The sequence below is a fragment of the Phyllostomus discolor genome, chromosome 2 (assembly GCF_004126475.2).
Source record: "Phyllostomus discolor isolate MPI-MPIP mPhyDis1 chromosome 2, mPhyDis1.pri.v3, whole genome shotgun sequence".
Lineage (NCBI taxonomy): Eukaryota > Metazoa > Chordata > Mammalia > Chiroptera > Phyllostomidae > Phyllostomus > Phyllostomus discolor.
The window spans coordinates 150,263,701-150,531,554 of NC_040904.2; the positions used below are offsets into that span (position 1 = coordinate 150,263,701).

Genomic DNA, 267,854 nt, shown 5'->3' on the forward strand with positions numbered 1-267,854 from the left:
ACTTCAGAAGGTTAGAAAACCACAGGAATTGGCCCTGAAATTATTTCTTTCATTATTTAAAGAATGCTCTCTTGAACTCTTTCTTTCAAGAAGAAAAATACAGAGGAATAATTTAAGAGAACACATTTTGAATAATTGAAAACTTTCCTAGCTGGCCATGTACAGATAACAGCAGTGGCGAGCGTGCGCCATCATTTCCCACTGCACTAAGCCACAGCACGGAATAACTCTCTATGGTCTTCTCAAAGACTCTTCTGTCTCTCTCAAATAGGCATGCTTGATGTTTTTAATGGAAGAGCATGCTCGATACCTTTCCAGGGAGTGTAAATCCTGTTTATACTCTTGTCTACCCCCGTTTATGGCTTCACAAGAATTTAGCCTGTGTTCACAGACTGTCCTGATTCCCTTTTTTGGCTGGTAGAGCCTCTTCAGAACTCTTTAGGGGGGAAAAATGGCTCTTTCTTCCTTGATCCCAGGGTGAAATCAAAAATGAAAATAACAGGCTTAAACGGCCCAACCTCCTTCACGTCACCTCCGACTCCTCATTCAAAGAGGTACTGGGGACGGCAGGTGGAGTTATAATTATAGATTTTAAAAAAGCCCCATCAGCAGCTGCTGCTCCTGTTTGTTCCCGGCTATAACTGTCATCAGTGGGCAAATTGGCATAAACAGGCCTCTCCACAAGTGGAAAATCATTTAACCCCTGTCCTTGTCTGGGTCCTCTCAGTGGCCAGAGAACAGAAAGGAAATCTGACTGTACATGAGCAAAGGGTGAAACCGAGAGTGCCACACCAGCCTGGAGGCACCTGTTCCAGGGGAGCCTGAAGATTTTCTTTCCTGTCGGAGACTCCAAATCAAATAAATAGGTTAGTGCACAAAGAGTATACATCTGCATTTTAATTCTGACCTCTACTGTATCTGATCTTTGTTTTTCTGACAGAGCTTAGTGAGAAGGATGAACTGTTCCATGAAGGAAAGTTATTTGAGGACTGTTATTTAAAACTACTATGAGAACAAATTATGAAATGGGCTGAATTTATAATGGTCCTCTCCCAAGTTTGGCTGTATTCACATTAGACAAACAGAGAAGGTAAAGATGGAACTGCAAAACCGGGTTCGTGGCGTGAGTCCCATCCTTTTGTAATGCCACTCACTCATGCCAAAAGGCCCTCCGTTTTTTTTTTAATTAAAATTAGTTATGTTGAAGGCTTATGTTTGTGATTACAAAAAAAACACTGTGAATGTAATTCCAGAGTTTTGTTTCCTTAGGGAAGTTGGCAAGTTAGAATTGTATTGTTTCCTTAGCTCTGAATAAAAGCAGATTTTCTTGTTTATACTAAAATGTATGCTACAGTCTACTTTTTCCAAGAAGTTGGCTGTATGATTTATTTCTTGTGTCTCATACAATGCTACTTAAAAGCTCTATAATTTCAGCCTGCTTAGCTGCATAAGGCTCTCACAGATCCTTTGAGAAAACCAAAAGGTTTCAAAGAAGTCTCATTTTTTCGGTGTGTGCTCCATGTTTGAGAGCAGCATTTACAAACAAAGATTAACTTGGGGCCACCTTCTCAAAACCTGAATGCTTAATCTCTTGGTGAAAAGCAATGGAATTCCAGAGAATTTACTGAAAACTGAGCTTTGGGGCCCAGTTCTCATCCTACCCGCATCCCTGGGACAGATCCAAGTGGAAAGAGCCCTAAAGAATGGCCTTGTTTTTCTCAGCTCCAAACACAAAGTGAACTATCCGTAAACATTTTGTGCTACACTTGTCCATGGGAAAGCACACCTTTCTTAGTATCACTGCAGCCCAGCATTTTGTCCACCTTTTGAAGTACCTAGAGTGCTCACTGTGCACTAGGAGCTCCATTAGAGAGACACCCACATCCGACTAAAATTGGCAAAAATAACCCATCAATTAAATTTCCACAAGGGGCTTGTTTATTTCTAACAGTATCTCCTGATTTAAAAAAAAAAAAAAAAAAAAAAAAAAAAGCCATAACTTCCTCTTAGGAAGTTTAAGCACGAAATAAATACCTCTTTACCTACTTTAGCAACAAAAGCCCCAAAGAATAACTTTGGCTACTGCTTTTGAAAATGTCAATCAATATAGCATATCAATACTCTAAATCTTCCTGTGGGTTAAGAAGGTATATGATAGGTAACATTACAGCATATCTCATATACCTCACTTAATCATTCAAATATTTTTAGAGCAATGGCTATATAATCTAAAAATAATACTCAGAAATTAAGGCAAGCTTACAATTCCCAGTATTACTCTTTCCAGAATTGCTTTTCCTCCTTTTTTTCTACTAAACCATTTAGCCCTACGGTGGTGGTTACCCCCAGATTCCAAATTGTACAAACTGAGAAAGGCAACGGAAGGGGAGCTGGCTGACTGGTTGCTGGTGTGGGTTTCCTGTGAGTTACAGATTTGTGCTTGGTCTTAAACATGGCTTCTTACTTGTATTTTGTCTTCTTGCTCTTCTAGAAAAAAACTATCCAAGATGACTGTCACTTACTCCAGTAAAGTAGCCAATGCGACTTTTTTTGGATTTCATAGGTTACTCCTCAAGTGGAGAGGCAGCATCTACAAACTACTGTACAGGGAATTTATTGTTTTTGCTGTTTTTTACACAGCAATAAGTTTGGTGTACAGGTACTTTCCTTTGCATGTCTCCTTAAGTGGCCATCAAATATCAAGTGAGAATACAGTCTCAGAAATCTGAGCCCTGCAGTTGCCGCTGACCTTTGTGCGTAGGTAACTTTCTTTGCATGATCCTCTCTGTGGCCTCCTTCTCCTCCAGACAGGGCAGTTGAATCCACACCCACCATTTTTAGGATGTTAAATAGACTCTAACTGTCATGTTCAAGTGGTTCTCATTCCAGCCCCACAGAAGTGATCATGATGAGCTGTTAGTCGTGGGTCAAGAATGTTGCTATAGGCACAGAATGGAAGAGTTATACTTAGATCTTCACTACATAGTGATTTTGAATGGCAGAGTCTACAAATGAATGATTACATGTGCCTCTCTGAACTATGTCCCTCATAGTTTGAGGGACATGCAGCAACTGTGATTTGAGAGCATGCAGCAACTACCTGTGTAACTGGCATGTTTGTGAATAATGTCTATCAGGCATACATACCTGATACGGGCACTTTCCTTCCTTTTGCCTGGAATGACAAGATCTCCAGGATGGTGCCCACCAGCCTTACCACGACCCCAACTAAAGAAAAGGCCTAAAAACTATGTCTTTTCTTTTTATCTTCTGAGTTTGGGACATGTCATATTCACAAAAGGAGATGACATTTATTCTTCATAACCACAACTTATGCCTGTCAGACTGACAGAAAGTTTGAGCAATATTATGTCTAAGAAATATTTTTATAACTAAAAATTCTACTTTTTAAAAAGATTTTATTTATTTATTTTTAGAGAGAGGGGAAGGGAGGGAGAGAGAGAGGCAGAGAAACGGTGCCCCAATGGGGGACCAGGCCTGCAACCCAGGCATGCTCCCTGACCGGGAATAGAACCAGCAACCTTTCACTTTGTTGTACGGCGCCCAACCAACTGAGCCACACCAGTCAAGGTTAAAAATTATATTCTTAATAAAATTTTATCAGCATTATAAAAGAAAAGCTTTATGAGTTTTTTAAATTAAAATTGTTTGTATACATTTCTTCTCTGGGGAGGAATTAAAACTTAAAATAGGAAGCTAAAGGTTTTTGAGGCTGTATTTCCACCTTTTCTATGTACATCAGTTTGTTATTCTCCTGCATACAAACGAACAAATTTGAATAGCATTGCTCTCACCTACATTCTTCCTTGCAGCAATAGGGCCCCATGTGAAGATGAGGGATGTTAATTTGGTTGACTGATAATTCTCAAAAGCAGAATAGAAAGATCTATTTAGCTAAATATCAAATAAATACACTACACTTCAAATAAATGTATATATGGGTATATACTTTGGCAAAAAGTCTTTAAATTTAATGTTTTATTAAAACCCTCTAATAATTTTTCAGATCTGTCTTATAGTACTTTTTGACAACTTATCTATGTGCCACCTAATCCTTCAAAATACAAGATGGTGGAAGACTCATGATGTTGTCTCAGTTTATTTGTACTAATATGAATTTATTGCTATTACTGCTGCTTAGGATAGAAAAGCCCTCAGAGCAGTTGCACTGTAGCCAGAAATGCTCCGTGGAGCTTCAGCTTTTGCTCCAATATCTTACGTGTACCCCACAAAATTATATGTGTGATTTCTGTAAAAGCCAAAGAGTGCTTACACTTATAATAATTTAAACCATTATTTAAGTCATTCTTCATTTTTTGAAGTCCAATTGTAAAAGCTTGTTAAAATAGGCCCTAATACCTTGATCAAAGGAATGCCAAGAACTATAGGCTGAATTTGTCAAGAAAGTCAAACATGTATAGAAAAATATAGACATAGTTTCGGTCTCATGTCTACTGATGCCCTAAGCTTTTTTGGTCCTATTAAAAGTAAATAAATATACTTATTGAAAATTGTAAGACAGTACAAGAATTCATTAATTTGATTGTATCTCTTCCCATTTGTTGTATGGATTTGACAAAATAATTGCCGCACTTACTTTCTAACTAGTATAATTTCTATGTGTCTATTAGCCAAATATTTTTCCTTTGGCCAATTATTAATCATAACAATCACTTTGTTATTAAATATAATACCCTATGTTACATTGTTTTATGTAACATATATTCTTTAATTCACACAACATCCCTGATGCATCAATGTTATTATCTCCATTTACACATGAGACACGGAGGCTCGCAGAGATTTAAAAATGTGCTCAAATTCTAAATCTGTAAGTGGGAGATCTGGGATTCAAACCCAGCTTCCCCTGACCCTGTGGTCTGTGCTGTCCACAATCAAATCCTCCCCGACAACTTCTATTTGAGTAGCAAAAGCCACTCTGGCTGTAACTTTTCATCAGCATGACCCTGACAGGACTGTGCAAACAGGTGATGCCTCCTTGTCAGCTTTTCCTGACTTCCAAACTTCTGACACCTCCTCCCAAGCTGAGGCAAGAACTCCAAACCCACCTCACACCCCATACCCTGCACCCCTTCTTCGATGCACCAGCTCCCATTTCTTCATCTGCAACCTGAGTGTTGGCTCACTCTTACCTCATTATCCCTCTGCTTCCTTTATCGAAGTTCTACTGACCCAGATGGGCCTTTGAAGTATGTTAACATGGATTTTTCCAAGGGAGTCCTTTCTCCTTTGGAACAGCTACACTCATTCATTGATGCAGATTCATCTCTGTTGCTTTGCTTTCCAGATTTTGGTCATTATTATTAACCTGCCTTGAGACATTCCTCCTGACTCTGAGTCTCCTCCCTACAGCAGAAATATCCAGAATAGTTCTAGTAAATGAATTTATGTTAAACAATACCATGAAATGAATTTGGGTTGGATCTATAATATAAATTTCAATATTTATACTATATTGATATAAACCCACCAAATGTAATAATAAAAATGTCCACTTCTAATTGTTATATATGCTATATTTTAAATAATTACAGAATTTTTTTAAGTTATAATATTCTTTAAAATATAACACAGAAAATCAAGAATTTGCTGAATAGCATATTCAGGAATAAGATCAAGATGTCAAATTCAGGGCTATTATTTAATAATAACTCAGTAACTGTAATCCTCTTAATCAAGATACTCCTTTTTTTCTTTGAGTACACCTGACGAATGATTGAAAAACAAGCTCTTTTATGAGGTATTGTGCTCCAAATCCAAAGCATTAATCATATAAAAGTTTAAAAATATAAAGTATTTAAAAATAAAATGTTTAATGAATCTGTCTAATGGCCAATAACAATTATGTACTACAAATGTTAGTACTTGAAATATTCAACTTTTGAGATACATCAACTTAGTAGAAAAGAAAAAGTTATTACTCCTTAAAAAATTATTTGTGCTTAATTGTTTGCACTGAATATCACTTGCAAAGCAGGTGAAGAAGTATAATATCATAAAGGGCTGTGCATTTTATTTTTGCTCCAGATTGTTACTTACAGGAGCCCAAAAACGTTACTTTGAAAAATTATCAATTTACTGTGACAGATATGCTGAACAAATTCCAGTAACCTTTGTGCTTGGTAAGTATAGGTGACACGCAGACTGCAGCCACGCAGCTGTCTCCGTTAGGATGACACCGATGACTCTGCATGGGAGTGCTTCCAAGCCTCGAGGCATGCCTGCAAAGCCACCGCTTGCAATAGCACAAACCATCCATAAGGTTCGCCTTCAGGGCTGCTTTCGCTACATTAACACCAAACAAGTTTGAGGTAATAATCTGCTCTTGGACGATGAAGCTTTCTCTTCACTAACCTTCCACTTTTGCTGTCAATATTTGAGTTCTAATAGCTGCTTACTGGGTGCCACGGCATTTGCCAGGCACAAATTACATTTATTTTTCTGGAGGGCAAAATCATAAGGTATGGATAACAACATATTTTTACACCCCAATCCCAAAAAGGCTAAAATTCTGCTAAAAGCATCAGTGTTGACGAGTCTGCTCCAGGAAATTGCTTTACAGTTTTCCTGTTATTCTGCAGGGTTTTATGTCACTCTGGTAGTGAACCGATGGTGGAACCAGTTTGTGAACCTGCCCTGGCCAGACAGGCTGATGTTCCTCATCTCCAGCAGTGTCCACGGCAGGGACGAGCACGGGCGGCTGCTCAGGAGGACCCTGATGCGCTACGTCAATCTCACGTCCCTGCTTATCTTCCGCTCGGTGAGCACAGCCGTGTACAAAAGGTTTCCGACGATGGACCACGTGGTTGAAGCAGGTATTGTGAATGGCCTTTCCTTCCTTGGCCGCCTCTCAGCGTAGATGGGAACGTACCCCCATTCCTTTGAAAATTCCTTTTATTTAGGTATTCAACAAGAAACATTTATTGATTACCTACTATGTGCCAGAAACAGTTTTAAGAGGCAAAAATGAGTAAGGCACGGTTCCTGCCCTCAAAAAGTTTACTTCAGGGGGAGGAGCAGCTTGCAGTCACATGGCCTTTAGGTAAATATAATGATTACAGCATTTATTTAAACCACCTATAATATTACCTCACACTTTCTACCCCTTCACAGTTTGTTCATTTTCATGACTATTATTTCCCTTGGACATTAAAAAAAATGAGAATGGAAGGAAACCGATTCAGAGGGCTTATGATCTGTCCTGGATCACACAGCACACAGTTATCATTCCGGCTCAGAACTTCTAAACTGATACTTTTCCCAAAACGTAAGGAGATGCTGGTAGGACCCAGCAGTGTGGGTTTTTATCTGGGCAGACCCTGAGAGGCGGCAGTGACAGGCCGCCTCAGTGTGGGTCTGCTGTCTCTCCTCTCCCTCAGAGTAGACACAATTATTCTACCTGGGCTCCTCCCCACACTCTGCTGAGTACAAACTGTGTTGGAAGGATGACCCCCCTGGGCATGTTAATGTCCAGTGAAGAAGCTGTTGGTTAAAGCAGCCGTCATTGGGTTGAGGGTTAGGTGAGATCATTCTCAGCATGTGCTGAGTAGATACTGGTCGTTGTGCCGGGTGCTTGTTAATAGCTCCGGTAGCTTGTTGAAAGGGGTTAGTGAGTGTATAGAGGATAAAAGAATCATGCGACGATTCCATCTTTACACCGAGTATGCTCTCAAGTTAGGTTGCTCTGTCTATACTCTTCCTCTGAAATGCCCTTGAGAGTAGTTGTTCTTTAAGAATAGTATTTTTTGTTTGTTTTTGGAGGGGGTTTTTCCTGGCTTTTCTTTGGTTCGGCTTTGCCTTCTTAGATGGACAGTGTAGACAGTGACTGAGAATGCAGAGGAGTTCAAATTCTTAGCCCACCACTTACTTACTAGCTGCATGACCTTGGATGAGTTACTGTCTATGCTTCAGGTCCCCCATCCATAAAATAAGTTTATAGTAATTGATAATACCACTTATTTCATATACCTCATTGGCTTGCTGTGAAGATTAATAAGTTCACATTTACAGAGGGTTTAGGGACATACCTGGCACGTGGTAAATGTCACGTGAGTTCTTGCTAGTAATACTGAAATCATCTAGTACAGCAGCGTGACATAGTCCTTTGTCACTTTAGAAGATTCATTTGCTATGGCATCCCAGGTCTCCTTGAACCAAATGACCAGAAAGTTGGGAAAGTCAAGGTGGAAATAAATAAGGAGGAGTGCAGAGGATACTGTTGGGGTAACAGATGTGATAAAGTAACAGGGTGCAATGAGTTAGTTAGAAAATTCAGGTGGATGTTACTAATGGCCTGGCAAATGCACAGGTATGTGTGTATTATGATGTAGAACTAGTAGGAACTTTAAACAAATTAACTACAACACCTCTTTCGAATTTAAAAGTTTAATACTTCTTTAGAACGACCAAGTTGAAAATGCTACGTGGTAACTTAATTTTCTTACCCTAATATCTATAGGAATCAAATGCAATAAGAATTACCACATCTGAAGAAAGACCTAAAAATAAACGAGAAAGGTTAGACCCATTCCGAAGTGATGAGTGAGAGCTAAACTTTACTTGGAAGAATGAAGGTGATGTTTCTCTAGTCCTGATGCATCCTTGAAATGAAGGGAGTGCATTCTGACAGGAACCAGACACCAGGCCCAATTCTCAGAACAGATCCTACCCTCTTAGCGTCATCTTCATATTAAAAGCAAATCAGGAGGAAGCCAGCCAGCATGGCTGGTGATGGAGAGGTCTGGGGGCCTCCAGTCCAACCTGAGCTCAGGAAGGCTGAGCTGTACACAGGTCCAGTCCAAGGGGCAAGTAGAGAGGGAGAGGTGAGTAGGAGAATGACGAGGTTGCATTTCCTTTAGGCGTAAGTTTTACAGTAATGAAGCTTATTCCCTGTCAAATTTGTGCAAATGCCTGTCATGTACTGTGTCTACCCATTTTTGCTTCCTAAGGCAGTTGGAATATTGGAATATTGGAATACCCTCAACCATTCCAAAGGAGTCTGGAATCAGTCATTCACTCCTAAGTGCATTTAAACTAGGGTGTCTGGAGGTATGATCCGCAGACCCACAGGCCCTTTACATCTTGAATAACTTGAGTGGTTTATTTACAATGCCTGTTTCTGGGCCCCATCTCAGACCTACTGAATCAGAACCGGTGGATTTAAAGCCTAGGAAACCTGCATTTAAACATGCTTCTGTGCTGTTTCGTTACGCACTGAAGTTTAAGAAGTGCCGAGTCTCTTCTGGGATGCTTATTTTTGAAAACCTTTTTCTCATCCCTGGGGTCAAAAGGTCTCGGCAACCATCAAGTAATTCCTTACTATTAACAAAGTAGCAAGGATTAAGACAGACAGTGAATTAGGCCCTGGCCAGGTAGCTCAGTGGGTTAGAGCATTGTCCCAATACTCCAAAGTGCAGGTTCGATCCCCAGTCAGGGCACATACAGGAATCAACCAATAAATGCATCAATAAGTGGAACAACAAATCAATGTTTCCCTCTCTCTGCCCCCTACCCCATCATTAAAAATAAAAATTAAATTTGAAAAAAGAAAGAAAGTGAATTCAAGGTTTCGGCCATGCTAGAGGCTCCAGAATTACAGAGGGGCTTTAGGGCAGCAGTCTGGTCAGAGACTACTGCCCAGAGGATTTGAATCAGACCTGATTAAACACACAAGTATCATTCTGTACAGAAGCTGAAGGAGGAAGAAAAGTAAGGGGGATTGAAAGGGGCTAAAGCCTTTACAAGCGCCCTCTGGGGTCATCACTGATCATTGCAAGAAAAAGGTCCCTACAGCTTTCTTTTCATTCCTAAGTGTTTTCTTGCAAGAGCAGGAAAAAGGGTAGTGGGACAGCTTGTGCCCCCAGGGGCCGGATAGTGTGTTAGATGGCAGAACAAAGGTTTCAAGCCTTGGTCCTTGAAGCTGAGGGAGCCACTTCAGAAGTGGGGTTCTTCCTGGCTGCTCCACAGCCAGCCGCATGGGTGGGCATCCACTTGCGTGGGCCCCTCTCTGTCCAGGGGCAGCATCGGCTCGCCTGGCTTCTTGCTTGGTTCCCCAGTAGAGACAGCTGACTCAGTCTGCACGTGGGGTCAGTTTCCAAGCCCTCCCATTGGACACATGCCTCCGACACTCTCTGAAGGTCTTTTGCTTGTGCCAATGTGTCTGGGAAGAACAGGAAGTCCAGGGATGGAGTTAAATATTTGGCAGATCCCCTGAGCCCAGAGCCAGGACACCTGCCCTGCCGGAGGGCAGAGAGGGCCAAGAAGTAAAGTTCAGGGGCACCAAACTGGCGAGGGCAAAGGCACGACACGAGAGTAAGGGCACAGAAAACACCTCTTGTCAGGTGACGCCCTTACATAATATCGCTTGTCTGGAAAAGTACCTGTTCTCAAATTTCAGTGTGCATTAAATATTACTAAAAATCAATATTGCTAAAAATGTAGATTCTAAAATACTGCCCCGGAGATTCTGATTGAGTAGGTCTGGGGTCATTGAGATCCAGGGATGTGTATTCGACGAGCTTCTGGATTCTTTGAGGCAGGTGGTCCCTGGATCCCACTCTGAGAAACAATGGGCTTTAAGGTAATCGGGTTTCCCTCCAACATCCTCTTGCTTCAGGGAGGGTCCCTGCCACAGAGATTCAGGGCTGGCCTGAGGAAGTAAGTGGGAGCGCAGAGAGAATGAAGAGCAGTGTCTCCTTTTGTAGCAACTGGCAATTGCCAGACTAAAGCCTGATGAGCTAGAGGTCACTTACCTGCTAACCCTTGAACTTTCTTTGCTTGTAAGCTGGATGGTCATGTTATTTTACTCTGGTGAATTAAAAGGACTGAAATGCATTCAACTGGGGGAATGCATGTGCTTTGATGTTACAGGTGAAATTTCTCAATTTAAAAATAAAAGTTTTTCATTTCTGCTCACAGGGAAATAGAAATATAACAATTGAACACTAAGTAATGTCTATTATGCTGAAAACTCCCTGAACTGGTCTGTTGTCAAACAGTTATTTAGCAGAAGAATGGCAATACAGTTGCTGTTATTTTCCTTATTGGCTACAAACCTGCCCTGGAAGAATCGAATTATTGCAATCACCTGCCTTGGAAGATGTCACTCACCCAAGTCAAGTCAGGTGCACAATTCCAGGTCTTTGCTGATTCAAGTACAGCCTTAATCAGGTGCTTACACTATAGCATGACACTGGATCGAAATATTCTATTTGTATTTCACAGTGATCAGGAGAAGAAAAGGTTTCTCTTCAAAATTTGCTCACCAGAGCACAAAGATAGACAATGGGAAATTATATACATTCCTCTAAAAATTACTAAAGCTATTGCTAAATCTGCCACATGTTTGCTCATTCAGCAAAGATTTATTGAGCGTATACTATATGCCAGGGACTGTGCTGGGCACTAGAGCACAGCTGTAAGCAAGGACAGATATGGCTCCTGTCCTCAAGAATCAGTAAAAATTATTACAAATCTTCGCTTACATGGATCATTTTCAGAGACGAGCACAAGTATAGTCACAGGTAATTTTATATCCCTATATTGCATTTCTACTTCTCTAAAGTAATTTCTTTCCATGCCCATAAGAATGGTTAGAAGATAGTAAAATTTGAGGAAAGGGCATTCTTTACTTTTCCTAAAGCCCTGAAATCTTTACATGAATTTCCTTGAGGTTTTTCTCTTACTAGAAGGAGCTTGATGTGAGCTCTGTGATGAGAATATTTGTCAATGCTTATCGTTAACAAACATTAATACAACTAAGCAAGCTCCCCATGGTTGAGTGGCTATTGAGATAAAAACTTTAACTTTAGATGCACTGGCTGGAAGGCTAGCCCCATTCGAGATTCTGGCATATGTAGATCATTTAATCTGTGACCTTCTCCCACTAAGTAAAATCAAATGGGTTTTGTGTAATATTGACTTTCTGCCCTGTGGTCTCCAGTTCAACTTTTTCCTGGCACATTGCATGGCTCTGGGGCATCTTGGGCTCTTTGAAATCTCCCACTGCTCTGTGTCACAGGAGAGATGACCAAGGGGACAGTGGTATTCACAGCTGTGCCAGGTTTTCCTCTGTTGGCTGAACTTTTACAGGCTGAGTCAGTTTCCCTATAGTCTCACATGATGAGCCTGAAACAGACAGGACGTCATCTTGTGAGTGAAACCTGACTCACCTATGCGCACTTGCGTTACACAGGAGGGAAAATGCACAGGAGAATTCCTGAATTAATGCCGTGCACGGGCAGTCTCAGCTGGTCAGCATTTGAAGGCTCCCCACAGTTCTGTTTCAGGAGTTAAATCAAGGCTACCCCCTCACTGTTTCTCAAGGTATGGTCACAGACTATATTCATTGAATTATCAAGGGTACATATTTCAATTGCAGGATCCCAGGTAACCTATGGAATCAGAATCTCTGGGGCTTAAGACCTGAGAATCTGAGGGTTTTTTTTTTTAAGATTTATTTATTTATTTTTAGAGAGGGAAGGGAAGGAGGGGGGAGAGAGAGAGAGAGACATCAATGTGCGGCTGCAACCCAGGCATGTACCCTGACTGGGAATCAAACCTGGGACACTTTGGTTCACAGCCCGTGCTCAATCCACTGAGCTATGCCAGCCAGGGCTCAGAATCCGAGTTTTAAACAAGCTCCCCAGCTGCACCGCCGGATAGCTGACCCAGACAAAAAGGCTGAAACAGCCCGCTTGCCAAATGACCCGTGGCACAGGGTAGTTGTCCCCAAACTATGTTGCAAATTGGAATCACTAGAGATCTTTTAAAAATACTGATGTCTAGCTCCCATTCCCAGACATTAGGTTCAACAGAAATTGGGTACATCAGCAGTTTTTAAAGCTCCCCAAACCATTCTAATATGCAGCAAAATTAAGGAACTGCTGCCGTAGGGTGTACCTGTCAAATCTTCAACTTCATCTGCAAATCTCTTCAGATCTGTTTACTGAGAGCAAATGAAATTCTCAACCACCTGGGCAGGTGTGTGATATTTCCTGTGTGTCATGTGTATAAGGCAGTGAATTACCAAACAGGATGCTAATTGAGGGATGGAGTATGGATGACTAGAGATGTTTGCTCATATCAGGAAAACAGAGGAGTTTCTCTGTCTTTGTTCAGCATTGCTACTCCAGAAACTAATTTCACTCAACCATATCCTATTTTGAGCTTTTCAGACTGTGAGTTCTAATTTATTATTGGGTTCTTAAATCATCTTAATGGCTTACCACCAGCATTGTTAGCAGAATGGAATGGAATGGAATGGAATGGAAAACATCAGAGAGAACACCGTGAATAAGAGCCAATCACTGTTTTGTGAGCCACACATATCTCACTGTGGTTTACAGTAAAAAATGCCTGACACGATGCCTTCACCATGTGATTCCATCTCTCTCAATCTCATTTTGCTTCCTCTTGATTTTCCCACTTGTCAGGGGTTTCTAAACCTCTACCATTGAATTTAAAGGACAGCTATAGTTCAATCTTCATTCCATTCATTTGGAAAATACAAAGTTGAAAATGAGCCAGGCACCTTGCAATGTTCCTGAAAAAGTCATCTTTCTAGGAAGGGCTCTGTTGCTGAATGCGCGACTCTGTCTTTCAGAAAGAACTGGCAACAAACCCAATTTGCCTTCAAGTTTTGAGATACAGAGCTTTTAGCTCTTCTGGTAATAGAGGCTCATTTGCACACTCTGCTTTAAAGGCAAAAACATCTGCTTCGGCTACAACCGAAGGAAAAGTAAATCAACTGTACAGACACATTCTATGATAACTGGAATATTGTTTATCAATGGCTTTAACTGGTCCTTTGGCTTGAGGACAATAACATTTTGCCTTGAAGTGGCAGAGACTACTCCATCAAACCACAATTCAAGTTGCAAGTAAATACAAACATATATATGTGTGTGTGTGTGTGTGTGTGTGTGTGTATGCAGATACTTTTACTATTCTGATTTGAAATATTAAAAAAAATTCTTTGGGATAAGTAGTAGGAAAATTGCTGAGCAGAGCTGAACCAGCCAGAAAGCTGGAAGGAAAGATTAACACAAGAAACTCTAGGCAGGTGCAATGGCAAGATAAAACAGCAACGTCAGGGATACGGCCGTGGCCTGAGGGAGCGTGGGTGAAGACAGACTGTGAAGGAGACAGGGCAGTGTGAGGCCCAGCCAACTGACAGTGCTGCCGAACCATAGCAAGTCAATACCTGTGGTTCACACAGCCTTAGATATGAGGATAATGACCACATTCTGAAAAAGATAATCGGTCTCTGGTTAAAATGGCCTGAAGTGCTGATGTGGATAACCTTTCATTTGATAGCAAATGCACTTTGAATTGATTTGAGCAACAATCTAAAGATTTTCTTTCACTGGACCTAAAACTCGATTTCCAAAGATGGGGTTACTTTGGATAAGATGTGTGACCCTGCAGGGGATGATAAAAATTATTCTGCCTGTACACTCTCAGAGGACATATTAATGTCTGGTTAATCACTCATCTTTCACAGCAAAATACTCAGTAAACTTGGGCTAAAATTAACAACCACCAGCTTTCCTTGCCCTGCATGTCCCCTTCCAGTTGGCGGTGAGTGTTTTATATGGTGGGGAGGGTGACACCAGCTTTGGCGTTTGCACTAAAAACCTTTGCTCTTCATATTTGCTCTTGGCTAAGAAACCAACAGAGAATTTGCCAGCACAATTTGATCCATACTCCTGAATAAAAAATAACCAGAGGTAATGTTTATTCTTTGGTTGAATGACAAAGATTGCAGCCAGTATATAAATGGGGTTATTTTTTTTAAATTACACTATAACCCCAAGAATGTAACTGTTGGATAATTGATATGAAATGTCTGAAGATAGTTTCCAGGTAAAGAATGATGTGCTGCAACAAGTCTTCAAGCAGAGAGCCAAGACAGGCCAAGTTTATCTATTAACTTCTTATACTAAGAATTAATCATGCTCTGCAAGTTTTAAAAAAACAATCATCTGACTCATGCAACAACTTTGAGATGCACTAAGAAACAAGAAGAGGATTATCAGGCTTACTTCTATTTCTGACCTCAGAAGGGAATCTAATGCCTCAGGCATGGGCAGAACCCTTCTAAACTAACATAAATAACCTATTATCCAAAACTAGTCTCCTGTTGGTAGATAATGGCTTTGTAGTTGTTACTGTTTATTTGAAGTATGAATAAACAGAATCTCCTGTCAGTGAGGCAGGGGTTTTCAAACACCTCTGTAAATCAGAATTTCTTACAAAGCTTGGTAAACATGCAGCTTCCTGAACCCAGTTCCATTCAGCCACCAAAGACTGAAAGGCTGATACCTGGACCTCACTCTACATCAGTTGAATCTGTCCCTAGGAATAAGGCCAATGCCTTGGTATTTCCTAAAAGTATCTGCATGAGACTCTGAGGTGCAGGCCTAGGTCCAGAAGTCCTGCCCTGATTAGTGACTTAGTAGGTGAGGGTAGGGCCCAGCCCCTCCACATCTAGGTGGCACACGTGAGTCCCATGCCCAAGATCCATGGGCCTTATTCTCAAACACACTGGCCTAGGTCATATCAAAAATCTGGGTAACTCCAAAGCTCTATGAATTGGTGCCTTTCAAAATGAGAGTCGCTTCTTCTTTGACTTCTTTGTGCCATAGTAACATCTCTTAAGTAAAAAGCAGTCTTTAAACAGGATGGCCAGATTCATAAGCTGATTAAGATGTTTAAGGATAAAAAATGTGTTATATTAGGGCAAAAAATGTGTTACATTAGGGCAAAAGTAGATTTTTATCTAAATGTGTTATCAGAATTTCATAAATAAATAATTGCTTTGCTGAGAGGAAAGTAACTCAAAATTATTATCTTACAAGATATTGATTTAAGAAATAAACTTTAATTCAGAAAATATTATATATATTAAATCATAATGAATATTTAAAAGCCCACTTAAAAAGTCAAAGGGATAAACTTCCAGCCAAGATGGAGGCATAGGTAGATACACTTTGTTTCCTCACACAACCAAAAGAAGGACAACAACAAATTTGAAAACAAAAAATAACCAGAACTGCCAGAAAATTAAAATTGTATGAAAGTCTGACAACCAAGTGAAATAAAGAAAAATATACAGGGAACCAACAGTGAAGGGAAGAAAACCAGGATTCAAATCAACAATTTGGAGTAGAAGGAAGAAATAAACTAGAACAGAATAAAGTTGAATAAACTAGAATAAAGTTGAACATTCTGTTCAACTAGAACAGAATGAAGAAACAAGAATTCAAAAAAATGAGGAAAGGCTTAGGAACCTCTGGGACAACTTTAAACATTCAACATCCAAATCATAGGGGTGCCAGAAGAAGAAGAGGATGAGCAGGAAATTGAAAACTTATTTGAACAAATAATGAAGGAGAGCTTCCCCAATCTGGCAAAGGAAATAGACTTCTAGGAAATCCAGGAAGCTCAAAGAGTCCCAAAGAAGTTGGATCCAAGGAAGCACACATCAAGGCACATCATAATTACATTAGCCAAGATTAAAGATAAGGAGAGAATCTTAAAAACAGCAAGAGAAAAGGAGACAGTTGCCTACAAAGGAGTTCCCATAAGACTATCAGCTGATTTCTCAAAAGAAACATTACAGGCAAGGAGGGGCTGGAAAGCAGTATTCAAAGTCATGAAAGGCAAGGACTTACATCCAAGATTACTCTATCCAGCAAAGCTATCATTTAGAATGGAAGGGAATATAAAAAGCTTCCCAGACAAGAAATAACTAAAGGAGTTCGTCATCACCAACCCCTTATTGTATGAAATGTTAAAGGGACTATGAACAGTAAAATAACAACAAGCTCACAACTATCAACAGCTGAACCTAAATAAAACAAAAACAAAAACAAACTAAGGAAACAACTAGAACAGGAACAGAATCACAGAAATACAGATCACGTGGAGGGTTATCAGCGGGGGAGTGGGAGTGGGGAGAATAGGGGAAAATGTACAGGGAATAAGAAGCATACGTGGTCAGTACAAAATAGACAGTGGGAGGTTAAGAATGCTATAGGAGATGTAGAAGCCAAAGAAATTATACGTATGACCCATGGACATGAACTAAGGGGAGGGGATGCTGGTGCGGGGAGTGGTGCAGGGCGGAGGGGAATAAAGGAGAGAAAAAAAATGGGACAACTGTGATAGCATGATCAATAAAATATATATTTTTAAAAAGTCAAAGGGGTAAGTACAAGGATAGTCATGTTATCCTTGCATTCTTTCTAATAACAAAAATTTTAAACTACCTAAATATCTATTCAAAAGGGGACTAGTTAAATAAATATTGTATACAATTAAGTAGGATGCAGCCATTAAAGAGAATGATACTGCTTTCCATATAGTAACAAATAATATCTCCAAGATATAACTGATAATAGAAGCAAATGGTAGATATGTATATAGTATAAAGCCATTTGTGTTTTTAAAAATTAGGCCTGTATGAAATATGTAATATTTCTCTGGAAAGATACACAGCAAAGTGGTCGTAGTGATTTCCTTCAGAGAGGGAAACTCCGTGGCTTAGAAAATGAGACTCCCCGTCCCCATTAATATTCCTTTGGGCCTTTTGGATTCTTGTGCTGTAACTAAGTCTGTATAATCCAGCTATTTTTATTTTGGGTAAAGGTTTTATGACAGCAGATGAAAGAAAATTATTTGACCACCTCAAATCTCCTCACCTGAAATACTGGGTTCCATTCATCTGGTTCGGAAATCTGGCTGCTAAAGCCCGGAAGGAAGGTAGAATCAGAGACAGTGTCGATCTGCAATCATTGATGACTGTAAGTACATTGTAAATTGCCAAAAGAAAAAAATGCTAATCAGAGACCAACAGGCACCTGGATGCGACCATTGGACCAGGATGAATCTGTTTTGTTTTATTAAGAGCCCTCAACATGCAGGACCAGCATAGCACACAGGTTCTGATTCAGACTGATTGGCAGTAGTTGCTTGGAAGCTCTGTATGAAACAGAAGTAGGCTTGTAATATGCCCTGTAAGAAAGTGGCCCTTCACTGTCCCACCATGCCTGCCAGGGACTCTGCAGGACCTGGTGCATCCCTGGCTCCAGGGCCTCCCCAGTCTCTTCCCCCAGTTGGAATATTTCAAGGTTAGGCAGCTTTTCAGATGCTTCACGAAATAAAATTGTGTTTTTATTCAATGAAATAGTACTAAATTCACCTGAGAAACAAAGTAATGTGAGGGCTAGAGGGATTTGTGCCATGGTGGTAGTCTCTGGCCTGGACCAGCCTAAGAGAAGTGAAGGATTTTAAAACAGCTCCCAAATGAGTGTGAACTCTTCTTCCCAATCTCAAATAATGATTTATGTGCCATAGTGGGGGAAAAAATCAATGGGTACCAGTCCTTCCTGCTCTGAAGAAAGATAGATTTTCTGTCAATTATAAACATCTCATTTGTGGGGGGGTGAGGGTTAGGATGGATTTCTTTTTTCTAAGATCTATAGTAAGCATGTTTTCAAAAGGGAGAAACAACAAAAATATCTGATCTCCACATAATTTACCAAAATGGCTAGAAATGACTTGTTTAAAACATTAACCACTGCCTTCCCATCACCTCTTCAGACCAATGTCACGTTGGAAATTATGGGTTTGGTAGGAGATACTTCTGTGAAGTCTTGACTTATCTTAATATTGAAACATATATATTCAAATGTACTTTTTTGTACATTTTTTAATGACATTCATTGCTTGTTATTTTCAGAATTTTCCTTTGCGGTGGCCTTCAGAACCAATGTCTGAGCCGTACAAAGGCAGTCCCATCATTTCACAGACATAGTCATAAAAGCCATGGCCACATTCCTAGTCCCACCACACCCATCACTTCAGTAAATCATGTTTTATCTGTTTCTGACTTAGGAAATGAACCGGTACCGCTCTTGGTGCAGCCTCTTGTTTGGTTACGACTGGGTTGGGATCCCGCTGGTTTACACCCAGGTATTGAACACCATGCACGTGACTTTTTGTTTCTGTGTGCCCACTGCGGCACCTGCTGGGGCAGCCAGTGCCACGCTCTCACTGGGTTTCTCTCTGTTCCAGGTTGTCACTCTGGCCGTCTACACCTTCTTCTTTGCATGCCTGATTGGACGCCAGTTTTTGGATCCCACCGTAGGCTACGCAGGGCATGACTTAGATCTTTACATTCCAATCTTTACTCTTCTCCAATTCTTCTTCTATGCAGGATGGCTCAAGGTAACCACCAGTCCCAGTGCCATGAGACCCCCTCTGTAATCTCTGTCATGTTCAGACTCTGCATGTGAGTCCTCCACTGAGTCTTGCAAATCATTCCTGAGTGAGTCACAGGGAGATTTAATATTTAATAACTCAGAGATATTATTACTTTTCAACCAGGGATTAAAGTGACAGGGATGTGGGTGAGCCCCATATTGCAGCAACAGAAGCAGCTCATTTTTGCAAAGAGATAAGAAGACTCTTTTACAGCTCTTGATTTTTTGAAGTCTTTGTGTGCATCCCGTTAGGATTACAATAATGTAAGTAAAGTAATAACTGTACCTGCACTGATATTTTATACCACAATAAACACCTAGGCAGTAAAAGAGAGTAAATAAGAAGTCTTGTATATTAGACTTAAGCATTAATATTGTATTATTATCTTGGTTCTTCTCAACTCTGTACATAGTTAGCTGCAGTTTCCTGAAGTCCCACTAGCTGTTCCACAACAGTAAATGCATCCCGTTTGCAAAACCAGAACTGAGACTCAGAAAAGAATTCATCAAGCCCTGGCCAGTGTGGCTCAGTGGGTTGGGTGTCATCTGCAAGGCAAGGGGTCACTGGTTCGGTTCCTGGTCTGGGCACATGCCTGGGTTGTAGGTTCAGTCCCTGATATTTCTCTCCCTCTCTTTCTCTCTCTGTTCCCCTCTCTCTAAAAATAAATAAAAAGAAAATAGCCCTGGCTGCTCTGGCTCAGGGAATTGAGTGCCGGCCTGTGAATCAATGGGCCCCAGATTTGATTCCTAGTCAGGGCGCATGCCTGGGTTTTGGGCCAGGTTCCCAGTAAGGGGTGCACGGGAGGCAACATACATTGATGTTTCTCTCTCTCTCTCTCTCTCTCTCTCTCTCTCTGTCTCTCTCTCTCCCTCTCCCTCTCCCTCTCCCTCTCCCTCTCTCTCCTTCCCTTCTCCTCTCTCTGAAAAAAAAAATATTAAAAAAAAAAAAAGAAAAGAAAGAAGGAAGGAAGGAAAGGAAGAAAAGAGTTCATTGAAATCAAAACCAGAAACACCAGAACTAATGACACCATCTGGTTTGCCAGTAAATTAAAACCAGGTTAGAACAGTGAGGATGACTTGTCCAGTTGTAGGTGTGAAACTTTATTTATTCCCACCACCACCTCCTCTCACCTCTCCCTTAGGTGTATGTGTAAATATCAGATGTCTGATTCTTCCATCACTTTGGGGAACTTCTCAAAGAGAAGTACAGTATGTGCTGAAAAAATATTGGAGACTTGGGTTACGTTTGGCTAATTGAAATCTAATGACAGTGTGAAGAGGACATTAATAACACGGAATCTCCCAGTGGCTGAGGTCCCAGCAGCCGCGTCGTGTTGGAGGGCGCCAGCGGGGCTTCCGGGTGCGGCAGCATCTCCCTGCAGATCCTTTCCTTTCATTTCCGTTTGAATATCAACCAGAAAAAATAAGTTATGTTGGCATTTTAAATTATACCTCAAAGAATAAAGGCATATCCTTTACAAATGGCAAAAACATTTTTAACCAGATGACAATAATTCTTATTTCTTTTTTACCCCATTAGGACAAAGAAAGAGCAAAAGAGACTAACATTCTCATTTCCCGTTAGAGCAGAGAGTAGATTCTATTTTTGTAAACAGAAAAATCACCAAAATTGGCCCAAATGCTTAATTATTCTGGTGTTTTGTTGTCTTTCCCCCTGAGTTGTGCTGAGCTTTTCAGTCTTTGCTTTGTGTCCATGTGAGGTGTTCGGGCCTTATAGGGAACAGTTAGTTCCTGCCTTCTGACATGCCCTCTAAAATAATGTTCTTTCCTTTTATAAAATACTTTTAAAGAAAAAATATGGGAAGACAACCTTAGCTCCATTAAGGCATAGGCGACTATAGGCAAGTAAGTTTTTCCACCATAGACTGCATCTCAATTTTTGAACAGCTGTTTTATCTTGACCATTCTAATATTTTTAAGTCTTTTCAAAGTATAGAAAATCCATCCAACCTTGTGAAGAGTATATAATTCCGTTATTTCCTAGAAATGGAGACTCCAATTTTTACTAAGAAAGTAAAAAATGTCTTTGTGAGATAGTTTATTCAGAAACATAGATACCATTTTGGTCATTAATTGTAGGCTCTACTTCTATATGCAGGACTGATCCCATAGGAGTAAAATTCTGGATATAATAAAAACATTTTTAAGGCCTACCCAGTGGCCCATGTAATTTAAGGAAAACCCCAGGCAGGAAAGGGAGGCAGCCCCTTAGAACTTTCAGTAAGGGACTTGGATGTGGATGCTGCCTGAGGCCGACTGGTTCAGACCCTGCCTAGGCTGTCCCTCAGGATGAGGGAGATGGGGGTTCCGAACCCTGGCCTCAGGTAAAATCTCCCAGGGCCTTTACCCAACACTGCCACCTGGGCTCAGCCTCACACCCATGAAATCGAAATTTCTGGGGGAGGGACCCAGGCATCACTTATTTTAAAAGCTCCACAGGAGCGTTTGATGTTCAGCCCAGGTTGAGAACAGCTGCTCTAAGTGGTTTGACTTAAATCCTAAAAAACAAGTAAGTAGCTTTTCTAGAAACTACTCATCAACAGTCCCTTTATTTTATCCACTGGTAAGTTTTCCCCATTTAGGCCCAATGAAAAATCACACACGCACACACCCAGATAGAAAAACAAAAGGGAATTACTCAAAACTGAGAATAACAGGTGAGTCATATTGGCATTAAATCTCTCATCAAGAAGGCTATTCCATCAGGAGCACCGTGAGCACATATACCATTGACCAACTATTAGAAGGAAAATGATAAGAAGCCACCTAAGCTTTTCCCAGTGGGAAAACTTACTACTAGATAACAGTAAATCCCTTAGGGTAAAACTAAGACAGACAGATGCCAGCTGTATGGCTTACTAGCTCTTTGACTCATTCATTTAACAGTTATGTCCAATAATTATTAAGGCTCCTTGTATTATTTTCTTTAATTGTGGTTTAAATCTTTCTTTGCTGTTTCAACCATTCCCAGGTGTACATTTTGTCTCGTCACCTGGGCCTTTGTAAATTCCTTCAGAGCACAGACCGAGTGTGCCCCTCAACACGACTAGCGCCTGCCTCGCATATTATCAGCTCTCCTTCAGTAGTCACTGGTTTGATCTGTGCTTGCAGATCAGTTATCTGACCCCTAAAGGGGCTTTTACAAAGGGCCTGCGTTGTCATCAGCTCAATAGACAGATCTCTTGGAGAGCCTGCCTGTGCAGGTGCATCTCTCCTGGTCTGAGAGCCAAGTCTCATTTGCTGATAAATACGTGTATCTCTGTATACAGAACAACCCACTCCTCCCTAGGCTTCATATTATAAAAGTGACAAAAGAAAGCAGAGAGTGAAACAGGAATCATCTTCAACCTTCATTCTTAGTCTTCTCAAGCATCATGATTGACTTATTCTGTGTTCTCCACTGCAGGTAGCTGAGCAGCTTATCAACCCTTTTGGAGAAGATGATGATGATTTTGAAACCAACTGGTGCATTGACAGGAATTTGCAGGTGAGATGAGCATTTTTCCCCTTTACAAACATTAGCAATATGTTACTTGTGATGTTTCAATTCTAAACAGACTGTGAACACAGGGCCCAGAACTTCGGAGCTTTAACCACAAGTGAAGGAGTTTTGGCCCTTCAGTGTCGTCTAAGGGCCTTTCGGAGCCTCACAGGTCCCAGATCTCAGTCCCAGTCTACTTTCAAGTAGAATTTCAAGCCAGTTTCCTTTGTAGCTTTTATTACTAGTGTTACACAGAACAAAATTTTAATTCATTCTTTAATCTGTTTCCTATTGCCACCCAGAGAGGTGCCACCCAGCGACATAGAGTGGCAACCAGACACAATCCGATGTGAGTTCCCAAACTCCTACCGTGTAGGTGCTGGCAGTCAGATGCCCATCAGCTGGACCCTGGGAGCACGGGCCACATTGGTCTGTATCTCAAATCAGCCTGAATCGCACCAAAAGGACCTCAGGGCCCTTACCCTGAGGCATTATTCCAGGATGAACCGGCATGAGATAATTTTCCTTTTAGGCAAAACTCCCCTCAGACCATTCTCTACCCTGAGAACTATGAAAAAACCTTCCTCTTGTCTATTCATTTCAAGCCCTCACTCAGCCTTTGAACAGGTTCAAACATTTCACCATCCGTCACTGAGGACAAGGAGAGGCTGAAAAAAAAGGCAAGCCACTCCAGCTTGGTAGGTGGCAGTTTTAACAAGCAAGGGGGAACACTTACATGCAAGGCTTGTCTTAGGCGACCACAAGATGGAGTAGATCTGCGAAGCCACTCAGAAGTTTATACAGAGGCCTTGACTGTCTGGGTTCAGTCATGTACATCATCCTGATGGTCTTAAGAACCCATTGCTCTCTCAAGCCTGCATCCTTGAAAATGGCTCCCCCTGTGACCAGAACACACATTTCAAGGATGGGGAGCAGGGTGACCTGGGTCCAGCTCCTGGGTCATCTGGTGGTCACACCCTCTCCTTCACCTCCCTCAATAATCACACTGTCTGCTAGGAAGAAAGCATAATGCTTAATGCATAATGCCACTCACTCTATAAAGATCAGATTCCCAGAGAATTCATCATGCATCAGTTGGTCAAAGTCAAGAGAGCCCACGATAGCCCCAAGCAGTAGAGAGTGTTGACATACTTTTCCAAACCAACAAAAGCTCAAGGCCCATAAGAAATTATATCAACTGTAAATGTGTTTATGGAATCAACAGAATCGGGTACTGAGAATCTTTGGCTTCCTGCAATACCTGGGATTTGCGGTGGCTATTGGGATAGCCACTAGACAATATGGTAACTTTGAGCAAAGAAGAAAAAGCTGCTTCTCATGCCTCCAGGTAAGAAGCAGCTCCACTCTGAGGAACATGGCTCTATGAGCCCAGTCTGGGCAGTTCCACGGCCCCACTTAGCCCCCACGGTCAAATGCTCTCATGCAGTAAACAGCATGTGCAACTCTCTGCAGCAGCCCTGGTTGCAGCAAATAAGAACTAGAGATATCTGTATATTCGCTGACCAGGCTGTGTTCCATCCCACTCCAAATCCCATCCACCCTATGGAATTTCCTCTGTGCAATTCACATCTGGATCATTCTAACACTGTCCCAATAATTCTAGGTCTCCCTTTTAGCTGTGGATGAAATGCACATGAGCTTACCCAAGATGAGGAAGGACATCTACTGGGACGATTCTGCCGCTCGGCCACCGTATACACTGGCAGCTGCCGACTACTGCATACCCTCATTTCTGGGGTCGACAGTCGAAATGGGGTAAGTGCATTCTTAAAAAAAGCATCAATATTTAGAAAATAAGTAAGCCTGATCTTTTTTTACTCTGTTCTTGAAGTTACTTTCATTACAGCTTTTAATTATTAATATCTTATAAATTTCAGATATAATTAACATGCACAAGGGAGTTAGAGAGTAGAGATGTAGTTTCCGGTTTAAATATGGTGTGTGTGTGGTTGGGGGGGTGGGCGTGCGAGCAAGCATGTTTTGGGGTAATTTGCATTTTACATTGTTTTTATACCACAGCAAACTTTTCCAATATTTGTGAGACTATTCTCTTTTTTTCTTGCAATTTGAAGAGTAGTTTAATTATTTAATTATGTAGGCATTTATTATTTAATTAATACACTTAACTAAGTGTATTTTTAACTTATTGATTTTAAAAAGAGAGAAATGGGGAGAGAGAGAGAGAACGAGAGAGAAACATTGATTTGTTTTTCCATTTATTTAGGCATTCATTGGTTGATTCTTGTATGTGCCCTGACTGGGGATCAAACCTGAAACCCTGGCATAGAGGGATATTGCTCTAACCATCTGAGCTACCTGGCCAGGGTTAAATGTATTTTTTAACAAGTATTTATTGAGCATGTACCATGTGCAGGCATGGTATTAGACTTCTTGGAGACAAGTGAATCTTAAGGAATGAGATGAGTGTTACCAAGTTTTCCTTAAGATTATAATTCAGTCCAACTGTGTTCAGTGTACAAGTCAGTCTCTGCTCCGTGGTTTTAACATAACAGTCTGTCCCTGTGCACAACAAGCTTTAAATAAATGAGCCAAGGCCTGAAGTAAATCATGCACAGTTCTTGAATAATTTTATTAAATCTGATAATGTATTTGATTTTGGAGAAATGTGTGAATATGGGGGAAGTTGAAGTATATTTGCTGAAGGCAGATGCCACAGTTTCCAAGTAACTTAAAAAGAATATGGACAAATTTAGAAAAGGAAGAAGAAACCTCCCTAAAATTACAGAAAAAGGAAAAACTTGTGGAATTTTTCTTATCACTTTTGGGAAAACTATGGTTTGTTCCCTGAGGCAGGCTCAGAGCAGATTTGTGAAGCAATTTGTAATTCTGCGGCACTCTGAATTGCCATGTGCACCCCTTCTTCCCCGCCCCCGCCCCCAGTTTTCAGCCCTCTTTCCCTATTGTTTAAAAAAAATCAACTGAGTACGTTTTCAAGATCCTCTTGCCTTTACTCAGTGATTCATGAGTCAGGCAGCACCCAGTCTAGCAGATAGACAGGAACTCCGAGGAGGAACAAGGGAGCGATGCCAGGCAAATAAGCAGGTTGGTGATTGCAAGGTTCCTTTTCTTAGGGATGGCAGGGGCCTGTCAGGCAGATACCCAGCTGGGGCTGATCAGCTGATTGCTGATGGGCTGGCTTAAGGTTGCATTTCTGGGAGAGCAGACACTGTATTTAAGTCTCCATGTAGTGATGTGGGACCTATCAAAGGGTCTTCATTTGAGGCTTCTTGTTTTGTTTAACACTCCTGTCAGGATATCTAGCTTCAGTCCTATTTCCACAAGGCTTTACTCTTAGCCAAATGTCTCCTAATCCCCATAAATAGTGATTGGTAGTGTTCATCCTCCAAAGGAACCTCTGAGACTGACAGCCCTTCAAGACACAAAGAAAAGGAGGATGAAGTAGCACTTCAAGAGGTGTGGTATATGTTAAGGCAATTAAGGAACCAGGAGATTGGCCCTGTCCTCAAGAACACCTTAGAGAAGGTCACCTGATCCAGGCCAGACTTGCTTCCCCTTCTAGAGAGAAGTGCTGAGCCAGGGCCCTCCTGTCCAAGGGCTTCTTCCCGCCAGGGAGCTCCTACCGCCCCAGCCGATAGCTCCGTCTTCATCAATAGTCATTTCCTGTTGTTTGCGCTACTCAGCATTTCTGCAGTGGCAGTTTCATGGATGTCTGGCAACCTTTGCGATTTTGAAAATTAATAGATGCTTTTCTGTGAGTTTGGTTTTAGATAATTAAATATGCTTTAACCTTCCCCTCCATTCCCATCATTGATTAATGCAAAGTATTTGAAGATCTAACTTGGAACAGTAGAGAGCCCAGCCCCCGTGATGGGGCCAGGGAATTAGTGTGATGACTCCATCTGGTCTCCCAGTGCTACTGTCCACTTGGTTGTTTTTGCATGCTGGTTAAACTGATTTTTTTTTTGGCCTCAAGATTTTTATGTTGATCCACATATTCATCCTAATCATCATAATTTTACAATCCTATCAAGTGCTCACATTCTTTAGTGCATATTAAAATATGCACTTCTTTTATTTCTAAATATCAAAACATAGAATTAGGGCTTTACAAGACCTCAGAGAAAATACCTACCCCAAAAGATTATTGGGAAAATTAAACAGGATTATAAACATAAAAACACTCCAGATATAACTATACAGCATTATTATTATCCACTACTACAGGTCTCTTAATTGTGGATATCAAACTTAGTTACAGAAAGATTAAACAAAGCTAAGCTGTTTTTCAAATTAAATTCTAATCCTGTAAATTTGGGACAGAAAATAAATGCTTGAGAGACAATCAGGAGATGCAGTGTTGAAGAATGCAGTGAGAAGTCATCAGATGTCAGAGAGACTCTTCTAATTAAGATGGTCTGTTTACTAGCATGACAGGGACAGGCCCCAGCAAGGCCAGAGCTTGTTAAGGGAGGTTTTCATGAGACATTTAAATGAACTCCACTAGGACCAAGTGATCAGAGAAACCACTAGGCGAAAGCTCACTTGACCTCGACTTTGTCTGTGAACGAGGACCATGGAAGGGCAGCCTCACAGTCCAGGAAAGATCCCTCAAGAATATAGGCATTTGGAAGGCAGAGCTCCCAGGAATGCCCTCTTTGATCCATTAGTGTCTCTCAGTTTGGCTTTTCTCTCCACTGGCTCAGCTTTCAGGCAGTTGTCCCTTCTTGATGGTAAAATGACATGATGGCAGCCAGCAGCTCCAGGAATACACCTATCTTCTTAGCAAATCCTATGGAAAGAGTGCATCTCTTTCCAACTCTTAAAACTGAAATACTAGATTTGCTGTGATTGGCTGAGCTTGGCTAACATACTCATTTCTGAACCAATCGCTATGGGCAGGAAGACATAGTATTCTGATTAGCCAAGGCTGCTTGACCTGTTCTTGTTTGGACCAAGGGGTGTGGTCAGCCCCAACCAACCATTTGGAATGAGTGCTATCTTAAGAAAAATTAGGATGATATTACCAGGAAAGGGGTAAATGGTTTGCCAGGCTGGCAAAACAATAGATGTCCTCTAAAATCATAATAGATAATTCCCTGAGCATTGAATTAATTGCCCACCAATCAAATACAAGGTCAATATCAAGTGATCCATCTGACCAAGGCTCAGGTGAAAGGGAAGATTAAAATAATGGTTATTGTAGCACAGGTGGGTCTGCTGATGATGGCTGAGCCACAGTGAGCTCTTCACATCAAGGTGAAGACCAGGTATCAACATCATATGGATGCACATATTTCAGAAAAGTGTTTTCTGCTTGATAAATACATACAATCCTTTCCTGAGTAAGACTTTTTTGTTTTCTTATTCTATTTAAGGTGTATGTTCCCAGCATATTTAATTCAGAAATCAAATTTCCCTTATCTTTTCATATCAACATTTTAGGTTTGTAACTACAATTCCCATGACCCAGAAATTCTAAAATCAAGCCAACGCCCTTCAGTAACTGAGCAAAAGTGCCGCTCAAGGGCAACCTGAGAAATCACTCCGCTTCATCGCAGTCAGCACACTGTTGTTCCCACATAAAAAGGGAACTCCTTGGAGGCAGTTTTTTTGTTCTCTATTCAGGAATGTGTCCAAAATATTACCCTATCTTCTACATATGTACCAAATATACACTACTGAAATCAGTTTTTTCCTTTTGCATCCCAAGTACAGATTTAACACATCATGTTTTCCCTTTTATCTTCACATATGGAATGTGCTCACTCATTTGTCAAAGTAAAAAATTTTAAGCCCTATAATATGGTAGGTTCTAGGCCAGATGCTCGAGACAGGCAAAAAATAAAACTGCCTCTTAAACTCTTAACAAGGAGACAAGTTATAATGTGGGAAATGAGAAATGCTTAGAGCCTTAGGGAGCACAATGAAGAGACATTCCACCTAGCTTCATGAATCAGAGAAGGCTTCTTGGAATTGAGGGGGTCTAACATGCATCTATAAGAATTAATTAAGAACTGGTTAAGGAGTGTGGGAGATTTCACCAAGGGCACATTCCAGACCAATGGGAGCCAAGACAGAAAAGAATGATAATGTTTTTAGAGTATTATTTTTAAAATTTCAACTTTATTGAAGTATTGTTGACAAATAACCTGTAAGATATTTAAAGTATACCTGTGGCAACTTAATATTCATATACATTGTGAAAGGATTCCCCCACCTAGTTAATTATCACATCTATCACCTCACATAGTTGCCTTTTTTTAGGAGAGGGTGAGAATATTTAAATTCTCTCTTAGCAAAGTTCAGTTATACAACAGTGTTATCAGTGATAGTCACAGCGGTTTTCATTAGATCCTCAGGCCTTATTCGTCTCCTACCTGAAAGTCTGTATCCTTGTACCAGTGTCTCCCCATCCCCTACCCCCACCCCAGCCCCTAGCAACCACTTTTCTGCTCTCTGTCTCTATTAGAGCAACAATTTGACATGCAGAGCAGAGGAGCCAAGACATGAATCCAGAGAGGGAGGTAAGGGCTGATTACAGAAGGTCTAATAGTCTGGGTAAAGAGCTTCAACCTTTCTCCAAAGCTATGAAACGACACAGTCACATTTGTGTTTTAGATAGGTTAGCCTAGCAGCTGGCTAAAGATGAATGGCTAGAGAAAAGACTCCAGCCAAAGAGACCCACTAGCAGGCTGTGAACATAGTTTAGACAGGAGACGAGAAGGGCCTGAACTAGGTTGGCATTAGAAGGGATGTAGACAGTGGAGAAGGCATAGGGGCAGATTCAAGACAGGAGAAGTTAAGAACAACTGTGTGATTGGTAATGGACAAAAGACAATAGAGAGAAGAAAAGTAGGAGCTGCTCAGAGGAAAAATTGATGGGCTCCCCTATGCTTGTTTTGAATTTGAGGCATCTCCAGGCGATTCACGGATGACCAGCAGGATATGCATTTCACTGCTATCCGTACCTGGGTTTTTAGTAGAGCCCTAAAGTGGGTGGGAGCACCCAGGAACAGTGTCAAGTACAAAAGATAGAACAATGCCATTTAAAGGGTCATCAGAGGAAAAGGAGTCCTTTAAAGAGTCAGTACAGAAGTAGTCAGTACGGATGCAGGAGATGAACCCAGAGAATCCCTTGTTGTAGAGGGCAAGGCTACAAAGTCTCAATGCAAAGCCTGAAAAATGTCATAGGAGTTTGAATTTTAAGGTCATGAGAGACAAGTGAGAGGACTGGGCAGAAGCTAAATTGCAGTAAATTGAGGCGTGATTGGGAGGTAAGGATTAAGACTGCCAGTGAAAACTAGTTTTTAAATACAATCTTATTGTGGAAAAGTTCAAACATATATAAAAGTAGAGAACAAGTCATAATAAACTTCCAGGAACCCACCTTCAAGTGTCAAATTATGGCCAACCTTGGTTTATCCATAATCCCACTCACCTTTACCCTCCCTGCCTCTGGATCATTGTGAAGCAAATGCAACCACAATTCCACTTACTAAGAGACAAAAATAAAACAAAGTTTTATCCTCAAAATAATTCCTTTATTAATTAAAAACCTATGGACTACTTTTTTTTTTTTTTTTGAGAAATCTGGATTGGGGGAAGAGTCAGACTAGACAGTATCCAGTAAGAGACATGGAGTTGAGGGTAATGGCATATTTCTTTAAGGACATTTAAGGATGGGAGCACATTAAGCATTTTTCAAAAGGAAGGAGAAGCTGCCCTCCTCCCTGCTGCCACCATTCCGAAGAAGTTCTCTCACCATCTCTGCTGAAGTTTGCTTTGTGTCCTGGTCTTGTTTGGACAGATTCATTGGAAAGACTCCTCTGGCCTTTACTGCAGAACTGTCTGCTGTATGGCTCAGGGTGCCTTTCATCAGGGAGCAATTTGTCTCAGACATCAGTAGGGAAAAGAAAGCTTTGCCTCTCCTGGGCAACTCTTACACTATTTATCTTACAGACTGTGAGTTTTATTATTGATGATGGTCTCCTTTTGGCTGCCAAAAGCTGAAACTTAGATTTGTAGCCCACCTGTAGTAAGTCTGTGGGGCTTGGGGGCACGTATTGCTAGGTCTCATCTTGTCATTGTTCTTTTTTCTAGCTCTCCTAGAGTAGCCTAAGTTTATGAATTATTGCATTGTATGTACTTTATAAGCCACGTCAAACCCTTTATGAGATAAAGCAAGATGTAATAAAGAAACAAAATGATAAATCTTCTTGCTCTGGCAAAGGAAGGAAAAAGCATAGGCTGAGCCCAAGGAGCCCTCTGGAGGATAAGGAAGACCCGGGAGCTGGGGGGTTGAGGGAGCAAGATCCTGGAGAAAATACGGGGGAGCCTGGGAGCCGGGCTAGTCACCAGGAGGGGCCTCAGCACTTGGGCTGGAGGGAGGGGCTGAGGCCGAAGGGAGGGACGGTGGGGAGGTGGAGCCCATGCAGCTAGTGACACGGGACTCAGTGTTCAGTCCACATCCACTCATCTAGTGTCTTAACCCAGAGGAAGCTTCAATGAGGCCCATCTTACTCTGTCCAATCTGTGACCAAAAAGCCTCCATTTTGAAATTATATTTTGTAATTTCTAACACTAAGTGCTGAATTTCTGTCTCCCAGTCTTTGTATGGGCATATTAAAAGTCAACTTCACAATGTCCACTCTGAATGAAAAGAGGACAGTTGAAAATCTGAACTGAACACCCAAAACAGAAATTTCTATTTACAAAAATATTTATTTTCACAAATATACCTGTCTTGAGCATTTAATAAATAATATTGATTATCGTGTGGCCAGCACTGTCCACTTAATAAACTGTTCTATGAATTAACTGAGCAATGAAAAAAACCTTTCCTATTTGAACTCTTTTCCATCACACAGCTGAGATGACTTCATTTTAATTTGATTAGTATATTCTTTTGTCATAATGTGAAACACTGATCTGCTGTTTTAATTGAGGCATCTTTTCATTAGTTTAACCATGGAGACACTATTAACCAAGGTTTAAAAAACTGCCTGAAAAAAAAAAAAAAAAAAACAGAAGAATCGTCCCTAAGAGGCTCACCAAGAAAACACACCCAAGCTCTGGAATAAAAATGGGTCTTCTTTGGGCAAAAGTCAACACTATGCTTGATAAACCTCACGTCACCAAAACAGACTTAGGATGTTTAGGCTCAAGCCAGCAATGCTGAAAATAAATTTCTGCTTAAAACAAAAAACAGAAAGTAAGGTCCAGGCCTAGCCTACCACACACAGCTCACTTGAGGTGGAATAAGCATTCCATTCTTCATGTTATACCATCACAAGTTGCTCCAAAATTCTTATAATTTTTTAAATACTTGGAATTATCCATTAGCACAACTTGCTAAGTTTCTGAGGAATGGAATACATGGAAATTAAAGACCCAAAGTTTCACAACTCCCTTTAATCTTGCCTTGAAAATCAGAATGGCCAATGGTAAAGAGCAATAATCCCTTAAAGGCATTGGAAAACCCTAACAAAAAATATACATCCAGAGCAACTAAAGGCTTCAGAATTCTGGAGCATTACAAAACGAATCACACAAGCACATCATGAGGGTGTGGGGGTGTGCACTTGGGCTGTGCTCTTTCTAAGTGCCCTAATCCAGATGCACGTGCTCAGCCCCTGAACCTCAAACTGCTGACTGAGATCCTGTTCACAGAACGCTGTTTCATCGGGCTTTCCGCCAGGGTTCAGACCGGCCAGAGTTTCCCCACACTTACAGTCAGTGCAAGGAAGGTGTCCGTGAAGTCAACTAAGGACTCATTTAGTACAGAGGAGAAATATTCAAATTTTTGTTAGAGTTCCTCCTATTTAAGAGTTGAGGAATTTATTTAAGATTTACATAAAACTATAACCACCTACCCGGAAATAATGACTTCTACTTATCTATCTTCATTCCAAAAATTCTAAGAATATATAATAGTAATACAACTACTTTTTTGCAATTATACAAAATGTATTTAGTGTACATAAACATTTAGAATTATATAGTAGTTCCAAAGTATCCTTAGTGATATTAACACAAATGTACCAAAATATGTATTTTAGTGAGGAAAGACTTTATTACAGTGTGGTTAAATATACTTCTAGATGGATGTTTTATTCAGTAATCCTTCCTTAGCCAACTACATTCAAATATCTTTTACTTTACAAGGAAAGACATAACAATGCATGTGTGTGCCATAAACAACCGAAAATATCTTGAATTCTGAATCACCCACTTGAACAAAAATGTATTCTTGGAACATTGATTTTCACTTAATGCACCAGAAAGGAAGGAGAGGTGGAACCTCCCGAGGAGATGAATGTGCATTAGGTTAATAATTTTAGAGCTTAGCCCCGGGGCTCTCTCATATGCCGGCTTGGGGTGGCCATCGATGCTCTGACCTTCTGAAAGTTACGAAAGGTATAGATGGCTTAATTTTCTTTTCTAACAGAACTGTAGAATACGACAGTACTAAAAGGTGGGGGACAGTAAGTGAACCCCTACTTTGGGCCACAATTTCTCTTTGCATCAGCCGGTGAAGACCACAGCCAGAGTGGTAACATGAGGCTGGATACACCTGTCCTTGAACCAGATTTGCTGTCGTGCTTGGTCCAAACCAGCAGAGAAGTAATGGAGACACAGAGGTCGGGTTGCCAGCTTTGTGTGCCTCTCTGAGCTAAGCGTGCCTCTTATGGTGCTCCACTAGCTCAAAAGTGTCCCCAGCAAAGGAGCAGAGAGAGGACTGGGAGGACACACCTTCCGTCCCCTGGATGTTCCTGACAGCGCTTGGCCCCACACATCCCACCCCACTCAGCCTGAGGGTTACCTTGCCCAGCTTAGAAATCCTTGACTGCAGCTTTGAGGGTGATTCTGCAGCGCAGAAGGTTAAAAATCACAGCATTTGCCTCTAATGGGTCTGAAGAGTACACTTTGCCTTGCCTGTGAATAAATGCCCCTCCATATACTGTGCCTTTTTGCCCTGACAGATTTTCAGGCAAATTATCGGCTCCCTCCAAGCCTGACTTTGTGTGCACTACCGATTTGCAAACAATAAATCTGACATGAAAAGGACTCATATAAATATCATTTTCCTAAATTTTTCATTTCAATTCTGTTAAATGCCTTCTTATTATTTGAATTTAAAATGTCAAAACACCACTTTCAAACTGGCACAGAAGGATAAAAGGCAAGCATCACCCAGTTTTATACCTGTCTTTTGAAGCTCTATATTTACCTCATCACACTGGAGAAGAGGGTCACTTTGTAAAAAGCTTGTTTGAAAAAAAAACACATTTACTTTATGAGTGTCTTCCGGGTTCTTCTGGTCTTTCCATCTTAGACACACCCCAGGAATCCTGAGCGTGGGCTGCCATCTGCCTGCCGCTGACCCATCTCCTGTGTCTTCTTTGTTATGGCAACCAGAGGCCAAGAGTGTTCTTCCGCACCCCTTACCAGCCCAAGCACCTTTGCCAGGGCCTTTCATTAACTCACCACTGCTGCTGCTCTCGGAGATTCATCATTAGCAAGAAAGATTGTGGGGCTGATAGTTTTGTAGGTACTCAATAGATACTTTGAAAAATTGGGAGGTTGTTTTTATAATACTTGAAATTCAAGTAGGAACACTGACCCCAATCCAGATAATAATCCGACCTGTAGAAATAATTCGCACTTTCCATCCTTCTAGAGCAGGGGTGTCAAACTCATTTTCACCGGGGGCCACATCAGCCTCAAGGTTGCCTTCAAAGGGCTGAATGTAGAGCTCCTTGCCCCTAGTTAACAAGTAGTTACATTTATACAGTCCTAAAATTACATTTGGTCCTTTGAAGGCAACCTCGAGGCTGATGTGGCCCCCAGTGAAAATGAGTTTGACACCCCTGCTCTAGACCAAATGATAACCAACTACCCTGATGAGCTTAATGCAACCTATTTTGTCTCCTGCACCAACCCTTCCCCCTCCCTTCAAAAACAGCCCAATACATGGCACAGCCTTTCTCACTCACTTTTTCTATATTTCTGTATGCATGATTTCAGGTGCAGCAAATGTGTCTGTACTGCAGGGTTTGGCAATGCCTGCAAATGGCACAAAACATAACATTGTGAGGTAAGGTCAAGCGGCCCCACCACCTGAGTGGCCCTATTTTCCTTCCCTCAAATAATCCAGCTTCCCCTCCTCTGTGTATTTCCTCTTTATTCACCCAGTGCCCTAGTCTCACCACTAAATGGCGGTTACAGCATCACTTCAAATGTGTTAGTTGTTGAGAGGCAGCTCCGAGGTGTAGTAACACATTTTTAAAAGACGCTCTTGCCCTGGCTGGTGTGGCTCAGTGGATTGAGCGCCAGCCTGCAAACCACAGGGTTACCCATTCAACTCCCAGTCAGGGCACATGCCTGGGTTGCAGGCCAAGTCCTCAGTTTGGGACATGCAAGAGGCAACACACTTTGATGTTTCCCTCTCTTTCTCCCTCCTTTCCCCTTTCTCTAAAAATAAAGAAATAAAATCTTAAAAAAAAAAATAAAGGGCACTCTTGAAGGAGAAGACGGAGTGACTTTGAGGCGGACAATGCTATTTCCTCCAATCACATCAACAAGTCAGTGGTGATTCAGAAACCACTTCTGAAAGTTTGCCAGTCATCAAAAGAGTTCTTTTTATATCTTTTCTACTCTCCAGAGTTTTCCCACATATAGATTACTCCCTTTCAACCCCCAAGCAACCTGTGAGGCAGATAGAGTAAGGTAAGCTTGTCCCCAGTTTACTGAGTTTGGTGTTAGGTTCCGAAGAGACTAACTGGGTCTCCTAGGGTCACACAGCTAGTTAGTGTCAGCTGGGCAGCAGTGATCCTGGATCCACCAGCTCCCCCAATAAATGATTTTTCCCACCACAGAGTCAGTTCTCAAATTCCATCTTCTGGACACTAATGGCTGCATGGCACTTTCCATGAATGTCCCCTTCTCTAATTACCTGCCTAGCTCAGTCCAAGTGACTTCCAGAATATAAGACCCAGCTTTTTCAGCTGACCTTCTCTAATGTATAGCAATATAATGAGGGTGCTGACATCCTATCATATACTATTTCTGCTGCAATTGTTTGGGGGTGTTTCAGGTGGTATTATATTTGGGCCTATGCTAAGGGTGCACTTTAAAAATCAAATAAAGAAAAATAGAAAGTCTAAAAGTTCCTAACAGTTAGACCCAAGCCTCCCAAGTGGTAAATAAAAATCTTTTCATGTACAGCAGGTCCTTGAATAATATCTCATTCAATATCATTTTATTATAATGTTTAGGAGATGCTGTAAGAACTTAACTCTTGTGTATATTGATTAGGCTATAGTAAAATTGATTTCCTTATCTGTCATTTCATTTAAAGTCACATAACTTATTGATGGTGTTAAGGGGGAATTATGTATCCTATTCTGTATACTCTAAGTCTTAAACTATGTTGTCTTTTTTTTACATATTTTTTAAAATTTTTTATTGTTGTTTTTTACAGTTGTCCCCAGTTTTCCCCCATTACTCTCCCCTGCCTACCCACTCCCCCTCCAATACTCAATCCTCCCCCCTCATTGTCCATCCCGTGAGTCCCCTATTCCTGTTCCTGGACTTGACCTTTCCCCTTCTTTTCCCCATTAACCCCTTCCCCCTCCCCTCTAGTCACTGTCAGTTTGTTCTTTATTTTCATGTCTCTGGTTCTGTTTTGCTTGCTTGTGTGTTTTGTTGATTAGGTTCTACTTAGAGGTGAGATCATATGGTATTTTCCCTCACTGCCTGGCTTACTTCACTTAGCATAATGCTCTCCAGTTCCATCCATGCTGTTGCAAATGGTAGGAGCTCCTTCTTTCTTTCTGCTGCATAGAATTCCATTGTGTAAATGTACCATAGTTTTTTTATCCATTCATTTACTGCTGGGCACTTAGGTTGCTTCCAGCACTTGACTATTGTAAATTGTGCTGCTATGAACATTGGGTGCAAAGGTTCTTTTGGATTGGTGTTTCAGGATTCTTAGGGTATAATCCCAGCAGTAGAATTGCTGGGTCAAAAGGCAGTTCCATCTTTAGCTTACTGAGGAAATTCCATACTGCTGTCCACAGTGGCTGCACCAGTCTGCATTTCCACCAAAAGAGCACTAGGGCTCCCTTTCTCCACATCCTCACCAGCACCTGTTGTTTGTTTATTTGTTTATGATGGCCATTCTGTATTTTGTTCTTAAACTGCAGTTTCCATGTTATATTGGGAACCATGACTATCAGACAAAAGAGATGGATATTGTGTGTCAGCGATGAATCCCTCGTGGAAGATTTCATTTAGAAGAAAGTTCACGAGGTTCATCATGGAGGGAGGCCACACTGCTCTTGGGTAGTGTACAGACTGGAGGGCTTCCCCCGTCATTTCAGCATGAGTTTCATAAAACTGCCTCACAGGTCACAGCCCACTGAGTGTCCTTCTAAAGACCCATTTTCTGACTGACAGTGTGGAAAGTTCCCAAATCCTGTTTCTTATTCAAAACATTCCTGTTTTACAATAATTAATGTTGCTTTCCAGGTAGCTTTGCCTGCTTGTACACTACCACCAAATGACATAAGGCTAGCTGTGCTCTCCTTTCTCAAGCACCATCCAGAGCTCTCCACTGCCTCCAGGTTCGAGCCTGAGTGCCTCTGCCTGGCCTGTGAGACTCTCCCTAGCACAGCCTGAGGCTGCCATTCTAGCCTCATGCCTGACCCCACCCAGCGTTTCATGCTGACTCAAGTATTTCCTTTTCCTCACAAACACCCTAAACTCTCCTGCTACATTATTCACTCATCGCTTCTTTCACCTGAGTACTCTGTCCTTTCTCTGCCTATCTGATTCCTGCTCTGTGTGAAAAGTCCAACTCAAAAACTGTCTTTATTCCAATTTTACCTATTTATGTATAGTTGACCCTTGAGCAACACAGGTTTGGGCAGCATGGGTCTACTAATATGGGGATTTCTTTTCAATCAATACTGTAAATGTGTTTTCCTTATAATTTTCTTAGTAACACTATTTTCTCTCACTTACTTCATTGTGAGAATACAGTATATAATACATACAACATACCAAATATATGTTTACTGAGTGTTTGCTACTGGTAAGGTTTCTGGTCAACAGCAGGCAATTAGTAGTTAAGTTTTTGGAGGGTCAAAAGTTCAGGTTGATTTTCAGTGACCTTAACCCCCATGCTGTTCAAGGATCAGTGGCACATGCCTTTACCCTCCTTTTAAATTGTGTTACATTGAACTTAATGCAACCAATTTGTTCATGCTAGATGCTCAGTACACGTGGTTGGGTAGGTGGATAGATCCCACGCGTCTGCACCACCATCTCACGAGGCAGGAAGGAGCAGTAGGGTCTTGATGTCAGTCAGTGAATCAACAGAACATCAACAAAAACATTGGCCTTTGTGCAGTCTGCTCTTCACATGTGGTCCATTCTCCCCGTTCTGTGGCCCAGGGCCTCATTCAAATGTGCATAACTACCACACCAGTGCATAGTGAGAATATCTGGGAGTTTCTCTTTTAGGACTCCTGAAATTTTGAAATAATAATAACATGTTTTTTCCTAGATTTTTTTTGTTAATTCTTACAATATTGTGTAGTTCAGGAAAACAAATCCTGAACAAAAAGTCAAGGTCCCAAACGGAGGCTACAGGCCTGTCTACCTCAATTCCCAGGGCTCATCAGCAAGGCGGTCTTATGAACAGCTGCACTTGCTGCTCTTCCGTGTCCTCCCTAACTACATGGTTCCTGAGGTGTGACCTCAGATCCAACCTAATGAAACCCAACCAGCAGGGTCACGGGCCGCTGGAGCATGAGTCTGCATTTCTCAAGTCAGTGTAACAGAATCTGAGCCAGCACAGAAGGCTATCTGGTAGCCAAGGGCATGGCTGGGGCTGCAGAATAACAGCTCAAGGCTGTAATCGGACGCCATCCCAGGACCTTTAACCAGTTAATCATCTTGATCACCCATCTTTTATTCATAAACACGAGGAGTGATGTTTTCTTTTCACTGCTCCCTTTGCCCCTTCAGGCTACACCAACAATATGCTGTCCTTACCTTTTCCTTTTGTTACATAAAATGCACCTGGCATAGTTAAAGCGTCTTGTCACCATGGATGTCAACATGAACACTAGACCAGGACGGCCTGATCACTGTCACTCCCAGAGCCAACATAGTGCTTGTAGTTTAAGGGCAAAGCCTTAAGTGGTTCTTCAAACCTCATTATGACTGTAAAGCCAGAGATGTGAGACAGAGAACCAGGCAATCTGAGGCAGGAGTAGGCCTTAGCCCTTATCGTTATTTCAATTACCCATTTTATTTCAGCCTTGAAGAACTTTTAAAATCATAGAGTCTTTTGTGTCTTAAATGTTAAAAATTCTCAGCAATAGCAAATCCCTCACACTTACTCCTTCAGGAAGCCCACCTACAGTGTGAGGCCACACCACCTCAATGGCTGTCCTGTCTCCACAAGGCCCACGAATGTCATGGTGATTAAAGACGAAGGCTTCAGAGTCAGACTTCTGGGTGTGGCCCTCATTAGCTACATAGCCTCAGTGATTCTCTCTGGGCCTCAGTTTCCTCATCTGTAACCTGTGAATAGTAATAACAGTACCAACTCACATGGCTAGTGTGGTAATTAAGTGGATTAATGCATGGGAGATCAGAAAATGTTGGCACTTATCTGCCCTGTCTTAAATTTAGCCATGATCCATTGTTTTAGGAATTGATTGGGTCCTGGGAAAATATGGCCTAAGTTCATCTATAATGTGGGAGAAAGAACACAAAGTATATCTTTTTTTTTAATGTTCAAGTCTCTAGATCAGTGATTCTCAAAGTGTGATCTGGGGACCCCTGCAGATCCCCAAGACCCAAGTCCTTAAGGTCAAAACTGTTATTTTCTTTTACTGAGAAGTAATTGACATAGATCACCATATGAGTTCATACAGCACAATGGCTTGATCGATACTGTGAAATGATTACCACAATAGGTATAGCTGACATCCATCTTCTCATGTAGATGTAATGAAATGAAGGAAAAGAAGGAAATAACAAGGGAAAAAAATTTTGTCCTTGTGATGAGAGAACTCTTAGGATTTACTCTCCTAACAGCCCTCCTATGTGCCCCCAGCAGTGCCATCTCTGGCAACAGCGTGTTCGTGACACCAGAATGTTCCTCCTTTCCCACTCTCATTCTTTCATGATGTGCAGTGGAATTTTCCAGAGGCTACACACCACATGGTGATGTCATCACCTAACAGTTAGTGGGATGTGTGCTTGTACCTTCTTGCATTTTTTAATATTGTCAGTCATCATTTCTAACAGGGTACACAGCAACATCTACAACCCACATAAACAAATCTCTTTGAGGTGCTCAATCATGTTTAAGAGTTTAAAGGAATCCCGCAACCAGAAATGCCGGGGGCCTCTGCTCGACCATTCCCAGTGGAAGTCACCCGCCCTACCCATCTCAAAATCTCCAATGCAAAAATACCAACTTGTGCTTAACTTTGAGACTCTGCCCCCAAAGACAGGCCCCTGAAGTTGCCATTCTGTGTTTCAGGCTGCCTGGGTCTGAGTGCTCTGGCGACGAGTGGCTGTGGGACACTGAGAAGCACGGCCATCGCCACTCCATGATCCGAAGAGTCAAGAGGTTCCTGAGTGCCCACGAGCACCCCTCCAGCCCCAGGAGCGGAAGCTATGGGAGGCAGGCCAGTGACAGCTCCGTGTTCTTCCCTCAGAGAGACCTCAGCCCAGCCAGGGATCTGCTGGATGTGCCCTTGAGGAGCGCCCACCACACCTCCCGGAAGCAGTTCTCCCCAGAGGGGGACCCCAAGCTATACTCCAGCCTGGGGGAACTGTCCACGATCAGGGAGACTAGCCGGACGAGCACCTTACAGAGCCTGACCCCACAGTCCAGTGTGAAGGCCTCCCCCACCAAAATGCCGCAGGTCCCCGCAGTGCTGATCACAGCACCAGGGCCCACGTCAGACGGCCCGCACTGGGACTCCACAGCCTCCATCCAGAGCTTTGAGTTCACCGGGGTTCCGCCAAGCAGCACTGGGCATCGGGAAGACCCCGTGGGACTGATCCTATTTCCCTCAGGGGAGGGGACACCTCCTCCAGGCCCCAGGCCCCAGACTATTTCAGCCGAAGCTGAGAGGAACATTTTCAAGTTTGCCGCTGAGGAAGACCCTTTTGAGAATGACAAGTTCCCAAAAAGGTGGAGCCTCCCGGGGTTCCTGGAGTCCAGCCACACTGCCCTAGCAGGCCAGAGCCCGGAGCCCGCAAACCCTGAGCCGCCTCTTTTACTTGACACAGAAACATCCTCAGAGACCAGCGGCATCACCTTCGTGGCTGGCCCTCAGGCCTCTACTGACGTGCTGTATTTAATGGAAAACCTGGACACCAAGGAAACGGATATCCTAGAATTTAACCATGAGCAAAGAGAGGAATCTCCCAGAGGAATGCCAGAAAGTTCTAAGGCCTGGTCCTAGTCTAAATTTCTACTTTCCCAAAAGTTCAACCTTAGTTCCAGAACACACCTGTGGGCTGGTTAATATTTTAAAAAATGATCATACCACATAAGCTATTTAAAGTTTGAAGGGCATTATAATCCTGGCTTTCTCAGAACTAATAAAATCAAGCTCGTTCACATCATTTGCCACAAAGTGGTTTTCATGGGCGCTACACTGGCCACAGCAATCTCTCTTAACCAAATAAGGAATCTTAAATACGTGTATGATTTATAAATTGATAGACTGTTAGCTTTGGAAAGCACTTTGTAGGTCATAACCCAACCCCCTAGTTTTGCAAATAGGGAGACAAAGGATTCCCTATATGTTTCCTTTGTTTTTCTTCTTGCCTTCAATTATAAAGACAGGGAGATGGATCATAAAATGCCTCAAAAGCCTCGTTCTAGTTATAATATTTTTGTTTGAGGCTTTCTAACCATTTCACTCCCACTCGCTCCACTATTATTATCACTTCCATACTCCTAAGCTTCATCAGTATCAGATAGCTTCATCTCTCTCCAATTTCCCTTTCTACTTTCACAACTTCATTTTTCTCTCTTCCCCTTCAGTCTCCCATCCTTTTCTCCTCCCCTCCTTCCTAGTCTTGCTCCTTCTCTAATGACTAATCTGTCCCACCTTGCAAATTATAACAGTTTCTCTTGCCAACTCTGTTGCGTTCTTCTTGGCATGATTTTCAAAATATGAGGCATTGGCAAAGCCTCCAACAGAAAAACCAAAGAAGTCAGCAAATCCAGTTCAACACGCTTCCAGCTCCACACTGGGCGGGGGGGAGTGGGCGCCAACACTCTCCCACCACACCCTCGGCAGCCACGGCCATTTCCTTCTGCGTCCACTCTAAGTCTGGAACACTGGAGAAAACTGAGGCCAAGATGGGCATGAAACTTGTGCAACCAAATGCTATGGAACCAAAGAATGACAAAGCTTGAATGTATTTTACTCAAACTCTTAAAGCAAAATCCCAACCATGTCACAATGTGGGACCAGTGACTATCTGCCAGGTTGTTTGGGGCGAGATAGGATGTTGGAACTGGGGGTTTCGGGGGCCCGGGACTGCACCATGGGGATGGGCGTGGACTCACTCCAAGGAGCTCTGGGGTGGCTGTTTGTTGGGGGCCCCAGTTTTGTCTGGAAGGCCATGTTTTATGAGTACTGCTCTCCTAGTTCTGTCATGTGATGAAGCTTGACTACATATGGTTTCAAAAATAAAATAACTCTAATAGCTACCACTTATTGAGTGCTCACAGTGCTCCAGGAAGCAGCAGGTAATGTTCACAGGTGACCTCACTAATCCTTACAGGAATCTTACGAATTAATATACTATTATCTCTGTTTTCAAGGTGAAGAAAACAGAGGGTTTGGAGAGGTGAAGTAACTTGACTAAAAACAGCCAGGAAGTGGCAGGGCTCAGTCTCAGACCCAGATTTCTCTGGCGCAGGAAGTGCGCTCCCTCACTGTGCTGTCTGCAAGGCCCTGGGTCTGCCAGCAGTTCGCCTGGAATTCTGAAGGATGTCCTAGGAAGACCAGGCCTGAAGCTCTCCAGCTTCAGAGGCCTCCCTGCTGAAGTCTGCCTGCATCTTTTGTGCATGCATTCAGGAGGGCATTGCTCCACCTGTGAGGCCTGGCCATAGTCCTCTGTTTTTCTGAAAGAAGAAGTTGGCAGGGCCCTCCCTTCCCCCCCCTCAACCCCCCCCCCCCCGATATACAGTGTTATAATTTGCCCATTTTCACGGAGCATCGCAGCAGCTAAACAGACCACCCCAGCTGCCTGACAGCCATGATGTTTACTTTAACTGGCCTTTCTTCAAGGACTACCAGGAAATAATATTGGAAGAAATGCCGTACATTGATGGTTTTCTCTGTTGGTAGACAGTGTTACTACCTGGCGAGGCAGTGATATCCCCAAAGCATCCCATATACACTAGGGGACCAGGCCCCAGGATAACACCTCTACAAGGCAGGAACCTAACCTCCTCCCAGCCTTGCTCTTTCAGATGTTTCAGCGGAAGTCCCTCTACTCTCCTCTCTTTGGCTTTATCTATTGCTCAAATGCAAATGTTTCTACTTAGCTGCTTGTGAAATATGATCAATTTTTGGTGCCTAAATCCAAGGTGATCAGTTATGGACCTTGATAAACAGAATCATACATTTTGTAGGGCCCAAGGGAGTGTGGCTTATCGCTGCTTTCATCCATCCCTCATGTGCCTTCGTCCAGAGAATTATTTAATTTCCTTGATATTTCATCAAAATCTGTGGTGGCCTCCTATTTCCTCCTTGCACTGAAAACTGAACAATGATCCATTCAATGAGCTATCACCTGGGTTTCTGATTTTTCCAGTAGAACAAGTGGAGAGTGACATGTAACCACTGTTTAATTGGCATCTACTTGACAAACATTAGTGATTACTGTAGTAAATTTATCTGATTTACTAATGACATGTAGTGTCCCTTCATATACTTCTTAATTCTGTTGGGACCCTGCTTTTGAAAATTGCCTTTTCAAGTTCTTTGCCCTTTTATCTATATTTCTCCTGTTGCTTTTCAGGAGTTCCTTCTAGGTTTTAGAATGATCATAGACCCTTGTTGGTTTTGGACATCACAACAGTCTTTTCCAATCCTTTGTGTGTCTGATAAAAGTATCACTGGCATTCTTTGTTGAATAGAAATCCATAATTTTTATATAATCAAGTTCATCAATATTTTTGTTTTATTCTTTTGAAGTTTTGAAAAAAATCTTTCCCACCCCTATGTCCTGATTATTCTCCTACCATTTTTTCTATTATCTTTTCAACACTCGGTAGGGATCCAGTTTTATTTTTCTCTATAAAGTGAGGGAGTTTCTCTCAATCCTTCCTATTAAAAGGCCAATTATAAGTTCCATGAATTTCTTGCAAATTAGAGACTGGTATAAAATAAAATAGAATCTGAGAGAACTAAAAAATAGGGTGGTATGAATGGAAAAGAGAAATCTGAGTCCTAATCTCATAAAACTCTAGATCCTCTCCACAGAATACAAAATTTCTCCAAATGTATCATCCACTCTTATCTTCCAACTGGTGATTTTCCCCCTTCCAGTGTCTGGAGTGTGTAAACTCGTGACACTGCTCTATGCAAAAACCCACTAAAAATAAGCCTGTCTGTGATCAGGCTGAGCCTAAGCTGCAAGAGTAAAGCCTGATACATAAGGAGCTCTTGCTAAAGAAGAGCCAGTGATGGTGGTACAGGGATAGCTCAGGGCCCTTCAACACTCAAAAGAAGGCCGGACGGACTCCAGACAGGTGCAGTCCACCACCAGACTATGCTCAGGGCCTGGATCAGCAGAGGTGGAGGAGGTATACCAGGAGGCCAGCACCGCTCGTTCCTGCTACCTGAGAGCCGTCCTGGGCCCCCGGGGCTTTCCCGCAGCCTCAGTCTTCACTCTCCTATAACAGGCTGTGCTCAGCGGTGGGTGGATATTGGGTGTTTGCTGCCACATTTGGGACACTTGCAGATGGTTTCAGAAGAGAACTGATCTCATCTTCTCTTTATTTCTCAAGAAATGAAGCTTTCTGAAATTGGAAGCATCCTTGGTATTAATAATAGACTCATTATTTATCCATGTGGTCACTGGACCCTACAAATTCTAAAGGGAAACACAATTTTCAAGATTAGAAAACACTTTCAGCCCTGGCTGGCGTAGCTCAGTGGATTGAGCGCGGGCTGCGAACCAAAGTGTCGCAGGTTCGGTTCCCAGTCAGGGCACATGCCTGGGTTGCAGGCCATGGCCCCCAGCAACCGCACATTGATGTTTCTCTCTCTCTCTTTCTCCCTCCCTTCCCTCTCTAAAAAGTAAATAAACAAAATCTTAAAAAAGAAAAAAAAAGAAAACACTTTCAAACAAAAGACCAGATAGATTTTTTCCCAGTAAAAATGGATTTTGATTACTTTCATTACTAAACAATGTGAGAACACAGGCATCTCTCTTGAAGTTTGCTTCTCCTGGCTGGGATTCAGAGGCTCTGTGCCCCCGCTGCTGCCCACCCCTCCAGCCCAGGGAGGAATGTCCAGGGCTGGCTGAGGGAGAGCAGGGGCAATAGTGGGGACAGTGCCTGTGGGGCATATACTCTCCCCACCCAGGGGCAGCCACACCCCTTCCGCTGGGGTGTAAGCTCTGCTCACTGTCTCATTCAACCCGCAGATCCCTGGTGCTGCGGACAGTGCCTGACACATCTCAAAAAAAAAAAATTAGATGAATGAATGCTTGAAAGAAAAAATGAATGAATGGATTACCCACACTAGATCTAGATCCAAAGTTAAGAAACCTAAAATCTCAATCAAATATGACCACAACCTTAGCCTCGTGGTGTCAACCAAGTTATCTGCATACTCTGGACTTCATCTTGCTCAGCTCCAAAATGGGTGGTTAGACTAAGTGATTAAGGTTCCTCTCAATGCTGTTCCAGTGAATTTCTCAAGATCCTGTATATGGGAGAAGGAAGAGACGGTTATGATGGACATTGAGAAAATGGACCCAAATGGCAGAAAGAGATAAAAAGAGGAAAGAGGTAAGGAAGGGCAGAATTAACGCCTACTGGGTACTTGGGTGTGCCGAGTGTTTTCACACATCTCTTCAATCTTCACAAACTACTATTGCTCATTGCATGGGAAGAAATGGAGAAGTTAAATAACTTGCTGAAAGTTTTACAAAAGTTAAAATTTCAATCTGGTATTTGAACCCAGGTCTCTTAGGTGCATTGCTGATTCTACGATTCCACACTACAGCCAAAAACAATTAACTAGAACAACACATTAGCAGTTAACTATACAGCCACCCAACCAGCCCCACTGACAACCTTGGAGAGTAGTGGGGAACCTTGGAAAGCCAACGTGTATTGAACACCTTTTATGTGCAAGTGCTACACACACGTGTTCACACAAGTCTCATAACAAACTAGGCAGTGTCACTATATCCACTTTACAGATAAGGAAACTGAGGTTCAGGGAGGCGAAATAGTGTCATCATGTCACAGAGCCAATAACCAGCAGAACTGGGATTCAAAACCAGGCCTGCACGTGAACCATGAGGCAAACACATCATTTTCCCAAATGACAGCCAACCCTAGAGCCTCTGTCTCTACAAACGGCTTCCATGCGGCTGCACCTCATCTCACGATCCCTTCCTTCACCGGAAACAACTGAAGCCCTTGGATACGATACAGGGTTGTACTCGGTCATCAGTCAAAGCTGGTTTGGGTGCCTGAAACAAGTCTGTGGGTCCAGGGCAAGACCCTGAACTCTTCCTTCTCTGTGCACATGTGAGGCGTATCGCATCCTCCGACCACCAGGGTCACATTAACTATGTGTAACCTGCATGAATTCAACTATGACCTGGACGAGGGACAGATAAGCACTTACATACATGTGTAATGAAAGAGCCTCCTCATTTCTACCCTTCTCCCCAAGGAACACATGCCTCACAGTGAGTGGGAGGCAGTAGATGTGAAGCCCACCGGAACAGCCTCGTTACAACACTAGAATTTCTCAAACAGATTGGCTACTAAACGCAAGCTCACCATTTCAGCTGCAGCTCTACTAAAAAATCTTCACTGATTTTTAGCATCCAGGCTTGTAGACTTCCTGAGAAACATGCTTTATTAGAGCCCAACATAGTACCTTTCTAAGAGATTTCCAGTGGTGATTTTCACTCTACTGATTTTCCCATTATGTGTTGAATGTAGGGCCTAGCCCCTAAACCAGGTCACTGACATGTTCATTACCAAGAGTTGATACTGGGCCACTCCAGAAGTACCAGCTTCCATGAAGAGAAAGTGTAACAGTAGAAGTATTTAAAGCAATTTTACTGAATCTGTTTTTTTGTCTTTTTTTTCATACTGAGCAGAATAATATTTACCAGTAAGTTCCTTTACTTAGTGGCCTGAGACAAAATTAGATACAAAACTTTGGTCTGTGGTGGAAAACTGGTGGTTGGTAGTTTGAATCTGATTTTCTGAATGCTCTCTCCTTGCCAGGATTCTCCAGTTTACCACAGTCTCCACCACTCCCTACTGCCCTCCATTAGGCCTGCTTCACTTGGTTGTGGCCTACTTGATTCTGGTGGGTGCCTTCAGTTTTCAATTCTTTTACTAATGCATCACCCAAATGCATGGAGGCCTCAGCCAACTGTTTGCTCCCTAAACTATGCAAAGAGGGAAAGAATAAGAAGATGAAAAGCCAGCGCCTCAGGTCATCCTTCTACTTACTCCTGTAACCTCCCAGCCACACCATGTGTCTCTCCACTCAGACATGTTAAACCTGATTTCTTTTCTCCCTCTGACCCGCCTCTGTGGGTACAGCCTTAGTATCTCCCTGGCCATATGACTGTGCAAATCATTTGAGACGCAGGGACTCCCAGCACTAATCACCTCACTTGACCAGGCCCTATTGGCAGCAGGCCTTGCAGGGATGTCAGATCCCAGACGACCCGGGAACAGCATGTCATTTCTGTGTCTTTCCCACCGGAGTAACTCGAGCCTCTCCACTCTGCTTCACGTAGCTGCAGCTGCTACTCACAGCAGCTGGCAGGCTGGTTGTCTCCTGCGATGGGCGAAGGCAGCCCGGAGCCTGCTATTTTCAGACACCAACCTCAGGACCCATCAGTCGGTCCGGGGTCAGCTCCAGAGCAAGTGGCATGGAGCTGAGTAGCAGGGACAACTGCAAGGAGTGGGGAGACAAAGAATTATGTAACTTTTAAAAGTTAACTTCAGTCTCCTAAGGAAAGGACGAGTCAGTAAGCAGAGAAAGAAGAAATAACAAGGAGCTGGCAAACTCTGTTGGTGTGGGGAGGGGATGGCTGGGAGGAAGGTCAAAGCGCTCAGTGCTTGAAAAACAAAACCTCTAAAAGTCACAAAGGATCAGAAGTTGATAAAAGACAGGATCTCAGGAGAAACATGAAATAGAAAAGGCAAGAACACTCCTGCCCTTGCCAGTGTGCCTCAGTTGGTTGGAGTGTCATCCTGTACACCAAAGGGTCATGGGTTCGATCCTTGGTCAGGACACACACCTAGGTTGTGGGTTCAGTCCCCGGTTGGGGCACATATGGGAGGCAACCAACTGATATTTCTCACATCAATGTTTCTTTCTCTCTCTCCCTTCCTTCTTCTTTCTCTAAAATCAATAAACATTAAAAAAAAAAAAAAAGAACACTCGTGTGTTGATGGACACTGGCTTTGTGTGGCCAGCACCCAGTCCAGAGTCACTTCCCTCAGAGTACTTCTGGGGGTGCTCAGGGAGCCTGAGGGAGAAGCCCTGAGGAGTCTGAGCACAAGACTAGGAAGCCCAGCGTTGGATCAGAAATGACGCTGTCCCTCAGCTGTCCCATCAGCACCTGTGGGGTCCAGCCTCTGGCCACCAGGACAGTACTTGGCAGCTGCCTCACCTCTGTTACCCAAGGCCAAGGGGGCCAATGCCACCTCCATGCATGGTTTCTGCAAACACCGCTCTGTTGTTACCCCACCAAACACACAGCCAAATGCAGACATAGGCACAGCTCCCGAGATCTGGAGCTGCCCAGAGTGGGTGGTGACCTCCAGAACCTGAAACCACTAACACACACACTAACACACACACAGTCCCATCCCTCCTGGAATTGGAAGGAGCAGGTGAGGATCACGTGGGCACTATGCCACCCTGCACAGTGCCAGCTGGGTACCAGGAACACACCTGCCCGGTGTGTTTTTCAGTGGCGAAGGTTGTGTAAGACAGATCAACAGTCTTCTGGGGTCCACACTGTCCCAGGGGCGCAGAGGGAAGGGTGGGCTCATTTTCGCCTTATATTGCACTCATAAACCCACATTCCCAACACGGTCAGGTTGTGTGGGCTGAAATATCAGCTTCACCACTGCTTGTGAAAAGTTATTAAACCTTTCCGTGCCTTGGTTTCCTCACAGATAGAATGGAAATAACAGTAATCCTCATTATTGTGAGCATTTAATGAGCTCATTCATACAAAATTCATAGTGCGTGGCCTGTATATAGTAAACACTTAATGCTTGCTGTTACTACTGTGCCATTATGTTATTGAGTAGCATGGTGATTAAGGAAGAGCCAGGACATTGGGCTCTCTTCGGGCTCAGACATGTCCTAGCTGGGTGACTTAGGACAAGTTACCTGATCTGCCTTTGCCTCAATTTTATCAACAATAAAATGTATTTATGCCAGTGCCTTCCTTCTCAGGTTGTTTTAAAAAATTAAGTGATACCCTAGTTGGTGTGGCTCAGTGGATTGAGTGCTGGCCTGCAAACCAAAGGGTCACTGGTTCAATTCCCAGTCAGGGCACTTGCCTGGGCCGCAGGTCAGGTCCCCAGCTAGGGGTGTGTGAAAGGCAGCCACACATGGATGTTTCTCCCTCCTTTCCCTCTCTTTCTCCCTCCTTTCCTCTTTCTCTGAAAATAAATAAATAAAATCTTTTAAATTAATTAATTAATTAAGTGAAATAGCCCTGGCTCGTGTGGCTCAGTGGATTGAGTGCCAGCCTGCAAACCGAAATGTTGCGAGTTCAGTTCCCAGTAAGGGTACATGCCTGGGTTGCAGACCAGGTCCCCAGCTGGGACATGTGAGAAGCAACTGATGGATGTTTCTCTCCTCTGGCACATTGATGTTTCTTTCCCTCTCTTTCTCCCTCCCTTTCTGTCTCTAAAAATAAATAAATAAAATCTCTTTAAAAAATTAAGTGAAATAGTGTATATGAAGCAATTTACACTATCTGATGCAAAGTTGTAACAAAGTAATCATGAATTACCTTCATTATTAGTTAGAGAGGAGTCTGACTTTAGAGCAAAAGTAAAATTTGAGAATGTTTAATGTGACTTCCCTGAAGGTATAAAAGTGACTCTTTGCTGAGTCAAAGATGTAGGTACGTAATTTCTTAAATATCCTGCCTCAGACCAATTTGATAAAATAGAATATTGCAAACTCCCCTTGCAGAAGCAAAGGCTGAAGAAAGGAACACAAGTGGGGTGTTTCTCAAGTGGCCTGGTCCAGCCTGCCTCCCAAGGACAAGGCTTTAGCACGTTGCGCACAAACCCCAGGGGAGGGCCCTCCAGTCTTATCCATCAAAACTGAGGGTGAAGTGATGTTGGTCCCTCAAGGCTGCCACAGGTTGTAAGACACACTTGAAATTGCCCCTGGGGGAGGAGATTTGGAACATGGCCTCATCTGGGGATAATCAGGACCACCTTTAGGTTGGGCGGGGGCCCTGTCTATGTAAATAATTTGAGTCACCCCAAATCAGCATGTCCGTTCTGGAAGCCCAATCTCACACACAATAAAGAAGAAAAAATTAAAAACCACAGCGGCCCCCAGGAGTGATCCACTTGCCAGACAGGTCCCTCCCAGAACTAGGGCCTGATACAGGGCAAAGGACAACCCATAAGCCTCAGGACGCTCTGCTGGGTTGGCATTGCACCCCCCACCAACCCCAGCACCAGTGGGGGGACTTGAACATTTCAAAGTTTAAAGGAAAGTGCTCCAAGAACGAAGGGGCTTGAGGGATGGGAACAAGGCTTACTAGGGGCCTGGGTCCTCCATCCCCAGATCTAAGATGGTAAAGGGGAAAGAAAAAGAAGGAAGCGTGCATGAAGTAGGAGAAAAAGGGGAAAGGCAAAAATAAGAGGAGTATCCCACATAATCTCCCAGGCCGGATCAGTAACCTCTGTGCCATGGGTGGCCTGTCTCCTCCTTAAATTCTGGACAAGAGGCCCAGACACCCCCCTTGTAACCCAAGGGCATTACCACATTGGGACTGAGGGCAGCCCAGTCACACACACATTCTTAAAACTTCTGTTAACATTTAAAATCTCTACCAAAGAGGCTGTTCATCAAAGAGAGATTCCAAGAAATTGGCAGCTGAGGATCTTCTCAGGAGGGAGAACAATGCAATAAAGACAAGTGTGTTGTCTGAGATCAAGGAGGTGATGCCATAGGTCCTTCCCAGGTGTGCTCAGCACCTGGGGACATCAGTCCCGTTGAGGAGGAAGGTCAGAATGGGGACAGAAGGCGGGGCTGCACCACACTAGTCTGAACAGGGAGCTTCGGCCTTCCCCACATCTTGGGGCCCTTCCAGTCTAGCAGGCCTCTTTTTGAATCAATGTGACATTATGGAATAGAGAATCTCTTCATCTGCAGGACACGAAGAAACAGGACTTGGAGGCTGCTGAGAGGCCCCTGGCTCCAGGCTGGTTACAGTAAATGCATTCACATTGGGTCTCCATGTCCCCAATCTGCCAGTTCCTAGAACCTTGTGGTGGAAAAGAAATGTTGGGGTCTCCTAGTTCAGTGTCCTGTTGTGTGAAAGAATTCTACACACTCTCTCTACCAAGATCCATCCAGCAGGAATGGCTCCAGAGAGCGACCATTCTGTTCTCCCAGGGTGAGCTCACCTGCTGTGAGCGGGAACATCATACTCCACACTGAGCTGAAGCTGCCTCCTGGCAACGAGGCCGCACTGGTTCTTATCCTGCCTCTGGGTCCATACCTACCCAGCCATCCTTTCCCACACTCGGACCAGCCTCAGACAGCTGAAAAACACCGTCACACTGCTGCATTACAAGCATCCAACACACACACGCACATACACACACTTTATTCTTGAGGCCAAATCTTGCCAAACCAAGAGCCAGATTGGTCTTTACATCTCATGATCTTGAGACTTCTCATCCTGATCTCTCTCTACGGGGAATGTCATAATTTCCCAATGGTCCTACTCAAATCTGTATCCAGAAGCAAGCACAATACTCCCTGTGTTTTTGTGTTTTGCTTTGGGCACCAATGCACAGCAGAGCGGCATGATCAGCCTCCTTGTTACAGACGCTCAGCGGCCCCATGAGGAGGGAGTCACGTCTGCTCCGTCTCTGCTGTACTCCAGGGGTCGGTCCCGTCTGCACTGGAGTCCTCGTTTTGTAAATGAATGACATTTTGAGAGTGCAGGCTTATTTGTTTTGTTTTAGTTGTAGTAGTAGTTAGTGTTGGTGGAGGAATACTTTTATTTTGGGCATATTAAGCCCCATCCAAGTAGACATATCAAGTAGACAGCTGGATATGTAGACAAGCTGGGCTTACAGGAAAGGTCAGCGCTTGAGATGAGACAGGATAGTGAGAAGCTGGGAAAATTCCTTGGCAATGGAAGAGGAAAACTGAGGGAGAGAACTGAACACAAATGACCAAGCAATTTACAGCCAGGTGCAGATGGTCACCAGGGTGGAAGGCCTGACAGGAGCAAAACTAGGAAAACAGGGACCTTGCCCCCAGGGGAACCTCTCCTCCCCTGGACCTTCCTCCCTGGAGAAAACATCTGGGCCTCAATTATATTTCAGCTGCAGGCCCAAAAAAGCAGCAAAACCAGGTGGGTGACACCAGGACCAACTGCAATGACTAAAGACCCCCTGCCCTGCCACTGACCAATCAGAGGAGACCATGACCCTGAAAGGGCACCTGGAGAACTGACAGTTATTCTGCTGAGACCCTCCCCTGAGACCTCCCCTAAGGTTCCCACCTGCAAGAGAGAGAGAAAAGCCTCAAGACAAAGGACCCAGCCTGGGCTCTCTCTCTGGGGAGCAGCTTTCTTCCCCCTCTTCTTCCCTCACCCCCACGATCTCCTAAACTCGAAGGCAATGGGCAGTTGGCAGCATGTCCCAGGCTAATCCCCTGAGCCTGTCCTTAGAGCCACCTTTTCTCTGACCTCCCAGTGAGCTACGGCAGCCCAGCCTAGGCCCTTCCTCTATTCTAAGCCCTTCCTTGTTTCATTGTCCCCAGGTTTAATAAATGTACCCTCATATTCACCTGGACTCATGTTGTAAAATCTTTCCTACATGAAGTCAAAAACCCATGAACTACAGCTGGCCCTAGGCCGATCTGCTCAGGGCCAGGCCCCATCTGGTAATAGAAAGATCAGCAAACCACAGAGAACGAAGCCATGTTACTGCGTGAACCTGCCTAGGAGTTCACCTAGCCCAGGCCCCAGCCTCTGCACATGGCCGGGCAGAGCCAGTGACCGTGGAGCAGAGCACTGCCCCATAGCCCAAGCAGGCAGTGGAGACTGCGGGCTCACCCACCAGCCCTGTCTCCACCCCCACCATCCCACACAGAGGGGAGAAGGCCTGCCCTCCTAGCCCATAGGAGCTCCAGACAGAAGAGTTGAACCAAATGCGCACTCCTGGGAGCAACGAGGTCAGCTTCTACCACTGCTAGAGAAAGTCAGCCACTTCCAACTCTAACGCTGATTTCTTTCCCAGCACATGGCTGGAAACTTAGACGTCAGCAAGCAAGGAAGGGGTATTTCTGTACTTCCTCCTCACATCTGTCTACCTAGGGTGGCACAATAGGGAATCCCAGAGTCCTCCATGGGCCGGGAGTGCCCTCTGGTGGTCATCATATTCACGAGAAGAACGCCCTCAGTGAGTTAGTGATCACAACGAACAGGTGAGCACTTCTCAGGACCCAGACTTGCAATTAAAATTTCACCCAGACTATCCTATTTAATGTTCATCCTAACTCTACAAAGCCCTACTGTTATGCCATTTCCCCCACTTTACAAATGGGGAAACTGACCAAAGCAGTTAGGCGACTTCCTCAAAACCACAAAGGGCAGAGGAGATTGGCTGGTCTCCGCCTGGCCATCTATTCCCTTCTAACACCTCAAGATAGACCTAAGCTGTCTCAGAAGGAAAGGGGAATTTAAATATATATATTTTTCATTATAAAGGTAAACTCTTTGGAAAAATTGGAAAAAGAAATAAATAGCCCATTATCAGCACCACTGTTAGTATTTTTACACGCTTCTTTCCAATCTTTTTTTTTATCCTTTCCATATTTTTTCATAATTGCATCTAGATATAATATAAATTCTTCATTGAAGAATATTCTTAAAGATGTTTTTCCTTTATGAATTTTCCATTCTTAGATGTGATTTCCACATTTTTTTAGTCAAAGCAGCAGGAATTTGCTCTGGGACACCCAGGAAGAGTGTGACCCATAATTCCATGCCTAAAGTTCTGTAAGCCCAGCCTGCCCCAGTGTGCTTCCCAGGGAGCCAGGGTTGCTATGAAACCCAGGACAGGTCCCAAGGCCAGCTGAGTGCATGCCCTCGGGGCAGGTGGCCCAGAGGGAACCTTCGGGAGCTGGTGGCTGACTGGCTTCCAGCAGAGGTTAGCAGAGGGGCTCAGGGCATGGACAGGCCTCGGCAGCCACGCACAGGGCAAGCACTCTTGGGCAGGGTTCCTGTGGTGGCTGGAGGGATGAGGGATGTGGCGATGGGGCAGCCCACTCCACAGATCTGTTTCACTTTTCTGCACTCTTTTCTGGAAGAGTACCTCCCCCACCAGGAACCTCTGTCTGTCTCCCTTGGTACTAAGACACTCCCTGTGAGGCTGTGGCCTCTGGAGTCCAACCCCCAGCTCTGCCTCTTATGGGCTCTGTGGCCTGGGAACCCCTTAACTCACACCTGATTCCTCATCTGCAAAAACAGTATAGTAATCGTTCGTGCTCACAGAGTTGTTAGGAGAGGTAAATGGACATTTAGCTGAGTACTGAGCACATAGTAAGAGCTCAGAAATGGCAGCTATTAAGGCCCTGGCCGGGTGCTCAGTTGGTTGGAGCGTCATCCCAATATGCCAGGGTTGTGAGTTTAATCCCCGGGTCAGGGCACGTACAAGAATCAACCAATGAACACATAAATAAGTAGAACAACGAATCAGTGTTTCTTTCTCTCCCTTTTTCTCTGTCTCTCTAAAATCAACAAATAACAATTTAAAAAACACTTGTGGCTGCTGTTCTAGAAACTGTCTCCATAGAGCTGGCTTGTGAAGGAAGGCAAAGAGCAGCTCTCTGTGCAGCCCGTGGCTGGGGACCACATCACTCTCATCTGGAATGTCCAAATTCCTGCATCCGCTTAGTTCTGAGCAAGTGCCGGGGGGCAGGGAGATTGCCTGAGCCCTCTCCTACACCTCCTCACCTCTCCCTGCTCTTCCTTGTACCCTTTTTCAAGAACACGGGCAGGACTATACTAGGGCCAATACCCAAACTCTGTAAAGACAGACTGAAGCAATAAGGTGCCAGCCCTATTAGTGCTAAAACAGGGCCAGTGGCACCAGGTATTTCCACCTTACTTCCCCGGTAAGGAAAGTGGGGATGTCAAAGGTCCCAGGACAGGGGCCAGGGAAGCTGGAGCAATGAGGGGAATACTCAGTAGGCTCTAGGTAAGGGTCCTTTACCAACCAATATGGAAGTATGTTGACATTTTAACAACCAATATGGCCAAACCACCATGTTCCTAGGGAAATCACTGTGGGGCCCCCACAAAGAATACAGGGACCAGAGATTGGATGTTGTCTGTTCATGGGTCTGCATGAACAGACAACATCCAGGGTGCTCATGCCCTGCTTGCAGGGTGAGTGAGTTGGGAGAAGGACTTTAGAGCCCAGGAGGCTCCTCAAGTGTTGAACCACCCCTGCCCACCTCATTCCTTACTGCTTGCCTTGCTGATACAGTGGGAGAAAGGGACCCAGAAGTCGGACAATCCCAAGTTAAACACCACAGTGAATTCCTGAGGTTAGGGCCAATGTTGATAAAGCCACAGTATTCGACTCGGTAGAATACACCACACCCAGTGTTGCAGCCCAATACCAGCCTTTTATGCCTGGTCATTCACTAATTCCTTCCGCTAATATTGGCTAAGCCCACATAGGTGGCTGGTGCTGTCCTCTGGGCTGGGCACAACCAGTGAGTGAGACCAATAGGATCTCTGCCCTTAAGCAGCTCCGCCCAGTAGAGGAGCCAGACATAAAATTACAATAAAGGGTGGTAAGAGCTACAATGGGAAGAGACAGGGTGCTAAGAGAGCCAAGGAAGGCACCTAACCCAGAAGTCTCACTGCTGGAAGTAAAGTGTAAACCAAGACCTGAAGGCTGCGTGAGAGCTGACCAGATGAAGAGGTGGAAGAACTGTGAGCCATCAAAAGAATAAAACAGTTGACATGAACTTAGCCATTTTGATATGTCAAATTTGAAGTGCAGTTAATAGTAACACATGGACCTGTCTTCTTGCCTAATTAGAGAATGGCTTGGAAAGACCCTGTAAATCTAAATTTCCGAGCCCAGAGTGTAGGTTGGCAGGGAGGACATGTTTAGAAGGCAGCATCACAGGGACTAAATGCTGGGTTTTGGTATCCCATAAACTCAGGTTCAAGTCCCACTTCTACCTCTTCTGAGCTAGGTGACCTGGGGTAAGTCAATTCAACCTGTCTGGGCTGTACTTTCCACATCTAAAAGTGGATAAAAATGCTGACACCCACTCTGTAGCACAGCAGTGATATTCAAATGATACGAAGTCCTCAGCGTGGTAGATGGCCTGGGTTCAACTCTTGTTAAAAATAACTGTGTGGAATCCACTCCCAACCTAAACATCATTTGATGCTCAAGGATTTCAGGTGTTTTTCAGAAAAGAAATCCAACCTACTCCAAGCAGCTTAGCTGACGTGTACTGAGCATGTACAGATGCTGGATCCATCCCACACGCCTGACTCAGCTCCCTTTATTCACTTCTTACAGCAACCTCGTGATAAAGGGGCTGGAGTTTCCCAGCATCACACACTAGAAAACCAAAGCAGAGGTTTAGCGACTTGCCTCGACTCACCCAAAGCTGAGAGGAAACGAAAGCAGTCTTCGAAAACCCAGGACACTGATGACTCCAAATGCTGGTAAGGATGCAGAGCAACGGGAATCTCCCACCCGGCGCTGGTGGGAGTGCAAAATGGTACGGCTACTCTCTCTGGAACACAGTTTTCATAAAACTACATGTCCTTCCCATATGATCAAGTTATCCCACTCCTTTGTATTTACCCCACATAATTTAAGATTATGTCCATACAACAGCCTGAGCACAGATATTTATAGCAGCTTTATTCATAATTGGCAACTTGGAAGCAACCAAGATGTCCTTGATTCACTTCAGGAAGTGAATAGATGAACTGTAGTACATCTAGACAATGGAACATTATTCAGCACTGAAAACGAAACTGGCTATTTAGCTATGAAAAGACATGGAGGAAATGTAAATGCATACTGCTCAGTGAAAAAAGCCCGTCTAAAAAGACTACACCCTGTATTATTCCAACTTTATGATACTCTGGGCAGAGGTGGGGGGAGCTATGGGGACAGTAAAAAAACCAGTGGTGGCCTGTGAGGGGACGGGAGAGATGATTAGGCAGAGCACAGGGGACTTTCGAGCACTGAAGCTGCCCCATATAATACTGCAAGAGTGGACACATGTCATTGCACATTTGTTCCAGCTCATAGACAGTACAGCACTGAGAGTGGACCCCAAAGTAACCCACGGACTTGGGGAGACAATGACGAGCCAGTGTCATTCTGACTGTGACACATGCACCATTCTGGGGCCAGATGACCACAGCAGTGGCAGGCGTGTGTGGCGGGGGAGGGTGGAAGATTGCATGAGAACTCTGTACTTGCAGCTCAGCTTTTCTGTGAACATAAAACTGCTCTAAAAACTTTTATGAATTAAAAAGAAACTAGGCTTTAAACCTAGAAAGTTTGGCTCCAGAACATAACCCTTCAACCACTATGCTATACTCTATCCCCCAACTTCTAATGGAAGGGAAAATCCAACTTTTAATAGAAGTAAAAAAGAAAAAATAATTGTGCATGTAAAGTGAAAGAAGGAGACTGGTGGGTTTGGGAATGTGGTTACAGTTAAAATTCCCAGCCCTTCCTAATCCATTCTAGAGGCCAGGCCAGGCCAGGATTCTCGGCTGATCAAGCCGGCTCCTGCCTCATGTGTAGTGTTTGGTGAAAAGCACTTGACATGTGGTGTGAGGCCAACGTCCCCCGGGTCCTTTGGTCTGGAAAAACAGCTGTGAGTAATCTGGGGCACCTGGAGCAGAAAGCTTTATCAGCTGGCCTGCCCCAAATCTGCTGGAAAGGCTATCTGCTAAACTGTCCTATTTTTAGAGAAAGGCGTTCTTTCCAAGGCTCTGCCTCTGACTGAGGAGCAAGACAGCTCTGTCCCCAGGCACAGCCTGTGAACATCTAGCCACTCCACTCGTTTGTCTGACTTACGGCTCATTTTCTGTAGGTTTGTGGACCAACATTCAAAGCACTCGACCGAAGGATTTATAAAATGTTAGCTCGTTCCCCAGCAGGGGTCCCCAGTGTGGTACTGCTCTCTGCCCTGGGAAGGAAGACGCGAGACTTTGTTCTGCTCAGACAAGAGCATCTTGCCAGCATGTCAGAGTACCATTCAAGGTCAGGAAAAAGCCAGTTTTTGTTGTAAGGAAGCAAATACCTACACGGGAGACCACAGGATTAAATTATGTTTTCTTTTGTTTGTTTATTTGTTTATTTTTTAATCCTCACCCCAGATCCTTCCTTTTTACGAGAGAGAGAGAGGGAAGAGGAGAGAAAGAGAGAGAGAGAAACATTAGTGTGAGACAAAATCATCAATCGGTTGCCTCCTGCACCCGCCCCAACCAGAGGTCGATCCCACAACCTAAGTATATGCCCTGACTGGAGATCGAACCCACAGCCTTTTGGTGTGCAGAATGACACTCCGACTAACCTAGCCACCCGGCCTGGGCAGGATTAAGTTATGTTTTAATACATCATGGTGGGAGAAGGAGTTGGGATAGTGAACCAAAAGGATATAGAGTTGGACCCAGACCCTCCCAACCAAACCAGAAGGCCAGACTAGCCCCAGGAACTGAGAGAAGCAGCCCCAGAGCTGGCTCAGGGCTCAACTCACTTGAGCATCCTTTAGGATTTCCTGGAATAATCCCAGCCCAGGAGCTAATAATAGCATTCATAACAAAAGGATAATAATAGCAACCGTATTTTCAGACACATTTTGCATGTAAGATACTCTAAGCACATTGTCTTATAAACCTCAGGACAGCCCGTGCAGTGGGTGTTACTACTGAAATTTTGCAGGTAAGCGAACTGAGGCTTAGAGAAATTGCTTAGCTTACCCTAGCAAATGACAAAGCCGATATGCAAACTCAAACTCTTATGCCTCCAAGGACCATGCATTCTCTTTCCCTTTGTCATTCTGGCCCTGCTAAGTATCTTGGGAGGACACACAAAAGGAAGGCTGGGTCAAGGTCTTTGCCAACTCTGTGTTCTAGAATTCACACTAAAACAAAGCAATGTTTTTCTCCGGTGCCACCCCCTACCCCCGCCGTTTGCCTCACCCCTGATGCACATTTAGAACTGAGTGACACAACCAGTTTGGTGACACAGAGTCACACAGTGGGAGGCCCTTGCCAAGCTTGTTGGGAACCTAAGGGACCACCAAGTCCCACCCTCTAGTGTGCAGGTGAGGAAAAGGTAAGATAGAGAAGTTAAACGATAGGCCCAAGGTCACACAGCAATTAGAGAATTCAAACACAGATCTTAGAGTCCGAATCTGGGGCCTTCCCACAGTACCCCCACACCCATCAGTGGGATTCAACCTGGGCAGGATTCAACAATGTGTTCCAGCTGAGCCCTACCATCGGGGGGATGCCTAAGGCAAGGCAATGGTGAACCAGAAGTAGACGGGAGAAACTTTCCAACAAGAGGAGCACACAGATCATCCTGGACCTCTGGGGAGTCCAGTGGGTTTGCAGCCTTTCAGAGCCAGACGTCCCCAGGTCCCCAGTCTACTCACATAATCACACAACTGCTCTTTCATCATTCTCTCTATAAGCACACTTCCCAAGGGGAGCTTTGCAGATATTTACTAGCAAAACCTACAGCCGATGGTCTTTCATAAAACTCCTCCAGGGCCCCTGCTTCTCCAAGCTGTTGCCCACTGGACTGAACTTGGATCAAAGAAACCCTGAAAAGGTAGAGAGGGATGAATGAGTGAGCACATGGCATCAGTCCCACCCCAGGTTCCATTCACCTCGTCTCACTGTGGGCTCCTCAGTGGGTAGGGAGCGAGAGGCGGCAGTCAGGGAGAGATGCTGTCACTCCCACTGGCTGCGCCAAGGGTCCCTTACCTCCTCGAGCCACGAGGATGTGCAGGCACACCGGCATCAGCCACACAGGCTTCCTTGTCCTTGTTCAGGGCCTGTTCCCTACTCACCAGGCTATCGTTGCCCAAGTTATGAGGTTGTGCCACCAATTCCAGGGGGTTCTAAGTTGGCAGCAGTCAAATGGTGTGCCCTGGGCAAACACTGACATACTCTAAAGATGTGAGGTGGAACCCAGCAAGTACTGGCAAAAGAAAGTTTGCAGTAGCAGAGGGTGGGGGGAACAGACATGGATTAAGCTTCTACTGTGTTCTGGATGTTTACTGTCATCTAATCCTCACCATGACATTGTTATTATCTCCATTTGACAAATATCTAAAGATTTCCCAAGGAGTTCAGCAGCCTCACCAAAGCCACAGAGGCAGGAAATGGTAGCACTGAAATGCCACCTCAGGTCCACCACCTCCAACCTGCACACACCAGACATCCCCGTGGCAGACCCCGCTGGTTTCCTACCAAACCTCTCCTTTCTGATTGAACCCTGGCTGCATGGAGGCAGCAATGGGCCCAGCTCCAGGTGGCCCGGAGCTTAGTAGCATCTACCATCTGCTGAAGTCACCTCTAGCTACCAGGCCTGATGCGTCAGCTGCAGCTCAGAACTGGTTATCGTGTAGAAACCATCTTACGCACAGCAGTCAGTAAGACTGTGAGCAAGGTATTATCATTGTGCTTCTGTTGTTCCACGGTTACGCCAACTCTTGTCAATTAACCTGGGGTACCAGTTCGTAACAGTATTTCTAGTGGAAAACACATTAGAAGATCCACCCATCCCCCTGCTCCCCAACCGCTCCTCCCAACAAAACCAACAACTTACAGGAGACTTCATGAGACTTTTATAAGGTTTATAGTCAATTCAAATTTCACAGGTCCAAACCCAAAGCTGCATTCACGTTATCAACCCATTTACTTACCCGGAAGATTGGGGAATATCAAGAATGCCAAAGCAAAGTCTTGAAAGTATAGTTAATATGAGGCATTCTATACTATCCAATCCACTTTTTCAAATTGAAAGAAAATTTTCTCTACAACTGAAAACAAAAATGTATTCTAGTCAAGGAGATAAAATACTAGTTGTGCCCACGTTACGATTACAATGCTGCGTTTTCCTGGAAGAGGACTGGCTGGCGGCAGGATAGCCCAGCGTTTCTCAACCTCAGCACCATTGACATTTTGGGCCAGTTTGTTGCAAGGTCTGTCGTGGGTGCTGCAGGAAGACAGCAGCAGCCGGGCCCGGCCCACAAGATGCCGGGGCACTCTCAGTGTGACGGCCAGAAATGCCTCCAGACATGGCCAGCTCCAGGAGAGCAAGACCGCCAACCAGCACTAGTTAAGAATTACTGATCAAGGCTGAGAAGTTGAAAGGACCCATTTACTTGTGCAGCTACATTGAACCTACAGAGCCGTGAAACACCCCAGTGAAGTAAGCAGCACCGGTCCAAGTTCCAACAGCAAACCCAACCCCCTAATGCAGGGAGCAGGCGGTCGCTGAAATGGCCTTTGGCTGCAATCACAGACAAGGCCTATTGTCCAGGCCACCAAGAAACTCTGCTTCCCAGACGATACCCCCTCTCTGCTGGTCCCTAGAGACTGTGAGGCTGAATCCCTGCAAGGCCTTCTCCTGACCTTGCTCCCTTCACTCACAGGCAGGCTATGGAAGAGCCCCTCCCCACTTCCCTTCATTTCCCCACACCCTCTGCTCCAGCGTGCTGGTCGATGGAACTCCTTTGGCATTCGTGTTTCATTTCATGGCTCATTTCTGGAGGCCCCTTTTCTCAGAATAACTGTCTTAGCACAGCGGTTGCTAGCGAACAGACTCTGGCAGTTCAACACTGAAAGAGAATCTAACTTCACAGAGAATTTTGGGAGACTTCTCTGGAATCCAGCTTCAGGCAGGTCTACAGGTGAAATCTTGGGGGAAACCCTTGGATTCCACCCTGGCATTGTGCTCTGGGATGTACCAAATTGGAGATCATCCTACATGTTTCCAAGCAAAGCAAACAGGAGTTCCTTTCTAGGTCTTCCAACCAGATAGATAAAGATATATGAGTAGATATAGATACAGTTATAAGATATAGAGTGGGCAAAAGTAGGCTTACAGTTGTTTATATGGAAAATAATACAGTAAATAAGTAATGATATAAGAAAACTTGTTTCACGTGCTCACAAACGTAAATCTTTTGCCTTCTCCTGTGCATGTATCTGTATACATATTTTGAGTCTTTCTCAGAACCACTCACCCTCTTACTTAAATGATAATCAATGATAGAAAGAAGTCTATTTACTCATAAATATTAACTTGAGTGTACATTATCAAACTGGGAGTAGCACGTCCATCCACTCACTCATTAAAGTGCTCCAGAAGAGCGGGTACATTTGTCTGTGGCTCACTACTTATTGTTGTGCTAGTTCAGGCCCACTTTGTCTGAGGTGCTGTCGTTAGTGCTGAACGCACAGCCATGAACAGGAGTGACACTGTCGCTGGCCCCAGGGTGTGTATAGTCCAGCAGGGGAGCAAGAGAACAAAGAAACAAATGTAACACTCACAAACGGTGGAAAGAGCTCAGATGGAGAGAAACTGGGGGGAGAAGCGGCAGCCTACTCAGGTCACAGCCTACTCAGGGTGACCAGGAAGACCTCTTGGAGCGAATGCCCACTGAGCGGAGGCTGAACATGAGAAGCTAGCCTGAAAAGACGTGCAGGGCACCACACACCACACACATCGCACATGTTGCATACACACACCACATACGCACAGACACAGATACACCCGTTGCTTGAAGGGAACATTTCAGAGCTGAGGGAAGTCTTTAGTACGAAGGTCCTGAGACAATTGTTTTTATTACTCAGTAAAAAGAAGGTAAGAAGACTATTTCCCACAACAGTTTTATCTACCATAACACTGGGTGATAAATATGTAAGAAGACTTGAACTACTAATGATACCATAGGTGATAGAAAAAGGAAAGCCTTTATTCCTGGGCCCAACCCTTGGCTTTATGACCATGGGCAGAGAAGTACAATACTTTTTTGCTTAGGGGGAAAAAGAACTTTATGACTAAAATACCACCTAGAAAAGTAACTTTATTATTGTTGATTATTCTATATCTGAAACTCTCCACGTCTACTCCCCTTTCCCAAATAAAAGACCACTTTTATATGTGAAACTATATGTATATGTCACATTATAAATACATGGTAAGTACAATCATATATTTAAAACACAAGTTTTTTACACAAGGTACTATCTGTAGCAGTACTATTGTAACAAGGGATAATAAGTTAAATGTGTTCTTTCCTATTTTAAGTATTTAAAAATAATTTTATGAGTGGAAATACATGCCTACTTCACCAGCCAATTAGCAGCTCATTTATTGAGCTTGCCGAGGATCCACCAAGAGCCAGGCACTGAGGCAGAGACCGACAAAGCTGACAGGCAGTGGGCTCCAGCTTACCTCTGCCTGTGTGGAGATGACGGTGCAGTGGGGCAGATGGGCAATCAACAAATATTTACGGAGAGAAGTACTGACAGCATGTTATAAAATCACCACCTCCCTCTGAAAGTCTGGAAATGACACGTAAGGTGGGACAGCACAGAAGAGTAAGAACAAAGAGAAGGTGGTGGGGGGAACATGCCAGGCCTCAGGGGTTGCACGTGGGAAGGCCCTGACTGGAAGCAAGGTTGGCACACTGGTGCAGGTTGGCTCCCAGCAGGAGCCAGGGGAGGAGGACAACAGTCCCTGATGCACTGGAGAGATGGGCAGGGACCAGTCCTGGAGGGTCCTGTAAGCCTCACTGAGGAGTCTGGGCCTCGTGTTACAGGACTCAGACGCCCCAGTCCAGGCTAGAGGTGGGAAGTGACAAAGCTCTGCATGGCCCAGGAGGACAAGTGAGAAATGAACAGAGTGAGCGTCCAGGAGAGCCAAGTGGAGATGAAGAGGCCAGTGGTCTTTTCCTGAAGCCTCAAGATCTCAACCCTGCCCTGACTGGTGTGACTCAGTGGGTTGAGCATCATCTCGCAAGCTGAAGGGTCACAGGTTCAATTCTCAGTCAGGGCACATGCCTGGGTTGTGGGCCAGATTCCCAGTTGGGAGCATGGAAGAAGCAATGGATCAATGTTTCTCCCCCTTTCTTTCTCTCTCCCTTCCCCTCTCTCTAAAAAAATAAAAACAATCTTAAAAACAAATAGACTTCACCCCTGCAAGCAATGAAAAATGGGAGCATAGAGAATATTGTGAGTGCAGAGTCCTTTGGAAACCTTCCAGATCTCTACCTTTCATGTAAAAGGTCTTTCTCAGCTCTGGTTATTCTTAGCTCACATTTGGGGGCTGGCATTTTTTAAAACTGTAGACATACATTACTTTTAAATTGGAAAACTCTGGTCCAAAAGAAACACTCCATTAGCTTACCTGCTTTCGGGATAGTGTCCGAGCCTGGGGGAAGGCTCGGCACACCCTTTGACCTCCCGGGCTGAGTGAAAGTTCAGTGTGGAAGGGTGAAGTTTGTCAGCTGGTGTGATCTAAGCCCCCTACACACACACATGCTCTGATGCAATTGCGTGCTCTGTGGGATCAGGGTCCTTTCTATCTTCTCAGCCACCAGATGGACTCCCTGCATCTGGAACATGGTGGGAGCTCAAAAACACTTGATGCTGTTATTCAACCTCTCTGAGCCTCACCTTTCTCATCTGAAAATTGGGGATAAAAATATTTATCTGGCAGGTGCTATGAGAATACATAGTATATGTAAAGCACCTGGCACAATGCTTAGTATTCAGCAGATTAGTTATAAATAAGAGTAGCAATTGTTATCATTATCATTTCTAGGGATGACAGCAGGGCAGCTGCTTCATGACCATTTGTAGTCACTACTGGATGCACTAAATATAGAGGTAAAGCCCAGGACCTGTTGAGAGGCTAGTTATTACGGTACACATCAACAAAGCAAGGAGAGGACTCAAGATAATAGCCCTTGACATTCACTGTGCTGGAAGTCCAAGAACACTCAGTGTGACTGAGTGGAAAGAAGGCGGAGAGTGACCTGCATCACCAAATAGGGTGGCCCTTCATGGAGAATGCTCTTCTATCACTCCGTTCAGTATGGGCAGCCCGGGAGGTCGAAGGGTGTGCCGAGCCTTCCCCCAGACTCAGACACTATCCCGAAAGCAGGTAAGCTAACGGATTGTTTCTTTTGGACCAGAGTTTTCCAATTTAAAAGTAGTGTATGTCTACAGTTTTAAAAAATCAAACAGTACAACAGGGTGTAAATAGAAAAGTCAGCATTCCTATTGCCCCAATCTGTCAGGCAGATTCCCCAGAGAATCAGTTATTTCTTATACTTTTATGCATATACAAGAATATATACTTATTTTTTACACGAGATTAAAAAAACTGTCCTGAAACTTGCTTCTCCCTCCCAACTTTAATAAAAAATATCTTTGCATATCTATATATATAGTTTTACCTTCTCATTTTTAACAACTGCTCTATCGACTAAGAGCATGTAATAAGCCTCCAGATCTGGATGGCTTAACATAACTGAAGCTTATTTCTCATTCACCTAAATCCAATTGGTGGTAGGGAAAGTCTGGGGAGGTGGGAGGTGCTCTGATCCTAGCATTTATCAGGGACCCAGGATGACCGAAGCCCTGCCAGCTTCCACATGTGACTTCCACATACTGGCTGGCTTCTAAGGTCACCCTGGGCATTGATATCCAGCTAGCAGATGGAGACAGTGTAGAGGAAGGTGAGCCTGTTTTATATGAACCAGGTCTAGAAGTGACATATATCACTTCTGCCCACATTCCACTGGCCAGAATTAGACCCCCTACTTTAGACTGGTACTAGGAGATGTCCCAGCTGGATAGCTGCTTCCTGCAACTCTGCACTGTGGCGGGCAAGCACAGACCTTTGACGGGCAGTTAGCTACATCTGCCCAGATCCACTATGGCAACACATTCTCAGCTATTGAAGGTTTAGGAGGATGGGTTTCCTTCTCTTTTTTCTACTTTTCTGTTTGTCTCTTGTCAAAGGCAATTTTTTAAATTCTAACCTGAGAACATGCTTATTGATTTTAGACAGAGGGGAAGTGAGGGAGAAAGACAGGGAGAGAAACATTAACGTGAGAGAGAAACATCGATCAGTTGTCTCTCACACGCACCCTGACCAGTGATGGAACCTGCAACCTGGGCACGTACCCTGACCAGGAATCAAACCTGCGACCTTTCAGTTTATGGAATGACACCCAACCAACTGAGCCATACCAGCCAGGGCAAAGGCAAATTTTGGAAGTGTGGGAAACCACTGGTAAGAATGAAGAAGAAAATGGACACCTGTAGAGTAGGCATACTAGTTCAGACTTGGTGGGGGTAGGGAGGAGACACTACTAATGAAAAACCCTAAAAAGATCCATATCTTTGACCCAGAAACACTTGTAAAGACGTTTCTTAAAGAAATTGATGGATTACTGCTCACATTGTGTGCAGGAGATTATTTATAATGGTGACACACTGTAAGCAACCTAAATACCCAATGACAAAGACCTGTTTACATTACAGGGCATCCATATAATAGACTCTGCAGTTGTTTATAATTGTGTAGATACCTGCAAAACATAAAAATATGTCCATATGTTATGATAAAACATAGTACTCCTAAACAGTATAGATAATTTTAAAAAACAAATTGATTACTTGTAGCAAAAAGGTGGAGGACATATATTAAATAGTTTACAGTATTTATCCCTGAGCAATATGACTGTGGGTGTTTTCCACTTTCCTCTTTTACACCTTTATCTAATGTCTCATTTTATCATTAGAAAAAAAAAAACAGTGAAACTATTTTCAGCTTGCAACAAACAAATTTAAAACAATGTCGATAGAGGAGATCAGGATTTAAGGGATGACAAGCAAGTGTGGGAGTCAGATCTGGCTTCCTGGACCTTGCCTGTCTGCTGGGCCTGTCAGCTGACACTCAGGTCACTATCAGAAGCACTTTTCTCTGTTGAAGTGACTGGCTTTTGTTGCGCCATCCCCAGGTTATAATGGGAGGGGAGGACAGGCCTCAGAGTAGTCAGCGGCAGCCCCGGCTGTTGGTGGGCTGCAGCTCGCCACGCCTCCAGCCTCTGCATGGGGAACACCATCAGGGCCCTCGTGGCCTTCATTCCAGCTGACCGCTGCCAGAACTATGTGGTTGGAGACCTCCGGGAGATGCCCCTGGACAAGATGGTAGATCTGAGTGGGACCCAGCTACGCCGCTTCCCCATGCACGTGTGCTCCTTCCAGGAGCTGGTCAAGCTCTACCTGAGCGACAACCACCTCAGCAGCCTGCCTCTGGAGCTGGGGCAGCTACAGAATCTGCAGATCCTGGCCCTGGATTTCAACAACTTCAAGGCTCTGCCCCAGGTGGTGTGTACTTTGAAACAGCTCTGCATACTCTATCTGGGCAACAACAAACTCTGCGACCTCCCCAATGAACTGAGCCTGCTCCAGAATCTTCGGACTCTGTGGGTTGAGGCCAACTGCCTCACCCAGCTGCCAGATGTGGTCTGCGAGCTCCGTCTCCTTAAGACTCTGCATGCCGGCTCTAATGCCCTGCGTCTGCTACCAGGTCAGCTCCGGCGCCTTCGGGAGCTGAGGACTATCTGGCTCTCAGGCAACCTGCTAACGGAGTTTCCCCCTGTGCTGCTTCACATGCCCTTCCTGGAGGTGATTGATGTAGACCGAAACAGCATCCGATACTTCCCCAGCTTGGCCCACTTGCCAAGTCTGAAGCTGGTTATCTACGACCACAACCCTTGCAGGAATGCACCCAAGGTGGCCAAAGGTGTGCGCCGTGTGGGAAGATGGGCAGAGGAGACCCCAGAGCCTGACCGCAGAAAAGCCAGGCGCTACGCTCTAGCTGAGGAAAGCCAGGAGGCTCAGGCACTTGCCCTGGCTCCCACACTTGCTCCTACCACCTCCTGAGCTTCAGTGGTAGGTCAATGCCAAGAACCCAACTCCAGCAGAGTGCAAAAGGTTGTTCTGGAACATTTGGGGTATCTCTTCTGTAGGAGCTGATAATCAGATGAAATCTCTAAATCACACCAAGCAGAAAAATGTCCTGGCAAACATCTCTGCCAAAGGGAAGTTGTGTGCCACAGGCAGCCTGCCAACTTCCTTGCCAGAAAACCAGCCTCTCCAAGCAGGTATTTTGAAACCGTGAAGAGCAAGGGCTGGGACACTGTGGCGTTCTCCACTCTCCAAAAGTGGCTGGTTGTGAGGTCCGTGAGCTCCTGAAATAAGGTATTTATAGTACTCACCTAGAGAGACTGTCTCCAATCTTCTGCAGGATGTATTTTCTTACCATGAGTGACCACAATAGTGTGAAAATATTACTAATTCAGGCCACTTAAAAGGGCATTTCCACCTAATCAGACTCACAAAAAGACCTTGCTTTTCCCCTGTTCAGTGAAAGCTGAAAAGACCCCTGATGAAGAATGCCTCTCGCTGGAGCCCATCTGACCCTTCAAACTTGACAGTGGTTCATGGGAACTTAGCTCATCTTCCCGAAAAGGTTTGACTCAAGGTCTGTTCTCAACTGTTTACTGTCACTGACAATGCTAGACGTCATCTAGAAAGCGCAATCTATGGCAATGTGGTCTCTAACATCACGCCTAGTTGTGACCTGGCTGCCTCTATGAAGCAAAGCACTCCTATTTACTCACATTAACAAGCCAGAGCTGAATTGAATCCCCTTCCATGGAGGGAAGCATTTCCAGAATCACACCGGGTTAAAGGCAGTAGGTGAGAAACCTGCTCACTTGAAACAAGGATGTGGAAATCTGAACTGCAGGTTCTGGTATACATAGAGAATTTCTGCCTCTTTAGCTTCAGTATCTATGCCTTTGTTCTGATTTGACTTTTGTATATAGGGTCTTTTGATGATCAGTATAAAAATCTAGGTATTTTAGCCATTTATCTATGTAAATTGTGACTTTCCCATGAATGTTAACTGCTGTCAGTGGGTGATTTGATAACACAATCCCTTAAAAAATGTTTTTTTTATTCTTTTAGGGAGAGGGGGAGGGAGAAAGGGAAACATCAGTGTGTGAGAGATGCATCAGTTGGTTGCCCTTCACACACCCCCACCTGGAGACCTGGCCCACAACCCAGACATGTGTCCTGACTGGGAATTGAACCTTTGGTTCACAGACCAGGGCTCTATCCACTGAGCCACACCAGCCAGGGCTGATAATACAATCCTTTTTGTAAACCTCTTTAGCAATCAAGGACACAAAGGGTCATCTTAACTAAAACATACTATATAGTTAGCTTTTAAAACATTACTTTTGCCATAAAAGCATCTTAGCCCAGCAAAGTTTGGTTCTCAAATGACATTACACAGCAGACTGTTTTCATGTTTTCCTACAAAATATTTCTTGCTAAATCAGAGGAAATTTCATTTCACATAATCTTCCTATCACCATCCCGTCTGTAGAACAAGTTGATTAGACTTGAGTCATTAAATGTAATGTTGTCAAACATGTTAACTCCTTCAGCAGGTCTAGATTTAGACAGTGAGATTCATAGTCTATTTTCTCATTCCTAATGATTAAACTAAACTGTACTCAACTGATGACAGAAACTTTCTGCCAACAAAACCGCCTGCTAACCTGTATACGCATAGCCAGTCTTATGACTGGTTGGCTTTCTTTTGACCTTATCTTCCCCTTTCCAGGGTTAAGAGCCTTTTCCAGTGTTGCCACAGACCAAAGCCATGAAACAAACTGTAGCCACATAACCAATACAGAGTCCTCACCTAAGAAGCTAACTGGTCTCCATCAAATGTCAAATTATAAACATTTCGGCACATTAGTCAAGCTGTGTTCTAAAATAATCAATACACAAACATCTCCAACAATATGGTTAAGATTTACCACTGATTTTGCTGTCTGAAGTGATTCTGTAAATTAATATTTACATTTCCATTACCTTCTGATGTTTTCTTGAAATTCTGACGTAAGTAGAATATAAAAAAGGGAAGATGTTGAAGTACCAAATATAAATTTATTTATGATTTTACCAGTCCCGAAACCATATGACCCAGTGATTCCACTCCTACGAATATATCCAAAGAATCCCGAAACACTAATTCAAAAGAATATATATACCCCTGTTCATTGCAGCATTATTTATAGTAGCCAAGATCTGAAAGCAGCTCAAGTGCCCATCAGCACATGAGTGGATAAAAAAAAGCTGTCCATTTACTCAAGAGAATACTACTCGGCTGCAAAGAAGGAAACCCTACCTTTTGGGACAGCATGAATGGACCTGGAGATAGAAATCTGTCTGGTATACTAGGTGAAATATGCCAGTCAGAAAAAGACAAATACCATTCAATATGTGGAATCCAATGAACAAAACAAACAAAACAGAACTCAGATACGGGGAACAGACTGACAGCTGTCAGAGAGGAGGTGGTGGTGCTGGGGGTGGGGGCTGGGTGAAAAAGGTGAAAAGATTAAGAAAAGAAAAAAACCTCAGACAGACAACAGTGTGATTATTACCACAAGGAAAGGGGAGTAGGGGAGGGAGAAGAGGGTAAAGTGGGGATAAGTGGTGTTGGAAGGAGACAGGACATGGGGTGGTGAACACACAATATACAGATGATGTGTTGTAGAACTAGTTGGACCTCTGAAACCTAAATAACTTTATTAACCAATGTTACTTCAATAATTTTTTGTAAAAGATACAAGTCCTGAAACACAAAGTGTTACACGAGAGTAAAACATCTTCCAGAAGTCTGTATAGAATTTTAGCTTCCATAAATAAAAGTGATACCAGCAAAAATCAATATGAATTCTATAGAAATAAAGTTTTTTCTCTTTTGTCCTAAAATGCAACATCACTGTAATTTCACACTTAAAAAACGGGCTTGATAAATTTTAACTCAAAAACCACGGTGTATTACAACAGTTAAGAGCATAGCCTTCAAACTACCCGAGTTCAAACCCCAGGTTTGTCCTTCACCACTGATTGGTTAGTCTGCGTGCCTCATCATTAAAATGGTTAAGTTCCTACCTCTCAGAGTAATGTTAAGGATTAAACAAATTACTGCGTATAAAGTGCACAGAACAGTGCCTGACAGGTGGCAGTTAATGTTTACATACCACACTCTCATTGTTATGCCATGCAGTACAATACTTACATTTACCCTACAGTCAGTAATTCCTTGCTTGAAGGAAAAAAAACAAACGCTATGGAACAAAAAAGCTTTTTCCTTTTCAATAAAATTTTCAACAGTATCTGTAGTCTTGAACATGAGAAATATAATTGCAATGTGGTCCAATTCTTCTGGCTTACCTAAAATCAGACATGATTACCGAAGATTTTATTTTTAAATTTCTGAATGAATATACTTGCCCTTTCCCTATTATTCTAGAATCAGTGACATTACCAAAGCACCATAAGTACTCAGTTAACGTTGACAGGTTCTACAACTTTAAGTGAAAGGGCACATAACAGCCAATTTTACCATAGGCTAACATAAATCAGTTAAGTTCCTATGGCATCACAGCGTTACAATGAAACAACACTGAAAAAAATATGAGAAGCTGCTGTAATTGAAAACATGGGACTCTTCCTTGGTACTAAGCCTTTGTGTGTCTTAAGGGGCATGAGGTATAAGACACAGGTGTCTATCTGCTAGACACTTTACTCTCTGGCTTTTGTCAATGTAAAAAAAATGCATAGACCTTATAATCTCACTAGCACAGAAGGGATATTAATACTATTAAAAATACTAAGTTTACATGCTTTTTCCCCTCTCTAGACATAACCTACTTCTGGAGAACAGGAAGGTGTTATTTATCTTTGAATCCTTGGTGGCTAGTACAATTCTACCAAGGAACCTGAATTTTGGAGATTTTATCATGCACCCAGCCCACAAGAATGGCACTATCCTCAGGGTCTTAAGTTAATTCACATAACCTGGTCCTCTTTAGCCCTGGTTGGTGTAGCTCAGTGGACTGAGCACAGGCCTGTGAAGCAAAGAACCGCTGGTTCGATTCCCAGTCAGGGCACGCCTGGGTTGCAGACCAGGTCCCCAGTAAGGAGGAACACATGAAAGGCGACCACACACTGATTTTTCTCTCCCTCTCTTCCCTTCTCTCTAAAAATAAATCAATAAAATCTTTTAAAAAAAAGTCCTCTTTACACTTCTTTTCTAGGGATGTTCTAATACTCTAGAGAAAGTATGAGACAAAGCAGACTTAGAATTCTATACAAAGGGCATTTTGTTGACTTATCAGTCAGGGTCCTAGCCAGAAAATTTATTCACCCCCATATGGCTTACATGGGGAGACTTTAACAAAGGAACGATTACTAGACAGGATTAAAGGGGGGGAGGGGACAATACTGAGGTAGTAATATTGACACACAGAAACAAGTGCAACAGCAGCAGCTGCCATTACCCACACAGCTGAGAAAGGAACAGAAATGTCACCCAAATCCAGTAAGAGTTGCGAGTATCCTGAGAAGTGATAGTAGTGATAGGTCTTTCAAGAATGCAGCCACTTTCAGAGACAAAGAGTAAAACCGGAAAGAAAAGGATTCCTTCTCCCCACATCTTGCCAGTGCCTCCTGAGTTAAACCACAGGAAGTCAGTCCACAAGGAGCTGGGAAGCGGTCATCAAGAGGAAGCCCCATGGCACCCAAGCAGGCGAAGAATGGATCTTGGCTTGAGGAGACCTAAAAGGAGAGTAACCAGCACACATTCTCCTTCAAAAAACAACAACAAAAAAAACCCCTAAGTTTACTAGAATAGATTTAAAATTCCTGATCATTAGACAATTTTCTATGCAGTAACTATTATGTACATTGCAACTCTTATTTCCATGTCACAAAAGTCTTGTGCAAATAACACTGCTTCCACATTTGCCATTTCAGACCTTACAGAAACTCCATCCCAAAACTCATAGGAATTAGAGGAGCCTAGTTTAGAACTTTGAAAACTAAAGATTTTAAAATTTGTTAACTTGGAATATTCTACAACCATCACAATAAAATCTGTAAGGGCTTCAAAAGATACGAATTCAAAGACGAAAAGGAACATGGGTGTATTGTTGAATGTAACAACTGAATTCCCATGTTTCTACCTTTAACTAGTGTATTCTTTTCAAGATCTGTGGAGAAAAAAATGTGCCCAAGAATGCCTTTAGATTAAAATGCTACTGTAAGCCATCTGGTCCCTCGGGAGAGACATTTAAACCCACCTCTCCCACTGAAACCTCTGCAGGTTTTTTTATACACTCATCTGCTCCACCTGCACCATGGGATGTAAACTAATGTTATCACGCATGATAAAGTACTTAAAAAAACCACACAGCAAACAGTACTACTATTAATATTCCTAAAAGTAAAAAAATAAAATCAGTATTATTCTCTTTAGTGACCTCAGCGTATTTCTCCTTTATGTGAATGTTAGAAGACAAAAGCTAGCATCACAACAAAGAAAACCAATTTTTTTCCAGTTTTAACAGCTTCTACAAAATGTTGAAACAAACTTTTAGGAAAAAAAAGGTTGGTTTATTCAGAGTTTCTTTGAAATCCTTTTGCTCTTCCCTGGGAATAAAATGTCTTTCCATGATGCACAGACAGACACCCAGTAAAAACCTCTTACCTACTACTGGGCTTTCTCATTTTATTTCTTGTACATTCTGCTATACACTGATATATAAATAACCTCCAAATCTAAAATGACCACTAAACTCAGTACATACTTACATCCATTATCATTCTCTAGAATCCATTTGCTCAAAAACCCTAGCAACAACAATGCTGAAGTCTTAACAAAGCCCGCCTTCTTAAAAGAGCATTATCTTATAAAGCATTACAGGTAATTCAAGCAGCTTGCAACAACCAGCATTAAACCTAGGACTCTTTCAAACTTAAAGTAATAGAAACCATTGTAAGTTTCTCATACAAGTTTTTCATAAAGAGACAGTAGTTAAGACGCCACAAAATTAAATGAGTACTAAAGACTATGATACTTTCACTAAATAAAAATAAATGGTTAGTTACTAAAGGTTATGTATAACTGAGAACTAAAACATTGGACTTGTATAAATCAAGATAATCATTTCATAAATCAGTAGTTAAGCTGAAACAACTCTAGTGAAAGTACAATCATTCATATCCATTAAGTTACAAGAAGAAATCACGGAGAGGGGTAACAACAAAGTAACTGTTCAAATTTTTATTTTGGTGCACAGTATGAGAAATGGACTTTTAAATCAACTAAATTTTATGGAAAATGAACAGCAAATAAATTAGACCCATGTTAAAGTAAAAGGTCAGCTAAATGTCCAAACTGAAGGATATAAGAACCACTGATAAACTTCGATTCTGTAGTCATCTTTAAGAAGTCAAAAGTCTTCCAAACAACTTTACTGTGAACTGGTCCAGGTTAAATAACAGCATACAGGAATGCTTAACAAGGGTGGTGGTCCGGCACACGTTTCCTACAAGGATTATACAACACACACTTAAGAAAAAAGTCAATGGTAAAACTGAAAAGCATGATTCTAATCAAAAGTTTATATTAAATACAAACACAGCTAGAATCCTAATTTTAAGACCATTATAACCCTATTTTCCACCTACCCGTTTCTACCTCCTAACATCCCTCAATTACCATTTTATTAAGAGGACATTACAAAAATCTGAAATATGAACATCTGTATTAATTTAGCAAGTTCTCAACTTCTTGTCCAAACAACTTACTTAACAAATGTTATTTTCAAGAAAATGATAACATGTATTTTTCAGGAAATGGTTAATTCATGTTTTCAACTAATATGTATTAAGGAATTTTACTAAATTAGTCAAAGATAGTTACTCTTAACTAGAAGTTGTAAAAAGGCTTTGGGGCCTCTAAATGAAAGAAAATCTCTGTATCATCACTCTAACTGAAGAAAACCAATGTCAATAGGTAAGGTGCTGATGGGGTCCAGTAACTTGCCAATAGTACCTCTTGCATCTTAGATGTTAAACTTTTATTCTCTGGTAACCACATTATGAATGGCTCAGGAAGGTGGCATGGTGTGGGTACTAGTGCAATTCTTTTACTTAATGCCTTGTCAAGGAGCAAGGGCTTGGGAAACTGCTTCTAGAGGTAAGCACAACAGTTAAAAGAAGCAGAAAAGATTAAAAACAGACGCAAGGAGTACAGCATACTGGAATCATATGAAGAGATAAACCCTTCCAACCATGGTGGCTAGTGGGTATCTGATTAAAGGATGCTAAAACATGTCACTACAGATGTCACTGCTTGGTAACTAAAGAAAAAGTTATCAAGCAGCTGTCAAAGGGTTCCCTGGGTGTTACTAACTAGCATGAAAAAGTCCACAGCCCCGTACATCAGAATTTCTGATATATTTAATAGATGCTTAAACCTCTAAAATAGTGTTACCAGGTCAAGTTAGGTATTAAGAGTGTATGTTTCAAAGGTGGTTGAGGGAGCTGGATTATTGTGAAAATTTCTGAGAGTGAATGTGGTTATGTGACCTTGATCCCAAGTCAGAAACGTTTAATTATAGAATTCAGTTTCCTTTTGCTATCATTCTGCTTAAAGACAATAGAAAACATAACTGCACTTAATCTTTGGTGGCACTACTTCCAAAAACCCTTTCTGTCAACTTCTCCTTCCCTCACTAATTTTCCATTTCAAAACATGGAAAACCAGTGAGGAAGTTACCTCTTCATTACCCTGTCCTGCCAATACCAGAAGCAGAAAATCTCTAGATTTTTCAGGCTGCTCTTCTTTCTACCACACATCACAGTGGATATAAATAGAATTTCATCTGTTCTCTCTACAACCAAATCACTGTTTTCTACCCTTTCCTTCCCCTAATATAGTATTAGGATAGCTACCACTCACAGAAGCCAATGAAATGAGACTGCAGGGTTCTGCACAAAAAAGGTCCTCTGTAACTCAGTGCATTTAAGGTGTCATTTCCTGGTAGCATTCCTACCTCCCTCCTGTTACTACAGATGAACTCCCTGTGCTCCTGTCTAAAACCAATTCCTGCTCTTATTCTCTGATCTCCCATTCCCTCTTGCAGCTGCTTAGTGGACAGCTCCCCTTCCCTGCAATCATTTCCTCTCTAGGAAATTGCTCCCCCTTAAACTGAATTTTCAAAATAAACACCTACACCTCCTCTAGCTACTATCCCACTTCTTTGCTCCCACTCACAAGGCTCCTCCAAAAAGCAGTGTATCTATATACACTCTCTCCAATTCCTCTTTGCCCACTTTCTCCACTCCACTAAAACGGTTTGTCAAGATTACCAATTGCCTGATACCAAATCCATTTTTAACGTCAATTTGCCGTCTTTACCTTATCTTACTTGACCTACTTACATCATTTTGGCAACAGATCACTCCTCCTCTCTAAATCCTTCATTTGGCTTCTGGACACACGTTCCCTTGGTTTTTCCTCCCACCTCAGTAGCAACTCCCTACCAACCAATCTTGAAAAGTCTGTGTTATGGAAAATTTCAAATGCATTTAGAAGTAGAAACTGTATCATGAACCCTCCTGTGGCCATCACCCAGTTTAAATAATTATCCATTCTGTATACTCCAGTGTCCTTTGCTGGTTGCTCTGAATCTTTCCAAACTTATAACCAGAATTTTCTAGTACTCAGTCCTTAAAACCACTTTCCTGCTTTCAATACATTCATTCTCTTGAGGAATGGACCAGTCTAATAGCTTTAAATACTACATTTAGGCTGACGACACCTAAATTTATAACGACAGCTCCAACTTCTCTCCTAAACTACAGAATCAACGAGCCAACTGAATTATCAAAAGACATCTCAAATATCCCAAATTGAAACACACTTCTTCCCTCCCAAAAGCCTTTCCCGCCTCAATTAAGAGAAACTCCTTATTTCTCCCTACAAAAACCTTGAATTATCCATAACCCCCTTTCCTCTCACACCCTGTATCCAACCCACAATCAAATCCTGCTGACCCTACCTTCAAAATATGTATTTTTTATCGACCACTTCTCACCACCTTCACTTCCATCTCCTGGTCTAAGTCACTATCCCCTCCCATCTCCCTGAACTACCACCAAGAGAGGTAAAATAAATGGTTTTGGTAACTATTAATAAGAACAACTAAAATTAAATAAATTTTCAAAAGTTAAAATTTTCTGGCCATTTAACCATTTTTTTAAAGGTTTTATTTATTTTTAGAGAGAGGGGAAGGGAGCGGGGGAGAAAAAGAGGGAGAAAAACATTGGTTGCCTGTCATGCAGCCCCTAATGGGGACCTGGCCTGCAACCCAGGCCCGCGTCCTGACTGGGAATCAAACCCTTTGGTTAGCAGGCCGGCACTCAATCCACTTAGCCATACCAGCCAGGGTCATTTAACCATTTTTATGCGAATGAGTTTTTAAAAGAATTCAGCATTTTAGAAAAACTGCTGGTATAGGAACACATAAAGAACTGTGCTAATTACTTGAGTAAGAATGTCAATATGCCCTGGCTGGTGTAGCTCAGTGGACTGAGTGCAGGCTACGAACCAAAGGATCACTGGTTCGATTCCCAGTCAGGGCACGTGCCTGGGTTGCAGGCCAGGTCCTTAGTGGGAGCCACATGAGAGGTAACCATATATTAATGTTTCTCTCCCTCTCTTTTTCCCTCCCTTCCCCTCTCTAAAAATAAAATCTTAAAAAAAAAAAAAAGAATGTCGATATGGAAAAGTATACTAGGACAGAAAATGACTGGAGTTGACCTATCATGGTAAAAAGACCTCAAGTTTTTACTACTACACTCCTGCCTAAAAGCTCTCTGGTTCTTGACCTTTCCTGGCTCTTTATGAGCCCTTTCAATCTTAAGAGTTATTCCACATCACCATATTCTGCTTCCCACTAAGCTTTTCTGGCTTAAATCTAAGAGTTGTGATAACCTATTTTAAATAACTTGTACAATACTTTCGTCTAGGCAAAAATGGTTCAACTTTCTATCAACTACCATTATATGCAGTTACCTATTTTTTTTTTGTTTCCATGTTAGTAGCTTTTTCTAAGAAATGTTTTCTAGTGCTACAATATACCTTGGTGCTGCTTTGATAATGTTGTCCACACGGAGAATCACCTCTGCTGCTTCAGCCGCACTCAGAAGAACTTGTCGCTTTACTTGGAAACTTTCTGTTATACCCAGTGTTGCCATATCGCCAATAGTACCTTCCTTCATATCTGAAAAGAAAAAGTACTTACTAAATTAACTACAGTTTTAGCAAGTATCGAAATATCACTAATGACTTAAATAAAATTAATCCTGCTATGAAAAATAAAATTACAACATCAAATTACTCAACTCTATCACTCAAGAAAAATCTTCAAAAAATCAAAACACCAACTACTGATTATTTGTATTAATGGAGAACTATGTGAAATAATGAAAAACTTAAACAAAACACTAGATCACCTATCTTAATCTACTTAATCTACTTACTTTGTAGAAATTTTGTAAAATTACTACAAAAAATTTGCTTATCACTAAGTCCCATGAAATCTTAACTGGATGAGAGAATTTAGACGTCAGCTATTTTCCTTCTTGTGAGAATCTTACTTCATCTTCATACAAATTGTTCGTCATCAACTCTCTCTTGTCCAGTGACAGGATTAGCTACCCTCTAAGATGATTCCTATAATGTCCTGGACTGTTAGTTGGGATATTTTTCAATTTGAACTAAATCGGCCTTTTTGGCTACACTTTTGTCTATGTATCAGCAATCTACATTCAAGAAGGTCTCAGAAATAGTTTACCATGAGACTGGGAGTTAATGTGGCTTTTAAGAGATATAGTAAAGTTTACATTTATTTTGGAATATAAGTATTGCTTATGTACTTTAATTCAATAACCATAATATAACTAGTTAAAAATCTTCAAACTAGAGTTATACCCTTTATGGAATAACAAAGTCTGGCAGTGCTGAGAATATGAAAATATTTTCCTAGAATATGTAATGCTTACAAAAGAGCCAAAGGCATCTTTTATATGGTTATCATAAGCATTCACTAACAAAAAAAGGTAAAGAACTTGGTGACGAGTTACCCTTAACAATTACAAGGCCCCAGTTGATTCCTTACCCAGTCCAGCAGTTGTATTGCCTTCGCTATGGGCAGCTCGGAGCTGTGCCACCAGATCTGCACTGTCATAGCCTGCATTGTCAGCTATTATAGTTGGCAACTATGAAGTGAAAAAGACAAATGGTTACTATCTATTCTAGTAAAATTCACTGATGCCTAACTAGGACAGCTTTTAAAAATTACATATTTGGAAACATTGTAAAATCTGCTTCTTTTTAATTACAGCTCATAAAGAAGATAAACTCCAGAGTCAAATTTAAAGGTGGTGTGATCCTGCTTTTTCTTTTTTAACTATTTTTTAAAGTTTTTATTTATTTATTTTTAGAGAGAGAAGGGAGGGAGATGGGGGGGGGGAGAGAGAGAGAGACAGAGAGAGACAGAGAGAGACAGAGGGAGAGAAACATCAATGTGTGGTTGCTGGGAGTTATGGCCGGCAACCCAGGAATGTACCCTGGCTGGGAATCGAACCTGAGACACTTCGGTTTGCAGCCCGCGCTCAATCCACTGAGCTATGCCAGCCAGGGCTCCTGCTCTTTTTCTTAAGACCAAGAAAAGAAACATTTTCTTCCCAAGTTAGGAAAATATATCCACTTAAAAACCACCAACACCAACAAAATTTAAGTTCACACCTCTTATTTTTAACTTACCATTCTCAGTGCTTTAGCATAAGACTCCATCGCAACAGCTTCTTTACCTGGTGTTTTACTGGCAAGTTGCGTCACAGCATGAGCCATCAGCATCTCAGAGCAGCCTGTGGATTAAAAATCCAATAAAATACCAGTATGCTTAGCTCTCTCAAACACACTGACTCCCCTCAGATATGTCAAGCATTTTAAAATTAAGTGCAGAAGCAATATACAGTTTCTAAGAACCATTAAAACCACATACAATGTATACTATATTTTAAGAAAATAAATAAAATGTTTTACCTCCTCCATAAACTGTTCTAGAATCTTTCACAGTTTGGGCAAGAACACAAAGAGCATCATGCAAAGATCTTTCTGCTTCATCTAAAATTTGTTGAGTGGCACCACGAAGAACAATAGTACAAGCTTCACCTAATGTTAAAAAAGGTAATATTCTTATGTCACAGTGAGCATTTAATTATAAAACAAAAATTTGTCTTTCATTTATATAGGTGTTAGTTGTATTACTTTGTTTTGAAAGCTGACATGTCTCCCACTGTTATACATTCTCTTTGCTGACAACTCATATTCATAAGTCTAAGCTGTCTAAAAAACAACTATGTTGAAAATGCACTGTTCACAGAGGTAAGATTAACATTAGGGTGATCTCAAAACAGATCAAAATTAACATTTATGCTCCACAAGAATTAAGACACATCAATTCTAATAACTATGTAAATGTTTCTTTCACTTCAACAGAGCCTAACAAGGATTTAGGATGCTAAACCAAGATCTACATAATCACTCACCAAGGGCTACCCCGGAAAAGTGAATAAGCTTGTCCTCTCCAATCATGACTTCCTCAATTAGCTTGCAACTTCCAAGTTTCACTAGTTCTGGGTGGTCAAAGGTAGAGGCAATTTCACCACCTATGAACATAAATATAATTCAATGCATAACAGGTTTAAAATTTGCTTTTGAACAAGCAGTAATTAACACATAAAATTTTTTAAGTTGATTGATTATATGCAAAGCACTCTTTGAAGCACCTCTTATGAAATTAATTACTCTTACAACCATCTTAATGAGATATGGCCATTATCCCATTTAGAAATGATAAAATAGAGGCAGAGATGTTTAGTTTCTTATCCATGGTTACACAGCCTGAACAAATAAAGTGAAGGTGGAATTCAAATCCAAGCAGTCTGGCTTCAGACCTGTGCAGACACTGTATACTATCCCTAAAGGTTAAATGGAAACTTTATTTTTTTTAAATATATTTTATCAATTATGCTATTCCAGTTGCCCTATTTTCCCCTTCACTCCCCTCTGCACCCCCTCCCACCCACTTTCCCCCCTTTTAGTTCATGTCCATGGGTTGTACATGTAAGTTGTCTTCTACATTTCCTATACTATTCTTACCCTCCCCCTGTCTATTTTCTACCTACCATTTATGCTACTTATTCTCTGTACCTTTTCCCCCTCACTCCCCCTCCCACTCCCCTGCTGATAACCTACCATGTGACCTCCATTTCTGTAATTCTGTTCTTGTTCTAGTTGTTTGCTTAGTTTGCTTTTGTTTTAGGTGTGGTTATTAATAACTGAGTTTGCTATCATTTTACTGTTTCTATTTTTTATCTTCTTTTTCTTAAATTCCTTTAATATTTCATATAAGGGCTTGGTGATGATGAACTCCTTTCACTTGACCTTATCTGAGAAGCAATTTATCTGCCTTTCCATTCTAAATGAAAGCTTTGCTGGATAGAGTAGTCTTGAATGTAGGTCCTTGCCTTTCATAAGTTGGAATACTTCTTTCCAACCCCTTCTTGCCTATAAGGTCTCTTTTGAGAAATCAGCTGACAGTCTGATAGGAACTCCTTTGTAAGTAACTCTCCTTTTCTCTTGCTACTTCTAGGATTCTCTCCTTCATTTTAATCTTAGGTAATGTAATTATGATGTGCCTTGGTGTGTGCTTCCTTGAGTCCAACTTCTTTGGGGCTCTCTGAGCTTCCTGGACTTCCTGGAAGTCTATTTCCTTTGCCAGATTGGGGAAGTTCTGCTTTATTATTTGTTCAGCTAACATTTCCACTTGTTGCTCTTCCTCTTCTGGTACCCCAATAATTCAGATGCTGGTGCGTTTAAAGAGGTTCTGAAGGTTCCTAAAGCCTCTCATTTTTTTGAATTCTTATTTCTTCAGTTTTCTGGTTGGATGTTTCTTCTTCCTCCCGGTCCACACTGTTGATTTGAGTCCCAGTTTCCTTCCCATCACTATTGATTCCCTGTACATTTTCCTTTATTTCACTTAGCATGGCCTTCATTTTTCATCTAATTTACAACGAAATTCAACCAATTCTGTAAGCATCCTGATTACCAGGGTTTTGAACTGTGCGTCTGATAGGTTGGCTATCTCTTCATTGCTTAGTTGTATTTTTTCTGAAGCTTTGATCTGTTCTTTCATTTGTGTCATTTTTTTTTGTCTTGACGCAGCTGTTAAGGGAACCACGTCACTGTGCTGTGATGCTATATGTGGGGGAGGGGTCTGAGAGGGAACAATGGCCCTTGCTCCACTCTCTGCTGGATTTCAGTCACTTCCCACAAGCAAATGGGGCCCTTCTGGTGATGATTCCAAGGTGGGTGGTTTGTGTACGTTCTAGGACCGTGTGGGTCTCTCCAACAAATTCTGCTGTGAGGCTGGTAGTTTCTCCCGGTGCCTCAACCCCCACAAGTGTTTTCAATCAGTGGTTTATTTCCCTGCGCTGGGCCTGGATTGCATAGTCAGTCCAGCTCCCCAGTTGTTTCTCCCAGTTTATCTGTACATGAATGTGGGACTGCCTGGTCCACAATCCGCTGCCTTGCCAGTCTGCCAGCTGCTGCCTTGCGGCCAGTTGCAGCTTTGCCAAGAGTCCTCTTTGCCCGGGTGCCTGTCTCTGCCCCTCCTACTGGTCTGGATGAATGTGTCTTCTTTAACTCCTTGGTTGCCAGACTTCCATACAGTTAGATTTTCTGTCAGTTCTGGTTGCTTTTTGTTTTTAAATTGTTGTTGTCCTTTTGGTTGTGCGAGGAGGCACAGTGTGTCTACCTACACCTCCATCTTGGCCAGAAGTCCCCTAAATGGAAACTTTACCATTTACCTTTAAGCCTACATTTAAATACAGATTCTCTTCTGAATCCAATCTAGAAGATCAGTACTCTTATGATCCAATTTCCCAACCAAAAATGAAAATACTTCACTATTATATCAACAGATGTATGAACTTTTGGAACAGCTTAATGGGCACCTGGTATCTGCTAATTATCACAATAACTGAAATGTCAGAAAGACCTAGACCCTTATAAGACCTAGAAAAGGGGAAATATATACTGAGAATTTCCCAGAGCAAACTTAGTTGAAGTGTCAAAAAAGTAAATTCATTTTATTCCTTATGTCATATCTCTATTCCTATTTTCCCCTCCCTCTTCCATGCTGTAAACTGAAAGGGTTAGCCATTTCCTTTCCTGGATCCTAATTAAGCAAGTTAGATTTCCATTTTAAAATCCTTTTCTCTAGCTCATCAACCTCTTTCAATAAGGTAGAATACCTCTCTCCATCTCATCGATGTATCTGCTGAATAACTGATGCTTTATACATACATCTACTTTATAATTTATACAAATAACTCTGGTCTTCCCAATTCTACTAACTTAAACTGATAATCTATATGGCTGAAATCCTCTTTGGTTGGCAAATTCCCGAGACTTTGTTTTTTAAGATAAAAAGACCCTATTGGTGTTTGGGACATCATATCCAAAAATGAGACTAATTTAGCCTTTGAGAATTTTCACTTATCCTACACTCAATCATCTATATCTGCTTACAAGGTATTTCTTGATATCTGCAAAAACCCATTTCACACATTATGACTACATATAAGCTTATAGGATGGGGGCCACCATGGTGTCAACCTCAGTTGGTACACTTGGTGCAGTAAATTTTCTTCTGAGCATATGTGGCAATTTCATGTATCACTAACTTATCCCATGAATGTGCTATCATTCACATTTCTTACGTCTTTAATTTTGCTGCATTAAAGGAGTTACATAAGCATAAGCATCTTAAGTTTTATCACTTCAGGCATCAAGTGTGCAATGGCTTTTAAAGAACTTTAACTAGAGCAGGCAAACCCATTTCAAATTAATTAATAAAATGAAAATGTGTCTTTTTAGGTCAGAAGATTATGCTTCTCAGATTATTAAAAATGGCTTAGGAATTCTGAGATGAGGCCAATTCTACTCTCTACATTAATTAGTATCCTTCAATTTCTTCAAACACTCAAGGCAATTCCAACTGAAGTCACCATACCCAGTGGCTTTCCACCCCAAACCCCACTCTCCTTCATTCTCATCACCAGGTCCCCAACCAACTTTCCAACCTATTCCTTTATTTTCCAGGACCTAAAAATTAAGAGAATAAAAGTTTTTAATGCTTAGTTCTTCCAGGGCTACTTAGAGGTTACTTCAAAAGCCATTACCACAAATAGAAAGTTAACAAGCTGCACTCTGTATCACTTTGATTTAAACATACCTTACTTGTAAACATCATTTCTATTGCACACAACTGGAATTACATCACTCATTACATACATCCCTCTTCTGAAGGGTGGACACTGGAGAATACTAACTTCTCATCATACGTTGCCAAACTGTTTCACACTTATTTTAATATTTACTACTTTCAGAAATTTTCAAAACTTAACAAAAGCAATGTTGAAGTACTTGACCTACTCTCTGTCATATGGTTAAACATTCAGTAAAGATTATTATCATAACTGTATTACTATACAGGGCACAAAGCATTAAACTACTCACTTAGCATTAGAAATAAGTAAATGAAAAACATTTCATTTACTAGATAAAGACATAAAACTTTTTTCAAGCTCTAGTTTATAGACTTGACTTTAAGACTGTGGCCATATGGGTTTGTGAAAAATAACATAGTACGTATCTTTAAAATAACAACAAAAAACCATCTATACCAATGGTAAACCCAGCATATAATTTAGTATATTACATATAACGTAACTGCCCTGGCTCGTGTGGCTCAGTAGATTGAGCACTGGCCTGCAAACCAAAGTTGCCAGTGCAATTCCCAGTCAGGGCACATGCCTGGGTTGCGGGCCAGGTCCCGAGATGGGGGTGTGCAAGAGGCAACTGAGAGATGCTTCTCTCCCTCTCTTTCTCCTTCCCTTCCCCTCTCTAAAAACATATAAATAAAGTCTTTATAAAAAATAAAAATAATGTAACTAAACTAAAGAAAGCCAAAAAGTATACATCAGATTTCAAACTAACTCAAAGGGATTTCTTTGTACTCTCAGCAATGAGTTACGTATACATTTAACCCTTGAACAACATGAGTTTGAATTCCATGGTTCTACTTATAAGTAGGCTTAAAAAATTGAACCTGTTCAGTTCAAACCCATGTTATTCAAGGGTCACCTTCTTCACAGCAGTTGGGTGCGAAGGGCTGACTATAAATCTTTGCAGTCAAAAGTTACATGCAGATTTTCAACTGCCTGAGGCTGGGAGTTGGCGTCCCTAACTCACCACCATCTTTCAAAGAGTCAACTGTGCTAAAACTCAATAAATCCAAGAGTGATTATGTTTGTTAGAAATTAATGATTTTTCCCCATACCTGTGACAAGAGCCAGGCGTTCTACACCTGCGAAATCTGCATGCTCAATGGCCATAACACCAGCAGCACCAAAGAGCTGTTCAGGATAATTATAAATTAACTGCCTATAAATAAAATATATAAATACACTGTTACATCACAAATAAAATACCACAGACTAACAAAAATAAAAGCATGGGGGTAAAAATAGAAAAAATTTTACCTCAACAGTTATCAATGAAATATAAATCAGAACAAGATACAATTTCTTAAATATACAAAAATTTATAAATTATAACACTAGTACATCCATGCTAGTATTACAAACAGGTTTTTAAAAATATTGTTACTGGTATAAACTAGAAAGCAATTCAACAGCAATGCATCAAAACCATAATACTCATATGCTTTAATTTCACTACTGATAATCTACAGCAAGAAAATTAGATATTAAAATATGTAATGAACATATTTGTAAGAATCTTTATATAGAATAACAAAATTTGCCAGTGACCTCAATGTCCACTATGAGAGTATGTGTATAAATGAAAATTCAAAAAATTATTAAAAAGTTTGTAATCTTACATAACAGTATGTACTGTTAGATTTAAAAAGTGAATTATAGCCCTGGCTGGCATAGCTCAGTGGATTGAGCGCAGACTGCGAACCAAAGTGTTGCAGGTTTGATGCCCAGTCAGAGTACATGCCTGGGTTGCAGGCCATGACCCCCAGCAACTGCACATTGATGTTTCTCTCTCTCTCTATCTCCCTCCCTTCCCTCTCTAAAAATAAAGAAATAAAATCTTTAAAAAAAAAAAAGTGAATTACAAGTTTATAGCATATGATCACAACTAAGTGAAAAACAAACTAGAACACCACACACAGAAGTGAATTTAAAGGAAAGAATTCCTGAGGTAAGACCCTAGATCATTTCTTCTTTATATTTTTCTATATTCCAAATGAACATGTTACTTTTACAACAGAAGTAAAAGCATCTCTTTAAAAGTTCAAAAAAAACCCCAAACTATAATTTTATAATGCACTGCTGGGCAAAATGTGTGTTATTAGATTCACAGATCACATAGAAATTTACAAACTTACTTTTCAAAAGGCAACAAACATATGGCCTAAAACATTTTTCCTCAAACATTATCTCTCAAAGTTAACTAAGACCATTTCACTGAACTGTGCTATTCCTCTTGATGTTTTTTCCTCATTCAAACAATCCACAAAAGTCTTAAATACTAGTAATTAAGAATTTATGAACCCTGGCAGGTGTGGCTCAGTAGACTGAGTGCTGGCCTGAGAACCAAAGGGCCGCTGGTTCAATTCCCTGTCAGGGCACATGCCTGGGTTGTGGGACAGGTCCCCAGTAAGGGGCGTGCAAAAGGCAACCATTCATTGATGTTTCTATCCCTCTCCCTGCCCCTCTAAGAATATATAAGTAAAATCTTAAAAAGAATACATGAGAAAGGTTTACGCATATTTTTCATACAAATCAAAAGCCTTAAAATTCTTACTATTTTCATCTCTTCATTCTTGTTTTATTTCTATGCTATTAGCATTTTGCTACTTCAAACTCCCACCATTTAATACAAAATTAACTCTCCTCCAAATATATGTATACTATAGTCAAAACTAGTAACTGCCAAATCAAAAAACTGTTACTGTTCACAGAAAAAGGTTTAGTAAACAAAACCTTTACAAAACAGAACTTGAATTATAATGCAAATGACTTGCTATTTAATTATATTTATATTTGAAAAAAACAACAGCTCCTAAATAAATCCCTAAATATAAGGTATTTCCGTAAGTCTTTTTAGAAAAAAATTCTTTCTTAGATCGTTACAAATAAGGTTAGCACAAGAACACACAGACCTGTTAATGAAGCAATTTATCCCATGCTTAAGAATACGTTCAACTTTCTCTTTCATTTTTTCCTTTTCTGCATGTTCTATTTCTGCCACCTTTGCTGTAGAATCAACTCTTACACGAGAACCAAATATCTAAGAAAGGAGAAAGCAAAAAAACAGCATCACCTTAATTACTCTTCAGATTCCCACAGCATATGTAAACATTTTTATGTAAATACACCAAAAAATGTTTGCTTGTGTATATATAGTCATATATATATTCTAAGCTTGTTGGTGCAACTGATTCCCAGCAGATAGCAATCAAAGTTTCAAGAAATGTAAGCATACCTTTATTTTGTCTGTATCCATCCCAGTATTTGCAATAAGAATTTTAGCATTTTCAATTCGCTTTGGTTGATTTACTCCAATTTTTTTATCCAACAGAAAGCCTACAATATGGAGAGAGTATTGTATTAAACATTTCAGGGTTGGGTTAGTAACTCTTACGAAGTTGTCTGCTTTATCGAATTATTGGGTTGGCCAACAAGTCTGTTTTAGTTTTTTTTCCGTAAAATAAAAGACACATTTTTCATATTCACCAATAACTTTATTGATTTGCATATTTTGAGTATGTTGGCTATCTCCCATGTGGTAGAATGTTGACTGTTCTCAATTAATGTCTTGATTTGACTGCTACCAACTTCTACTGGTCTATCTGACCATCGAGCATCATCCAGCAAGAAATCTCCAGCATGAAACTTTGCAAACCAGTTTTAAAACATTCAGTCAATCATGGCACCTTCTCCATACACTGCATATATCTTTTTTTGTACTTCAGTTACATTTTTACTTTTTTGAATTCACCGATTTTGATGTTTTTGAAAAATGGACACTGATATTATGATAGCTGTCACAATACAATCTAACAAAATTGTTTTGAATTAAGTTAAAGGCAACTAAGCGCTACTAGAACCATCTTACGGAACAAACAAACCAACTTTTTGGCCAACCCAATACTTTCAAAGAATACACTTAAGTCTAATTTAAGACTTTAATGCTCAGACTACATCTAAGCTTCTAGAGAGACCCTATAAAGCATTCCACTAGAACAGTGATCAGAAAAATCATTTTAGCAGGTCATTTTAAAATTATATGAAACAGAAAAACTTAAGAGCACAGCACAAATATTTAGAGTAAACACAGTATTTTTAAACTTTTATCTCAGATATACAGCATACTACATAAACAGGAATATGGGTTACAATGTAAAGGTATTAAGTCCACTATCATTAGCTTAAAATCAATACAAGAGAAAACATGCTGTGAAAATTCAGATACACAGGGGATTGCCAGAAGTTACTGAAATGTAAAGAACTGAAGCTGGTGATCAAATGAAAAAGCCATGGGCAATGGAGTCAGACAAACCTGGCCCCAATTATCCCTCTGCTGCACACAGGCTAAGTATGGTAACAACCTGGGAAAACTCATTCAACCTTAGTTACTCATTTGTAAAACAGGAATACAACCAGTGGCACAGTATGTCACCAGCCTAAGGCCCTGTTGATTTAGAACTATCATTCGAGCACAATATTGCTTCTCCAGGCTTCTTTTAGATGCATATGTAACTTTTACTAAGCCATTATCATTTTGGGTTTCCTGCTCTACTAAACTGAACCTAACTCTCACTCACTGGGTCAGTATCATAAGGGATGAGATTTTAAGTAAAATTCCTATTACAATGCCTGGCACAGAGCAGATATTTAAAAAAAGATAGCTATCCTTATTTTATCTTTCCCTACCACCAGCCCCTACTGGAAATGCTACAGAGCCCTTGCACATAAACTCAAGCAAGAATATTTTCAGAACTGTTACTCCCTTGGAAGACACAACTGACACACAGCAATGCGTGGACTCTCAATCACTGGTAAAGCAGGAACTGTAATGCACAACTTACTCCTTTTTCCCCCCTTATCTGTAGAGGAGAATGCATAAACTACCATCTATAGGCCATTTTGTTAAGTAAATACAACGTAAAGGTATTTATGTTGGAACATGTAAAGGTACAACTTGGAAAATTCCTACTTTATCAACAAAATATACTAGAAAAATAGCAGTTATGACTAATTTACTACTCTTTAAGAATACCAAGAAATATACAGGATCTGAAAGAGGTAACAACATCTGCTTCTATGTGGTTGGTAGGGTAATAATATGTGTGTAATAATTTCTAGTTTTAATTTCAACACTTCACCTAAAATGTCACATGGTATGCTTGAGTGTGATGTTATGGTACAGAATTATGTGTTTATGATTTTGTATTTAAAAATGGGCATTATTCTGGCTGGTGTAGCTCAGTGGATTCAGTGCGGGCTGCAAACCAAAGTGTCGCAGGTTCGATTCCCAGTCAGGGTACATGCCTGGGTTGCAGGCCATGACCCCAGCAACCGCACATTGATGTTTCTCTCTCTCTCTTTCTCCTTCCCTTCCCTCTCTAAAAATAAATAAAATCTTAAAAAAAATAAAAATAATAAAAATGGGCATTATTTGTGCCAGACTCTGTATATCCTCAACACCTGCCAACTAAATGATTTATCCTAGACCCTTCCTGAAGAACACATATAATCCTGAGAAAAAGCATCATTTGAAGATAGCTGGCTTCCAGAAAAATAGAACTGTAATTTCTCTTTATTAGAGACTGAAAATATCTTCATGGTATAAACAGAATCTAGATATTATCCAAAAAATGCTGGGATGGTGTGAGATGAAGAACACTGTCAATTTAACAGATAGAGGAAAATGACAAAAATGGATGCAATGTAACTTTTGTCTTTAAAGATAGGTTTTTCTGGCTTTGTAAAGTGTTTCTAGTCCTGACTAGTTAAAAATAAGATTCACTCAGTATTTACCCCTCAACATCCCATCATAGCTTGTTTGCCCACATTCAACATATATGCATACCTTCATCTAAATAGGAATCTGCCAGGCTTCCTCCTAGTTTCTTGATGACATGAATTGCCTCCAGATTACCAGAGCCTTTCAATCTGAGAACAGCTTCCACAGCTAACTTAGTAAAGTGATCTTTGTGATGAGTAAGAAGTTTTGAGGATAATGTTGTTCCCGCAATGTTCATTAAATCTTGGCGAAATTTAACTTCATCAGAACTAAAAAACAATCAAATAGGAAAACTCATGACTTTCTTAAAATGCTTAAACTTACTTCTTCGTTGATATCAACCCTATTTTACTTTTCAAACTTTATTCAGATACTCACATGTCAATAGATACTTTCACCCCAAGCAGTGAGGACTCACGTGGTAAGAATTAAACCTCACCAATAAACAACCAATGCAAATTAAAGGGTACTATTTTCCACACTACCAAACTGACAAACTATAATGAAGAAAGAAAAGCATACAAAACACTGTCAAGAACATGAGGAAACATGCACTGTTACACAGGTATTGGAAGTGTAAATTAGTATATTTTTTTTCTGAAGGGTTACTTACCTTTGAACCTAGCAACACTTCTTGAAACATTTTTTGGGGTAACAAGTTTATCACAACATAAAGCTAACAACCACTGTCAAAACATAAAACTCTAACTACAGATAGGTAAATTATACTACATATCTCAACAATCAACAGCACACCTCAATTAAAAATACTACAGAGAGCCCTGGCTGGTGTAGCTCAGTGGATTGAGCGCAGGCTGCGAACCACAGTGTCACAGGTTCGATTCCCAGTCAGGGTACATGCCTGGGTTGCAGACCATGACCGCCAGCAACCGCACACTGATGTTTCTCTCTCTCTCTCTCTCCCCTTCCCTCTCTAAAAATAAATAAATAAAATCTTAAAAAAAATACTGCAGAAAATAAGCTCTGGCTGATGTGGCTCAGTGGATTGAGTACAGGATGTGAACCAAGGGGTCGCCAGTTCGATTCCCAGTTAGGGCACATGCCTGGGTTGTGGGCCAGGATCCCAGTGGGGGCCACTTGAGCAACCTCACACTGATGTTTCTCTCCTCCCTTTCCCTCTTTCTAAAAAATAAAATCTCTAGAAGTATATACTGTAGAAAATAAAAAAATATTGGAGAGTATTAACACCCAGAAATGTGATTGTTATTCAACTACATGAAAGAGGCTAATAACCCTCTACACAATGCTACTATTCGTTTCACTTATTGTGAATATCCAGGCAAAAAGTGAAAACCCAAACTTTAACTTAGTGGCTACCTCTGGGGGTAAAGTGGGGTTTTATGTTGGGGCAGGATGAGGCAGCAGGATGTTTGTGTATGTTTTCATATTCTCTAGACTTTGTAGCTGAGCATACTTTACAAAGACTGTCGAATGTTTGTAACATTTTGGCATACTGACCCATGATCGACTGCAGAATTCAACAGAGCATGTCTTGCTGCCTTTGTGGCTTCTCTCCAACCTGCAATGATGGTCTGTGGATGAATCTTTTTTGCAATTAAAGATTCTGCTTCCTATAAATAAAGAGTGGAAAATACTTGTCAATAGTAAAAATGTAGGAAGAACTTGATTATTTCTGACATTCAAAACCACAGTAGTAAAAAACGATTAATAAAGTGAAATCAAACTTGTTCAGATAGTCTTACCCTTAGTAATTCTGCTGCTAAAACAGTAACAGAAGTAGTGCCATCACCAACTTCATCATCCTGAACCCTTGACATATCTAAAAAAAAAAAAAAAAACAAAACCCAAAAACAAGTTGGTTGTTAACTCACTTATATTTGATCCTGCCTTTTAAATTACTTCTCTGTAGCTTACCTAATCCTCCAAATATACCCACTAACTAATCCAAATCTCACCTATCTGGTTTCCTCACTTGACAAATTCTTTGGAATTTCTCGGTAGAAAATGCAATGCTTTTACCATCAATAATTAATTACACAGCATTCCAGAAGCTTGTATTTTAACAGAGACAATAATTCAAAAGTGAACAGTTAATCGAAAGTACAGTTAGTCAACACAGCCTATTAAAAATGTGTTTCAAAGTTAACAAAACAGTATCATCTTCAGACTCACCAACTAGAACTTTAGCTGCTGGATTGTCAACACCAATGTTTTTCAGAATAGTCGCACCATCGTTTGTCACCATAAGAGAGGCATCTCGACCACTGCTTAACAGAATTTTGTCCTAAAAGGAATATATTTGGCTGAAGATGTAAGTATGTCTTTAACACATGGGTCAATCAATACCCTCACATACTGCTAATGGGTACGTCTTCTGGATGGCTATTTGGCAGAATGCATTATAATTTTTTCAATGCATACACCCACAAGAAAGCCTTGGTATCTACCTTGGTAAAAACACTAGAAGATTAAGGAACACATAAACAAGGTTATTTCAGGTCTGTAATAGCCAAAACAGTAGAAACAAATTAAATGTCACCCAAAACAGTTATTAATGTAAACTATAAAATAATCAAGATGCTGAATACTATTTGACACTTAAAGAGGCAAGATTTCAACAAAGCACACTACAGAAAACTACATAAGTAGTATCTATGATTAAAAAAAGCATAATCTTACGAGTATAGAAGAAAACACATAATACTAAGATGCACATACATTTACATAAGTGAACAAAGATGCTGGGAAGATTTACATCCTAATGGTAACAGTGCTTGTCACTGAGGAGGTGAGTGGCATTGAATGGGACTTCAGCCATAGGGGTACTGCTTTGATTTTTAGTAAGAATATGTCCATGCCTGTATAATTCACAGTTAAGTTTCAAAAGATTAAAAAGCATCAAAAAACTGTTATTTACTATGTCTATTTCCATTAAGGACTCTAAAACAATATCAAAACATTAAGAATTCTGTTTTTCTTACCATGCCCTTGGGTCCCAAGGTGCTCTTCACCAAGTCTCCAATAGCAATGGCACCAACAAAGGAAGACTGGAGTAAAAATCGAAGAGATTTTCAAAATCAATTCTAGTCTTAAAATTGTATAACGATCTTTAAAAGAAGAGGAACAAGGTTTACCAGACGAGCTGTCTCTGCTCTCTCTTCATCAGCTCCAGCCTTGAAAATGTTGACAGGTGCAAGGGAGAGGGACGCCTAAAAAGGAAAATCAAGAACTAGTTAGAATGCCAATATTCTTTTTAAAATTTGTTCAATTTCATTTTCATTTTTCGATTAGCATTAACGTTCCATATTATTTTATATTAGTTTCAGGTGTCCAGCATAGTGGCTGGACATTTCTTTAATTTAGAAAATGATCCCCGGTATAAGCCTAGCACGCACCTGAATGCCAATAATCCTCAATACATGTCCTTAGATGCCTTCCATTAGACTTGCAAGTGGGGAGGTAAAAAATTAATATATAGAACAGTGTACTTTTTCGAATAAAGCTCTCCATCATCGGGGCATTCATTTGAGGAGGGAGAGATTTCTAAAGCTGTATAAGGAAGGCAACCTTGCGTTCTGGATCTACAAGAGCTCCAGGAACAAAAATCGTACCCTGAAGAGACTGACCGTTAGGAACTGCAAGACTGAAGTTGATTTTAATCTAAGGATAAGACAGACAGGGGCTGTAGGCCACTGCGGGACAACCACCGGGCAGACGAGAGAACGCAGCGGCCTAGCTTCCATCCGACCGCGCCTTCCCCGCCGCCCCAACTACGCCCGGAGGAAGGCGGGGCCAGCCCCGCTGGCCCGCCCGGGGCACTAGAAATTTCTCCGCAAGGGGTGAGTCCAGGGCTTTGCAGTTCTGGGACGGTGGAGAGGCCGGGTCAGAATCAGGCGCTAGCCTGGAGGCCCACCCTTCCCCCTGGCCCGCATCGAGGGCTTCACCGGCGGGCGGAGCGCAGGCCGCACGCCGCGGCCGGCACCATGTGCGGCGGTTGTGGGGGGGCAGACACAAGGAGCCAGCTGCGCTGGTAGCACAAGATGGGGCAGCGGAGCGGCAGGACAGAGCGGGGTATGGAGGGGCAGGGCCAGTGGGGCCAGGCTCACCATTATTCCGACAAGTTGGCCACTCACGATACTCTCTCACAGCTCGCGGCAGGGAATCAGAGGAAAGAGAAGCCGGACGTGACGCCACAGCTCTACTGCAGGGGGCGGGGCCTCGGCTAGAATGCAGCTGCAACTTAGCGCCCCCACAGGACGAGAGAAGGTAGCCACTTGGGTCGTAAACGCAGATTTTCTGGTTGAAGGGGCGGGGTCTTGGCTCATGCCCCGCCCCCTGCGGCACCAAGGGCTTGGGACCAGAAAAGGGGAGGGTCTGACGTTTTGCGTTCCGCGGGGCCGATTGGGAGTGGGAGCCCGTAAGAACAGAAGACGCTGCACCGGGAGGCGGGGTGGCTTGTCCTAATAACGGAGTTACTGCTCTCACTTTTTTCTTAAATTTACTAGTTAAAAATTTATCCCTGGCTGGTGTGGCCCATCGGATTCAGAGCAGGCCTGCGAATCCGAGGTTCACCGGTTTGACTCCCCGCCAGGGCACTTGCGGCCAGGTCTCCAGCTGAGCGCGTGTGAAAGGCAACTGATTCGATGTTTCTCTCCTTTTTTCCCTCCCTTCCCCTCTGAAAAGAAATAAGTAAAACCTTTTAAAATTTTGACTTAAAGTGCCACATATACACGGATTAAAGTGTTATATACTAATAATGAAGGATATAATTCACCTACCTCATCATCTCTCTCCCAAGAAGCTACCACACTCAACTTTTTCAACTACGTTTTGTGGTCATCATTCATCATATTCTTAACTAATATTTTTATTGCTATTTTAATTTTAAAATTATTTGATTATTACAGAGACTTACGCTCCTTTTATTGAGTTTTAAAACGCTGTTTTTAATTGTATGTTGACTGTCCAGGACAACATACAATGATGGAAACATTTACTTTTATCTTTGCCCTGCTTGCTCGTTGAGGAGGTTTTGCGTTTCACTCATCCCTCTCCTCCCCCATTAGTAGAGATGACTTATATACTCTCACTCAGTGTCTTGGTAGAGGTCAAGATCAATCCGAAATACTTCAGTTTACTAAAAGCAGTTGTCTGCTTTCTTTAAATTGACCCCTTAGGACGGTTAGGTGCTTAAAAAAAATTCTAGCCCTCTCTGTGGAACTAAGTTGGTTCGAGCTTCATCCCACACACCAAGCAAGGCTGTACGTTCCATGCCCTTTCGGCACCAACAAGAATCAACCAATGAGCACATAAATTAAGTGGAACAACAAATCTCTGTCTCAATTTCCCTCTCCCTTTTTGTCTCTACCATCAATTAAAAATATAAAATAAAGCCCCGGCTGGTGTGGTTCAGTGGATGTAGCCCTGGCCTGAGAACCAAAAGGTCACTGGCTCGTTCTCAGTCAGGACACGTGCCTGAGTTGCTGCTGGCCAGGTCCCCAGTTGGGGGCTTGCCAGAGGCAACTGATACCAATGTATCTCTTTCACGTCAATGTTTCTCTCCCTTTCTCTCTCCCTCCCCCTCTCTAAAAGTAAATAAAATCTTTATATATATAAAATAAAAATCTATTTTTCTAGCCCTGGCTGGTGTAGCTCAGTGGATTGAGCGCAGGCTGGGAACCAAAGTGTCGCAGGTTCGATTCCCAGCCAGGGTACGTGCCTGGGTTGCAGGCCATAACCCCCAGCAACCGCACAGTGATGTCTCTCTCTCTCTCTATCTCTATCTCTATCTCTATCTCTATCTCCCTCCCTTCCCTCTCTAAAAATAAATAAATAAAATCTTTAAAAAAAATACTGGAATGGGAGTAAGTGGGAGAAAACTGTACTTGAACAATGATTAAAATAAAATTTTAAAAAATAGTAACTTTAAAAAAAAATCTATTTCTCTATCATCTACCAATACCCTTTTCTCCTTTTGACGAACTTATCAATTAGCAAGCTTGTGGATTTTTGGCAATTGTTAGATGTTTTCAATTTTAATTGTTCCTACCCTTTAGGTACATTCTAAAAGGGTTAGTTTACACCAAGGATTGACAAACTATGGGGAGCCAAATCCCACCTGCCTATTTCATAATACATTAAGACTATATGAAACATATTTTAGTGTCCATAGCTTGGCTGGAACATAAGCATACCCATTCATTTTTGATACTGTGCAATGCAATACAATTATAGAATGGCAGAGTTGAGCTGTATTGACTGTATAACCCATTAAGCCTAACATATTTATGATCTGATCCTTTATAGAAAATATTTGCTGACCCTGGTTTACACCATTCCCAAGGCCCATCATGAAAAGGGATGTTCAGACTGGACAAATTGTTATTTTAAATCTACCCAAAATCGTGTGTTCATGGAAAAACTGGCCCTTCTTTCAGGAATGCCCTTTGACAGGTATATATATGCCAAATCACACACTAACAGGGCATCTAATTTTTTGGTGTGTCTAGGTCACACTGGAAGAAGAGTTTTCTTGGGCCACACATAAAATACACAAACACAATGAAAACAAATCTCATAAATGTTTTCAGTAAATTTATGATTTTGTGTTGGGCTACATTCAGAGCTATCCTGGGTTGCCAGTTGGACCCCTGCAACGAGACTGAGAAGTCACAATAATAAGCTAAGATACCTCACAAAACGGGTTTTTATTGTGGTCAAATCACATACCTGGAAATATGTCCTCACAGGCAAGCCTGAGACTTAGGGTGATGGAGAAACCAACCCCACCTCCCTGGTGCGCTTTGAAGTGGAAAGAACAGCCAGAAGCTTTTAGATGGGGATTGGGAGGCAGGCCCTGCCACCTGTGGAGCTGAGGCCAGACACAGCCAGGAGGAGATGGTTGAGAGGACTCTCAGCTTTCGTTGCAGTGTTTTTGATTCTTCCCAATTTCCTACCTCCTTTGGCATCACCCTCATATTTCAGGTTATTTTTTTAAAACCCAAGGATATGTTTTTATTGTTTTTCAAAGAGAGAGCGAGGGAAGGAGAAAGAAAAACATAGATGTGGGAGAGAAACATCAATTGGTTGCCTGCCATTCAGGCCCTGACCAGAGATCAAACCCACAAACTGGGTATGTGTCCTGGCCAGAAATCAAATCTGCAAACTTTTGGGGGTACTGGACAATGCGCCAAACAACTGAGCCACCTAGCCAGGGCTGTGACCCAGGGTTTAATTGCTCAGCATCTGGAACCAGGCTGTCTATGTTTGGATTTCAACTCTTCCATTTACTAGTTTTGTCATTTGGAATGGGTTCCACAGGTCCAACCACCTTGATCTATAGCAAAGTGAGAAATAAAATTTGATTTAAGCCACCAAGTTTTAAGGTGGTTTGGTGTACAGCAATAAATAGCCTAAATACTTGCTTAACAATGCCTTTGAATAGGCATTATACAGTTTTGCTTCCATCTCTGTAAGAGCCTCTTCATCAGTCTATTTAAATGTCCTGTCATCGATGTTGCTGTCAGTTCTATTTCTCCAATGTTTAAAATCCTTCAAATTCTCTAACCTCAAACAAAAATGTTTTAGCATTCTATAGGTACTGATGTCTGTCATTTTTCCCTTCTTTCCACCCTGTCTTTGCACCCCATGCTCTTCTGATGGAACCCCTTCCTACCATTAAACATTACGATCTTCATACCTTTGCATATGCTACTCCTCCTCCCTAAGACATCCTCTCCCTTCCTCTAGTCTACACCAGCTGTCATCAAACACCTTAGGGATTACCTCCTCCAAGTTCTTCTCAAAACCCCTATTCTCAGGCCAAGTTAGATGCCCTCCCTTTTTTTTTTTGCGCCTTTATCACACCGCTCCTACCAAAAACTGACAAATGTCAGTTCTCCTAAGCTATATAGCTATTACCCATTCTAGATATATCAGAGAGAAGTTAATTCATCATTTACACTTTATTTGTGAGGGTGCAGTCCTCTGGGGGGAGAAAGGGCATTGCCCCATTAGAAGGCTATTCTAAACTACAGATATTTTGAGGACAAGGACTGGTATCTTTATTACTAGCATTGGGCGTAGCTCATGCTCGTTCATTAAATAAAAACACGTGAATAGCTACTGTCTTCTAAGAAATTCAAAGAAAAAACACAGAAATAATCCAAAAAAGTTCTTAATTTCTGAGAACAAATGCCTGTTTTCCAAGACTTGGTCTCCACCACATCTTGACCAATTATGTGTTCCATAGATGTCTGGCAAACAGTAAGCACCCAATTATTTATGGACTTATTTGTCTTTCCTTTTCATTGTTTTTTTCTTTTTTAATTGATTTGAAGGGTGGGGGAAAGAGAAAAGAAGGGAAGGGAAGAGAAAGAGAAACACTGACTCACTGTTCTACTTATTTATGCATTCATTGGATGATTCTTGTATGTGCCCTGACCAGGGATGGAACTTGCAAACTTGGCACATCTGGACAAAGCTCCATTCAACTGAGCTACCTGGCCTATGGCTCACTTTCATTGCACAAATGTTCTCCCTCTTGAGCTGTATCCAAATAGGCTTTGCAGTGTCACCCAGTGGCTAAAAACAGGTCTGGAGACCCAGAGCTGAGAATTACTAGTTTGAATGACCACAAAGATAAAACAGTGAGTCTGTCATATACTTAAAATTTCATTTTTACTTTGATGAAACATAACCCTTAACCCATTATATGTTCACTTGAAATGGAGGCAGTGATATGAGATTGAGAAATAAAACCTCCTATCATAGCTTCAAGAAATGTATAAAATATAAATACAGTAAAACTATAAATAGGTATCCAACCAAACTTTTATTGGGGTTTTATTGCAATCTACTTTCAGCAATAAGGGGAAAGGAACCATAAAAAATCCGACCAGGTTTTATTCAACAAAGCAGTTTTTCATGAATGCTTAAGGTCAGTGTATATAGTCAGCTCAGCTTCCAGTATCAACTCGAGTACCTCATCATGGAAATTCAGGCCAGAATGACAACAGTAAGCCATCGCAAAATCCCACACCATCTAAGATTAAACCATATTGTACATATAAAGTATACTAATACTTTGTAATAAATAAGGATTTAAAAAGTGTTGCTTAGCCCTTGTTGAACTAAATTATTAACATATTCTTTAAGTACTCCAGTTAATAAAGGTTTGATTGTACTTCAAGAACTATGACTTTTCCAAAGATAAAAAAATTAGTTCTTGTTATGACAAAAATTAAGCTTAAAAGCACATTCACACTTGTTCTTAAAAGCATGTCTACATCATATATGAGATAACTTCTCGTGCCTGGAGACATGGTTCATATGGCAAAAAGTCATATGCAAAAAACTAGAGGGCAATCCTCCCAGGTCCACATCCTCCAAAAAGCCACACTTGGCCTCAGTGTAAAAGCTATATTTTATTGCCATGCTACAAAATGTATGAAGTTGGCACTGATAGAAAGAAACGGAGAACAAAGGGTGGGGAAGGAGAGTGGGCCAAAAGATGTTGTTACATATACAACAAGGTTTTCATCAACAGTGGTAAATTTTGCCGATATGAAAAATGCAAACCAAATTTAAAATGCTGATATGAAACAGCATTAAAATACATTTTATGCATAGTACAGTATCACTTATGTCTTTTATTAAAGAAATGTGGAATGTTTATAAAAGAAATGAACCATAGGGGGTAAAATTCATATTTCATATACAATTTGGCAATGGTAGTCCCACTGTTAGACAACTTTTTATAAAAGAAAAATTAAAAACCTAGTAAGCTACCTTTATACAAAGTTGCTATATTTATGCCTTTATGTAGGAAAAAAAACATTTATAATGCAAATTAGGACATACAATAATCTTACAATATTATACAATGTAATGAAAATAAAAACATTAACACAAAATTTGTCCTTTATAAAATGTGTATTTTGCATTTACTAATGCAAATGTGGCACACCGGTGACTACTGTACTATTAATACCAGTCCATCATAGAATTGCAGTTGTAATGATGCTACAAAGGAATTGTGTTATACCCCCCCAAAATGAAGAAGTAGGAATGGGGAACAGGGATATAAAGAACAGGAAAGAGAGATATGGTGCTGGTTTGGGCAGAGTATCATGTGGTATGTCATAAAATAGTTGTTAATTTTTCAAACCAAAAACATTTTCTATACATTCTGGAATTTCGTACCAATGCCTTTATTCAAATTTGGCAAACATCAGGGAAAAGGTAATTAGTACCATATACCTCACATATCAGAAACATGAATGAGATGCCAATACATCAGTTACTTCTGAATGTTGTCTCCGATGGCATGTCTATTTCAAGGATATATATGTATATGTATTTATATACATATATATTTACACATACACACACACTACACATTGCACAGAACACTTGGGCATTATGGGTTAGGAACAGCACAGGATAAAGTGGGAAGTACTTTTTAGCTTGTTAAAACTTTTACCTTGAGGCAAAAATATGGTGGCACATTATTGGGAAATTATGAAAACATAAGGCCCTTGTCCCATTTTTAATAGAACATCACTGAGGTACATTTTTATATATTGTGCCACCGATTCCTTTGGGGGGTTGATAAACACTAGCTTGACATATAACATTGAACTGTGGGGTCAACATCAATATCTATGAAAACAAAGATTGCTTGGCAAATTTTTGTAAGTCCCAAATGTGATCTATTCTGGATATACTGGGAAGTGAAAAGCTTTTTGCTGAGTCTTCAAGAGTAAAGTGCATATCTCATCACTCCACAGCAGCAGTAAATAAAAGGAACTATTTGCCAATCTTCCTGGAGGGAGAAAAGGCACCGTATTTTCAGTTTTAAAAGAAGATGAAAGTGGGATATAAAACACACTAAGAAAAAAAAAAAACAGAGTCAATACCCATATCAGTTTCCACCCCTGGTCTGGGATAAAAGCAGTTTTGATCTATATGGATAAAAGGGGATTCTGTTTGGGAAAATATATTAACAATGATTAGAGTTCCAAAACTGAAAAGTGGGATCACATGGTCTATCAACAGAACAGAGTATCTAAAATCAGGTCTGCCTCAGAAAATCTGAAACATATGGCCACAACTGTATCCCAATAAAATATCGCATTCTAAAATGCACCTGCTAATAGGTACATTCTTCCAGGATGGAGCTTAATGCCCACGACTAGACTACTGCAAAGGACAAGGAGTGTTCTACATTACTTTTTATTAAATAGGATCACAGGTGATTTCCAGAGACATCTAGAAATTAACACCACTTGTATGTATACATCTTCCTAATATTCATAGTACCTAAATTCAAATTCTTAGCAGACAAATTGGTCCCATTTCTGTTTTTAAAGCATACAGTATTTAAAGCATAAACTGCAGTGATTATATTGGAGTTACCTAAAAAATATAAAAACTAATTAGAATCTGGAAGGAAAGGTACAAAGAATTAGAAAAAGAAAATAAAGTATCCAACCTCCAAAATGAATAAATAGGTCAGCCCTTCTATTTGGAGGTTAATGTTCTGTCTTGACTGCTTATTTCAGATAAAACCATGTGTACTAATTCCATCACAATTCATATTCCACATTACAAAAATCACATAAATTTGGCACGATTAGCAATCTACTCAGAAGAAAACATAAATGCAACAATATATTAAAAATGGAAACTGCACACCTACACCACTGCTCTCTCTCTAGAGAGCAGTGAACACTTTAATAAGCACCAAGTTCACAAAAAAAAGAAATTCTGCTATGCACATAAACCAATGGCACTGAAAATAATAGACACCTTTAATAATTTATTTTCTTTATAATGGTCCCATTCTATTATTATGCTAATCCATTCACTGTCCTATAATTGGTTATTTATTGAACAGGTTGGATGCTATACGACTGAAACTTTCATGCTAACTTAACCTTAGTTACATCTGGTAGATCCAGATCATAATCTCAAATTTCCTCAAATTTAGAGAAAACGGTAAAATATTTTGCAAGGTTACCTAACCTTCTTTTCACTCTACCTTCTCTTGCCTTCTCTAATGTTTAAGAAACTGGAACATTCTTGATTTTCCAAGAGCTGGACATATGACCTCTTGTCAGTATACACAAGCTTCAATTCATTTTAAATCCTAAATTATGACCTAATCTCATTGCTACAAGACTTCCACTGTACCTGCTATGCTGGCAATAATCTTAACATTCCATTGACATCAGGGGTAATCAAAGATCCATCTATGAGTGAAAGGACAGCAGAGCTGAGGAGCACTACAGTGGGCAAAGTACAATCGTAGCCATGTGACTTGAGGGAATCACTGCTAAAGTGCTGGGGAGGGTGCCCACAGAGAAGACACAGTACCTTTAGGGAACTCTGTATGTTAAAAATAGCTTCCTTTTTTTCCCCTCAGCTGCTAAAGAGATCACCTATGGACACAAGTAAAATTTAAAACTGAGAGAATGTTTTTATCAACTTGAAAAGTAAACAGCATATAAATAAATACTGGACAAGGGCAACCCTGTTATAGAATAACAGTAAGTTCCAAATGAACCTTCAAAACCACAATTTGACAAAAATGCCACTACACAATAAACACATAATCCAATTTTAAAACTATATACAAACTCAAACATTTTAAATTGGAAAATACAGTCAGCAAAAAAATGAGACATCCCAAACACCAAAGGAAAAAACTGAAGGTAAATGGCAATCTAACGGCACACATGCCTCCATAAACGATGTGATCGTCAATAATCCATAGGCGAGACTCTTTCGAGAGATCATGGTTCAGATTTTCAAATGTTCTGGGGTAAAGTGACCTGAGACCAATTCTTGAGCCCGTTGTAATTCTGATTCAGACATCTGGGCACGCCCTTCCAATAACAACATGAGATGAATAAACAGAAAATCTTGTCTTCTTCCTGCCTTTCAACACACCAACAGCAACCATATTCACAAACACAGGACTTTCTAGTAAGCTGAAGGCAAAGGAACTGACTGGTATATAAGGAGTGTGGTACTTCTATTTCCTTTACATATGGTTTGGCTCAAGTCAAAAAGCCTACAAATAATGAAATAAAGGATTCCTCATGTTACATGCTAGATGCCACATACCATGAACAGTGAATCTACAAATATTACTTTCAAAGCCTAGAGTTTATCTGTTAGCAATGTACATCATCAAGAGGCTTTATAAAATGTTTTAAATGCCAACCATGACTTAGGCATGAATGATATGCATAAGTCCAGAATATTGATAAAAATCAACCAGCATGTCACTCACTTCAACTCTCATTTTAAATAGGCACTGTGAAAATGGGAGTGCTGCTGTACAGTAATGAGTAGTGTATAATGAAATTAGTGTTTTTAATGAGTACCTGCTCTACATTAATTCCCTTTAAAGAAGCACATGAAATATTAAAAAATGTTTTTATCAGTCTATAAAAGGAGTTAGTGTTTAGAAAAGAAAATGAAGCACTTGCATCTTCATTTTTAAAAAAATTCACAAAGGTGCAAACAATGTAATGCTTTCCAGGCTCACATGGGCAGATCAGTACTATTATGTCTAGTTTTCCTAGATGTACCATCATCTCGTGGTAGTGCTTTCTGCAAATTTGACATAGCAGCAGTTTTCTCAATGTCTATCACAGCATACAGCTCTGTGCGCCTGGTTGGGGTCTGCGGAAGAGGAGTTGTAGGCGTTTTTGGAGTCTGAGGGTTGTCGGAGTCACTGCCACCTTCCAAGTCAACCTGTATGTAATTGAGCTGCCTGTGTTCTAAACTCGGGCGTCTGATATCAAAGTTAAAGACTGTCGGTATACAGTCCCGACGCCTTGAATATTCTATTTTGTGAGCACTTGCTGGCACTGTTACATTCTCTGTATTTACATAGTTATGCATTGGATCTAGATTATTATGGTAGCCATTTAGAGATGGGGTCTTTGGTCCTAAATTGTCATCTTCATCCCTACTTAGCTTGCGGGCTTCCCAAACAGGAGGCAAAGATGGTAAATTTTCATAGTTTAATAATGCAGTTCTTCTCTGAGCTGAGTTGTTGATATTCTGGGTATCTGAGGTACTGGTGGATGTCAGACGACCTCTCCTGACCCCTGAGGCACTAGGGATAGATAACCCATTTATATTTTCATATACCAGTTTGTTAACAGAGGGTGCATCTCTTCGTTCATCACTGTCATATCCAGTGTCCCACTCTGTGTTATTTGCACCACCTCCACTGACTTGATCTCTTCCAATTTTCTCCAGTTTCTCTTTTTCCATTAATTGCTTTTGAACAGGAGTTGGTCCTAAGACAAATCTGACTACTTCAGGTTCAAGAAGAACCTGAGGGTCCCTGTCCTCAATACTAGTAGGTTCTTCTTTTGGAGTGTTGCTTTCAGCATTAGAAATCCTTGCCTCCAATGGGACATGCACACTTGCGCAATTTTTCCGCTCTTCTTGCACACCTGTAGTGTTGACATAGGTATGTACCTAAAACAAAAGAGTAAAGTGAATCAGTAACTTGTTTAAAAAATGAAAATAAAACAAAAGAAACCTGACCACATCTGTAAACTTTATTGATTAGCTTTCTCTCTAAATATACTCTTGCTTTGAAGCTCTTGCATCTGTGTTTTTACTAATAAAAAGATGTTGGGGGAGGATGAGGGAAGGTATAGAAATGTAGCTTCCTAATTTGATAAAAGAATAACTACTCTGCCCTGGACCAGTGTGGCTCAGTTGGTTAAGCATTGTCTCACAAAGCAAAAGGTCGCTGGTTCAATTCCCAGGGAAGGCACATGCCTGGGTCAGGGAGCATATGAGAGGCAAAAGATCAACATTTCACTTTCACATAAATTTCTTCTTCCTTTCCCCTCTCTCTAAAAATAAATAAATAAAATCTTCAAAAATTTTTTTAAAAAAGAAAACCTACTCTAACATAGTTGATAGTGAAACATGAAAAGCATTCTGTTAAAAAAAAATAGGGACAAATAGGGATTATAATTTTGGTGTTCTAGGAATGCTCATGAATATATTAAGCCATGACTCAGAAATAGATGAATAAATAAATAAATAAATATTTAAAAGGAAGATACAAATTTATCATTATTTACAGATGATTTGACTATACAAATAAACCCTACTAGATTTAATAAGAATCCTGTAAAATTCACAGATATAAAATAAATACTACCTACTAAGAAATAATCACTAAAATGAAAAAGAAAAGCTCAATGGTATTCTGGGCAACAATACAAAAAGCATTTAGAGGTCTATCCATAAAATATGAAAAACTCAAAAATAAAATGCAAAATTGAGCAAAATGTAATTACAGTAAATAATAAAAGAACTCATGTACTATGTAAAGAATACAAAGAAAGAATTTTAAAACAAAAATGTATTAATGATAATGACCATGGGGTTTACAATAGATAAGTACACAGCTAATTAATGCATAGACAAGGTTTAACCAGATACTTCATTCTTCAAATGAAAACAGAACAGTCAGGAATATTGCATAATTCTATAAAAACACCAACAACAAAATCTACCTTCCTGCTAGTGGTAGGAAGGTAGATTCCTACCACTAATTAATATAATATAGTTAATTATAAACTATAATATAAGCAGTACCATAAATTCTGAATTGACTAGAAGTTATTACAATGGGGACTGGCCACTAGTCATAGCTGTCTTGGCCTATAGATGCTCCTATCTTGAACCCGCAAACTACTGCGATGCTAAGTTTCCCTCAGCATCTGTACAGATTTCAGCATAGATTGGTAAAGACACACTATTTCCTCTGATTCTTCACTACGAAAGTCACATAGAAAGAGTGAAAGCTAAATTCAAGCTGAAATCTGCAACTCCACACTTTATTCCACACAAGCCATTATCCTGTTAGACCGTGTAGCACATGCTTACCTGTTCCTCAGCCACAAGCAAAGGATGTGTAGATTCTTCACCTACTGAAGGCAGGCGTGCACTTCCCACAGAAGGATGTCTGCTTGAAGGGTGGGATGAAGCATCTCCAAATGAGGGATATCGGGGATATCCATTAGGTAAGTTCTGAGCAGCAAACCCTGGAGCTGAGTTTTTGTTTGTTTTTTGATTTAAGAAGAAAAGCAGGAAACAGAGGCAGGGGAGAGAGAATAAAAATGAGTAAGAATCCAATCTGCACTGACAGGACTAAGGAAGGTGTTTCTAGGAAGATAGCAGACGCCAGAGCACAAACGGCACACCCTCCATGCCAACTTTCCATTCGCATTTTAGATAACATAAAACATTTAATGTTACCATATTTAAAATATTAAACATGTTTATAATTATAGCTAACAGTTTTTAAAAACGACAACCATTACACTCAGGTCAGCCAATGGTGATTTCTAACATTTTATAAATTAAATATCCATAGTCTACGGTTTATAAAATACAAGAAGGAAATCAAAATACAAGAAGGAAAACAGATACTTACTTGTAGGTGTTCGAGGTGTTCTGGGGACTTCCAATTCTGTCTGATGATTATTCCTTTCAACAACTGGCTCTTCCACCACATTTATACTATTACTTTGCATAATCTCTTGCAACATGTTAAATAACTCTTCTGCACGGGCACACTTAAAGGCAAAGATTCCTATAAATATAAACCAGAAGGGAACAATAGTTACATCTTAAAATGATACAGGAGCACCTGTGAAAGAATAAAATTGTAAAATAAGCATTCTGTGTACCAAAAACAAGAAAGGTGTTTTAAATAAATACCTGATAAATTAATGATATTCCCTGTTTTAAAACATAAACCCAAAAGAAAGTTCACAGAATAGTCTTCATATGTCTAAGGGAGATGGCTCAAAATAAGGCAGATGAAGTAAGATTCGCACTTACTTCAATCTGCTTTTAACAGCAGGGGGCGCCCAACTCACCATTACCAAGGTGATCCTACACCATTTGACAGGCCTGGCTCTGTCACTGTGTTTAATTATTATTGTAATTCTGTAAGGCAGGGATTATCACTCACCTCTGATGGAGGTGAAAAAAATTTGATGCTTGGCAGAAGTAACTTACTCAAGGCCTTTCAAATTGTAGGTAGCGAAATAATCAAAGTACGTACTGTTTGACTCCAAAATTTAGGGTCTTTTCCCAGCAAGTTATAACAGTAAAAACACACAGTCAATTTACTAGGACTAATTATTTACTGAAAATGTTAAAGCTGATATGGGTCAAAATTATATACATAGGGAATGTGCTTAATAAATGCTTGCTAAACAAATGCATAGTTTACTATATCTCTTTTCTTAAGGCATTTATTTGGGTAATTTTTTTTCTATCAGGAGAAAGTAAAATATTAAACATTCTATATAGAATAACAGAAAGAAGAGTATTTCAAATGTGACAAGGTTTGTAGAAAAATTTAAAGGCTCTACCTACCTTGTCCCGTTTGACACCGTCGACCACTTTCAAAAGAAAACAGATTTGAGTCATAGCCATAGCGTCGCAGGCAGAGGTAGTGCCATTTTACTGAGTCACGTTTGCGAGTGTATAAAATCAGTTCTGTGTCTGTAAGTTCCATTATGCCAGAACCTAACTCATTCCCATCATCATCCACATTAATGACCTAAAAAAAGAAAGTTTAATTAGTGCTAGCCTAACACTTCAACTCGACAGTCATACTTATATCTCATCAATTGCTGATTGATTCAGTTATTTGCTCCTTTATTAGTTCATTAGTCAACCAATGTGTGTGTAGGACTATGTAGCAATATAATACATAGTTCAAAGCATCAAGGAATCCACATTCCCACTGGGGAGATAAGTTCATGTTAAGATAAGGCCCTGTACTACTAAGTTCCAGAAAATGGCCAGAGACCATGAAGAATAGATATCACTTAGAGAGAACTCACTATACCCCTGTAACCAGGCAACATATTTTACACGTATTTTCTACATTTAATCCTCATGACACTCCTAAACTAGGTAATACTGTTTTCTCCATCCTACAAAACTGAAAACAAAGACTTGGTGATAATGTAACCTGTCCAAGGTCACAAAGCTATGAAGCAACAAGGTTATAATCTGCACCTAAGTTTGCAAGATCCAGAGGCTATGATTCATAGCAGACTAAGCAAGACTACAAGAGACAAAATAGCTGTGGATGAGTAAGGAATGGAGCGGTTAGCCTCTAGGTAACAGAACACCACAAGTTTCAGAATGATGAAAGAGGAAGATTAATTTGATGTCAACTGCAGGATGGATTGCAGTGGTGACTCAAGGTAGAGTCCAGTTAAGAAATTATCCAGGCATGAAGCAATGACTGGAGGTGGAATCGATGACTAAAGAGGAACACATAAAATGGCATTTTAAATAAAATGATACCAGAACAGTGTGGTTAACTGAATATAGAGGACCAAAGGAAAAGAAAAAGAATATTCCACATTGTCAGCAAGAAAATGTCATCATCATTTGTTAAAATAAGAAAAGGCAGAATGAATAAAAAAGGAAGTAAAAGGGTCGGGGGGTACAAGTGAAAAGATATATTAAGTGAAGTAAAAGAATGTGCAGGTGGGCAGTAAGTAATTCAAGCAGCTGTACTGACCTTAAACTTGTTCCGATGGTTATCTGGGACAGTGTCTTTACCTGGACAGCTACAACAGCTACCCATGGCTTCTTTCAGAAGACCATGTGAGCACTACACGAAAGATAATTTAGAAAAAATTATTAGACATAGAAAATCATAACATAAAAAAGGTTTTAGAAATCATCTAACACAAACTCTGCATTATTTTGATGAGGAAAATTAAGCCCAAGAAAGTATATGGCTGGAGATGGATTTCATGCAACTAACTGGTGAACTGTGCTCAGAGACAATGACGATAATTTTCTGATGTAGACATCACAGAAATCTCAGGTTTCCAGTTTAATTTGCAAAGGTCTGCTTATTTTAAAATTATCTTAAAAAGCAAGCCAATTTAAGGTCTCATATGTAGTACTATTTAAATAAAGTCATTCATGAAATTAACCTCTTATGGCTTATCAGGAATTTCACATCTCTCTTTTAATAATTTTCAGAGGGATGCTAGACTTCTAGGCAGGTTTCTTTATTCCTCATTGTAGTATCTTTTATGTAGTCCACCCGGCAAGAGTTCATTGGTAAATAAGGCACAAAAACAAACTTGGAATATTTCACTAAGAGAGAAAAATAATTCAAAATTCAAGCAATATCTTAAAAGAAAATATTGGCAAAACTGAGTGTATCTATCTAATCTTGCTTCCTCACAGGTTACAGATGACATTAAGTTCTCAAGAACACACCAAATGAACAAAGGAAAAATGTAAAATGTCACTTACAAACAAGAGAAAGAGAATGAACGTGACAATATTTGAAAAGGGGGGGAGGACAAGAAGCTTCTAAACATTAAAAGCATAAATCTGATTAAAGCTTGGTTAAAATTCTTCAGTGGCTCTTCACTATATTCAGGGAAAAATTCAAAGCTTGTCAGTTTGCCACGAGGCCCTTCCCAGCCTGGTCCCTGTTTACAGGTCTGCACTCTTCCTTCTCTCTGCTCCAAGCCCTCCCCGTGCTCATTCAGCAGTTTCCCCAGAGCACCTTGTTCCCTCACACCCTTCCACACTGCCCTGCCTCTGCTTCTTTCCTTTCTCAATATTCAACCCAAGTGTGTTCAGGAAGCCTTCTCTGACTCCAACCAACTGGCTGACTTACACTTCTTTTGTAACAGCACCCTGGGCTCCCCGAATCACAGCATCTTTCACACTGACTACTTTAGCAGAAACTGTGGTAGATTGTCTGTTTACTTATCTCCTTCCCTCCACTATGGGCTCCTTTCCAACAGGCATGAACCTTACTCATTTTTGCACTGCCCATGCCGAACACAACACCCAGCACACAGTCGACGCTCTAAGTCTCTTGTAAGCTGAATGAACTGTAGTAAGCAAAGGTAAAAAGAATGGCTGACAGGTACAATTATTAAGATGAAAAAGTATACTAGTATATATCAAAAAAAGTAAAAAACAAAATGGTAAAATTAATTAAGACTCATTTTAGTCTTTTGCTCTAATACGCCAACTAAATATCATGGCACAGAAATGATTAAGTCACAGTATGTAACTCTAAAGAATCATGAGTCTAAAGGGAAAGACAGATATGTAAACAGATAATACATTATGATAAACTTTATATTAGAATATGAGGAAAGTTCTGTGGGTACAGAAAATGGAGTGACTAACTTTGTGGGTCAGGCAGGGCAGGGAAGCACCATTTAAGCTGGTACTTAAAAAGGTGAGCAGAAAGAGTGTACTAGGCAAGAAATAGAAATGAGTACTTGAGATGGATAAAAGAGAATGTGCAAAGACAAAGGTTATGAAAGGCTGGTTGCACTGCATTCAGGAGAAAGTAAGGCACCCAGGACAACCACAGTTGAGGGTAGGCCACAACACAAACAAGGGCCAAACCAGAAAGCACCCTGAACAAGGGAGGGGAATGGGACACCACCAACGTGAAGCTGGCCTGCATCCAGTGTCCTCACAGTCAAATGGACATGACTCTGTCATGGTATTTACTTATTCTACTGTAATATTTATGTCTTACCACCCACTTCACTGTGATCTTCCTGAAGACAAGAGCCTTGTCTTCCTAATTTTCTAGGACACTAATCATACTGCTTGCATAGCAGCTAGTCCATAATGTTTAATCTTAAAAAATTAATAAATGTTTAATAAATTACAGGATGAGAAAGAGGCAAAAAGTATTCTTAAAACTTTTTAAAGATTTTATTTATTTATTTTTAGAGAAAGGGGAAAAGAGGGAGAGAAACATGATATGCAAGAGAGACATGGACTGGTTGCCTCTCACACACTCCCAAATGGGGACCTGGCCCTCAACCCAGGCATGTGCTCTGACCAGGAATCGAACCAGTGAACTTTTGGTTCACAGGCCAACACTCAATCCACTGAGTCATACCATCCAGGGCTAAAACTTTGTAAAGCACAAGGATAATTGATAAACAAACAAAGTTTCTTGAAATGACATGTTCATCTTCCCCACCAACCTCCTCATGAATATAAAAAGCTAAAAGATTATTTCAGTGCAGCTTTGGCTTCAAAAGATGGAATTTCAAAGGTATACTTTAAAACTATTTCTCAAAAGGAGTAGAAAAATCATTCTTCCACTTGCCATCTTCACAGACCACCTAAGGCAGCCCGTCACGTGTTGGCAGGGATATTTGAGTGGTAGTGCAACCTACTTTCGGACGCTGTGGACACTGAGTATTTCAATACAACCATAATTAATGAAAGCCTACCATGTGATACAAAAGCCTTGTAGGACTTCATTATAAATACATCTGCAGCATAAATTTGAGTTAAGGTTTACCTCAGAAGAAGGGAAACCAGTTAGAGACCACTTTAAAAAAGAAATATGCTAGAGACCTAAAACCAGCAGCAACAGTGCGGGTAGAAATGAAAAGATGAATTTAAGAAACATTTATGAAAACAAGTCAGTGGCACTGAGTGGCTGGCTAGGTACAAGGGAGGGCAGAGGCAGTTGCCAGGGTAGCAGGTGAAAGGTGCTGGCTCCATTGCCTGAGAGGAAAAACTGGTGTTTTCAACGGGAAGTAATGGTGATTAATTCAGTTTTAGACATGCTAAACTGAGATTCTAGAGAACAATAAGATGGAGATACTCAATAAAGAATTAAGTACATGAGTATGAGTTGAAGCAGGTAAAATATTGGAACACGTGTGGTATTTAAAGCTACAAACAGCACTGGATGGTGTGGCTCAGTGGACTGAAGGCCAGACTAGGAACCAAAGAGTTGCTTGTTCAATTCCCAGTCAGGGCACATGCCTGGGTTGCAGGCCAGGTCCCCAGGAGGGGGTGCACAAGAGGCAACCACACACTGATGTTTCTCTCCCTCTCTTTCTCCCTCCCTTCCCCTCTCTCTAAAAATAAATAAATATATAAAATCTTTTTTTTTCCCAGGATACAAAACAGAAGACCCTGCTCAAGGTATATAAAGTGGTCCGAGGTTGAAATCCTGAGAAATACAAATACATATGCATTGAAGTAGAGAGAAGCAAGCGAAGAAAAAAAGATCAGAACAGTACAAATTAAGAAAAAACAGTGTCGAGAGAGTGTTCCATCCTTAGAGCAGCAGAGGCAGAAGCCAAACTGCAGTGAGCAGATGAAAGATAAGGAAGTAGCCCCCAGAAAATGGAAACTCCTCTTTCAAGAACAAGCTGAGGAAGTAAAGAGTACAGCGCTAGGGTATGGACAGACAGGGTTTCAAAAGAAAATACGATACTTCAGTTATTTACTGTTTTAAGATGATACTTATGCAGATTTGTAATCAACAGGTCAGGAAAGGCTTTAAAATATAGGAGGAGGGGGACAAAGAAAAGAGAAAGGGAACAAAGCATGGATTGAGACAGAGGGAAAGACTAAAGAAGATGAGTTCCAGGGTCCAGACTGAGACACTGGACCAGAGGAGGAGAAATGCCTCATCCTCTGTAAGGAAAGGGAAGAAAACAAGGACGTATGGAGCACAGTGGAGAAGCTGAAGATCAACATCATCCTAAATTTCCTTTGCAAAATAGAAAGCAAGTGTGCAGAATGAAGAGAATGAAAGATTATTCACTGAGGAGCTGACCAAGACAGACTGCAGGATTACTAAGTAGGCTGTGCTGAGTGAGAGCTCAGAGAGGCTGTAAAGCTGTGCTGTTTGTCTAGCTGTGCTCAGCAGTCCAGAGGGTAGAAAGTTCAATGACCCCGGATCAGAGGGTAAGAGGACAAGAAAATTAAAGGATGCAGGCAATACCCAGGGGTAGGGGGTTGGGGAGAGTTTCTGAAGTTATGGATCATCGGGTCTGGTCAGGAAAGAAGTAAAGAAGGCGGCTGACACAATGGGAGAAAATGCAGGCAAAAAGAAACAGGAGGCTTCAGTGGGGTTGAAGAACAGGCTTAGTATGAGTGAGAAATTAAATTAGCTGGAACAACAGGCAGTTGTGCTCAATTTTCAATATAAAAGAGGATTTCTTTAAATGTGGAGTTTTCATCCATATCTCTAGCTCCTCTTCCTGATCCACCAACTCCTAGGCAAGGAGAAAGGCAAGATACTAGATATTCTTAACTTATGACCATCAGACTAATATTTGGGGACCACATTTGAGTTATGTAAGACCTAATAATATACACTAATACTGTAAACACTTGATGAGAAACCATGTGACTTCATCATCTCACAATGCCAAGTTCATAATTCAGCAAAAATACAAGGAGACTTAGATGTTCCCTTAAGAAAGCAACTAAAGAAATTAACTAGGATACATTCAAGAACAAAAGGTACCTACTGCTTGGGAGGCTCGATATTGCAACTGTTTGTTGAATATTTTAAATTAGTAAACACTATCTTAGTTTAATTAAAGCCATTTGTCCTTATCCTTTCAGGGTGGAAGGTGACAGCAAATCAGCAGGCAAAATGATTGCATTCAAGAAAACATTATTAAGAAAGAGACTGACATTAATATAGTCTTAGGAAATTTTAACCCCCACTGACATCAATGGATAGATTTTCCAGACAAAAATCAACAAGAAAACAGCAACCTTAAACGACACACTAGACCAAATGTATTTAATTGATAATTTTTGAGCATTTCACCCCAAAGCAGCAAGATATATACATTTGTTACAAGTGCACAAGGAACACTTTCTAAAATAAAACACATGTTAGAACACAAAATAAGTCTCAAGAAATAAGATGGTGATTGTATCAAGCATCTTCTTCAACCACAACTGTATAAAACTAGAAATCAATTACAAGAAAAAAACTCATAAACGCACAAACACATGGTGGTGAAATAACATGTCATTAAGCAATGAATGGGCTAAAAACGAAAGTGAGGAAGAAATCGAGTTACCCTGAGACAAATGAAAATAAACACACAACTACCCAAATTCTGTGGGACATAGAAAAAAAGCAGTCGTAAGAGAGAAATTCATAGCAATACAGGACTACCTCAAGAAGCAAGAAAAATCTAAATAAACAATCTAACCTTATACCTAAAAGAACTAGAAAAAGGACAAAGTAAGTAGAAGGAAGAAAGTAATAAAGATCAGAGTGGAAATAAACAAAATAGAGACAAAAAAAAAAAAACAGTACAGAGGATCAATGAAACCAAGAGCAGATTCTTCAAAAAGGTATAAACAAGACTGATACAGCTTTAACCAGACTCATCAAGAAAAAGAGAGGACCCAAATGAATAAAATCAGAAATGAAAGAAATAACAACGGAAACCACAGAAACACAAAGAACTATAAGAATATATTACAAACTAATTGGACAATCTGGAAAAAATAGATAAACTCCTAGAAATATACAATCTTTCAAAATTGTATCAAGAAAAATCAGAAAATAGGAACACAACAATTACAACTAATGATATCAAAGCAGTAATTAAAAAACTCCCAGCAAGCACAAGTCCTGGACTGGATGCCTTCACAGAAGAATTTTACCAATACTAAAAAAAGAACTAACACCATTCATTCTCAAACTATTCCAAGAATTTCAAGAGCAGCGAAGACTCCCAAGCTCATTTTGTGAGTCCTGCATTATCCTAATTCCAAAACCAGATAAAGACACTACAAAGAAAGAAAATCATACACCAATATCCCTGATGAATACAAATGCAAATATCCTCAACAAAGTATCAGCAAACCTATTCCAGCAATACACAAAAAAGATCACACGCCATCAGAGTGGGATTTCTTCCTGGGATATAAGGTTGGTATAATACCTGCCAATCAATTAATGTGATACACCACATAAATAAAATAAAGGATAAAAATCACATGTTCATATCAACAGACGCAGAAAAAGCATTTTTTTAAAAAAATCCAGTACCAATTAATGATAAAAACTCTCTGCAAAGTGGGAGTAGAGAGAACACCTACCTAAATGTATTAAAGGCCATATATAACACATAGCTAACATCATACTCAATGGGGAAAACTAAAAGCATTCCGTTAAGGGAGAAAACAAGACAAAGGTATCTGCTCTCATTACTCTTACTGCACACAAGCACTGGAAGCCCTTGTCAGAGCAATTAGACACAAAGAAATAAATGACGTCCAAACTGGAAAGGAAGTAGAACTGTCATTATTGGCAGATGACATGATATTGTATACACAGAACCCTAAAGATTCCACCAAACTACTAGAGCTGATAAATGAATTCAGAAAAATAGCAGGATGCAAAATTAATATTCAGAAACTGGTTGCATTTTTATACACCAATAATAAACTAATAGAAAGGGAAACCAAAAAGAAATTCCATTTACATTGTATCAATATTTAATAAAATACCTAGGAATAAATTTAAACAAGGAGGTAAAAGACCTGCATTTGAAAAATTATAAGACACTGAAGAAAGAATCCAAAGACACAAATAAATGGAAGCATATACCATGTTCTTGCACAGGAAGGATTAACATCATTAAAATGTCCATACCACCCAAAACAATCTATATACATTGAACACAATTCCTCAAAATAACAATGGCCTATTTCACAGAATTAGGAACAATAATTTGGAAATTTATCTAGAACCACAAAAAATCCCCCTAAAAAGCCTCTGCAATATTGAGAAAGAAGAACAAAGTTGAAGGTATCATACTACCTGATATCAAACTAATACAAGGCCATAGTAAACAAAACAGCATGGCACTGGCATAAACACAGACATATAGAGCAATGGAACACAATAGAAAGTCCAGAAATAGCCCAGAATGGAGTGGCTCAGTTCATTGGGTGTCATCCTGCAAACCGAAAGGTCGCCAGTTCAATTCCCAGTCAGGGCACATGCCTAGGTTGCAGGTTCAGTCCCCAGTCTGGGTACAAGAGGCAACTGATTGATATTTCTCTCCCTCTCTTTCTCTCTAAAAATACATAAACAAAATCTTAAAAAGAAAAAATGAAAGCCCAGAAATAAACCCACAACTATACTGTCAATTAATATTTGACAAAGGAAGGAAAAACATACAATGGGGTAAAGATAGTCTATTCAATAAATGGTGCTGAGTAATTGGACAGATACATGGAAAGAATGAAACTAGACCACTCTCTTACACCATATACAAAAATAAACTCAAAATGGATTAAAAACTTCAATGTAAGACTCAAAACCATAAAAATTCTAGAAGAAATTCTATAGGCTGTAAAGTCTCAAACACTCCTCTTAGCAATATTTTTTCCAATATATCTCCTTGGGCAAGGGCAACAAAAGAAAAAATAATGGGACTACATCAAACTAGTTTTTGCACAGCAAAGGAAACTATCAACAAAACAAAAAGACAACCCATTAAATTGGAGAACATAATACATCTGATTAAGGGGCTATATCCAAAATGTATATCCAAAATAACAGCATGTTTTCTTTGTTTGATGACTTACTCATACAATTCAACAACAAAAAATCGAACAATCCAGTTAAAAAATGGGCAGAGGACTGAAGAGACTTGTCTCCAAAGAGGACATACAGATGGCCAATAGACATATGAAAAGATGCTCAACGTCACTAATGGTCAGAGAAATGCATATTAAAACCACAATGAGAAGTCACCTCACACCTGTCAGAATGGCTATCATCAGAAAAGAAAAAAAAAGAAGGATGGCTATTATGAATAAAGGAACAAACAACAGATGCTGACGAGAATGTGTAGAAAAGTGCCCTCGTGCCCTGCGAATGCAGACTAGTGCAGCCACTGTGGAAAACAGTATACAGCTTCCTCAAAAAATTAAAAATGGAACTGCCTTATGACCCAGTGATTCTACTTCCGGGGTTTTATCCAAACCCCAGAACCTACCTAAGTTAGTGATTTAGGTTTAGGATAAAGGAAAAGTTTAGGTTTATCCTAAACCTAAATCACTAATACAAAAGAATGTATGTACCCCATGTTCACTGCAGCATTATTTATGACAGTCAAGATATGTAAGCAACTCAAGTCTCCATCAACAGACAAGTTGATAAAAAAAAAAGCTGTAGTACATCTATACAATGAAATATTAGCCATAAAAAAAGAATGAAATCTTACCATTTGTAACAGCAAGGATGGACCTAGAGGGTATTATGCTCAGTGAAATAAGTCAATCAGAGAAAGACAAATATCATATGATTTCACTTATATATGGAATCTGAAGACCAAAATAAACAAACAAAATTGAAACAGACTCACAGACACAGACAGTGGACTGGCAGTTGCCAGAGGGGAGGGGGGCTAGGGGACTGGGTAAAAGTAGTGAAGGAGTGAAGAAACACAAATTGGTGGTTACAAAACAGTCATGGGGATGTACAGTACAGCATAGGGAATGCAGTACATAATATTGTAATAACTGTATAGTACCAGTTGGATACTGGAAATATCAGGAGGAACACTTTATAAAGTCTATTATTGTCTAGCCAATACGCTGTACATCTGAAACTAATATAAAATAATACTGAATGTGAACTGCTATTGAAAAATTAAAATTAAAGAAGAAAATATTATCAAAATCTCTTGTTTAAAAAATGCAATTTGTGGACTTAATGATTTTTTTGAAGGTAAAATTCAACTTACCTAGATCTGGCCATTAATATTCTTAGCCTCTGCTGCAGCATCAGGAGTTTAATCATACTTCAAAATACCATATTTCCTTTGTTTGATGACTTAACCTAAAAAAAAAATTATGAGAATTTCTTATTTCCTTTAAAATAATAATTGTCCTTATGAAACTTCTAGCAGCACTGTTAGTTGAAATTATCTATTTAAACTCCATCTAAAATTTGATTTAAAATTATTTAATATAGAAGCTATATTTTAAAAATTAATGTGATATGTAGGTGTTATCATTAATATGGCCTTTTCAAAAGAAAGAGTAAAAATGCAATAGTGAATTCTATGGTGTTTGGATAGCAGGACTTTTAGAAGCCAGTGACTGTGCTTTCTCTGTTATAGCTATGACTTCCCTATACTTCTCCTCAGCCATAAAATGAGAAGTTAGACTAAATCACCCAAGATTACTTTCTAGCTCTAAAAGCTGTTTTAGCCAGTGTCAGGCTAAATTTCCACCTCCAGTCACTTTTCTTAAACCTCAACATCACCCCTCCACAGAGCTGACTCTCTTTAGAATCCCCTGCTCTGTATCTTCCTATTCTATAAGATCCCCCAGAGCCACATCAGGAGTTAGTCATCACTGAACAGTCCATATGAACGAACACACCATAGACTCACAGGACAATCTACTTGTAAGTTATAGCAATCTGGTACAATCAAGTTTCAAGAGATTTCAATATACTTTTGAAAATTTTTTGGTCCATTTATTCACATTTTATAGCACAGAGAAAAATTAAACTCCCTCAAACAAGGGCACTAAAATTTACTGCTATACTATGTGAGGCATTATGTTAGAGGTTTTGTGAACACTCTCACTTTAATTTATATATATTAATTAGAGTTAACAAGTATGATTGATATCCAAAATGAGCATTCCCAAAACCATGAACCCATACTCAATCAAACATTTCAATTCTGGATTTCAAACTTATCTACAATCAGCTGCTCAGCAGGGGTTTGCTCGCTCCCCTCATAAAGTGGTGCCACTCCCCACATTAGGGTGGGTAGCAACCCAGCGCCTCTTCCTTAGCACACTCTTTTCTCCAGAAACTAAACACACATCATGCTTTGTCCCTGGCCTGTAAAACTGTCCAGTTAATTCTACCATAACCCATTGTTTTTATATGAATACATATTCTATTTGTCCATCTCTCTAAGGTTAGCCAATCAACTCAGAAAATCTCTCTTCCTATTTATTGACTCCACTTAGAAGCATCCCATAACATCCATCCTGAAATGACTTTAATCAGTCAATATAATTAAAGAGATAAGAGAGATCTGTCTATACCACTCTACCAAGTAAAAGTCCTAATTCTTGAAATGAAACATATTAAAGAATCACTGTATCAATCTATAAGCCCTTGAAGATATTAAAAAGCCTCCACTAGAATCTCTGCAAACTTTTTATTCTTTCCCACTTTCAGGCCTCTTTTTTTTCCCTTTGTCCAATTTTTTTATTGTAGTATAATGCACACAACATAAAATTTGCCACGTTCCCACTTTTTAGTATACATTTCAGTACTGTAAATATATTCAATATTGTTGTGCAGCCAACATCCAGAACTACTTCATCTTGCAAAACTGAAACTCTACCCATTAAACAACTCGCTTCTCCTCTCCCCAAATCCTAGCAACCACCATTCTACTTTTTGTTTGTATACGTTTGACTGTTCTATGTACCTCATATAAGTGAGCTCACACAATATTTATCTTTCTGTGCTTGCTTTATTTAACCTAGCTTAATGTCCTTATAGAGTTCATTTATGTTGTAGCACATGTCAAAATTTTTCCTTTTCAAGTCTGAATTATATCTCATTGTATATACCAAATTTTGCTTCTCTATTCATCTGTTGGACATTCATCCATCTTTTGGCTACTGTGAATAATGCTACAAACACAAACATATAAAGTATGTCTTGGGAGGCCCTCTTTTCAATTCTCTTGGATATAGACTCAGAAGTAGTATTGCTTCTGGGTATTTAATTCTATTATGAGACCATATGGTAACTCTGATAATATTCTGAGAAAGATCATACTCATTTCGGCAGCAGCTACACAATTTACATTTTCACCAGCAATGCACAAGGGTTCCAATTTCTTCACATCCTCGGTACATTTGTTTTCTGTTTCTGGTATCAGCCACTCTTAACAGCTGTGAGGTGGTATCTCATTGTAGTTTTGATTTCCATTTCCCTAATGATTAGTGATGTTCAGCATCTTTACATGTACTTATCGGTTGTTTGCTCATCTTCTCTGAAGAAGTGCACATTCAAGACCATTCAAGGAAGTGTTCCCTCATCTTCAATATTTTGGAAAAGTTTGAGGATTGATATTAGTTCTTTAAACATTTGGCAGAATTCATCAGTGAAGCCAGGGCTTTTCTAGTCAGGGGATTTTCGATTACTGATTCAATCTCTTTACTAGTTATAGGTCTACTCAGATTTTCTAATTCTTTGAGATTCGGTCTTGGTAGGTTTAACGTTTCTAGGAATTTTTCCTTGTTATCTAGGTTATTTAATTTGTTGGTGTATAACTGTTCACAGTGCTCTCTTATAATCCTTTTTATTTTGGCAGAATCAGTAGTGATATTCTACTTTCATTTCAGATTTAAGTAATTTGAGTATTCCCTCTTTTTTTCATAATTCATCTAACCAGAATCTGCTAGCTTTGTTGAATTTTTCAAAGAACCAACTTTTGGCCACATTGATTTCCCCTGTGATTTCATATTTGATACACTGGTTGTTTAAAAGTATGTTGTTTAACATTCACAATTTTGTAAATTTTCTAGTTTTTCTTCTGTTGTTGATTTCTAACTCTATCCCCTTATGGCTGTATATAAAATACTTTGTATTTGTAAGATAGCTACCTTTTAAAGGCTATGGACTTAATTTGTGGCCTAACATATGGTCTATCCTGGAAAATGTCCCATGTGTACTTGAAAAAAATGTTTATGCTGTCATTGTTGGGTAGCGTGTTCTGTCTGGTTACCTATCCATTATTGTGAGTAGAGTATTAAAGTCTACAACTATTATTATTATAGAACTATTTCTCCCTTTACTTCTGTCATTTTTTGCTTTGTATATTTTGATGACCTGTCATTAAGCAAATGAATGTTTATAATTGTTCTATTTTCTTGCTCTACCAAATAGTTTATAAGTATTTTGTAAAATAATAATGTTCATAAATAATGTTCATCACCTCTTGTAACTTTATAGAAGTCTTTCTTGTACGATATTAGTATAGTCACCCCTCCTCTCTCTTGGTTACTTTTTGCACATATCTTTTTCTATATTTTTCCTTTCAATCTACGTGTGTCTAGATCTCAAGTGAATCTTCTGTAAACAGCACATAGGCGGATCATGTTTTTATACATTCTGCATATCTGTCTTCTGATTGGAGAGTTTAATCTATTTATATTTAAAGTAATTACTAATAGCCCTGGCTGGTGTAGCTCAGTGGATTGAGCGCAGGCTGTGAACCAAAGTGTCGCAGGTTCAATTCCCAGTCAGGGTACATGCCTGGGTTGCAGGCCATGACCCCCAGCAACCGCACACTGATGTATGTTTCTCTCTCTCTCTCCCTCTCTCTCTCTCTCCCTCCTTCCCTCTCTAAAAATAAATAAATAAAAAAATTTAAACAATAAAGTAATTACTAATAAGGAAGGACTTATTGTTTTGCTATTTGTCTTCCGTTTGCCTTAAGCTTTTTTGTCTTTCATTTCCTCTTGCATACATTCTATAGCTGTTTTCTTTGTGGTTACCATGGGGATTACATTTCACATTCTGAAATTATAACAATCCAATCTGAATTTATACCAGCTTAATATCATTAATATACAAAAACTGCATCTTTATAGCTTTGTCCTCACTCCTTTCAATTATTGATATCACAAAACTACACCTTTATACAGTGTACCCAAAAACATAAAGAATTCTTTTAAAGTATTCGTCTCTTAAATTATATAGAAAATAGTGAAAAACTAAAGTTTAAATACTACCTTTTAGATAAGTCAGTTTTTCTTCAAATGTACTAGTCTCTTAAATGCTAAATCAGAACAAAAATGCAGCTACAAATCTTTGATATAATAGTACTAGCATTTAAAATTCCCTTGTATTTACCTTTAGTGAGGCCTTTATTCCTCCACAGGACTTCAGGTTACTGTCTAATGTCCTTTTGTTTTTTCACCTTGCAGGCTTCTCTTTCTTAGGGAGTGCATTTCTTACAGAGCAGATCTGGTGGTAATAAACTCCCCTGGCTTTTGTTTATCTCGCAATGTCTTCATTTCTCCCTCATTTTTGAAGGACAGTTTTTCAAATATAGGATTGTTTGGTTGACAGGTGTTTTATTGGTTGTTGGGGTTTGGGGGGGGTTCTTTTAACACTTTCAATGTGTATGTCCACTGCCATCTAGCCTCCAAAGTTTCTGATGAGCAATTTGGTATTAATCTTATTGGGGATCCCTTGTACACAACAACAATAATTTGTCTCTCTCTTGCTACTTTCAAGATTCCTGTCTTTGGTTTCTGGGAATTGGACTATGTGTCTTGGTGTCTGTCTCTGGGTGTACCTGAAGTACAATAAGCTCCTTGGATGTTTATACTTATGTGTCTCATCAAGTACTTTCTCTGCCCCTTTCTCTGTGTTCCCCTTCTAGAACTCCTATAATATGTATGTTAGTTCACTTGAAGGTGTCCCACAGATCCCTTAGGCTCTGTTCATTTTTCTTCAATCTGTTTTCTTTCTGTTCCTCAGACTTGATCATTTCTATTGTCCTAGTTTCAATTTTGTTGATTCTTTGTTCTGCCTGCTTACACCAGACTTTGAATCCTTCTACTGATTTTTAAATTTTAATTATTGTACTTTTCAAATCCAGAGTTTCTATTTGGTTCCTTTTGATGTTTTCTACCTCTTCATTGATATTTCCTTTATTTACACATCATTTTCTTGACTTTTTCCACATCTTCTTTAGTCCTCTGAGTATCTTTAAGACAGTTGTTTTAAAGTCTTTGTGTAATATATCTGCCATCAAGTCTTTTTCAGGAGCAGTTTCTATTGATTTCCCCCCTTTGAATGGGCCATACTTCTGTATTTCTATGCATGTTTTATAATGTTTTTATTGTTGAAAACTGGACATATGAATCTAATAATGGTGTAACTATTGAACTCAAGAGTCTCCCCCTTCCCCAATGTCTGCTGTATTTTGTTAGTTTTATTTTTTTGATTGTTGTAGGATGTCTCTGTACCAACTATCAGTCTGAGGTATAATCCTAAGGTGTTCTCAGGTCTTTTCTGAGCCTTTTGCTGGTTGCACTAAATTTTCCTGTATGTACAATTGTTTTTGAATGTCCTAGTCTTTAATTTCCAACTCCCAAAAAGGGGAAAAGGAGAAAAATGAATGAGGCAAGAAGGTGGTAGACCTTTAAATATCTTAGAAGTCATTTCAGCTGAAGGGGAAGGTGCTTGCAACAATGGGGAGGTGCAACATCAGTGGCTGCCCACCTCCTGGTCTACACCTCTGTTATCAAAAGCAGCAATTGGTGATGCAAGCACAGATCTCTGATATTTGGAAAAGAGGGTCCTTTTGTCCTCTCCTGAATCCTACAAGCTGTGTGTAAGATGTCCAAGGCTGGGAGTAGATGCTACTGTGTTAAAAGCTGAAACTGACTAAAATCAAGTGCAATTTTACATCTAAGCCTTTTCTCTGGGAAGCTGCAAATGTTCAACAACCACAGAGTTCTAGAACAATCACATCAGATTCTGGCAGTGCAATTGCTATCTAGGTGGAGAGACATATATCCTGATGCTTCCTATTGCATTGTCTTCCCAGATTCCTCTCTGGACCTCTTTGTGAGGATCAATATATATTACTTTATTGTTTTAAATACCTTGATCATTAGCACTGCCAAAGGACTATGGAGTTTTTGTTATCTAGCATGTTAGCTGTAACTGGGATTAAAAGAGTGTATGTGCCTTACACTCTTAAAAGGACAATTTCTACAAGAAAACACGTTTGGGTTTCCAAATAACTGATATACCACAATACTTCCGGAATGAACACAATGCAGTGGACTGCAGGTGTCCTGCCACCAATTTTGGAGACACCTTAGATGCTCTCCATGGCTACTTAGCCCCCTTCAGTTTCTTCCCACTAGGAAAAGGCTTAGAGCCAAAAGGTGGCTGGGAAATAGTGAAAGGGAAAAGGTAGCAATAGCTTCTACATGAGCTATGATCCTGTTGTAACATGGATGTTTTTCTATAGTTACATATAGCAGCATTTACTATCATTTTATATTCAAGAATACAATGATTTTAATAGAACATTCATCAAGAAGCTAAAAATTATATGGAATACTATCTACTAGCACCTTATTTTTCAATAGTAACTTGATTTTTAAAGCCCTAAGTGTATGACAGACACACATTTATTTGGATTATCTCAATCCATACAGTCACCCTAAAAGGCAAGCACTACCATAAACTCCATGTTCCAAATGAGGAACCAAGCCGTGAGGAGCTTAGTAGCTTTCCCAAGATCAACAGCTGATAAGAGGAAGAGGCAGAATTAAATCCAGATCTGACTCTTAATAATTAATACATATAAAAAGCTTTAAATAGTGCCTAGCATATAGTAAGCACTTAGTAAACATTAGCTATTGAACTGATAATGATGATTTATCTTAAAACAATGTTCTATGCCTTTGACAGCTGGTCAACCTTTCTGTCCCTCATGTCATTTATAAGATTAGGACACCTATTTCACATAAGTATTGTGAAAACAGAAAAATAATTTTGGGCTATGAAGACGTTTTGAAAATTGTATAGTGTTTAAAAAGACAAGGTATTATTATATTATCACTATCAGTAAAATCTGTCTCTTGAATCACAAAGAAGCCTTTTGCACTATAAGCACAGATTCCTAAAACTTAAGCACCATCCTCATAACAAGAGTTACATTAATAAATTTAGTAAAACTATCCTAAATTATCCCAATATGATTCTTGCAGACCAACAAGCAAAGAGAACACTGAACTCTATTCATAAGTATGATTATAAATTTGGTGCTCAGAAAGGTTTATTTGCTCTTTCAGTTCACTAGCACTGAGGGTGAATTTGGCCTATACACTACAGAAGTTCTGTTCAAATATAGCCAAAACAGAATATCTATAGTTAGAAGTTTAGTAATATAACTCTAAATTTTGGGCATAGCTAACTGCCATATTTAATTACATTAAAACAATCAAGAGAATGGCATTGAAAAACCTGTTCTTTGTGTCAGTGGTCTTGCGGTGCTATTCTCAAACTATTGAGTAGGTCTTTTTTTGTTGATACGCATTAGTTTTTGGATTATTCATAACAGTGCTAAGGATTTTTCATTGTATTTATGTTATTCTAAGGAAAAAGAATTTAAAAAAATAAGCTAAGGAGGGAGATTTCTCATATATTCTGCTAGTCACCTGAACCAGAGCCATTCTGGAAAGGTGCGCCTACCACCTGCATAGTTCCCTTGTTAGCTGAAAATTTCAAGAACAAATGTACACACAAAACCAAAAAAGTATCTAACTATTTTTAAGCATCTATCTATGAATATGGTTGCATCTGAATAGTACTAAATCGATTTTTCTTCCCGTAGGTTTTTTATTCTACTAAGGGCAATGTTTGTGAAGCAGTTCACAATTCGTAACCCTCTATCCACACCACACTTCTTTAACTCTCCAAAAACAAAAACAAAAACAAAAACAAAAACAAAAACAAATCAATATATTACTTACAAATCACTTCAATATCTGGTACTTTATTTTCTGGAAACTCTTTGTCTGATCTAAATTCCTTGTACTGTAATTTAAACGAGATTCCTCTCATGTCTGTTTTCTCTGTAAGACACAAGTTAAAACCAGGATGATCAACAGAGATTAAGGACATGCACACATGTACTTAAACTGTCATCAATTCATTATCCTATGGATAAATCTAAAATATTAATAAAGTGACATTTCTTTATTTCAGACATAGTTGTTAGAAATAACAAAAAGATTACTTAAGAGATAAAATAATTTGTAGAAGCAATAAATATTAAGGAGAGAATAAAAAATGAGTTCATTCATTTCTTCATCTACACAGTGAAGCATTCAACAAATATTTTCTCAGCACTAACTCTGTTTGCCTGGCACTGAGTTAAGTGCTAGAAATAAAGATACCCATTCCCTGATTCCAAGGAGCTTACTCTTTAGTGAAGGAGGCAGTCAAGAAAACTAACACATGGCACAACACTCAACTCAGAGCAGAAGGAAAGAAAGAAGTGACAAGAGAGGCTTCCTGGGAAAGGTGATCTCTAAGCCAAGTCCTGAAAGAGAGACTGGAGTTTGCTAGGGCAAGGGCAATTCAGATCAAGAAGACTGCACACAAACACACAGAAGTGTGAAAAGAACATGGCCTGTTCCAGAAGCAGCAAGTAGTTCCTTATAGCTGAAATGTAGGTAATGCATGGGAAAACATCAGGAGATGGGCTGGGAGGTAGGCTCACACCATTTCATGAAGATCCAGTTTGCACTACTGAGAGCAGTTCACATTTTTCTTTATAATCTTAAAGACACCACTAATGTCCTACCAAATACTTTCTCACAGAGGCAGAAAATGTAGAGTACATATAAGAACATCCAACAAAACCTAATGGTGTTTGATCATCTATGATGCCCAAAGTCTAACGTAAAAGTAGCAGTATCCATCGTAAACATAAACATTCTCCCAACAGCACCTGCAACCTGCAGTATCACTGTAGAATAATGACGTAAACCCAGATACCTGTTCCAGACCTAGAGAAAGTAATCCACTTTAACTTCATATTTCACATTGAATTTGACAAAGTCACTTTCAATTATGCATTTTGGCTTTTAGAAATAGAAATAAAAGAGTCAGTATCTGTATCATATCTATTTTAAAAATTCTCACTGGAGGATATGCTCATTGATTTTAGGAGGAAGGGAGAGGGAGGGAGACAGGCAGGAAAAGGGAGAGGGGAAGTGGGAGAGGGAGAGAGAGAAACATTGACTGGTTGCCTCCCTTACAAGCCCTACCAAGCATGGAACCTGCAACTTTTTGGGGGGGAGGGGGGGGGTGGTACGGGACAACACTCCAACCAACTAAGCCACCCTGCCAGGGCTGTATCTGTATCTTTATCTGCCATCTATCAATGTATTAATGCACAACTATGTGTACTTAGTTGTTTGCACTGTTATCAGTGTTTGCACTGATAAAATGGTACTAAAATGGCTTGCTAAAATAAAACTAAAATGGAAAATGATATAAAACACATCTCTGCCTTAATTCAATCCTAGAGTCATCTATAACCTTGGAACATACTTATACCCAGAAACCCTGGTGATGAAATTTACATAATTAAGTCAGCTTGCCCATAATCTCTGCCCTAAGATATAAAAAATACACCTACAGATGTGCAAACCCAGCAGATGAGTCACCTGGCCTTACCTAATTCAATAATGTAATCAGTGCCAATGGCAAAGCTCCTAGAACCTTCAATCACAGAAAAAAAAAATCATCAGCCTTGGGAACTCTCAAAGAAACTCTTAGTTCAGTGCTTTATGTTGCAATATAAAAATATTACAAGGAAATCAAATACTATCCTCCAGCAACATCAAAGTGATAAACATTCTGTGTGACAAATCACAGAGCTCTCGCCACTAAATATTCACAGACTGCACCACAAAAAGATAAGTGATGTTTAAGATAGTAGAAGAAAGTACAGGCATTCTCCAGAAAGCATTTATCATTGATTCTGAAAATTTCAATGAATATGTTTGAGCTTACAAAGACAGTGCATTCAATTTTCTGTAAGTACTATATGTCAGAATCCCATTTGTATTCTTCAACTCAGTTATTATTTCTATATATTAATCCACATAATTGTGTCAAATTAACAAATGACTACTTACCCTTCATAATAAATCTCTAGCTTATAAATTCACTATTAGACACTAATTCACTAGCACGGACTGAACTCTAACGTTAATATTTAACTTTGAGGTCTGACTAAAATGAGCAACAGCAGACTCCAAGAACGAATTTTACAGTATTTTCCTTAGCATGCTACCTAACAGTTCTTGGAAAAGAGTTGACTTCATGGCTTTATTCTTTAAAACAACAAAACACTAAATGCTGGTCACTGTGACTTTAAACTTCACATTAAATAAATATACAACTTATTCAACAACAATCAACAAAACAGTGTAAGACATGCAAGAAAATCTCCAGACATCTTCACTTTTTATATAATATGCTTAACCTAGAATTAAATAAACAATTAAAGACAACAAAAAAGTGAAAAAGGGTAATTTTCAAAACCAAATATATCAAGTGTATAAGTAGAATATGCCATAAATCTGCATTTCCAGATTCAGGTGGTTATCATGCTCCTTACTAGACCCATATCAAAAGCCTAAACATTAACTATGTGTTAATACATACAATATGCACAAAATAAGGAAAATGCCAACCAACTGTAACCCTCAAAACAAATTAATTCACAAACAACTCATCAGTTTCCACATTTAACTCAATTTAAAATGCTCTTAAACATATTCCGAAAAAAATACTGATTACTTATTTTCTACTTTTAGAACAATGCATTAAAAATTGTTACAATCTAGCAAACTCACCTGACTCAAATGTACCACTAATAAAAATGTTCAATGCATTTGTGTATTTTTAGCACTTCCTACCCTCACGAAATGCCCCCCAAAAGTTAACCAGAAATATTTACATCAGAGTGCATCTATCCATTTGATGCACTTTTACAAGGCCACTAATAAGAATTTTTTAAAGAATATTTAATGACCAAAAAGATGTTCATGGTATAAAGTTAAATAGGAAAAAAGGCCACAGTGCAATATGGTATTCTGAACTGGATCCTGGAACAGAAAAAGAACCTTAGTGGAAAAACTGGCAAAATCCAAATAAAGCCTATGGTGTAGCTAATAATATCATACCAGAGTTAATTTCTTGGTTGTGATAAATATATCACAGTTGTGTATGGTTAACATTAGGTAATTAAGAATCGCTGTGCTAGCTTTCTACTTTTCTTGTGATTCTAAAATTATTCTGAAAAAAATTATTTTAAAAATTACTATTAGTGACCAGTACCAAATTTGAGAAGATTCTTATTAAAAAGAAAAATAGCCTTCACACTTATCTGTCTTTCTTCTATACTCAGGGGAAAATAACTAGACTAAAACATACTAAAATGTTAACATTGGTTCACTTGGTAATAATATGAAAGGCATTTTTCTACTCATATTTTCTAATGAGTGTGAATTGCTTTTTAATCAACAAATTATTAGCTAAAGAATATACAAATCAATATTTTATTAAAGGCCTCTTTAGAAATAAATGCTATAAATGTCTAAGTAGAGCCCATAGGCAGACTGCATATAAAACAGGTTAGGGCAGAGTGTGGCCAAGGGAAATTGCCAGGAGAATTTAAGCAGGCAAAACCTAATTAGTAAATCCTGGCAATCTGCCAACACACAGAACTTAACATCCACTCTTAGGCTCAAGGTGCTTGCAGTCAGCAAAGTTATTCTCAGAATTCACATGTCTTAGGGGAATGTCCTGAAAGGCCCCCCTAATGCTAAGAATTTATGGATATACATAGTCTGGGTTTATTCCAAACAAAAATAATGCAGTTGGCCATCTGGTGCACAACTGCCCACTGAGAGCTTCTACAAACAGTCCTCAGTACCACAGTCTGTTAAGTTTTTCTCCTCTACTTATGTCTTTCTTCTCTAACACCTTCCTAACAACCTATACCCAAGTCTATAGCCCTCAGGCCTAAAAATGGCACTCCGGTGCCATTGGGCAACATAGGTAGGAAGATCAGGGTCTAGACACAACTGGGATTACAGGCGCAAATCCTTTATGTTCTTCTTTGTTGTTTCTCCCCCTGGTATTTTCAGGACAAAATATGTTCTAGGAAACTCCATTAAGCCATAAGAGGGGAAAATTAATCAACAACAAATGTTCCCCAATCAAAATGAGAAAATAAAATACATTTTGTCCTTAAAAAATGTGCCAATGGAATCAGAGACTGTATTTTGATAAAGAATCTTTTCCAAGCTATAATCAGGGTGATTTCTGTGTGTTGTCAGGCTGTTTGCCTCTAGTGAAATAGGGTTATGTGGCCATTCTGGGCTTTATGTTGTTTTTTAAAAGTAGTTTTTAATTCTTACTTTGTTGGTCACCTTCATTCTCAGCTGATAGTACAGCAGGTCCCAGAACTGTCCCTTAATAAACATGCATGTGTGTTTTTTGTTGTGTTTGTTTTTATTTTCAGTTCACTCTTTTGATTCCTTAAAGACTCTGTAATCAGATACCCCAGCCTATTAAAATTAGTTGCAAAATAAAGCCCTATACTCAGAGACAAAATACTCTATGTTAAAGTATATAATCTTTACTTTATGAGCTTTATAACAACAATTTTAAGCACCAGGAACCTTCTTTGCTTACTTTCCAGTTCTTGGCAGTGCTTAAGAAAATGGAGGCTTACCAAAACAGTAATCCGCAGGCATGGAGGCCACATATCGTTCTTGTTGTTATTATTTTGAATACTAATGGAGATATATATACTGTTTTTCATCAAAGCTGAGACACAGTTGATTTTAAGGCTAATAGTTTATGGACCACTAAAGTATACAAGTAGCCAATTAAACTATGACCTGTCACTGACTGATACACCCAAATTTTTGTGAATAAAAATGGAAAATGTCTCTTAGGTCAATGAAATATAGTACACAGTCAAATAGTACACAGTGGAAATATCATGGGCTTCAGGGTTAGAGAGATCTGAATTCTTATCTAACCATTCTGAATCTGAGTTTCCTCATAGGAAAGTTAAAAACACCACCACCACTACCTACCTCCTAGGGTTGTTAGGTTTGAAGGTTCTTGCAGTGATAACAGTAGAGAGTATCCTAACTAGGGCAGCGAACAATGAAGATGAAGAGGATGGATTAGAGCAATATTTAGAAGTTACTGGTATTAGTAACAGCCAATATTAACTAGGCTGGGAAGAAGAGCAGGAGTCAAGGAACATATCTACAATCTCCTTTTAGGTGATAGCACACTTATTGAGCTAGGGGACAGACGGACACAAGGTTTAGAGAAGCATATAAGCTCAGTTTTGAATGTACTGTGGTACCTGTAAGATACACAAGTGAAAGTGGTGAACAGGCAAACTGAAATACAGTTACAGAGGCGGGACAAAGATCTGAGTTGGAGATACGGACCTGAGAGTCATCAGCTTATAGATAGATGCAAGGCCTGGGACAAGATGCAATTGCCCAATGAGAAGAAAAGTAAAACCTACAGGAACTTATAAACATCAACATTTAAAGAACTGTAGAGGAAGAGAAGCCCTCAAAGGAAATTGAATGGGCACTGTCCAAGAAGCAGGAAGAAATCCCCAAGAGAGAAGCCTAAGGAAGAGAGTGACTCAAAGTGAAATCACATAAGAAGGTGTCTAATTATTAAGGTAAGACTGCAGAAACAATAGAACATTACTTTGGCGAAGAAAATATTGAGCAGTGAAAAAGAGCAGGACTGAATAGTCAGCTGTCTTCAACTTTCTCTGTTTCACGGAATAACCTGACTTGCTTGTTCCTAAAACAGAAGTTGGACCAAACCACAGACATCCATGAGAATAAAACAGGCATCTATCTAACAAAGCACTGAGTTCCCCTTAAATGCTGAGTTCACTAGACTCCCCCACTGGTTAAGAAGCTGGATGAGATGACTTGGGCTTTATTTCAATGGGAGTAAATTTCAAGGACCAAACTAATCTCAAATACTTTTTATTAAAAAGAACAAAGGGAAAGACACAACCAAAAAGCTTTTAAATTCTCAGAAATAGAAAGTAATGGTTATATAAAGTTTTTTTAAATTAGATTAAATTAAAACACATAAGTAAAATACATAAAAGAGAGAGGGATTTTTATAACCTTGTGAGTCCAAAGTAAAAAACTTAAGTTGATTTAAAATCTTTTATGACTGATTTTAGCTGTAAGACTTCTGTTCCATGTCATTAAAACCTACCCAGCTGAGTTTTCACAATATAACTTTTTACTACTAAAAAACTGTTCTTTCTTTTCTTCATTTTAAAGTTCAGGTACACTGGGTTGTTTGTTTGCTTGTTTGTCTTTATGTTGTGTTTATTTGTTTACTTGGTTTTCTGTTTGTTTTATGAAGTTTATAAAACTATGTGCAATGCTGGATATTTTCCATTTGGTCTCCTCCAGAGCCCTCCTAGGAGCCCAACTTGCATGGGCACCAGCAGACCAGGCTGGCTGTGGCTCCATTCCTTGCTGAAAAGCTCCTACCAGACAACCCTCTCCTATACCTACAGCTCTTGCTGGTTCAGGTGATCACTCCCCCTTCCTCTGTCCCTTTCAGACCAACTGAGGTGGTAACAGCTCCTACTGTTACTAGCTAGCCTGGTCATCACTGCTGGTTTCCTTTAACCTGCCTAAACTCAGATTAAATTCCTAAAAATGAAAAATAAAAATTACCAACACAAAAATGGATAAAGGGAAGGAGTTATTTGTAAATATTATTTAGATCAATATCTCAAAAATCTTGCAGTCACCCATGATACCTCACTCTCATATCCCATCTCTAATCTATAAATCCTTTCAGACGTCTTAAAGATATATCCCAATTCAACAGCTACTTAGCATCCCCACCACTACTTCTCAGGTTCAAGCTACCATCACTTCTTGTCTGAATTTTGTAATAGCCTTCTGATTGATTGAAGGCTTCTGCCTCTGCTCCTGTCTTCCTCCAGCCTTTTCTCAACAGAGCAACCAGAGTAGTTCTGTTAAAAAGTGTTACTGGATTGCATATATTTTTTAATGGTAAAAATCATGACTATTAGAAACATGGTAAAATGAACACATGTCAAAGATATTATTTAACTCAATTATTAACGAGGGAACCATTAAGGTGTTACAACTGGTTCAAAGGAGAGTTCCAAGAACCACACCTATATAGAGAATAAGGAATTCTGAAATGAATTTACAAATCCATGTAAAACAGTTCTTATTCATAGGGCAATAATCAATTACATTCCACTGTACACAATTTATTTGCACTTCTATAGCTATGACTCATGTGCCTTTTTAAGCTTTCTACAAATTACAAAACTGCAAGATAACTCCAAGAAAATGAGACAGATATAAATCCAATGGATGAACAAGACAGGGTACTCACTCACCATTTTTTGCCCATTTCAAAGTCATTCATAATTTTTCCTGACAGTATCTTGTATAGCACCCTATTCTCCTGAAAGTAAAAATCAAAGACTTTTTAGTGGCCTGGCCTACAAGGTCCTAAATATTTTGTATCGCTTCTTGCCCTTCCTTTATGCTCCACTACTAATGTCATGTATTAATACTTTACAACTCTCCCCCTCCGCACTCTGTTTCAGCCACACTGACCTCCCAGCTGTTTCTGAATACATTAAGCATGATTCTACCTCAGATCCTTTGCAACCGTTGTTCTATGTGGAACACTCTTTTGCCAGGTACCCGCAGAGCTTGCAGCCTCACTTGTGCCAGGTCTTTCTTTGTTCACAAATCGATTTAGCAGAGGACTCCCCTAAGCGCCTGTATGAAACAGGCAGACCCCCATCCTGTAACAGCACTCCTTTTCTTCATACACTACTCTGTTATTCTCCATGACTTATTGCCAACTGGCACACTATATATTGACTTTACTCTTGAGTCCCTGTCTCTCTACCCCATAGCCACCAAATGTAAACTCCATTGAGGCAAAGACTCTATATTCTTCACTGCTATATCCCTAGTGCTTGGCATGCCAAAAACATTAAATGCTCAGTAAGTTTTAGTTAAATGAATAAATACTCTAATATTAGATAGTGTTTCAAAACAGCAGCATACTTATTGATAACTCTTGTCTCTGAACTTCTGCAATGCAAAAACTTAACAATAAAACTACAACCAAATAATCTTACATTACTACTAATTTACTTAATAGTTACTGATTACTTTAAGAAATGTAGCTTAAAATTATCACTTAGATTTACCTGAACATTGACAGCTATTTCATGTAAAACGCTTTGAAATTCAGCATATAGTATAACAAACTTTTCATAGAAGCAATGCTTATAAGCATTGTGGCCACGAAAGTGTGCAAGTACCGAATGTTCACAAGACTTAGCAGCCACCAGATGTCCTCCTTTTCATACAACATATATTCCAAGACTGTCATTTGGATTGCAGCTATTATAGCAGATGTGATGTCTACAGGTTCTACCTAGGCAAGTCAATTGCCTAAAAGTCATTTTCTAACCTGTATCACTCCCTCCAAGCTAGGTCACTCCTTTAAGTTCCTACAGTCCTAGGATGAACCTAGGTGAAGGTGAGGAACTCTAGGACTGAGACTACTGTTCATGTTGAATTTATGATGCCAACCTTTCCCCTAAGTTCTTCTCATTTTTAACCTTAAAAGGTGCCTAGTATTAACTAGTATTTTCCTTGAATATCACTTGAATTACTGGCCCTATGCAATTCCAACACTAACACCTTTGATTTAATTACCTGGCATTTCTTTGGTATTTGGAACTAAAGGAAGAAATAAACATTCAACTGGAACAGAATGAAGAAACAAGAATTCCAAAAAAATGAAGAGAGACTTTTGAACCTCTGGGACAACTTTAAACACTCCAATATCCGAATTATAGGGGTGACAGAAGGAGAAGAGGAAGAGAAAGAAATTGAAAATTTATTTGAACAAATAATGAAGGAAAACTTCCCAAGTCTAGTGAAGGAAATAGACTTCCAGGGAGTCCAGGAAGCCCAGAGAGTCCCAAAGAAGTTGGACCCAAAGAGGAACACACCAAGGCACATCATCATTAATTATCCAAGATTAAAAAGAGAGAGGGAATCTTAAAAGAAGCAAGGGGAAAGGAAAGAGTTACCTACAAGGGAGTGCCCATAAGTCTACCAGTTGACTTCTCAAAAGAAACCTTACAGGCAAGAAGGGGCTGGAAAGAAGTATTCAAATATACTGAAGGCAAGGACCTATATCCAAGAATACTATATCCATAGGAAACCCTAGTGCACTGTTGGTGGGAATGCAGACTGGTGCGGTCACTGTGGAAAACAGTATGGAATTTTCTCAGAAAACTGAAACTGGAACTGCCTTTTGACCCAGCGATTCCACTGCTGGGACTATACCCTAAGAACCCTGAAACACCAATCCAAAAGAACCTATGCACCTCAATGTCCATAGCAGCACAGTTTACAATAGCCAAGTGATGGAAGCAACCTAAGTGCCCATCAGCAAATGAGTGGATCAAAAACTATGGTACATTTACAAAATGGAAATCTATGCAGCAGAGAGAAGGAAGGAGCTTATACCCTTTGCAACAGCATGGATGGAACTGGAGAACATTATGTTAAGTGAAATAGGCCAGGCAGTGAGGGACAAATACCACACAATCTCACCTTTAACTGCAACATAATCAACAAAAGAAAAAAGCAAACAAAATATAACCAGAGCCACTGAAATTAAGAACAATCTAACAATAGCCAGAAGGAAGGGGGCAGGGGACAGTGAGGAGGAAGGTTTTCAGGAACTACTATAAAGGACACATGAACAAAACCAAGAAGGAGGATGGAAGCAAGGAAGGGAGGTGGGTTTGGCTGGGGTGTGGAGGAGGGGTGGGGAGAAAATGCAGACAACTGTAATTGAACAAGAATAAAATAATTAAAAAAAAAAAGCCACTATCCAGCAAAGCTATCATTTAGAATGGAAGGGCAAATAAAGTGCTTCCCATATAAGGTCAAGTCAAAGGAGTTCATCATCTCCAAGCCCTTATTATATGAAATGTTAAAAGGACTTATCTAAGAAAAGGAAGATCAAAAATATGAACAGTAAAATGACAACAAACTCACAACTATCAACAAATAAACTTAAAAAAAAAACAAAAGAAAGAAAAACAACAAAAACAAAAACTAAGCAAACAACTAGAACAGGAACAGAATCAGAGAAATGGACGTCACGTGGAGGGATTTCAGTGGGGAGGGGGAAGGGAGGAATGGGGGAAAAGGGACAGGGAAGAGGAAGCATAATTCGTAGGCATTAAATAGATGGGGAGAAGTCAAAAATGGTATAGGAAACACAGAACTCAAAGAACTTATATGTGCAATCCCATGGACATGAACTAAGGTGGGGGGAATGCTGGAGGGTTGGAGGGGTGCAGGGTGGAGGGAGGATAAAAGGGGAAAAATTGGGAAAACTATAATAGCATAGTCAATAAAATATACTTGTAAAAAAATTAAATACTTAAAAATGAAAACAAACAAACAAACAAAAGAACCAAAACAATACCTAAAGCAAAAACAAACCTCAAACAAAATGAGTCCTCTCCAATTAAATCCTCTTAAAGAGGGACTGGGACATTAGCACAAATGACAAAGAATAAAAAAATTTTTTAAAAAGTTACATACTTACAATTAAGTGTACATGTCTAAACAATTCATGGAACAAATAAGAATTACTTTTAAAATAAACAAAGCCAAGAATATTCTGTACCAAAATGTGTGGGAAGGCAGCCAAGATGATACTTAGATGCAAGTTAAAAGACTAAGAATTCAAATTTAAAAGTTTTTTTAAAGGACAGCATAAAAACCCCAGAAATTCTGAGGAAGCAGAAATAAATAGCAGGACTTAAAAGGACAGAAAACATTCACAACAGAGATGATCAACAGAGTCAACAGTTCATCCTTCTAGAGAGTGATCAAAATGATAAACCTCTGGAAAAAACTAATCAAGAAAAAAAAAAAAACAAAAAAAGGGAGCATCATTACAAATGCTGCAGAGATTAAACTAATAAGAGGATATTACAGACAATTTTACTGTAATAAACTTGTAAATTTGAAAAATTTTTAGAACATACAATCTATCAAAAAGGACTCTCACTTTCTAATCTAAAACCTATCGCAAACCTACCATCATCAAACATCAAATCACCAAGTGTGATTTGTACTGGCATAAGAAAAGACATACAGATCCAACAGAACAAAATTGAGAATTCAGAAATAAACCAACACATTTATAGTCAATTGATTTTCAATAGAGTGCCTGGACAACTAATTTAATATGGAAAGAGTGGTCTCCAACAAATGGTGCCGGGACAACTAGATTTCCAACAGAAAAAAAATGAAATGTGACCTCTACTCCATACTCTATTAAAAAAATTAACTCAAAATGGATGAAAGACCTAAATGTAAGCACTAAAACCATAAAATTTTCAGAAGAAAACATAAATCTTCATTACCTTAAATTAGGCAAAAGTTTCTTTGTTATGACACCAAATTATAAGAAAAGAAATATACAAACTGGACTGCATCAAAATAAGAAACATTTGTGCCCTGACCAGCTGTGGCAAAGCAAACAAAAGGCCACAAGGTTCAATTCCCATCAGGGCACATGCGAGGGATGCAGATTTGGCCCTAGGTCCGAGTGCATGAGAAGGGCAACCCATCAATGCCTCTCTCTCTCACATCAATGTTTCTCTCCTTCCCTTTCTCCTTCCCTTCCCCAATTTCTAAAAATAAATAAATAAAATCTTTTTAAAAAAGAAACATCTGTGCTTCAAAGGACACTATCAAAAAAGTAAAAAAGACAATCCAAAGAATGGGAGATAATACTTGGAAACCATGTATCTGAAAAGAGTTTAGTACCCAGAATATAAAGAACTCTTACAACTCAATAGTAAAAGGACAAATAACCCAATTTTTAACTGGACAGATTTGAATAGACATTTCTCCAAAGAAGATATACAAATGACTAATAAGTACATGAAAAGATGATCACTCTGACCAGGTGACTCAGTTGGTCAGAGCATCGCCCGGCGCACCAAAAAAGGTTGTAGTTTTGATTTCCAGTCAGGGCACATACCTAGGTTGTGGGTTCAATCCCCAGTAGGGGTACTTATGAGAGGCAACCAATGTTCTCCTTTCACGCTGATATGTCATGCTCTCCCCTCTCTCTCTCCCTCTCCTTTCCTTAATAAGCATACACTCAGGTGAGGATTAAAAAAGAAAAGATAATCAACATCATTAGTCATTAGGGAACTACAAATCAAATTCACATAGTCCACCTCATGCCCAGCAGGATGGCTATAAACAAAAAGATAGCAGCCCTGGCTCGGTGGCTTAGTTCATCGGAACATGGTCCCAAACACCAAAAAGCTCCAGTTCAATTTCCAGTCTGGGCACACAGAGGAGGCAACTGATACTTTGCCCTCACATCAATGTTTTTCTCTCTTTCTCTCTTTCTCCCCCTTTAAAATAAATAAATATACTCTCAGGTGAGGATTCAAAAACAAACATAATCAACATCACTAGTCATTAGGGAAATACAAATCAAATCCACATATTCCACCTCACAGCCATCCACTAGGATGACTATAGTCAAAAAGATAACAGCAGTCCCGGTTGGGCAGCTGGTTGGTTGGAGCACTGTTTCTTACACCAAAACATTACGGGTTCAATTCCCAGTCAGGGCAAAGACCTCAATTTGGGAGTTGCAATCCTGGTGGGGTGCATATGAGAGGCAATAGATAGAAGTTTCTCTCTCACATCCAAGTTTTTTTTTCTCTCTCCCTCTCTGTGCTTCCCTCCCACCCTCCCCACTTCTTCTCTCTCTCTCAAATCAATGAAAATTGGACTTCTGGTCAAGATGGCGATGAAGGCAGACATGGCTTGCCTCTTCACACAACCACATCAAAATTACAACTAAAATGTGGAACAACCGTCATTCAGGAACATCAGAAATCAAGTTGAATGGAAATTTGACAACATCCATCCAGACTGGTAGGAGGGGCACAGACGCAGAACAGACTGCTCACACACCCACATGGATAATAATTTTCGAGAGGTATCTAAGAATCAAGGAGTCCCAGCCCCACACCAGGCCCCGCAGCCCAGGATTCCAATGCCAGGAAAAGTCCCCACAACTTCTCGCCGCAAAAACCAGCAGTGATTGAGTAAGTAGAGGAGGCTGCTGGAGACCTAAGCAGTTCCTCTTCGGGACTCACCTACTCAGACCCACTCTCTCTGGGATCCAACAATAGGGTGGCTGCTTGAAGGGCCCCAGTGGTATACAGGGAGAGACTGAAGTGTCTGGCAACTGGGAAAGCAAAGGCCATTGTCCCTCTTTGCCTGGGAACCTCCAAGCCCAGCACAAGTAGCAGCCATCTCAGATTGCATCTCAGATTGCTCAGGGTGCCCCGGACAAAACACAGGTTGGGGCTGACTCTGGCGGGTACCATCTGGGAAACCCCAGGGCCAGCACACCCAGTGGATAGCTATAGACCACATCAGAGCACCACCACCCTGCCCCTGCACAGCTGATCCTCCACAGAGGGCAGAGGCTGGTGGTCAGTGGTCAGAGGCAGCCCTTGCAAGCTGAGTGGCCTGGGTAAATCCCTCCCATTGATCTACCAATAGCAACCAAGGCTCAACTACAAGAGGAGAGTGTACTCAGCCCATACAAAGGGCTCACCTTGAGTACACAGCTTGGGTGATAGGGGAGGCTGTGCCCTTGGACCCTATGAGACACCTACTATATTAGGCCATACTATTAAGACAGGGAGTCAAAGAAGCTCTACATAATACATAGGAACAAACACATGGAGGCTGCCAAAATAAGCAAAGAAGCATGGCCCAAAAGAAAGAACAGATCAAAACTCCAGGAAAACAGCTAAACAAAATGGATAAGCAATCTATCGGATGCAGAGTTCAAAACACTGTTTATAAGGATGATCAAGGAACCTAGTGAGGACCTCAACATCATAAAAAGGACTCAGTCAGAAATGAAGGATACACTAATTGAAATAAAAAACAATTTACAGAGAAACGACAGTAGAGTAGATGAAGCCAAGAATCAAATCAATGACTTGGAACAAAAGGTAGCAAAAAACAACCATACAGTACAAGAAGAAGAAAAAAGAATTAAAAAAAAAATGAGGGTAGTATAAACAGCCTCTGGGACAACTTCAAGTGATCCAACATTCACCTCATAGAGATGCCAGAAGAAGAGAAAGAGCAAGAAATTGGAAATGTATATGAAAAGACAGTGAAAGAAAACTTCCCTGATTTGGTGAAAGAAATAGACATGCAAGTTCAGGAAGCACAGAGTTCCAAACAAGATGGATGTAAAGAGGACCACACCAAGACACATTATAATTAAAATGCCAAAGGTTAAAGGTAAAGAGAGAAGATTGGAAGCAGGGAGAGAAAAGCAGAGTTACCTACAGGGTAGTTCCCAGAAGACTTCCAGCTGATTTCTCAAAAGAAACTTTGCAGGCTAGAGGGGATTGGCAAGAAGTACTCAAAATGATGAAAAGCAATAACCTACAATCTAGATTACTCTACCCAGCAAAGCTATCATTAGAATCGAAGGGCAGATAAAGTACTTCCCAGACAAGGTAAAGCTAAAGGAGTTAATCATCACCAAACCATTATTGTATGAAATGTTAAAGGGACTTATTTAAGAAAAAGAAGATCAAAACTGTGAACATGGCAATAAATACATAACTATCAACAACTGAATCTAAAAAACAAACTAAGCAAATAAGCAGAACAAAAACAGAATCATAGATATGGAGATCTTTGGGATGGTGGCCAGCGGGGAGGGGAGTTTGGGGGATAGGAGAAAGGTAAAGGGATTAAGAAGTAGAAATTGGTAGCTACAGAATAGGCAGGGGGATGTTAAGACCAAGTATAGGAAATGCAGAAGCCAAAGAACTTGTATGCATGACCCATGGACATGAACTAAGGAAAGTGATTGTCAGAGGGAGTGGTGGGTGCTGGGTGGAGGGGGGGCAATGGGAGAAAAGTTGGGACAACTGTAAGAGCATAAACAAAAATACTTCTAAAATAAAACAATTTCTAGCATGTGAAAGGCAAAACCATTAAGATTTTAGTTGAGAATGCCATCAGAAGTTATTAAGGTATACATGAGAAATGACAAATAACCAACTGAATTCAAAGATGAAATTATTATAATCTTTTAATTTCCCTCCATATTTTACATATTAATCAGAGCAATCATGTCAAAGGAAGCAGACTATCTGATTTTAAAAAATAATGGGATTTTAATGTAATGCAGAGCCTCCAATGTTCCAAGTACTTCACATCCTAAATATAATATACATTTATGCCCTTACTTAATATCAGCACACTATTGAAGGGATCTGTTAACAAGAATTTTTTTTAAAAAAATCATATACCTAATGGTTCAGTAAGTGTCTGTATCAATGTCTGTGTCAATATCTCATCTTAAATATTAGCAATGATGCCCATGGTAAAATCTAAGTGGTGCTTCAAATAAGTGGGGTATTGGTTCGAATGTTCCCATTGCTCCTTGAATCACATTTTTTACTAAAAGCCAGAACCTCTCTTTGGATACTTCAGGGAAGAAACACCTAATGTATTAAGATAAGATCTCCTTTGGAAAGAGTAAGAATTATTTTAAAAATAAAACAGTCTGAAGGACTTTCAAATAATTCTGAAATTCAAAGTGTCAAGAAAATAAGCACAATATAAGGAATACATCATTCCCTTGGGAAACTGTTAACTATACATATTAATTAATGTATAACTATATAACAACATATAAATATATATACATATGACTGAAAGGGATGAGTTGGAAAAATAATTATCCCAAAATAATTTTTCAATAATATGAAATGTGTCCATCAAGCAAAATAAATTAATTCCCATTTCACCCACCACCAAAACACCCTCCCCCTTTCTCCAACAACACACACATTAATATAAAGTAGATATTTTCAATATGAACTGTAAGCATATGGCTCATATGAAAAACAAAATGATTTTAACCACACAAGTTCCAGCACTCAGACTTGCAGTTTCTACATGCTGCCCACACAGCACTTTGTGAGCATGTGATTAGGAGGAATGATGCGCAATCACACCACATTCCTTCCCTCAGCTCACACATCAAGAACTTGCCCTCTCAGCTGCATTCTTCTGCAAACAGCCATGGTCACCTTAGCAACCCTATGCTCCTAATATGGACAGCTGGTCCATTTAAAGTCAGCCCTTCTTGGCAGGGAAAATGCTTGTTCTTCAAATTAGGGGAGAAAGAAGAGGTTTTCCTTTCAATACACATTACAGGGGTTGATTCAACTTGATCAGCACTTTTGTTCTGTGGCAGCAAGCTGGGTCGAGTTTCAGCCTATTCTGAGTTTGGGTTTTTTGGTGTGTGTGTGTGTGTGTGTGTGTGTGTGTTAATTCTAAAGCAAGTGGCTAAAAATAAAATAAAGGCAGCTCATATGAAATTCTAAGGAAGAGTAGAACATGAAAAACAAAGGTATCTGCAGTAACTGTATTCTCTTATAAAATGATAAAGCTATCCACATGGTTCAAAGTTCAAATTTACTTATATTGAACTGTAACATCTGAAGCCTTCATATACAATAAGAAGTCAGAAGATCTCTTTTTAAACATCATAGCCTAATATTGAACAACAAAAACACTGCTCAACTTCAAAGTCCTATCCTATAACTTCACTCTACTCAATACACTGTGAGTCAACGAACTGATCCCACCATGGAAAGACTGTAAAATTTCACAATCTTTCCAAAGTCCCAAATGTAAATTAGGTATTGAAACCAAATGGCTAGTATATCTGAGAATTCTCCAGACCTACAATAACCTAGGATAGCACTGGATTACGCAAAACCAATCTTGATCTTATGCTTACACCATGAAAGCTGGGCCTGAAACAAATTAGGTCTCTTGGGATAAAAGATATAGGTTTATAATGAAGTTTACCTGATTTTTATACTACAGATTAATTATTTGGGGAGAGGGGCAGGGTGGAGACCTGCCATGTCCTAAAATATGTGAGATCACATTCCAGACCCACAAAGGGATTCTATACTCCCATCCATCAAAACGAGACACCTAATCTTTAAGGAAAGTATATAGGCATATTCAAAACTAAAAGACACCAAAAATTTATGGCCTTCATTATAAATGGGAAATATTTATGAAATAATTTTCTGTGTAACTGTGGTATACAAAACCTATTTAATTTAATAAATGTTTAATTAAAAATGTTTTAGTGAACCTTAAGGTTAAGTACCACCTACATTATTCATTGGTTATATTTTTGTTTGTATGTGTGTTTTTTAAACTTCTCAATGAGGTACTCCCTGGTTAGAAACATTTCTTTCGAGTTAAAATTATTTTAGTAATCATATGTTCTGTATAAACAAAGTATCAGTTGCTGAGGTAGCAATATAGATTAGTACAAAGAACCTAAAGCTAATTCCAACTACCGGTTTCATCATTTGTAAAATGAGAATACTATCTGTCTTATTTAGTGAGAATAATAACTATGCCACACAAAATACTCAAGAAATTTAAAAAACTAAAGAAAAAGACTGTGTTACTTGTCTAATTCCCGGAACTGTCATTTTTAAAAAGAGTGGGGATAGTATTTAACAAGGTACAGTATACCAAATCAGTATCAACTTCAAGAGCTTCCCACCAAAGATCTTATAAAATACTTGTGTTGACATATTAATTACTTCTTTCAAAAAGCCTCAACACTGGCTCCACTTTTATCAAATGCCCAACCCACTGTGCACACAAGTCAGGGTGATTTCAACCATTTTTAAGTGTACAGTTAACAATTTTTTTAAAGCTGTCATTGTCCTTTTAAAACCTTGTGAAGTAGGATGATACCATATAAGTGCAAATAATTTTGTTTTGATTATTTTCTACTCTAAAAAAATTATAAAACCACTTGGGTATTTGTAAAAAATGAATATTTATTGAACACTTATATGGGAGCCATAAGAGTACTAGACACTATGATCCATTGTCATTGTATGAATGTCAAAGACTTAAATTGCATTTACCAAAAGAACACAGGCAAAGATGTAACAGATCAAGGTTCCCGTTCACTAAGATTAGATTTTTTGAAGTTTCAAGTTATGCCTTAAGTATTATATGGTCCAAGAAATGAAAGAGCTGGATTTCTCCTGAAATCTCTGAGCAGTGCCCTGTGAGATCAGAGAGTGCTACAAACAGGTTCAGGAGCCCTTCTTTTAACCCCTCAGAAGTAGAAGGAAAAAACAGTGAAAAAAAGAGTTTCACAAGAAACTTTAAAATTAAATCTATTGGGAATTTGTCCTCCCTTCCTCCTCATCAGTTCCTTTATTCTAACACTTGTTTTCAGTTATCAGGGTAAAAACTGATTTAATTAACTAAATCTGTGGCAGTCTCAAAACTAAGTAAAGATATGTTTAAGAATGCAAATTTTACTCCAGATACAGGATATTGGAAAAAGTGAATGAGGAAGAGTTACTGAATAATGAACTATATAAGCATTTCTAATTAACAGACGGAATTAACCTGTGGTGATAACCACTACCTATACCAAAGAGTTCCTGAGAAAATTTAACCAAAGTCAACTTCTTAGGGCTGCCAAGCAATTGATTTCAAGTTCTTGGCATAAGGTAAGCATACTAATAAGGAGATTTTACTATTTATTCACTTGAACATTTCATCTTTCAGAAACTGAGAATATAATAACGGTAATCATTCAGTAACCGACAGGGACTCGGGGGGAGAGGGGAGGGGGGAGGAGGATAAGGGAGGAAAGAAGTGGAAGGGTCTGGTTAAAGAACAAGTATAAATGACCCACAGACATAGACAACAGGGTGGGGACTGACTGGGGGGTGAGGCAGGGGAGAGCAATGGGAGGAAATTAGGACAAGTATAACAGAACAATAAAAAAATAAAATATAAAAATTAATAAAAATGTTAAAACATGTTAGGCCCTGGCCAGGTAGCTCATTTGATTAGAGCATCATCCTGATACGCCAAGATTGCAGGTTCGATCCCTGGCCAGGGCACATACAACAATCACCCAATGAATGCATAAGTGGAAGAGCAAATCTACATTTCTCTCTCTCTCGCTCTCTCTCCATCTTCTCTCTCTCTCTCTCTCAAATCAATAAAAATTTTAATACTAGATGCTACTCAATCTTTTATTATCTACCTGCTAAAAAGCATTACACCTTTAAACTAAATATGCTCTTATAGCAATTGTTCGATTTCCATAGATAAAAACATAACTAAATAATTTCCTTTAATTTAAAGCCCCTAAGAAAATTATTTAACTTCTGGTCAAGATGATGGCATATGTAAACACAGCTCGTCTCCTCGTACAACCACAGCAAAAATGACAACTATAAAACAACTATCATCCAGAATTCTCAGAAAATCAAGTCCAATAACCAAGGAATTAATAAAGTCAATTGATTCAGACAGGCAGGAAGAACAGAGACATGGCAACACAGAAGAGGCAGTCCCACATCCACAGGGACTAGATAAAAATCAGGAAGTATATCTCAGGAGTGAAAGATCTAAGCTGCACGCCAGGCCCCCCTGCCCCCCGACCAGGTTGCTAGTACCAGGAAGGTAAGTCCCGATAACTTTGGGCTATAAAAAACAGTGGGGGTTGGGGCAGCGGAAGACACTGTAGGATTCTCAGGACACTCCTCTTAAAGGGTCCACAATGGACTTAAGACTTACAGAGACTCACTCCCTCTGGGCTCCAGCACTGGGACAGTAGCTGGAAAGGCAACAGTGGCATATGGGGAGAAACTGAAGTGTCTGGCATCAGAGCGAGTGCCAGGGGATGACTCCCTCCCAGGCAAAACTCCAGAGGCCAGGCAGCAATCAATGTCCCTTTTCTGAGCCCTCCCTTACAGAGAGCCACAGAGTGGTGACATCATATCTGAGACTCCATCAAGCTGGGTCACACTGGTTGCCCTGCTCATTTGATTACCCAAGGTTCTGCCCCATCCAACTTAATGGTGCACTTTTCTACATTAGGCCACACTACTAAGACAGGGAGTCAAAGAGTTCTATCGAATACACAGAAACAAACACAGGGAGGCTGCAAAAATGAGGAGACAAAGACATACGTCCCAAATGGGGAGAAAAAAAAAAAAAAAAACAGAACAAAACTCCAGAGAAAGAACTAATCAAAATGGAGATAAGCAATCTATTAGATGCAGAGTTCAAAACACTGCTTATTAGGATGCTCATAGAACTCATTGGGTACCTCAACAGCATAAAAAAGACCCAGGCAGAAATAAAGTTTACACTAAGTGAAATAAAGAAAAATTTATAGGGAATCAACAGTGGAATGGATGAAGCCAAGAATCAAATAAATGATTTGGAATACAAGGAAGAACAAATTTAATCAGAACAGCAAGAAAAGAATCAAAACAATGAGTATAGAGTAAGGAGCCTCTGAGACAACTTCGAGCGTACCATCAGTCAAATCATAGGGGTGCCAGAAGAAGAGAAAAAGCAAGAAATTGAAACTTATTTGAAAAAGTACAGAAAGCACAGAGAGTCCAAAACAAGATGGACAGAAGAATGACCACACCAAAATACATTATAATTAAAATGCCAAAGGTTAAAGATAAAGGGAGAAACTTAAAAGCTGCCAAGAGAAAAGCACATGGTTGCCTATAATGGAGTTCCTATGAGACTGTCTGTTAATTTCCCAAACGAAGATTTGCAGGCCAGAATGGAGTGGCAAGAAGTATTCAAAGTGATAAAAGTAAAAACCTACAACCTAGCTTACTCTATCCAGCAAAGCTATCATTCAGAATGGAAGGGCAGGTAAAGTGCTTCCCAGACAAGGTAAAACTAAAGGAGTTCATCATCACCAAGCCTTTATCATATGAAATGTTAAAGGGACGTATTTAAGAAACAGAAGATCAAAACTATGAACATTAAAATGGCAATAAATTCACAACTATCAACAACTGAATCTAAAAACAAAGCAAACAAACAGAACAGAAACAGAATCATAGATATGGAGATCATTTGGAATGGCGCACCATTTGAGAGGAGGGAGGGGAGAATGGGGGGAAAGGTACAGGGATTAAGAAGTACAAGTTGGTAGGTACAGAATAGGCAGGAGGATGTTAAGAGCAGTATAGGAAATGGGGTTTTCTATTCCATGCAAAGAATTTATATGCATGACCCATGGGCAAGAAGTAAGGGGGAGTGAGGGGATTGTCAGAGGAAACAGGGATACTGGGTGGAGGGATAAAGGGGGAAAATTTGAACGAGTATAATAGCATAATCAATAAAATATACTAAAATAAAAATAAAACCATCGGTACTGATAAAAGAAATTTTTTAAATAAAAACATCCATTATTTAAAACAAAAGCAAATAAAAAAAATAAATAAAGCAAGCCCCTAAAAGAGATACCCAGCAAAGTCATTTAGGCAATGTCCACTGAGGTAGAAGGTGGATGGACCCCAGTGGAAGAGGAGAACTTTTCGCACAATAAATAAAAACCCACTCCTATTGACATTAGGAATAAACTCTGACCATGAAAAGTAGTGTTTGAGTTTCAAAGGTGACTACTTTTATCACACCCTTTTATCCTAACTTCAAATAAGATGAACCGGTGTTTCTAGCAAATAAAGGTTTGCAAACAAATTTGTGACAATCTTGCAATAATCAATAAAAGATCTGAATATGGGAAGGGAATTTTTAAAAATCAAGAAAATTTTAGCCTGTTTTCAACTTCATTTGTTTTATTTCTATACCAATAATTTCTTACCTTGTGGAATTCTCTTCTGAGAAAAACAGATACAATTTTGTTCCTAAAAAAAATTTCAGGTAGAAAAGTTAAAATGTTAGTTTCAAAACAGAAAGTCTGTTGAAAATGAAGTTATAAAATGCTAACACAGTACATACAAAGTATTATAACATTTGGTATTACCAAAGCTTACAGAAGAGATAGTAAGTCTTTAACAATAAAAGTACTTTATTATTTTTATAAAAATAGTATTTTTATCATTACAAAAATACTCAAAACGATCAAATCATTTTTGCTAGGTACACGATCTGTGGCACATTATTCCAAAACATCGTTACTCGACTGGGTTTTACTCCAGTCAAGATTTGATATTTTGAAGTGTACTTTTTAGGCATAACCTACATGTCATAAAATTCATCCTTCCAATGCATAACATTCAGTAGTTTTTTTTTTTTCCCCAAGATTGGAAACCTAATCTTTTTTTTTAAGATTTTATTTATTTATTTTTAGAGAGGGAAGGGAGAGAGAGAGAGAGAGAGAAAGAGAGAAACATTAATGTGCAGTTGCTAGGGGTTATGGCCTGCAACCCAGGAATGTACCCTGGCTGGAAATCGAACCTGGGACACTTTGGTTCCCAGCCCGCGCTCAATCCACTGAGCTATGCCAGCCAGGGGGCGTAGTTTTTGCTATACTCAGAAATTTGTGTAACCTACTCTAACATCTAACTCCAAAATATTTTTGTCACTCCAACAAGGAACCCTGTACTGAAGCAAGCAATTTTCTGCCAGGGAGGACTATTTGAAACAACTTTTTAAAATTTACAGGAAGCATATTCTTTGTAACACCATGATCAAAATTATGTTTTCTTTTAAATGTATAGAACAAAGACTGACAGGGAAAACAAATATTGAAAAATTATAAGAGTATATGTATTAGTGACTGACTCTTTCATATATTCCCTCTAAAGCTATGATTTTATAGTATTACCTTAATTGTTCTTAAAAAGTATCACACAAACATACATTTTCTGAAGCTATATGTTAGAATTTGTACTATAATCAACAGTAAAAAAAGAAAAAGAAATACATATACACATTTTAACAATGTCCACTATGCTTTTTTATTGTTTTTCAAAGTAGATTAAGTAAGTATAAAGTTAAAGAAAATGTTGGCCACACTTACTAATCTGGTTGAAAAGCCACAGCTGCATTTTACTTTATGACAAATTGGCTGTTTCATCACTTTGCATCTGGGCTTCTACTTCTTAATGGTCATTTCTGAAATAAAGATGTAGTAATTAAGTATATTATAATAAAAACATGAAATCTTTCATGACAATTACCTAAATTTCAGTGACTACAGGGAACTATCAAAAGAGTTCTTGAGCAACTTTCCAATACAGAAGATTAGCAGGACTGAGGGTGAGCTGGGATGGAGCACAGGCTATCGTCCCACAGGCCCTAAATTCAGTAGTCAAGTTACAAGTACTGAGTATAAAAATCCATAACTTCCTCAGTCCTCAATCCTTTTCACCCACCAGGGTCTTGCAACTGTTAAAAATGCCATTTATAGATTGGAAAAAGAAAAAAAGAAAGATGTAGAAGATAAGCACTACAACTGCACACTTGAGAAAAAGATCAACAGTTTACTTGTTATGTCTGTCTGTCTATTTTTCTCCTCACACTTATAAAGTAAGCTCCAGAGATTTCTGTCAAATTTATTTACTGATATTTTTCAAGCACCTAATACAATGACTACTATGCATTAAGCGCTCAGTAAATATTTACTGAAAGAATGAGTAAACTGGTGAATGATTTAACATTAATTGATAACATATTTAACCTGACAGTATCTCAAAATGGCAAAGTGTCAAAATGCCGTATCTTCCACACAGACACCATTGATGCTAATGCCAACTACATTATCTTTATTGCTTTGTTCTCCAGTAAACCCAATAAACAAAGCCCCCAGTTAAAAGACAATCAAGACAGAATACCAACCTTCAAGGAACAGAACAGAGGCATATATGTCACTTCCTAATTTTGTTAGTGCAACTTCTGGGAAAGACTCCTGGAAGGGGAATTGCTAGATATGCAATTTTGCTAAATATTGCCAAATGGCATGAGTGAGGGTTTTTTTCTTTTATAAATGTGTGTGTTCTTTGAGGTGCTGGTTGTGAGGAGAGCTAAGCATATAAGAGAAAGTCTTTCATGAAGAGTGACAGTCTGACAAGTCTCAGAAATAACCCTCACAGAACCCAGGAGTTCCCTACTTTCAATCCTGTAGCTAAATCAGTATTCCACAAAACACTACTCTTTTTGTAAAAAGTTGGGGGAATACAAATACTAATACAGACTTGCTTCTTTTTCTTTCAAAAAGAAGCAATGAGAAGGATAAGCTGAGACCATTTTTAAAGGGTTATCTACAGAGATAAGAGAAAACAGAGTAGAAGGAACTTTGAAACGGAAGACTTCTCAGAATATACTTTATATTTTTTACTTTGAGGACATATTTTAAGAGCAAGTGAACATTAAATGACACTGACATTCTGAAATATCAACAAAAGAAATAATGACTACCACTGACTGAAACATTAACATATAAAAAATTCATCTTTGGAAGTTGCTAGGGCACTGACAACTGAAGATCGATAAAGGGGAATAATCAAGCATTTATCCTGGCTTTCTTTATGAAAAATACCTCAGGGTAATAACAGCAGTCAATAAATGAAAGCTCTTTTTTATAGGATTCCTAACTTAAATGTAGAAGTAATGATAGGATTAGGAATCGCCATTTTGTAACTCCTAATGAAATAATAGATATTTAAAAGCCATCAATGATTGTTAAAACCATTAGGTAAAAAGGCTAATGGAAAACTTTTAATGGATCAGTTGACAAAACTTGAACCCAGTGATTAATCTTAACATCATTAAAAATGTGTCAATCAGCCCTGGCTGGTGTGGCTCAGTGGATTGAGTGCTGGCCTGCAAACCAAAGGGTCCTGGTTCAATTCCCAGCCCAGGCACATGCCTGGGTTATGGTCCAGGTCCCGGCTGGGGGTGCACAAGAGTCAACTACACATTGATGTTTGCCTCTCTCTTTTTCTCCCACTCTCCAAAAATAAAATATTTTTTAAAAATGTGTCAGCCAGACATGTGCAGAAATAGTCATGACTATCCATTAAATGTTCATCCTGAAAGCTCCAGTTTCAAATGGTATCCACAATATTACCTATCACCTGGTCCAAGCCACCTTATTTCTCATGGGCAGTACTATAATAGTTTATTATCTGATCTCCCAGCCTCCCTCCTCCCTTGCTCACCTCTAAAAAACAGTCACATTAGTCCTTTTCAAAAAGAAAGTCAGATCATTCTTCTGCTCAAACCCTCTAATTGAGTCTACTTCATTGGTCTAAAAGGCAAAGTCCTTACAAAGGCATAGGATCATGATCTGGTATTTCCCTTCCCCATCTCTCTAACTTCATTTCCCACCATTCTCCCTCTTGTTCACTCCATTCTAGCCACACTGGTTTCTTTCCTACCCTTAAACACATCAGGCATGTTCTCAGGGCCTCAAGATTTGTTTTTCCCTCTACCAATCACACCAGTTAACTCTCTGGCTTATTCCTCCTCCACCTCCCTTAGGATCCCGTTTTTATAAGTTATATTATCAGACAGATATGCCTTGGTATCCTAGGCAAGCCCAAAACCTCTGCCTCAGATTTTCTTATCTGGGAGAGAATATGATAGGAGAAATCAAGTCATAAATTTTGGAGATGACAATCATTTGAAACACAAAAAGTCATCAATTTTTATATCTTTGTGTTTAAACACCTATAGAACTATACTGTCCTTTTCAAGAGATTCTAGATTTCACGATCCCAAATTCAAAGAATTAATGAAGACAGAGCCACCATATTGTAGGGTTTTTGTTTTTGTTGTTTTGCTTTTAAATCATCTATATCATAACACTAGAAAGGAGAGGGTTAAAGATTTGAATTAAATGGGTCCTATTAAAAAACAACTATCAAAATAAATGGCATTCCCTTTCCTCCCACTCCTTTAAGGATTTCTGTTAGGGAATACATGATAAAGTTCCAAGTAATCTCAGGACAAGTTTACTTTCAAATGTATCTGTTACCTTCAGGCACCATGACCCCCCAGAAAGAACTCACTAACTCTATAATGTGACTAGACAAGCTATGACATGGTTGGGATGTTTGAACTTAATTATTTTTCTTTAAATAAACAAACTCCCCCTGGGTTAAGGCCTACTCTGTTTTAAACACTCTATGGCTGGCAAGCTTCAGAGTCTTAAGAGAGATAGCCAAGAGACAGAGAAAACAGCAAGTATGACTCAGTGATCACATTTAATAGTCTCTAAAGATCAAAACAAAGATACCACTTCTGTGGAGAGTTCTCTAGAATTGCCCCCAAACTGGGGTATTATCCACATACCTTTCATGTGAACAATTTAGTTTAAGGTTCACAAAGCACTTGTTATGTGCCTATCAGACCTTAGGTACAAAAATAAACCAAGAGTACAATGAAAACAATCAGCAGGGGTTCTAAGAGTTGAATGATGAAATTTAATGTTAAAATCTGCTTTGTTTGGGATGAGGAGGATTCCTTGAGTATTTTTTGCAGAAACACCCCTGCTCACTTGGAAATCACACTTTAACAAATCCTATCACTTGAAACAAGGCTAATGAATTTAAAGTAACCTCTACTGAGCAACTTCTATGTGTGCCAGATATTGATATTAAGCTCACAATTCTCAGAGCTTCCCTATGAGAAAGGTATTAACAAAACATATACATTGGTTAAATATCATGTCCAAACCAGAAAGAGACAGCACCACGATGCAAAACCTCAGTCTTTCTTTTTTTCACTATTATAATCTGTAGTAAACTGGAATAAAATAAATCACAATATCACATTTCCTCCATAGGAATAACACAAAATCCAGGCTGCTCTTTTAAGAAATTTGTTCCATTCTTCCAAAGTTTGCCTTAGATAAAAAAGTAAAGAGGGAAGGTTTACTCTTATACATTATTAAGAAAACTGTAGCATTAAGGAATGAGAAGAATATGCTACATTTAGGTCTAAGTGAACTGAGTAGGAGCAAGCTAGGCTAGCACAACTTACTAATTAGTATTCATTCATGATTAGCCTAATCACCTCTAAGTGTTGGCTATTTCATTACACACTGAGAAGTCAGGAAAGAAATGTTAAGATTTAAGAGAATAGGAACATAATTATTCATCAAAATAGTTTCTGTACTTTTTCTGGATGTTTGAAATACTTCTTTCTTTATTTACAATAGATGTAGATAAATACATATATTAAAGTATTCCATGAGTTTATTAAAATTTACAGTAAAATTACTGTGACTGGTGTGGCTCAGTGGGTTGGGTATCGTCCCACAAAAAGAAAGGTCACTGGTTCAATTCCTGGTCCTGGCACATGCCTGGGTCGTGGGCCAACAGTTGGGGGTGTGCAAGAGGCAACAGATCGATGTTTCTCTTGCACAGCTTTGTTTCTTGCCCTCTCTCTCTCTCCCTTCCCCTCTCTCTAAAAATAAATTTTAAAAAATTTACAGCAAAATTACTAGTTATGGTCATTAATTTTTCCTCCTGGAATTCTTTAGTTCCTGACAGTATAGAATAACACATTGGCATCAGTTCTTTACACTCAACAGGATCTGATTTTTAACATGTCATTATCAGAAAATATTTTGTAGGAATAATTTCTTTCTAAATTGTAAGCTTACTGGTTATTACGAGATGTACGCACTGCCTATCACACAATAAAAGTAACATCCTTATTATTTAAAAAAAAAAGGCAATTACTTAACTATCAAGACACATACTACCCAGGAAATGTGGCCTTGTTACACTAAAGAGGTCCTCATGTATTTGGAGAAAGTGAAAATTCCTTGGAAGAAATTATAACCAATGACTAAAAACATGTCATTTAAGCAACTTACTGTTTTATAGAGGAGAGACTCCAGAAATTGATTGTTTAAAGTTTCTCAAAAGCCTAAGTACATATATATACTAGCTTTCCAAGTAAAAGTATCCCCAGTTTTTTTAAAGTTCATGTTACACTACTTCAATTTTACAAAAGACCTGCATGATTATATAGTGAGTCCTCACTTAACACTATGGACAGGTTCTTGGAACTGTGGCAAAATGACATATTTCAAAACCAACTTTAACAAAGGCTAATTAATATAAACAAGAGTTAAGTGTCTACAGCATCTCCTCAATGTTGTAACAAAGTGATGCTGACTGAAACAATATCACTCAAGGACCTGTTGTAAGTGTTTTGCTAACTGCAAGAAATTGAAGAGGTTTTTTACCTTTACAATAAAAAGTTAACTAAAGCGAAAATAGCATCCAACATCTGTTCTGCAATGAGCTGCCATAGAGGCAGTGTGTACCCCAAACAGCCAGAGTGGCACCACCAAGCTCCTTGCCTGCATCCACCATTCCTACAACTTATACTCAGAAAGGATCTTGAAAGCTGTTGGAGTTACTACTGGTTCTGCTAGTAGCAAAGCAGTCTCTTTTAGTCCATTCAGAAATTGATAAAATGGAAAATCTCCTGACTGAGAGTACTGATGGGTGTACAAAGCATAGTGTGTATTTATATCATTCCTGCTTTTACTACATGTCGGTGCTATTTTAGTTCTATGTATTATTTGGTATGATTCAATGGGTATTTTGTGGGTCTGGGAACACTCAAAATTTTTTTCATATACATTAATGGTAACTGCTTCTTCGCTTTACACCTTCTCAGCTTACAAAGATTTTATTTTTATTGACTTTAGAGAGTAGGAAGAAGGAGGAGAGAAACATCAATTTGTTGTTCCATTTATTTATGCATTGATTAGTTGATTCTTGTATGTGCCCTGACTGGGGGATCAAACCCACAACGTTGGGGTATTGGGACGATCCTCTAACCAACTGAGCTACCTGGCCAGGGCTCAGCTACAAAAGTTTTAAAGGAACACTACTTTCAGATAGCAGGGAAACCTGTACTTGATTATGTCCTAGGAATGTTCAGTATAAACTAACCCTTATCAAAAAAATCTCCCTCACAATCTTAATTAATTGTACTGATGGTTAAGAATGATAGAGACTTCCAGTCAAGATGGAGGCATAAGTAGACATGCTTCACCTTCAAAAAGAATTACAACTAAATCTAAAAACAACCCACAGAACTGTCAGAAAATCGAACTGTATGGAAATCTGACAACCAAGGATCTAAAGAAGCCACATTCATCCAGATGGGTAGGAGGGGCAGAACAGACACAGGCGGTCCCACATTCACCTGTGGTAGATAAAAATCAGGAGGGATATCTTGGGAGCAAAGGATTCCAACCCCAGGCCAGACGACACAACCCGGAGCTCCTGCACCAGGGCAGATAAATCCCTGGAAGCTCTGGCTATAAAAACCAGTGGGGGTTGGGGTGGTGGAAGGGTCTGCCAGATTTTCAGGGAACTCCGCTTAAAGGGCTTACATGGTCTTAAAATGGACACAAACCCACCCACTCTGGGATTCAGCAGCAGGGCAACACCTGGAAGAGCACCAGTTGCATTGAGGGAGAGGGTGAAGTCTCTGGAAATGGCAAATGTCAGGCAAACCTCCAGAAGCCCAGCAGTGGCATAGTCCCCTTTCTGAGTACTCCCACAACACACAGCCACAAAGCAGTGAAACTGGTGATTATCTAAGGGTCTGCTCCATACAACTTTCAGGTGCTTTTTCTGCATTAGACCACACTACTAAGAAAGGGAGTCAAAGCAACTCTACCTAATACACAGAAACAAACATGGGGTGGCTGCCAAATCGAGGAGACAAAGAAATTTGGCCCAAATGAAAGAACAGAACAAAACCCTACAAAAAGAACTAAATAAAATGGAGATAGCCAACCTATCAGATGCAGAGTTTAAAACACTGGTGATCAGGATGTTCAGAGAACTCACCAAGTACAGCAACAACACAATGCAAATAATGAAGGCTACATTAAGTGAAATAAAAAAAAATCTACAGGGAATCAACAGAGAGGGGAAGGAGGCCAGGAGGCCAGAACTGGGGCAACTGTACTATGCATAATCGATAAAATATACTAAAAAAAAAAAAAAAAAGAAAGAAAGAAAGAATGATGAAAAGAAGTAGAGGGACAGGAGGACATGCTTTCCCAGGATACCAATTACAAATAATATAACCTTTTTTTTTTAAAAATAAAACTGTAGGATTTTGTTGTTTCTTCCTCAACAAAACACTTTTGTGTACCACCACTAAGACTAAATAATATATAGTTTTGAAATCAATATTGGGGTATCAAACAAGGAATGACCAATGTCTTCAAGTAGAATTTGTGTCTCATGAAAGGACTTTCAGTAAATCTATATCCCAAATACTCAATACAGGCTATAACTGTTTTTTCTGAACTACAGCTATAAAATTGTTTCACCTAACATCCACAAAACTTTCAAAAAATTTATTTTAAAGTGAGAAAGGAAAGGAGGGAGAAAGAGAGAACATCAAGGTATGACAGAAACATCACATTGGTTGCCTCTTGCATACCCCCAACCAGGGGCCTGGCCCGCAACCCAGGCATGTACCTGACTGGGATCCAAACCAGCAAACTTTAGGTCACTAGGATGGCATTCAATCCACTGAGCCACACCAGCCAGGGCAAATCCACAAAACTTTTAATTATAGTAGTCAAATAATTCAAAGGAATTCAGTGGCCCTCCATAACTTGTGTCTCCTTCATTATACATAAAGAACTTAATATTCTGCATTTAACTAGTATGTAGGAAAAGAAATGCTAGGAAGGAGGGTGAGAAAAACAAACCTCACAAATGGGCCATATTAGAAATAACAGCAGATTTTTAAAGGATGAAAAAATAAACTTGTGAAATCATTTTATGTCTTACAGGTGAAAAAGTGAAGCAGCTTATAAGCAAGGAAAGAACTGAAGTTCACATTAGAAGGGGTATTTTTCCCAGAATTATTTATTCCAACAAATCTGTAAGTATTGTAACTGAATACATAAAACGGATTGCAATGTTAAAGAGTTTAAATGAATGCATGAATTCTGAGTATTTAAGTTAAGGAAAACAGGAAATGGCCTGTGAGTCTTTTAGGAATGACAGAATTCCAAAATTAACCTGTTTCCTTGGATGCAGCTCTTTCGTACAGCCTGGGCTAGATGGATCACTGCTCTGGCCCAGCATGGCATTTCTACTGTAGATGACTAATTAAATTCATCATTAGCTAATGTCCATAAAGACAAGAAACTGTGTATATGCCCACATCCCTGTTTTCAACTTGGTAGCTTAATAAGAGGACTGTTGACCATCTGAGGATTGCTGGTCCACTAAAACAGTTCATAAAAAAGGCATAACTCTCAGAAAACTTCCAGTCAAGATGGAGGCATAGGTAAACATGCCTTCTTCCTCACACAATTATAGAAAAAATTACAACTATACTACAAAACAAATATCATCCAGAATTGTCATAAAATCAAGCTACAACCAAGGTTTTAAAGAAGTCACATTCATCCAGATGGATATGAGGGGTGGAGATGCAGAGAAGTGCAAAGACACAAAACACGTGGTCCCACATCCAAGTGTGGTAAATAAAAATCAGAAGGGATACCTCGGGAGTCAGGGATCCAGTCCCAGACCAGAACAAGCAGCCCAGGGTACGAGCTCGAGGACGTTGAGACCCTATAAATTCTAGCTGTAAAAACCAGTTGGGGTTGGGGGCGTGAAAAAACTGCAGGACTCACAGGATCCTCCTCTTAAAGGGCCCAAAATGGACTTAAGACTTACACAGACCCACTCCTTCTGGGATTCAGCACCAGGGCAACAGCTGGTAGGGCTCAAGTGGCATATGGGGAGAAAATTAAGTGACTGGCAGAAGGGTGAGTGCTAAGAGACAGCTTCCCCCTGGGCAAAGCCCCAGAGGCCAGGCAGCAGCATTTTTCCCTATCTGAGCCCTCCTCCACACAGAGCCACAGAGCAGTGACACAGGTTACCCGACCATGGCGATTACCTAAGGCTCCACCCTATATAACTTACAGGTGAGCTTTTCTACAATAGGCCATGCTATTAAGACAGGGAGTCAAAGCAGTTCTCCCTACAATTACAGGGAGGTTGCAAAAATGAGGAGACGAAGACATATGGCCCAAATGAAAAAACAGAACAAAACTCCAGAGAAAGAACTAATCAAAATGGAGATAAGCACAGATGCAGAGTTCAAAACACTGGTTATTAGAATGCTCCAGGAACTCACTGGGTACTTCAACAGCATAAAAAAGATCCAGGCAGAAATGAAGGTTACATTAAGTGAAATAAAGAAAAATCTACAGGGAACCAACAGTGGAGGGGATGAAGCCAAGAATCAAATCAACAATTTGGAACATAAGGAAGAAAAAACATTCAAGCAGAACAGCAAGAAAAAAAAATGAGAATAGGGTAAGGAGCCCCTGGGACATCTTTAAACGTACCAATATCCAAATTATAGGGGTGCGGGAAGGAGAAGAGAAAAAGCAAGAAATTGAAAATTTATTTGGAAAAAAAAAAGAAAAAAGAAAGAAAGCTTCCCTAATTTGGTGAAGGAAATAGACATACAAGTCCAGGAAGCACAGAGAGTTCCAAACAAGATGAATCCACAGAAGCCCACACCAAGACACATCATAATTAAAATGCCAAAGAGAGAATCTTAAAAGCAGCAAGAGAAAAGGCAGAGAGTTACCTACAGGGGAGTTCCCATACGACTGTCAGCTGATTTCTCAAAAGAAACTTTTGCAGGCTAGAAAAGATTGGCAAGAAATATTCGAAGTCATGAAAAGCAAAGACCTACAACCAAGATTGCTCTACCCAGGAAAATTATCATTTAGAATTGAAGGATAGATAAAGAGCTTTACCAGACAAGTAAAAGCTAAAGGAGTTCATCATCACCAAACCAGTATTATATGAGTTGTAACAGGATCTTATTTAAGAAGAAAAAAAAATATGAACAATAGAATGGCAATAAATTCACAACTGTCAACAATTGAATTTAAAAAACAAACCAAGCAAACAAGCGAAACAGAAATACACACACACACACACACACACACACACACACAGAGGGAGGGAGGGAGGGAGGGAGATATCACTTGGAGGGTTATCAGCTGGGAGGGGAAAGGGGATGAATGGGGGGAAAAGTACAGGGATTAAGATCTAGGAAAAGATCAGGTAGGGAGGTAAGGACAAAAAACATAGTATATTCAGTCTTAAAAATGTAATACTTAGAAAGACAAAATATCAATTTTAATTTCATAGGTATTTACTCTGTGTCAAGTATTTCTCTAGCTCTCAACCCACATTTAGACAGTCTACAAGAGTATGTGTGTGGAAGGGCATTTGATCTACTTACTCAAACAAAAATTATAGCTGCCCATTTAGTCCCAAAGGCACAAGTGAATAAAATAACATTATTATAAAATGCTGCTTTGGTACCATAGAAAAATCTTCAGTGCAGACAGACTTGTACTAAAGGAATAATTAAGGAATTTACGAAGAAATACTCCAACGTGGCTGACATCATAGTAACTATGTGAGTTTGTCTTTATGATTCCCCCCCCCAAAAACCAAGTTGTATTATGTCCCAAGTTAAAGAAGAGCTTCTGTTTATCACTCCTATATATCACAATTTTTTTTTGTATTTCAAATAGAAGTACCTAAATCAATTTAAAATACAAACTGGTACAGAGGCTTAAAACTTACTGTTTACTTTAGAGATAGTATTAATTCTAACTTTTAAAACTTTCCTAAAGCAGAGAGGGTCAGCCTCATTGTTTTTCAACCATTACGAATAACAATGGGTAAAAAGAACACCACTTGGTAGGATGTGTTCCCATTCCTTCAACATATATTTGTCTGCCTCTGCCTCTCCCTCTTGCATGCGCATGCGTGTGATGTTTCCACCTTCCCACCTCGGTCTGGGTCACTTTATGGCCCTCTCTTTCTTGTTGACCTGTTTCTCTCACACTCAACTGGACTCCAAACACTGATTTTGAGAGAGAGAGAATTTTATCAGGCTGTAGAGTGTGGCAAAGTGAATTACAGTAAGTTACAAAATGAGAAAAAGAATCAGAAATTATTCAGTTAGGTAAAAATAGATAAAATTAAAGCCACAAATTTTCAACTTCATTTAAAATGCCTAAATACATATACATACCATACGTAAGATTTTAATAAACTTGGTAGAGTCAACCTAACAGATTTATTTACAGGATTTTGAGCTAAATTTATCAGGAGAAAATTAAGACAGTTTAATGCAAAGGTTATGGGCAAAGTCTTTGGAATCATTGCTCTGAGTTTGAGTCCCAGCTCTGCACCGACTAACTATGATCTGGGGTAAGTTACTTACTCTCTCTTGGCCTATTACCTTATGTCTTGAGGTTGTAGGGATGATATGTCATAATGCTTGCAAGACACTTAGCATAATACCCAGCACACAGTGAAGGCTCAAAACATACTACATCTAAAACATCAGATGCAATGAACCACTTTCATCCTGTTTAGCATCTGAACTTACCCTTCTTAAGTTTGGGAAATTCCCCATTTTATGATTTCAGAAGGGCAAATAGTTCTCCACATCTTCAATTTAAGAACTTCCCCTCATCTTATGATTTCAAAAGGTCAAACATTTTCCCACATGTCCTATACATGGGCTCTGCCAAACACACATGCCCAGCCCAGACAAATGTGCAACTAGTGAGTGAAAAGTGGAAACCAGAAGGAACTCTCTCTCACTACTAGTGGAATAATAGCAGCCAAGTCAAGTCCAGGGCAGAGGTGACAACATTTAGAGTCATCCAGAGTTAGTGTCACTGGGACAGGCTGTGGCGTCTGTCTGTCTCTAGCTGGTGCTGGCTTCCTCATGGGAATCATTGTGGAATGTGGTTTGAGGCACTATTTCTGGCTGCTTAGTCGTAAATCTGGTTCTCTAACCCTTGCAACAATTTGATGAACTATTGAGCTCTACCTAATATCCTTTTAAAATATATGATATTTTTGAATTGGTTTTTACTGCCACCAAGAATTCTGACTGACACATCAGGTAGGGGTAATCTTTATTCTCACCTGCCCCACTGCCACAGGGAAAAAAAGATTATTTTTAATCTCTCCAAAGAAAAACAAAAGTCTTGTTCACATTCGTTCAACCAATGGATTTAACCTGTGAAGTCTTAGAAAACTTGTTTTTATAAATTTTGAATCATTTTCCTAATTTAGAATATGAGAAATGTCTAATTAATTTTAAATTTATTTCAAAGGAACAGTAAAAGAGAAGAGATGACACAGGAAAACACCTATACCCATGGAGTAACTACCCCTGAAGTAACAGAAATTATTCCAACATGCCTATAATTAACCTCTACAGCTTTCTTCCCAGCAGGGGCTTTTCACTTGAGGTTCTATAACCAACAAATTTCCTCTGCCTCTTGAGGGTCATTTTAAGGTAAAAAAAAATAATTATTAACAAAAAGACTTAAATATTCCTCTTTTGTTTTAACAAATAACTCAGTAAAGAATCCCTATAACAAAACTATTCAATTTTCTGTTAAAACAGTACATAGCAAATCCATACCTCATTATCATAGGTTGATTTTTCAGTTACATAAAACACACTCCTCTTCCTCTGCTAGATTTCTCTGTGGAACTATTTTATAGTTCAGTATTGCTTTTTTCCACTATCTAATATGTCAAAGCTCAAATCCGTTAATATTTATTTATTTATACGAATTTATCAATGTAAATGTGATACAAAGTTTATGGGGAAGGAGCCTATCTTCTGATTTCTGGTTAGGTGATGTCATTAAAACATCTTCAGCCCATTCTTCAAATTAAGCCAAAATATAGTTATTGATTCCATGATATTAATTCTTGCATTTAAAGTAACAAAAAAATTGTAAACTCAAGGCAAGTGATTTCAAAATCCAACTGTTAATACTCTTTAATATAAATAAAAATCTGATATATGTTAATTTATAAATACTGTGCACTTATCAATGTAGATAGAATCTTCAAAAAAAGTAAAACTTTTTAAGGTATTCATAAGTTCATGTCTATGTAATTCCCAAAATGTGTTAAAAAGTAAAATCATTTTTGCCTGTAGGCTGTTGGCTACTTAATTAATCACCAGTTATAATTTATTGGTTGTTATTTATGGCATGCACTTAGAACATAACTTATACCTAAAAAAAAACATCAATTTAAATGCATGCCATTTAAAAACAAAAAAGAATTCTGGTTATAATCTATCTGCCCTAAAAGGACATAATCTCTTATGGAAAAGTTCCTTTGCATTGGTTACTAAAGGTAGAACTTTCTACTCAGGGGAGAAGAAAAAGTTCACACAAAATCTAATCTTTAAGTGAGGCATGGCCAAGTCAGCCTTACAAATTAGCTATATCTGCATTTTATAAGAAGCCTATAAGGAGCAGGGCTAAAAAGGACCTAAGGCTAGCTCTGGATTAGTACCTTATTATGAGGAGTATTTTATGCTATGAAACAACAACAGTACAGCCAAAACCTTAAAAAAAAAGGACCTAATCACTGCTATCAAAATAAGGTGTAAGAACAAAAAGTACATAAAACCCAAAAGAGAACAGCGAGAGAGTACGTATATAGAGGCAAAAGAAGGTTTACAACAAGTATAACAACTCCAAGGCTGCTATTGGAGTACTGCTATTTCCCCACCTTCAAAACTGGCCAACACAGATAACAAGTTGAAAGACAGCAACATCTAGAATAGTGTTACAAAGCAATGGGAGTTGTCAGACCAAACAAAACACTCCCATTCCTGGATTGGACGGACTAGAGGAAGGGCATGGAGAAAGAATATTAAGGAAGGATTGGGTATAAGGAAAAAACAGTAACAGAAGAGCCTCAAATATTTACTGAGCTATTTCTTATTCTATATTTCTAGGTTATATATACTCTTTCATTTAATCCTAATGACAAACTTTATAACTACTTATTATACCCATTTTATGTGTAGAAAAAACTGAGGTTTACAGAATTTTAGAGAGTAAGTGGTGCAACTGGGGCTCTAACAAGGACACAAGCACTTTACCACTCCTTTCACAGAATTCAACAACTGACCTACCTTTCTCCACCCACCACTGTAAATCTACCAGATCTTTAATAAAAATAAAATTTTAATTCTTTAAGTAATAACATGTTTCTAATAGAAAGTCTAGAAAATATAATGAATGTACTAAAATTCACTTTTTATTGCTTTTATAATTAATATTTTAATGAACACCTTGTACATATAAATCTCTGTGCACATTTTTATTCCCTTTATAAAGTATTATACCTGGAATTCTGGGTCAAAGAGTTGTGAATACATTCTGCCAGAACATCTGATTTTAATATTACTAAAATGATGAAGGGATGATGGTTCCTTGAAAGAAACAACCATGCCTATTCTCCCTTGTATTCACAACACCAAGGCACATGAGCAAGTGTTCAGTGACTGCTGAATGAAGGTTTCTCTTCCCTCAGCATAGGGTCTGAAGATAGAATTAAATAGAATGAAATTCTCCCCAGTTAGAAGACAACAATCATGCCAAATACCAAGTTCATTAATGGGCTGCATAAAACTTTTTAGGACAGAAGAGCATAAATAGTTGATACTGCCATTCAGTATATTTCCCGATGTGCAAAAGAGTCTGGATATCTTATATTTAAAGAATATAGCATTTTAGTAGGGATACAACAAACTGAAAGCATTATTTTTTTATAGATTTTTAAAAAGATTTTATTTATTTATTTTTAGAGAGGGAAGGGAGGGAGAAAGAGAGAGAGAGAGAGAGAGAAACATCAATGTGTGGTTGCTGGGGGCCGTGGCAACCCAGGCATGTGCCCTGACTGGGAATCGAACCTGCAACGCTTTGGTTCGCAGCCTGCGCTCATGAAAGCATTATTTCTCCCAGTGTTAAGTTACTGTCTAAAGGCCATAATCTATTATTGCCTATGGAGCTCACTTAAGAACATGTTCATATATAAAATTCAAAGAGCTAAATATTTTATTTTTTTTAATATTTTATTTTTAGAGAGAGGGCAAGGGAGGAAGAAAGAAAGGAAGGGAAACACCCATAGGCTGCCTCTCGTACACACTCGACCGGGAACCTGACCTGCAATCCAAGCATGTGCCCTGATAGGAAATTGAACCAGTGACCTTTTGGTTTGCAGAAGGATGCACACCAAATGAGCCAATTGGTCAGGGAAAAGAGCTAAATATTTTTTAATTATATTTTATTGCTTATGCTGTTATAGTTGCCCCAATTTTTCATTCTTTGTCCCTCCCCCAAACCCCCACTCCCTCAGGCAATTGCCATTCATTGTCCATGTCCATGGGTCATGCATATATGTTATCTGGCTATTCTATTCCATATGCTGTACTTTATAGCTCCATGACTACTCTGTAACTACCAATTTGTACTTTTTAATCCCTTCACTTTGTTGATCCATCCCCCAACCACCCTCCTTTCTGACAACCATCAAAATATTCTCTGTATCTATGATGCTGTTTCTGTTCTGCTTATTTTGTTTTTTAGATTCAGTTGATGATAGATATGTACCTGTTGCCATTTTATTGTTCATAGTTTCAATATTCTCCTTCTTATAGAAGACCCTTTCACACTTCAATAATACTGGTTTGCTGGTGATAAACTCCTTTAGTTTTTTCTTGTCTGGGAAGCTCTTTATCTGCCCTTCCATTCTAAATGATAGCTTTGCTGGATAGAGTAATCTTGGTTGTAGGTCTTTACTCTTCATCACTTTGAATACTTCTTGCCAGTACCTTCTTGCCTACAAAGTTTCTTTTGAGAAATCAGCTGACAGTTTTGTAGGAGCTCCCTTGTGGTAACTAACTGCTTTTCTCTTGCTGCTTTTAAGCTTTTCTCTTTATCTTTAACATCTGGCATTTTAATTATGATGTGTCTTGGTGTGGGCCTCTTTGAGTTCATCTTGTTTGGGACTCTGTGCTTCCGGAACTTATATATGTCTATTATCCTCGCCAAGTTAGAGAAGTTTTCTGTCATTATTTTTTCAAATAAGTTTCCAATTTCTTGCTCTCTCTCCTCCTTCCAGCACATCCATGATGCAAACATTGGAACACTTGAAGTTGTCCCAGAGGCTCCTTATCCTATCTTCATTTGTTTGGATTCTTTTTCTTCTTGTTCTTCTGTTTGCTTGTTTTTTGCTTCCTTGTGTTCCAAATTGTTGGTTTGATTCTCAGCTTTATCCACTCTTCTGTTGATTCCCTGTAAACTGTTCTTTATTTCCAACTGGATCTTTTTTATGCTGTTGAGGTCCTCACTAAGTCCCTTGAGCATCTTTATAACCAGTGTTTTGAACTCTACATCTAGTGGATTGCTTGTCTCCATTTTGTTTAGTTCTTTTTCTGGAATTTTGTTCTGTTGTTATACTTGGGCCATATTTCGTTTCCTCATTTTGGCAGCTTCCCTATATTTGGTCCTATGTATTAGATGGAGCTGCTACATCTTTCAAACCTGATAAGAGTGGCCTAATGTAGTAGCTGTCCTATACATAGGGTCCAGTGGCACAGCCACCCCTATTACCCAACCTGGGTCCCCAAGGTGCACCCACCAGGAAGGCTGTGTATAACCTCCTCTTGAAGTTGAGTCTCGGATGCTGTTGGCACAGCCAAGGTCATTCACCTCCTGTGTTCTGTCTGGGGTCACATAGTATAAGCTACAAAGCAATCTACAGATGGCTGCCACTTGTGCTGGGCTTGGAGGTGCACAGAAGACACCATGTTGTGTACCAGCTGCTGCTAGTGCTGGGCCTGGGGCAACTTAGCAAGAAGTATGGGGCTTACTGAAGCCAATTGTTGCTTGTTTGAGAGAATTTAGGAAAATCTGATGCATGGGCCAAGACATGCCATTCATATGGAAAAGTCACTGGAAACAGCTTGGGTGGCCTGAAAGTTGGGTGGGGGCAGGACCTCAAGAAACCACCAGGGTGGGATCAACACCCTGAGCCAGGTTGATGGAGTCTCAAATATGGTGCCCACCTGTCGGCTCTGTGGCTCTGTTGCTCTATGCGGGGAAGGTTTAGAAAAGAAACAATGGCCTCTGCCAGCATTTCTGTCGGGGGAAAAGTTGCCCCTAGCTCTCACCCTGCCGCCGGATAATATGTCTTCCCTATATGTCTCCAATACCTTTCAATCTGTTGCCTCAACACTAGAGCTCAGAGAGAGTGAATCCGTGTAAGTTAGTATGTGGGCCTTTTAAGACGAACTGCCTGGGATTCCAGTAGTTTCTGTCTTCCAAAGCCTCAATTCCTGCTTGTTTTTCCACAGCCAGAAGTTATGGGGACTTATCTTCCTGGCACTAGAACCCTGTGTGAGGCTGGGACCCCTTGCTCCTGAGATATCCCTCCCAATTTTTATCTGCCACACATGGGTGTGGGACCAACCTGTTACACATCTCTATCCCTCCTACCAATCTCGATGTGGTTTCGAGTTTAAATCCATAATTGTAGGGCTTCCATTCAGCTTAATTTTGGACAGTTCTGACTGATGGTTGTTCTATAGTTTAGTTGTAATTTTGATGTAGGTGTGCAAGGAAGCAAGCCATATTTACCTATGCCACCATCTTGACCAGAGGTTAAATATTTTAATAATAGCTACATTTGTCCTTTTACTTAGTATTTTTCTATCAAAAACCATCATCTAGTATAATCTGGTTCTAATGCTATCACAGAAGGCAATGTTCCCATAAAGAAGAAAAGGGTAAACCACAAAACAACGTGACAGCCATTGAAATTGTATTTCAGATATATTAAGTTAATCCTCACATTTCATGGTAGCTATTACTATTATCTCTTTTACAGCTAAAGAAACTGAAGCACAAAGTTAAAAACTTGCTAGTTGTTTTAACCCATTCTGGCCCCACCCCAACTCACTACACAAAACTGACTCCCAGTAACAAGCAAAAAGCATTTAACAGTTTCTGGTACAGCTTTCAGTGGACATTGGTGATGAAGGGCTGAGAAAATTCAATCAATAAATAATTATTCATTTAGTAAATAATTATTTATTACCTATTGTGGACCAAAAACTATCAGAATGTTCTCCAGCTGTTTAGAAACACTAGGTCTAAGAAAGAAAGATCAAGACAGACCATATAATGTAGGTATCCAGTGTAGACAGAGAGAGCTAATGCAACAGAATCAAACAGATTTGTTCACGGATGTCAAGGCACAGAAGGAGCAATTCACTCTGCCTAGGGCACTCAGAGGAATTGCACAGAGAAGGAAATATTTCAACTGCACCTTGAAAATAATAAATTTTTACAGAAGTTTCTAGGTAATAGTCCATCTCTCCAAATTACTTCCCATGGAAAGGCCAAGTTCTCACTACTATGAAAACTGATATAATAGCACAGAGTGTGTCTGGAAACAGTGGCACCATCTTACGTTGCTAGTGGGAGAGGGTAAGGGACTACAGGGTTACAGTAGGTTTCAGGATTCAAACCCCTGCCAATACAATGGGAAACAGTGGGGAAAAAAAAATGGTGCCTATCTAGAAAACCTGATTTTATAGCCAAAATAGCTATATAACTGCCATTACTTGTTTGGCATACCTGTATCTAAATTCCTAATTAAAAAAAAAAAAAACATTTAAAAATGATAAGAAACGTGGGGAAAGCAGGCCCCCACATTTAAGCAATAATTAACTCCGACTCTTTCCTGATACCTCACCTTAAAAAGTTAGCTGTTTTAGAAGTATAAAATCCATAAGGATACAGAGAATGAGAAAAGACACAAGAGCAAATGATAGAAGTCAACAATGTTTGGGAATCTAGAAAGGGAGAAAAGTGACAACTAACCTAACAAGACACAGAGAGGTGAAACCTAAACCTAACAAGAAGAAGCCATCAAGAAGCAAGGTGACAGAAAGATGAATACGTCATAGTGGCCAAGGGCTGGGGGGAATGGGCAGCTGGAGTTTAACAGATACAGAGTTTCAGTTTGGGACAATGTGAAAGTTCTGGAGACTAATGGATAGTGAGTAGTGGTTATACACCAGTGTGAATCTATTTAATGCCACTGAATTATACACTTTAAAATGGTTACAGTGGTTAATTTTATGTATATTTAACCATAGTGCCACAATTTTTTTTAAAGCAACAGCAGCAAGCTGACCCGCCCTGGAGAGATTTGGGTACTAGAAGCATGATGAAGACAAAAATGCAGGAAGGATCTGGAAACCAGGTGACTGGTTGAAAGTTTATTTTAGTGGCCTTACGCTGATAACCAATATTATGCTCATCTCTGATGGAAGCTAGAGATGCACCTCTGAAGAGAGTGGATCAGAGACCCTGATCTTAGGAACACAAATCACAAATGAAAGAAAACAAGATAAAATGCCTTACTAAAAAACAGGAAGAATTATGCGAAAGTCTGCATTCTAAACAGGATCCAGAAGGCATGAAAGAAAAAAATGGATTACTTGATTGTGTTCAATAATACTGAAAAGCATTTTAGATTCATCAGAGAAGTACAAATTAATTAATCATCAGCAGAAAGTACATAAAATTTTAAACTCAAATAATTATTTAAGAAAACAATGAGCTAGACAAAAATTGCAATCATAGTGAATTTTGTGACTTGGCTATAAAAAAATATTTGTATAGCCATAATTAATAGTAAATAAAGAATTTACCCCCAAATCTGGTATCCTATAAAAGAAAGGTGAGAGAAAGGGGGTCATGTGTAAATGTTTGCAGGTGGTACAGAGATAAGGTTACTAATCCTCATTTTTCTTAGAAGGAAGTCAGTAGCTTCTGTCTAAAATGAAAAGCCAACAAATAGCAGAACTGAGAAAAATAAAGGCACATATCAGAACAAAGAGCTAAAAAAAATTGAAGCTGAATGCCTCTAAAGATTGGAAATTGGAGGTAGGAAGAGAAAAGATAGGTAACTGCTGTTTTTATAAGCCTTGAAATATCATCTGACTTTAATACTACATACATGCAAACATTTTTTTTTCCTTTTTATTTTTTAATCCTCACCCAGGACATTTTTCCATTGCTTTTAGAGAGAAGAAACAGGGAGAGAGTGAAAGAACAGAGAAACGTCAATGTGAGAAACATTGGTTGCCTCTGTAGGCTCCCCACTGAGGAATGGAACTCACAACCTAGGGATATGCCCTGACCAGGAATCAAACCTGCAGCCTTTCGGTGTATAGAACAACACTCCAGCCGACTCAGGCACACCAGCCAGGGCCAAATATTTTGTTTTTAAAATAAACACATATTTAAAGAGGTAAAGCAGATTTTGTCATGATGTTAGAAAGCTCTAAAACTAGCCCTGATTGGTGTGGCTAAGTGGGTTGGGCATCACCCTGCATACCAAAAGATCATTGGTTCAGTTCCCAGCCAAGGCACATGCCTGGGTTGCAGGCTAGGTCCCCAGCTGTGGACATGCAAGAGGCAACCAATCAGTATTTCTCTCTCACATCGACATTTCTCTCTCCCTCTCTCTCTCCCCTCCATTCCCCCCTCTAAAAATAAATAAAATCTTTTTAAAAAAAGATCTAAAATTGTCTAAATTGAGTATACAATCATTTTTTCCAAACTGCTATATTGATTCCTGTCAACTAGAAGTTTCAGTAGTCTTGAGGTCAATAGTACTATTTTTTTTCCAATCCTCACCCAAGGATAAGTTTTTTTTTTTACTGATTTTTGTGGGGGAGGGAAAGAGGAGGACAGGAAGTTGGGGTGGGGGAGAGAGGTGAGAAACATCAACAGACTGCCTGTGCCCCAACCCACTGAACCTGCAACCTAGGTATATGCCCTGACCAGGAACTGAACCCACAACCTTCTGAAGTACAGGACAACACTTCAACCAACTGAACCACCCAGCCACGGCCTAACTACTTTTCTTATAATACAATTCATGAACTGATACAGTATGCAATTCAAAGGAGAAATACTTTGAGCATGTAGCAATTCTAAAGTCTAACTATTTAAAAGCCACTCCATAAACACAGTATTTTATTTATTCCTTTCCTCCTAAGAACATGTGTTTGGATGTATTTACATACAAGCTTATATTATTTGTAACTCTTGGATCAAATCCAAATTTTGACATTTTGAATGACTTGCATCTGTAAGCACTAGTGATGGTACAGTTGAACTTACTACAGTTTAAATGTCAAATTATGCAAATGGACAAACTGAAAGGCTACTTTTTGGAAAAATACAAAATACAAAAAAGAAAACAGGAAACAATCTTATCTGCGAGAACTATAGCAACCTGCAGCTTTTTAAAAGTCACATTCTTGTGGGCAAAATTCACCAACTAAATATAATCTAACATATTTCTTCTACAGTCAAAACCAAGAACCTCATTCCAGGAAAAAAAACAAACTAACTTCAAAGTACAAGATTAAAAAAACATGAGCAACTACATCAGAATCTATTGAAATTTTTAAAAAATTAATGTTCTTTTCATATGAGACTATGAGACTTAGGCCCTGGTGGGGTAGCTCAGTTGGTTAGCGCATCATCCTGGTATGCCAAGGTTGCGGGTTCACTCCTTGGTCAGGCACATACAAGAATCCACCAGTGAATGCATAATGAGAACAACTCCTCAGTGTTTCTCTCTCTCTCTCTTTCTCTCAAATAAAAACAAAAAACAAAACTATGAGGCTTAGGTTTTTCAGCAGTACCAATCAATGCACTGTGCTGATTTACAAAACAAGTTATTCAATTTCATGTGTCACCTATGTAACAAATTTACAAATTAAACAACTCTTAAAAGGCTTAAGAGTATTAAAATTATGTTATTTTACACTGAACATCCACATGATGAAATGAGAAACAGAGTCAGAAATAAAGCTACCAAAGAAAACCTCAAGTATTTAACACTAAATACCCATATGCCAGGGACCATGAGAAAGAAATTGCAAAGGAGGACACAAGTCCTGCACTCAGGGAGTCTGAAATTTAGAAGTGCAAGCAGAAGGGGTAGAAAGTGTGTAGTGGTAGGGATGACAAGGTAAGGCATGAAAAAAGAACCATGAACAATATAAAACCATGAAATGACTGAGTACTAAACTATACAATATAAAGGATAATTATAAATTTAGGTCAGAGGAAGTTATTAGTGGACTAAAAGAGGAAGTAGTCATTGCTCTGGGTGTGCCTCAAAGAATTAGAAAAGCATTTGAAGAAATAAGGGAGAAAGATCAATGACATTCTCTCCCTCTAGATTTGCTGTATACTTAAAATTTTTTCATAATGAAATTCGGGGGCAATTCCATGTAAAATCAAAAAAAGAAAGATAATCTGAATGAGAAGTGACCCAGGAAGGAAAAAATAAATGCAGTAGTAAAGAGTTCCCCTAAACTTCAAAAAGTGAAAAACAAAGGAAAAAATGTGAACAACCATATATCTTTTGTATCAATAAGTGTTCACATTATTTTAATTAGCCTCATTCCATTATCTAAAGGAGAATAAAAGTAAAAGCTTTACAATCCCATTTCCACAATAAAAGGGTGACAAAAAAAGGTTTGTTTACCAACAAAACTACGTTAAGGACAGCTAAGATTTCCTGATTCCCAGTCCTATAATCTATCCATTATTTTACACACTACTTTACTCATTAAGTATTTTGCCCTGGACTTACTTCATCATCAACCTCAATCTCCCATAAAAAACAAAACACTATGATGCTACAGCTAGTTTTAAAATGTCCATTTAAACCATGCTGCAATACATAAGAGCCAAATGGATCTCATTTATTTAAACCACAAAACTTTTATGACCAGACTATGTGGCCTTTCCAGTAAATTGAGATGCTACTATTCCAGTGTGTCATCTAGCCAACAGGCCATTCTAATGGTCAGAAGGAGAGAGGATGATGCTCAGGCAAATTTCAAAGCTAGTCATAGTTATAGGAATTCATATATAAAACTTTTTAGTGTATAATCTAAATTACTTTGGTTGAATGATAGTAACTGCATAGATAGGGACTGAAATGCAAAGAAAAATACATACTTAATATATCTAAGTGAAACACATAAAATAATCACATTCATGAATTGCACTAGTAATTATGCCCTATTAGTTAAAAACTTACAAACTTTCTCAGGAATTACAAGTAAATTACTTTTAATACCTAAATTTTTCCCTTCTCTAAATTAATACAATCTTATTAGTTTTTCCACATCGATAGATGGGTATCTATGTTTATTAGTCTATGCCAAACTAGATTAACACTCACACTAAACTAGAAAACACTCATTGGTCCAGCATCTAGGGACAATGATATTCTCTCTCACTTCCTTCTGTTTTCCCGCACCCAAAGGCATAAGACAGACTCATGCTCTCTTCCATTACACCAGCAGCTAAAACTGCCCCCCTGAACAGCAGCCAAGAGTTCCCTCCCTCTTCCACAAAGATCCAATACTGAATTAACTGATCCCAGTTACATAGTATACAGAAGGAAGTAACTAAGTTCCTTCCAATATTTTTATATGTGTCTATGTGTGGTTGATAGGAACAGGGAGTTTTGAATGGAGGCACAAAAGAGCCAAAGACAACCTTCAGCCCGGTAAAGTGGCAGAGTACAAAAAGCAATGCACCTGGCTTGGAAGAGCAAAGTCTCAATCCCAGCTGTCACTTTCTTAGTTGAGTGACCTCCTCCGCCTAACATTTCAACTTGCCGTGTTCAGCTTCCAGAAGCACCTCTAGGAAACTGTCTTAACTTAGCAGTCTTTGATACTAGTCATGCTCTTGTTCTTTTGGGGTATATTTTATTGATTATGCTATTACAGTTGTCCCAATATTTCCCCCTTTTCCCCCGCATCTACCTGGTACCGCACTTCTCTCCAGCAATTCTCCCCTACCCTAGTTTATGTCCACGGGTCATGCACTTAAGTTCTTTGGCTTCCCCACTTCCTATACTATTCTTAACATCCCCCTATTTTGTACCTACCAATTAATGTTTCTTAATCCCTGCACCATTTCCCCCATTTTCCCGGTTCAGCCTCCCTGCTGATAACCCTCCAAATGATCTCCATATATATCATTCTGTTTCTGTTCTAGTTGTTTGCTTAGTTTGTTTTTGTTTTTTAGATTCAGTTGTTGATAGTTGTGAGTTTGCCATTTTACTCTTCGTACTTTGGATCTTTTTCTTAAATAAGTCCCTTTAACATTTCATATAATAAAGGCTTTGATGATGAACTCCTTTAGCTTTACGAATCTGCCCTTCGATTCTAAATGACAGCTTTGCTGGATAGAGTAATCGAGATTGTAGGTCCTTGCTTTTCACCACTTTGAATACTTCTTGCTAGTTCCTTCTTGCCTGCAAAGTTTCTTTTGAGAAATCAACTAACAGTCTTATGGGCACTCCTTTGTAGGTAACTCTGCTTTTCCCTTGCTGCTTTTAAGCTTCTCTCTTTATCTTTAACCTTTGGCATTTTAATTATGATGTGTCTTGGTGTGGTCCTCTTTGGGTTCATCTTGTTTTGGCCTCTCTGTGCTTCCTGGACTTCTATGTCTATTTCCTTCACCAAATTAGGGAAAATTTCTTTCACTATTTTTTCAAATAGATTTCCAATTTCTTGCCCTTCCTCTTCTCCTGGCATCCCTATGATTCAGAAGTTGGCACATTTGGAGATGTCCCACAGTCTCCTTATTCTCTCATTTTTTAAAATTATTTCTTCATTCTGTTCTGGTTGTTCATTTCTTCCTTATGTTCCAAATCATTGATTTGAACCCCAGCTTTCCTTCACTGTTGGTTGTATGTGGATTTATCTTTATTTCACTTAGTGTAGCCTTCATTTCTTCCTTTATGCTTTTGCCATGCTCAATGAGTTCGCTGAGCATCCTGATCACCATTGTTGGACTCTGCATCTGATAGGTTGGCTATCTCCATTTCACTTAGTTCTTTTTCTAGGGTTTTGTTCTGTTCTTTCATTTGGACCACATTTCTTTGTCTCCTAGATTCCGCATCCTCCCTGTGTTTGTTTCTGTGTATTAATTAGGCAGAGCTGTTTTGACTTCCTATCTTAGCACACCTGTTAAGTTGTATGGGGCAGAACCTTAGGTATTCGCCAGGGAGAGGCAACCTGCTTCTACACTTTGTGGTTCTGTGTGTGGAGGAGGAGTCGGAGAGGTGACAAATGCCACTGTCTGGCTGCTGAAAGCTTGCTCAGCACTTGCCCCGATTCCAGTCACTTCATCCCATTCCTATATGCGACTGGCACCCCTCAAGCCCCTGCCCTGGTGGTGGTTCCCTGAGTAGATGCATCTGCACATGTTTTAGGACCATAAGGGCCCTTTAAACATACTCTTCCCAAGAAACCAGCAGTTTCTTCCAGTGCCCCAACCCCCATTGGTTTTTACAGCCACAAGTTAAAAGACTTTATTTTCCTAGCGCTGGAACCCTGGTCTGTGTGGTCTGGCCTGGGGCTCGGATCACTTGTTCCCAAGGTGCCTCTTCCAGTTTTTATCCATCACGTGTGAATGTGGGACTGCCTGTTTCACCAACCACCGCTGCCACCTCACCACCACTGCCACACTGCATTCTCTCTGCCCTAGCTCCCGGTGTCCACCCCTGCTACCCATCTGGATGGATATGGCTTTAAATCCTTGGCTGTTGGACTTCCACAATTTGATTTTCCAGCATGTCTGGGTGTTTTTTGTTTTGAGGTTAGTTATTTTCCTTCTTATTTTCCTTCTTACGGTTGTTCAAGGAGGCAAAGAGTGTCTACGTGTGCCTCCATCTTGACTGGAAGTCCAGCCATGCTCTTAATCACTCCCCTAAGCAGCCATATAGTATTAATAGAGGGATCATTACCTCTACTTACCTTCTTCAGATATGTTACATGATTTTTAGCACACATCTTCCTGATTATGTCTGTCTTGGATTAACATTTTAAATTATATTTCCTGAGCCTATCAACAAGGAAATAATTATAGTGGTCATCAAAAGCAAACTGGAATCAGTGCTTTATCAATGACAATCAGCATATCAATAATGAATAGTAAATTTCACTAAAGTACTTCATTAGCCATTCAGGAATTTATTACTCTTTATTCTCTAAAAATGTATCGATTCCCATGCTCCCAGGCACACATACAATATGCACTATTATGTATTAAATTATTAGTCTGAAACAATGGTCATGTATCAGACTAAATATTTCTCTTTTTTTAAGATTATTTATTTATTTATTTATTTAGAGAGGGAAGGGAGGGAAAAAGAGAGAGAGAGAGAAACATCAATGTGCGGTTGCTGGGGGTCATGGCCTGCAACCCAGGCATGTACCCTGACTGGGAATCAAACCTGTGACACTCAGACTAAATATTTCAACCAACAAAATATGCCCTAATGGATAGTTAGTTACCATTTAACTTTAGTTCCATTTTACTGGTAATCATAAAACACACTATGTAAATTTCTATAGCTCACCAGAAATCATATCACCCAATTTTTTTCCTTCCTGCCACCACAACATTTTATGTTAATAGTTGGATAAATGTTAACATTTATTAAAGTCTCCTTAAATATATTTAAGTTACTAATTGCATTAGTAACTTATTCTAAATTATGTTAAAATAGCCCTGGCCCGCATAGCTCAGTGGATTGAGTGGGGGCTGCAAACCAAAGTGTTGCAGGCTTGATTCCCAGTCAGGGCACATGCCTGGGTTGCAGGCCATGACCCCTAGCAACCGCTCACTGATGTTTCTCTCTCTCTCTCCCCCCCCTTCCTCTCTAAAAATAAATAAATAAAATATTTTTAAAAATTATGTTAAAATAATTGTTATTAAACATAATATTAAATATTAATGTTAAAATTATTCTACCTAAAGAATACATATCAGTACTTTCCCAATTTATTAGCATTCTGAAATACTGAATAAATTAGAAAGAAGTTAACTACAACTTTTTGAAAGATCTAGGATCAAACTGATATAGAAACCAATTAAAACAACAAAATCAAATCTACCTTTTGGAGATAGAGGACAAAAATTAGACTTCTGGAAATCTTATTAACATTAAGACAATAAACTAAACTTTGAAACAATTCCCAGAAGTGTTAATGCTAAAAGTGATTCTTCTCCCTGAAGAGAAATTTAGGCAAAATAAGAATGTGTTAAAAGCCAACTCAAACAGTATTAAAGTGAAAATAAAAGACATCTGAAGACAACTTCACTGTCCCATAACTTTTTAAATCACTAGGAAAAAGATTTATGCTTAAAGTAGTATAAAAACATTAATTAAAAAAATAAGAAAATAAAAATAGGAGAAGAAAAATTAATGAAACACTTATGCCACAGAAGGGAGAGTGGGACTCTAATTAACCAAAGATGAAAATAACAGAAAAAACATCAAGGAACTCATGTGCAGAAACATTTTTGGAATTTGCATCAAAAATTAATCATACAGAGTAACCATAATAAAATGAGGTCCCATCTATTATGTGAAAGCATAAGGAGTTTGTATCATTTTTTCCATGCACACTCAGTGAAGACTTTTCCTCCACCGTAAAAACACAAAAGGTTTTTGTTGGTGCAATTTACTACGCCTATTCTCAGCCCTAGGATATTTTTGTACCCAATCTCAAATTGGAAATGGGATGCTATCTGTCCTCAAAATGTCGAGTTATTGGCAGAAACAGAGTTCCATGTCTAATAGGACTTTTATGCTCCACCAGAAGTCTTTTAAGTGGTATTCTTGTTTATATTTAACTAAGACCACCTGTATTTTAAAATATAAATTAAAATTTATGGGACATACTGTTCACTGACATAACCAATCTGAATATTTCCATAGTACAAAATACAGTCAGTACTTACTTACCCCTAAACCTTATCACTAAACAAATTAATTCATATGTATACCCTTCATTTTATGGAATTAGCTTTCCAACGTTAACTACACAGTGAATCATACTTTCCTACTACTGTAAAAGCAGAGAAATGTCCCCACAGAAATAGACTCCCAAAACATTTAACGTACTTTCAAGAGTGGATAATGCAGAGACACTCAAGTCTCTTTTAACACATCTCTTTCTGCCCAAATTAATTACTTCTATGGCAGTTCCCAATTTAACAATGGTATATGCCAAAAATGATTTATTGGTTCATTTCTTTGGAGTCATGAATGACTTTCTTCTCCACAGAATCACCGTTATAAATGGTGGTTAGGTAATACAGTACAGTACTGTACTACAGGTACAATATAGGACACTGTGGCCTGGCAACCACCACTATGTATTTCAGTATTTATATTCCGTCTCATTCATTAAATAGAGGGAGGAGATTATGGCTGAATCATGGTATGTAACAATTTAGTGATTTTTTTTTAGTACTGTAATTTCTAACGAAGTGTATTTAATTGAAAAGGTTTATTCTTAAATTGGGGCCAACCACCTAAATTCAGCTTGAAAATAAGGTATCAAAAATGTATTCTTACATATTCTTTAAAATGAATTTTATAATGCAATGCAAAGAACAACAACGTACTATTATGGGTAATTCACAGAAAATCATAGAATCATTTTATTGGCATAAATTCTAAGAACTTCTAAAATATGTTCTCAGATGTGAGGAACAAATTTTCTTTTTTTTATTTATTGATTTGAGAGAGAGAGGAAGGAAGAGAGGGAGAGAGGCAGAGAAAGAAAGAGAGAAACACACACAGACAGACAGACAGACACTGATTTGTTGTTCCACATATTTATGCATTCACTGGTTGATTCTTGTATGTTCCCACAGCCTTGGCTTACTGGGATAACACTCTAAGCCACTGAGTACCCAGCCGGGGTCAAATTTTCATTTTAAGGATATTAAAAGATACAAGTAAACTATTAATACACTCATTTTCCCACCAAAAGTAAAAAAAAAAAAATATGACCAGTGTTGATCCTTACCCTGGCATATGACTCATTAACAAAAACTCTGCAAAACTATTCCTCAAAATTCTTGTATCCCTATAAAGACATACAATTGAGTTTCCTCAAAGTAACATTAAAAGGGGAAGGGAAAATGCTTCCTCTTCAGACAAACTAATTGTGTGTCTGTGTCTACATATGGTGGCTTAATTCATGTTTATGGGGGCTGGATCTAAAAATTTCATTTATTGAATTATTATTATTGAATTAACTAGCCCTGATAAGTCTCAATCATAAAAATAAGAACATGACCACAAGGATGTTCTAACAGTTATTTGAAAACCAGGAATGTACTTTCCTCATCATGCCACATGCCTTCTCCACACTTTCATTTACTCATTTCAGATAAAACTTGCAAACACATCAAGAAAGTATTTTACCAATTCCTACATGATGATCAATGTGAACTGGCTAAATCCAAATATATGAGAATCACCAGAATGCAGAAACTTCTTGGCACGTATTAACAGGCAGTATGATGTACTGATGTGCAAGTTTTCACAAACCTTTCCCTGAATTTTTAACAGCACCACACATACCTTTTTGAAACTCCTACCTCCCCAAGACTTCTAGGACCTCATCACTCTCTCCTGGTTTTCACTGGTCTGATCACTAGCTTGCCTCTCTTTTCACAGCAGGTTCCTCTTCCCCTAGCACACCTACATGTTTCCCAAAGCATGGCATGAATGCCTTCAGGTGGCACATATATAATAATGAATTGTGTCATGAGAAAATCAGCATGTCAAGCCCTTAAACTTTGCATTTCATTCTTTTTTTTATTTTAACTGAGTAGACTCAGGCTCAGAAGTTAGCAGGCAACAGTATGTAGCTGAAATTCAATACTATTATTGTTGTCATTATCATCACTTTAATTTTCCATTGCCAACTATTTAAAGCAAGTGATTTTAGTTTGCAATTTATAGTACCAATATAAAGTGTCTGTAAAATAAACGTATTTAAGTAAAAGAGTCATTTAAACAAAGATTCTGCATTTTGGAGTGGTCCTCAAAGAATAGATGTGTCAGAAACATTGCTCTGACCCAAACTGTGGCTGGTTTTAAACTCTATTCTTTTCCCACCTTTTCTCACTTCTGTGTTAAACCCAAATTCTCGGCTAAGCTCCAGATTTCAATACAGTACCAGCACATGTAATTCAACACCTCCAAATGAAATCTATTCTCTTCTGGATCACCCTGCACCTCCACCACTTCCACCCTCACCATCAAAGGCCAGCCAAATTCTCCTTTACCACCCCTCACACACTCTGAAAAGCTAGACATTAGCTTTGACTCATCCCTCTCTATTCCCTGCTTTATTTATTTGTATAATATTCTAGCAGTTACTAATTCATTAATTCCACCATTCATTCATTCGTTTCACAAACACCTGTTGTGTTACTGCTGCATATGAATAAAATTGTGTAATCCTAGAAAGCTTTCTTTAAAAACTTCATAATCTATAAGAAAAGATAGAGAGCCTTATAGACCCTTTCTCCAAAAATGGGGATATGGGGTGGGAACGGGAGGATGTAAGATGGGACAAGCATCCTAATTTCAGACTCTCATTATGTCTGCCTGGCCTCTAAATTGACCTTCATGAAAGTCGTTGCCCAATACATTAAATATACCTTATATACAGTGTGGCCAGAATAATATTTTTAAAAAGTTACCTTTACTAAATTACTCTTCTATTTGACAGTCTTTAATGGGCTCTCTATTGTCTACAATAAGAATTGACTACTCTTACAGCTTTTCAAGGACTTCTATAACCTAGCTACAATTCTACGAGTATAAAAAATTTTAAATAGTATTATCACGAGTCAAATATTAGTGTTTTATCAGAAAGTTAAATAAGTCAAAACTACTTAAGATTAAAAAATCTGGCATTCTGTTAAGAATCCTCTCGGGCATTGTTTGTTAATACTCCTAAAAGAATTCAGGTTTTTATTACTCCATTTTTTTAAAGACTCCATTCTAGAGCACTATATAAAGAACCTAGGTTGTGTCAAGCTACAGTCTAGCTAATCAAAAGGTATTGACAGATCTATCCATACAAGTATATACTTCTATTGAAACAGAGACATGGGAAAATAATTAATGGGATTTCTTGATATAAAGTTAATATTAGCAGGTAAGTGCCAGGCTTTTAGGCACAAAATAAATTAAGCTGAGTATGTTCAACATATAGTTTCTGCTCTAAGTTCTCATTAGTCTGAAGCAATTGCTATTCTTGTTCTATAACATATCACCTAAAGGTTCTTGGTTCTGTAATATTTAGAAGGTCTTTACTTAGTGCTTATAAATACCATTTCCTTTTAGTCACTTTTACCCAAGAGTACATGTTCTTTGATGACAAATGACACAAAAAGTGCCTGCTCACTAATGCTCTTCAGCTCCCAGGGAACATCCCAATGCCTAGGGTATTTACCTAGGAATCAAAATCTAGAAGCAACAGGCTGGTATGGGAGAATCAGATATTGTCAGCACTTAAGGTCAGCACTTAAAGACCGTGGGAGTGACTCCTTAAATTTTGCGCCCTAGGTGCCTCCTTGTTTCACCCTAGTCCTGGCCCAAAGGAGAGCCACAGATACTGCTAAACATCCTACAGTACATACAGACAGTCTCCCACGGCAATTACCTGGCCCAAAATGTCACTAGTGCTAAAGTTAAGAAACCCTGGTAATAAAAGAACACTAAGTGAGAAAGAATCCCAGCTCTGTAACTTGTTACGAGCCTTCAGCAAATCATATAACTTCTGGAAGATAGTTTCCTTTTGTATAAATGGATAACATGCTTATGTTGAAGGATTTAGGAGGATAACTGATACAGAAGGCTTTAATCAATCTACAAATGTTAGTTTCTATTCTTCAGAGTAAGTACAAAAATCACTATCAGAGGTAGAGAGCTCTGGCTCTACCAAGACGATTTCCAAATATAAAAGACACATGGCACTACAATTTATTTACGGTCTGAATCTCCCAGCAAAGTCTAAGCAACTTCATTGCAACTTCATGTTAACAATGAAGGCAGGGTCCTTACCTTATAGGACTTTGTATCCTCAGACTCTACAACAAAGTAAGTATCTTTTAAATGGGAAAATAAGCTCTTAGTATCTACCCACAACATCAAAGCAATTCATTGCATTGCATTGTGGAGAACTATCAAAGAACGTACAAAAACAATTTTGTCCTGGAGAAATTTTAAAATAGTGAGAGATGCCTAACAACAAAACAAAACCACAGATTTAACACAAGACGACACTCAAAAACAGTTCATGGATTCATGGGTAAAGCTCACATAACTAGCTGAGGTCACAAATGAATACCAATGAGATGCACACAAAAGTTAGAATTAAACAGATTTAATCAACAGGGGCTTATTTTTATTAGTACAATCCTTCAGAGTATATGCAGCTAATATCTAACAAAGGCAATGAAAATGTACAGTTAAAGAACAAACATCAAAATGGCAAGTGCTATCATCTATCATGTTAGCAATACTCAGCTAAATTTCATAATTCAGATGATGATAGCATATTTTAATAGGCTGAAAGGCCATTTTAAGCAATTTTTAAACTACATTAGATTTTAATGGAAGCTTATCAAATTCCTGACATCCACAATCCATCTTAATTATCTTAAATGGCCTGAGACAGAATAAGACCAAAAGGGATGATGCCCAAATGTCTGAATATTTTGCTTAAAGGCTGAGCTTAAGCATACCCAAAGTGTGTTAAAAGCAACTTTTTAAATGCATAAATATAACAATTATTTTTAAACCAACAATTTTAGAAAAATAGTAGTTGCTAGCTAAAGCTTATATAAATATGACACTAAGTTTGCAAATGTCAGCAGAGTTTTAGGATCCCTTTCTAAAGTAATAGTCTGTTTTGCTTGGTATCTTAATTTGCCTTTAGTTTCGAAACTAAACTTGCCAACACTATTCCTCTCAAAACCTCAGGAATTCCATTACTAGTTTTAAGCTAAATTAAAGGAAAAGAGACACATTCACTCCATGGCAAAAGTATGCACAAAGTGTTTGTTGATGCTCATAAATAGACTGAGAAATTTAGACATGTCTAAAGGACAGCAGCTGCATAGTGAACTCTGTTCTGCTCTGCCATGGAACTGAATAGAAAGAGAATTATTGCTACTACTTCAAGTGAGACCAGCAGAGATACCTTTAAACCAATGAGGATATAACAGAACATTCTCTTTGAGTCAGAGCCTCTGTGTATGTTTCACTTCAGGTAAGAATGGTTAGAGTACCCTTAAAAATATCCACATGGAACCAAGGTATTACTGTCCTCTCCTCCAAAAAACAATGCTTAAAATGCCCTCAACACTGCCCACCCACTTGCCTACAAAAATTTTTTTTAAAAGGACAAATTATAAAAGCTTAACACATAGATGGTTGGTTGTCTTATCACTCGAAATCCTCTCTTCCACTCCGTGTCTCTATTGTCAGACTCTATAAACCTTCCTGATGGTTACACTCATTCACTCTTCATCTCTTCTCCACTACCTCCAACAAGCCCGAATTCATCTCAACTCACCTGAATCCCAGGTGTCAGGATCCCATGGATGAGACTAATAAACAAAGAAAGTTACTATGACAGAAAAGAAAGGAAAATCCCATCTTTCCCATTTTCCTGCTCCCTCCTTTACCCTTCCCTAACTCTGCAGAGTAGCAACAGCAGCAGGAATAAACCACCTTAAGTTCATTCAATTGCTCTTTCTCACTTGCTACCCCTAACTCAGTTCACTGCTCCTTCTAGACATTTTGCTCCTTGGGCTGATCACCCTACATAACTCTACTCAACTCTACTTCTCTGACTCAGGTAGTGGAAGTCACAACTAAAGTCCTAGATTTTGGGGAGATGCAGTTCCCCAAGACAGGGATGCAGCAGGATGAACTGAGTTTCCACCAGTGGGTGGTTCGAATACAATGTGGTATGATGGGTTACATCATTTTTATTGCCTGATCTAGTAAGCGAAACACCTTTCTTACGTGACTTATTGGAAAAATAGGCTCCCAATTCCAAATTCCCCTTTTTAAGTACTGATTTTCCCCTATCCTTAGCCAAAATCCTTTTAAACAATCCATTTGCAAGATAGAAGCTACCTATATAAAAGTACTATTACAGTAACGACTAGTAATCAAACCAATACATTTTTGACAAAGTGAACAAGTGAATACGAGTAGTCTGTACATTAGTGACCCATCCTTGCAACCACATAGTGAAAAAAATAAATTTAATATAATTACTGAGTCATTAAAAAGAATGAAATCTCAACCATTTGTGACAGCATGGATGGACCTAGAGGGTATTCTGTTAAGTCAGTCAGTCAGAGAAAGATAAATAACATCTAATTTCACTTATAGGTGAAATCTACAGAACAAATGAACAAACAAAACAAATAGACTCATAGATACAGAGAACAGAGCGATGGTTGCCAGAGGGGAGGAGACTTGGGGGATTGAGTGAAAAAACTGAAGAGATTAAAAAGTAAAAATTGGCAGTTACAGAACAGTCATGGGGATGTAAAGCACAACATAGGGAATATAGTCAATAATATTGTAATAACTATGTATGGTGTCAGGTGGGTACTAGAAATACCAGGGGAAACACTTTAAAGTATATAATTGTCTAACCACTATTCTGTACACCTGAAACTAATACATAAAACTACTGAATTTAAACTGTAATTGAAAAATAAATTGTTATAAACAGCACATAATTAACAATCATACTTTTACAAAAGTACCTTAGAAAACTAATATCTAACTTGAGAAATGAATACACCAAGAAAAACAATTTGGCAATATCTATCAAAATTGTTACTGCATGTATCTGTTGGCACAGAAATTCCACCTCTAAAATTTGAAGTACTGCTATATTTGCACAGATGTGAAATATGTATACAATACTTGTTGCCTCATTATTAATAAAAGCAAAAGATAGGAAACAAGCCTAATTTATAGTACAGTCGATACACTGAATACTATGCAACCAATAAAAAGAGTGGATATGGTTATACATGTAGGAAGAAAATTTGGTACCAACAGCAACTGCCTCAGGGGAGGGGACCTAGTAGACAAGGAGGTAAGGAAAAGAGACTTGCTCTTCACAATAAACCTCTCTGTACCTTTAAATTTTGGGTCGTGTATACATATTACCCTTTTGTTAAAAGTAAGTTAAAAATTGGTTAAAGCATTTAGACCATTTTCTCCAGTCCTCTGATACATCCAGCATACATAGTTTTACTATCCTCATCTGCAAGCAACATTCATTAAGACTGAAAATCTAAGCTACTAGAGGTTACCAATAACCAATATACTATAGTAGAGGGCTCATTTCCTCCTTAATGCAAAGAGGTACAACTATGGCAACTTTGCATCAATCAAAACTAAGTATAATAGGTGAAAAAAAAACAAATGAAAAATTTGTTTTACCCAAAGCAACCCTTATTACAGAAATAAAATTGGATGTAATCTAATTTTGTCAGCACTCTAAAAACCATGCTTCATCAAAGGAAAAAACTAGCTGGAATTTCTGGTTAGGGTCTAGATCTCAATGGCTACATGTACCAGAAATATATTGTAAAGAACCTAAGAAGTACCAAAACCATTTGAATCCAAAAGGCAAGTTCACAATAAGAGAAAGGGCGTGGGGTAGGGGGGAGGGGGGAGGCCGGGGGCAAAGTCATAGGCAGTTAAGTTTCAAACTCCAAAACAACCATTTTAGGATACCACTTTTCTAATGGAATTTTCCCCTTTAGCTCTTAAATTCCAAGACTGAACACAGTTGTCCTTCAGTAATTAAAACTCAAGAAACTGAATGAAATAGTTCAAACTCTTTTTCAAGCTAGTTTTTAAATGTTGCTATTTAATGAGATTTTTGGTTTCGCTACTAAATAAATTAATATAATTAATATAACAGTAGCTAATACTAAACTAGTCCCCCTCTTCTTCCTCTGATTCAAAAGTATTACAATCTGTTTGATTATAAAACCAGAAAAAAAGAAATCTTGAAGAGGGAAAGTACATAACATGGTAACATTTGGGAAGAGAATCACATTTATTTTGTAAAAAAAAAAACATCATTTCATTGACTCTCATTATCAACATTATGACTTGGCCATGTAAGCATTTTGCTATATCACTATGAACAAATTTTAATTTTAAAAACTTAACAATGTGTTTAAACAAAAAATTCAAACTATACAGCCCAGAAGTTTGTTGTCATAATCAACTACAGCCTCATGCTAAAATATAACTCAGTAAATGAAAGATGCTAGCTGGCATATCAAAAAATCAGTACATTCCTTTGCCAGATTCAAACACTCAGACTAATGCCAAAAAGCAAACAAGCAAATAAAACCCAATCTCATGAAGTAAATGTACACTTTAAAAAGCAGGAGATAAAAACTGCCTCAGAATTAGTATTACATATCTTGACATTTCCCCAAAAAAGGACAAGAACATTGTCAACTGATAATTTTCCTTTTTATTCTATATTATTTTATATCTTTGGCTCGAGAGTGTCTGAGGTACTCGATACTCAGAGTAATGCTAATCATAATATCAATTATAACCATATCAAAGTCAGGGATTAACAACTACACATGAATATTTAATATCCCATCAGTGGTTTCCAATCTTGAGAGCAGGACCACTAAGACAAAAACTTAAGAGTTCCTCTCAAGATTTCAAAATAGCCTAATAGCCTCACAAACTATATGAAAGAATGTTTTGTACACTAAGATAACCAAATTGTATCTTGAGGGCTGGAATTAAAACTTCATGTAGTAATAGCAATTCTCTCATAGTGATTAGAAGCTCTGGTTGTAGTTATAGTCTTCAACAATAAAAATAGAAAACCCAATGAATAATTATGTAATAAACATTTTATTTTGTGGAACAACTTCTTTGGATTCTAACAACTGAAAAGTAGTGGCAATAGTGTAGTATAGGTTTTTTAATGTTCTAAAATGCAAAATGCAAACTAAAAATACATACCAAACTATACATATTAATAAAACATTTAAGTTTATCAGAAAAAGGTTTGTCATGTGTTCTGGGTGAGGACAGAAAGATACTTATGAAATATATATGTATACATACACACTATATATACATATACATTTATATATATATAGTATATACATACACACACACACATCTATATACTACACACACACACACACACACACACCTTTTTTGTTGATCCTAAAGGCATAACTGATGCTTCAAGAAATAAGTAATGATGAAAGAAAAGATGACTGATCAGATCCCAACTATGGAGGAAATTTAACAGGAAGAAGAGTCTACATCTGTGTTCTCCAAACTCCATTTTTCCTCCTTACACTCTTATTTCACAATTACCTCAGCAGTATAACTCTGCAAAATCTTAGCTACAGTTCTTACCTATACATATCCAATATAAAATAAAACAAATTATAAGCCAGATTTTCACCTTGAAATGTACCCTCATCTTTTACATTGCATTAGTGCTAAAGCAATACTAAGGAGCAAAATGAAATTAGGAACCAAGATGTAGGATAATTTCAAGGACTACCCCAAACATGACTTGAAGACCAGTCAAGAATACTTAATAACTGGGTATAAATCAGATAACATCTAGGCATCTAGCACATGCACGGCAAGTAAGGGAACATGATGCTATGTGTGAACCTACAAAAATCTAAATACAAACCCTAGGGCTCCATCAGTCTTACCTGTCTGACCTTGGGAATGTTACTTAACTCTCTGAAGACTCAGTTTTCTCATCTATAAAATGGAAATAAGAACAATAATTTAGTAGAAACTCTTTTAACAGACTTCTACTATATCAACTACTAGAAATACAGCTCTTCAATCCCTCCATAAATCACTCCCTAATGCCTACCCCAGGCTGGTCACTTGGAACTAGTAGAGTCTTCTAATTAGGTAGACCACTTTCTTATTATATCTTCACCCTTTTTCTCTCACCAAATGAGCTGGGCGCTTAACAAGAGCCAGCTGTTTGTTCCCAAACCAGTTTATGCCAACTGGACTTGTTATTGTAATTATGTAATCTAAGATTATGTAAACTGATGAGGTATGAGTGTGAAAGGGGTTGTTTCTCTGAAATTCTGTTAAAAGTTCAAAAAGATTCAAAGACTAATTATTTTTTAAAAGCTATTATGGAATTAAGTGTATGTAAGAGTGCTAAAGTAAATTTTTTTTAAAAAAGCCTAAAACTGTAGCCCTGGCTGGCGTAGCTCAGTGGATTGAGCGCGGGCTGGGAACCAAAGTGTCTCAGGTTCAATTCCCAGCCAGGGTACATTCATGGGTTGCAGGCCAGAACCCCCAGCAACTGCACATTGATGTTTCTCTCCCTCTCTCTCTCTCTCTCTCTCTCTCTCTCTCTCTCTCCCCCTTCCCTCTATAAAATAAATAAAATCCTTAAAAAATGCCTAAAACTGTAAAGTTTTTAACACACTAAAAGTGCCTTCTAATTCTCTTTTCTAAGAAAGATACTTATCAGATCATGCTTCACAGGGTATGGATTGTGCTAAAAAGACAATCCAGAGCTCTTACCAAAGGACTGTCTACAAAGAAAAACCTTGACCTTATGGGGGAAAAATGGTGAAAGAATGTATATCCAAGTTAAAGTTAAAAATACATTTTTTTGTGAATCCCTGCTAACCAACTTTTCAACATCACGTATGAGATCTTCATACATAGCTACAGCAAAAATTTATAGGAATATTCTGGGGGAGTTATTTTATTTCTTTATTTTTAGAGAGAGCAGAAGGGAGGAGAAAAAAAGGGAAAGAAACATGGATGTGCAATTGGTTGCCTCTCACACTCCCCAGGTTGGAGACCGGGCCCACAACCCAGGCACATGCCTTGACTGGGAATCAAACTAGTGACCTTTCAGTTTGCAGGCTGGCACTCAATCTACTGAGCCACACCGGCCAGGACTGGAATATTGTAAAGACTAAATAAAGTATTTAAGCACAGTGCTTGGCACTTAGTAATATTCAATTAAAAACTTCTGCTTTACTTTAAGAGTTTTGTTATTGCCCTGATGGTCTACTGCTCTAAGAATATATATAGAAAAGTAAAAGATACACATTCTCTTTATTACTGTTACTTTGTATTAACATACATTATTTATACTCCATACATCCTTAGCCATGTTACTTCCGTGGTAGACATTAAAAAAGTGAGGACAGCCAATACTCCTAAGAGCCCCAGGAGAACGTAGTCACCCAGGGTTACATTCAACTATAAGGAAACATTACGGTATTGCATTAACATGTCAGCATGAGCTGACATGAACACAGGAAAAAATGAATAAGGTGTGATGTGGTAACAGTGGACAGAGCAGCAGCTCTCTGAAGAGGGAACAGACATGGGAAAAGGTCAAGAATCCAAACTGAGAAAAGTAACTAGAAGACAATGGCAAAGGCCAGGGAGGGAAGCAATGCAAAAACTGGTGATCATTTTATAGGCAACAAACCTGTAAGCTAAAGAGGTTCTAGGTATGGTAAGAGGATGGAACTGGTGAGTCAACCTCTTGCTCAGAAATGTTGAACGCTGGCACAGGTATTAAAGTGCTTTTCCAAATTACTTAAAAGCGAAATCACATTTTAAAAGTTCATGTCATTTTGACATTACAATCAATTTTACTCTTCATAGAAAACTGTTACATAAAGAAATGCACTCTAAAATTAGAACAATGAAGTACCTTTTTCACCCATTAAGTTGGGGGAGGAAGTGTGATAACACTAATATCTACTCTGACAAGGAGACAGTGAAATAGTACTAATGGTACCATCCTTTAGAGAAACAATTTGACCAAATGTTTCAAGACTAAGAAACCTTCATATCCTTTGACTCGGTGTCACACATCTGGGAATCTGCCCCAGGAAATAACTAAAAATACGAAGAAATCCATATGCTCAAAGGTTTTTTCAAGCAACATTTCTTATAAAAGCAAAAAATATGATGGTGACAGAGAACACACTTAATATTTTAAGTTAAAAAAAAGCAGCAGGCAAAATTAAACATATACTATAACAATGACATAAAACTTCACATGGAAAAGGCTGTAAACAAACTCCAAAATGATGACTATATTAGGGTAGTATATTCAAAATATGTTTTTTCAATCGTTTAACCATTTTAAAATGTTTTACTTTTAGTACTAAAACAAATTACACTTTAAAATACGCATCTCAAAAGGTTACATACAGGATGATTTCATTCAGATAACATTGTCAAAATGACAAAACTAGTGGTAGGTGTGTGTGTGAATGCACAGAGGTAACAACAGGAATTTTGTATCTTGATTATGGTAGTGTTTACACAAAACTATACCTAGAATAACATTTCACAGAACTACACACCCACACCCACAGAAATGAAGGTTTAAAATCTGTATGCAGTCAACAGTTAACAGTAATGTACCGATATCAATTTCCCGGTTTTCATAATTTATGACTGCTACATAAGATGTCACCATTGAGAAAACTGAGTGAAGAGGATGTAAGACCCTACTATTTTTACAACATCCTGAGTCTTTACCTCAAAAGCCAAAAAAAAAAAATAAACATGTGTTTGCATGTATAATATTAGGCTTTGTTTTGAGGGGGTGGGAGATACAGGAATGTAAAATATACTATGTAATATATAGGGTGGGGCAAAAGCAGGTTTACAGCTGTTTGTATGGAAAATAATACAATAATTAAGGGTTGCCACCGCCATGTTTTCTGGGGTACCCGTGTCTGGACGTTTTATCCCCGGCAGTGCTGGCCGCCTTGCTTTATGGTGAAGGCGTGGAGTTGGTGGTCACAGCCTCTGGGATGAACCACACTCTCGGGGGAGGCAGAGGAACCAAGCACCAGCTATGTCCAGTACAGTGGTAGCAGTTGGAATGACAATCACTGATGCAGGGTTTGCAGGCCATTATGTTTTGCAAAGTCATGAAGCATATGGAATCTCAAGTCAAACAAGTTTTTCAAAGTTCACCAAAATCTGCCTTTAGAGGTAGCTATTACAGAGGTGGGTTTGAACCTGAAGTGACAGCACAGAAAGCAGCATTAATACTAGGTCCCTACTGCCAATAAAGGAAAAATAAGAGATGCTCGTTGACAAAGTTAAGCTTTTAAATCACCCAGACAAGGGAGGATCTCCATATACAGCAGACAAAACCAATGAAGCTAAAGGTTTTACTAGAAGGTCAAGCTAAAAAATGATGTAAATGTATGATGAATTTTAAGTTCTTATTACTTATGTATACAAGTACCAGCTTTTTATAATACAAAAAGCTACAAATTTTAAAAACAATTTAGCACAAATGAAGTCAAAGCCTTGGTATAAGTTTCTTAAATTTGAGGATTTTAAATCAGATTATAAAATATTTGGAGATTCACGCTCAGTAATTATGGATAAATACATACCATTGGAATAGAAAAAAAGAAAACAATACAATAGTTAATAAATAATAAGTGAGTAAACTCTGTATTTTGCATACTCACAACTGTAAACCTACTTTTGCCCCACCTTGTATAATTTCCAAGACACTACCACCCACTATTCACCAAGCCCCACAGGAAGCAAATGGCAGTTTTCAGACTGAACATAATTTACTTAGGTCAGTTTGATTACAAGGTTTCAATTGAAATGAAAGTATCAATCAATTTTCAGAATTAAAATTAGTTTAATTCTAAAACTTAACTAAATAATTAAAGCTTAACTAACCCATTTTGAACCTATACTTATATAACCAATTAAGCAATAGCCCTCAGAATTTTCTCCCTTGCCAGAATAAGTTTCAACAAGTATAAATAAAATTTTTCTTACATATATTCAACTTAAATACATAAGTGACTAATACAAAAAATATGACAATTTATTGCCTCTGGACTGTGCTACATGACAGTAATGACATCTATCTTAATTCATTGTTTTAACCTCAAAGACTACACTGTTCTTAATATCCAGTAGCTCCCAATAACTACTACTGAATCAATTAGTCAATGGATGAATTCATGTACTCAATGCCCACGTTCCTCCAGCTTTAACTGAGAATGAGAATAGAAGGTAAGAAATAAGAGAAAAAAGAGGTAAATTTGGATAGGGTCCAGTGTCTATCAATTCACCAGGTCAAAAGATGACATTTAACCAACACTACGCCCTAGTATCAATGCAAAAATTGACCTAAGGAAAAACCTTAAATCATTTCCTTTGATCACCCAAATCTTAAAGACATACCTAGAAAAAGAACTGAGTTAGTATCAGAAAATCTGCCTCACAAATCGTTATCACATAATGCTCTCAAGAAAACCAAATTTTCTTTGCTATGTGCAAATCCATCAACTTTCTGATCTGAAAAATCTTAGCATGTTATGCAAAGCATCAGAAACACCTTCCACATGAGCTTTAAGCTCTGAGCAACAGAGCAATATATAAAAATAATGCAATTACACTAGGACTACCACCATTTAAGTCAAACAGCAACTCATGCCTATGTTGTTTATTCATTCAACAGTCAGTGACATTATAATGGTGAACAAGTCACAGATCATGTCCAAGTTATGGTCTAGCTAGTAACCTAAAGGCAACTATAGCTAGTAAAAAGAATCTTAAGAAAGCCAGGGTTTGAATTTCAATGCTTCCTCTTATTAGCTATGTCTCTACGTCTTAGTTTCCAGAACTATAAAAAGTACTGCTATGCCCTGGTTGGCGTAGTTCAGTGGATTGAGCACAGGCTACGAACCAAAGTGGCGCAGGTTCAATTCCCAGCCAGGGTACATGCCTGGGTTGTAGGCCATGACCCCCAACAACCGCACATTGATGTTTCTCTCTTTCTCTCCCCCCCTCTCTGTCTCGATCTCTCTCCCCTCCTTCCCTCTCTAAAAATAAATAAAATCTTTAAAAAATATTTTTTAAAAAAGTACTGCTGTCATGAAGATTAGAGCCATAAAATATAAAGCAAAATAAAAGACACTATACAAACATAAGTTATACTATTACTGTATCTAGCTTTTCATTAAGAAAAAACAAAACACTAGGATACCACCCTCCATATTGCTTACTAGTTACAAGGGGAAGGAAACAGTAACTGTATAGTGAATAAACCAGGTAGCATCTTGACCTAAATTAAAATTATTAGTAAGGGGCAAATGGACATTATTTATATCCAGATGTAATATCCTGAGAGGAATACATCACTCTGTAGTAGTCTGACTGAAGATAAATAAATAGCCTGACTCAAATCATGAGGCAAATCAGACCAATCAGACAAACCCAAATTGAAAAACTTTTATAAAATAACTGACGAGTATTCTTCAATTAAAGACAAAGAAAAGCTAAGAAATTCTTCCAATTAAAGGACAGTAAAAAGAAATGACAACCAAATACATGATCAAACTGAAAGAACTGAAATATAAAGTGTAGATTAAAGTATCAATGTTAAATTTCTGGAATTTGATAGGGGTACTGTAATTACATATGAGAATATCCTAATTCTTAGGAAATATACCCTGAGGTATTATGAGGCAAGAAAGCATACAACATACTCTTCAATGGTTCACAAAAATAAATAACAATGTGTATATAAATATGATAAGATATAAGTATAAGATACTTATAAGTATAAGCCATAAGATAAATATAACAAAATGTTAAAAATTGGTGAATATGTGTAAAAGGTATAAAAGAACCTACTGTATCATTCTTGCAACTTTTCTGTAAGTCTAAAATTATTTCAAAATAAAAACTTTAACCTCCAGGGGTTTACTCGTAAGCTCTAAGCTATACAATTTTAAAGTACTATTAAAAATTACTCTGCAAGTTGTGGTCGATATGGCTCAGCTGGTTGGAGCATCATCTCCTAAACCAAGGGGTGTGGGTTCGATTCCCAGTCAGGGCACATATCCAGGTTGGGCCCAATCCCCCGTCAGAGTGTGTATGAAAGGCAATCATGTATCAGAGGCAACAGATTCTTGTTCTTTCTCACATCAATGTTTTTTTTTTCTCTCTCCCCCTCCCTTCCCCTCTAAAATCAGTAAGCATATCTTCAGGTGAGGAATTTTTAAAAATCACTGCAAAATTAACACAGAAAGAGTTCTAAGAAACTTCATAGTTAAATTAACAAACAAGAAAGTATGGTACGTGAGCAAGAGCCAGCAAAAACAAACAGCAAAATCATATCTGCAAAGATACTGGAATGATCAGATACAAAATATAAAACAAATATATTTAATACATTTTTAAGAAAAATATCTCAAAAACATGATCATGAAAACCAATAAGACTACAAAAAAGGATAGTCTTAAAAAGGAACTAAATGAAACTTCTGGAAATAAAAAAATAGTACATGAAATTTGTAAAACTCAATGAACATGCTACAACACAGATAATAAACCTTGAAGACATCATGCTAAGTGAAATTAGTCTGACATGAAAGGGAAAATACTTTATGACCCACTTACATGAGGTACCTAAAATAGTCAAATTCACAGAGAAAAAGTAAAATACAGGGTCCAGCACAAATAATGCCCCTGTTCTATTACAAAATCATAAGCACATAATTCTATAACATAACAATATCACACTCAAGCACACCATGTGACACTTTAGATGAAATGTTTAAATTAAAACTAGAAATTATTATGCCCATATTATTACTCTACCAACCACACTCAAGCAGGCCTCACTTCTGCCGGACCGTGTAGTTGTTGCCAGGGCTGGTGGGAGGAGGACTGGGGAATTATTAAAGACAAATGGGGAGGAGTATAAAGGGCTTCGAAGATCCTGGTGGTGTTCGATTTTCCAAGCTAATTAGTGGTACATGGCAGTTCATTCTGTAATTACTTAAATTGTACACTTATTATACTGTACACTTTTGCAATAAAAGTACATTTTAAATATCAACACAAAAGGGAAAAAAATCAAATGACCAGTGATCACTCCCTAAAAAATCTAGACTACTTCACAAAACTTGGTCTTTATACTTGAAACAATAAGAAGATACATTGTTTCATTACACACTTATCTTCGCCTATAATTGAACTGAGGGGTGGCATGAAGATTTCTAATCCTCTTCTCCCTCCTGACTTCCTAACCCGAGAGAGAGCTACACTGTCTAATACAGTAGTCATTAGCTGTATGTGGCTATTCACATTCAAACTAATAAAAAGTAAATACTATTTAAAATGCAGTCACTGTGTAGCATTAGACACATTTTGAGTATTCAATATATGAAGATCACTATGTTGAATTGCACAGATACAGAACATTTCCATAACTGCAGAACATTCTGTTAGTGCTGCTATTTTTATAATACTAGAAATATATTGATAATTAAATAATCTTAAAAGTAAAAGAACATCTTAAAATTCATTAAATGTCCTTTTAAAGTCATTTTATTTCTCTGAAACTACTGCTCCTTAGTAGTAGTTTTAAAAGCTTGCTGTTTGTTAAAAATATACGGAAAGTGTCAGGAATTGTTTGATATTCTACCAAAACCACCAGAACAAAGGATTTTTTTTAAATTGAAGGATTCCTTTTTTTAAAAGATTATTTATTTATTTATTTATTTTTAGAGAGGGAAGGGAGGGAGAAAGAGAGAGAGATAGAAACATCAATGTGTGGTTGTTGGGGGTTATGGCCTGCAGCCCAGGCATGTACCCTGGCTGGGAATCGAACCTGTGACACTTTGGTTCGTAGCCCGCGCTCAATCCATTGAGCTACACCAGCCAGGGCAGGATTTTTTTTTAACAAGCCAAAATTAAATTCTGGGTTGGCCAAAAAGTCCATTTAGTTTTTTTCCATAAACAAAAGACACATTTTCAATTTCACCAATAACTTTATTGATTTGGATCTTTTGAGTATGTCAGCTATCTCCTGCTATTTACTGGCTTCTAGTGAGAGAGACCGGGATGCTGCTAAACATCTTCCAATGCATAAGACAGCCCCACAGCAAAGAATTGTATGTCTAAAATGTCCATACTACCAAGAAACTTCACAAACCACTTTAGACGTGTTCAATCCATCACAGCACCTTTTCCATACACCTGCACAAATCTGTTTTTTGCATTTCAGTAGTAGTTTTACCTCTCTTGAAAGAATAAAGCAAAATAATAATGATACGCTGAAAATGTTGCGTATCTTCTTCCATCTTCAATATTAAAATGGCTACACAAAAATTCACCAATTTTGATGTTTTTTTAATGCACGTTGATATGACAGCTGTCACAATAAAATCTAACAAAACTGTTTTGAATGCAGTTAAAGACAACTAAGCACTACTAGAACCACTAAGGAAAAAACTAAAACTTTTTTGCCAACCCAATAGTTAAGCACAGTGTTACTAAATTGAATATAAGCCATATCACAGGAACACAAACATTCACAGAATGAACATCAGCCCTTTTTTGGGGAGTACCAATTTTAGTTGACAGTACTTTAAAACACTGTTTACATACATCTAAAATCACAAAATGCAAAATTCTTATGAATATTTAAAATAAAAGCCTATAGGCATCATGAAATGTCCTACTTATGTCACTGCAGAACCAGCTCAAACTGGTCCTATCCTACTTCTAACAAGATCCAGAACCAAAGTTTAAACCCTGGATACACCACTTGTGAACACCACTCAGGAGAAAAACTTATGGAACCCCTAACTGCCCCTCCCTCTGCACCCTCTCTTTCCAGAGCAAAGAACTCAGACATGACCAGAACCTGAATGCAGAAACTTCTGCGAAGCTAAGGAAGATCTGGTGTTGAAAACCCTTAAATTTTGCCCCAAACCCTGGATGGCGGAGACAGATCTGAGCCTTGCCCTCCAGCCTTCTTGCCAGCTGACCTCACAATATAAGCTTTTTCTCTTATCAGAAGCAGGTGCCATAGTATTGGCTTATGCTCATGGGGCAGCGAGTCCTTGCTAGGTAACAGAGCAAAACTGTATTTCTAGCTTCTGAGCATAGCATTCATTTCTGCCATTAGGACAACTTTACAGAAAAAACTTAAGCATTGTTAAAAACTTAAGCTTTGTTAAAATAAATGAATTCTGTATGATTATTTTTACTTACCAGAATCAATATTACACAACAAAACTCTATAAAACAATAACATCCTTAATATCTAAAGCAGCAAACCCCCAGTTTTCATGAAAACTAAAGAAGAGGGGGCCTAAGCTATTTCAACCTAACATGAACATTTTGCTTCAGGAAGTCTAACATACATTTCTATATATATCTATAGCACTCCCAATATTTAAAGTTACTAATCAAAAACACTCAAAGGAAACAAATGTTAAGCCTTAATTTAACAGTCACTTATGCAAGGTTTTCACCTTTAGTTACCCCCACACACATTCTAAGTGAACCAGGGAGTCAGTAAGCTTCTCATATAGACAACTGAATGTAGTTTCAATAAGCGCTTATGCTAATAATTGGTTTGTGTCCCCAGGAGGACTTCTGTGGCTCCACTTACATAACCGATTACGCAAAGTGCTGAACTATTCTTTCTCTAGGAAACATTCTGAATACTGATATTTGTACAAGGTTTACTTGCTATGCTAAATAAAAAAGCTTTTCTTGCTGTAGCTTCAAGGATCTTTCCTGCAGAAGAGGTAAAAAGGAAAGCCAGTTTCTACTACCCAACTATGTCAAAGGCAAGGTTTTTATCTTGTTGCCTAATCAACAGAGCAGTGACTTACAGCAAGCACCCTCAGGCAGCCCCCACAGCCAATTTCCTCCTGGGACTCTGGTTGGGAAACACAGCCTTAAACAAGTAATTTCGAGAAACTTGTTTGAACTCAATTTAAAGCAATCTGAACTGCCCCTTGAAATGTACTATAAGTTGTGTAAAACTTGACAAAGTTCAATTCAATGGCTGTGAGAACCCCAATACAGTCCCTGTAGGATAGTACAAGGGCAAACTGTACCACAAACCTAACCTGAATATGCATAAATATGTTGGATAAGTACTCTCCCCCAAAACCCAGGTTCTGTTTAAACCAAGATGATCAGATTTCACAGAACCATAATCTTAAAAAATATATAATAAATCAAAGGTGCCACTTTTATTTTGCCAAGGACATTTAAAAAGAAAATAACTACCAATTACTATCACAATTATTTCCTAAAAGAACTAACAGGCTTACACCAAAAATGGTAAAAGGTAATTTTAGAAAAAAATATCTTTTAACTTCAATGGATTTGGCTTTAAGAAAAACTAACTCATTCTCATTTCACTTCAGACAAGTAAAAATGTTGTCATGGACTGACACCACTCTGTATAGTAGCATTTGGGAATCACAGGTCTAAACAACTAACTCCCACCTGGAAAAAGAAAGCAACAGTAAGACATGCCCAAACAAAATATTAACCTACTCAATAATGAGGAAATACAGGCTTGAAGGGGTTTAGGGACTCTCCCAAGGTCACAGACCAAGAATCTGACACAGGTCTGTATAATTCCAGAGCCAGAGTTCCTAACCATTACAATGTTTCCTCTAATATTCTTCCAGTGTTGTAAAGATAGGCCCTAATCCAGTCACCTTTGTGCCCAATGACAACTGAGGAATTTCCAAGACAGCTGGCAAGAGTCAGAGGTGTACTCCCTAGCCATCATTCAGAATGAAGCTAAATGGAACTCCTGACCTTTGCCTCATTAATACCAGGCTCACTGCAACTAAGCCAACCAGCCCAGACAAAGCACACACACAAAACCCCCTGCCTCCAACAACACTGACGCAGGACTCTTACTTAGGACTGTCCCAAGTTCCTGTGATATAGTAAAAAACATATTCCTAAAAAACAAAATGAACATATTAATTTCCAGAAGAAAATAAACACTTCCATGGTAACTCAGCCTAAAATTAATAAACTTGCCCTCAAAAAGTTACAACTATAAGCCTCATTTTGCAAACTATTACAATCTTTTATACACTAATACAGATTCCCCCTACTTAAATATCTAAACAGAAAACCACACAAAATTCTATAAATTCATAGTTCTTAAATAGTTTCCAAATTAAAATAGATTTTATATATTAGGCTGGCCAAAAAGTTCATTACGTTTTTTCTGTACAATGACTCTAGTAGTGCTTAGTTGTCTTTAACTTCATTCAAAACAATTCTGTTGCACTGTATTGTGACAGCCGTCATATCAGTGTGCATTTTTTTAAAAACTTATCAAAATTGGTGAATTTTTGTGCAGCCCTTTTAATACTGAAGATGGAAGAAAATATACAACATTTTCAGTGTATTATACTTTATTAGTTCAAGAAAGGTAAAACTGCAACTAAAACACACAAAAAAACTTGTGCAGTATATGGAGAAGGTGCTGTGATTGATCAAATGTGTCAAAAGTGGTGTGCTAAGTTTCTCAGTACTATTGACACTTTGGCCAAATAATTCTTCGCTGTGGGGTGTCTTATGTATTGGAAGATGTGTAGCAACACCCCTGACCTCTGCCCACTGGAAGCCAGTGAGTAGCAGGAGACAGCCAACATACTCAAAAGATCCAAATCAATAAAATTATTGGTGAAAATGAAAAATGTATCTTTGTTTTATGGAAAAAAATCCAAATGGACTTTTTGGCCAACCAAATGTATGTCATTATATGATGGTTAAAAGTATCTTATTCTATCCAAGATAATCAGGACCTAGAGAGAAAACTATTCATATTAATCAAAAGTACTGCCCTGCTTGCTGTGGCTCAGTGCATTGAGTGGTGGCCTGCTAACCGAAAGGTTACCGGTTGGATTCCCAAGCAAGGGCACATATCTGGTTTGTGGGGCCGGGTCCCCAGTTGGGGGCATGCAAGAGACAATCGATGTATCTCTCACACATGGATGTTTCCCTTTCTCCCCTTCTTCCTTCCCCTCTCTCTAAACATAAATAAATAAAATCTTTTTTAAAAGTATGTATTACAGAGAGTTAGAAGAAAAATATGTAATTAAATACCATTTTCTATGAAAGGCACTATTACCAGCCAGTAGCAATAGGAGGCATAAAAATTATCTTTGAATATTTAAAGGTTCTTGATATGGAAACCAAAATTGAAAGTCATACCTATAAATAAACAGAATACTGTATCAGAGATTTGCTTCTAAATCTTCACATATCACTTGCCAGCAAATGTCCAAAAGAAACAACCAAACAGGTCTTAAATTACCAAAGTCTGAGAGTCTAGACCAAATGAATGTGAAACAGTTTGTCCTCCCTGAACTAGGGCAATGATAGCACAGTATAGCAATAGCAAGAAAATTTTATTCCCAATTGGATTTTCGATGATCAGACTCTTTCTATCTCATCTGAATCTGCAACATGAAGGAGTACACAGATTACCAAGTTCTTTTCCCACTATATAAAATTATCTATTTAGTGTCTTTTCCTTCTGTTTTAAATAGACGCCATCTAAAAGAGTTTTTTCTTTCCTCTCTAAACTCTCCCTTGATTCTTTCATCTCCTTATATAGACTGAACTAGTACATGTTTTGTATTATGACCTACACCCATGTTTAATATATGCCTAGCACTGCATTCTCATGAACTACAAACCCACATTTCCCAAAGCCTCTGGGCATTTCCAGTGTTTGGCAAGCATATAAAAAAACATATTCAACATATTCAAACTGATATATTATGCACCCCCTTTCCCATATTAATAATAAGTACCATCATCGCCATCATCCACACTTAAAATGAATATGGCTTTGCCCTGATGGGTGCAGCTCAGTTGGCTGGACATCCTCCCACAAAGCAAAAGGTCACCAGTTCCATCACGTCCCTGTCAGGGATGAGTGAGAAACAACTAGTGGATGTTTCTCTCTCACATGGATATTTCTCTCCCTCTCTTTCTCCTTCCCTTTCCCTCTCTCTAAAAATAAATAAACAAAAATATTTTAAAAATAAATAAACCTAGCCTTCAGCTTCCACTTCCTCCAAACCTTCCCCAACCCCTCCTACTAAATCATCTCAATGCCTCTGTTGCACTGCCCAGTGTTTACACTGCAGTCCACCCTTGAGCAACCTGGGGGTTAGGAGCACCAACAACCCACCCCCCCCCCGCAACAGTCAAAAACCCACCCCCCGCCCCGCAACAGTCAAAAACCCACATGTAACTTTTGATTTCCCCAAAACTTAACAGCCTACTGTTGACCAGAAGCCTCACTAATAACATAAACAGGTGATCAACGTACAGGGTGGGGCAAAAGTAGGTTTACAGTTGTGAGTACACAAAACTGAGTTTATTCTTCTATTATTATTTATTGTATTATTTTCCACACAACTGTAAAATTGCTTTTGCCCCACCCTGTATATTTTATGTTTTGTGTATTATATGCTGTATTCTAGCAATAAAGAGAAAATGTTAAGAAAATTTACATTTACAGTACTATACATACTTAATGAAAAAAATAAATCCACATATAAACTGTCCCATTCAGTTCCAACCCACGTTTTTCAAGGGTCAACTCTATATATTGAAAGTCAGCTTTATACAACAAAAAATTCTACACACTACAGTGTTAGACCTTAGTAGTTTCCCATTACCTCCCAAATGTTGAACTCCTACTTAAAGCATTTAAACAAGTTCCAGCCCCAAATTAAATTTCAAACCTCACCTTTCAGTCCCCAAAATGAACGTGATATTCTAAGTAATCTGGTATTCTAACTTTTCTCTCAGTACACCATGAACTGTTCCCTCCTCCACACTTGTGCTCACATCATTCACTTTATTTGAAAAGCCTTCTTCATCCACCCATTCCCAACACCTAAATTTTTCTCTTAGAAAAAAGTCTTACCCTCTGCAATGCTGAACTCAGGTCATCAGTTTACCAGGAGATAACATGATGTAGTGGAAACACACAGGCTTTGGCACCAGGCAGATCTGGATTCAAATCAGGGCTCCATTATCTGCTAGCTACATAGTCCCCAACTAGCAGAGCCTGGTGGTCACTTACTGCTCAACAAATAACAGCTTCAGACATAACTTCAGAAGTATTACTATACCTCCATCACTCTCCATAATTACTCCAGCTAAAAATGAACCCATTTTTCATTTCATACAACTCCATTCTCTAGGTCAAACCTACGTATTTACATGTATTTCTTTAAGTTATAAATTTTTATGCAAATACCTTACATCCCCTTCTAGATTTCAGATTCCTCAAGACCAAAGACTTAACCACTGTATCCTACAAAGCTTATTAATGCTTTTCATGAAGCACATACCACCTCCGATTAGAAAAACTGTTTAGTATGTTTAAACAATATAATTCATCTCTTCATAATTTCTGACACTCCATAGAAAATTACTGCCCAAACATGAATCTTAGTTGCTAGGGCTGTATCTTTATTTGCTCCCACATGTTTGTCTAACATAGCAAATATTCAATTTGAATTGACCTGAAGAACATAATTTACAATGCAAATGTTCAGTATCTATTAAATTGACTTGGACACAGTAGAATGTACAATGCCTAAGGGTATCTGGTTTTCCCCAAGTATCCTTTTTTACTGTTATAATTCTTGAAATACATCCCTTCAAAAGACATTAACTACCACCAATATGGATCCATAACCATATCTAACTTGACTTTTTTTCCAGTTTCTCCCCATTACAATATTACAACTGTATGCTCTAAACAATTAACCACTCCAAATGGCAAGAATCTACAGTTTCTATCTGAATGTAAATGTAGAGCCACTAACCTTCCACCCACAATCTTTTCCAGGAACTTAAAAATCATCTACCATTTGCCCGAAGATCAAAAAACCCTGAAATAAATTTACTTTTGCATAGGAGAGCTCACAAAACTTGTCACTCCAGTCTATTTTTCCCTAATTCATATTACCTCCCCAGTCAGTGGGAGGAGAGAAAATGAGATAAGTACTTAAATAACTTCAGTATAAATCCTAATATATAAGGGGGAAAGTGTCACATGCATCACAAAGGTAGTTTGTGTACACTTCACACTGCAAAAACACTGGTCATCTGCTGATAGTCATAAACTACAATAACTTCATTCCCTTATGATCATAATTGAAAAATTACTATTAAGTATGGAAAATCCTCATTTCCTACAGAACTTTCAGCAGCATTTATTACCTAAAATCTGTTCGTTAAAAATGCTTACATTGCTTTCTCGTTTAGGAAATTCTCAACTTATCCAAGCTAAACACTTCATAAGTTGAAAAAAAAGAAAACATTAAAAAAAAATCACTCCTGCCCACCCGTGTGAACTGTGCACTGCTGTTAACAGTATAAGGAATCTCAGAAGTTACCGAGAATAACTCTTCAAAAGTGAAGGAAAAAGACAGTTCCAAAAAAGGAGGTATAAAAACTTCAAGGAAGAGGAGGTGTAACAATTCTCGCACCCTCTGCAATCCATTTGTACAACCACAGACTGAACTCATCATACAACGGTGACTTCAAATAGCCACAGAAATTAGGAATACAGATTAGAGAATAGCATCATTTTTACGTCTGCAAGAAAATAAAGGAAACTTGTCTGAACAGATTCTCCTCAACTTGTTCGTTTTAAATGCCTTTAACAATAGTTTGAGCAAGCTTTCCAGTCACTAAAGATTACGGGAGGCACACCGGTGCCACAGACCTATCCACAGCTGGTCCCAAGCGCAGTCCAAACCGATCCGGGCAACCCATAGGCGCGTCTGGACGAAAAGCTTTGCAAAAGATCCCGGGCTTCTACACACGCCGTGCCGCACCCTGGGATTGAGGAGGCAACACCTCTGGGACCCGGGCTAATTATGGAGCCCGAATGCAAACCCAGAGGACAAAAAAGTCGGGAACTGGATCCGAAGATTGAGTCTGGTGTCCAGGTTCCCAGCCCCACCCAGGTCGCACACACACAAAAAAAACAAATCTGGGAATCAGCGCGAACATTTGAGGGAGCAGAAAAGAGGGGATCGGAAGGACCGCGGCCCAGCCCAGCTCCACTCTCCAGTCCCAAAAGCAACAACAGCTCAGTGAACCCTCTCCCCGGCTCCGCCCCGCCCACCCCACGGCCCGCTCCCTCCTGCCCCGGGAGTTCGGCAAAGACCGGGGCTGTGGACAACCCGCTTCCCGGAACCCCGACAGTCCAGCCCGCAGCTAGGAGCCCGCAGCCCATAGCTGGCAGCTGGGGCCCCAGAGCGCCAACCCCGACAGGGCCCACAGCCGTCCCAGGCTGTTCCCCAGGCCACTCACCGTCGGCCCGGGCGATGGGAAGGGTCAGGGTGCAGGTCGGTGGGCACGGGTCCCCAGGTTCCGATCCGGGAAGGAGCCCCTACTCGGAGGCGGTGGAGCCTCCGCGGCTGTGCCTACAGGCCTCTCTCTGGCCCGAACCTTGGAAAAGCACTTCCGGGGGAGCGGGAGAGGGACGGGTTTTGGCACCGGAACTGCTCGCGGGCTGGAGCAGCCGAGGCCTCCGGGGTGGGGCGGGGCCTTTCCCTCCTGGCGCCTGCAAATCCGCCCCCGGACTCCCTGAAAACCCTTTCTGCCCCGTGGCACCTCTGTTCCCCAGACTACTGCTGCCCTTGGAGTTGTTCCAATCCAGCCACCTAATTTTACGTAGGAGGACATTGATGCTCGGAAAATTTAGATGACACGGGTCTACAGCATGCACCCAGCCTCTCCTCTCTCCAGTATTATTCCATTCTGCCTCTTTTGAAAATAATAATAGTTAACGTATACTGAAGGTTTACAACCTGTCAGGCACCCTTTTAAGCGCTTCAGGTGTTTAACTCAGTTAATGAATCCCCAAGACCCTTGATATTGGTACTGTTATGTACACCTCACAGAAGAGGAAAGCGGTCAAAGATGCCAAACTCAATACCATAAACATTGGCTCTTGATTTTAACTTGTGTGTAAAAAATCTCATCTACTTCTAACGTTTTTAAATTCTTTAAGTGCAAGGACCAAATTATATTTCTATATTCCATCATCACTTGGAAGTTCAACAGAGGCCAAGAACCTAGGTCCTGTTACTTTTACTTATTGCCTGGGTCCTGTTATTTTTTTTCACCCCTGGCAAGTTGCTTGACCTCTCTAAACTAAGCCTCAGTTTCCTCATTTGTAATATCTGATATGTGTATGTCTCCGTGTGTGTACACATATATAATAATCTCTGAATTGTAGGAATGTAAAGTGAAAATGTGTGATAAACACTTCAGTATACCAAGTACCAACGCAGGACTGAATAAAAGCAGGATTCTCATATCACATCATCAGTAGGAACAATTTCTCTTCATAGAGTCACTCTGACAGGGAGTAATTTGGAAAACTTTGGATTGGCATTAAACCACAGAAGAAGGTTAATTAAGGAAATAAAAGAAGAGTAGAGATTTTTGCAATGGGAAAAATGAAGGTAGGTGAGCCAAAGAATGTCCTGTGGCCAGCCTGGATACTTGTGACACTGTGAACCAAGACAGCATGAGGATCCACAGCCAGCTGCCAGACAGGGAATGAAGGGGGGGGGGGGGGAGAAAAAAAGGGATTCCTCCCCTACAAAATCAAGAAGGCATTAAACATCTGAGGCAGATTCTGTATCTCAGGCCACATACAGGGGAAATAAAGCCTCTTAGCATGCATACTATCTGCAAAACAAATTTACAAGCATCTGTAGGGGAGGAAGATTTTTTTTTAATTTTCTACTTTAAAAGGCAGGAAAATGGAAATGGTTTACAACCCATTATTATGAATTTAAGGTACAAACTATGCCTTTGCTATTGGCTTTATTTACAGCGGCATCTTGTTTATTTTATTTTTGTGATCACAAAAGTGTTTGTAAATACTTTCCCAATACCCAAATTTAAGCAGCCTTTCATGCCTCGGAGTGTAAAGGAATAAAAAACAGAGCCTGGGTTGGCAGAACTCACTAACTTCTCTTTCCATCAAGAGCTTAGAGGAAGAGTGAGAGGAATCCTGAATCACAGACGTTCTCAGACTTCCTGAGAGGCACAGAAGTTCTTGAGGGTTGTCATTGAACATGGTCATCTAACTAGTAAATGGTGCAGTCAGAATCTGAATGTGGGTCTGTCTCCTCAGAAGCTTTTCACCACTGTGCCAGTGGCTCTCCAACTTGAGACTGCCTCAGAATGACCTGGAGGTCTTGGTAAAATACTGATTGCTGAGCTCCAACACCAGAATTATAGTTAATCATGTTAGTGTTTCTCTGAGGTCTAGTCCCTGGGCTTACCAGCATCACCATCATCTGTGAATCTGTTACAAATGCAAATAACTACACCCCACTCCAAACCTGTGAATCAGAAACTCTGGGGTGGGTCCCAGAAATCTGTTTTAAACAGGCCTTCCAGGTGATTCAGGAACATTCTCAAGGCTTAGAACCTTTGTACTCTATCTACTCTCTTGTCTTCCACATATTCCTCTTTTTTTCTAATTGCCTCCAACAGGAATAAGTCTACAGAAACACAGTTCTTCCCATTGAATTAAATGATGTATTGAAACATTTTTATTCATGTCTTGCTGTCAGTGGGAGATGAGGCTAGAAAAAAAATTAATACTAATGTGAGATTCTTTTTTTATTAAATTTGTACTGAAATTTAACCAGATAACCCTGGTTAGGGGGGTGGAACCAATCTTATTGGAGAACTATTCTGTGCCAGGGCTTTATGTGCATTTTCTAAATTAATCTTCACTACACTACTATGAAGTTTTATGGTCTTAATTTTACAGAAGAGAAAAGCAGGGACTTAGATGAAATAATTGACTTAAGGCCCACATTTTTATTAAGCGGCAGAAATCAGGGTTGTTCAAACAAAGATCCTTCTAATTCCAAAACTCATGATCATTCCACTTCGTGGCAGAAGCTTGGAGAACCAAATTCCTGTGCGGGCTCCACCACCCCAACTATGCAACACTGAGTAAGTGATTTAATCTCTATTTCCATTCCTCCATCTATAACTAATGTTATCATAAATCAGCCCCTCCCACACTGGAATGTTAGAACAAACGAGGAAATAAAAGTGTAAGCACTTTGAGCTTTTTGAAGACAAACAGTTAAAAGGCAAGTTATTGTAGTACTTTATGTTTAGCCAAGTGTTGCTATGTGAGCCTGAGCGTTGCACCTTTCCTGGTTATCTCCTAATTCACGCAGAAGAGGTGTGAAGGCTCTACTTGATGCCAACAAAACAGTTGTTTGACTTCATTTGTCAGTTAAAGAAAGCTAAAGAAGAGGAAAGATGATTTTGTGTCACTCTTCCAAATTACAGGAAATCCCTCACCAGGTTCATAGTCTCCAGTTTTTGCCAAATTGGGGGGTGGGGGGCATCTTCATCCTACAGCTGTTTCCTGCAAACCCGTCTTCTCTCCATTACAGGCACCTCTCTACCCACTACCTCCTGCCTCTACCCACTAGGTAAAGACTTCAAATTCCTGTTACTCCCCCCCCTTACTTTATCATGTAAAGAATTTAACTCTCAATCCTCCTCTCAGGCCAGACTCCAGGACTGTGTTTATTGCCAGAACAGCCCAGTTGCACAATTCCAAGGGGCACTGTTCACAAAGAATACAACCTGAATGGGGCTCAAGGGGGTGCCAATTGCAGAGGCTACAATAGGAATGGTCCCTCAACTGTGCAAGGCTGTGGCTCTTTCTATGCATAGCTCCCACTCCCTAAATCCACTAAGGTGTTTTGTTAAACAAAAGAGCCATCTACTTGGGTACCACCATTTGCCAAGCTTTCAAATAATGAGGTTCTTTGTTTTTAGGGGTTTTTTTATAGTAGGCCTGATCAAATACTTAAACCACCAGCAGATGTGGTATTTTTCACTCTCTCCTGTGTCATTATTGCCTGTCTCCCCACTAGACTTGTGAGTTTTGTGAAGATCATCATGTTTTGTCTTCCCTACCGTGTATCCAGGCCTTGGCACAAGTGCTTGGAAAGCATTTGCTGCTATGAATGACAGCACGGAGTACTCCTATATAGGTACTAGTATAATACCTATATTATACTAGTATATCTCTTGGCAGAGATTTGACAAATGGCCCTCGAGTGTGTTGTTGGACCCACAGAGTTTCGTACCAAAAAATATATTAAGCCAAAATTTTAAACTGAGAAATGCCACATTAAAAAAGTAATCCCAGTTTCTGGAGTCCCTTGAAAATATAGACACTGGCCAACTGGGCATGCATCCCACAAGGCATCAGTGTCTTTAGCTCAGATGCGGCAGCTTTATTTTTTTATTTCTTAATTGATTTTTTTTTAAAGAGAGGAAGGGAAGGAGAAACATCCATCAATAAGTGCTCTGACCCAGGATCAAACTCACATCCTAGGTATGTGCCCTGATTGGAAATCTGACCCACTACCTTTTGGGTGTACTAGATGATGCTCCAACCAACAGACCCAAATCTGCCTGGGCCCTTGGTTGATTTTTTTTTTAAGTCCTCTCCCAAGGATACATGGATATATCCATTGATTTGAGAGAGATATAGAGACAGAAAGTCAGAGGCAAAGACAAAGACAGAGACAGAGATATCAACTGGATGCCTCCCATACACATACTGACCAGGACTGAACTTGCAACCTAGGGACATGCCCTGATGGGAGACTGCACACACAAAACCTTGGTGTTTACAGATGATGCTCCAAGCAACTGAACTACCTGGCCGGGGCTCAAGTGCAGCAGTTGTATTCAAGCTGTACAGTGAGTTGGTCTCTCTTGCCTGTGAAATCTTAATGGTAGACACTGAGTTTGGAACCACTGATGTATGTGATCATATGGATGTCTTCGAGAAACAAGTATAAAATTTTGCCTTATAGATTTTACACATGCGGATAACTATTTATTCCAATGTATTCTGAAGTAATTTTAATTTTTTTCTGGGGTATAAAATTGTGTGGTACCACATTGTACCATTTCTAAACAAGTTAGGCAAGGGCAGACATATAATTATTCCAATATAAATATCGCTATTACCAACATTTTAATGAAGTTGTATCTGATATTATTTGTCAACTACCTTGGAAATAGAAAGGACAAATAATAGCAAACACTTGAATACATGTCTTAATAACTGACCTTATGGAGTGTGATCGTTTTTTTATCTTCTTCTGGATGGAGAAACATAAGCACAGCTAGTTCAGGTAATTAACAAGTAATATAGCCAGGATTAGAACCCAGGTAGTCTGTCTCTACAGGCATGGTTTTAACCACTAAATTAATACTTATTGAGCCTTTCCCATGCGCTACAGTCATGACTGCCTTCCAACTGAAAGAGATTACCAGAGTTATGAAAGAGTGCATGTATTTCTTCCAGGCCTTTTATAGGGTGCTGCAGCAAACCAAACAGGTCTTTCTCATCTCTCTCCCCATCCCACCCCAAGTCATACTGATGAGCTTATAATCTTCCATTTTGAGGTGTACAAATTGCCAGACATCTAAGACTTTCTTTAATCCCAATATAATTCTTAAACAAAGTTTGTATTTATTGCAAGTTATTCTGAAGAGTCCTCTGCATATGGTGAACAAAAGGCATCTTTTAAAGACAATAGAAGCAATTTGAAGCAACATAATATTGACACTGAAAACCAGTATCTGTAGTCAAATTGTGCTAGTGTGGAGAAATGGGAGACAGCAAGGCTGAACTAGAGCAAAAGTGTCACATGATATAAGTGTGGTAAAAGCTCAAAATAGAGAACTAAAAGGAAATGGTCATCAATTTTTAGTATATTTCACATTTAATTTTTAATTAATGAAATATTGAGAAAAATATTGGAACCAACACCTTCCTTTAAGAGGTTTAAAATATTAAACTTTTGTTGTTGTCCAGATTGAGCTGTTTCTCTGAGCCTCAGAAATTTAAGAGGTTGCATTTCATCTTCACTCTTTATTAAGATGTGGCTTATCTTATTCTGCCTCAGTTTCTCTTTCTGCAAAATATGCATGATTAAATGCATCTTATATGGTAGAGATATTCTGAGTCATAGCTCATAAATGATCATAAAGCACAGTTCTTTGAAGTATAAAGCACTGCATAATTACTAAATACTATAATAATCATCCTTATAATAATAGTAATTTTCAACCAACACATCCACCAGACCCAGATGCCTTTACTCAGCTCCCAATTAGACAAAAGTGTATATGCCAACTATGAAATAAAGTAAAAATCTTAAACCCCACACTAGTTCCACTCTCCTCTTCTTTCCTATGCAGAATATGAAGCCAGTCTGCGAGAGACACATCTCAGTCCCATCACTCGCCCATGGTGTGACCCAGCTCACACAAGACAGTTACACCTCTCCAGCCTCTTTTTCTTCAACTGTAAAATGACAGTGATAGTAAGTCCCACCTCACAGGATTTTTGTGACAGCTCAACAGATTAATACATGCGGAGCTCTGTACCAGTACTTGGCAGCCTGTAAGAGCTCAATGTATGTTAGTGGTGATGATGACTAGCAGCAGCATCTGAAAGAATCCTGATAGCGGACAGCTATCTAACCCTGTTATTGGATTAAAAAGAAAGAAAAATCAACACACTCGATTTGGGGGATAACTTGAGTTGCCCCCCAGTTATGTTAACATTTATCAAGTTTAAACATTTTAATATTTCACTTGCATAAAGAAAAGGTGAAGTATTTTACTTTCCCAGTGTGTTTTTGTTTGTGTTCAATAATTGTGCATGAAATAAATGACTATATTTTGGTTATAGATGAATAGGAAAAAATAGTAAAATGGAATGCTCCACCTCATTCCTTCCTGGTGTATTCCTTTCCACACCTTTTTCTATGCATTTGTGCTCACATAAACAAAACAGGATTACTCAATAGGTAGATGAAGTATGTACTTAAGGCATCAGCAAACCAGGACAAAAAAAATTATAGAGAATTAGATGTTTTTACAAATGCATAGACATAAAATCAGAATTTTATGTTGGGACTTCCTTATGCTTACTTAATTTTAACATGGTTTTATTTATTTTTTTATATGATTTTAGAGAGAGAGAGAGAGGAAGGAGGAAAGGGAGAGAGAAACGTCAATTTGTTGTTCCACTTAGTTATGCATTTACTGGTTGATCTTGTATGTGCCCTGACCAGAGATTGAACCTGCAACCTTGGTGTATTAGGAGGATGCTCTAACCAATTCAGCTACCTGGCCAGGGCTATAGCTTTAACATGGTTTTAATCTTAAAGTAAATAATAGGATATTATTTCATATGCAAAAGCTCTTCAGTGCTCAGCACCTTCCTGAAGATCTTAATCCAACCTTATTTTATAAGTATATATACACAAATATTTTTAGAACACAAATATAATGATATTGTTTTGCAACTTGCTTTATTTGTGTGAGTGATTTTAAACATAGTGGTATTTACTTAGTAGTAATCTGTATGAGAAGGAACTTTCACCATATCTGCCACTTTACTCCACTAAGAACTATCCCTGTATAAGGGTCCTATTAGAACAATTTGAGTTTCAAAAGCTTCCCTTCTTGGTAAAGAAAATTTCATTTTCCACCACATTTTCAAGCCAATGCACTACAACCTTTGTGTAATCTCCACAGAATGTGTGATGGAGAGAAATCCTGCCGACCAGGAGCTTTCTAAATGGTGACTATGGAGAGACGCCAAGAAAATTGAACAGTGCCAAATGCAAAATCCTCAAGTTGCTCCCTAAACCAACAGAAATCCATCTGGGAGCTAGATTTCACTGAGGCAGGAAAGCATTTTACCTACAATGGTAGAGTGCATACGGAGATTAGACTTGGGAGCCAGGGAGTAAGGAAGAAGAGCAAAGCTGCATTGTATTTCAGGAGACAGCACGAAAGGAACATCCCCTGAAGAAAAGACCAGTGACCTTTTGTGAAGGAGGAAAGAATGTTTAAGTAATACTTCATAACTATATGGTTTTTAAAGTATTTTCTTTTTTTTTACATTTGCTCTCACTTTTTCTTTTTTTTTATTTTAATCATTGTTCAAATACAGTTTTCTCCCTTAAAGTATTTTCTTTGTAATAATTAACTGCTGAAATTGTATTCTTATTCTTTCAATAAGTTCAATGCACTTAGAAAATGCAAACACATATGTAAAGAGGATCCAGAGTTTGTATATGTGTATTTGCATACACACACGCACAAATATTTATTACACACTGCGAACAAGACAAAGTGGCTCAGGGACTACCAAGACAATATATTTAGAGCTCTGTACTGGCGTCTGGCATTGTGATACAACCCTTTTTTAATCTTCACAGCATGTGACTCTAAGTCACAGAACCTGTCCTTCAAGAAACAAAAATGTCAGTTGGGGAGATAAATTATGAACTCATAGAAAAAGAACTATAAGAATGCAAAGCATCCTGTAGTCGATGCTGAATGAATAACAGAGTCATTAGTATTTGGGGACCTCTTCCAGGACCAAGGAAGAGATAGAACCTAAACAGTGTCTTCAAGGATTTGTAGAAGTTACCTATAGAGGAGGAAAATTAAAAGAATCCTAGCTTTCAAAAAAGTATAGAAGTAGGAACATCCAGAAGACACTGAGCAGATCCTTTTAACTGAAACAGTTTGGGCCTCTAGTCTGAAAGGTCTTCACCACTAAATTAAGGTATTTGGGCGTTGCCCTTTCAGGCACTAAAGAATCAAAGCTGGTTTTCTGCCTGTTAAGTGACATAATTAAAGTACACTTTTAGAAAAAGTTCATGTTTTTCACGAACTTTTCATGAACTATTGTTCATGAATGAAATTTGCAAAACACATCAAAGCATAAAAAAAGGAAAGTCACCTGGAAACCCACCACCCAGAACTGTTACACTTCTGATGGGTAACATGGGATTTTTTTCTGGTTGTGTGTATATGTGAGTGTGCATGTTTGTGTACAAACTGGGATTGTGCTTTATTCACTCAACATTATTTTGTGAGTATTTTCTTACTAAAAATAGTAATTTAACAATTTCATCCTATAAATGTAATATATTGTACTTAACCAATTTTCCATTTTCTATCCAGGCACAAATGACTAAAATTAGTCGAAGGTTAACTTAAACAGGATGTGGAGTAGATTGGAGTGAGGATAAACTAACGGGGAACAGGAGGAACAGTTATAAGAACAGGAGGAACAGAGAACTGCCTATGTAAATTAGGGCACATTCACACAGAATAGAATGGTTTCTAACTTTATATTGTCATATAACAATTGTTTCCAAAAATGATGCTGCTGCCTCTGTACTAAAAGGGAGTAGTTTCCCCGATATATTTTCTCCTCTCCCCAATCTCTTAAATTTGGGGCGTTCCAAAGTCAGTCCTTTCTCTTTTCCTCCAACTATGCTTCTTCCCTTGGTGATCACACCCAGGTCCAAAGGTTTAACTATTGTCTACATGCTAAGGACTTGATGATGCATTGTGGAGAGGGTATTTTATATGCAGAGGTAGATACAAGTTGTCTGGGAAAGAATTCAAACTTGTAATTAAAAAAAAAAAGCCTGCTCCACTTCCATGCTATACGGTAGGAAAATTTCAAACACAAAATGTGGGTGTCCTGCTCTGTGAGGGATCCTTGGAAGCGAGGGGCCTTGAAGCTGGGTATAGGCTATAGCTTAAGCAAGGTCATGGAGACAGGAGCAGAATGATATGAAGAAATCAGTAAGGGGAGATGTCTATTTAAAAGTCAGGGGATGGGTTGGGTGAGGGGAAAATCACCAAATTTGAACAATTTGCTCTTTGACCTCTATTCATTCTGATATTTGTAGTATAACAACATGAAAGCATCCCTTGATTTGGGTTTCTGAAAAATAGTACACAATGCATTGTAAGGGGGGAAAGGGAAAAAGTCTCTATGGGCTAATTAACAAAATATGCTCCTCCTGCCCTGGCCAGGCAGCCTACCTGATAAGACCATCATTCTAATATGCCAAGGTTGCAGGTTCGATCCCTGGTCAGGGCACACAAAAGAAGCAACCAATGAATGCAGAAATAAGTGGAACAACAAATTTCTCTCTCTCTCTCTCTGTCTCTCTCTCTGTCTCTCTCTCTCTATCTCTATCTCTTTCTCTCTCCCGCCCTCCCTCCCTCCCCCTCAGGTCAATAACTTTCGAAATTTTTTTAAATGCTCCTGAAACAGAAAGCAGATGCACATGACTCTTCATTTCCAGTACCTTTTCCATGTTAAAGTTTCTCTCATTGTTTCTCTTACAAGCTCTGTGTTTCACCGGGTAACACCCTCCCCTAAAATTTGCAAAGCATTCTTTCTTTTCATACAGAAAAGGCCTGGCCATTTTGACATGACTGTAATTTGCCCCCCATTATATGAGTACAAACATGTAAAAATATTTAAACATCTCTCCAATCTATAGAAAACCGTTTTTGGGTGGTGAAAACAGTCTCTTTACAGATGGAGAGAATGTGAGAGAAATGCCCTCAGTGTGCTGCGGCTGAGAACTGTAGTGCCTGCCCAGCACTGTGCCTCCTCTCATAACGGGATGCTCTGCTGAATGAGCCCTTGTATGTCAAGATTCAAAAAGTTCTTGTTTGCTCTGGTTGAACAAAGCTCTCACAGACAGTGGGATCTGCAGGGTAGCCACCAAGTGTGTTAAACCAATGTTCCCTCCACCGCATTGCTGAATAGTTTATCGTAATGGCAGTTCTCACCTTCATGTATAGAGGCCGGTGTTCGCCTGGCCCTCCGTGCTGCACAGAGCTCCCACTGACTTCAAAGGAAATGACATAGAACAGAACCCCATGGTGTAAGGAGAAACAAGCAGCATCTGATCAGAATCAGGCCATATTTTTTTTCATTCTCTCTGTATAACTGGCTAAATTCATACACAGAATATCTAAAGGCCACCTTTCACTTCAGCAGTTTATTAATTGTCAGGCGTACATGCACTTATTAGGGAGCTCAACACTGAACTGCTTTTTATGTAGAAGGAAAAGGGAGGGGGTTGTGTTATAGAAAAATCCATCCCAACCCGGCGGTTTTTCTTGGTCTACAGCATACCCAAGAGACCAAAGTGATTGGGGTAGCTTAGCGGCTCAGTTTACTTAAAGCTGGCCTTGAGACAACAGGGAGAAAGAGGAAAAAAATAGGAAAGGGAGAAGAGAAGAGAGAAAGAGAAAAAGGAAAATATAAGTGTATGTTTATTAAATCTCTGGATAGGGGAGATCTCTTTCTAAGCTTAAAAGCAAGGAAAGAAGTCACTAAAGTAAAGATTAGTAAATTTAAAAGATGCAAACTTCTGTGTGTCAAAAATTAAAATAACTTTGATTTAAGTGGCAAGTAAAAAGCTAGAGAAAATATTGATGACAGCTTTGACAGGTAAAGGATTAGTATTTTTAGAATTTTCTACAGATTGTTCCCTATTGCCCAATCTGAGTACTGGAGGTGCACCCACTGTGTGGGCTGTGTACATCCTCCTTTTGTAGTTGAGCCTTGATTGCTGTTGGCACAGGCAAGGTCAGCCACTGCCTCTGTTCTGTCCGGAGTCACACAAGCATAACCTACAAAGCAGTCTGCAGATGGCTGCTACTTGTGCTGAGTTTGGAGGTGCCCAGGAGAGGCCAAGCTGTGTACCAAGGCTGGCTGCTGCTAGTGCTGGGCCTGGGGCAACTTAGCAAGAGGTATAGGACTTGCTGAAGCCATGTGCTGCTTATTGGAGAGAATTTAGGAAAATCTGAAGGGTGGGCCACGGCAAGCCATTCACATGGAAAAGCCACTGGAAACAGCTTGAGTGGGCCTGAAAGTCAGGTGGGACAGGGCCTCAGGAAATCACCAGAGCAGGGCAAACTGTGTGAGCCAGGTTGATGGCTCCTGAGAGCCATATCTGATATGGCACCCTCCTCTGGCTCTGTGGGGGGAGGGTTCAAAAAAGGAACAATGGTCTCTGCCAACAGTTCTGTCTGGGAGAAAGCTGCCATCCAGTTCTTGCCTTGATGCCAGACACTTATGTTCCTCCCCATATGCCTTTACTGACTTTCAATCTGCTTCCCCAGCACTGCAACTCAGAAGGAGTGAGTCTGAATAAGTCTGTGCAAGGGTCCTTTAAGAGGAAGTGGCTGGGACTCCAGAAGTTTCAGTCTTCCACAACCTCAATCACTGCCAGTTTTCACAGTCAGAAGTTATGGAGACATATCTTCTTGGCACTGGAACCCTGGGCTTTGGCGCCCGGTATGGGTTGGGACCCCTCACCCCTGAGAGATCCTTTCTGATTTTTATCTACCACACATGGGTGTCAGACTAGTCCATTTCATGTCTCTGCCCCTCCTACCAATCTTGGTGTGGTTTATTCTTTAATTCTGTTGTTCTGAATGATGGTTGTTCTGTAGTTTAGTTGTAATTTTAATGTAGTTATGTGAGGAAGTGAGCCTTGTTTACCTATGCCACCACCTTGACCAGCAGTCTGTGGATCTTACTTGATAAATTTTTATTAAATTCAAAAAATATTTGTAGAAATCTATAATATTATATGTTAGCTACTAGGGACTTAGAAGTAGAACACATAATTCCTTCAAATGGTTTATAATCTAGAAAGGAGATACATAGGGAAGAATATAAGAAACTGCAATTCTGTACAACCTTTGTTATAATGGGGAAAGTGTCACATAGGAGAATTTCCTAATCTGGGCTCAAGGAAGATCACAAAAGGCTCATTTGAAAATGTGACACCATCATGAAACCTGTGGGGTAGATGAGTGAGTCATCAGAGATAGAGTGGGGTAGGACAGAGGCAAAGAAGTGCATGTTCCTGGAAATGTGACAGAGCATGTCATATTCAGGAAGCTAAACAACTGGTGAGTGAACAGTAGAGATGAGGGCGAGGAGAATTAATGGCAACAGATGAAGCTATAGAAAGCTAATATAATGGCCAAACCTCATTAAACAGTTTGTACTTCACCCTGAGAGAATGCGATTGTCACTGGGAGGTTTTATGCAGGGAGTAACATGATCAGTTTTGTGTTACACAAAAGTCATTTTGTCTTCAGAGTGTATAAGGGATTGAGGAACAAGAGTTAAGAGGTTATGACAGCAAGTTAGATGAAAGTTGACAGGATGATAGTGACCTAAACTAGGGAAGTAACAATGGGAATATAAAGAGAAAGACATATCTCAAAGCTATTTAAAAGGTAGTAGTGGCACTCTGGTGTAGCTCAGTGGATTGAGCACAGGCCTCCAAACTAAAGGTTTGCTGGTTCGATTTCCAGTCAGGGCACATGCCTGGGTTGTGGGCCAGGTGCCTAATAGGGGGCATGTGAGAGGCAAACACACATTGATGTTTCTCTCCATCTCTCCTTCCCTTCCCCCCTCTCTAAAAATAAATAAATAAAATCTTCTAAAAAAAATAAAAGGTAGTAGTGGCAATTAACAATTCAAAAAATATGATAAATGTGGGAACAAATGGTTAGCTATTTGGAGTAAAATTAGATCCTTAATTCAAAACTACATCTCCATAAACTTCAGATCAATGAAAAACTTAAGTGTTTTTCAGAAATAAAGTTATAGCCCTGCCTGGTGTGGCTCAGTGGATTGAGCACTGGCCTGCCATCCAGGGGGACTCTGGTTCAATTCCTAATCAGGGCACATGCCTGGGTTGCGGGCCTGGTTCCCTGATATGGGGTGCACAAGAGGCTGTCACAACCAAACATTGGTGTTTCTCTCCCTCTCTTTCTCCCTCCCTTCCCTTCTGTCTAAAAATAAACAAATAAATAAAGTCTTTAAAAAATAAAAAATAAATAAAATAAAATTATACATCTATGAAAAGATGTCTGGTTAAGATGACATTTAGATATACCCCATCTCTTCCAAATCTAAGTTCACCACTTACGATAGGCTAAAATAGAAAGCTGATGCCAATGCTGTTCCTGAGGTTACAGCATTATATAGAGCTATGGGCCTAAGGAGGTAGAAGAACAAAGGCACAGCAACTGGGAACTGAACAATGTTGACCACTGCCTCAGAGATTAGATCTGTAACATCCCTTATACCCCCAGGCTATGATCAGAACTTTGAAATGCCACTGTAGCACATACTTTTGAATGGAAGGAACTGAGTCTGAGCAAAGGTAGCCACAAAACATATAGATAAAGAGGAGTGAGTACAGGAAATGAGGGAAGAAAATAAGCAAACAAATGAAAAACCATAAACAGAAAAACCTCTTACTCAAAATAAGTCTAAATTATAAGACAGGAAAACAAGGCTATGAGAATAAAGTATATAAGCAAATGATACATGAATTCACTACAACTTAAATTCAGTTTATATAATAGTTTGATAATTATTTTACAATAAATATTTTAGGATGTGAGAAGATATAAATAAAAGAAAATGAATAAGAATTTATGAAGAAATAAGCACAAATAAAATAAAAAAACAACTAGACAAAAAGATGCAAGTAGAGGCTATTAGAATCTGCAAATTGTTTTTTAAACATAGTCAATATTTTTTCTTGACTACAAGAACATTCTTTTTCTTTTAAGATTTTATTTATTTATTTTTACAGAGGGAAGGGAGAGAGAAAGAGAGAGAGAAACATCAATGTGCGGTTGTTGGGGACCATGGCCTGCAACCCAGGCATGTGCCCTGACTGGGAATCAAACCTGCGATGCTTTGGTTCACAGCCCACGCTCAATCCACTGAGCTACACCAGCCAGGTAGAATCTGCAAATTTCTGTAGCTATTAAAAGCTTAATAGTTGAAGAGTGAGTTTACTAAAATGAAAGAATGTGCTGAGAGATACTTCTAGAATGCAGCAGTGAGCCAAAGAAATTACATATATATAATTTTCTCTTTCATATATCTGGAAAAAGTTCAGCATATAATATAACAATATTAATATAATAAGAATAGTTGGCACAACATTGATGTAACTTGGCAGCCAAGGAGAGTGGACTGGAATGCACATGTGTGAACAGTGATGACTTCACTGTACTAGTCAGTGGGGGTGGTAGATACCATTGACTGAGCATGTGCACTGTGTGGCTGTCACATTCAAGATGACTGAGCCAGGGGAGCAATAAATCTGCATTAGATTTTGCATTAATCTTGAACATTCCTCTGTGGAAATTATTCAGATGATTCAGAAGGCCACAGCTATGGGCAAATCTTGACTGGCATCTACATCACGACAACATGCCTGCTCATGCATCACGTCTCATGCAGAGGCTTTTGGCAAAACATCAAATCACCCAGATTTTGGTGCCCCGTGACTTTGGTGCCCTGTGGCTTTTCTTAAAACTAAAAACATTTTTGAAAGGGAAGAAATTTCAGCCATCGTGAAATTCAAGAAAAAACAATGGGGCAGCTGATGGTGATTAGGAGAACTGTGTGAAGTCCCAAGGTACCTACTTTGAAGGGGACTGAGGAGTCATTGTCCTAAGTACAATGTTTCTTGTATCTTGTATCTTCTTCAGTAAATGTCTCTATTTTTCACATTACATGGCTGGATAACTTATAGACAGATAAACATATATATTTCATACATACACACACACACGAGAAAACATGTAAAACAGATTAAGAGGCTCCATCTGACATTTAATAAAAGTTCCAGATGAATGGAGGAAATTGTGGGGAAACAATATTTGAAGAAATAATAATCAGGTAAGTGCGTAATTGAAACACACACACATATACATATATTGACACTGAGTACCACATAGAATAAATCACTATAAATAAACAACTACATACATTCTAATAAAGTGAAAATCATCTGAGATAAACAGTTAATTTCAAAAGCTTTAGAGAAATGAATATGATCATGGTAACAGTGTAAGAAACAGTGAACTTCATAAGGGGTGCTTCAGAAATTAGATTATATGGAAAAATTGTTTTCTATCTCATACCATACATGAAAATAAACCAGAAGAATTAAAAACTTAAATATGAACAGCAAACCTATAACACTTTTAGAAAATATTAAGAGAACATATTTATAACCTTGGGGTAGGAAAGGTGTTACAAACCACCCTGCCTGGTTTCAGAAGCTGTAATCCCCCCTGGCTAAGGCTGAGTGGAAAGACCTTGGGACCATAGGCCATTGAGGAGACAAAGCTTAACTTCCTTGTAAGGGTGTCGCCTCTGCCCCCTTTACTTCACCCTGCTTGGCTCCAGGAGGATGACTGGTCAGCCAATGACAGGTAAAATTCCTCAAGGGAGGGATGACCTAAGATAGGCATGGTCACAAAGGGGCCCTCAGGGAAGGACTTGGGGGGCTATAGAAAAAGGGGGTGATGGACCCTTGCCCCTCGGCTTTGACATAGCCTAAGTCCCCATTCTGCCTGCAAGAAGTCTAATCTCTTGGCTGCCTTACTTCACCTACAGGATTTAAGCCTGAAACAATGCCAGCAGCCCTGTGCTGGAAAGGGCAGGTTCCCTGGGGTGATCAGGCCTAAGAAAGAATGCATCAAGTCCTATGAAACCTACTTTGCTAAACCTAAATTTAAATAATAAGGGTCCAAGCATGAAATGAATCTGTTTCCCCAAAGTTTTATGGCCCTTTGGCTATCTGACCCTGACACAGAATAAGCGCTCATAGTTCTTTGAATGTTATCTATTGTTTGATCCTTACTGCCTGACAAGGACTGATGAGCTTTACCTGTATTCCTATGCAAATAAACCCAATATTAGGCTCCTGGCCCTTCTCCTTTGAGAGATCAGCCACCTTTCCTCCACAAGCAGATCATGTCTTGGTAGACTTATTATCATCTGTGGCAGCCAGGTGTGGGGGGGACCTTATGGGAGGAGCCCCCCCACAGAAAGGATTTCTTAAGAAACAAATGAGATTCATAAAAGAGGAATACACTTTTCAGATTTAAGAAGTGAGGCATTCTGGTCAAGATGGTAGCATAGGTAAACACAGCTTACCTCCTTGCATACCCACATCAAAATTACAACTAAAATGTAGAACAACCATCACTCAGAACCATCAGAAAGTGAGTTGAATGGGAGTCTGACAACTATGTAATTAGATACCACATCCATCCAGACTGGCAGGAGGGGTGCAGACATGGAACAAGCTGGTCCCACATTCACAAGTGGCAGATAAAAACTCTGGAGGGATATCTCAGGAGTAAGGAGTCCTAGCCCCACTATAGACCCCCAGCCCAGGGTTCCAGTGCCAGGAAGATAAGTCCCCACAACTTCTGCCTGCAAAACCAATGGGCATTGAGTCAGTGGAAGATACTTCTGTAGTCCAAAGCTTTCCCCTTAAAGAGCCCACACACAAACTTACTCAGACTCACTCCCTCTGAGCCCCAGCACTGGAGTAAGCAGCTTAAAAGGCACCAGTGGTTTACAGGGAGGAAATGAAGTATCTGGCAACAAGGTGGGAGCTGGGGGACAGCTTTCTCACAGACAGAAAAACAGGAAGAGGCCATTGTCCCTTTTTAGAGCCCTCCCCACATACAGCCACAGAGCCAGCAGGCAGGTGCCATATCTGAGACACTATTAACCTGGCTATTATTGTTTGACCTGCCCTGAAGATTCCCTGAGACCCCATCCCACCCAATTTACAGGCCCACCCAAACTGTTAACCTTGATTTTTCCATATGAATAGCTGGTCTTGGCTCATGCTGCACAACTTCTTAAATACTATCAAATAAGCAACAGCTGGCCTCAGTAAGTCCCCCAGCCCCCAGCCCCCATAACTCTTACTAAGTGGCCCAAACCTGGTACTAGCAGCAGCCAGCCTAAATTCACAGCTTGGCTTTGCCTGGGAATCTCCAAGCCCAGCACAAGTAGCAGCCACCTCAGATTGCTTTATAGCTTACACAGGCTGGCCTCAGGCACAACGCAGGTGGTAGCTGATCTTGCCCTGCACCACCCAGGAAACCCCAGAGCCTGCGCACCCAGTGGGCAGTTTACAGACCACATCAAAGCACCACCACCCTGCCCTGGTACAGCTGATCCTCCATGGAAGGTGGCAGCAAGTCCTTGCAACTGACTGGCCTGGACAAATACCTCCTATTTACCTGTCAACAGCAATCAAGGTTCAAATACAAGAGAGGGTATACTCAGTTTCCACAACAGGCACACCTCAAATGCCCAGTTTGGGTGATCTGGGAGGCTGTGTCACGGGACCTTACAGGACACCTACTACATTAGGCTACACTACCAAGATAGGGAATCATAGCAGCTCTACCTAATTACATAGAAACAAACTCAGGGAGGCTGCCAAAATGAGCAGACAAGGAAACATGGCCCAAATGAAAAAAAAAAAAAAAACAAATAAAAACTCCAGAAAAAGAGCTAAATAAAATGGAGATAAGCAATCTATCAGATGCAGAGTTCAAAGCACTGGTTATAAGGATGCTCAAGGTACTTAGTGAGGACCTCAAAAGCATAAAAAGATCAAGTCAGAAATGAAGGATATACTAATTGAAATAAAGAACAATTGACAGGGAATCAACAATAGAGTGGATGAAGCAGAGAATCAAATCAGTGATCTGGAACATAGGAAGCAAAAAACAACCAATCAGAACAAGAAGAAGAAAAAAGAATTTAAAAAAATGAGGATAGTGTATGGGGCCTCTGAGGACAACTTCCAGCATACCAACATTTGCATGATGGGGGTACCAGAAGGAGAAGAGAAAGAGCAAGAAATTGGAAATCTATTTGAAAATATAATGACAGAAAACATCTCTAATTTGGTGAAGGAAATAGACGTGCAAGTCCAGGAAGCACAGAGAGTCCCAAACAAGATGGAAGCAAAGAGGTCCACTCCAAGACACATCATAATTAAAATGCCAAAGGTTAAATACAAAGAAGGAATCTTAACAGCAGCAAGAGAAAAGAAGTTAGTTACCTACAAGAAGCCTCCATAAAACTGTCAGCTGATTTCTCAAAAGAAACTTTGTAGGCTAGAAGAGATTGGCAAGAAATATTCAAAAGCAGGGACCTACAGCCAAGATTGCTCTACCCAGCACAGCTACCATTTAGAACTGAAGATCAGATAAAGAGTTTCCCAGACAAGAATAAACTAAAGGAGTTCATCATCACCAAACCATTATTATATGAAATATTAAAGGGACTTATTTTTAAGAAAAGGAGGATCAAAACTATGAACAATAGACCTGGCTGGTGTGGCTCAGTGGATTGAGTGCTGGCCTGAGAACTGAAGAGTTGCTGGTTAGATTCCCAGCCCGGGCACATGCCTGGGTTGTGGGCCAGGTCCCCAGTGGGGGAGTGAGTGAGGGGCAACCACATATTGATGTTTCCCTCCTTTCCTCCTTCCTTTCCCCTCTTTCTAAAGATAAATAAAATCTTTTAAAACAAAAACTATGAACAATAAAATGGCAATAAATACATATCTATCAACAGTTGAATCTAAATAACAAACTAAGCAAACAGGAAGAACAGAGACAGAATCACGGATACAGAAAGTCTTTTGATGGTTGTCAGATGGAACAGGGGTGTGGGGGAATGGATGAAGAGGTGAAGAGAATAAGAATAAAAATATTCTGTAACTACCAATATGTAGAATATTACAGAATATTCTTAAACTACATATTGGTAGTTACAGAATATTCTGTAACTACATATTGGTAGCCACAGAATAGCCATGGGGATGTAAAGTACAGGGTCCAGCACAAATAAGGCTCCCCTTTTTAAATTAAAAATCTTTTATTACCAAATCAAAAGCATGTAATTCTGTAACATAACAATATCACACTCAAGCACACCATATGATATTTTAGGTGAAATGTTCAAATTAAAACTATAAATTACTATACCCATATATTACCCTACCAACCACACTCAAGTAGGTATTACTTTTGCCCAACCCTGTACAGTATAGGAAATGGAGTAGCCAAAGAACTTTTACAGATGGCCTATGGGCATGAACAATGGTGTGGGGATTGCCTGAGAAATGGGGGGGGGGGGTGTTGGATTGAGGGGTGCAAAGTGGAAAGAATTGGGACAACTGTAATAACATAATCAATAAAATGTGAATAAAAGTGAAACTTTTATTCACTAAAAGACATCATAAAAAAGTGATATGACAATCTGCAAACTTCTCTGCAATGAAAGGAGATATTATAATAGCATATATTATACCACTGGACCTAGACAAGGGGTAGGTGTCCTTCTTACATCTCTGGTTGTAAACTTCTCATTCTTTCTTAAAACTGTCTATTTTGATTCACATGTTATCTGACTATACCATCACTTTGCTACTTGTTATGCCCATTCTCCTATCCTGAGATCTTTGTGAATTCTTAAAAATTTTAGCTGGCACTTCACTGTCATTCCAATACTATTCTCATCATAATTCTTGATGATTTCAATATCCACTTACTGGTATGGTCCTTTTAGTAACCTAGTTTCCAAAGGTTTTTGGCCTTCTCTTCTTCAATAATGTTGTGTTCTATCTTAGCCACTCAGTACATGGTCATGTCTCTAGACCTGTACTTTCTGATATGGTAGATATTAGCTTCATTTTGCTTTTAATTTAAAACATTAAAATACAATTTAAATTTTCTTCATTTTTTAAAGATTTTATTTATCTATTTTTAGAGAGATGGGGGGAAGGAGGGAGAAAAAGAGGGAGAGAAACATAAATGCACAACAGATACATCCATCAGTTGCCTCTTGCATGCCCCTGACTGGGGACCTGGCCTGCAACCCAGGCATGTGCCCTGACTGGGAATCGAACCAGCAACCTCTTGGTTCTCAGGCTGGCACTCAGTCCACTGTGCCACACTAGCCAGGTCTAAATTTTATTTCTTTTGTTGGCCCATTGCCAGTGATCAGTGCCACTAGTGTCAACCACAATGGATAGTGGATATAGAACATTCCCCTTGGATAGTGCGGCTCTGGATCTTGTTATTACCCATAACTGTAACTCCTCCATGTCAATATTAAGCATCAGACTGTTTAAGACTTTTTAAGCTTAATTCCTCACACCAACAATTTGTCAAATTTACCTAGATAATCTACTGATTCTTCTACCATTTTATTGTCCCCAGCCTGTGTCATGTTCTACTTCCATAATTATACAATTTAAATTTCATAATTAATCATTATGGACCATCCCTTGCAGACCTCTTAAACTACCTTGTCCCTCTTGCTCTTTTTCTTTTAATTTGACAAATTCTGATTAAATCTGACTTTCTGACTGCTTGTTACCTAGATAAATTCAGTTTTCCTCTTAACTCTGCACCCACACCACTGCAGCGGATTGTGGTTGGAGAAAATACACAACTGTCACTAACCTCAGGTAGATTATGCTACCTACTGATCATTATTGTTCCCTCGTGCATTTTGTCTCCCGTTCTTCTAGACTACTCATGCTTTCTTCTAACTTTCAAACCTCTGACAACTTGTCCCTATCCTCCCTCTCAGTTGGTGACTTGTGTAGCATTTTGCTGAAAAATAAGAGAAAGCAGAAAAGAATTTTCACATACTAACACTACCATATCTACTCACCTATTGCACTTGTGTCTGTATGCTCTGCGTTGTTACCTGTTACTGTAAATGAATTGTCTATACTCCTAATGAAGGCCTGTTCTCCACTTTGCACTCGGTCCCATCCCTGGTAGCCTGTTCATGGGCTTTAGCATACAGCAGTCCTCTACTTTCTCTCTGTCTTTACCAGTGCTTCCCTCTCTGCTGAATCTTTTCTACCATCATAAAACCACAGTTTTATTTCTTCCTTCTGAAAAAAAATGACACTCCTATTGACCTCACTTTTCCCTCCAGTTACCCCTCCATTTCCTTCTTTCACCTTTTAGCAAAAGTGTTTGAAAGACTAGTCTGTTATACGACTTTGTCCGTTTTCTCTTCTCCCTGTCTCTCTTGAATCCACATTGACTAAGTTTTTGCCCTGTACCATGTCTTCAATTCTCTTCTTGAGATTACCAAAGATTTCTCCATGGTGAAACCTAATGGTCAATGCCCGTCCTCATCTTGCTTGACCTATTAGCAACATGTGACACGGTTGATCCTTCCTAGCCTCCTGAGATGTTTGGCTTGACTTCTAACCTGGTTTTATCCCTACCTTACTATTTCTCCTTCTCAGTCTCCTTTGTTGGTTTTTCCCTATCTCCCCAAATTCTGAACATTGAAATATCTCAGTCTTTGGATTTCTTCTCTTCAATGTCTACACCCACTTTGTGGTAGATTAACTGATGGTTTACAACTATTTGCTTCCTCTCTTCTATGAGAATTGTACATCCACACCCTTCGGATTTGTCTTGAGATGCTTCTTCTGTCACAATATACATCCTTGTCCTATTGCAGGGCTGGACTATGTGACTTTCTTTGGTCAGAAGAATGAAATGGAAGCCTATGGTATAGTCACATGCAAAGAGAAATTTCAAGTTGGATTGCATTGTTTAGTTTGACCTCTTGTTTCCACCCTCTGCCATGAGTAGGGCATGTGCCAGGCAGTGGCTATGTCTTCAGCCTAGGCCCAAAGTAAGAAGATACTTGAATCAGACACACAAGCAGCCCATAGCCTAAAGCAGGGCTCTAATCAATCTGTTGCCTGTCGTATGTTTGTAACAAGAGCAAGAAATAAACATTTGTTGCTGTAATCCACTAAGATTTGGGGTTGTTATATCAACAATGTTGACTAGTCCTGGCTGGTGTGTCTCAGTGGATTGAGTGCTGGCCTGCAAACCAGCACTCAAAAGGTCACCGGTTTGATTCTCAGTCTGGGCACATGCCTGGGTTGCGGGCCAGGTTCCCCAGTGCAGGGTGCATGGGAAGCAACCACACATTGTTGTTTCTCTCCCTCTCTTTCTCCCTCCCTTCCCCTGTCTAAAAATAAATAAATAAAGTCTTAAAAAATAAAATTATGAGAAATTTTCAAAAAAAACCCAACAACAATGTAGACTAATAAACTACTCTAAATTTTCCAGAATGCCAGTTGCCAACTGGGTACCTCTGCTTAAATAGCTAAAAAGCAACTCGAGCTCAATGGGTCCAACAGTGAGCTCTTGATCTTCTCTACAAATCTGGTCTTGAAGTTTCTCCCTTATAGACTAATGGAAACTGAACTTCTAGGATAAAAATTCTACAGTCATATCTGATTTCTTACTTTTGCTTATATTTCTTACAAATCATATTAATTCTACTTTCAAAATAAACCTAGATTCTAAAAACTTCTCACTCCCTTCACTGGTGCCACTTTGGCCCAAGCCATTATCATTTTTACCTATTTCCTGTTATAGCCATACCAATTCCACCAACGGGTTGGTCACCTTAGTTCTCTCCACCCACAGTTTCAGCTCCTCAACAGAGAAAGTTCTTCTAGAGTAGGGAAACAAAGATTAATTAGCAACTAACCAACAAATACCACCTGACCTCAGCTAGGTCATAGTTACTCACAAGTTAACTTTTCATTTTCTCTAATCACTTTTTACCACTTCAGTATCACCTTAGTGCTTTCGACCATTATCTCTTACCTGGATTAATTCTTTTTGAGGAATATAAATTTTAGTTTTCATGTTAAAATTTTTACAAATTTTATTGTGTCATACACTATACAAGAGTAACATTTACAAGGGAACTAAAAAATTGTATTTTGGGACACCTCTATTCATTTTACTATCATAAGCCTATTTTGTTACCTATACAGCAATGATAATTACAATTATAGAACTGCTCAACTTTAAAATTTAATAAGAGTGTTATGATGGAGGCGAATACATAATATTAACAAAGAGCAAGTACCCAAACATAGTCTTATATTCTATGTTATTCTTTATTCCACAGTTAGAAGCATGGGTTAGAATCTACCCAAGAATGCCACCATTCAATATCTGACTAAGCAGGTCAAGTCAGCAAGCATTTCAAGTCATTTTACAAAATCTTACTTAATTTAGTTCTGCAAGGACCTGGATTATTTTGAAAGCTGCTGAGGTTACTCCTGCCTTTGCCCACTATAGTGGGTTTTTTAAAACAATAAGTCAAATTGTGTCACTCCTTTGCTCAAATTTTTCTTTCCCTCAAATGGTTTCCCACCTCACTGGGAGTAAAAGTCAAGTCCTTATAATGGTGTAATATATCCTTTACATTCTACACAGACACCATTCCCAACACGTTGCTCAAACATCATCTCTTAAGACTCATTTTTCTCATTCAGCTTTGGCCACACTGGATTCCTTGCTATTCCTTAAACACACCATTTATGCCTCATCTGCGGGATCTTTGAATTTGTTGTTCTCTCTAAGATGCTCTTCCACCAAGTATCTCTATGGCCTGCTTCTCATCTCCTTCAGGGTTTTACTCAAATGTCACTTTCTCAGTGAGGCCTTTCTTGACCACCTTATTTTATTTTATTAAAAAAGATTGTATTTATTTATAGAGAAAGGGGAAGGGAGGGAGGAAGAAAGGGAGAGAAACATTGATCTGTTGCTTCTCACATGCCCCTAAGCAAGGACCTGTCCCACAACCCAGGCATGTGCCCTGACCAAGAATCCAACCCGTGACCTTTTGGTTTGTAGAACAATGCTCAACCTGCTGAGCCACACCAGTCAGGGCTTGATCACCCTATTTTAAATTGCAACCCTTCCCCAGGACTCCCTATCCCCCTTCCCTGCTTTATTTCTCTCTACGATAGTTCTTGACTTCAGATTATTTGATTTACAATTTTTTTTACTTTATTATTGTGCAAAAGTGATATGCATTCAGTACAAACTATATTTCAAAACTGTATAGTGAAGTGATTTTGCCCAATTGTAAGCTAATGTAAGTTTTCTGAACATGTTTAAGGTAAACTAGGCTAAGCTATGATGTTCAGTAGGTTAGGTGCCCTACTGTAAGTTAAAGAGCATCCCTATAGCATTTATCTCAGAGTACATAAAATTTAACATACCATAACCTTTGCTTATTTATTGCATTCATTGTTTCTCTTCCCATACTAGAATTTAAATTCTATGAACTATGAGTTTTGGGGGCCTGTCTTGTTCACTGCTGTATTCCTCTGAGCATAGTAAGTGCTCAATAAATATATGTTGAGAGGATCAGTATAACTAACAAAGTATAACATATACTATATTTATATTTATGTTTCCTTTGAAATGGAAGGAAACATGTCAAAGGAAACATACAAACAGCCAACTGAAAAGTGAACCAAGGATATGGACAGTGATTTCACAGAAGACACACATAATCAATACACCTAAGAGACTCAACCTCACTAATAATCAGTGAGTTAAACAAAATGAGATATCTTTTCATAAGCATCAGATTGGCAACAATTTTAAAAGTCTGACAATACCAACCATTGGCAAGGATGTAGAGCACTGGGAACTCTCATACACTGCAACTTTGGAGATTTAAGATATCTTGTAAATACTAGAAAGACACATACCCTTTACCCAGCAATTCCAGTTTCAGATATAAATCCACGAAATAAGTGTTAACATGTTTTCTTACAAAAGGCATGTAAGAGAATGTCCACATCAGCCTTATTAATAATAGTCTCAAACTAGAAACTCAAATGTCCATTAACAGTAGAATAAACACATATATTTGGTAGATGCATACAATGGAGTATTTTATAGCAATAAAAAATGTGTAAACATGCCCTGGCTGGCATAGCTCAGTGGATTGAGCGTGGGCTGTGAACCAAAGCATTGCAGGTTCGATTCCCAGTCAAGGCACAAGCCAGGGTTGCAGGCCACGGCCCCCAGCAACTGCACATTGATGTTTCTCTCTCTCTCTCTCTCTCTCTCTCTTTCTCTCCCTCCCTCCCTTCCCTCTCTAAAAATAAATAAATAAAATCTTTTTAAAAATGTGTAAACACTAGAATCAAACAAAACATAAAAACTATTTGAAACTACCTAAAGCCCAAAGGGCAAGGGCGGCTGGAAGATGTAGTGCTCTGTGATACAACACAGAAAAGGGAAAGTGTGAGAGATGGTTCTGAAAGCAAATAGGAAATTGATAGGCACACATGTACAGCTTCTCTTGCTGGTGAGAGGGACGGACCCGTGGTCCAGTGCCCCATTTCCATACAACCCAGAATGAGTCCCTGGTGTCATTTTTGAGTTATCCTGTTTGTCATTCTACAATATGTTTCCGTATCCACTCTTTACCACTCTATTCACCCACTTCATTAATCAAACACTCCATTTATCAAATGGTGTGCTGGATGTTATAGAGAACAAAAAGAAGTATAAGATGTGACCTCCATCCCCTGGGAGCTGGAATCTACTTCCAATGACAGTACTTAGTGATGATAAAGTGTCACATTCCTTTGCTTGTTTAAAAAATAAAACAAGCAATATCATAAGGTAGTGTACTAAGTATCCTGGGAACTCACGCCAGAAGGGGATTGCCTCTGACTGAGGTAGACAAGATTTGTAGGAGAAAGTAGAATCAGCTATATTTTAGAAGATGGCTAAGGTTTCTGTGGGCACACGTGGAGAAAGCTCATGAATAACTCATGATGATAGAGAGCTTAACAGGTTCAGCAAAGGGCATCCAGTAGAGGTAGACTGAAGCACAGAAGTGCAGGGGGAAACGGAGAGAAAAGGGGAAGTAGGAGGCTGAGACTACATTGTAGAATCTTGAAAGGGATGCTAAGTAGTTTTAACTTCTCTTAATAGATTTTGGTTTGGGAATAATTTGGTCAAAACTGGTAGTGGCAATGCAGATTATCTTGGAAAGGGGTGTCTGGAAGCATATCTATTTATTAAGAAAAAGAAGTTATGTTAACTGTTTCATATGCATTATTTCATTTAATCCTTACTATAACTCTATAAGATAGGTCTTATTAACCTAATTTTTTAGGATCGAAAACTGATTATCAGAGAGTTCATTTCATAAAGTCATACTGGACAGAAATGCTATAGCCATCTCTCAAATCCAGGTCTTTTTTACTCTAAAGACTGCACTTGAACTCTCTGGCTCTATTGTTGCCTCTATTATAATACTGCCAAGTAGATTCTGTCCATCTCCAAGGAGGAGATGCTGTGCATCTGATCTAAGAGGAGCATTACTTCAGAAAGGCTAAAGTAATTACCTCAGAAAGCAATAAACGGTTGCATCAATAAATGGAACAAATCAATCTTTCTCTCTCCCCTTTCCTCCCTTTCTCTCCCCTTTTCTCTCTCTCCCTAAAACCAATTTAAAAAAATATTTGCTATCTAGAAAGGTTGAACCAGAAAGACTCTGGATCCAAGACCCATAGGGACTCAGTAAAAGTCTATATATTGAACAATGAGGTCCCTTTTATACCAGCTCTAGACAGTGGCTGCCAGGCATACAGTACCTCATCTTCAGGTTGAAGATTAAAGCATTCACCTTTGGAGCTACTGACTTCCCAGGAGAAAAGTGTTTGGGGAGAGAGAGCAAGAAAACATCCAGAGCCCTGCTGAACCCACCTGCCCGTGCACAGAGGTTCTAACCAACTTTTTATTGCTTCACCCACTGTGGGGGGGAGTGCCCCTAGTACCATAAATAATCCAGTTGGGGTTCCCACATTTGGGGAAACGTCAAGGATGAGCACATACAGAGTGGAATGGATAAGCCTCACCCTCAGAAAACCTCCTTCAGGAATATGGTATCTCCCCTGCCAGGTAAGTATATTACCTGACTCCACCAAGGGTCACTAGATATTCAAGGAAAGATTTTAATACAAAATATAGGGAATCCCCAAACATTTAAAAAGTAATAAGAAAATAGAAATAGTACATGAAGCAGAAAAAAGCATGTTATTAATATTCATATAAAAATAGAAAAATATTAAATCTTTGAAACAAGAATAAGGAAACATTCAGAGAATTATAAAAGTTTGTAAATACTAAGAATGTGATAGCAAAAACACAAAATTCAATATAAGGGTTGGAAAGTTATGTTGAAAATATTGTAAAAGAATATAAAAGAGGAAAGAAACGATCATGAAATCTGAAAACCAGCAGAGGACATTTAACATCTAACTAAAAGGAGTTTCAGAAAGAAAACAGAGAAAAATTAAGAGTAAAAATCAAATACTTAAAGAAAATTCACAAGAATTAATTGCCATGAAATCCTAAGAAACCCTAGAGAGTAAAACAGATCATGCAGAAGGAGGAACAGAATGGCATTAAGTTTCTCGTAGCAATATAAAAGCTAGATGATAACAGAACAGTGAATTCCAAATTCTCAGCAAAATGGATTTCCAATCTAGGATGCCAAATAAACATTCAATCATGTATAAGGATAGAATAAAAACATTTCAGATATGCAAGATCTCAAAAAGTTTACCTCCAAGCACCACCTCTGAGGAAGATATTGGAGAAAGCATTTCCGCAAAACAGTGGAAGAAACCAGGAAAAAGGTATAGATGAAATCCAAGAAGAGAGAATCCTACACAGGAGAAGAAAATTACCAGAGGTCCCAGGTGGCCAGTTGTGCAGCAGGGCTAGAAAGCAGGATTAAGGTCTCCAGAAACTAGGGGGAAACCTGAAACTAATCAATTACCTATTGAATTTAACTATATAAAGAAGAGTTTTACAACTCTGGGAGAGGACAAACATAAATCGTGGCAACTACATAGAAAACAAAGCAAACACAAAAACAAGGCAATTATTATCATAACGATTCTTACGTAAAAGGAAATATGATCATAATACACTGTATGTATCAACAGTGAACAATTTTTTACACAAGCATAACAATTTAAACATTGAATGAATCAAAGCTCCTTTATTGGAATGGTGGAGGTACAGAGAAAGATGACTTCACCTTTATGCTGGTTGAGTTTAAGTTATGCCTGATGGGACTTGAGGTGGAAATATCAACAAACTATAGAATGTCAAGCTAGAGATACCCATTTTTTGGAGCAATCTGCCTAAGCTGTGGAAGTAGGTAAGATTATTAAAGGGGAGGGCATTATAGAGACCAAGCTGAAGACTGCAAATAGAACCTGGACACTCTTTAGGGTCAAAGGAATAAAAATATTCAATAAAGATGTAAATAAGTAAAGGAAGAAGTACTTAAAATAAGAAACTTCATGAAAGACAGGGGAAAAGAAATTGTCAAAAAGTATATACTAGTATAAAATGTTTCAGAAGCCTATAGGAAGATGAGCAAAGGCTCTTGGCTTTATTTATTTTTTTAACATGGTAAGAAAAATTATGTTTAGAATTGTCCAGCTCAACTCAGTTTAGATGATCCCTGTTTTGTTGGCAAGTTTTAAAGCATTATAGTCAGGAGCCAATATAACATAACACCCTCCTCTCTCCATCAGTGCTGATGATGGTGTTGACCTTGGCCACATCAATGTCATAGAGTTTTTTCATAGCCTGTTCGATCTGATGCATGTTGACCTTGATATCCATAATAAACACAAATATGTTGTCTTCTATCTTCATGGCTGATTCAGTGGTCAAGGTGTCCTCGATGATGGCATAGTGGTCAAGCTTATTTCTCTTGCGGGTACTCTTCCAAGAATATTTGAGCTGTTTTCTCAACTGCACTTTCTTGGGCTATTGGAAAGTGGATAATATTCAGATCTTTCTTTGGATCTTCCTCTTATATGGCTGTGGACACCTTTCAGCCCTACCTTCTTGGCCTTCAAAGCCTTTGCTTTGGCTTCAGCTTAGGGAGGGTAAGGAGCAAGAAGTTCCTTCTTTGCTTTCACTTCCATCTTCATGAAAAGCCAAAGGCTTTTAATGATTAAAAATGTCACTAATTATCTTCTACAGAAAAGTGTTATTCTAGTGGGGGAGGAAGAAGAATCAGGAAATGGAGTATTGGGTAGCAATATGACAGTCTTAAAAATCTTTTGGCATTACATGGTGCCAAAGTATCACTCTATGGATTATTTGCTGATTGAAAGTAAAAAAGTCAACTATAATTCAATAAGAATACATAAAAATAAATTGGGTGAAATTGTTTAAAAAGTAAAAAAAGAAAAGTAACAATACCAATGAGATCTGGCTGTTGCCTCAACTCAGTAATCAACATTAGCATCACTAAAAGTGAGGCAATCTAAAATGTGATGCAATAAAAAGTACATAGCATCAACTATGAATATTCCTGACAAAAAAAATGTTTAATTTAAATTGAAGTCTACTGGTTTTCAAGAAATAAGGGGTAGAAGAACATGTGAAATGACAGCAAAAAAAGAAAAAAGAAAGAAACAATCAGACAAATCCAGAGGTGGGACATTAGATAGACAATGGGTTCAGTTCAACAATTCAAAGACATAAAAAAGAGGAAAGGGAGCCCTGGCCAGGTAGTTCATTTGGTTAGAGCATTGTCCCAATGCATCAAGGTTGTGTGTTCGATCCCTGGTCAGGGTACATATAAGAATCAACCAATGAATTCATCAATAAGTAGAACAACAAATTGATGTTTCTCTCTCTGTCTCTCTCTCTCGCTCTCCTTTCCTTGCTTTCTCTCTCTAAAATCAATAAATTTTTTAAAAGTTTTAAAAAAGAGGAAAGGGAGCATTGTTGAAATTAAAAGTGAATTAAGCTAAGACATACAACTACCAGAGAAATACATGGTCTTGAATTGAATCCTGATTTGAAAAAAGAACCATAAAACACATTTTTTGTGTCCCCTGGAAAAATGTAAATATAGTCTGTTACATAATATGAAGGCATTATTATAAGTTCTATTAACTGTGATAATGATATTTTTTAAGAGATACATTCTAAAGTATTTAGGGGTTAAATGTCATTATGTCTATAACTTTATTTAAAATGCTTCAGGAAAACAAGTATGATGCAAATATGACAAATTGTTAAATCTATGTGCAAGTATACTGGTATCTATTATGCCAATATATTTCAAATATACTTTTCTGTATATTTGAAATGATAATAAAATTACATATACAAGTGGTAGAAAGAAGGTGATGAAGTAATAGTCTGAGGTGGTAATTGAGCCAAGGTTGCTTTTACTGTGAATGTGAGCTGAAAGGAGGCAATATGGAGAAAGAGGGAGGAACAAATTGAACAAAGTCAAAGAAGTGGAATAGGATAGAGGATAAGGACAGGAGAAGGGTCGAGACCCAGAAAGACTGATCAGCACCCATTTCTGAGATAGAGGGGCAAAAAATAATGAGTAAAGAAATGAGAGCATTCTAAAGTAGAGACAGCCAAACTGGGAAATGGCCTTTGAGTGGAGGAAGGCTAAGGGTAGATCAAGAATAGTGAAGGTGGGTTTGGGTACTTGAAGAGAATGAGAAAGTTCTGAAATTGCTGCTGGGTAAATTCTGCAGGAATACAGTGTGGAGGAGAGGTGTGCAGATGAAGTTAGATAACATATATTTGTAGTGAAGCCAATCAGCATGATTGGGTGATTTCCTTCAGGGATGCTCAAAAGTCTGGAAATGGAAGAGAACCAAAGAATGCTAGGTTTTCCCTAGAGTGAAAGAAGAAATGGGGACAATCCCACAAATTAAGTGGATGTCTATGGGTGTTTCTAGGTTTTCAATAAGACCGTACATAACTAGCCACTCATGGCTGTTTAACAAAAAACACTGAGTGTTGCTTACAGCTGGCTTTGGGTAAGCATGGAAGGGCATTAATAGATTAGAACAAAAGAATCTGGAGGGGTAGGAAGTCACATTTGCTGTTAATGAAGGCATAACAGGAGTGAAGGTGTAGAACAAGTAGAAAAAATAAGTTGTAGTCAAGACACAAAGCACACGTACATATATAAGGACAAGAATCACAGAGGGAGAAAGTTTGGAGAATGTGACTTCTGGCCAAGATGGAGGCATAGGTAGACACACTGTGCCTCCTCACACAACCGAAATAAGGACAACAAAAATTTAGAAACAAAAAACAAACAGTACTGACAGAAAATTGAGCTATATGGAAGTCCAACAACCAAAGAATTAAAGAAGAAACATTCATCCAGACCGGTAGGAGGGATGGAGTCGGGGGGCCAGGCAGAGAGTGCTCTCGCAAAGCCGGGGCTGGTGGACCCAGGGTGCAGCAACACAACAACAGGTGGACCCAGTGTAGATTGTGGAGGGGCACGGTGTACAAGGCTGCTGGTGGACCAAGCAGTCCCATATTCCTGTGCACATAAACCAGGTGAAACTGGGGAGCAAGACAGACCATGCAACCCAGGGTTCCAGCTCTGGGAAATAAAGCCTCAAAACACCCATTGAAAACACCTGTCGAAGATGAGGTGGCAGGAGCAACTCTCAGCCTCACAGGAGTTCGTTGGAGGGACCCACAGGGTCCTAGAATGTATACAAGCTCACCCACATTAGAATCAGCACCAGAAAGGCCCAGTTAGCTTGAAGAAAGTGGGGGAAGTGACTAAAATCTGGCAGAAAGAGGAGCAAGAACCATTGTTCCCTCTCAGACCCCTCACCCACATACAGCATCACAACCCAGCGACTGGGTTGCCCCATCTTGGTGAACACCTCATGCTCCACTCCTCATATGTAACAGGTGAGACAAGACAAAAAAAATGGCCCAAATGGAAGAATAGATCAAAGCTCCACAGCAAATATAACTAAGATACCAAGAGATAGCCAACCTCTCAGATGCACAGTTCAAAGCACTGGTGATCAGGATGTTCACAGAATTGGTTGAATTTTGTCACAAATTACATGAAAAAATGATGGCTACACTAAGTGAAATAAAGGAAAATGCACAAGGAACCAATAGTGATGGGAAGAAAACTGGGACTCAAATCAATGGAGTGGACTGGAAGGAAGAAAGAAACAACCAAATGGAAAAGAAGGAAGAAACAAGAATTGAAAAAAAGGAGGAGAGACTTAGGAACCACTGGGACAACTTTAAAAGTTCCAACATCTGAATTATAGGGGTACCAGAAGGGGAAGAGGAAGAGCAGCAAGTGAAAAACTTATTTGAACAAATAATAAAGGAGAACTTCCCCAGTCTGGCAAAGGAAATAGACTTCCAGGAAGTCCAGGAAGCTCAGAGAGTCCCAAAGAAGTTGGACCCAAGGAGGAACACACCAAGACACATCATAATTGCATTAGCCAAGGTAAAAATGAAGGAGAGAATCCTAGAAGCAGCAAGAGATAAGGAGACAGTAACCTACAAAGGAGTTCCCATCAGACTGTCAGCTGATTTCTCAAAAGAGACCTTACAGGCAAGAAGGGGCTGGAAAGAAATATTCCAAGTCATGAAAGACAAGGACCTATATCCCAGATTACTCTATCCAGCAAAGCTTTCATTTAGAATGGAAGGGCAGATAAAACACTTCTCAGATAAGGTCAAGTGAAAGGAGTTCATCATCACAAAGCTCTTATTATATGAAATGTTAAAGGGACTTATCTAAGAAAAAGAAGATCAAAAACATGTGCAGTAAAATGACAGCAAACTCACAATAATTAACAACCACACCTAAAACAAAAACAAAAACAAACTAAGCAAACAACTAGAACAGGAACAGAACCACAGAAATGGAGATCACATGGAGGGTTAGCAACAGGGGAGTGGGAAGAGGACAGAGGGGGAAAAGGTACAGAGAATAAATAGCATAGATGGTAGGTAGAAAATAGACAGGGGGAGGGTAAGAATAGTATGGGAAATGTAGAAGCTAAAGAACTTATGACACATGGACATGAACTAAGGGGGGAATGTGGGTGGGAGAGGGTGTACAGGGTGGAGGGGAGTGAAGGGGGGGAAATGGGACAACTGTAATAACATAATCAATATACTATTTAAAAAAATAAAGGAAGGGCCATCAAGGAACATGTATAAGGGACATATGGATAAAGCCAAAGGGGGTGGGTTTGAGGGTGGGAGGTGGGGATGAGTGGGATGGGAGGGTGTAGTGGGATGAAAATGGAGACAACTAAACTTGAACAACAATAAAAAAAATACTAATAATAATGAAAAGAAATGGATAAAATAGTTAAAAAAAAGAAAGAAAGAAAGTTTGGGGAATGTAAAATTTCAAGTGGCGGTGAGGTCCTAGGTATGGCCATACCAATGTGTAACTGAAGTAGAAACTAGTTAGCCAAGTTTTTAGATGAAAAATGAACACAGATGTAGTAGAGTCTTCTCTAACAGGAGTGTCCAATCTTTTGGCATCTCTGGGCCACACTGGAAAAAGAAGAGTTGTCTTGGGCCACACATTAAATACACAAACACTAACAAAAACAGATGAGCAAAAAAAAAGGTTTTAAGTAAATTTATGATTTTGTGTTGGGCCACATACATGGCCATCCTGGGCCGCATGCAACCTGTCAGCCACGGCTTGGAGACCCCAATACACAGTCTCTAAGATAGCCTCCAATGATCCCCAGCCCTGTTACACCCTTGTATGACCCCCTCCCCTGAGTGTAGACTGGACCTTGTGACTTACCTCTAACAGATAAGTAGGCACAAATGATGGGCTGTCACTTCTGAGATTATGTTACAAAAAGAATCCCGTTTCCATCTTGCTTGGTCAATTGTTTGCTCTATGAAGCCAGGTGCCATATTTTGAGATGCCCAATGGGGAAACCAATCAGGCAAGGAATTGAGAGAGGTGTCTAGCTATCAGCCAGTGGGAACCTGAGGCCCTCAGTACAACAGCCCAAGGGGACCTGAGGCATGTCAACAACCACATGAGTGAACTTGGAGTGGCTACCCCCCAACCCAGCCTTAGATGGCTGCAGCTTCAGCTGACACCTTGATTGCAGCCCGTGAGAGACCCTGAGCTGCTGTTGGGTAAATTCTGAGGATCCAAATAAGTGTTGCCCAGATTCCTGAGGCACAGAAACTGTGAAATATAAGTTTTTTGTTGTTCTAAGCTGGTAAGTTGGGGTGATTTCATAGATAACTAATGTAATGGATGTTGATGTCTTGAGAATAGCAGGAGACAAGGTAAAGAGGAAAACCATGAGCAGGAGCAGTGGTTCATAAAAGATTTAATGCTTCTGCACCTTTAATATGCATACAAATGACTTCAGGATCTTAGAATTCCAATTTTGATTCAGTAATTCTGGGGCCTGAAGTTCTGCATTTCTAACAAGTTCCCAGGTCATGCTAATGGCCATTTGAGAAGTAGAGATCTCAAGTGCCTTGAGGATTAGCAGAGGTTGGCAGAGAAGGTGGGTAAAAGGTGATTAGGAGAATCTAAATCAATATGCTTGTGGAGGGGGTCAAATTGTTTACTAAAACAGGGAGGCTGGCTAAGGCATGCATGAGCCAGGGCCTGCAGTGAGACCAGAGAATAATACAGATGGGTCAGATTAGCAGATCAGTGTGGGTGAAGATGTAAAGCATTGAGTGTTGCCTACAACTGGCTCTTCTAGGTTCTCCATGGTATCATGTTTGGACAGGTCTGTAATGATTACAGGGTTCTCTCTTTTCTCTCTCTTATCTATCTACACCCATTTAATATTTAGGGAAAGTCATTACAGTAGATGAAGAAATAAGTTCCTTCCTCACTTCATCATTCATTCATACATACATGCATTCATTCTGTAATCCTGCACTGAGTATTTACTATATGCTAGGAACTGAGGAAACAAACATGTTTAAGAGGGTCCTTGCCCCAGTTACTGAAATAGCAGGGGCAACAGGTATATTGATAACTAGCAGACTACAAGGTGATTGGCTGTGATAGAGGTATAAAAGGTATGGTTGCCTGGTCAGGTAAGTGATCAATTCTCCTCAAAGGCTAGGGGCTCAGAGAAGTTCCACAGAATAGGTGAGGTGTGAGCTAGGAGAAACTGACATTGGAAGGGAATCGGGAACTTCTAGGTAGATCAATTTGTAAATAAATCTCTCTCAGACCCCGACCTTGTACCAATAACTTATACTTACCCAGCAACAGAGTTCTAATCTTTGTTTGGTTTCCTCTGTGGGAAGAGAACTTGCAAACTGGCCAACATAAATACATTTCTCATTGTAAATGATTGAATTGATTTTCTGATACAAATCAGACTCACATGAGTTCAGGATGTATGAGCCAGTTTTTCTTGGGCTGATCAAGCCAGGATAAGCCAAGACTGAGGATCCAGATTTACAAAGATGGAAACCCCAGGGAAATCTAGAAGGGCTCCTAACCATCAACCTGCTCCTCATTTCCACAAAGTGAAAACAGTAGATGTAAAGAGGACTCAATTACTGATTGCATTGTTTACCAAAAAGTATAAAAGGCACATACCTTATGATTTAGCAGGAGAGGAAAAGCATGAAAGCAAGCCAGGAAAAGACCTAATAAACACATTTGAATAGATACTAAAGTTTGGGTACTTCAACCATCTGTCTGCGTTAATAGTGAGGCTTCCACATGGTGCTTTTATGGTTTTAATCATGACAAAAACAGTACAAAAAAGAGAATTTGGTGAACTGCCCCTGAGGCCTGTTTGAAACTGTACATAAGGTCAGTTTGACATCACACACTAATGTTCTGCTTTATCGAGTCTGACCAGTTTTCTCTCAGTTAGCAGGGCAATTCTTTCCTGCTCTGTGACTCCTCCCCAGCCTTGAACTGCAGTGGCAGCAATAACTGGTGTGACTACACGCCCAATGCGCATGTGTGTGTATGAACACACCAAGCAAAGCCGCCGTTGACTGCCATACCGCCCAACCCCGCTCTGATTTGACTTGACTTGACCGAGACACTACTTCCCAACCCGAACCTGTCACTGTGTCCTTAGCCCACTCTGATGCACCAAGGTCTTAAAGTTTTAAGCTCCATGTCTAGTTTACTCTTCACGATAGAAATTCCTATGTGAGTGGCCCCAGAAGAAAAGCCCAAAAGCATTATTTTCCACATTTAAATTTTCATTTCACACTTAAACAGAAGATCAAATTTACACACAACACCAAACATTGTATCACTTTTTGTTACTGTCTAGGCTTTGTCAGCATGTGCACATATGTGCATATTTTTACAGAGTTGAGTCAGGGTGTTCATTACCCTGTTTATTATATTTATTCCATGTTTACCTCCCTGAGACATACATTTAGACACATATTCATGCCTCAGCATAGACCAGATTCTTATTATTCACAGTAGGCACTGGGTGTTCAGTGTATTGATAGAGTAGGATTTGCTTAGCCCTGTTGTTTATTGTTGGGATTGGGCTTATTTCCAGATTTTTAATATCATGGATAAAGCTGTTACATATACCCTTTCACAAATTGCTCTTTTTCCTTTTAGGTTATTAATTTGGAACACAGTTCCCCAAGGGAGAAAGAATAAGCCAATGGGTGGACAGTGAGGAAGCACTGAAGGATGATAAGCAGGAAGAGGACAGGAGCAGATTTTCCCCTTGGAAGGTCTGTCCAGAGAGGATAATGCCCATTACAGGCTCTCAGGAACACTAGATGATGTCAACAAGGTGCAGGAACAGTAAAGAAATTATTTGGACATAGATTATTATCACTCAGAATTTTGTCAGGAAGCCTAATTATCAAAGTCTAATCAGTGTTAGTTGAAGATCATCTACCAATTTAATCACACACTCAAAGTGTTTTTCTCAGGTTCCTATTTTATCTTTGCATGCTAAGGATAATGCAGAGCCACAAGAAGCAGTGAATTTCAATGAATAATCATTAAAAACAGACCTATTTGTGGTCCTGTGGGCAAATACCTGTTTCCAGAACCTAGGTCTACCTTGGAAGCATGGAAGTGGCCCACTCTGAAGCTTGGCTATGGCTGTGATCTGAAAAGATGACACTATCTAATCTAGACACTGGCTTAAGGGCCAGCTCACATTCCTCTTCCTTCCTTCCATTTTATCCATTGTAATCCTCTTATTATATTGAACTACTGTTTTTGCTTCTCTCTCTACCCTTAAGTGCTCAAAATGCTCTGGCTTTACCATCTCTGGGCTCTATTTTCTCCTCTGGAAATTGAGGGGCTGATCTTGATGGTCTCCTCCAGTCTTTGCAGCTCGGACCTCAGGGCTTCTGTGGTTCTGTTCTCTCTCTCTCTCTCTCTCTCTGGATGACAAGGACCAGTCTAGCTCCCACCCCGTGTCTTGTTGCTTCAGTTTCCCTAAACCACTAATCACTGGTTCTCTAGGGAAATCTTTGTCAAGGCATGGCATCAGAAGCACCTTAGTCATGCTAAAATGCAGATTCCTGGGCTCCAGGCCTGCTTATTCAGAATCTCAGGGGTTAAACCCTAGCAGCTGTTTTATAAAAGACAAGCATGTGTTCAGTACATATGGTCCTGGACCAAACTGTGAAATATGCCTTCGAGTAACCTCCCCCTGCAACTTCCTGCTTCACCTTCCCAGTAGTTACCTCTTATTCTTCAAGGTTCTGCTTCTAAAAACGGGTCAAAACAGTCACATCGAAGACAGTAAGTTCACATGATAGGACTGGCAGGCATCAGCGAGTTAGGTGCACAAGGAAGGCCTTTTCAATCCTGTTGATTTTCTGTCCTGTCTGGTCTGCAATTAACTAATCTACTGCCATTAAGGCTGACAGTAAATGTGGCATTAGAAGACTGCCATAGGGCAGAGAGAACCATGTCTCCCTGTCCCAAATACATATGTTTTTTTAAACTTTTTAATTTATTGATTTTAGAGAGAGAGAAGAAGGGAGGGAGAGAGAGAGAGAGAAGCATTGATTTGTTGTTCCACTTATTTATGCATTCATTGGTTGATTCTTGTATGTGCCCTGACCAGGGATCAAACCTGCAATCTTGTTGCTTCAGGACAACGCTCTAACCAACTGAGCTACCCAGCTAAGGCCTAAATACATATGTTGAATTATAATTCTCAGTACTTTAGAATGTGGCCTTATTTGGAAATAGGGTTATTTATAGGTGTGATTAGTTAAATCAGATGGGGTTATGAAGTGGGGTGAGCCTCTAATCTAATTTGACTGGTGTCTTTATATAAATGGAAAATTTAGAAAGAAATAGACACACACACACAGGGAGAATACCACATGAACATAAAGGCAGAGATCAAGGTGACACATCTACAGGTTAGGAAACAGCAAAGATTGCCCTGACCGGTGTGGCTCAGTGGGCTGGGCATTGTTCCACAAAGCAAAAGGTTGTCAGGGCAAATGCCTGGGTTGCAGGTTCAGTCCCTAGTCAGGGCAAGTTCGAGAGGCAACCAATCGATGATTCTCTCACACACTGATGTTTCTCTCCCTCTCTTTCTCCCTCCCTCCCCATCTATCTAAAAATAAATAAAATCTTTGAAAGAGGTAGTAACAGCAAAGATTGCCAGAGAACCACCAGATGCTAAGAGAGAAGCATGGAGCAGATTCTCTCTCCCAGCTTCTGAAGGAACCAACCTTGCCAACATCTTGATGTCACTCTCTAGCTTTCAGAACAGTTAAGACAATAAATTTCTGCTGTTAAGCCACTCAGTTTGCAGTACTTCATGAAGGCAGCTCTAGCAAATGAATGCAGAGACCTTGGGCACCATCGTGGCTGGTTATGGGGACCTTAGGCTACCCCTAGCTCTCTGAGGTGCACTGTGCCACTTCATCAGAAAGACAGAAACTGTGTTTCTTGGGAGATGAGTGTTGACTGAGATCTGTGCGAAAGCACCTGGGGCCTAGTGACTTTTAGTGAGATTGTTATTCACCAAATGGCCAACAGCAAACTGCTTTGAAAAAGACCATGAAGGAATTCCTTGGTAACCAAGAATTACTCTTGATTACATATAAATACAGGCGCCGGGTTGTAGGTGCCTTCAGTTATCCAAAATGTGCTATTAGTAGAGATGAACTCCCAGTGCTCTTGCCCAAATCCAGTCCCTCTCCGTGTATGCTGGATGCATCCCCTCTCACCTAGCCAAGGGTGTCACTTTAGCATTCTCCTCTCTCTGAAATTTTCTGTTTTCTGCTCCCATCAACATACAAACATGCTGTTATTTCTCCCAGCTTAAAAAAGAAAAAAAATCCTTCTTTAATCCTACTTCATCTTTGAATTACCCTTCATTTCTTTCCTCTCCTTTGCAACAAAACTTCCCAAAAGAGTTGTTAATGCCCTTGTCTTCAGTGTCATTTTTAACTTTTTAGTGAACTTTATTTTAGACACTTAGAAATGTGCACAAATTCTAAGTTCTCAGTTAATTTTCACGAGGTGAATAATCCTGATAACCAGCACTCAGGTCAAGACTTAGAGTATCATTGTATGGCATATTTGAAAGTTGCTAGGAGAATAGATCTTAAAAATTCTCATCACAAGAAAAAAAATCTTGTAACTCTGGTGATGGATGCTAACTGGGGAAAAAAAGAAATTGAGTATCGTCAGCACCCTAGAAGCTCACTTCCTGACCCCTCCCAATCACTAACACCAGGGTAACCACCGTTCTAACTGCTAGCACCATAGATTAGTTTTCCTGTTTCTGAACTTCATATAGTAGAGTCATAGGGTATATCCTCTGCATCTGGCTTCTTTCCCTCAACATTATATTTGTGAGATTAGTCCACGTTGTTATGAATAGCAATAGTTCACTCATTCTGATTGCTCCAGTGCAGGGTTGGCAACTTTTTCTGCAAAGGATCAGGTAGTAAATACCTGGCTTTACGGGCAGTAAGGACTTTAGCACAACTACTCAGCCCTGCTACCGTGGCCCACGAAAGCAGCCACAGACAACACTTAAACAAATGGCTGTGGCTCTGTCCTGGTGAAACTTTACAGAAGTGGGGCCTGTGCCAGATTTGACTCTTACACTAGAGTTTCCTTACCCCTGCTTAGTCTATAATATTCCACTGAATTAATACACCATAATTTATTAATCCATTCTCATGCTGGTGGACATTTGTGTTCTTTCTAAGTTTTGCTTCTCCTCCTTCATACCTCCCCTCTTTTTGTACTTTTAAATCAACTTTATTGAAATATAATTTATACATAGTAAATAAAATGTACCCATTCACTCTGTAAATCTGTTTCAATCTGGATTTTCCCCACCACTCCAACAACATTTGTTAGCAAAATTACCAATAGTCTTCATGCTGCTAAATTCAATGATCAATGCTCAGTCCTCATCTTACTTGAGTTGCTGGCAGTATTCGACACAGTTGATACCTATCTCCTCCTCAACACACTGTCTTCATTTAGTTTTCTGAACTGAGCATTTAGGTTTTCCTCCCACCTCTGATCACTCCATCTTGTCCCCTCTGCTGAATCCTTTTTTCTCCCAACCGCTGATGTTAGAAAGTTGAAAGGCCTCGTCCTTAGACCTCCTCTCTATGTACACTCACTTCCTTGATGATCTCATCCAGCCTTTGGCTTTAAATACTGTCTTTAGGCCAACAACTCCTCCACTCACATCTCCAGGCCAAACTTTACGCCCAACCTCCAGCCTCATACATCCAACAACCTGGTCATGGTCGTCTAATTCATCTTTTTCTCCCTTTACTCACCACATCTAATTTGTAGCGGTTCCAACAGACTCTGGCCTCAAATTCTACCCCAAAACTGACTGACTGACTACTTTCACCACCCCTACTATTCCAATCCTGTCTGTGCCAGCATTGTCTCTTCTTGGTCACTGTGACTGCGTTCTATCTGGTGTCCCTGTTTCCACTCTGGCTGTCATCCAGTCAGCTCTCAGCACAGCAGTCAGAGCGATCTGGTTGTAATGTAAGAGAACATGTCACTCCTCTGCTCAAAACTCTCTGATGGAGTCCCTTCTCATTCTGAGTACAAGTCCTACAATGTATAAGTAGATGTCCCAACAACAGCCTACCAGGTTACACACCATCGGATCCCCTTCACCTCTTCCTGCTTTCCACAGTCCACCCTTCCCCTCCCACTGCTCTAGCCACCCAGGCCTTCTGCTACTCTTCAAACATACCAGACACAGTCCTGCCTTGCTCTTTCTTTTGCCTGGGAAGCTCTTTCCCCAGATGTCTATTTGGCTGATCCTCTCAACTCCTTCAAATCTTTGCTCAAATGACACCTTCTCAATGGGGCCTACCCTAACTATTCTATTTAAGGTGCAACCAGCCCCCAACACATTCAGTCCTTCTATTCTGCTCTACTTCTTTCTTTTTCCATAACACTTACAGTTTCCTAGCACACTATATAATTTACTTATTATGTTTAATCATCTACTCCCCACACTAGAGTATAAATTCTTTGAGGACATGAGTCTTTATTTTCCTCACTGATGTATTCCAATCTGCAAGAACAATGCCTGTCATATACTAAGGAATCAATAAATATTTGTTCAATGAATGAATGAAACATTAAGAAAATAGGAATTTGTACTTCTCTTTAAAAAGCATTAGTCTTGTTTTTTGGTGCAAATTCTCACCCTGGATTGAAAGCTAAAGGATTCATCTGTCAAGTTCCCAGCAAGTGGTTTGGCAGTTATATCTACTACAAGCAGGTCCTCTTAGGTCGATAGACACCTGAGGCTATTTATTTTATTGCTGAAAGGTTGGTGTGAGAGCATTTTGGTCCAGTTTACGAAAACAGCAGTGTTCTAACCAGCAGCTCCAATAAATCTTGCACATTCTTGAGCCCATAAGTCCTGGCCTCTTGCCTCTCTACACATCCATTCATCCAACTAAGAAGAACCTCTTGTTGGAGCACACAGGGGCACTTGACTAGTGAGAGTGATGGGACGGAGTTCGATCTTCTTCCCTTTCTGCCCTGGGGACAAAACTACAGCGGGAGCAGCTCTTTGCTCAGGACGTGCAGAATGTGACAAGAAAGCCCTTGCGTCTTTCCCCATCTACCAAATGGCTTGCCCGCTGTCCAAAAACAGACCAAGTTAACACACGGAGCCATACACTAATACAGTCTTATTCCAAGGAAAGCTGTATTTATTTCTAGGACTGAGAGCACCACATGGCTATTAAAGTCCATAGAGACCAGTAGGCTGAGAGATGGTTCATTCAAAAGAATATAAGATGATCTGATTCCGTATGTATTTTGACATAATTTCTACTCTAGTACTTTTCACATTTTCACTATAGTTTGTTTACATTTTGTAGTTGTTTATTTACAAAAAACTATAGTGGTTTAGCGCATGAAGTCTGAAGCCAGACTTTATGGGTCGAGTCCCAACATCAACACTTATTAACTGTATGAGCCTGGACAAGTTATTCAACCTCTCTGTGCCTTAATTATCTAGACTGTTAAATGAGTTAATAATAATACCTATTTCATGAGATTGTTATAAGGATAAATGAATATATGTGTATGTGTGTGTATATATATATATCACTTAACACGATACTTGGCACATAGGAAGTCTGAATATATACATAAATATATGTAATATGATACATTCATATATGTTTATATACATATATATATGTGTATATATATACACCTTTACATTTATGTGGTTAGAAACACTTTATGTCTTGGCAAAGTGACAAAAATAATCTAAGATTTTCTTTCATTCTGACCATTGCATTGGAATCATGGATAAGACAGTTGCTTGCAGGGATGTCCAAACTTTTGGCATCTCTGGGCCACACTGGAAGAACAATTGTCTTGAGACACACATTAAATACATTGTGTCACATAATCACAAAAAATCTCATAATGCTTTAAGTAAATTTACCATTTTGTGTTGGGCCACATTCATAGCCATCCTGAGCTGCATGTGGCCTTGTGGGCTGCAGGTTGGACACCCCTGCTTTAAGGTTTGCTAAACCTTATGGCTAAATGAACTAAATTGTGTGCCTCTCCTCCCAAGTTCATATGTTCAAGCCTTAAGCCCCAATGTGATTACACTTTTTTAAAATTTATTTTATTTTTGACAGAGGGGAAGGGAGGAAGGAAGAGAAGGAGAGAAACATCTATGTGTGGTTGCCTCTTGCACACCCCCTACTGGGGACCTGGCCCACAACCCAGGCATGTGCCCTGATTGGCAATCGAACCGGCAACCCTTTGGTTCTCAGGCTGATGCTCAGTCCACTGAGCCACACCAGCCAGGGTTGTAATTGTATTTTGATATAGGACTTTAAAGAAGTAATTAAAGTTAAATGAGGCCTTAAGGTTGGAGTTCTAATCCCATAGGACTGGTGGCCTTACAAGAAGAGGAAGAGAGAGCTCTCTTTCTCTTCGCATGTACACACTAAACAAAGGCCAGTAAGGACAGCAAGAAGGCAGCCATCTGCAAGCCAGAGAGAGCTCTTATCAGGAAAATTGGCTGGCACCCTGATCTTTGGATTTACCAGTCCACAGAAGTGTGAGAAATAAATTTCTGTTGTTTAAGCCAGTCAGTCAATAATGTTGTTATGGCAGACTGAGCAGACTAAGACAGGTTGAAACAGGAAGTATACCCATATGATCCCTAATGATAGGGTCTATTGCTAGGATTCATGGGGGTAGCACGGATGTCCTCTGTCCTCAGCTGGGAAGCCATTCTTTTATTTACTTATTTTAAGTTGATTTTTAGAGAGGGAGGGGAAGGAGAGGGAGAGAGAGACATTGATTCATTGTTCCATCTATTTATGCATTCATTGGTTGATTCTTGTATGTGCCCTGACCAGGGATTGAACCCACAACCTTGGTGCATCATATTGAGTGAACACTCTAACAAACCAAGCTACTCCATCAGGGCTGGGCAGCCATTTTTGATCATAGACCTTCCCAGACAGGGATGGCACTAGGCTTGTGGAAAAATAAAACAAAGGCTCAGCATGGACTGGGATATTGCCTACTCTTTGTTTATTCAGTAGCTATACTTCCTGGCTGATTTGAGTTGATTTGTTACTGCCTAAGGACAGTGTCCCTATTAGACAGTGTGACATCAAGCTCTTTTTGGCCTTCTTCTGACTAGCCCATTGCCAGGGAACTTGGGCTCCAACTGAGCTTGGCTGGAGTAGTTAGGTTGCTTCTATGTGGCTAGAAATACAACAACTTTATGCAGAGCAAACCACTAGAGGTTTATTTCTCAAAAGGGGGCTGTGGCTTGAAGCTAGAAGCTACTTAATAGCTTCAAGAATTTCTCCTCACTGTAGAGTACAGCCCTTTCCATGACAACAAGTTCAAAAGCAGCAATTTTGAGGTAAATTATCCTATAATACTCCTTTCAGTTTCCTGGAGCTGCTATAACAAAGTATCACAAACTGGGTAGCTTAAAACAACATAAATTCATTCTCTCATTGTTCTGGAGGCTAGAAGTGAAAAATCAAGGTGTCAGCAGAACCATGCTCCCTCTGAAAGATCTAGGGAATAGGCAGTCAGCCTGTGGCAGAAAAACTCCAATTTCTGCCCACCTTTGTCTTCATATGGCCTTCTTTATATTTCTTGTCTTCTTCTATTCTTATAAGAACACCAGTAATCAGACTGAACCCACTCCAATCCAGTATAATCTCATTTTAACTAATTAAACCTGCAAAGACCCTACTCTCAAATAAGGTCACACCTAGAGGTTCTGGGTAGACATGATATGGGGAACAGTGTTCAACCCACTATATTGTCTTAGTTAAGATTCTTTAGTTGAGGACTTCCAGCCAAGATGGAGGTGTAGGTAGAGGCACTGTGCCTCCTCGCACAACCAAAACTAAGGACAACAAAAATTTACAAACAAAAAACCACCAGAACAGAGAGAAATGAACCGAACAGAAGTCTTACAACCATACATCCAGACCGGTAAGGAGGGGTGGAGTTGGAGGCCTACAGAGAGGGGTCGAGGGGTCTTGGCAGGAAAAAGCGGTGGCTGGCAGACACAGGCGCATGGGGCGCAGGCGGCAGTTGGCAGACCCCAGAAGCACAGGGGCATCTGACAGACCTGGTGGCAGACCTTGAGCGAGAAAGGCAACAAGCAGACCCAATGAGGTGTGCAAGGCAGCTGGCTGTCTGCAGTCACACATTCGCACATCAAATGCACAGATAAACCAGGCAAAAACAGGCAGCGACACAGATGGCACAACCCAGGGCCCCAGCTCCAGGAAACAAAGCCTAAAGGCATCTATTGAGGTGCTGCAAGAATCTCTCTGCCTCACAGGAGGCTCCTTGGAGAGACCCACCGAGTCTGAGAAAGTTCACAAACCCACCCGCCTGGGATCCAGCACCAGAAGGGCCCAATCCGCTTGTGGGAAGTGGCAGAGGGGACTTAAGTCCTAGAGAGAGTGGAACAGGCACCATTGTTCCCTCTCAGACCCCGCCCCCACAAACAACGTCACAACCCAGTGATTGGGCTGCCCCACCCTGGTAAACACCTCACGCTCCACCCCTCATACGTAACAGGTGTGACAAGACCAAAGGGGTGGGGAAGATGGCTCAAACAGAATTAAGAGCCCCTCATCCAGTACTTTTAAGCAAACAAGAGATAGCCAACCTATCAGATGCACAGTTTAAAGCATTGGTGATCAGGATGCTCACAGAATTGGTTGACTTTGATCATAAATTAGATGAACAAATGCAGGCTACGATAAGTGAAATGAAGGAAAATGCACAAGGAACCAATAGCAATGGGAAGAAAACTGAGACTCAAATCAATGGAGTGGACCAGAAGGAAGAAAGGAACAACCAACCAAATGGAAAAGAAAAAAGAAACAAGAATTCAAAAAAAGGAGGAGAGACTTAGGAACCTCCAGGACATCTTTAAACATTCCAGCATCTGAATTATAAGAGTATCAGAAGGGGAAGAGGAAGAGCAACAAGTGGAAACATTATTTGAACAAATAATAAAGGAGAACTTCCCCAGTCTGGCAAAGGAAATAGACTTCCAGGAAGTCCAGGAAGCTTAGAGAGTACCAAAGAAGTTGGACCCAAGGAGGAACACACCAAGGCACATCATAATTACACTACCCAAGGTAAAAATGCCGGAGTGAATACTAGAAGCAGCAAGAGATAAGGAGACAGTTACCTACAAAGGAGTTCCCATCAGACTGTCAACTGATTTCTCAAAAGAGACCTTACAGGCAAGAAGGGGCTGGAAAGAAGTATTCCAAGTCATAAAAGGCAAGGACCTACACCCAAGATTGCTCTATCCAGCAAAGCTTTCATTTAGAATGGAAGTGCAGATAAAATGCTCCTCAGATAAGGTCAAATTAAAGGAGTTCATCATCACCAAGCCCTTATTATATGAAATGTTAAAGAGACTAAGAAAAAGAATATAAAAAATATGAAAAGTAAAAAAAGACATCAAATGCACAGTTAGTAACAACCACACCTAAAACAAAAGCAAATTAAGCAAACAAATAGAACAGGAACAGAACCACAGTAATGGAGATCACATGGAGGGTTAGCAACAGGGGAGTGGGAAGAGGACAGAGGGGGAAAAGGTACAGAGAATAAATAGCATAGATGGTAGGTAGAAAATAGACAGGGGGAGGGTAAGAATAGTATGGGAAATGTAGAAGCTAAAGAACTTATGACACATGGACATGAACTAAGGGGGGGGAATGTGGGTGGGAGAGGGTGTACAGGGTGGAGGGGAGTGAAGGCAGAAAATGGGACAACTGTAATAGCATAATCAATAAAATATATTTTGAAAAAGATTCTTTAGTTAAATATTACAGAACAACCTTGAGCCATATTATGCAAAAATAAATTATATAGAACAGAGGAGTGTTTCACATATTTCCAAGGCATTAAAGCAGTCAGTCCTCAGGAGGGAGAACCTGGAACTGCACAGCTATCAGAAGTATTGGTCCTCTCTTCTTTTTTTTTTTTAAATTATATTTATTTTTAGAGAAACAAACAAAGGGGAGGAAGGGAGAGAGAGAGGGAGACAAACATGAATGTGAGACAGAAACATCAATTGGTTGCCTCTTCTATGTGTCCCAATCAGGGATGAACCTGCAACCCCTGTGTGTGCCCTGAGCAGGAATCGCATCGGCGACCTGAACCACACTAGTCAGGGCTCACTCTTCTTTTCTCAGTCTTGCTCTGCCTAGCTTTCTGTGCATTTCCATGCCTTTAGCAGGCAGAAGATGACCACTCATTGCTCCAGAGTTTACATTTCTATTCAAATCACCAGTTCAAACTGAACAATCTTGTTCTAAGTTCTAAATTCTCAAGGGAGGACTTCCGGCCAAGATGGAGGCATAGGTGGACACACTGTGCCTCCTCGCACAACCCAAATAAGGACAACAACTTAGAAACAAAATAGCAACCAGAACTGACAGAAAATTGAACTGTATGGAAGTCCGAAAACCAAGGAGTTAAAATAAACACATTCATCCAGACTGGTAGGAGGGGCAGGGTCAGTGGCGGGGCAGAGAGGGGTCGCAGCACTGGGTGCGCAAGGCAGCAGCCAACAAACCATGGGCTCAGGGCGGCAACAGAAGACCCAGCAAGGCGGCGATTGTGAAGCAGGGCACAGCGCACAGGGCGATGGCTGACCAGGTGATCCTACATTCATGTGCAGATAAACCAGGTGAAACTAGGGAGCAAGACAGACTGCGCAACCCAGGGTCCCAGCACCAGGAAATAAAGCCTCAAAACACCAATTGAAAACACCTGTCGGGGATAAGGTTGCAGGAGCAACTCCCAGCCTCACAGGAGAGTTCGTTGGAGAGACCCACAGGGTCCTAGAACATACACAAGCTCACCCACACGGGAATCAGCTCCAGAAAGGCCCAGTTTGCTTGGGGGAAGCAGCAGAAGGGACTGAAATCCGATGGAGAGCAGAGAAAACGCCACTGTTCCCTCTCAGACTCTGCCCCCACATACCGCGTCACAACCCAGCGACTGGGTTGCCCCACCCTTGTGAACACCTCATGCTCCACCCCTCATACGTAACAGGCGCGACAAGACAAAAAAAATGGCCCAAACGGAAGAACAGATCAAAGCTCCACAGCAAATACAACTAAGCGACCAATAGATAGCCAGCCTCTCAGATGCACAGCTCAAAGCACTAGTGATCAGGATGCTGACAGAATTGGTTGAATTTTGTCACAAATTACATGAAAAAATAAAGGCTACATTAAGTGAAATGAAGGAAAATGCACAAGGAACCAATAGTAATGGGAAAAAAACTGGGATTCAAATCAATGGAGTGGACCAGAAGGAAGAAAGAAAGAAAGAACCAAACAGAAAAGAAAAAAGAAACAATAATTCAAAAAAAGAAGGAGAGACTTAGGAACCTCCAGGACATCTTTAAAAGTTCCAACATCTGAATTATAGGGGTATCAGAAGGGGAAGAGGAAGAGCAGCAAGTGAAAAACTTATTTGAACAAATAATAAAGGAGAAGTTCCCCAGTCTGGCAAAGGAAATAGACTTCCAGGAAGTCCAGGAAGCTCAGAGAGTCCCAAAGAAGTTGGACCCAAGGAGGAATACACCAAGACACATCATAATTACATTACCCAAAATTAAAATGAAGGAGAGAATCCTAGAAGCAGCAAGAGATAAGGAGACAGTAACCTACAAAGGAGCCCCCATCAGACTGTCAGCTGATTTCTCCAAAGAGACCTTACAGGCAAGAAGGGGCTGGAAAGAAGTATTCCAAGTCATGAAAGGCAAGGACCTACATCCCAGATTGCTCTATCCAGCAAAGCTTTCATTTAGAATGGAAGGGCAGATAAAACACTTCTCAGATAAGGTCAAGTGAAAGGAGTTCATCATCACCAAGCTCTTATTATATGAAATGTTAAAGGGACTTGTCTAAGAAAAAGAAGATAAAAAACATGTGCAGTAAAATGACAGCAAACTCACACTTTTTAACAACCACACCTAAAGCAAAACCAAAAGAAACTAAGTAAACAATTAGAACAGGAACAGAACCACAGAAATGGAGGGTTAGCAGCAGGGGGGTGGGAGGAGGAGAGAGGGGGAAAAGGTATGTAGAATAAGCAGCATAGATGGTAGGTAGAAAATAGACAGGGGGAGGGCAAGAATAGTATGGGAAATGTAGAAGCTAAAGAACTTATGACACATGGACATGAACTAAGGGGGGGGGGGGAATGTGGGTGGGAGAGGGTGTACAGGGTGGAGGGGAGTGAAGGGGGGGGAATGGGACAACTTTAATAGCATAATTAATAAAATTAAAAATAAAATAAAATAAAAATAAATTCTCAGGAGAGAAAATCTCATTGGCCCATTGAAAATCCGGTGTTCAATTCTGGTGCAGTCAATTGTGCATAGTTGGTTATAGTGATATAGTAAAACATCAGGGGGAGTGGAGTCATTCCAGTGGACAGGAAGGCGACTCTCAGAAAAATTAGTCATTGTAGGCTGGGTAAACACCCACAAAATTCTTGCCTTGGTTGGTGTGGCTCAGTAGATTGAGTGCTGGCATGTGAACCAAAAGGTTCCTCTTTGATTCCCAGTCAAGGCACATGACTGGGTTGAAGGCCAGGTCCCAAGTTGGGTGTGTGTGAGAGACAACTGATTGATATATTTTTGATATGCCTTTTCACACCAATGTTTCTCTCCCTCTATTTCTCCCTCCCCCTTTCTCTAAAAATAAATAAATAAATAAATTTTTAAGTGCCCACAAAAGGTCTAAAACACATTTTACAGCATTTAGCAGCATACAAAGCTAAACACTCATTTGATATACTCTCATGTATATGAGGGTATACCCTCATTTGATTTGTGCCAATTCTCCCAGAGTAGGCATAGCGGGCATTTTGCCCATTTTACGGATGCAGAGAGACGCTGAGAGGTGACATGACTAACCCACAGTGATGGTCAGTGTCAGAGAGCAGACACAATATTCTGTCTTCTGACTCCTGGCCTGCCTTTCACCTTGCCATGCCATACAGCCTACAGTTCCTTCTCAATTCTAACCCCCTCAACATCATCATTCCCAGAATGTTTTCACTAGGATTTAGCATACTAACATGAAAAGAAAAATCATTTTCCTTTGAACACTTAAACTCAAATCTCTCTTCATGTGCATTTGATAATTTCCTTCTCACTGATTCTGGAATCTAATCAATTCTTGTGTTGGGGGAAATTGGGATAATTGGTGTTACATCTCTGCAATCCTTTCATTCATTGTTCATATTTTCTCTGAGGCTTGTTTCCCACAGTCACCGGTGCAGGCTCCGTCTTCTCATCTTTTCTCTCACTGGATTCCCCAGTCCTGTGGCCTCTGAGTGAAAGATTTGTCCCCTGTTTGATGAAACTCCATTAGTCACTCTGGCCTTAATTCCCTTGAACTTATGTTCATCTTCTTTCTGTCTCTATCTTATGTTCATCTTCTTTCCATTGTGTAGGAGGGAAATCATTTATCTTCTCTTTAGAGATCGAAGTTTTCTCTCCTAAAGCTTCCTAAAGCCATTAACCTCATACAACTTCCTCTTTCTATAAATCAGATCTCTTCAGGCTTTTGTCTCAGAGGAGGCTAAGGTACAATTTTCATGTGTTATCTGAATCCAGGTTCATCCGATACCATTCGCCTAGACCATGAAGCTGAAGTTCAATCTGAAGGAGATCAAAATCATATACCTAAGGTGCACTGGTGGGGAAGATGGTGCCATGTCTGGCTTGGTCCTCAAGATTGGATCCCTAGATTAGCCCCCTGGGCCTGTCCCCCCAAAAGGTTGGTGATGACATTGCCAAAGCAACCAGTGATTGGAAGGGTCTGAGGATGACAGTGAAATTGACCATTCAGAAGTCACTACCAGGTTGAGGTAGTGACTTCTGCCTCTTCCCTGATCATCAAAGCCCTCAAAGAACAAATGTGGCACCCACCAATCTTCAACTAGAGAACACTCTGGAACCATTACAGAGATCCTGGGGACTTCCCAGTCTGTGGGTTGCAATGTTGATGGCCGCCACCCTCATGAAATCATAGATGACATCAACAATGGTGCAGTGAATGCCCAGCTGGTCAAGAACTACAAAGGGAGGACTTCCAGCCATGATGGAGGTGCAGGTAGATACACTGTGCCTCCTTGCACAACCAAAACAAGGACAACAACAAATTTAAAACCAAAAAATAACCAGAACTGCCAGAAAATCAAACTATGTGGAAGTCTCACAACCGAGGAGTTAAAGAAACATTCACCCAGACTAGTAGGAGAGAGGCAGCTGGGACAGAGAGGAATCAGGGAAAGGTGGTAGCTGGAGGACCAGGCAGTCTCACATTTGCATGCAGATACACTGGGAGGAACAACTGGGAAGCAAGTGAGACCGTGCAACCCAGGGTTCTAGCTCGGGGAAATAAAACCTCAAAATGACTGACTGAAAAAATCTGTAGGGGTTGCAACAGCAGGATAAACTCCCAACCTCACAGAAGAGTTCATTGGAGAGACTCACAGAGTCCTAGAATGCACACAAACCCACCCACTTGGGAATCAGCACCAGAAGGGCCAAATTTGTTTGTGGGTAGTGGGGGAAGTAACTGAAGACCAGCTGAGAGCCCAGCAAGTGGTATTGTTCCCTCTCAGATGCCTCCCCCACATACAGCACCATAATGCAGCAGCCTGGGTTGCCCTACTTGGCAAATACCTAAGGCTTCACCTCTTATGGATACACTGAGACAAAAAAAATATGGCTCAATTGAAAGAACAGATCAAAGCTCTAAAAATAGAACTAAGCAATGAAGAAACAGGCAACCTATCAGATGCAGTGTTCAAAACACTGGTAACAAGAATGCCCATAGACATGGTTGAGTATGGTAGAAAAATAGAGAAAGAAATGAAGGCTATGCAAAGTGAAATAAATAAATATATACAGGGAACCAACAGTGAAGATAAGGAGACCAGGACTCAAATCAATGATTTGGAGCAGAAGGAAGAAATAAATATTCAACCAGAACAGAATGAAGAAACAAGAATTCAAAAAAATGAGGAAAGGCTTAGGAACCTCCAGGACAACTTTAAATGTTCCAACATCCGAACCATAGGGGTGCCAGAAGGAGAAGAGGAAGGCCAAGAAATTGAAGATTTATTTGAAAACATAAGGAAAGAGAACTTCCCCTGTCTGGCAAAGGAAATAGACTTCAGGAAGTCCAGGAAGCTCAGAGAGTCCCAAAGAATTTGGACCCAAGGAGGAACACACCAAGGCACATTATAATTACATTACCCAAGACGAAAGAGAAGGAGAGAATCTTAAAATCGGCAAGAGAAACTGACAGTTACCTACAAAGGAGTTCCCATAAGTTTGTCAACTGATTTCTCAAAAGAAACCTTATAGGCAAGAAGGGACTGGAAAGTATTCAAAGTCCTGAAAGGCAAGGACCTACATCCAAGATTACTCTATCCAGCAAAGCTTTCATTTAGAATGGAAAAGCAGATAAAGTGTTTCTCAGATAAGGTTAAGTTAAAGGAGTTTATTATCACCAAACCCTTCTTATATGAAATATTAAAGGAATTTATCTAAGAAAAAGAAGTTGATCAAAAATATGAACAGTAAAATGACAACAAACTCACAACTATCAACAACTGAACCTAAAAAAAAAAAAAAAATGAACTAAACAAAGAACTAGAACAGGAACAGAATCACAGAAATGGAGATCACATGGAGGGTTATCAGTGGGGAGCGGGAGAGGGTCAAGAATGGGGGAAAAGGTACAGGAAATAAGAAGCATAAATGGTAGGGACAAAACAGACAGGGGGAGGTTGAGAGTAGCATAGGATATGGAGAATCCGAAGAACTTATATGTATGACCCATGGACATGAACTAAGGGGAGGGGATGCTGGTGGGAAGGGAAGTGCAGGGTGGAGGGGAATAACAGGGAGAAAAAAATGGGATAACTGTAATAGCACAATCAATAAAATATACATTAAAAAATCAAACACACAAACTACAAAGGAAAATATTTCAGTTAAAGATCATTTGACTACCAAATAAATAAATAAATAAGGATTAAATCTTTCTTTCTAAGCTGCCTCCTTCTCTCTCGCTTTCACCTTTAGTTTTTCTTTTTTTATTCTCTTAATAGCAAAAACAACCCAAGCCTTTAACAGTTCTTGCTGCCTCTTCCTCTTTGCAGCCATACTTCTTGAATAAACAGTCTTTGCCCACTATCTTCTTTTTGTCCTCCTCATCCCTTTCCTTTTTTCAGTCTGCTGTCCCTCTCCACCACTTCACTGAAATTTTATTTTTTTAAAAATATTTTCCATTTATCTCCTCACTTTGTTCATGTTTTCACTTAATTAGTCAAGCATAGTTATTACAACTGCTTTAACATTCTTGTCTGCTAACATTTCCATCTCTAACATTTCTGGGTCTGTTTTCTTTGAGTAATTTTTCTTCTGGCTACAGGTCATGTTTCTGCTTCTTGACATATTTAGTGTTGTTGTTGTTATTATTATTATTATTATTTTATGCTAGATACAGTGGGTTTTAAATTGTTGAGGGTCTAGATTTTGTTGTCATCCTTTAAAGATTGCCATGTTTTGTTGTGTCAAGCGGTAAAAGTGCTTGATCCTTTCGAGCTTGGTTTTAAGCCTTTTTAGGGCAGACATAAAATAACCTTTATTCTAGTAGTTTAGCAACACTGCTAAAGCATGGCCCTTTTAGAGTGTGGATGGAAAAAGGGTTCTCAGAAAGTAACATCACTGGGAGATCTGATCACACATTCCTAACTGGGCAGGTCATGGTGAGTGGTCACACCCTAGGAGCAGAAGGTTTATCTTTGCCTTAAGCAAGTCCTGTCCTTTGTTTCTGTGCCTCCAGGTTAACATACCTCTCAAATGACTCTTCAGACCCCTCAGAGGCCACCCTCAAGAGAGAACAAAATCTTCACTATGCTGTAATCTGATCCCTGCCTTGCCTTCTCCTACCTTCCTGTAATATTTTGTGGTCCCCTCTTTAATGTAAACTGTGTAAAAGAAACTGCAACCTGCCATTCTAAGAAGCATTATTCTCAGTCTGCGGAGATCTCGTTTCCAGGTGTATCCGCTGTTGGGCTCAAATAAATTTTTATAAACATTCTCTACAGGTTTGGATGTTCTTACATTGACAAGGGTCTCCACAGAAGGTTCCTAGTTATCAGCAAGGATAGCTCTCGGGCAGGTCAGAGCTTGAGCAATCTCAGTCCTGGGTAAAACCAGGAACCGTTCAGTTCACAGCTCCCCAGCCTCTCTCTGTCCACACTGTGGAGTTTCACTGCATGCAGCAAAAATTCAAAAGGAGTCTATGCATATTTCTGGGGCTCTTCTTTCAGGTACCTTCCTCCTCTCTGCGACGCCGCCCTGCAACTTCAAGCAGCTTCAGCTCTCTGAGCTCCAGTCTTCATCTCCTGGACTCAGTAGGACCACTACATGTCACATGGGGTCCCCTCCCCAGCTTCGTGGCAGGCGTGAGTCTCCAGGCAGAAAGCCAGGATGACCCTAGGGCCACCTTCTCTCAGAGATCAGTCCCACAGGACTTGTCTAAAACCTGAAAATATTTGTTTCATATATTTTGTCCAGTTTTCTAGTTGTTCACAGTTAATCCCAGTTCCAGTGATCCCCCTATGGCCAGAAGAGAGAGTCTGAAACTGTTCTCACAAAGAACACCAGCGGCTGTTCTAAGTAAATCCAAAGGCTTCTCCTTATTCCTCTTGTTCTTGGGACAACGTTTGGCTCACTGTATTTTTTTTTTCCCTTTATTCTTATTGTTGACACTATTACAGGTGTCCCAATTCCCACCCCCGGCTTTGCCCACAGCCACCCAGCCCCCACCACCTCCCTTCCCTCTGGCTGTCGCCACACTGTTGTGGGTGTCTGTGGGTTAGGCACACACTCTCATTTGTTCTTTGTCTAATCCCTTCACCTTCTTCCATCCAGTCCCTCCCAGCCCGCCCCCACAGATGGATCACTGTCCTCTTCAAACTATCCTCTGAAAACATCTTATCTCCCTTATCATTCATTCTCTATTTGTTATTATCTTCTCGTCTCCAGAAGGCCTCAGTGACCAGGAAAGCTCAGTTAGGAAGCAGGCCACAGTTGATGCTGACAAATTCCAGTTTGGTCAGGGAATATAGTTGCAGGAACCTAAACCATGGTCTCTAGGCAAAATCCTTATGATTAGCATTTAACAAACATTTGTTGATTGATTTGGGGTGCACTGTACCCTTATCCATTAGGATAGTTGAGAGTTGGCTGTGTTTAACATGTATATATTTCAATATGAATGCTACAATATTATACTCCAATCTCACTTAGGATTTAGGAGAGTTCTGAAGATTTTTCTATTCTCAAGAAAGTATGGTTGAATAATTTGAAATTAAATTTATCAAGAATGTAATCCTTGCCAGATTTATTATATTCTTTTTTCTTTCTTCTTCTCCTCCTCTTCCTCCTCCCCTCCCCCTTCTCCTTCTCCCCCATCCTCCTCCTCCTCCTTCTTCCTCTTCCTTCCTCCTTTTTCTTCTTCTTCTTCCTCCTCCCTCTTCCTCCTTCACCTCTTTATTTGAATTTTTTTCTTGATGGATCCCTTACAACTTGTATAGCTCCCCTGCTGCTCCTTCCCAGAACAGGCTCAGTATGTATTCCTTTTTTTCTTTTCAGTTTGTCCATGTGTTTCTATTCTGGGTAGTTTAGCAATATGCTAAAATGTTCTGACTTTGTTTCTTATATCTTGGGCAAGATTATGTAGGTTAAAATCTTTAATGTAAATGAACTTTTTAAAATTGATTTGAGAAAGAGGAAGAGAAACATTGATTTGTTGTTCTATTTATTTGTGCATTCATTGGTTGGTTCCTTTATGTGTCCTGACTGGGGATTGAACTCACAACCTGGGGGTATCTGGACAATGCTCTACCAACTTAACTACCTGGTCAGGGCCTCCTTGAGGACATTTCCATCAATTATATATAATTCCTACATGTATTCAATATAAAACAAATTTAACTACATCAAAAAAGATGTCTGTGATAAATAGAATAATGCTTAATAGATACTATAGTGTTCTGTATCTGCCAAAAGAAAATAACTCAGATATTCTGATCACTGGCTGTAGCTTTTATTGATATTAGATGACACTAAGATAACCAAACATCAAGCAAAGGCTAATTACATATCTTTCAATTATTCTTCCAACTCTCTTTCAAGAAACTTGTCAACACAGGCTTGATGACTTGAGAAATAGTATCACTTTAAAGGAATCCTTATCAAGCTCAAACTGGCAACTAAGTATTCACACTCAAGGACAATTAAATATTTGCTTATCCTAGGAGTTAATTTACTGCCTTTGAGACCTTGTTTCACCTCCTTTAGAACATTTAAAAATGGACAGACTGATTTTTAAGAAACGCTACTCGTGAGTAATGGTTTACTTAAACAAAAAGAGCTTTCAAAAGTCCTGTGCTGTTTTGGCATCCCTGGCTGCCATATTTGAGGAAAAATGTAAACTGAAGTGTCATCACAGATATTCAATGAGAAAGTCAATTTTGAACCATAGCTGTGTTCTTGGTCTTAGCCTAGAACACAAAGGTTGAGGCGGGGGTATATGCTAATGTTACTGGAAAGAAAGGGATACAATTCCAGGGCAGCAAGAGTGAGTAAAAGGAAAGCCGGTCAGGGTGGAGAAACAGCGAATACAAAACGGTGCATACGAGGATTGGCTACGGCATCATGAGAAAACCGAGTCTCTGGGTCGGGCCACATGAAATCATATGCACAGAGCGGTCCATCAGGGAGCGAGGGGAGGAGTTAACGTGCGGGTTCCTTTTCACCTTCTGTCTCTCTTTGGCCAAAGTAGACACCCCACAGGGGGACGACTCCCTTGCATGCCTGGGCTTGTAATGCAGGACCTCTCCAGGCAGCCACAGAGCTGCCTGCAAGTGGCAGGAGGAGACAAACTCCGTGAGTCAGGTTGAGCTAGCCTCACACTCTAGGCTGCACTGCAGCTCCCACTGTATGTGGGCGACAGAGGCCAGGCCTGACAGGGTCCTCACACCAGGGCATGGAAACACCGCCAGGGCTCTCTCCATTTAGCAAGCAGCTTGGAGGCCAGCGAGGCAAATCTTGGGACATATACAAAATAGGTCCAATATTCTTTGCATTGTTATTCAGGCCCCCTATCTAAAAATACCACTTAAAACATGTTTTTTGAGCATCAAATATTTGTCAGGCTTTGTGTCAAGGGCACACAGATAAAGAAAATAAGACCCCTGGCCTCCTAATTAACTGTAATTTAACATAATAAATGCCAAGACACTGGGATTTCAAATGAGAGAAGCGAATTCTGTTTGGAGTAAAGCTACAAAGACGAGCACAAGGAGGAGTAAGGCAGCTTCCCTACCCCAGGTGAGACGTGAGGAAGGGAAGGATAAAGACTGGTGAGAGATGAGAAAGATTAACCAGCGTTTGCGTCTAGTCTCCTGAGCACAGAAAGAGCACCCTGCATGAGTATGGTCCCTCCAGCCATTTAGGAACTCTTACTCTATAAACTTTCTACTGCAGTGGCCACTGTAAGGCAGTGTGGCAATTAACAAAAAATCCAGCTAGTCATGATTGTCTTGGTGAAGTTCAGGACAGGCCACCCCAGAGTGGTGTTGGAAACAGAACAGTGTCACCAGGTGTTGGTTGGCAATGTGGGTGAAACCCAAAAGCGGCCCCTTACAGGGAGGGAAAGGAGAGATTGAAGGGTGAGGCTGGCCCTCCAGATAGGTAGGTGGCAGGCTCAAGAAGCAAGGGAACCCACGTATGAGGATGTTCTATGGCCGCTGCAGGATGAGTAGATTGTCGCATCCACCAGAATGCCAGAATCTTAAAGCTGACATAGAGGCTTTAAGGAGGTTCAGTCACATACATAGTCCAGATGGTCTCAACTAACCACACATTACTCTCTCAAGGTTGTATCCTTGAAAGGGCTCTGGCAATGGAAACAGTGGGCAGAATGTACATTCCAAGGACAGGACGGGGAGGAGCCTCCGAGTGCTTGGGTCCAGCTTGAGGGTCAGCTGGTAGTCACATGCTCTCAGTGACCTCCTCCATAACCAAGAACCCAGGGTCTGTCTTCCGCTCTGCCATTTTCAGCGTGGTGGCTTTCATCCTAGACTTACTGCCTCATAACCTCAAAATGATTGCTACAGCTCCAAACATTACCTCCTCACAGAGCAACAAGCAGAAAGAGAGGAAGGAAAGGAACAATAGAAGTTTGTGTCTCGAGTATTTCTTCTTTATTAGAGAACTCTTTCCCAGAAGCTCCTTGTAGATGTCCTTTCATACCCTATTGGCCTAAAGTGGGTTGCGTGCTCCAACCCTAGATCAATCAGTGGGTAAAAAGATTGGGATTGCCATAATTAGTTTAAAACAATCAAGATGTATTCTCTGTGGCTAGGTACAAAACTGCACGGGAGAATCGGCCTCCTCCTTGATCTTGTTTCCAGCCAGTGTGCTCTTTCTAACAAACAAGGTGATGATGTCACTGTCATGCTTGAAATTCCTCTGTGGCTTTTCCTTGTCCACAGGGCACACCCAAAGTCTATGACCACTCATGCTTCCCCATGTTAACTCTTCAACTTCATCTCCCGAGTGCCAAGGGCACTCCCCTTCAGACACTCAGAATGAGCTGCAATTCTAAGAACAGGCCATGCTGGTTGTGGCCTCTGGTGTTGTGTATGTATTGCCTCTTCTGACTTGTCCCCACTTTCTTTACAGTAACTACAACTGACCTTCCAACCACAGTCTTAAATGCCCCCTCCTCAGAAAGACTTCCAGGGTGTGTCTCCCCTTTTCTCAATAGGACCCTGTTTATACCCCTTTTAGAACATTTACTGGTTTGTGATATTTACTTATTTCTTCATCTAGCTCCTTAACTTGACTGGAAATCCCCAGGGCTTAGCTCAGTGTTCAGAACGCAGAAGCCACATAAAAATATTGGTTAAATGGAAAGTCCCAATAGATGTTTTCTGTCAATATTAACCAGGTCTTTATTTGTTGGATTTGTCACTGATTAAATCTGACCCTGGGGACTGTTGCAAACACTGCCAGCCTCCCACGGCCCCAGTGCAGCCTTTGCCTCCCTCGTCCTCAGCACGTAATCTCAAGACCTTCTTCTTAGAGTTCATTGATGACATTAGGTTCATAGTCCTTAATCTTCCCTCACTCACCTCAACCCTCATGGCCAATATTTAACACCTCTCCGTTTCTCACCATCCCTCTCATCCGAAAGGAAAAGATGTCTCTTCTTCCTAAAAATCTCATGCCTTCTGCCCCCCACCTTGGACCTCTACCCCCTAGAATATCTAATCTTCCTTTGACACCTGCCAGCACTTCAGTCTCTAAAACACCCATCAGACTGGCTACCCTTGTACTCCCTTCAGTCTCAGAAGATTCCTGTTCTATCCTCCATGGCTTCACGCCTAGCAGAGGTTGCTGGACATGGTGCCTCAAATACCAGACACAGCCTATAAGATTGTTTTACTTGATTCTTGCAGTGTTTTTAAGTTAGGAAGTTTCACTTAAAAATAAGGATTTCAGTTGGTCTCCGTAAAGGTCAGAGAGCTAGGCCGCGCTTTCCACATGGCAGCAACGGTTGGGGCACAGCCGCTCCTGGTGGGTGGAATGTGATCACCTGGTCATCCCAGTGTCCTCTGACCCACTGTGCCCACGTGTTACCTGTCCTGTCCTTGTAAGCATTTAAGTTTGCAATTCCCTGATAGATTTTTGGTTATGTCCTGATCTTTCAACTGGAAGTGCCCTCTTGTCACCGGTGATTCTCCAGTTATGAGATACACACATTTGCTCCACCCTCGATGTCCTTGAACTTTCTGCATCTCTCTATCATCTCTCCAGCACCTTTTGTTCCTGGCCCTCTTAGATCCCTAATGCCAGTTTTGCTGGCTTTTTTCTTCCTGCCCCCTAGGTGAAAGCTTTCCCCAAGTTTTGGTTCTGGAATTTTCTATCTAGGGCCCACTCATTTCCATGGGCTCGTAAAGTCATGTGGCTTTTGTCATCTATCCCTTTATGTGAAGAAGAACCAAATGTCTCTGCCACTTCTGCATGTTGTTTTTACATATTTCCAGTGATCTGTTGGAAATATCCTCCAGGATGTGTTCCTAGCACCTGAGATTTCATACATCTGAAATGCAGCTCCTCATCTTGCCTCTTACCCCCTCCTCCTGGCCAACCCAGCTCTCTCAAACTAGTTAATTGTTGATGACAGTGATTCTCACAGTGCTTCAGGCTGCAAATCGCTTTACCTCCTTCCTTGGACCTACAAAGCACGTCTTCAGGCCCTCGGAACTCCTGGCCCCCTCACTGGCCCTCGTGCCTCCTGCCCCTCGTCCAAATCTCATTCCTCGCACCCTGGCAAAACCACCTTCTAAAACACTGCTGTGATCCTGTCTTTCTACTGCTCCACGTGCAATTTAGTCAAGATTCCCGCCATGTTCTTCTCAATAATCCAGTTACATTTAATCCTCAAAGCGATGCCTGTCCATCTACCCACAACATTCTTGGTGCAGCAGAGATTTCTAGTAGTTCTTCATCATTTGAAGAAGGAAATTAAAAACCTATGACCTTCATTCATCTAGGCTTATCCAGGTTTCCAACCTTATTTTCCACTGCTTCTTGACACTTACCTAATGTCACCTGGGCAAGTTCAGACTTATCAGACAACTTAAAGGTACCACATGCTTTCTCCCTTTGCTGATCCACTGTTTGCAATGTCCTCCCAGCATCCTTTAAGGCCCATCTCAAATGTTTCATTGATAATGCCACCTGCACATGCATTCTTATGTTGTATTTATGGCTGGGTCCTCGCTGGCCCCACCCTATGGCATGCTCCTTAAGATTAGGCACAGACTCCTTTCCTAATCTCTTATCCTATCAGAGTGCCCAGCACGTAGCACCCTTTCAATCAACAAACATTGAGAAAATCCTTCTACATTGGCAGACAATGAGCCAGGTGCCATCATATAAAGACGGATGTGGCACAGCCCCTGCGCTGATGGAGTTCACACTCGAATGGTAAGAATGACAGATGAACATGTGACTATAAGGGATGATGAGCACAGTGGAGGTGCATGCAAAGTGAAGGAGAATTTCCTTGGGGAGCGGTGACTGTGAACGGGAACGTGAGGCCTCAGAGGATGTGACATTTAAATTGGGCACTAAAGGAAGAATGCTCGGAGAGGTGAGTAAGAGAAATGATGGAAAGTGAAACTTCAGTCAGCTATATTTACAACCTTGGCAATTAGAATGGTGGTAAGGTAGCAAGGCTGAAGGGTTAGCCCAAACGTATTTAGATGATGTACATTTTGCTTTGACATTAAACAGATAAAAGAGAGTGAACTGTTACACAGGGACGGACACTACCAAGAGAAGTATGGGGAGGGGAGCTGAACAAAGTTGCTCTAAGTCTTGGTTGTGGACTCCCTCCAACACATACCTCGCTTCATTGACAGGTGTTCTAGACAAGCAGTTACTTATTACTGACACTGGGGAAAGGGAGACGGAGCTGGCAATCAAGGTTTGGTGCAGATCACAAAACGAGCTGAGAGCACCTTAGGCAAACTGCAAGCATGGTTCTGCAGTCCAAAACCTGCTTCGGTTTTGGAGCTTTTCTGTCCTCTGAACCTGACTTAACCGGCAGAGCCACTTGCCAAGGCTGGAGCCACTGCTCAGGCGCCTGTCCGAATGCAAGACATTCCCCAGAATCTTTCCTTATCGGGAGAATGACCTTTGATTTCTTTCTAGAGTACACATCTTTATTTGACTAAGAATTTTTTTAAAAAGCCAGAAAGTTTAAGTATAACTGATTTCATTTGATCATCTTAACTGAAATCTCTTTCTACATGAGAAAAAATTCCCCATCAGCAGTTTGTTGTCATTGTTTTTTTTTTTTTAAGGGACATCTGGCTTCAAAATCCTTCATTGCTTTTTTTAATAAAAATATTAAGTCAAGCATTGCTGGAGAGGCATGCAACAAAAATGCCAACATCAAAAGAACTCCTGCTGATTTCCACTGGGACTGTTTCCACAATAACAAGTGGCTGCTGTTGTTTTTACAGAAACACTAATAAACAAACAGTCTTAGAAACATATCACATGGATAGTAATCAAAAAAATTCAATATTTCTCCATTTTAAAGCTAGCTTTAAAACATCACAGAATTACTAGTAGAGAACAGAAATGATTCGACTTGAAGAGCAAAGGATTTACAGTCGCGGGGGGTTTAGTCCCACCCACGCCGCCTTCACGCACTACTGGTTGGTCGTTCTCTCTCATCTGTTCAGAAGCTTGAAAGTTATTCAGCCAGGATATCGATAATCTAGCCCTCGCCATCCATCTTCATCCAAGGCATTCTTATCATCGAAATTAAGCCTGGAGGTCGGTTCTTACACACTGACCTAAGTGGAAAGTGGAGTCAGAGATGCCCTGTGAGTTCCAGTCCAGACCCTGGTGAAGCCGCCCGGGTCCCCCAGTGCTGGTGGGAGGATCGCAGGGAGGTAGACAGGGGATGTGACTCACTGTGTGCCTTGGGCTGCCCTTTGAACCAAATCAATGGAAATGTTTCCTCACTGTGATAAGTGCCTCCACAGACTGATAAGTGCGTTTGGAAATCTTCGTTCTGATGAACATCCCTAGGTCACTGTGTTGTTTCTGAGCTCTGGGTCTTTCCCCAGGCCCACCGCTTTGCAGCGTGCCTCTTGGGCAAGCTCCAGTGCCCCAGCTAGAGGACTGTCAATGTACAAGTCAGGAGAACTTCTCTTTCTTTTTATTGCTTGTTAGATAACATATTAAACACATCAGACGGCTGAAAAGCCTCTAAGTTGTTTATCGTTGCTAATTTATGGGCAAGAGAACGTCTTATTAACCAGGCCAAATCCCTCCTCCCTGTTTGCTCTTTGAAGCGCTGTGTACCTGTGAGAGTTTGTGGGGGCGGCAGAAACAAAATTGAAGCTGGGGTGCAACTGCTTTCTCCACTCCCCTTCCCCTGAGGTGGGACTGAGGGACCAGGAGGAGCCAGGCCTGGAGGCTCCGGCTGCCTCTGGCTCCCGAGGCTGGTGTAATGGCTGTGTTCTCACAGAAGTGCTGACAGAACGTGACAAATAGAAAACAGATGTGAACTGACCTTCCACAAATGTATTTCAAGGCTTCTTAATCTTTGCAGGAATCCTTCAGAGTGAGCGATGCCACCTTCAGGCAGTGACGCACATGACATTTAAAGAAGGGCCGCTGTTCCGCCTGGCCCCTCCCGGGCAGCCTCTTTTCAGACACCTTTTGCCTCAGAATCCCTCTCACGTGTGGTCACCTCCCCGCACACCTGCTCCCCTGTCTGCCCCCGCCCCCCACCCCCACACATGGTCCTGGGTTTCAGAACTGTACCACTTTTTACCAAGCATTGAGGCCACATCTCTCCCATTTTGAGGTCCATGCTGGCTTTGAAATTGTCACTGTCACTAGGCCCATTAACTAGCTCCCCTGTGTGACACTAACTGTAGGTTTGGAATCACGGGCCTTGGCCTACTTAACAACTTAAGTTAGGAACACTGGAAGACAGGGGTACAAAGGCCGACAAAGGAACCAAGTTCTCGTGTTTCCCCCTTACCGCCCTCTGGGTCCCTGGCTCTGAGGGCGAAGTCCTGCTCCTCGGGCAGTGAGTGCAGTCCAGCACCGTGTGCGACTCCCTGCCTCAGACTGCTCTGCTCTGTGGACACCTGTCTGCATCCCACAAGAATGTGGGTGGGATTTCCCGAGGTCTTCCCTCCCTGTGACTACAATGCTTGGTAGAAGACTTTCTTCCTTGCCTAGTTGTTGATATCTCACAAAACCATTTATGGCAACATTTCCCCTGAGAAAGAGAGCCATGTAAGTGCAAGGCAGTACAAATTCATTCCCAATGCCACTGATGGGCAATCAACTACATCACCCTGGTTAATCCCAAATCAGTTTGGCTTCAAAGTCTAGGCACTCCTCTGGTAGAGTAGTTCAGTTGGTTAGAGCATAGTCCCAATACACCAAGGTTGTCAGTTCGATCCCCGATCCAGGCAAATACAAGAACCACCAATGAATGCATAAATAAGTGGAACAACAGGTTGAATCTCTCAAAGTCAATAAATAAAAACTTTAAAACATTTTTTAAAGTCTACATACTTCTCAGTGGGTCGAGCGAGCTCCTGCAGTGGAAGCAGGGGATTCTCTGCTTAAGAAGTCAGTGCATTCTCTTACTCCCAGACATTATATGCCAAGAAATTCCCACCTTATTTTGAAGTAAATTAAATAGAAAGTTTTGGACAGAAGTAGATAGAATTTATGGAACGCAAACATTTGAATCTTTTTTCTATTCCCATTCTACTTAATCATTTGTCCAATTTGTGGGATAATCAAAAAT

At 39.8% G+C, this 267,854-nt stretch overlaps 4 protein-coding genes and 2 pseudogenes across 10 annotated transcripts; 3 read left to right on the forward strand and 3 right to left on the reverse strand.

Moving 5' to 3' along the window:
• The first annotated feature begins 538 nt into the window (after positions 1-538).
• BEST3 (bestrophin 3) lies at positions 539-42,580 on the forward strand. 4 transcript variants are annotated; one of them, XM_036018687.1, is made up of 10 exons: positions 539-870; positions 2,492-2,659; positions 6,070-6,164; positions 6,624-6,857; positions 17,695-17,849; positions 18,943-19,020; positions 19,123-19,275; positions 22,738-22,818; positions 24,437-24,588; positions 40,382-42,580. In XM_036018687.1, the coding sequence occupies exons 2-10, from the start codon at positions 2,508-2,510 to the stop codon at positions 41,313-41,315; spliced, it is 2,034 nt and encodes a 677-aa protein (XP_035874580.1). In that variant the 5' UTR covers positions 539-870; positions 2,492-2,507; the 3' UTR covers positions 41,316-42,580. The 4 variants fall into 4 exon arrangements, with proteins under 4 accessions (XP_035874580.1, XP_035874582.1, XP_035874581.1 ...); XM_036018688.1 differs by lacking the exon at positions 539-870 and having other exon boundaries at positions 2,247-2,659; XM_036018689.1 differs by lacking the exons at positions 2,492-2,659; positions 6,070-6,164 and having other exon boundaries at positions 541-866.
• Positions 42,581-66,715: 24,135 nt separating this feature from the next.
• On the forward strand, positions 66,716-69,421 carry LRRC10 (leucine rich repeat containing 10). Its single transcript, XM_036018692.1, has one exon. It carries the CDS (start codon positions 67,531-67,533, stop codon positions 68,365-68,367), a length of 837 nt encoding a protein of 278 aa, XP_035874585.1. The 5' UTR covers positions 66,716-67,530; the 3' UTR covers positions 68,368-69,421.
• A 5,199-nt stretch (positions 69,422-74,620) lies between these two features.
• On the reverse strand, positions 74,621-94,777 carry CCT2 (chaperonin containing TCP1 subunit 2). The gene is made up of 16 exons (XM_028532037.2): positions 94,651-94,777; positions 93,679-93,753; positions 93,526-93,591; positions 92,717-92,828; positions 92,287-92,363; positions 92,042-92,154; positions 90,629-90,831; positions 88,019-88,119; positions 87,696-87,823; positions 85,839-85,942; positions 80,980-81,099; positions 80,474-80,602; positions 80,192-80,295; positions 79,545-79,644; positions 78,506-78,647; positions 74,621-74,903 (listed from the first exon to the last, which is right to left on the reverse strand). The coding sequence occupies exons 1-16, from the start codon at positions 94,651-94,653 to the stop codon at positions 74,873-74,875; spliced, it is 1,608 nt and encodes a 535-aa protein (XP_028387838.1). The 5' UTR covers positions 94,654-94,777; the 3' UTR covers positions 74,621-74,872.
• Positions 94,778-99,358: 4,581 nt separating this feature from the next.
• On the reverse strand, positions 99,359-203,323 carry FRS2 (fibroblast growth factor receptor substrate 2). 4 transcript variants are annotated; one of them, XM_028533032.2, is made up of 11 exons: positions 203,169-203,323; positions 186,684-186,735; positions 149,109-149,203; positions 147,948-147,990; positions 125,981-126,082; positions 118,177-118,271; positions 109,149-109,241; positions 107,984-108,170; positions 107,031-107,189; positions 106,481-106,644; positions 99,359-105,049 (listed from the first exon to the last, which is right to left on the reverse strand). In XM_028533032.2, exons 7-11 carry the CDS (start codon positions 109,212-109,214, stop codon positions 104,099-104,101), a joined length of 1,527 nt encoding a protein of 508 aa, XP_028388833.1. In that variant the 5' UTR covers positions 109,215-109,241; positions 118,177-118,271; positions 125,981-126,082; positions 147,948-147,990; positions 149,109-149,203; positions 186,684-186,735; positions 203,169-203,323; the 3' UTR covers positions 99,359-104,098. The 4 variants fall into 4 exon arrangements, with proteins under 4 accessions (XP_028388833.1, XP_028388834.1, XP_035874586.1 ...); XM_028533033.2 differs by lacking the exon at positions 186,684-186,735; XM_036018693.1 differs by lacking the exon at positions 125,981-126,082.
• Positions 189,661-191,664, forward strand: LOC118499025 (annotated as a pseudogene).
• Positions 203,324-230,297: 26,974 nt separating the features above from the next.
• Positions 230,298-230,452, reverse strand: LOC114514304 (annotated as a pseudogene).
• Between the last annotated feature and the right edge of the window lie 37,402 nt (positions 230,453-267,854).

Bases quoted from the DNA above. Each gene is read 5' to 3' on its own strand.
- BEST3 (XM_036018687.1), top strand. From the start codon at position 2,508: ATGACTGTCACTTACTCCAGTAAAGTAGCCAATGCGACTTTTTTTGGA. The intron at 2,660-6,069 runs GTACTTTCCTTT...TTTTTGCTCCAG, and splicing joins GCAATAAGTTTGGTGTACAG to ATTGTTACTTACAGGAGCCC. The intron at 6,858-17,694 runs GTATTGTGAATG...TTTTGGGTAAAG, and splicing joins GGACCACGTGGTTGAAGCAG to GTTTTATGACAGCAGATGAA.
- LRRC10 (XM_036018692.1), top strand. From the start codon at position 67,531: ATGGGGAACACCATCAGGGCCCTCGTGGCCTTCATTCCAGCTGACCGC.
- CCT2 (XM_028532037.2), bottom strand. The intron at 92,155-92,286 runs GTAAGACTATCT...CTTTATTTATAG, and splicing joins TAGCAGCAGAATTACTAAGG to GAAGCAGAATCTTTAATTGC. The intron at 74,904-78,505 runs GTATATTGTAGC...TAATCCTTGTAG, and splicing joins ATTATCAAAGCAGCACCAAG to GAAACGTGTGCCGGACCACC.
- FRS2 (XM_028533033.2), bottom strand. From the start codon at position 109,214: ATGGGTAGCTGTTGTAGCTGTCCAGGTAAAGACACTGTCCCAGATAAC. The intron at 108,171-109,148 runs GTCAGTACAGCT...TTCTTTTTTTAG, and splicing joins ACCATCGGAACAAGTTTAAG to GTCATTAATGTGGATGATGA. The intron at 105,050-106,480 runs GTAAGCATGTGC...CTTTTGTTTTAG, and splicing joins TGCTTGTGGCTGAGGAACAG to GTACATACCTATGTCAACAC.